Source organism: Epinephelus lanceolatus, chromosome 4 (genome assembly GCF_041903045.1).
Source record: "Epinephelus lanceolatus isolate andai-2023 chromosome 4, ASM4190304v1, whole genome shotgun sequence".
Classification (NCBI taxonomy): Eukaryota; Metazoa; Chordata; class Actinopteri; order Perciformes; family Serranidae; genus Epinephelus; species Epinephelus lanceolatus.
Genome location: NC_135737.1, coordinates 49,053,737 through 49,307,930, shown reverse-complemented (window position 1 = coordinate 49,307,930; position 254,194 = coordinate 49,053,737). Strand labels below are relative to the sequence as shown.

The 254,194-nt window shown below is 43.8% G+C and overlaps 12 protein-coding genes and 1 long non-coding RNA gene across 19 annotated transcripts in view; 3 read left to right on the top strand and 10 right to left on the bottom strand.

The window, feature by feature from the left end:
• Nucleotides 1-16,140: 16,140 nt before the first annotated feature.
• On the bottom strand, nucleotides 16,141-33,253 carry mmp23bb (matrix metallopeptidase 23bb). 2 transcript variants are annotated; one of them, XM_078167440.1, is made up of 8 exons: nucleotides 32,724-33,253; nucleotides 28,583-28,689; nucleotides 25,105-25,256; nucleotides 24,804-24,971; nucleotides 23,748-23,912; nucleotides 21,140-21,250; nucleotides 20,897-21,023; nucleotides 16,141-17,545 (listed from the first exon to the last, which is right to left on the bottom strand). In XM_078167440.1, exons 1-8 carry the CDS (start codon nucleotides 32,802-32,804, stop codon nucleotides 17,353-17,355), a joined length of 1,104 nt encoding a protein of 367 aa, XP_078023566.1. In that variant the 5' UTR covers nucleotides 32,805-33,253; the 3' UTR covers nucleotides 16,141-17,352. The 2 variants fall into 2 exon arrangements, with proteins under 2 accessions (XP_078023566.1, XP_078023567.1); XM_078167441.1 differs by having other exon boundaries at nucleotides 32,751-33,253.
• Nucleotides 33,254-42,293: 9,040 nt separating this feature from the next.
• LOC117260372 (uncharacterized) lies at nucleotides 42,294-54,312 on the bottom strand. Its single transcript, XM_078167439.1, has 6 exons — nucleotides 54,173-54,312; nucleotides 49,652-49,768; nucleotides 48,304-48,577; nucleotides 47,461-47,596; nucleotides 44,111-44,256; nucleotides 42,294-43,114 (listed from the first exon to the last, which is right to left on the bottom strand). Exons 4-6 carry the CDS (start codon nucleotides 47,558-47,560, stop codon nucleotides 43,004-43,006), a joined length of 357 nt encoding a protein of 118 aa, XP_078023565.1. The 5' UTR covers nucleotides 47,561-47,596; nucleotides 48,304-48,577; nucleotides 49,652-49,768; nucleotides 54,173-54,312; the 3' UTR covers nucleotides 42,294-43,003.
• A 6,765-nt stretch (nucleotides 54,313-61,077) lies between these two features.
• LOC144462778 (uncharacterized) lies at nucleotides 61,078-79,029 on the top strand. Its single transcript, XR_013491015.1, has 3 exons — nucleotides 61,078-61,207; nucleotides 62,108-62,205; nucleotides 78,777-79,029. It is a non-coding gene; the product is annotated as an uncharacterized LOC144462778 (long non-coding RNA).
• dvl3b (dishevelled segment polarity protein 3b) lies at nucleotides 62,238-92,006 on the bottom strand. Its single transcript, XM_078167438.1, has 15 exons — nucleotides 91,490-92,006; nucleotides 88,923-88,992; nucleotides 88,334-88,467; nucleotides 88,198-88,259; nucleotides 87,970-88,117; nucleotides 81,912-82,011; nucleotides 81,032-81,101; nucleotides 78,576-78,715; nucleotides 78,406-78,482; nucleotides 78,227-78,294; nucleotides 78,042-78,122; nucleotides 77,818-77,952; nucleotides 67,280-67,447; nucleotides 66,489-66,707; nucleotides 62,238-65,659 (listed from the first exon to the last, which is right to left on the bottom strand). Exons 1-15 carry the CDS (start codon nucleotides 91,663-91,665, stop codon nucleotides 65,349-65,351), a joined length of 1,959 nt encoding a protein of 652 aa, XP_078023564.1. The 5' UTR covers nucleotides 91,666-92,006; the 3' UTR covers nucleotides 62,238-65,348.
• Nucleotides 92,007-93,993: 1,987 nt separating this feature from the next.
• rnpepl1 (arginyl aminopeptidase like 1) lies at nucleotides 93,994-115,654 on the bottom strand. Of its 2 annotated transcripts, none has more exons than XM_078167436.1 (11): nucleotides 113,779-115,654; nucleotides 112,813-112,953; nucleotides 109,810-109,961; nucleotides 109,609-109,725; nucleotides 109,293-109,528; nucleotides 109,095-109,208; nucleotides 108,842-108,954; nucleotides 98,215-98,323; nucleotides 97,863-98,090; nucleotides 95,270-95,412; nucleotides 93,994-95,207 (listed from the first exon to the last, which is right to left on the bottom strand). In XM_078167436.1, the coding sequence occupies exons 1-11, from the start codon at nucleotides 114,265-114,267 to the stop codon at nucleotides 94,893-94,895; spliced, it is 2,157 nt and encodes a 718-aa protein (XP_078023562.1). In that variant the 5' UTR covers nucleotides 114,268-115,654; the 3' UTR covers nucleotides 93,994-94,892. The 2 variants fall into 2 exon arrangements, with proteins under 2 accessions (XP_078023562.1, XP_033487741.1); XM_033631850.2 differs by having other exon boundaries at nucleotides 93,994-95,189; nucleotides 113,779-115,652.
• A 625-nt stretch (nucleotides 115,655-116,279) lies between these two features.
• Nucleotides 116,280-166,134, bottom strand: abcc5 (ATP-binding cassette, sub-family C (CFTR/MRP), member 5). 2 transcript variants are annotated; one of them, XM_078167434.1, is made up of 29 exons: nucleotides 165,995-166,134; nucleotides 163,448-163,607; nucleotides 162,472-162,581; nucleotides 158,796-158,951; nucleotides 158,563-158,707; nucleotides 155,913-156,146; nucleotides 152,880-153,053; nucleotides 152,654-152,801; nucleotides 152,423-152,571; nucleotides 151,762-151,869; nucleotides 148,230-148,387; nucleotides 147,924-148,131; nucleotides 142,415-142,486; nucleotides 142,197-142,321; nucleotides 141,304-141,376; nucleotides 129,307-129,510; nucleotides 128,974-129,211; nucleotides 128,700-128,869; nucleotides 128,391-128,537; nucleotides 122,650-122,779; nucleotides 122,295-122,577; nucleotides 122,026-122,212; nucleotides 121,856-121,945; nucleotides 120,862-121,051; nucleotides 120,474-120,633; nucleotides 120,315-120,393; nucleotides 119,900-120,013; nucleotides 119,666-119,830; nucleotides 116,280-119,299 (listed from the first exon to the last, which is right to left on the bottom strand). In XM_078167434.1, the coding sequence occupies exons 2-29, from the start codon at nucleotides 163,532-163,534 to the stop codon at nucleotides 119,198-119,200; spliced, it is 4,206 nt and encodes a 1,401-aa protein (XP_078023560.1). In that variant the 5' UTR covers nucleotides 163,535-163,607; nucleotides 165,995-166,134; the 3' UTR covers nucleotides 116,280-119,197. The 2 variants fall into 2 exon arrangements, with proteins under 2 accessions (XP_078023560.1, XP_078023561.1); XM_078167435.1 differs by lacking the exons at nucleotides 142,415-142,486; nucleotides 147,924-148,131; nucleotides 148,230-148,387; ... (8 more) ...; nucleotides 163,448-163,607; nucleotides 165,995-166,134 and having other exon boundaries at nucleotides 128,391-128,578; nucleotides 142,197-142,311.
• LOC144462801 (uncharacterized) lies at nucleotides 153,412-155,058 on the bottom strand (the record flags this gene model as incomplete). The annotated part of the gene is made up of 1 exon (XM_078167474.1): nucleotides 153,412-155,058. A coding segment is annotated over exon 1 (1,530 nt), but the record flags the coding sequence as incomplete, so codon positions are not given.
• A 559-nt stretch (nucleotides 166,135-166,693) lies between the features above and the next one.
• On the bottom strand, nucleotides 166,694-170,996 carry rpl35a (ribosomal protein L35a). Its single transcript, XM_033632330.2, has 5 exons — nucleotides 170,882-170,996; nucleotides 170,030-170,066; nucleotides 168,402-168,554; nucleotides 166,996-167,140; nucleotides 166,694-166,790 (listed from the first exon to the last, which is right to left on the bottom strand). Exons 2-5 carry the CDS (start codon nucleotides 170,038-170,040, stop codon nucleotides 166,767-166,769), a joined length of 333 nt encoding a protein of 110 aa, XP_033488221.1. The 5' UTR covers nucleotides 170,041-170,066; nucleotides 170,882-170,996; the 3' UTR covers nucleotides 166,694-166,766.
• Nucleotides 170,997-172,488: 1,492 nt separating this feature from the next.
• lrch3 (leucine-rich repeats and calponin homology (CH) domain containing 3) lies at nucleotides 172,489-216,046 on the bottom strand. 4 transcript variants are annotated; one of them, XR_013491014.1, is made up of 21 exons: nucleotides 215,730-216,045; nucleotides 210,766-210,910; nucleotides 208,581-208,707; nucleotides 208,207-208,312; nucleotides 207,923-208,059; nucleotides 207,730-207,839; nucleotides 204,554-204,647; nucleotides 204,340-204,469; nucleotides 204,093-204,241; nucleotides 203,959-204,011; nucleotides 203,813-203,858; nucleotides 203,592-203,720; nucleotides 202,937-202,981; nucleotides 201,753-201,806; nucleotides 192,005-192,035; nucleotides 191,803-191,916; nucleotides 191,628-191,719; nucleotides 188,130-188,267; nucleotides 187,959-188,036; nucleotides 175,037-178,241; nucleotides 172,489-175,005 (listed from the first exon to the last, which is right to left on the bottom strand). XR_013491014.1 is itself a non-coding variant. In XM_033631986.2 (20 exons), exons 1-20 carry the CDS (start codon nucleotides 215,998-216,000, stop codon nucleotides 178,080-178,082), a joined length of 2,211 nt encoding a protein of 736 aa, XP_033487877.2. In that variant the 5' UTR covers nucleotides 216,001-216,045; the 3' UTR covers nucleotides 172,489-178,079. The 4 variants fall into 4 exon arrangements, 3 of the variants coding, with proteins under 3 accessions (XP_033487877.2, XP_033487876.2, XP_033487878.2); XM_033631986.2 differs by having other exon boundaries at nucleotides 172,489-178,241; XM_033631985.2 differs by lacking the exons at nucleotides 172,489-175,005; nucleotides 175,037-178,241 and adding an exon at nucleotides 183,410-185,497 and having other exon boundaries at nucleotides 215,730-216,046.
• Nucleotides 216,047-224,732: 8,686 nt separating this feature from the next.
• polr2d (RNA polymerase II subunit D) lies at nucleotides 224,733-231,106 on the top strand. The gene is made up of 4 exons (XM_078167433.1): nucleotides 224,733-225,039; nucleotides 226,446-226,626; nucleotides 229,300-229,395; nucleotides 230,799-231,106. Exons 1-4 carry the CDS (start codon nucleotides 224,961-224,963, stop codon nucleotides 230,875-230,877), a joined length of 435 nt encoding a protein of 144 aa, XP_078023559.1. The 5' UTR covers nucleotides 224,733-224,960; the 3' UTR covers nucleotides 230,878-231,106.
• Nucleotides 231,107-231,268: 162 nt separating this feature from the next.
• Nucleotides 231,269-238,179, bottom strand: LOC117260230 (dual specificity protein phosphatase 14). Its single transcript, XM_033632170.2, has 3 exons — nucleotides 237,736-238,179; nucleotides 234,079-234,392; nucleotides 231,269-231,677 (listed from the first exon to the last, which is right to left on the bottom strand). Exons 2-3 carry the CDS (start codon nucleotides 234,387-234,389, stop codon nucleotides 231,467-231,469), a joined length of 522 nt encoding a protein of 173 aa, XP_033488061.2. The 5' UTR covers nucleotides 234,390-234,392; nucleotides 237,736-238,179; the 3' UTR covers nucleotides 231,269-231,466.
• LOC117259270 (uncharacterized) lies at nucleotides 237,385-246,045 on the top strand. Its single transcript, XM_078167432.1, has 5 exons — nucleotides 237,385-237,531; nucleotides 238,520-239,051; nucleotides 239,179-239,255; nucleotides 241,733-241,984; nucleotides 245,326-246,045. Exons 2-5 carry the CDS (start codon nucleotides 238,532-238,534, stop codon nucleotides 245,581-245,583), a joined length of 1,107 nt encoding a protein of 368 aa, XP_078023558.1. The 5' UTR covers nucleotides 237,385-237,531; nucleotides 238,520-238,531; the 3' UTR covers nucleotides 245,584-246,045.
• Nucleotides 246,046-248,871: 2,826 nt separating this feature from the next.
• The window catches only part of abcf3 (ATP-binding cassette, sub-family F (GCN20), member 3), a 23,650-nt gene continuing 18,327 nt past the window's right edge, over nucleotides 248,872-254,194 (bottom strand). Inside the window, exons 18-21 of the mRNA XM_078167431.1 lie at nucleotides 253,068-253,159; nucleotides 252,830-252,962; nucleotides 252,664-252,751; nucleotides 248,872-249,365 (exon numbers count right to left, since the gene is read on the bottom strand). Of these exons, the coding sequence (XP_078023557.1) occupies nucleotides 249,207-249,365; nucleotides 252,664-252,751; nucleotides 252,830-252,962; nucleotides 253,068-253,159 (472 nt within the window). The 3' untranslated portion in view covers nucleotides 248,872-249,206. The remainder of the gene's footprint in view (nucleotides 249,366-252,663; nucleotides 252,752-252,829; nucleotides 252,963-253,067; nucleotides 253,160-254,194) is intronic.

The window sequence follows — 254,194 nt, the reverse complement described above, 5'->3', positions numbered from 1 at the left end:
ATTGAATGAGAAGGCGTGTCCAAACTTTTGGCCTGTACTGTATATACATACATATATTCGGTTTGGCAATTTTTTTGTCATTTGATTTAATATTTAGTGATTTTTATATTTCTTCAAAGTTTTGGCAATTTTTTTTATGTTAAGTATTTTTTTCCCAAAAATCTTTGGTCATTTCTTTTTTCCTTAAAATTTTTTTGAGAATTTAAATTTAATAAAACTCACAATTTCTAAAGAAAACATGTCTTCCAGATGTGGGGGTGTTCCAGAAAGCAGGTTCAGTAAAAACTCTGAGTGTGTTAACCCTGAGATGAGGGAAACTCTGGGTTTTCAGTTCCAGACAGAGAGATAAGTCAAACTCTGAGTCAGTCACCATGGCAACTGACTCTGTGAACCTAACCTGCTCGCTGGCAGGTTTTCAATAAGAAACCCTGAGTTCACCCTGTCTCCTCCCTACTGCTGAGCCTGAAGCAAGCTGGCAGACACACATGGGTTGTTCGTATGTAGGCAGAATTAATTCACAATGCTTTACGCTGGGAGAGGATCTTCAGACCCCGTCTAGATGTGCTGTCTTTCCACAATGAATATCTGTTTGAACCGTACCGTTTTTCATTAGACTCAATCATTTACCGGCCACACATATCAAATCTGACACACTGCAGACGTGCGCTCTCATCAGAGCGAATGTTTTTTTGTGAACGGTAGCTTTTTACATATTGGTTACCTACAGTACATAATGACATAGCCCCTGAATGACAGGTTATTGAAGCTACTTAAATCAAATATGAATCAAACTAAAGGAAGGTACAGTCATGGCAAAGTCAAATGTGTCTTACCTGTTTGAATGATGTTTTTATATTTCATTTGAAGCTGCTTCCAAGTGTGTTTTTCCCCTGTGACATTGAACCTACATGAAAATCAGATTTTATTCCAAACCACTTTTTCACCTGTAAGCTATGATTTTAATTAAGTGTGGTTAAATGTAAATTAATGAACTGGTGCATTCTTTTTTTTTTTTTTTTTTTTTTTTTTTTATACCTGTCTGCACTGGTCTTCATAGCTTAGCGCCACTAAAGGGTGTAAGCTTCTTGTGAAGATTGATGCACTGTTAATCTTGCAGTCAAGTATTTTATACCCATAATGCGTGGTTGTGACCGTCACCCACCCTCCCTGGAGACTAGCCTAACAGCCTTTATTGGAAAAACTTCCTAATATGAGTCAGAGAGGGCCGTGATACACCAAAGTGTGTCAAGGGGAAAGTAAGGAAACAAGCAAGGAGGAGGGGGCAGGTGCTTAAGTCCTGAGTTATATAGTGATAGTGCATGCAGAGAAGAAGGAGGAAAAACAAACAAATAAACAAACGGAAAAAAAAAAACAGGGGAGAAACAGGCAGTGTAGCTGATGTATTGTGGCCTTGAGGTGGTTGTGCTCCATGCAGATTATTGAAAATAAACATATACATGTCTACTATACTGTACTGAAAAACAAAAACAAAAGAGAAGTCTATACTGAACACCAAAAATGTGAGAGTCTTGGTGGAGGGGAAAGCCCGATTGCAGAGAAGAGTTGCCAGCGCGGTGTGGTAGGTTTGAGAAGCAAGTGGGCCCCTTTGGAGTGATCCCATCGGTTCTTTGCGATGCGTCACGGAGCTGAAGTATCGAACATGCATGTGTGTATTTGAACCCTCCCAATGTGTTTATGTAAACCATCACCAGGGTCCAGGGCCAGCCCTGCGGGGGAAGGGGGGCGGTATGGCACCCCAAGACCGCAGGAGCGCCCAGACCCCAAGACCAGGGAGCCGCAGAGGCTGCAGGACACCACGCAGGCCCAAGGACCCAGGGCGGCGAAGGCCGGCAGCCCCAGAGAGCCAGAGACACACCCCAGACAGGCGGGGCAGGAGGGCCCGCCCACCCACCACCCGACGCGGACCGCCCCCACCCCCCCCAACCACCACCCGCCCCCGACCACCCGCCCGCCCCCACCCACGGACGCACCCAGGGACCGCCCCCGACCCAAGGAGCCAGGCGCGGGGGCCCGGCACCGCCCCTGGGGAGAGAACCAGCACCGCACCGGACGGGCCCGCACCAGGCGCCGGCCACCAGCAGACACCGGACCGGACAGTAATGAGAGCCCACCCAGGCCCGGGCGGACGAGGGAGGCAAGGAGGCGGTGATACTGCAAGGCATATGTCCCCGGCGCATCGGGAACCAGGGGACCGCGAAGGGCCACCCGCCCGAACCCCCCACCAACACACAGGAGAGAGCGGACCGCCACGGGCAGTCAATCCCCCATCGGGACCCCATAGCAGAGGGCCCATAAACCACAGCCGGTCAGGAGGCAGAACCCCGGCAGGAACCCACAGAGCCCCCAGGGCGCCACCCGGCCCACCCGCCACAGGGCCACGGGACCCCCCAGACACCGGGAACCCAGCCAAACCACCATGACGTAAATGGGCTCCCTGGCTCCAACCCTCAGCCCAGGAGGGCCGGGCCCCACTAGCCACGCCATGCGTATCTACAGTGTGTGTAAACCCACCACCCCCCCTCTTACTATGATTCTCCGATCCCTGATGGAGAAACATTAACCCTACACCGTGAATGTGAATGTGAGTGCCCATAAGTGTGATGTGGTGCATTAAAATTGAGGGACATAGGAGACAGGTGGGGGCAAGGCTGATGGCTACAGCACACTGCTGTCCTGCAGCCCGTGCAGCCATAAGGCACCTGGAACCTGTTCCCATCTGTCCCCCAAGATGTAGGTGTGTGTGGTGCTTTAAAATTGGAGAACAGATAAGGATGGGCTGGGGGGCAGCATGGAGGGCTACCGGACACCACTGTCCCATAGCCTGCCCCATCATGAAGCCCCCCAATCCATCCGTGGTCTGCACCTCGAAGAGTGAGTGTATGTGGTGCATTAAAACTGTGCAATGTGTGGTGAGTGAACTAAATGTGGTTTAGGAGGCCAGGCCAGTGTAGGCCCGGCCCGAGGGCTGGAGGGATGGATGGGAGGGGCTAGGAGGTGGCGCCAACCAGACCCCGGCGCCGTGAGGCCCCCAGCGCCCATGGACAGCGGGCCAGGCGGGCCCCAAGGAAACTCAACGGGCCCCCACCTAACCCCGCCCCCCTGGCAACTGCAGCGTCGGGCCCCCGCAGTGGTCCCGACCTGGGCCACACCGCCCGCAGCAAATCGGCCCCCAGCAGAAGGACAAGGCGCGCCACCAGGGTGCACGGACGACGGGCCCCACCCAGCCCCCCCGAACCCCGACGCGCAGGAGCACAGACCAACCCGCAACCCCGCCAGTACCCCCCCAGACCGCCACAGACCCAAAGCCGGACCCCCAGCCCATCCGACCCGCCCCCTACCGGCGGCCGCACTGGCTGGCAAGCAGTCCAGACGCACCCGCCCCCAGGGGAAACCGCCCAGCCCTGCAATCCCCCACAGAGCCAGGGAGCAGGCCCGGATTCAAGGGGAAGAAGGTGCACCTGACACATTCTTAAGACCTTGAGTTCTGATGAACCGCTGTGGTGTATTGTGGTGAGAGAGATAGAGGGATTAGGGGTTACATCATTAACAGAAACACGTTACATATTACACAACAGTCTTTCTTGAGTTGTAATATTTATATGTACAGGTGGCATATGCTCACAGGCGGAGTGGCACTATACAGACACGTTTAGTGAGTGAATAAATGGTGACCATTTTTCTGTAAAGTATGTTAATTGGTTTCTGTGGCCAGCAGATATTTTCTCCAGCGAAATATGTTCTACAAGGAGATTCAGCCAATGGTTGATGTTGAGGGTCTGTTTATCTTTCCAGTTGACTAGGATTGTTTTCTTGGCGATGGCGAGAGCTACAAGAAGAGAGTTGCCATAACCAGAGTGCATGAAAGTAGGTGTCTGCAGTGTTCTGAGTACACTGAGTGCATGTGTCAGATTGACTAAAGCCCATTCTATTCATCTTTTGTTGGGTGATGTGTGTTCTGTGGAGTACTTTAAATTGGATAAGTTGTATATTAGTGTGTCTTGTCATCTTAAATGTATTTTTGCGTATCTGAGTCCAGAAGTCAGGGTCCGGTGATACACCCAGTTCTTTTTCCCATTTTAAAGTTGGTAAATGTATAGAACTGGTCTTTGACAGTAATTTATAAATCTTAGAAAGGTTCTTCTTATTACTCGGAGAAAGCTTTGTAATATGTTTGGCAAATTCTGGTGGCTGCAAAGTGTCCTGAGGCGCTGGAATTCTCCTCTTGATTGTTTTTATCAATTGTAAATATTGTAGAAAATTGCCATTTCTTATTTCAAAAGTTTGAAATAAGTTTGTGTATGTCATAAGTATATTGTCTTGGAAAAGGTGATGGAGATGAGTTACTCCCTTCATCTCCCATGTGCTAAAATGGAGAGGTCTTTTGTTAATTTCAAAATCCGGGTTGTGCCAAATTGGAGAGAGCAAGCAAGGTTCTGTCGGAGAGTTTGTGATTTCTAGTGTTTTCCACCAGGCTGATAAGGTGGAAGCAATCATTGGGTTCTTAAAACAGTTATGACGTCTGAGTGTAGTGGTGATAAACGGGAGGTCAGAGAGTTTTATATTGTTGCAGTCCGCCTGTTCTAGTTCGAGCCAGGAGTTGTAGTCTTTGTTAGGATATAACCATTTCAATAGGTACTGTAGCTGGTTAGCTAAATAGTAATGTTTAAAGTTAGGAGCGTCCAATCCCCCTTCCAATTTGTTTTTCTGAAGGGTGCTTAGGCTAATTTTTGCTGTTTTGTTCTTTGAGTAGAATTTTATAATTGCAGAATCTAATGACAGGAACCATTTTGATGTGGGTGTGAATGGAATCGTGGAAAAAAATAGTTAATTTGGGGTAGAATTTTCATTTTAACTGTGGCTATTCGTCCCAGGAGGGAGATGGGAAGATTATTCCAGCACTTCAGGTCACCACAGATCTTATCTAGCAGCGGGCTAAAGTTCAGGTGGACCAAGTCTGATAGTTTGGGTGAAATATTTATGCCAAGATATCTTATGTTGCCCACAGGGAGAGAAAATTTTCGGTCTGCAGGATTCCAAGAGTTCTCCGTTATTGGCAGTATTGTCAATTTGGACCAGTTGATGGAGTAGTCCGAAAGTTTAGAAAAATGTGTTATGAGATTAAATACTTCATGTAAAGACGATTTCGGTTCTTGTAGATAAAGTAAAATGTCGTCGGCATATAGATTAATTTTATGCTCTGAATTGGCGGAATGGATACCTATGATCTTGCTGTTCTGACGGACTGCCATAGCCAATGGTTCGATGAATATTGCAAACAGTAGAGGTGAGAGTGGGCACCCTTGTCTGGTTCCTCTCTGCAAAATGAAGCTTTTAGATGTGATCCCGTTGGTGGTGACTGTGGCCTTAGGGGAATTATATAAGGCTGATACCCACTGGATAAATGACTCTCCAAAGCCAAATCCACTCAGGGTGGCAAATAGGAAGGACCAGTTGACCTTGTCGAAGGCTTTTTCTGCATCAAGTGACAAAATAATTGCTTTTGTATTAACGCGTTGTGCTTTACTTATCAGATTAAGAACTCTTCTGACATTATTGCTTGAGTGTCTGCCATTAATGAAGCCCGTTTGATCATTATGAATTATTGATGCGATTATTTTCTCCAGTCTAGAAGCAAGTGCCTTTGAGATCATTTTGATATCACTGTTAATTAGTGATAGAGGACGGTAGCTAGAAGGAAGTGTGGGGTCTTTGTCTGGCTTTAGTAATAATTTGATTGCTGCTGTATTCATGTGAGGTCTTATACCTCCGTTCTTTTTGATCTCTGTCACTGTCCTGATGAAAAGTGGTGCTAATGTTGTCCAGAAATGTTTTATAAATTCGGCAGGAAAGCCGTCTGGACCTGGAGCCTTACCTGTTGGCATTTTGTCTATAATGCGCTCTGCAGGTCATTAATAGTCAGGGGGGCGTCTAACATATTACTGTGTTCTGTGAATAATTGAGGTAAATTTAGGTTATCGAGAAAAGCCTGAATATCTTCTGGGTTTGGATTGTTTACTGTTGAATATAAGTTATGGTAGAAAGAATAGAAAATCTGATTGATCTCCTGAGGAGACTGTGTATAATTTCCGGACGGCCCCTGGACTGTTGGTATCAGAGATTTTTCTTTATTGCGTTGGAGCTGATTAGCCAAAAATTTTCCTGATTTGTTACTGTGTTCAAAATTATTATATCTTAGTTGCTGTATGATAAATTCTGTTTTCTTTGATAGAATATTGTCCAGTTGTGATTTTGTACACTGTAATTGGGTCCATACTTGATCACTTGGATTGTTTGCATATTCCTGTGTTAGTTGTTTAATTTTTTCCTCAATGTTTTTTTCTGCTTGCAATTCCTGTTTCTTCTTGTAGGAGGAGTATGATATAATTTTTCCTCTGATTACTGCCTTCCCAGTTTCCCATATTAAAGATGGAGATAAAGTTGGAGAGTCATTGTCTTCAAGAAAGTTTGCCCACTCCCGTCTCACCATTTTGTCAAAGTCTGGGTCTTTGAGTAAAGAGATATTAAAGCGCCATGTTGGGGGCCGTTTATGGATGGTTTCTATTTGCAGATTGAGTGATATTGGTGCATGGTCGCTGATAATGATCGGGTGTATTTTTGTGGTAATTTTTTGTGAGATGGAGTTATTTAAGAGAAAAAAGTCAATTCTTGAAAATGAGCGATGCACAGGAGAGAAGAAAGTATATTCCCTCTTCGATGGGTATTTGAGTCTCCAGCCATCGCCAAGCCCAAAATCATCCATGTATTCCTGTATTACCTTAGCCGATTGTGATTGCTTTGTGTGTACTGAGTTGCTAGATCGGTCTAATGAAGCATTTAGGACTGTGTTAAAGTCTCCTCCAATTACAGTTGTCGAGCTGTCTGATAGGTTAGATAGTAAAGAGAAGATTGTGTGAAAGAAGGCTGGATCATCATTATTAGGGGCATACAGATTAACGATTGTATATAATTTGTTAAAGATTGTTGCCTGAACAATGATGTAGCGGCCTTCTGGGTCTGTTACCGTGCTGTTTAAATTAAATGGTAGTCTCTTGTGGACCATGATAGACACCTCTTTGTCTGTTGTTATAGCAGGATGAAAAAATTTGATTAAAATTTGGATCTTTAAGAGATTTTTCTTCTGACTTTAGCAAGTGGGTTTCTTGTAGGAGAAAAATATCTGTTTTCAATCTTGTGACAAAGTCCATCACTTTAATTTTTTTCGCCTGTGAGCGGATGCCATGTACATTCCAGGAAACCAAGTTTAGGTGTGACATTGACAAAGTGGGGGTTTTATCATACTGTGTGTGGGTATGGAGAATGATCTGTGTGTGTTTCTATGTGAGTTTCTATCTGCGTGGATTTTGCATGAGTATATGTAATTGTTAAGTGTATGTATTATAGTCAACCGATGTGTCATGGTGAAGCATCGCAGGGTTATGGAGCAGAGCATTAGAATATATACAAGCATGTTCAACAACCAGAAGCGCCTGTGCCTTGAGGTATTTACAAACCTGAAAAAACAAAGGGGTTACATGGAGTGTATTTGTGTGTGAGGTGAGGGAGGGGGAGTGAGTGAGAGGGATAGGGGGAGGGAGGGGGGGGGGGGGGGGGGGGGTGACGGAGGGAAAAAAATAGAGAAGTAAAGGGAGAATGCTGGGTGGAGTATGTGAAGTGTACATTCACACCCTGTGAGATTTTTTTTTTTATTTTCCTTTTTTCCTTTTCAATAAGTCAGTGTAACTGGTAACTGGTGCATTCAAACGTACGTGTTGACTCAGGCAGCAGTTTTCTCCCATGCTGCGTCTCTCTCCTTGGCAGCTTTAGTGCTGTTACTTTGTTTAGGAAATATATGCTCATATTCGCTGTAGGCATTCATGAGCACCTCCAAGTCCACAGGTGTAAAATAAGTTGATCGCTTTTTCTCTCCGGTTGCCATGGTGACTCGAGGTATCGGGGCTCCACTGGTGATGGCTTTTTATTGGTTGTGCACGTGCTTAACTCAAGGTGTACCTACTCAGAGTTGACTGAACAAATTCAAATCAGGTGTTCTGAAACCAGATACTCAGAGGTTCCCAGCTCAGGGTAAGTCAACTCAGAGTTTAGGATTAGACTCAGAGTTTGTTGAATCTCCTACCTGGAATACCCCCGTGGTCCAGTTCTGTTTGTTTGTTTGTTTTTGTTGGGTTTTTTGACAAGTTTTCTTTTAAAACATGTTTGCCAATCTTTAAAGAAAAGCAGGTTTTATTAACATTAAAAATCAGCCAAAATGAAGCCATCCATCATCTCTCTGTCAGAAACTGTAAAAACAGGATTTTCTTTTGGTTTTTCAAATTTCAAATGGTCTTTGAACACATCACATGACAAACATTTCTGTGACAAAAAATCTGAGTTTAAAACAGTGATATTTCATCAAACTTGCTTTTTCCTACGTCTCATTTAAGATTTGTCCAAAACAAAGCGACTGTCACAGAGGCCGTTTGCACGTTGCCGGATATTTTCCTAAACGGGGATTTCACCGTCTCCGTTTTCAAAAAGATCTTCGTTTACACTTACCCGTGTATATATACACAAGACCATGCCAAACCTGTAGGTGGCAGTGTAACAAGAAGCTCAAGCCTTCCATGTATCCATTGTCACCATAGCAACATAGGTCGCACTTTTGACACAGGTGCAAGTTCCGGCGCATACTGTGATGTCGGCTGCCTATAACTCCGTTTATCTCCGTTTATCTCAGTTTACATGCAAACGCACAACCGGAGTTTTCCAAAATCTCCACTCTGGCCGGAGTTTTTAGAAAGACTCGTTTTCAGAGGAGAAATCTCCGTTTGCGTGTAAACGAAGGAAGATGTCTTCGTTTATGAAAATCACCATCTAGTGCAAACGGCCTCACAGAATCAAACATGACGACTAAAACTGAGACGTTTTTAACTTTGATGTTCAAACGTCGAAGTTTATAAAATATAATAACTGATCTATGGCAGAGGGACGGTCGTGGATTTTCCTCCAGTCTGAACTCTGTCCTCTTCTACATGTATATATATATTATAACACATGTATGTGTTATGATACACGCATGTTATAGTATTATAAATGTACATGTTATTATACATGTATGTTATATTATTATATTTGTACTACATGTTATTATACATGCATGTTATATTATTATATATGTGTGTGTTATTATACATGTATATTGTATTATAACAAATGTACAGCATGTTATTATGAATGTGTTATTATAAATTATTATATATGTACTACAAGTTATTATACATGCATGTTATATTATTATATATGTATGTGTTATTATACATGTATATTGTATTATAACAAATGTACAGCATGTTATTATGAATGTGTTATTATAAATTATTATATATGTACTACAAGTTATTATACATGTATGTTATATTATGTACTACATGTTATTACACATGTATGTTATTATATATGCGCAGCATGTTATTATACATGTATGTTATATTATTATATATGTACAACATGTTATTATACATGTATGTTATATTATTATATTTGTACTACATGTTATACATGCATGTTATATTATTATATATGTGTGTTATTATACATGTATCTTATAACATGTACAGCATGTTATTATACATTTGTTATTATATATTATTATATATTATTATGTATGTACTACATGTTATAATACATGAATGTTATATATCTATTACATGTAATCATACATTTATATTATATTATATATGTACAACATGTTATTATACATGTATGTTATATTATTATATTTGTACTACATGTTATACATGCATGTTATATTATTATATATGTGTGTTATTATACATGTATCTTATAACATGTACAGCATGTTATTATACATTTGTTATTATATATTATTATATATTATTATGTATGTACTACATGTTATAATACATGAATGTTATATATCTATTACATGTAATCATACATTTATATTATATTATATATGTACAACATGTCATTATACAAGTATGTTATATTATATATTCAATTCAATTCAATTCAATTTTATTTATAAAGCCCAATATCACAAATCACAATTTGCCTCACAGGGCTTTACAGCATACGACATCCCTCTGTCCTTATGACCCTCACAGCTGATCAGGAAAAACTCCCCAAAAAAACCCTTTAATGGGGAAAAAAACGGTAGAAACCTCAGGAAGAGCAACTGAGGAGGGATCCCTCTTCCAGGACGGACAGACGTGCAATAGATGTTGTACAGAACAGATCAGCATAATAAATTAACAGTAATCCATATGACACAATGAGACAGAGAGAGAGAGAGAGAGAGAGAGAGAGAGAGAGAGAGAGAGAGAGAGATGCAGGTAATGACAGTAGCTTACAACAACATTAATGAAAGTAATAATATTATAGTTATAGTTCTGGCTACTGTGGTACAATATGTTGAAAGTATGTATTAATATCTGACAGTATACTTGTGTGACAATAGTCATATGTGTATAATAACAGTAGAAGTATGACTAATGACTAATGATAACAGCAGCAGCAGGAGGCATCTGGCAGGACCACGGCAGCAGCACAACCACACACGTCACGCTGTCCAGGCACCGCTGTGATATGAGTTAATCTGAGAGACAGTGGAGCACAAAGGCTCCGGAGAAGAAGCCGAGTTAGTGACATCCAGAATGGCCGAGTTAGCAAGATGCAGTAATAGGATGAGAGTGAGAGAGAGAGAGAGAGAGAGAGAGAGAGAGAGAGAGGGAGAGAGAGGGAGAGAGAGGGAGCCCGGTGTATTATAGGGGGGTCCTCCGGCAGACTAGGCCTAAGTCAGCCTAACTAGGGGCTGGTACAGGGCAAGCCTGAGCCAGCCCTAACTATAAGCTTTATCAAAGAGGAAAGTCTTAAGTCTAGTCTTAAATGTGGAGACGGTGTCTGCCTCCCGGACCGTAACAGGAAGATGATTCCACAGGAGAGGAGCCTGATAGCTGAAGGCTCTGGCTCCTGATCTACTTTTGGAGACTTTAGGGACCACGAGTAACCCTGCGTTCTCAGAGCGCAGTGTTCTGGTGGGATAATATGGCACTATGAGCTCTCTAAGATATGACGGAGCTTGACCATTTAGAGCTTTATAAGTTAACAGTAGGATTTTAAATTCAATTCTGGATTTTACAGGGAGCCAGTGCAGAGAAGCTAAAACAGGAGAAATATGATCTCGTTTCTTAGTTCCTGTTAGTACACGTGCTGCTGCATTCTGAATTAGCTGGAGAGTTTTTAAGGACTTACTAGAGCTACCTGATAATAGAGAGTTACAGTAATCCAGCCTTGAGGTAACAAAAGCGTGGACCAATTTTTCTGCATCTTTTCGGGTCAGGATAGGCCTAATTTTCACAATATTACGCAGATGAAAAAATGCAGTCCGTGAGGTTTGTTTTAAATGAGAATTAAAAGACAAATCTTGATCAAATATTACTCCGAGGTTTCTTACGGTAGTGCTAGAGGCCAGAGCAATGCCACTACATATATGTACTACATGTTATTATACATGTATCTTATATTATTATATATGTACAACATGTTATTATACATGTATGTTATATTATTATATATGTTCATGTTATTATACATGTATCTTATATTATTATATTTGTACAACATGTTATTATACATGTATGTTATATTATTATATAAGTGTGTTATCATACATGTATCTTATAACACATGTACAGCATGTTATAATACATGCACGTTATATTATATATGTGTGTTATTATACATGTATGTTATAATACATGTACAGCATGTTATTATACATTTGTTATTATATATTATATATTATTATGTATGTACTACATGTTATAATACATGTATATTATATATGTACAACATGTCATTATACAAGTATGTTATGTTATATATGTACAACATGTTATTATACATGTATGTTATATTATTATATATGTACTACATGTTAGAATACATGTATGTTATATTATTATATATGTACTACATGTTATTATAATGTATGTTATATTATTATATAAGTGTGTTATCATACATGTATCTTATAACACATGTACAGCATGTTATAATACATGCACGTTATATTATTATATGTGTGTTATTATACATGTGTGTTATAATACATGTACAGCATGTTATTATACATTTGTTATTATATATTATATATTATTATGTATGTACTACATGTTATAATACATGTATATTATATTATATATGTACAATATGTCATTATACAGGTATGTTATGTTATATATGTACTACATGTTATTATACATGTATGTTATATTATTGTATATGTACAACATGTTATTATACATGTATGTTATATTATTACATATGTACAACATGTTATTATACATGTATGTTATATTGTATATGTACAACATGTTATTATACACGTATTCTGAATTTGTATCTGAATTCTCAGAGTTTTTATCCAGTTTAGTTCTTAAATCAGATAAAGTTATTATTGTAGGCGATTTTTATTATCAGGTAGCTCTAGTAAGTCCTTAAAAACTCTCCAGCTAATTCAGAATGCAGCAGCACGTGTACTAACAGGAACTAAGAAACAAGATCATATTTCTCCTGTTTTAGCTTCTCTGCACTGGCTCCCTGTAAAATCCAGAATTGAATTTAAAATCCTACTGTTAACTTATAAAGCTCTAAATGGTCAAGCTCCATCATATCTTAGAGAGCTCATAGTGCCATATTATCCCTCCTGTGGAATCATCTTCCTGTTACGGTCCGGGAGACAGACACCGTCTCTACATTTAAGACTAGACTTAAGACTTTCCTCTTTGATAAAGCTTATAGTTAGGGCTGGCTCAGGCTTGCCCTGTACCAGCCCCTAGTTAGGCTGACTTAGGCCTAGTCTGCCGGAGGACCCCCCTATAATACACCGAGCACCTTCTCTCCTTCTCTCTCTCTCGCTCGTATTCTATTACTGCATCTTGCTAACTCGGCCATTCTGGATGTCACTAACTCGGCTTCTTCTCCGGAGCCTTTGTGCTCCACTGTCTCTCAGATTAACTCATATCACAGCGGTGCCTGGACAGCGTGACGTGTGTGGTTGTGCTGCTGCCGTGGTCCTGCCAGATGCCTCCTGCTGCTGCTGCCATCATTAGTCATTAGTCATACTTCTACTGTTATTATACACATATGACTATTGTCACACATGTATACTGCCAGATATTAATACATACTTTCAACATATTGTACCACAGTAGCCAGAACTATAACTATAATATTATTACTTTCAATAATGTTGTTGTAAGCTACTGTCATTACCTGCATCTCTCTCTCTCTGTCTCTCTCTGTTTCTCTCTCTCTCTCTGTCTCATTGTGTCATGTGGATTACTGTTAATTTATTATGCTGATCTGTTCTGTACGACATCTATTGCACGTCTGTCGGTCCTGGAAGAGGGATCCCTCCTCAGTTGCTCTTCCTGAGGTTTCTACCGTTTTTTTTCCCCTGTTAAAGGGTTTTTTTGGGGAGTTTTTCCTGATCAGCTGTGAGGGTCATAAGGACAGAGGGATGTCGTATGCTGTAAAGCCCTGTGAGGCAAATTGTGATTTGTGATATTGGGCTTTATAAATAAAATTGATTGATTGATGTATGTTATATTATTGTATATGAACAACATGTTATTATATATGTATGTTATATTATTGTATATGTACTACATGTTATTATATATGTATGTTATATTATTATATATGTACAACATGTTATTATATATGTATGTTACATTATTATATATGTACTACATGTTACAATACATGTATGTTATATTATTATATATGTACAACATGTTATTATATATGTATGTTACATTATTATATATGTACTACATGTTACAATATATGTATGTTATATTATTATATATGTACAACATGTTATTATAGATGTATGTTATATATTGTATATGAACATGTTATTATATATGTATGTTATATTATTGTATATGTACTACATGTTATTATATATGTATGTTATATTATTATATATGTACTACATGTTATTATATATGTGTTATATTATTATATATGTACAACATGTTATTATATATGTATGTTACATTATTATATATGTACTACATGTTACAATACATGTATGTTATATTATTATATATGTACTACATGTTATTATACATGTATGTTATATTATTATATATGTAAAACATGTTATCATACATGTATGTTATATATTGTATATGTACTACATGTTATTATACATGTATGTTATATTATTGTATATGTACAACATGTTATTATACATGTATGTTATATTATTGTATATGTACTACATGTTATTATACATGTATGTTATATTATTTTATACATGTATGTTATTGTATATGTACAACATGTTATTATACATGTATGCTATATTATTGTATATGTACAACATGTTATTATACATGTATATTATATTATTATATATGTACAACATGTTATTATACATGTTATATTATATATATGTACATGTTATTATACATGTATGTTATATTATTGTATACATGTATGTTATATTATTGTATATGTACAACATGTTATTATACATGTATATTATATTATTATATATGTATGTCACATTATCATGAACCAGCTCTTTTTTCACGGTACGGTGGACAGACGACTGAGTTGTGTCCTCTCGTCCTGCTGAAGCAGCTTCATTGTCCCTGTGTGGACGAGACAGTTTGACCCACATCAGCGATGATGCAGACGGACAGGAGACAAGAGATTTGGGTCACCAAGGGTTAAATGAGCCCTGTTCTTTGTCTGCAGGCTTTTTGTGTTTGTCTGGAAAAACACTGAATAAAAACCATCAGCTCAGAATGTCGATGTGTCTGATCTGACACACACCGCAGTCTGTTCATAGCTACAGACTTTATTATGGGGTTATTATTTATTTTTATTATACGGCTCTATTAAATGCTGTATTCTGATTGGTCAGTCGTGGCATTCAGAGGTCTGGTATTACTGTATAATGACCGTTGCTATGTAGCCCAGCCTTGCTAGGGATGCAGCCCTGACAACAGTTACTTTTTTATCAGGATAACGTAGCCGTTACCGTTTCAAAATAATAATTTACAAGATACAAAGATGAAGTATTTTCATGATATAACTTTTAACATATTTGGTGAGCATGAAAATCTTGAGTCATGGTTACTGGCTGAAGATGAGAAGAATGCCGGAGAAGAGGGATGCTCAGAGGCACATGGAAAAGAGAGGAGAAGAAGAAAGACAATACACACAGACAATAATATTTAAATATTGTGATTATTTATTGATGTGTGTTTCATGTGGTTTTATTCACAGTTTAATCAGCTTGTTCCTTCTGATTATTAAAACCTCTTTGAAAAAATGACTCTTTGGAAAGAAATTATTAAATAAATGTTTATTTGCAAAAAAGTTTTCATCCTGTTAGACATTTTATTATTAGACATGCACATTATGTTTAGAGTTGTTTTTACTGAGAAAAAAAAAGTTTTGCTGAATATATACTGGTTGTTATGTTATTATTATATTATTTAGTTTTTTATTTTACGTGACTTCATTCTTTATCTCAGTGATGTTTTTAATCTGCTGTTATTTTCTCTGCTGTAAGGTGACCTCCAGTGTCGTGAAAGGCGTCTCTTAATAAAATGTATTATTATTATTATTATTATTATTATTATTATTATGTAAACATGTATAGTTACATGTTGTAGTTATAACGTTCATACACTTTAAAATATAAAATACATACGTGTATAATAGAGCTGTGACACCTTAAATTGTTTTCAAAGGAAATCATTTTTTATTATTTTTTTCTGTCTAAAATATATTTAAAAATTCATTTTGTTTGTGTGACCTGATGTGATCTCAGCTGATCATATTTTATGACACGTTGTAATATCAATATATATATATATATATATATATATATATATATATATATATATATATATATGTATATACACATATATACATATATTAAAATATTAAATTATTATTAATTATGATCAAATTTTAAATTATATAAAATTATTAATATATATATTAAATATATAACAAAAAGTTTTCACACATGAAACGTTTCCAACAAACAGACACGTTTTCCTGACAGAGGTTAAAACAGACGACAGGTTTTATTTGTATTTAGTATGAAGAAGAGATACAGCGATGCATTCTGGGTAAAATCACAAACATGTTCAGTTTGTTTGTTTATATGTTGTTTTCTTTGTTGTTTATCATGAGCACACATTAACTAAAGACAGGTTTTATAAGTTGAGGAGGAAACAGGAAGCTGAAACAAACAACCAATCACAGCTCTGCATTCTGACCACCAGATGTTACAAAGCATCTGATTGGCTCAGATAAATATGTCTCTGTGTTTGATCTTTAAAGGTTTGAAACACAGCAGGGTGACATCACCATGACGGCGACACATCAAGCTTGTTAAGCAACTGTAATTAAGGTTTGTTAGAATAAATAAACTCAGATGTTTTGTTTGTTTGATGGTTTATAAACATCAGAAATGTCGACTGAGTTCGTCACCAACAGAAATTAACGGTTAAACTGTGTTCACCTTTAACTCCTCGTTAAATATTCAGTCATAAATGTGACGCAGATAATAGTTCACACGCTCGTTAGACAACAAACCTGAACATGAAAAAAACACTGAACACAGAGGTCACTGTGAATTATAGGGACATTACATCGCTACGTAAGATTACAGGTTTGTGAAATTCTACAGGATTATGAGGACCAATGTTCTGTCAGGACGATAACAACAACATGATGTCCTGCTGGGAGGATTATGAGGATGTCACATCATGCACGGACAGTTCCAGAGACGTGACATCATATGTGTATATGTCGAGTGGATTACAGGTACCAAACTTTATACAGGATTACAGGGACATGACAGGACTTCAAAAGGGTTGCAAGGACACTATGTCGTGACAAGATGTTTATGAGAACACAATGTCCTGATGAGATGTTTAAGAGGACATGACGTCCTCATGAGCTGATCTGGGACTTCCCAAGTTCTTGACGTCTTACAGGAAGATTAAAGGACATGACTTTCTACAGGTAAATGAAGTTCTGGAGCATTAGGAGGATAATGAGGTCATGTTGTTACCATGGAGCTGCCATGAGTGTCCCGTCTGGTTCCAGAGCTTCTAAAACTCAGTCAGACATAAAAAAGGTCCAAACTTCGTCCTCTGAAATCAGAAACAATCCAAACGTACTCACGGTTGTTGAGTTCTGTCATTTTACATAAAATTAAAATCAGCACTTCCTGTCATCTTTTTGTCATCCGTCCCGTCCATGTCCTCAGCTGTTGGATGGCTGCTCTGGTTTCAGTCGGATTGCCCAGGAGTTGGCGGACACAATGTCTCCCCGTCGATGAATGCGGCAGGTGTAAACACCCTCGTTGAACTCATTGGCTACGATGCGGAGGTCTCGGTCCTTCATGATGATGTAGCCTGGGATGGAGGACAGGATCTGCTCGCCGTCTTTGTACCAGCTGCAGGAAACAGGAAACAGACTTTTGACCATTCTTCCAACACTGCGTGAGCACAAAGTCGTTTGAACTCTGCAGGTCACAGGTCTATATGATCAGTAAGGTTTATTTGTTTATTTTATTTGGATCCCCATTAGCGGCTGCGCAGCTTTTAAAGCTTGATTTTGTTTTTTCTTTGGTAATGTGTTCTGGCAGTGCATTCCATGACGCCATTGCTCGATACAACACTGTTCTTTGCATAGCCACCTTTTTAGCTTTAGGCAGTTGGCAACAACCTCTTGTGGCATGTCTCGTTTGATACGCATGTATATCAATGTTAGTTGATTATATAAACAGATAGGATATTTTGACACTCTAATATTTCTTAAGAAGACAAGGAGTGATACTGTCAGCCTCTCCGTGACTTTTGTCCAGGAGAGCTTGACATGCATCTCGTTTACATTTGAACTTGATGTGCACTTGAGGGCAAGCCGAGCTGCTCTGTTTTGAGCCAGCTGCAGTTTTTCCAGGTCCCTCATGTTTGCACCTGACCAAATTGTTGAGCAGTAGTCTAGATGTGACAGGACTAGTGTGTCAATTACTTGTTTGGTCAGTTGCGGTGTTAAATACACTGAGCATCTTCTTATGACTGATATATTCTTCCCCATCTTTGCAACCACTGCATCTGTATGTCTTGTCCATGACAAATTGTTTTCCAAGATGACACCCAAGAGCTTCGTCTCTTCAACCTGCTCAACATTTACATTATTTAGCATCAGATTTAACTGGGGTTTAATACTCAGTGAATGATTTGTACCAAAAATAATGCTTTTTGTTTTTTGTATGTTTAAATCTAATCTGTTACTAATCACCCATTCTAATACTGCAATCAGTTCTTTGTTTAAAATTTCACTGATTTCACTTACTGTGGGCGCATGTGCATATAATGTTGTGTCATCAGAATACATGGACACTTTTGCTTTTTCCAGCACCAGAGGAAAGTCATTAGTGAAAATGGAATAGAGTAAAGGACCTAGTGAGCTTCCTTGTGGAATTCTAGACTCAACCTGTTTAATCCTTGAGAAGCTGCTGTTAAAAAATACTCTTTGGGTTCTATTGAGTAGATAACTCTTCAACCATGCAATCGCTGTTGGGGTGAAACTATACCACCTGAGTTTATTAATTAGCAGTCTGTGATCAATAACATCGAAGGCTGCAAGTAATACTGCTCCCACCATATTTTTCCTGTCTATCTCTCTCACATAGGTCTGTATGATCAATGAGGTCACAGGTCCTCAGTTGCTCTTCCTGAGCTTTCTACCTTTTGTTCCCCATTAAAGGGTTTTTTGGGGAGTTTTTCCTGATCAGCTGTGAGGGTCATAAGGACAGAGGGATCTCATATGCTGTAAAGCCCTGTGAGGCAAATTGTGATTTGTGATATTGGGCTTTATAAATAAAACTGATTGATTGATTGATAGGTCTGTATGATCAATAAGGTCACAGGTCTGTATGATCAATAAGGTCACATGTCTATATGATCAATAAGGTCACAGGTCTATATGATCATTAAGGTCACAGGTCTGTATGATCAATAAGGTCACAGGTCTATATAATCAATAAGGTCACAGGTCTATATGATCATTAAGGTCACAGGTCCATATGATCAATAAGGTCACAGGTCTGTATGATCAATTAGGTCACAGGTCTATATGATCAATAAGGTCACAGGTCTATCAATAAGGTCATGGTCTGTATGATCAATAAGGTCACAGGTCTGTATGATCAATAAGGTCACAGGTCTGTATGATCAATAAGGTCACAGGTCTATATGATCAGTAAGGTCACAGGTCTGTATGATCAATAAGGTCACAGGTCTGTATGATCAATAAGGTCACAGGTCTATATGATCAGTAAGGTCACAGGTCTGTATGATCAATAAGGTCACAGGTCTGTATGATCAATAAGGTCACAGGTCTGTATGATCAATAAGGTCACAGGTCTGTATGATCAGTAAGGTCACAGGTCTATATGATCAGTAAGGTCACAGGTCTGTATGATCAATAAGGTCACAGGTCTGTATGATCAATAAGGTCACAGGTCTGTATGATCAATAAGGTCACAGGTCTATATGATCAGTAAGGTCACAGGTCTGTATGATCAATAAGATCACAGGTCTGTATGATCAGTAAGGTCACAGGTCTGTATGATCAATAAGGTCACAGGTCTATGTAATCAATAAGGTCACAGGTCTATATGATCAATAAGGTCTCAGGTCTGTATGATCAATAAGGTCACAGGTCTATATGATCAGTAAGGTCACAGGTCTATATGATCGATAAGGTCACAGGCCTATATGATCAATAAGGTCACAGGTCTGTATGATCAATAAGGTCACAGGTCTATGTAATCAATAAGGTCACAGGTCTGTATGATCAATAAGGTCACAGGTCTGTATGATCAGTAAGGTCACAGGTCTGTATGATCAGTAAGGTCACAGGTCTGTATGATCAATAAGGTCACAGGTCTATGTAATCAATAAGGTCACAGGTCTATATGATCAATAAGGTCTCAGGTCTGTATGATCAATTAGGTCACAGGTCTATATGATCAATAAGGTCACAGGTCTATCAATAAGGTCACAGGTCTATATGATCAATAAGGTCTCAGGTCTGTATGATCAATTAGGTCACAGGTCTGTATGATCAATAAGGTCACAGGTCTGTATGATCAATAAGGTCACAGGTCTGTATGATCAGTAAGGTCACAGGTCTATATGATCAGTAAGGTCACAGGTCTATATGATCAATAAGGTCACAGGCCTATATGATCAATAAGGTCACAGGTCTATATGATCAGTAAGGTCACAGGTCTGTATGATCAATAAGGTCACAGGTCTATATGATCAATAAGGTCACAGGTCTATATGATCAGTAAGGTCACAGGTCTGTATGATCAATAAGGTCACAGGTCTGTATGATCAATAAGGTCACAGGTCTATATGATCAGTAAGGTCACAGGTCTGTATGATCAATAAGGTCACAGGTCTGTATGATCAATAAGGTCACAGGTCTATATGATCAGTAAGGTCACAGGTCTGTATGATCAATAAGGTCACAGGTCTGTATGATCAATAAGGTCACAGGTCTATATGATCAGTAAGGTCACAGGTCTGTATGATCAATAAGGTCACAGGTCTGTATGATCAATAAGGTCACAGGTCTGTATGATCAGTAAGTGCCTTCAGTCTGTCAGAGGTGAATATCTTCTGTAAACTCATTTAAACAGAGAAAATGAGACGTTAACATTGTTTCTGAGACACATTTTATAGAGTAGAAGAGATCAATAACCACCAGTCATCAGTATTGATCAGCTGACCTGACTTTGGGTGGTGACCGAGGGTTTTTGGTTCCACACCGAAAACCCACCACCTTCCCCCGGGGAACCATCTTGATCTTGACGTTGGCTGGCGGTGGCGTTGGCGTGGTTACCGCCTCCAGAGGCTCTGGAAGACAGGAAATGAGTGTCACAGCAGAGAGGGAGACAGGAAGCTCAGGCTTCTGTGTGATATCACGTCCTGGCAGCTCCGGGTTCAGTTTCAGAGTTTCGCTGGCGACTCACCGTAACACAGGTCACAGCGCTGAGGACAGTTCTTCTTCATAAACGTCTTCCTGCGCTCACAGAAGCCCAGACGAGCCCACGGGTCGCACACTCGCTTCTTATCCAGGCACCCTGCAGCAAACAGGAAGTACTCACTGTGGTTAAAGTACTCGGATACAAGTAAAAGTACTGCAATTCAACTTCACAAGAGGTGAGAACATTAACAGGAAAATGTACTGTAAATATCAGCAGTTAAATACTGTTGGATCACACACTGTTTTATTATCACTATTCAGGGCTCAACTAATCATTATCGTCATTATTGATTAATCAGCTGGTTATTTTCATGATTAATCGATTAGTTTACTTTTCTCCTACCAACAAGACTCTTTAATTGCTGTCAGAAAACTACAAAAAAAATCTGGAATTTTTTACTTGAACAATGACTGAAAGGATTTATTGATTATAAAAATTGTCTAATTAGTTTTCTTTCAACTGATTAATCGATTAATTAATTAGCTCTATTAATAATGGTTCAGCAGCATTTGAAATCGATCTAAAATAAAAACCAGAACAGCGACAACTTTCATTTTTTCTGCAGCAGAAAGACAAGGCTCCTGTTTCCTCGTCATCACGCTGTACACTTTGCCCAAAACTAAAAACTGTTCAAATAACTGATGATGTGTTCAGAAATATTGTGTTTATGTTTCTACATTTAAATAACTTTCAATCAATATATTTTGAGTGGCACAGTGATGCAGTGGTCAACATCATCTCCTCACAGCAGGAGGGTTCTAGGTTTGAACCCTGGCGTGGGGGAGCCCTTCTGTGTGGAGTTTGTTCTCCCTGTGTCAGTGTGGGTTTCCTCCAGGTGCTCTGACATGTTCTCCCCGTGTCAGCGTGGGTTTCCTCCAGGTGCTCTGACATGTTCTCCCTGTGTCAGCGTGGGTTTCCTCCAGGTGCTCTGACATGTTCTCCCTGTGTCAGCGTGGGTTTCCTCCAGGTGCTCCGACATGTTCTCCCCGTGTCAGCGTGGGTTTCCTCCAGGTGCTCTGACATGTTCTCCCCGTGTCAGTGTGGGTTTCCTCCAGGTGCTGTGACATGTTCTCCCTGTGTCAGCGTGGGTTTCCTCCAGGTGCTCTGACATGTTCTCCCTGTGTCAGTGTGGGTTTCCTCCAGGTGCTCTGACATGTTCTCCCTGTGTCAGCGTGGGTTTCCTCCAGGTGCTCTGACATGTTCTCCCTGTGTCAGTGTGGGTTTCCTCCAGGTGCTCTGACATGTTCTCCCTGTGTCAGCGTGGGTTTCCTCCAGGTGCTCTGACATGTTCTCCCTGTGTCAGCGTGGGTTTCCTCCAGGTGCTGTGACATGTTCTCCCTGTGTCAGTGTGGGTTTCCTCCAGGTGCTCTGACATGTTCTCCCTGTGTCAGTGTGGGTTTCCTCCAGGTGCTCTGACATGTTCTCCCTGTGTCAGTGTGGGTTTCCTCCAGGTGCTCTGACATGTTCTCCCCGTGTCAGCGTGGGTTTCCTCCAGGTGCTCTGACATGTTCTCCCTGTGTCAGCGTGGGTTTCCTCCAGGTGCTCCGACATGTTCTCCCTGTGTCAGCGTGGGTTTCCTCCAGGTGCTCTGACATGTTCTCCCTGTGTCAGCGTGGGTTTCCTCCAGGTGCTCTGACATGTTCTCCCTGTGTCAGCGTGGGTTTCCTCCAGGTGCTCTGACATGTTCTCCCCGTGTCAGCGTGGGTTTCCTCCAGGTGCTCTGACATGTTCTCCCTGTGTCAGCGTGGGTTTCCTCCAGGTGCTCTGACATGTTCTCCCTGTGTCAGCGTGGGTTTCCTCCAGGTGCTCTGACATGTTCTCCCTGTGTCAGCGTGGGTTTCCTCCAGGTGCTCTGACATGTTCTCCCTGTGTCAGCGTGGGTTTCCTCCAGGTGCTCTGACATGTTCTCCCTGTGTCAGCGTGGGTTTCCTCCAGGTGCTCTGACATGTTCTCCCTGTGTCAGTGTGGGTTTCCTCCAGGTGCTCCGACATGTTCTCCCTGTGTCAGCGTGGGTTTCCTCCAGGTGCTCTGACATGTTCTCCCTGTGTCAGCGTGGGTTTCCTCCAGGTGCTCTGACATGTTCTCCCTGTGTCAGCGTGGGTTTCCTCCAGGTGCTCCGACATGTTCTCCCTGTGTCAGCGTGGGTTTCCTCCAGGTGCTCCGACATGTTCTCCCCGTGTCAGCGTGGGTTTCCTCCAGGTGCTCTGACATGTTCTCCCTGTGTCAGCGTGGGTTTCCTCCAGGTGCTCTGACATGTTCTCCCTGTGTCAGCGTGGGTTTCCTCCAGGTGCTCTGACATGTTCTCCCTGTGTCAGCGTGGGTTTCCTCCAGGTGCTCCAGCTTCCTCCCACAGTCCAAAGACATGCAGGTTAATTGGTGACTCTAAATTGTCTGTAGGTGTGAATGTGAGTGTGAATGGTTGTCTGTCTCTGTGTGTCAGTCCTGTGATAGTCTGGTGACCTGTCCAGGGTGAACCCTGCCTCTCACCCAATGTGTCAGCTGGGATAGGCTCCAGCCCCCCGTGACCTCCTAACAGGATTAACAGTTACAGAAAATAAATGAATGAATGTTTTGTATTGTCAGCTGAGTTTACCGTAGAGTCTCTGGATGCCCCACACATCGTCCTGGGCGATGTTCCTCTGGCCAGTGTACGTGGCGTTGGGATGCATCAGAGCCTGAGGGTCTCTGGAGTGCCACAGGCCGAGAGCGTGACCGATCTCATGAGCCGCCACCTGTACCAGGTCATTCAGCCACACACCTGCACGGTCATATGATCAACACCTACACGGTCACATGATCGACAGCTGCAGGGTCGAAACATTAAATCTAACAGTCTGTCTCTAAAGAACATTGAAAATATAAAAAGTCCCAAACATATAATGTCGCTAACGTATTTTGGCATCATCATCGTGACACTTCACCACTGTCCCATTCCTGTTTGCACCAGTTTGGACCCCCTCAGCCTCTCAAACAATGACCAGGTGACATCAGTTGAGTCCCAGAGGGTTTACAGTTCAGGGTTCAAGGATCAGGTTTTACGATTCTGGGTCTAATGCCTGGGGCTCAGGGTTCAGGGTATACAGTTTAGGGCTTAGGGTTCAGAGGATATGGTTTTGGTCTCAGGGCTCTGGGTTTACGGTTTAAAGTTTAGGACACAGGTTTCAGAGTTTAAAGTTTAGGCCTTTTGGTTCAGGGTGCACGGCTAAGGGCTCAGGGTTCAGGGTATACAGTTTAGCGATTAGGGTTTAAGGTCAGGGCTTAAGGTTCAGGGAATTCAGTTTAAGGTCTACAGTTCAGGGTCTAACATTCAGGGTTTAAGTCTAGAGTTTAGAGTTCAACATTTACAGTTCAGGGTTTAGGGTTTACAATTGGTAGTTTAAGGTTTATGTTTCAGGGTTCAGGTTTTATAGTTCAGGGTCTATGTTTCAGGGTTTAGGTTAGGGACTGACATTTGGCCCACAGTCAGCACCTGGAGAGTCACATGATCACACCTGGACCTGTGGCTGCATGAATTTAACATAATGATGTCATGATATATAAAAACATTCAAACACCACTGGACTACTACCTGTAGTACTTCCTGTCCTAATACTTGTAGTACTTCCTGTCTGAATACTTGTAGTACTTCCTTGTACTGCGGTACAGGTACCTTGCTTCCAGCTGAACCTGGACTTGCCGAGGATCCAGAACTCATGGTTGTCAAAGTGGATTTCTCCTCGTGGTGGCAGGAAGGCGTGGGCCAGCTCACCGTTCAGACCGTCGAAACACGGGTGTAGAGGAGACCACCAGCAGTCAGTGTGGTTAAAGGTGTAGAAACCTAACGCACCCAACACACACACACACACACACGCACACAGACCTGACACTGTTTCTTGTCTTCTTCGTTTTTGTTTTGTCTGCATTTAATTTTAAACTCCTCCACTTCCTGTATTGTCTTTCTGTGTACCTACCGATGGTGATGTCAGCAGTGATGTCAGAGGTGGCATTTCCATCGATAACCTCGGTGAAAGTGAGCGGAGACACGTCGCTCCACTTGGTGAAGGCGATGCTGATGGCCTTCCTGGTGTCCTCTACGTTCAGAGTGTTAGGGAACTTTATGATCCTGAGAGACAGACAGGGCGACAGACAGAGACAGAGAGAGAGACAGAGACAGAAAGAGACAGAGAGAGAGAGAGACAGAAAGAGACAGAGACAGACAGAGACAGAAAGAGACAGAGAGAGCGAGAGAGACAGAGACAGAAAGAGACAGAGAGAGAGAGAGAGACAGAGACAGAAAGAGACAGAGAGAGAGACACAGAGAGAGAGAGAGAGACAGAGACAGAAAGAGACAGAGACAGACAGAGACAGAAAGAGACAGAGACAGAGACAGAAAGAGACAGAAAGAGACAGAGACAGACAGAGACAGAGACAGACAGAGACAGAGACAGAGACAGAAAGAGACAGAGACAGAAAGAGACAGAGACAGAAAGAGACAGAGACAGAGACAGAAAGAGACAGAGACAGAGACAGAGAGAGACAGAGACAGACACAGAGACAGAGACAGAGACAGAAAGAGACAGAGACAGAAAGAGACAGAGACAGAGACAGAAAGAGACAGAGACAGAGACAGAAAGAGACAGAGACAGAAAGAGACAGAGACAGAAAGAGACAGAGACAGAGACAGAGAGAGACAGAGACAGACACAGAGACAGAGACAGAGACAGAAAGAGACAGAGACAGAAAGAGACAGAGACAGAGACAGAAAGAGACAGAGACAGAGACAGAAAGAGACAGAAAGAGACAGAGACAGAAAGAGACAGAGACAGAGACAGAAAGAGACAGAGACAGAGACAGAAAGAGACAGAGACAGAGACAGAGAGAGACAGAGAGAGACAGAGACAGAGACAGAAAGAGACAGAGAGAGAGAGAGACAGAGACAGACTAGTCTGAGTGGGCAGAAGTTCGCTGCATAGATCAGCGTCTCATTGGGTGGAACGAGCCACCCGCTGAAGTCCCGCCCTACCACCTCCGGTTGCGGTTTTCAACACGTCCTTTACTAACTTTTGCAGTGTTTGATCTTGCGGGGATGTAGCCATTTTTCTGCCATGGTTCGCGTCCTGTAGGTGATATTTTTGTGGGCGTGTTACAACAAAACCTGTTTCCCCCCGGCAATATTTTTGCAAGCGCACCGTTGCTGTGGCACCGCCCAGAACGATTGTGATTGGTTGAAAGAAATACAAGCAGCCGGGGCATTTTTTTCTCCAATCTTAAAGTGAGAGTCGGCCCAGCCAGACCTTTCTTTTCTTGAGAAAGGTCTGGTGAGCGAGACTAGAGACAGACAGACAGGATGTTGGTAAACTGAGCTGTAATCAGGGGCCATTGAGTGCTGCCTCTCAGAGGCCGTTTACACGTACACAGTGATTTTAATAAACGGAGACATGTTCCTTTGTTTGTGCCCTTCGTTTACACGCAAACGGAGATTTCTCCTCTGAAAACGAGTCTTTCTAAAAATTCCGGCCAGAGTGGAGATTTTGGAAAACTCCGGTTGCGCGTTTGCATGTAAACTGAGATAAACGCAGATAAACGGAGTTATAGGCAGCCGACATCACAGTATGCGCCGGAACTTGCACCTGTGTCAAAAGTACGACCTATGTTGCTATGGTGACAATGGATACATGGAAGGCTTGAGCTTCTCGTTACGCTGCCACCTACAGGTTTGGCATGCTCTTGTGTATATATACACGGTTAAGTGTAAAGGAAGATCTTTTTGAAGACGGAGACGGTGAAATGTCCGTTTATGTAAATGGCCTCTCAGGTTGAACCTGACTATGAAAAGCAGGCGGCCAATCAGAGCTCATTCATAGACACAGTTCAGTCCAATCAGTGCTGCTCTCCCGTGACATCATCACCTGTCAGCAGGTGTCTGAGCACTGACTCAGTATCTGAAGAACACATGAAAACTACATACAATCACCGAGGAGGAAAATTAACCCAGCCTTTAAAGCCCGCCTCAAGCCACGGCCACTCCATGTTTAAAGTTAACTCTCAAACTGAAGGGGGGTGTGATTAGGGTCAGAGGTAATTCATCACCATGGCAACCAGACTGCAGCTGTATGTCACCTGTATGTCACCTGTGTGTTACCCGTTTGTTACCTGTGTGTTACCTGTATGTTACCTGTATGTTACCTGTGTGTTACCTGTATGTTACCTGTATGTTACCTGTGTGTTACCTGTGTGTTACCTGTTTGTTACCTGTATGTTACCTGTGTGTTACCTGTGTGTTACCTGTTTGTTACCTGTATGTTACCTGTTTGTTACCTGTATGTTACCTGTATGTTACCTGTGTGTTACCTGTGTGTTACCTGTATGTTACCTGTTTGTTACCTGTGTGTTACCTGTGTGTTACCTGTTTGTTACCTGTATGTTACCTGTGTGTTACCTGTGTGTTACCTGTTTGTTACCTGTATGTTACCTGTGTGTTACCTGTATGTTACCTGTATGTTACCTGTTTGTTACCTGTGTGTTACCTGTGTGTTACCTGTATGTTACCTGTATGTTACCTGTTTGTTACCTGTATGTTACCTGTATGTTACCTGTGTGTTACCTGTGTGTTACCTGTATGTTACCTGTTTGTTACCTGTATGTTACCTGTGTGTTACCTGTGTGTTACCTGTTTGTTACCTGTATGTTACCTGTGTGTTACCTGTGTGTTACCTGTGTGTTACCTGTATGTTACCTGTATGTTACCTGTGTTACCTGTATGTTACCTGTGTGTTACCTGTATGTTACCTGTATGTTACCTGTATGTTACCTGTGTGTTACCTGTATGTTACCTGTGTGTTACCTGTATGTTACCTATATGTTACCTGTGTGTTACCTGTATGTTACCTGTATGTTACCTGTGTGTTACCTGTATGTTACCTGTTTGTTACCTGTGTGTTACCTGTATGTAACCTGTGTGTTACATGTGTGTTACCTGTGTGTTACCTGTGTGTTACATGTTTGTTAGCTGTGTGTTATCTGTGTGTTACCTTTGTGTTACCTGTGTGTTATCTGTGTGTTATCTGTATGTTACCTATATGTTACCTGTGTGTTATCTGTGTGTTACATGTGTGTTACCTGTGTGTTACCTGTGTGTTACCTGTATGTTACCTGTTTGTTACCTGTGTGTTACCTGTATGTAACCTGTGTGTTACATGTGTGTTACCTGTGTGTTACCTGTGTGTTACATGTTTGTTAGCTGTGTGTTATCTGTGTGTTACCTTTGTGTTACCTGTGTGTTATCTGTGTGTTATCTGTATGTTACCTATATGTTACCTGTGTGTTATCTGTGTGTTACATGTGTGTTACCTGTGTGTTACCTGTGTGTTACATGTTTGTTACCTGTGTGTTACCTGTGTGTTATCTGTGTGTTATCTGTATGTTACCTATATGTTACCTGTGTGTTACCTGTATGTGAGGTTGTGGTGGGTCCACTTGTGTCCCACAGGGTTAATGGCGTAGCGTCTGTTCCTTGTTCCTTTAAATGTTTCTGTCTCTCTGCTGCTGACAGACGTCTGAAACAAACAAATGTCTGATCTTGAAATACTTCATTAAATGACCGTTTGTAAATCAGTCAGGCTTCGTTACCTCACCAAACTATATCCAAACATTTTACAAACCCTCACACAGCTCGTCCAGAATAATCTGAGTTTATCTGGTTGTATGTTCATATTAATACTGGAGTCAGACTCTGAGGAGAGCACAGATGAGTTTACATATGGAGGGTTATGATGTCAGCTGCACTTGCTCTAACGTCCACCAGTGGCTGCTGTGACCAAACTTTACAGATCTGTCAGAAACTCTTGGGTTAAAATTATCTGCTCCCTGATAAACAGCTTAAGTTAAGATGTTAACTACAACTCCCAGGGTGCATTTGGGCAGGAAACATGGAATCACAGAGCCTCAGTTAAAAGTAAAAAAACAATCTGCACCTGAAGTTCATTCACTTTAAACTCTGCTGTGGATGAATTCAGTAACCATGGTGGGGAATTTTGTTCCTCACATGTGACTAGCCTCGTCTCCACAGCATGTGTATGTGGGTAACGTAGTGCAGGTGTGTAAACGCAGTGGGTGTAACTTTACTGACAGAAGAAGAAATACAGTGGAGTTTCAGTGTGAACGCATGAAGAGTTGAGTGGTTTGAGACGTGGCAGCAGACTGATTGAAGACAGATGTGAGACATCTGTCACCCACATGTGAACCTCCTCTGGTCCTCCAGCGAACCCCAAACCAGATTTCACCTCAGACAGCAGAGACATGAGCACTTTCTGTGTCTTAATTTCCTCCTCTGGGAAACTAAATCCTTGTGATGTCACCTCACACATAAACCACAGGTACGTTACAATTTTATTTTATCATGTCGCAGATACAATGAAACTTTACATTTAAACAACACTGTGGTTAATGTGGACATGTGACGGTATGAAATCCACAATTCTTGGCACTATCCCGACAGGAAACGCAGCGACGATGTGATTAAAAACAACCACTTATCGTGGCGCTATCCCGACTGGAAACGCAACGACAACGTGATTAAAAACGACCACTTTTCGTGGCGCTATCCCGACAGGAAACGCAGCGACAACGTGATTAAAAACGACCACTTTTCGTGGCACTATCCCGACAGGAAACGCAGCGACAACGTGATTAAAAACGACCACTTATCATGGCACTATCCCGACAGGAAACGCAGCGACGACGTGATTAAAAACAACCACTTTTCGTGGCGCTATCCTGACAGGAAACGCAGCGACAACGTGATTAGAAACGACCACTTATCATGGCACTATCCCGACAGGAAACGCAGCGAGGTCATGATTAAAAACGACCACTTTTCGTGGCACTATCCTGACAGGAAACGCAGCGACAACGTGATTAAAAACGACCACTTTTCGTGGCACTATCCCAACAGGGAACGCAGCAACGACGTGATTAAAAACAACCACTTTTCGTGGCACTATCCCGACAGGAAACGCAGCGAGGTCGTGATTAAAAACGACCACTTTTCGTGGCACTATCCTGACAGGAAACGCAGCGACAACGTGATTAAAAACGACCACTTATCGTGGCACTATCCCAACAGGGAACGCAGCAACGACGTGATTAAAAACAACCACTTTTCGTGGCACTATCCCGACAGGAAACACAGCGAGGTCGTGATTAAAAACAACCACTTTTCGTGGCGCTATCCTGACAGGAAACGCAGCGATAACGTGATTAAAAACAACCACTTTTCGTGGCGCTATCCCGACAGGAAATGCAGCGACAACGTGATTAAAAACAACCACTTTTCGTGGCACTATCCCGACAGGAAACGCAGCGACAACGTGATTAAAAACAACCACTTTTCGTGGCGCTATCCCGACAGGAAACGCAGCGACGATGTGATTAAAAACAACCACTTATCGTGGCGCTATCCCGACTGGAAACGCAACGACAACGTGATTAAAAACGACCACTTTTCGTGGCGCTATCCCGACTGGAAACGCAACGACAACGTGATTAAAAACGACCACTTTTCGTGGCACTATCCCGACAGGAAACGCAGCGACAACGTGATTAAAAACGACCACTTATCGTGGCACTATCCCGACAGGAAACGCAGCGACGACGTGATTAAAAACAACCACTTTTCGTGGCGCTATCCCGACAGGAAACGCAGTGAGGTCGTGATTAAAAACGACCACTTTTCGTGGCACTATCCTGACAGGAAACGCAGCGACAACGTGATTAAAAACGACCACTTATCGTGGCACTATCCCAACAGGGAACGCAGCGACGACGTGATTAAAAACGACCACTTTTCGTGGCACTATCCCGACAGGAAACGCAGCGAGGTCATGATTAAAAACAACCACTTTTCGTGGCACTATCCTGACAGGAAACGCAGCGACAACGTGATTAAAAACAACCACTTTTCGTGGCGCTATCCCGTCAGGAAATGCAGCGACAACGTGATTAAAAACAACCACTTTTCGTGGCGCTATCCCGACAGGAAACGCAGCGACGTCGTCATTAAAACCAACCACTTATCATGGCACTATCCCGACAGGAAACGCAGCGACAACGTGATTAAAAACGACCACTTTTCGTGGCACTATCCCGACAGGAAACGCAGCGAGGTCGTGATTAAAAACGACCACTTTTCGTGGCACTATCCCGACAGGAAACGCAGCGACAACGTGATTAAAAACGACCACTTTTCGTGGCACTATCCCGACAGGAAACGCAGCGAGGTCGTGATTAAAAACGACCACTTTTCGTGGCACTATCCCGACAGGAAACGCAGCGACAACGTGATTAAAAACGACCACTTATCGTGGCACTATCCCGACAGGAAACGCAGCGAGGTCGTGATTAAAAACGACCACTTATCGTGGCACTATCCCGACAGGAAACGCAGCGAGGTCGTGATTAAAAACGACCACTTTTCGCGGCACTATCCCGACAGAAAACGCAGCGAGGTCGTGATTAAAAACGACCACTTTTCGCGGCACTATCCCGACAGGAAACGCAGCGACGTCGTGATTAAAAACGACCACTTTTCGCGGCACTATCCCGACAGGAAACGCAGCGACAACGTGATTAAAAACGACCACTTATCGCGGCACTATCCCGACAGGAAACGCAGCGAGGTCGTGATTAAAAACGACCACTTATCGCGGCACTATCCCGACAGGAAACGCAGCGAGGTCGTGATTAAAAACGACCACTTTTCGCGGCACTATCCCGACAGGAAACGCAGCGACAACGTGATTAAAAACGACCACTTATCGCGGCACTATCCCGACAGGAAACGCAGCGAGGTCGTGATTAAAAACGACCACTTTTCGTGGCACTATCCCGACAGAAAACGCAGCGACGTCGTGATTAAAAACGACCACTTTTCGCGGCACTATCCCGACAGGAAACGCAGCGACAACGTGATTAAAAACGACCACTTATCGCGGCACTATCCCGACAGGAAACGCAGCGAGGTCGTGATTAAAAACGACCACTTATCGCGGCACTATCCCGACAGGAAACGCAGCGAGGTCGTGATTAAAAACGACCACTTATCGCGGCACTATCCCGACAGGAAACGCAGCGAGGTCGTGATTAAAAACGACCACTTATCGCGGCACTATCCCGACAGGAAACGCAGCGACGTCTCTGTGAAATCAGAGGCAGGCAGGCGTCTAAGCAGTGTCTGTCCCCTTCTGAAGACAACACAATCAGCTCGTGTCCTACGTCACGTATGAAACATGGAAATGTTTCTGTGACTTTCTGGAAAGCGACGGCTGATGTCACAGAAGTTAACGCTGTACTCACTCGTTGTGAATCTGTGAGACGAGACTTCTCATGACTCTGACAGGACGGATTTAATTTGAGCTGCAGACGAATAAAACCGTATTATGGGATGTCTGATGTACATTTGAACTTTTTCATTATTGATTATTGATTTTGTCTTTAATAAAAACACGTAGCAGCAGAGCTTCATACTGATAAGTGACTGATGTGACGTGTCCGATGACGTGTTAAACCGTGTTTCATTGATAAGGTGACTGACCTGCGGCCAGACAGCAGCTCCGCTCACCTTCATCATCATCATCATCAGCAGGAGCAGCAGCAGCAGCAGAGGAGGCTCCATGATGACGCCCTACACAGTCCGACACATGACCCGCCCACCAATCAATCAATCAATCAAACAATCAATCAATCAGCCAGACACTATGTGCGCGTCCTTGGAAGAAGCGCGTGTCCAAAGAAAACAAAGATCCACGCGGTGATTTCAGTCCTTCAGATCCTCGTGGCTTCAGGAGACACGACCCGGAGAAGGCGACCCGGAGAGAGCCCGACCCGGAGAGCCCGACCCGGAGAGCCCGACCCGGAGACGCGTAAAGCCGCAGCGCGTCCTGAGCCGAGCCGCACACAAGAGTGTCCCTCCTGTTGTCCCGTGTCTGTGTCCTGTCTCTGTGGACTGAGTCCGGACCAGAGGACAAGATCTGAGGACTGAGGACTGGCTCCGGACCCGGTCCGTTCTGCTGTCCTCGGGATCAAACTGAGGGAAGTTCCCGGACAGTGCGCTCACTGCTGCAGTGGGGCTGGTCCGGAGAGGCGGGGTCAGGTGTGAGTGTGAGCGGTGTCCATTTACACCCAGACTCTGAGTCTGAGTTTAACCCTTCAGGTCCAGGATCAGGATCAGGATCAGGTCCAGGATCAGGATCAGGATCAGGATCAGGTTTATCTCAGTGTTTCTCTTTTTTACTTTGGTCATCACGTGTTCTGATGTCAGTCATTATGTTTATATGAATGTTTATGTGTCTGAAGTGTAGCAACTGTTTCATTATATTTATACTTTTATTTTTGTTTATATTTACGTTTATAATATTGTTTATGTTTATATTTACGTTTATAATATTGTTTATGTATACATTTAAACTGTATTTACATTTACATTTATAAGTCTGCAGTGTGTTTGTCTTTTATTATTAATGTTCATGTGGGCACTTTGTGGGAGCTGAGTTATGTTGACATGTTTTAAATATCTGCAGCGTGTCTTCATATTTATATATTTATATATTTGCAGATGTGCTGGTGATAGGATCTGTTTTTATTTTGTGGATCAGAGCAGCAGATGAACAAACCCAGACCTGGTCCTTGTTGTTGCCTCAGGGGCCCTCAGGGTCTGGGGCCACAGGTAGGGCCACCCCGAGCTGGTTTCCCACCAACAGCAGTCCAGATGTGCAACGTTTGTCTTGTCTGTCCTCAGAACATCTGTCCAAACAGAGACGCTCCAAGAGACGGACTCCCATCTGTCACAGAGGTTATGTTCTGCTGAATGTGAAACATGAAGACATGAAGACAAGGAGACATGGAGACAAGGAGACATGGAGACATGGAGACAAGGAGACATGGAGACAAGGAGACATGGAGACATGGAGACAAGGAGACATGGAGACAAGGAGACATGAAGACATGAAGACAAGGAGACATGAAGAAAAGGAGACATGGAGACATGAAGACAAGGAGACATGAAGAAAAGGAGACATGGAGAAAAGGAGACATGAAGACATGAAGACAAGGAGACATGGAGACAAGGAGACATGGAGACAAGGAGACATGAAGAAAAGGAGACATGGAGAAAAGGAGACATGGAGACATGGAGACATGGAGACAAGGAGACATGGAGACATGAAGACAAGGAGACATGGAGACAAGGAGACATGGAGACATGGAGACAAGGAGACATGGAGACAAGGAGACATGGAGACATGGAGACAAGGAGACTTGGAGACAAGGAGACATGGAAACAAGGAGACAAGGAGACATGGAGACATGGAGACAAGGAGACAAGGAGACATGGAGGCATGGAGACAAGGAGACATGGAGACAAGAAGACAAGGAGACATGGAGACAAGGAGACAACAACAAGAGTCAACAGCAGGAGGCACCTCAACCTTAATGTCCTCAGTGTCCTCAACAACACTGTGTCCTCAGATGAGGACGTCACATTTTGTGTCTGCTGCTCCTGATACTTCATTCTGCTTCACTCAGACCAGTTGTCCTCATTCATGGACACCTTCTGTCCCATCTAGTGACAGTGAGACCACAATACACTAATCCATGTAAAAACAAGATGGCTGCCATCTCTGCTGAGTCAGTCTGCGGCTGATCCTGAGACAGACGTGGACAAGATCCAAAACCTGATTAGATTTTATGGTTCAAACTTAACTCCTCAAAGAGACGACACTGGGACTTCATTATTGTCTCGTTTGTAGACATTGGAACCACTTATCCTGTTAGAGGTCACAGGGGGTGGAGCCCAGCTGGGTGAGAGGCAGGGTTCACCCTGGACAGGTCACCAGACTATCACAGGACTGACACATAGAGACAGACAACCATTCACACTCACATTCACACCTACAGACAATTTAGAGTCACCAATTAACCTGCATGTCTTTGGACTGTGGGAGGAAGCTGGAGCACCTGGAGGAAACCCACGCTGACACAGAGAGAACATGTCAGAGCACCTGGAGGAAACCCACGCTGACACAGGGAGAACATGTCAGAGCACCTGGAGGAAACCCACGCTGACACAGGGAGAACATGTCAGAGCACCTGGAGGAAACCCACACTGACACAGGGAGAACATGTCAGAGCACCTGGAGGAAACCCACACTGACACAGGGAGAACATGTCACAGCACCTGGAGGAAACCCACGTTGACACGGGGAGAACATGTCAGAGCACCTGGAGGAAACCCACGCTGACACGGGGAGAACATGTCAGAGCACCTGGAGGAAACCCACGCTGACACAGGGAGAACATGTCACAGCACCTGGAGGAAACCCACGTTGACACGGGGAGAACATGTCAGAGCACCTGGAGGAAACCCACGTTGACACGGGGAGAACATGTCAGAGCACCTGGAGGAAACCCACGCTGACACAGGGAGAACATGTCAGAGCACCTGGAGGAAACCCACGCTGACACAGGGAGAACATGTCAGAGCACCTGGAGGAAACCCACACTGACACAGGGAGAACATGTCAGAGCACCTGGAGGAAACCCACACTGACACAGGGAGAACATGTCACAGCACCTGGAGGAAACCCACGTTGACACGGGGAGAACATGTCAGAGCACCTGGAGGAAACCCACGCTGACACGGGGAGAACATGTCAGAGCACCTGGAGGAAACCCACGCTGACACAGGGAGAACATGTCACAGCACCTGGAGGAAACCCACGTTGACACGGGGAGAACATGTCAGAGCACCTGGAGGAAACCCACGTTGACACGGGGAGAACATGTCAGAGCACCTGGAGGAAACCCACGCTGACACGGGGAGAACATGTCAGAGCACCTGGAGGAAACCCACGCTGACACAGGGAGAACATGTCGGAGCACCTGGAGGAAACCCACGCTGACACGGGGAGAACATGTCGGAGCACCTGGAGGAAACCCACGCTGACACGGGGAGAACATGTCAGAGCACCTGGAGGAAACCCACGCTGACACGGGGAGAACATGTCAGAGCACCTGGAGGAAACCCACGCTGACACGGGGAGAACATGTCAGAGCACCTGGAGGAAACCCACGCTGACACAGGGAGAACATGTCAGAGCACCTGGAGGAAACCCACACTGACACGGGGAGAACATGTCAGAGCACCTGGAGGAAACCCACACTGACACAGGGAGAACATGTCAGAGCACCTGGAGGAAACCCACGCTGACACAGGGAGAACATGTCAGAGCACCTGGAGGAAACCCACGCTGACACAGGGAGAACATGTCAGAGCACCTGGAGGAAACCCACGCTGACATTTGTCTCCACCCTCTGAGTTGGAGAGCATTTGGAGTCATTTTCTCATGTGGAAGAAGATATGGAAAAATTGATAGCAAAAATATCTGTTTTCGAATATATCCATTTACTTAGACAGGGCCCAAGTCCTCCAAGTCTTCTGAGTCCTATGAGTCGTCTGTATCATTTGAGTACTTCAAGTCCTTGGAGTCCACTGAGACCTCTGAACACTCAGAGTATTCCCAGTCCTTTGTGTCCTCCAAGTTCTCTGAGTCCTTTTAATACTCCAAGTTTTCAAAGTACTCCAAGTTGTCCAAGTCCTCTGACTCCTCTGCGTCCCCTGTGTCCTCCGAGTCCACTGAGTCCCAAGAGTCCTGACACGTCTTCCCAACTAGGCACGATATGAACGAGTGATGGTCAGATTATTTCAGTGGTTCCTGTTGCAACCGTCAGGGACAAATAGCTCATCCCGTCTCTGTTGGTCCAAAGTTTCACACACCATCAACTTGTCTTCAGAGGAACAGCAACTCGCTGAGGTTCAGTCAGAGCTCCAGAGATGTCCTGAATGTTGACGTCCTTCATCTGGACACTTGTTTTTAGTGCTCCGTCCACCAGAGTTCACATCTCACTGTGTGTTGGGATGAGACGTCAGTCCTCCGAGTCCTCTGAGTCCTCCGAGAAACAAACATCCATTCACAGTATTCTCGGAGTCTAAATAAAGTTGAGTGTCCTCGGTCCGTCTCTTTGTGTCCGTCCCCTCAGAGACATATTGACTGAAAGCTTTTAGTCATCTCAGCAGGAAACATGAAGCTGCTCCACATTTATTAATCTGACAATACAAGAGACTGATGATCTGCAGCCTCATCACTCAGCATCTGTCTCTCTTGTGTTGTTGTGTTGTTTGTGTTGTTGTTTATGTTGTTGTGTTGTTTGTGTTGTTGTTTATCAGCTCTCGGTCACCTTCACTCTGACAAACTGCCTGCAGCAGCATCTTTCACAGGAAGTCATCATATGCTGCATGTTAATCAGCTCATTAGGCTGAATGTTGGCAGCTGAGCTGCCTGGCACATCTCCCATCATGCACTGCAACAATGACCTCACAGTGACTACAACCCACACTGAAACCAGGACTAGACTGAGATCAGGACCCATCTAAGACCAGGACCTATCTAAGACCAGGACCCATCTGAGACTTGGACCTGTCTGATCGCGTTTATTTGAGCTTCACATAAAGACTGTAAACAGGGAACAAGCTAACTTAGCTTAGCATAAAGACTGTAAACAGGGGAACAAGCTAACTTAGCTTAGCATAAAGACTGTAAACAGGGGAACAAGCTAACTTAGCTGAGCATAAAGACTAGAAACAGGGAACAAGCTAACTTAGCTTAGCATAAAGACTGTAAACAGGGGAACAAGCTAACTTAGCTGAGCATAAAGACTAGAAACAAGGAACAAGCTAACTTAGCTTAGCATAAAGACTAGGGACAGGGGAACAAGCTAACTTAGCTTAGCATAAAGACTGTAAACAGGGAACAAGCTAACTTAGCTTAGCATAAAGACTAGGGACAGGGGAACAAGCTAACTTAGCTTAGCATAAAGACTAGGGACAGGGGAACAAGCTAACTTAGCTTAGCATAAAGACTAAACAGGGAACAAGCTAACTTAGCTTAGCATAAAGACTAGGGACAGGGGAACAAGCTAACTTAGCTTAGCATAAAGACTAGGGACAGAGGAACAAGCTAACTTAGCTTAGCATAAAGACTAAACAAGGAACAAGCTAACTTAGCTTAGCATAAAGACTAGGGACAGGGGAACAAGCTAACTTAGCTTAGCATAAAGACTGTAAACAGGGGAACAAGCTAACTTAGCTTAGCATAAAGACTGTAAACAGGGAACAAGCTATCTTAGCTTAGCATAAAGACTGTACATGGAGGAAACAGCTAGCCTGACTCTAGCCTCTCAAGCCTGCTGATAAACAGGAAACAAACCATCTTTTACATATTTCTGTTCATTTAATAATATCATAATAATATAATCATAATATTCTGTTACATTTGATTTAATCTGATTTAGGCGAAACATAAAAACAAATATTGTAAAAATCTGGAGACATAAAGTCCTGATGAAAACATGATAAAAATAAATGACAGACGTGTGCAGATTTCAGACACAGCAGGAGAAAACTGAGCTGCGTGTGTCCTGGTGCTCCTGACATGTCACAGCGTCGCACAGATTCACTTCATCATGTCGTCACTTATTGAAATTAAATTCAAATGAACTGAATTAAACAATATGATTCATCATCACTGTCGCCATGACGATAGAGGAAATATCAGGTTGAACCTCATGCCACAGTGTCACTGGCTGGGGCCTCCTGGGGGCCTCCTGGGGGCCTCCTGGGGGCCTCCTGGCAGGCGTCCAACGGACCTGGAGGCCGGAGCGTCGGGCTGTGAGCGCAGTGTTGCCCCGATAGGAGCAGGGAGACGGAGGAGGAGACAGACTTTCAGCCACAGCTGAAGGACGAGGATTTAATTACACCTCTGTCCATTCACCTGTCCATCACACACTGAGACACACTGAGACACACAGAGACACTGAGACACACAACTGTGGACCTCTGTACTTGTGGGGACACTCATGGACATAACACACTCCCTGAATATAGGTCTAACCTGAACCTTAGAACCAAGTGTGACCTCTCAGACAGGTCTCTGAGGGACCATCCCAAGGTGAGGAAAGGACAACATGTCCTCGCTCATCAGAAACGTCATCACTGTCGGAGACCAAACCCTGGTCCTCACAAAGACAGATGTACAGCAGTCTCTCACACACACACACACACACACACACACACACACACACTGAGCAGCATGTTCCCACATCCCAGAGTCACCTCGTCTGAAAGGAAACAACTCCCTGTCTGTTTTTACAGGCAGCAGGTTGTCACGGCAACCAGCAGCAAACACAAACCCCAAAAATGTCAAAAACTGTTTTTATACGTCGCAACGTTTCATCGTTTTAAAAGACCAGCAATAAATCAACTGTCTGCATTTTACAATCTCCCACAACAACACAGACATTTCAAATGCCTCATGTCCACATAATACATGTGTGTATATATGTATATACATATATGTATACACTGAACAAAAATATAAACGCAACACTTTTGTTTTTGCTCCCATTTTTCATGAGCTGAACTCAAAGATCTAAAACATCTTCTTTACACACAAAAGACCATTTCCCTCAAATACTGTTCACAAATCTGTCTAAATCTGTGTTAGTGAGCACTTCTCCTTTGCTGAGATAATCCATCCCACCTCACAGGTGTGGCATATCAAGATGCTGATTAGACAGCATGAATGTTGCACAGGTGTGCCTTAGGCTGGCCACAATAAAAGGCCACTCTGAAATGTTCAGTTTTGTTTTACTGGGGGGGTCTGGGGGGGTCAGAAAACCAGTCAGTATCTGGTGTGACCACCATTTGCCTCACGCAGTGCAACACATCTCCTTCGCATAGAGTTGATCAGGTTGTTGATTGTGGCCTGTGGAATGTTGGTCCACTCCTCTTCAATGGCTGTGTGAAGTTGCTGGATATTGGCAGGAACTGGAACACGCTGTCGTATACGCCGATCCAGAGCATCCCAAACATGCTCAATGGGTGACATGTCCGGTGAGTATGCTGGCCATGCAAGAACTGTTTTCGGCTTCCAGGAATTGTGTACAGATCCTTGCAACATGGGGCCGTGCATTATCATGCTGCAACATGAGGTCATGGTCGTGGATGAATGGCACAACAATGGGCCTCAGGATCTCGTCACAGTATCTCTGTGCATTCAAAATGCCATCAATAAAATGCACCTGTGTTCGTTGTCCATAACATACGCCTGCCCATGCCATAACCCCACTGCCACCATGGGCCATTCGATCCACAACGTTGACATCAGCAAACCGCTCACCCACACGACGCCACACACGCTGTCTGCCATCTGCCCTGAACAGTGAAAACCGGGATTCATCCGTGAAGAGAACACCTCTCCAACGTGCCAGACGCCATCGAATGTGAGCATTTGCCCACTCAAGTCGGTTACGACGACGAACTGCAGTCAGGTCGAGACCCCGATGTGGACGACGAGCATGCAGATGAGCTTCCCTGAGACGGTTTCTGACAGTTTGTGCAGAAATTCTTTGGTTATGCAAACCGATTGTTGCAGCAGCTGTCCGGGTGGCTGGTCTCAGGCGATCTTGGAGGTGAACATGCTGGATGTGTAGGTCCTGGGCTGGTGTGGTTACACGTGGTCTGTGGTTGTGAGGCCGGTTGGATGTACTGCCAAACTGTCTGAAACACCTTTGGAGACGGCTTATGGTAGAGAAATGAACATTCAATTCACGGGCAACAGCTCTGGTGGACATTCCTGCAGTCAGCATGCCAATTGCACGCTCCCTCAAAACTTGCGACATCTGTGGCATTGTGCTGTGTGATAAAACTACTCATTTCAGAGTGGCCTTTTATTGTGGCCAGCCTAAGGCACACCTGTGCAATAATCATGCTGTCTAATCAGCATCTTGATATGCCACACCTGTGAGGTGGGATGGATTATCTCGGCAAAGGAGTGCGCACTAACACAGATTTAGACAGATCTGTGAACAATATTTGAGGGAAATGGTCTTTTGTGTGTATAGAAAATGTTTTAGATCTTTGAGTTCAGCTCATGAAAAATGGGAGCAAAAACAAGTGTTGCGTTTATATTTTTGTTCAGTGTATATATACATGTGTATGTATTTTTTTTTAAATTATAACATTATGTTTTGACATGTTTACATTGTACATCTTGTATGTTACAAAATAAACATTTATATGTATGTATCATCAAAATTCAACATATATAAATATATATATACACATGTATATATGTTAAATTATATATATTTCATATATATTTATATATAACTTTTAATGTATATTTAATGTGCATATTTTGCACAACTTACATTTTTATACACTTTTTACATTTTATAGTATATATTTCATATATGACATATTCTATGTTTGATATATAAAACTTGTATATATGATACAACATACGCTTTGTTATATATACATTACTTTATACTTCATATTTCATATATAACATACATTCTGTTTGATAAGTTACATAACTTGTAGATTACATCACGTTAAATTAGAGCATAATCTATAAATCTTTCACATTGTATATCCTGTATGTTAAAGAATAAACATCTTATTTATAAACGTTTGTCTATATTTTATATATCACATCTTATATTTCATATAATACACAACTTTAATATGTAACTTTCATTATTTATATAACTTTTAATATACAACATGTATTTATGTCTGTGTATGTTATAATTAAAATTCAACATGTGTGTATGTTTTATATTTAACTTGAATATATTCTACAACTTGCTTTATCGAATATAGTTTATATTATAAATATATATTTCGTATATAACTTATATTCCCATTTTGTTTAAAAACTTACATAACTTGTAGATAATACATATTTATATACGTAAACATATACATCTTATTGTACATCATTTATACATATATATATGTGTATATATATATATATATATATATATAACTTCTATATAAGACAGCTGCAGCGTTTTATTGAATATAATAATCATGTTTTCTGTTTTTCTTCCTTCAGTTGTTTTTCTTCCACTTTATTTTTCCTCATGTTTCATTTTTAAATCTGTTTTTTTATGACTCAGTGAAAAAGACTTTATTAAAACCTTTTTTGAATCAGCGAGCTGTGGCAATAAAGTTTGGTTGAAGGATCAGAATCAGTCGTTCGTCTGTCAAAATCATTTTATTAAGAAAAAACATTTGGAAAAAAAACGACTATTCAAACATCAGGATACAAATCTGTAAAAATATAACAACAATAACAACAAAGGACCAACAGGTTTAAGGTGTCTGAAGTGAGGCATGCTGGGTAAGCACAAAGACATCATGGGAAATGTAGGACCCGGGTGTTTCTCAGAGTCAAGGAAGGATCCTGCAGAGACAGTCCTCCCTCTCATTCACTGGATCAGACTAACAAGTGTCCTCATGTGATCATCATTAACCCTCAGCAGACTGAGGAGGTTTCTCTTACTGTGACCAGTTTAACACTCTGTAATGTTGTTGGACAGTTTTAAACACGTGTCAGTATTGTCAGAGTCACGTGACTTTTAGGGAGAATATATTTCTGGATCATATTTAAGAGTAAGTGGAGTAATGGAGTAAAGCGCTCCATCTCTGCTGTGAATGATTCATTTAAACACTAACCCTCATCATGTGGCAGTGGACACATTATGAAGTGTCAATGAGGTTTCTGTCTGATACCGACTGTGCAGTGTTTGTGATGAACGATGACATTAGCTGGAGAACTGTCTGGAATGTGATTGGCTGATCTGTGTCCCCACACAAAGCTCCACCCCCTGATCAAATACTGAACAAACACACACACACACACACACTGGTCTATAATAACGATGATGTCACGAGGCGTGTGGTGGCGGTCAGCAGCGTGTCTCGTAGATGCCACTCCATCTGATGTAACAAACCCATCTGATGACATCATGGTCGCTGTAGTTGAGTTCTGGCTCGAACACCTTCAGACCTGAGGGAGCCTGAACGCCACACACATTGGGGGGGGGGGTTAATTTGTTAATGTGTTTAAATGATTTATTCCCGACTACTATATGCTTATGAATTATTTGTTGCAACGATTTTGACTAGCCTACTGTTTGGATGTTGATTATCTGAAACACATTTTCTTGGGCCTATAAATGAACGCCACTGAATCATGAAAGTAATATCTCAAGGTTTTTTTTGCACATCATCCTCTGACCACCAGAGTGTGTAACACACAAGCGGTAAGAAGTGCACTGGCTTTCTGAAATAATCATCTTCTGAATAATATCACGTAACGTTTAGCCATCATCTCACTTCCCTTCACTGATCAGAGTCGCTATGCTCTCGACGCTGCCGCCACAGCAGGTTTCCATGGCAACGCCTGTGAACTACAGAGATTAAATAGTCCGCTCAGCTGTGGCTTGTGAAAAACTCTTGATTTTAACTGTAAAACACATTAAAGCATAAATAATTGATTTAATATTAATGTCTTTGGTAAGTGACCATGGTATAAGTAAGAGTTAATGCCTGACGAGGTGTCCATGATCAGGAATGAATGGACTTTATCGCATCGTCCATTAATTCCTGATAATGGACATCTCGTCGGGCACTAACTCTTACTTATTTTTATTACGTATTTGAACTTAGTTTATAAGTGTATTACTTTATTATACATTTAATTAAAAAATGTAATGCTTATTCTTTACACTCATTTGAAGTTTATTTTTTAATATATTTATTTCCCATTTAATGTTTCTTTATTTTACATAAATTTTTAATGTATTTTTTTACACTTAATTTAAATTCATTTTTGAACGTATTTCCTTTATTTCACAATTGTTTTTTTTGTTTATAAGAAAAGATTTTTTTTAAAAAAATTGTATTTTACTTTTAATCCATCAATGTATTATTAATTTTTGCATTCATCATTTATTTCCATGAGTTAAATCAAACATGTTTATTAATTGCAGTGTGTGACACGTTCACCTCACCTTTTGCCTACGTCCTCTGAACTTCCTCCTTTGCCCTGCTTGTCGATGACGATCTTGTCGTTCATCCAGAACTTTACACTCTGGCATCCCGCTCAGGTAACTCTTCATCACCACATGCCCCGACAAGTGAGCGCTGAGCACCTGACCTGCACACATACACACACAGACGGTCAGGTGTGGGTGAGGATGGTGTGATGGCACCCTCTGGTGGATCACTGTAACACTCAGCTGCTCCTCACTAAACAACTATGATGCCCTTTCCGGCCATAGACATATATACGTAGACGCCGCATCGAGCGCTGAGCCGTACGTCAACGTCGCCGCCATATTGGATGTGGCAAGGCTGCGCTGTAAACTAATACAAGTGAATGGACTTAATTTCATAAAGCGTCTTTCTACAAAGAAATTCACATTAATGCCTCTCGTTTATTCATTCACACACACACTAATATACTTGGGAAACAGTTAGGCACCAAAACAATGTATTTGATCTTCTCAGATGGCTAAGATAAGAACTTTATTGATCCCACACAGGAGTAATTCACCATACATCAGCTATAGAGAACAAGGTAGTGCCGGAAAAAATACATCATATATAGCCTACACACATATATATATATACAGTACAGGCCAAAAGTTTGGACACACCTTCTCATTCAATGCGTTTTCTTTTTTTTCATGACTATTTACATTGTAGATTCTCACTGAAGGCATCAAAACTATGAATGAACACATGTGGAGTTATGTACTTAACAAAAAAAGGTGAAATAACTGAAAACATGTTTTATATTCTAGTTTCTTCAAAATAGCCACCCTTTGCTCTGATTACTGCTTTGCACACTCTTGGCATTCTCTCCATGAGCTTCAAGAGGTAGTCACCTGAAATGGTTTCCACTTCACACGTGTGCCTTATCAGGGTTAATTAGTGGAATTTCTTGCTTTATCAATGGGGTTGGGACCATCAGTTGTGTTGTGCAGAAGTCAGGTTAATACACAGCCGACAGCCCTATTGGACAACTGTTAAAATTCATATTATGGCAAGAACCAATCAGCTAACTAAAGAAAAACCAGTGGCCATCATTACTTTAAGAAATGAAGGTCAGTCAGTCCGGAAAATTGCAAAAACTTTAAATGTGTCCCCAAGTGGAGTCGCAAAAACCATCAAGCGCTACAACCAAACTGGCACACATGAGGACCGACCCAGGAAAGGAAGACCAAGAGTCACCTCTGCTTCTGAGGATAAGTTCATCCGAGTCACCAGCCTCAGAAATGGCAAGTTAACAGCAGCTCAGATCAGAGACCAGATGAATGCCACACAGAGTTCTAGCAGCAGACCCATCTCTAGAACAACTGTTAAGAGGAGACTGCGCCAATCAGGCCTTCATGGGCAAATAGCTGCTAGGAAACCACTGCTAAGGAGAGGCAACAAGCAGAAGAGATTTGTTTGGGCCAAGAAACACAAGGAATGGACATTAGACCAGTGGAAATCTGTGCTTTGGTCTGATGAGTCCAAATTTGAGATCTTTGGTTCCAACCGCCGTGTCTTTGTGAGACGCAGAAAAGGTGAACGGATGGATTCCACATGCCTGGTTCCCACTGTGAAGCATGGAGGAGGAGGTGTGATGGTGTGGGGGTGTTTTGCTGGTGACACTGTTGGGGATTTATTCAAAATTGAAGGCACACTGAACCAGCATGGCTACCACAGCATCCTGCAGCGACATGCCATCCCATCCGGTTTGCGTTTAGTTGGACGATCATTTATTTTTCAACAGGACAATGACCCCAAACACACCTCCAGGCTGTGTAAGGGCTATTTGACCAAGAAGGAGAGTGATGGAGTGCTGCGGCAGATGACCTGGCCTCCACAGTCACCGGACCTGAACCCAATCCAGATGGTTTGGGGTGAGCTGGACCGCAGAGTGAAGGCAAAAGGGCCAACAAGTGCTAAACACCTCTGGGAACTCCTTCAAGACTGTTGGAAAACCATTTCAGGTGACTACCTCTTGAAGCTCATGGAGAGAATGCCAAGAGTGTGCAAAGCAGTAATCAGAGCAAAGGGTGGCTATTTTGAAGAAACTAGAATATAAAACATGTTTTCAGTTATTTCACCTTTTTTTGTTAAGTACATAACTCCACATGTGTTCATTCATAGTTTTGATGCCTTCAGTGAGAATCTACAATGTAAATAGTCATGAAAATAAAGAAAACGCATTGAATGAGAAGGTGTGTCCAAACTTTTGGCCTGTACTATATATATATATATATATGTATAGGCTATATATGATGTATTTTTTCCGGCACTACTGTATATATATATATATATATATATATATATATATATATATATATATATATATATATATTTGATGTATTTTTTCCGGCACTACTGTATATATATATATATATATATATATATATATATATTTGATGCATTTTTTCCGGCACTACCTTGTTCTCTATAGCTGATGTAAGGTGAATTACTCCTGTGTGGGATCAATAAAGTTCTTATCTTAGCCATCTGAGAAGATCAAATACATTGTTTTGGTGCCTAACTGTTTCCCAAGTATATTAGTGTGTGTGTGAATGAATAAACGAGAGGCATTAACGTAAATCTCTTTGTAGAAAGGCGCTTTATGAAATTAAGTCCATTCACTTGTATTAGTTTACAGCGCAGCCTTGCCACATCCAATATGGCGGCGACGTTGACGTACGGCTCAGCGCTCGATGCGGCGTCTACGTATATATGTCTATGTTTCCGGCCCTGCGCTGGTTATGTACAGTAACCGCTAGTGACAGTCATTACGAGGAAGACCGTCAGGGGGCCCCTGGGCCCTGGAGCAACCGTTCCCGTGTCCCCACAGCAGCTCTGCTGATAGACACATTTCATGGAAGAACTGAATGGTTTCTGCTCTTAGTGCTGTTAAAGATGAATTTTCTGTTTCATTTTAAGGGTGCCTGGACATGTACATGTGCAATAGTTTCAGGACCCGCATCAGTGGTAGAGTGCTATGTCAGTTACCTCGTGGGGAGGTTGACATATGTGAGGACAGTTACCTTGCGGGGACAGGAGCAGTTGACATGTGTGAGGACAGTTACCTTGTGGAGACAGGAGCAGTTGACATGTGTGAGGACAGTTACCTTGCAGAGACAGGAGCAGTTGACATGTGTGAGGACAGTTACCTTGCGGGGACAGGAACAGGTTGACATGTGTGAGGACAGTTACCTTGTGGAGACAGGAGCAGTTGACATGTGTGAGGACAGTTACCTTGCAGAGACAGGAGCAGTTGACATGTGTGAGGACAGTTACCTTGCGGGGACAGGAACAGGTTGACATGTGTGAGGACAGTTACCTTGCGGGGACAGGAACAGGTTGACGCTCTCCAACACATCCAGGAGGAGCTTGTTCCGTCTGTCCTTGATTCCTTCCCGCCTCCAGCCAATCTGACCCATCACCTGACAGGTGATCTGAGACTACTCCTCTTTGGTCTGTGGGCGGAGACAAACGTCTGATTGGCTGCTGGATCGGACGTCAATGTCACCGCCATATTGGAGAAATATGAACGTTAACAGTTCTGTTTATTTAGGAGGACCGCAGGACAGTGTGAGTCTCTGATTCGGCGGTGAGGTTGACACATCGCTGTGACATCACAGACTGTAAATAAAGATGGCCGACATGTCTCCATTTTGTCCCCACAATGAAGCCAAACTTTGGACATGGCCACCGCCATCTTGCTCTGGTGGTGATTCTGGTCATTTGGAGCCAGAATCTGTGCAGGAGAGGCCCCGCCGACACACCTGTCCGACCACTAGTGAGCAGCCCTCCGATTGGCTCACACTGCTGTCAGTCATGATGTCACATCTCCTGTTAACAGTGTCAGGTAACTGAACTGATGATGATGATGATGATGAGCTCAGGTCTCTGAGCTCTGAGGGTAACTGCAGGACACACACAAACAAACAAACAAACAAACAAACAAACAGCAGCTTGGCGTCGGCTCCCGTCGGCACTGTATTTTCTTTAGGTTTTGATTTTCTCATCCAACGCTTACAAAAATCAAAACCTAAAAAAACCACAGAGCGGCAGAAAGACGGTGGTGTCACGTGGCGGAGGGACCACTTCCTGTTGGAGTTTAAACACCTGACCTTTGATCTGTCACAGCTTCCTGTCCCTCCCTTTCAAAGTAAAAGTTTACCGTCTGACGAAGTTGTTCTCGACGTTCTCCTTGCTAAGCGGACATGACGTCACACATCTTGTAGAAGAACTGGAACACCATGGTGGTGTCGATGTTCCGCTGAGTGACGGCTGCCAGCCAGATGTTGGAGCGCTTCACGTGGAAGAAGCTGGTGCGGCGGTGGATGACACTGTCTTGGAGGCGTCCACGGCGATCCTCCTGGACAGAGACAACACGGGACCACTGCAGTACAACTGCAGGCTCTCAGTGTGTGACAACATTATGGGATGGATCCCTGCAGAGACAGAGATCAGGATCAGGGTTAACAAACTCTGAGCCTGAGCTGAGAAACAGAACAGCTGATCACAATCAGTTCAATCAGCCTGAGGGAAGCGTGTTCAGGGTGAGCTTATAAAGACATCATCAGTAGAGTGCAGATAACATGATTCTCAGAGACAGGAAGCAGAACTTCTTTCATCCCAACTGAAGACATGAAACAAATCTCTTGCGTCAGCTGCAGCTGAACATCGTGAGGTGTGATGGGAACAGACTGTAGAGTTAATAGGTAATGTGAGGTGATGTCATGTGATGAGGTCATGTGTCTAACATACAGAAACATGTTTCTATCTTAACAGTGTTCATATATTTGAACCGCAGAGTCTTTGAATATATGAAAAGTATTCATGAATCACTGCATCATGTGTCCACGTAGATTCATTTCTCATTAACACTGACAAACCTGCAGTTCTTTTTTTAAACATTATTTTTTGGGTTTTGTTCCCTGATTTATGTCCACGGAAAACCACAACAAGGGTCCAAAGTCTTTTCAGAGCCAGAGACACTTTTCTTACGGGCCGACAAACCGCTGTCTCTCTGATGTGTTCAGTGTCTCTGATGTTATAAAGAAAAGAATCAAAGGACAATGCATAAAATGTGCTGTGATGATAATGTAAATCCAGGATGTGTAATATGTGATATATGTGGGTGGAACAGATTGTTAGATAAATGATAGAGTGTGAGGTCAAACAGTATCTTTCATATAGACACTCCTCCAGGGAGACATCCAAACAGGCTCTAATCACCTTCTCCTTACACAACAGCCTCTGAATACACTGGGCCTCAACCTCCACCACTTCATTCACTAAAGGACACGCCATGTTTCTACTTCCTGCTACACGCTCAGCCTCAGGCTGACATGAAGCAAACCTGTGACTCAGCAGGTTAGCTTCACAGAGTATGTTGCCATAGTAACTGACTCAGGGTTACACTGAGCTGGCTTTGTGAAATGGAAAACTCAGAGTTTCATCTCAGGCTGAACAAACTCAGAGTTTCACTGCTCCCTTTTGTCATGGTGACCTGCAGGACTCACCTGATGTCATCGCGGTACACCCTGGAGATCAACACCTCCTCCTTGTGGGTATAGATGAAGGGTCCTCCGATCATGGCCGACAGCCGTCACTCAGATGGAGCTGATCATGAAGAGTCACTGTGGCACAGAGAGGAAGAGGAGGATGAAGACGATCTAACAGATTGTCAGGTAATAAAACAGATCCTGATATAAAACAGATCCTGATGATAAAACAGATCCTGATGATAAAACAGATCCCGATGATAAAACAGATCCTGATATAAAACAGATCCCGATGATAAAACAGATCCTGATATAAAACAGATCCTGATATAAAACAGATCCTGGTGATAAAACAGATCCTGATATAAAACAGATCCTGATGATAAAACAGATCCTGATGATAAAACACATCCTGATGATAAAACAGATCCTGATATAAAACAGATCCTGATATAAAACAGATCCTGGTGATAAAACAGATCCTGATATAAAACAGATCCTGATGATAAAACAGATCCTGATATAAAACAGATCCTGGTGATAAAACAGATCCTGATATAAAACAGATTCTGATGATAAAACAGATCCTGATATAAAACAGATCCTGATATAAAACAGATCCTGATGATAAAACAGATCCCGATGACAAAACAGATCCCGATGATAAAACAGATCCTGATATAAAACAGATCCTGATATAAAACAGATCCTGATATAAAACAGATCCCGATGACAAAACAGATCCCGATGACAAAACAGATCCCGATGATAAAACAGATCCTGATATAAAACAGATCCTGATATAAAACAGATCCCGATAATAAAACAGATCCTGATGATAAAACAGATCCTGATATAAAACAGATCCCGATAATAAAACAGATCCTGATGATAAAACAGATCCTGATATAAAACAGATCCTGATATAAAACAGATCCTGATAATAAAACAGATCCCGATGACAAAACAGATCCCGATGATAAAACAGATCCTGATATAAAACACATCCTGATATAAAACAGATCCCGATAATAAAACAGATCCTGATGATAAAACAGATCCTGATATAAAACAGATCCTGATATAAAACACATCCTGATGATAAAACAGATCCTGATGATAAAACAGATCCTGATATAAAACACATCCTGATATAAAACAGATCCTGGTGATAAAACAGATCCTGATATAAAACAGATCCTGATGATAAAACAGATCCTGATATAAAACAGATCCCGATAATAAAACAGATCCTGATATAAAACAGATCCTGATGATAAAACACATCCTGATATAAAACAGATCCTGATAATAAAACAGATCCTGATGATAAAACAGATCCTGATATAAAACAGATCCTGATATAAAACAGATCCTGATAATAAAACAGATCCTGATGATAAAACACATCCTGATATAAAACAGATCCTGATAATAAAACAGATCCCGATGACAAAACAGATCCCGATGATAAAACAGATCCTGATATAAAACACATCCTGATATAAAACAGATCCCGATAATAAAACAGATCCTGATGATAAAACAGATCCTGATATAAAACACATCCTGATATAAAACACATCCTGATGATAAAACAGATCCTGATGATAAAACAGATCCTGATATAAAACACATCCTGATATAAAACAGATCCTGGTGATAAAACAGATCCTGATATAAAACAGATCCTGATGATAAAACAGATCCTGATATAAAACAGATCCCGATAATAAAACAGATCCTGATATAAAACAGATCCTGATGATAAAACACATCCTGATATAAAACAGATCCTGATATAAAACAGATCCTGATATAAAACAGATCCCGATAATAAAACAGATCCCGATGATAAAAACTAAGATGAAATCTGTGTTTAATTGTCGTTGACGAGATGTGATGTTAATGTTGGTGACTGTCGACACTGGCTACGGTTACATGATAGCTTCTCATTCAGAATGAAATAAATCTGAATGAAATCATTCTGAATTAAAGTCTTTCCAGGTAGTTTACATGGGAAATATTCATTCTGAATGAGGGTTTACACAGAGATCAGTTCAATCACCTTTATTCAGGTCTGCGCAAGGTTTGGGGCAGGGAAGGTTTCTGATTGGGGGGCGGGGCGGATGTTACGTGTTTATGTTTACCGGAAGAAAACACTGTATAGTCCTCGCTCCGGATAACAAGATGCTTGATGACGCCGTTCTTAGTGCGTTTTTCAGGTGTGTTTTGCTTATATTCTTGAAACAGCAGTACGACAACAACCTTGTTCTGCTAATGCTTCGTCTGTTGAAGAGGAGAAGGGAGGTAGAAGGTCGAAGAAGGGAGATAGAGGACCGTGCTGTGGAGAATGGAAACCGGTGAGCTCAACGAGTCCGACTGCTCTATCTCAGCCCGTTGCTATGCAGCTCGTTGCTATGCGCACTATATACGTCATCGCGCCAGAAGGGCAAGGAAACGAGCATGCGCAGAAAGACCGGAACGAATTTAAAGAGGAATGAGTGTATACATGCACACAAAATTCTTACATTCGGAATGACAAACGGAATAAACCACCCCCTTTAATCGGATTTAATTTTCAATCGGAATGACCGTTTACATGACCACTTTTAATCGGAATGGCCTTTCATTCCGATTAAAAGTGGAATTAAACTGGGCATGTAAACGTATTGACTGACAGCTTACTTGATCTTCAGATGCGTAATGAGCGTCAGGCTGTTAACTCCAGTAAATAGTCTGCACCAGTTTGACAGTTGTAAATAATCAACGTGCTTGAGAGCATCACAAGAGATGCTGAGCTTCTCAAATGATGGTCAGTGTGTGTGTTCATAAATCATTAAACCTGTCACACACTGCTGGAGACATGACACACACACATCATTTCATACACCCTGTCACCTTGAGTCTGAAAACACAGATAGAAAACATCAGGACTAAAGGTGAATAATCATTTTTAATTTTCGTCGACTAAAATCTTTTAAATTTTCAAATGAAACTTTTTGAAGTTTCAACTAAAATATTTGCGTTTTGTCAACTAAAACTGTGAAGGATAAAAATGACTAAAATGTGACTGACACTAATAAACACGTTCGTCAGAATGAACACTGACGGCAGCTCAATTATGTTTCATATGAAAACAAGTTTCAGCTGGAAAATGAACCTGTAAAACAACGAACACTACAATGAACTGATGGCTGCTGTCTGCGCTGTAAAATCAAAATGAATATATTTGTCATGTGATGTGTTGGGCCTTCAGTGTCAGTTTTGACTCTGATTCTGGATCACCGTGAATGTTTTTATCATTTATTTATTTATTGACTTTATACAAACTGTCATGTTAATGTGTGTTCGATTAGCTGTTCACTGTCCCTTTAACATCACAGCTGCTAGTTAGCATGTTAGCTTAGCTGCAGTTCAAACCAGCATACAACACTAGAAATGCTAACCATGTTAATATAAAATACAAGTATTAGCTGATGTCACTCTGCAGCGGTGAGAGCTCACACATCATGTTCCACCATCAAACCCATCGTTTGAACGCATTCCGAAAATCTGACATTTTTATGTATTTTCATATTTTCTGACTTAACTAATCAATATCCCGACAGCATATTTTAACAGATGGTAATTTTAGGTTATTCTGGTACTTTCGGCACACAAATAAAAGAACATTCATTTCTCATTCCTGCAAGATTTATACGTTTAATGTTGAAAGTCGTTGCGGCTATCACTCTGATCCACTGAACGCTTTCCGAACTACATTTAAAAATCCGACATTTTAATGTATTTCCATATTTTTTGACTCAGCTAATCAATAATCCGGCGGGACATCTGAACAGATTGTAACCTTTAGTTCATCTGTTACTTTCGGCACACAAGTAAAAGAACATTCATTTCTCATTCCTGCAAGATTTATACGTTTAATGTTGAAAGTCGTTCCCGCCATCAAATCTGATCCACTGAACGCTTTCCGAACTACATTTAAAAATCCGACATTTTTATGTGCTTTCATATATTTTCACTCAATATACACACAACACGAACGAACATTGTAAAAGGTGGTAATCGAGGTTCTGCTGGTGTTTTCGGCACACAAGTAAACCAACAATCAATTGTCATTCCAGTGGATTTACCCGTTAAACGTTAGGCGAATCACAGCAACCTCAAGTTACCGCCCAGTCACGTAGCATAATTACGATGTGGATAAAAATGATCGGTGAGACAGTGAAACATTCGGCTGAAAAGTCGCACCAACACGTAACTGAGCTGCAGTTTGTATGCGCCGAATTGAAAAGTGGTGCTTATTGATTTATAGCCGATAATCGTTAACGACCTACTCGTTCGCTCTGCTATCGATCAGCGATACATCACTGGAAATCGGGTTTTTTAAATGGCCGTTCGTAGCTAGCTGCTAGCAACAGTTGCTAACGTTACCGCAGCAGACAGACGGTCACTTCCCGGCTGCTGCAGTGCAGACAGACAGACAGACAGACAGATGGACACACAGACGGTGTTACCCGTCCTCCGGGCTCTTACCGGCTCCGGTACCGGCTCCGCTGTAGCTCTCGGCTGCCTCACGAAGAACCTCGCGGGCCCCGCCGTCTCTCCATCCGGACATTTGACCGTGAAAAGCGGACGCTCCGGTCTCCTCCGGTCTCCTCCGGTCTGAGGCAAGATGTCGGCGGATGGAGCGGACCGTCAGCTGACGGCAGTCCCGGCCGGGCCGCGTCCCGTTCAGATCCACCGGCCTCCTTCACCGGGACTCCTCCGGTCTGCACGGAGCTGCGCTTTAACTCAACGCGTCTGCCGTTAACTCTGTCGGTCTCAGTCTCACACCGACGGTTTACCGGGTGCTGCTCCGCCGCTCTGACCGACCACCGTCACCGAGGAGGCGGGGGAGCGAATTGGGACGCATCTCTTCCTCCTCCCTCCCTACCTTCCTCCTCCTCCTCCTCCTCCTGTGAGAGGAGACAGGAGGCTCTCCATATGAATCCTGATCAGTCACATCACACTGACCTGAGATCAGCACGAGACTCGCACACACGCCATCAGACACTATGTTTCCTCAGACCTCAGATCAGTTCACATACAGCAGGTCAGTACAGTGATCCCGCTGCTACACCTGATCCCGCTGCTACACCTGATCCCACTGCTACACCTGATCCCACTGCTACACCTGATCCCACTCCAACACCTGATCCCACTCCTACACCTGATCCTGGTCCAGATCCTCCACCTTGCTTCACTTACACCTTCACGGTGCACATGCCTACAGTCACATGATTAACCACTTAGTACTCACATTCTGTCCTGCAGTAAAAGTACTCACACTACAGTGTAGAAATACTTCCCGTCAGAGTCCTGCAGAGAGCTGATCCTGATAAACACACCTGTGACCCTGCAGAGAGCTGATCCTGATAAACACACCTGTGACCCTGCAGAGAGCTGATCCTGATAAACACACCTGTGACCCTGCAGAGAGCTGATCCTGATCATGATAAACACACCTGTGATCCTGCAGAGAGCTGATCCTGATCCTGATAAACACACCTGTGACCCTGTAGAGAGCTGATCCTGATAAACACACCTGTGATCCTGCAGAGAGCTGATCCTGATAAACACACCTGTGACCCTGCAGAGAGCTGATCCTGATCCTGATAAACACACCTGTGACCCTGCAGAGAGCTGATCCTGATAAACACACCTGTGATCCTACAGAGAGCTGATCCTGATAAACACACCTATGATCCTACAGAGAGCTGATCCTGATCCTGATAAACACACCTGTGATCCTGCAGAGAGCTGATCCTGATCCTGATAAACACACCTGTGATCCTGCAGAGAGCTGATCCTGATCCTGATAAACACACCTGTGATCCTACAGAGAACTGATCCTGATAAACACACCTATGATCCTACAGAGAACTGATCCTGATCCTGATAAACACACCTGTGACTCTGCAGAGAGCTGATCCTAATCCTGATAAACACACCTGTGATCCTGCAGAGAGCTGATCCTGATAAACACACCTGTGACCCTGTAGAGAGCTGATCCTGATAAACACACCTGTGATCCTGCAGAGAGCTGATCCTGATCCTGATAAACACACCTGTGACCCTGCAGAGAGCTGATCCTGATAAACACACATGTGACCCTGCAGAGAGCTGATCCTGATAAACACACCTGTGATCCTGCAGAGAGCTGATCCTGATCCTGATAAACACACCTGTGATCCTGCAGAGAGCTGATCCTGATCCTGATAAACACACCTGTGACCCTGCAGAGAGCTGATCCTGATCCTGATAAACACACATGTGATCCTGCCGAGAGCTGATCCTGATAAACACACCTGTGACCCTGCAGAGAGCTGATCCTGATAAACACACCTATGATCCTGCAGAGAGCTGATCCTGATCCTGATAAACACACCTGTGACCCTGCAGAGAGCTGATCCTGATAAACACACATGTGACCCTGCAGAGAGCTGATCCTGATAAACACACCTGTGATCCTGCAGAGAGCTGATCCTGATCCTGATAAACACACATGTGACCCTGCTGAGAGCTGATCCTGATAAACACACCTGTGATCCTGCAGAGAGCTGATCCTGATCCTGATAAACACACCTGTGATCCTGCAGAGAGCTGATCCTGATAAACACACCTGTGATCCTGCAGAGAGCTGATCCTGATCCTGATAAACACATCTGTGACCCTGCAGAGTGCTGATCCTGATCCTGATAAACACACATGTGACCCTGCTGAGAGCTGATCCTGATAAACACACCTGTGATCCTGCAGAGAGCTGATCCTGATAAACACACCTGTGATCCTGCAGAGAGCTGAGCCTGATCCTGATAAACACACCTGTGATCCTGCAGAGAGCTGATCCTGATAAACACACCTGTGACCCTGCAGAGAGCTGATCCTGATAAACACACCTATGATCCTGCAGAGAGCTGATCCTGATCCTGATAAACACACCTGTGACCCTGCAGAGAGCTGATTCTGATAAACACACCTGTGATCCTGCAGAGAGCTGATCCTGATCCTGATAAACACACCTGTGACCTTGCAGAGAGCTGATTCTGATAAACACACCTGTGACCCTGCAGAGAGCTGATCCTGATAAACACACATGTGACCCTGCAGAGAGCTGATCCTGATCCTGATAAACACACATGTGACCCTGCTGAGAGCTGATCCTGATAAACACACCTGTGATCCTGCAGAGAGCTGATCCTGATCCTGATAAACACACCTGTGACCCTGCTGAGAGCTGATCCTGATAAACACACCTGTGATCCTGCAGAGAGCTGATCCTGATCCTGATAAACACACCTGTGATCCTGCAGAGAGCTGATCCTGATAAACACACCTGTGATCCTGCAGAGAGCTGATCCTGATCCTGATAAACACACCTGTGACCCTGCAGAGAGCTGATCCTGATCCTGATAAACACACATGTGACCCTGCTGAGAGCTGATCCTGATAAACACACCTGTGATCCTGCAGAGAGCTGATCCTGATAAACACACCTGTGATCCTGCAGAGAGCTGAGCCTGATCCTGATAAACACACCTGTGATCCTGCAGAGAGCTGAGCCTGATAAACACACCTATGATCCTGCAGAGAGCTGATCCTGATCCTGATAAACACACCTGTGACCCTGCAGAGAGCTGATCCTGATAAACACACCTGTGACCCTGCAGAGAGCTGATCCTGATCCTGATAAACACACCTGTGACCCTGCAGAGAGCTGATCCTGATCCTGATAAACACACATGTGACCCTGCTGAGAGCTGATCCTGATAAACACACCTGTGATCCTGCAGAGAGCTGATCCTGATAAACACACCTGTGATCCTGCAGAGAGCTGAGCCTGATCCTGATAAACACACCTGTGATCCTGCAGAGAGCTGATCCTGATAAACACACCTATGATCCTGCAGAGAGCTGATCCTGATCCTGATAAACACACCTGTGACCCTGCAGAGAGCTGATCCTGATAAACATACATGTGACCCTGCAGAGAGCTGATCCTGATCCTGATAAACACACCTGTGATCCTGCAGAGAGCTGATCCTGATCCTGATAAACACACCTGTGACCCTGCAGAGAGCTGATCCTGATAAACACACTTGTGACCCTGCTGAGAGCTGATCCTGATAAACACACCTGTGACCCTGCAGAGAGCTGATCCTGATCCTGATAAACACACCTGTGACCCTGCTGAGAGCTGATCCTGATAAACACACTTGTGACCCTGCAGAGAGCTGATCCTGATAAACACACCTGTGACCCTGCTGAGAGCTGATCCTGATAAACACACCTGTGATCCCGCAGAGAGCTGATCCTGATCCTGATAAACACACCTGTGACCCTGCAGAGAGCTGAGCCTGATAAACACACATGTGACCCTGCAGAGAGCTGATCCTGATAAACACACCTGTGATCCTGCAGAGAGCTGATCCTGATAAACACACCTGTGATCCTGCAGAGAGCTGATTCTGATCCTGATAAACACACCTGTGATCCTGCAGAGAGCTGATCCTGATAAACACACCTATGATCCTGCAGAGAGCTGATCCTGATCCTGATAAACACACCTGTGACCCTGCAGAGAGCTGATCCTGATAAACACACCTGTGACCCTGCAGAGAGCTGATCCTGATCCTGATAAACACACATGTGACCCTGCTGAGAGCTGATCCTGATAAACACACCTGTGATCCTGCAGAGAGCTGATCCTGATAAACACACCTGTGATCCTGCAGAGAGCTGAGCCTGATCCTGATAAACACACCTGTGATCCTGCAGAGAGCTGATCCTGATAAACACACCTATGATCCTGCAGAGAGCTGATCCTGATCCTGATAAACACACCTGTGACCCTGCAGAGAGCTGATCCTGATAAACACACATGTGACCCTGCAGAGAGCTGATCCTGATCCTGATAAACACACCTGTGATCCTGCAGAGAGCTGATCCTGATCCTGATAAACACACCTGTGACCCTGCAGAGAGCTGATCCTGATAAACACACTTGTGACCCTGCTGAGAGCTGATCCTGATAAACACACCTGTGACCCTGCAGAGAGCTGATCCTGATCCTGATAAACACACCTGTGACCCTGCTGAGAGCTGATCCTGATAAACACACTTGTGACCCTGCAGAGAGCTGATCCTGATAAACACACCTGTGACCCTGCTGAGAGCTGATCCTGATAAACACACCTGTGATCCCGCAGAGAGCTGATCCTGATCCTGATAAACACACCTGTGACCCTGCAGAGAGCTGAGCCTGATAAACACACATGTGACCCTGCAGAGAGCTGATCCTGATAAACACACCTGTGATCCTGCAGAGAGCTGATCCTGATAAACACACCTGTGATCCTGCAGAGAGCTGATTCTGATCCTGATAAACACACCTGTGATCCTGCAGAGAGCTGATCCTGATAAACACACCTGTGATCTTGCAGAGAGCTGATCCTGATAAACACACCTGTGATCCTGCAGAGAGCTGATCCTGATCCTGATAAACACACCTGTGACCCTGCAGAGAGCTGATCCTGATAAACACACCTGTGACCCTGCAGAGAGCTGATCCTGATAAACACACCTGTGACCCTGCAGAAAGCTGATCCTGATAAACACACCTGTGATCCTGCCGAGAGCTGATCCTGATAAACACACCTGTGACCCTGCAGAGAGCTGATCCTGATCCTGATGAACACACCTGTGATCCTGCAGAGAGCTGATCCTGATAAACACACCTGTGACTCTGCAGAGAGCTGATCCTGATAAACACACCTGTGACCCTGCAGAGAGCTGATCCTGATCCTGATAAACACACCTGTGATCCTGCAGAGAGCTGATTCTGATCCCGATAAACACACCTGTGATCCTGCAGAGAGCTGATCCTGATAAACACACCTATGATCCTACAGAGAGCTGATCCTGATCCTGATAAACACACCTGTGATCCTGCAGAGAGCTGATCCTGATCCTGATAAACACACCTGTGATCCTACAGAGAACTGATCCTGATCCTGATAAACACACCTGTGACCCTGCAGAGAGCTGATCCTGATCCTGATAAACACACATGTGACCCTGCTGAGAGCTGATCCTGATAAACACACCTGTGATCCTGCAGAGAGCTGATCCTGATAAACACACCTGTGATCCTGCAGAGAGCTGAGCCTGATCCTGATAAACACACCTGTGATCCTGCAGAGAGCTGATCCTGATAAACACACCTGTGACCCTGCAGAGAGCTGATCCTGATCCTGATAAACACACCTGTGACCCTGCTGAGAGCTGATCCTGATAAACACACTTGTGACCCTGCAGAGAGCTGATCCTGATAAACACACCTGTGACCCTGCTGAGAGCTGATCCTGATAAACACACCTGTGATCCCGCAGAGAGCTGATCCTGATCCTGATAAACACACCTGTGACCCTGCAGAGAGCTGAGCCTGATAAACACACATGTGACCCTGCAGAGAGCTGATCCTGATAAACACACCTGTGATCCTGCAGAGAGCTGATCCTGATAAACACACCTGTGATCCTGCAGAGAGCTGATTCTGATCCTGATAAACACACCTGTGATCCTGCAGAGAGCTGATCCTGATAAACACACCTGTGATCTTGCAGAGAGCTGATCCTGATAAACACACCTGTGATCCTGCAGAGAGCTGATCCTGATCCTGATAAACACACCTGTGACCCTGCAGAGAGCTGATCCTGATAAACACACCTGTGACCCTGCAGAGAGCTGATCCTGATAAACACACCTGTGACCCTGCAGAAAGCTGATCCTGATAAACACACCTGTGATCCTGCCGAGAGCTGATCCTGATAAACACACCTGTGACCCTGCAGAGAGCTGATCCTGATCCTGATGAACACACCTGTGATCCTGCAGAGAGCTGATCCTGATAAACACACCTGTGACTCTGCAGAGAGCTGATCCTGATAAACACACCTGTGACCCTGCAGAGAGCTGATCCTGATCCTGATAAACACACCTGTGATCCTGCAGAGAGCTGATTCTGATCCCGATAAACACACCTGTGATCCTGCAGAGAGCTGATCCTGATAAACACACCTATGATCCTACAGAGAGCTGATCCTGATCCTGATAAACACACCTGTGATCCTGCAGAGAGCTGATCCTGATCCTGATAAACACACCTGTGATCCTACAGAGAACTGATCCTGATCCTGATAAACACACCTGTGACCCTGCAGAGAGCTGATCCTGATCCTGATAAACACACATGTGACCCTGCTGAGAGCTGATCCTGATAAACACACCTGTGATCCTGCAGAGAGCTGATCCTGATAAACACACCTGTGATCCTGCAGAGAGCTGAGCCTGATCCTGATAAACACACCTGTGATCCTGCAGAGAGCTGATCCTGATAAACACACCTATGATCCTGCAGAGAGCTGATCCTGATCCTGATAAACACACCTGTGACCCTGCAGAGAGCTGATCCTGATAAACACACCTGTGACCCTGCAGAGAGCTGATCCTGATGAACGTCATGTTGTTGTACGTCAGTTTTAGACCCATACCATGTAACATTCACGAAAACCAAAGAATACATGTTTGAAAAGACGTACTTCTGGTTGCCAGAAGGTGGCGCAATCACCATGACACCTACTGTGCATGTAGTTGGCTTCAGGCCTTCAGTCTTATTAAACATGTGAAGTTTGGTGCAGATTGAACAAGGTACACGAAGTTACAACTTCCTGTTTAGTGGTGACACATGGAAATTTGACAGCTCGCCACGGTCACACGGTTCAATGAAAGCTCAAGCTTTCAGCAACTGTTGATGTCCATGGTCTTCAGATGGTACAGACCAAATTTGAAGTCAATCTGATTAAATCTGTAGGAGGAGTTCGTTAAAGTACGACCTCTGGAAATGGCCAAAAATGCACAAAAAATTCACAATAAATTAAAAATGGCTGACTTCCAGTTAGGTTTAGAGTACGGCTCAGTTTGACCTTTTTGTACGTCTTGGAACGTTCCATGTGTCTACCAAGTAGCGTACCTGTAGCTGAAACCAGCTTCAGGGGCTGCTTCATAGAAATGTTGTAGGGGGTGCTACTGAACCCGAGAACGAGACCCCCAAAATATCAGATATTTCACCAGACGTAATGTGTGTGAAGTTTCAGGAGTTTTTTTTTTTTTTCAGATTGTTAAACCTCAAAAATGTAATTCATTTGGAGGAAGAACAAAAACCCCTTGGATTTCAACAGGGTCCTCGAACTGCACCCCCTTTGTCCTGGAACTGTACCCCCTTTGCGCTGAGGACCTAATTATATGACCACAGTATTAATACATATATACATAAATATGATGATTCCAATGAATAAAGAGGAGTAAAATAAATTAAACATCTAAACACTGGGGAAAACTGCCATCTGAAGTTCCCCTTGTTTCTGTCAGTTCTGCTGCAGGACCAGACCAAGTCCAGGACCAGGACCAGGACCAGGACCGGACCCAAACCAGGACATATGAGTGTGAAGGATTTCATATTCACTGAGGTTTGGTTTGAAAATACAACAGAAACAAAAAGTTTGTTGGACATTTTTTAATAGTGTTTGTTTAAAAAGCTGCAGAGTGAAGACAGATAAACAAAACAATCATAAATAAATAAATAAATAACAATAATAAAGTGAAAACGAACTGAGCTGTTCAGCCATCATAGATCTTTATATTCATCTACACTGTTACATACCTGCTCTGAGGAAGGAGGTTGGTGTGTACAGTATGGTTTAGGGGTCAGTCGCACCCACAGGGCTCACCTCTGGTCTGAAGTCGGTCCTAACTTGGCATTCTGAGTCTTGGTTACACCGGTGGCACCAACAGGTTTCACAGGTCTGAAGTCGTAACTTGGCAGACTCGGTAGTCCAGTTAAAGGCCTACAAAGACCTTGAGATACTCAAACTGTCTCACTCGGGGCAGTGACTCACTCCACAGTATCATGGCGTCAGATTTGGAGGTGCTGACCCTCATTCTTCCTGCTTCATACTACAAACCATCCCAGTCTACACTGAAGGTCACACAGATGAAGCCAGCAGCAAAATCACAACACCCACTGAGAAAATGCACAAGTTCCTGCCAAAAACACGGACACAACTCTTGCTCAGTTATTCAAGGACTGGATGAACTGTAGCAGCAGCACACAAGACACCTTGAAGGACACCGTCATCAGCTGTCATAAGTCCACAAAACCCATCCAGACAGGATGGCGAACCCTCCAGTATCATTGCTAAGTTGGAATCCCCATTAGTTCAACTGAATCTGAGGTTCAAGATTCCAAAGTCAGTTTTCCAGCACCCTTACAGAAGCTGAGCAGAGTGATACCCTGGTAGTTAGCACACATCCTCCAGTCTCCTTTTTCAAGGAGGGACCACCACCCTAGTCTACATACACTGTCTCCATGTTTCTCTACAGAGGGTGGGTCGGCAGAGTTTAGGAGTTCCTAAAAGTGCTCCTTCCAACAATATCCTCACTAAAGGGAAGCAGTTTTCTTTCTCTACTGAAAACAGCGAGGCCTTGCCTGAGCTGCACAACAGTTTGACATAAACTCTCTGAGGCCAAACCAAAGTCTTTGTCCGTGGCCTCCACAAAATTCTCCTGTAATTGACCTGGTTTCATAAAGCCCTACCTTCACTAAACCTTCTCTACTGCTTCAGGAGATTCCCACGTTAACATCCTCCATCCCTAGTCATGCCCATATGTGGGTTCTTTGGTTACCACCACGACAAGTACCAATGACAGCAGCCACTACCAGAATGGGAGCAGTAAATGTGTCCCACTCAGGCTTCATGTCCCCAGCCTCCAAAAGGATGCAGGAAAAATTCCTCCCGAGGTAGAGTTTAACCGAGTGGACGGGGCCTCGATCATATGTTTCCAACTCACCCCTCACTACTTTGGATTTACCAGATCTGTCTGAGAGCTCCCGCCTGATCCACCCAACCAGTTCCATCACCATCAGTTCACCTGATCGTCCGATACAACTACCAGGTTCATCTTTGACCCAAGGTGCCCCCGTACCAAGTGCCATGTCGTGCTCCTCCTGGGGGATCCTGAGGCTTTCACTTTAAATCCAGGCTGAAAACTCACCTGTTCAGGCTTTCCTACTCTCTTTGAGTGGGTACGCCTGAACAGATGTTTTGTTTATGTTAGTTTTGTTTGCTTTTTAAACTAATATTTGTTTGTTGTTAAATGTTGAATTATCTTTTACTTTCTATTTTATTGTATTTTACTCTGTAAGGCGACCTTGAGTGTCATGAAAGGTGGCCAGAAATAAAATGTATTTTGTATTATTATTATTATTATTATTATTATGTGGGCAGAACAGGTGTCAGGTATACTAGCAATTGTGTGGCAGGCAAACGTAAGGACCCTGGGAAATGAGTTCTAGGGATGTCACCTCACTGGTAGTGAACAGCCTGAGTTGGTGCAGGAGTACCGGCCATACCAAGTAGATATAATCAATGCAGTGCGCCTGCTCTGGTAACAAACTCTTGTACAGGGCTTGGACTGTCTGCTTTTGTGAGGTGTGGGTTGTGGTAGTTCGGTAATCCCATCAGGGTCCCTCCCTTTAGAGGTACTCTTGGCATGTCCACCTGGAAGCAGGCCCCGGGGCAGATCCAGGGCAGGAATAGCTGTCAGGTATACTGCCAATAGGACAGGCAGATGTGCGGCCCCTGACTATGGAAACTAATTCTAGTGATGTCACCTCACTGGTGGGGAACAGCCTGATTCGTAGTGGGAATACGAGCAGATATACTCTACGACCTGTTCCAGAACCAGACTCTTGTATAGGGTTTGGACTATATCTTCCAGGGTGAAAGGTGTCGGGCAGGTGTAGGGATACTCAGGAGACTCAGACTCGATACAACTACACATTGCTGAAGGCTCTGGCTGTTCTGAATATCTGAATGTCGTCCTGGAGGGGCTGCTGCCTGGGGACTCTGGTTTCTGCTGGGACATGTCAGCAGTGGAAGTGGTGCTTTGATATTGGACTTGTGAACCAGTCAGAGATTGGTTTGCTTCTCCTGGGGGATCCTGAGGCTTTCCAAGGCCAGATGAGGTTTGTAATCTCTTACCCTGGATCTGCCCCAGGGTCTGCGCCCACAGTACCTCTAAAGGGAGGTATGCTGTTCGGATTCCTGAAACACCTAAACCAACATCCTTTAACATGAAGGAGCAGCAGTTCTCCTGATGTCACAGCTCCATGATCTCCTTTCAGACACCACCGAATGCTCACAACCGGAGCTGAAGGTTGGAGCGTAGATTGACTGGTAAGTTGAGAGCTTTGGTAGTCTGGTAAAAGGCCTACAAAGACCCTGGGGTACTTGAACTCTTTAACTTTGGGCAGTGAGTCGCTCCCAGTCAACCATGTCCCAGCAGAGTATCACTGCCCATAACCACCATCATGCTCTGGCATCAGTTCAGGTAGTCCACAGTGAACATACATAAATAAATCCACCTGTGATGTGGTTTTAATTTTACTGAGATGACAATGAAACATCTCAAACACCTCAAATCAGACTTCCTCCTCACAGTCGCCTCGGTCCGTTCACTCTCTAGATGTTTCTCAAAAACTTTAAGATTCTGGATTCTTCTTTTTCAAACCACAAATTAAAACCAGGGAGTTGTTTCCACTGTCACAGGGTCACATGACATCCACAAAGAAATCACTGGGGTTTCCCATGGCCATGCAAAAGGACTGTCGGGGATCTGCGAGGTCGCGGCGCTGACCTCGAGGTGGCGAGGGGGCCGGAGGGAGGTCCTCTGAGTCTTTGTTACCATGGAGACCAGAGAAGGAGGTCGGGGGTGTCCGTGTGCCATCGTCATCACCAGGGGACTCTGCCGCCAGTTGTTTGTCAGTTGAAGCACTCACTTCCTGCTTGTTGGGCTCTAATTGGCTGCCTCGTCCTTTCTCGTTCAGACCGTCGCTACAGTTTGATCCGCTGCTGTGACTTCCTGTACAAAATAAAACATGACATTGTTACCTCTTTACAGCAACATGCCGCCATATTAAAGTCATCCTAAACCTCCATATTGTTTCTGTTGTTATTTTGATCGGTTGTGTACAGACGACATCCACTTCCTATCTATCTGCCCTGAAGAAGGATCCCTCGTCTGTTGATCAGGGGTGGAGGGTCGGGGGACTTTTATTAATGGGTGTGGGCGGGTGCGTGTTTGGATCCATGCAGGACTTTGCTTTAAGGGTCAGTTTGTGCATGCTGCAACTTGGACTGCTCACACTGGCAGTCTCAGCTGATGCTAAAGTTCAAACTGGAGCTGCCTGTGAAGGCTGATTATTTTAGAGAGTATTATATAACTGACCACATGGTGGCGCTGTCAGTAACCTGTCTGAATGTGACAGACAGACGTCAAGGGGGAACGGACTGATAAACACTGATTTTATCTTTGCTGCTGCACCCCCTGTGGGCAGAAAGGCAAACCTGCACGTCACTCAGGCCTCTGAGAGCCCGTTAACCAATCACAGAACAGCCTGTATGTTTGACTGTGATGTCACTGACATACGGTCCGAACCACAGCTGATGAAGGTCGGGGAAGAAACATCACATCAGAAGGAACAAATGGTAAAAAGTTTATATTTTGGTGAAAATGAAATAGGAGAAATGTTCCTGCAGCTCTCAGCTGATGATGATGATGGTGATGATGATGGACAGAAACAGATGAAGGTCTGCGAGTCTGGTTTAAAGGCTGATGAATGAATGAATGAATGAATGAATGATGACAAGATGAAGAATGCAGGGTTACAGTTGTCAGCAAAGAAAAACACCTGTGTCACCTTCACTGTGCAGACCTCCTCCTCCTCCTCCTCCCCAAGCCGGCAGCTGGTGAAGGGGGTGAGGCGAGCTGTAGGGGTGAGGGACGGGGTACTGGTAAGGGAAGGCCGGGGGCCACTGGGGGCCCGGGGGCGGAGCCAGAGGGTCACCATCTGAGCCTCCTCCTCGACTGGAGTCTTCCTCATTATCCAGCAGAGTCATCACACCCAGATCTGACGGACAGAACCAGTCACATGATCAGTCCTCACCAGGACCACGTACCAATACTGACAGTACTCACAGGACTACCACTGACAGTACTAACAATACTAACAGAACCTATGCTAATACTTTAAAATCAATGAAGTCACATGACAATGCTGTTTTTTAAAATGCAGCATCATTAGGGACAATAGCAGGGTGTGTCCCCTGAACGCACTGATGGTGAGTTCCCTGCGTCCTCTCAGATTTTAATGTTTCAGGAATACAGGATGCGTGCTGAGCAACATCAGCACACCAGCTGAACTGTTGATTTTCTGTTGACACAAACTGTCCAAATCATTAAAGAGGAGCTGAAGTCAGACAGAATCCAACACATCATAGTTTCATAGCTTATTTATGAATCAGTCCTGATTTAAACTGGCTGACTGATATCAGATATCATGTTTCATGTTTATATTTCTGGATGATCAGCTGGTGAGTTTTGGGACATGTTTGTCGCCATCTTTTGGTCATTAGTGCAGCTGCAGCTGATCATCAAACAGATGAACGTGTGACTGTTGTGGTGTAGAGACACCATACTCACCTCCACAGAGGTCTCCGAACACGTAGTAGCACTGTTCAGAGAAGGTCACCTTGTTGACAGTGTGGCGGATGTAACCAGCCTTTAGCAGGTTCCCTGCATACTTGCGAGATTCGCGGCGATCGGTGAAACCCTCCACATTGCGGTGGAGCCAGTCCACCACGTCTGAACCTGGACGGATTGTAAACTGGAGTTAGATGACAATATTTGTAGAACTCCTCAGATAAATTAAGACAGAAGGAGGACCTCAGGTGGGTTCACAGGATCAGTTGGTTGACAGAGGTTCCTGATAGTTCAGGGTCTGGAGGGTTAAGGTAAGGGTCTCTAGGGTAAGGCTTTGGGGGATTGAAGGGGTCGACTTAGGGTTAACATATATGGAATCATAAATAGGTAAATATAAATTCCTCTTGGGGCTTGATGGAGGGAGCTGGGTTAGTATCAGGGTAGGGGCTTCTTACCTACGAAGGGTTTATATATAGATACATACATATATAGTAAGTATAGTATAGGGAAAATACCCCAAGAGTCAGCGAGAGCTGGGGTGGAAAATGACTCACAGGTGGATTACACGGTAACACACATTGTAACGGACATGACTATGACTTGGATCTGTGACTCAGTGAAGGATAGGGGCACGGACCTATCCACCAGAGCTAGAATTAGCAGCACTCAGGGCAAGGCGAGCGCATCTGTAGAGGATAAAAGTAGCACAGTCGAGAACAAGATGCTTCAGGTTTGTCCTTGTGGCTGGCAGAAAGTAACATCACTAAAAGGCCTCAGAACTCATCAGGGAAGGAAGAAGTGTGTGGCAAAGAAAGGGCAGAGTAGCCGCATTGATCAGTACTTCCTAAGAAGTCAGTCGAGTCAGTTGGATGAAGTCCAGCGGCAGGTAGAAAACCACAGTTCGCAGGATATCAGTAACGCTGCCACTGAGGAGGAGGGGGTAGTAAGAGAGGATGCAGGTGACACTGAGGTCAGTATGCCAGTCAGAGAGAGAACCATGGAGCAAAAGGTTAGAGTTAGATGGCCTAGGGCAGATGACAGTAAAGAATGGGAGATAGTTAATAGAGATTTGTCAGTAATCTTGAGTAGGCTTAAAGGAAATGCAATAGAAAGGTTAGAAAAGATGGGAGATATAATTTACTCATATGGTGCAGAGAGGTTTGGGGTGCATGAGAGAAAGAGGAGTGAGAGGGTACAGTCAGGCAAGTCTAGGCGGCAAAGAGAAATAGAGAAGTTAGTTAAGGAAAGGAGACAATTAAGAAAGCAGTGGAAAAAGGCTACAGAAGAAGAAAGGGAGGGAATTAAGGTGTTGCAAGAGGAGTTGAGAAGCAGGCTAGCAATTCTTAGAACGGCAGAGCATCTCAGGAAAAAGAGGAGAAAGAAGGAACATGTAAGGACAGGTTTTTTCAGAGACCCTTTTAAGTTTGTTAAAGGATTGTTCAGCCAGGAAAAGGGAGGGCAGCTTAAAGCAGAAAGGTTAGAGGTTGAAGAATATTTGAAAAGTATATATTCAGATTTAGAGAAGAATAGGATAGTAGGTTTCCCACCCGATATCCCTCCATTAGAAGGGTTAGAGCATGAGATGGATGTCAGGCCACCTAGGTGGAAGGAAGTTCAGGAGGTGGTCAGACGTGCAAAGGCTTCTTCGGCCCCAGGGCCTAATGGAGTCCCCTACCGGGTTTATAAAAGTGCGCCTGATATCCTTAAATTTTTGTGGAAACAGCTAAGAATAGTTTGGGAAAAACAAATTATACCAAGAGCATGGCGTAGGGCAGGGGGTGTCCTCATTCCTAAGGAGAAGGAGTCTGTGGACCTTAGCCAGTTCCGGATGATTTCTCTCTTGAATGTAGAGGGGAAGATTTTCTTTAGTGTAGTTGCGCAGAGATTAGCTAGCTACTTAGAAAGGAATAGCTTAATAGATACCATGGTGCAGAAGGCAGGAATACCAGGTTTTTCAGGGTGTTTAGAGCATACTAGCATGATCTGGCACCAGATTCAGGCAGCGAAGATTAAGAAAAGGGACCTACATGTAATATTTTTAGATCTTGCAAATGCGTTTGGTTCAGTACCGCACAGCCTCATTTGGAGTGCGTTTGACTACTTCAGAGTGCCACAGGTAGTTGTTAACTTGGTGAAAGCATACTTTCAGGATATTAGGTTGTATCTAAGTATGGCAGGCTTCACAACAGGTTGGCAGAGGCTAGAAATAGGCATCATGGCAGGGTGTACAATTTCTCCATTAGCATTTACTATGGCAATGGAAGTAATCATCAGGGCTTCTAAGTGGGTGGTAGGTGGGGAGAGACGACAGAACGGGTTGCATCTTCCACCAGTTAGGGCTTACATGGATGACATGACACTGGTGACCACAACAATGCCATGTACAAAGAGGCTACTAGAGAAGGTAAATAAGAACCTCAAGTGGGCCAGCATGAAGATCAAGCCTAGTAAATCTAGAAGCATCTCGTTATGTAGAGGGAAGTTAAGTGATAGGAAGTTCGTCATAGATGATGAGGAAATCCCAACAATTAGGGAAAAGTCAGTAAAGAGCTTAGGTAGGTTGTACAATGCGGAGTTGAATGATGAGGAACAGGTGGTGAAATTTAGAAAAGATGTGGCAGAAGGATTGGATAGAATAGATAAATCAGAACTTCAGGAAAGTTGAAGTTGTGGTGTTTGCAATTTGGGCTATATCCTTGGTTAATGTAGCCATTGTCAATTTATGAAATTCCAATATCTGTTGTGGAGAGATTTGAAAGGTCGGTTAGCTCCTACATTAGGAAGTGGTTGGGCGCTCCTAGGTGCCTAAGTAGTGTTGCATTGTATGGAAAAGGGATACTTCAGCTGCCAGTATCTAGTTTAACAGAGGAATTTAAATGTACCAAGGTCAGGACAAAGCTCTTGTTATCTGGGAGTAAGGACGTGGTAGTTAGGACTGTGGTTCCAAATCCAACCAAGGGGAGGAAGTGGAACCCAAGATCGGCAGTTCAGGAGGCAGAGGCAGCTCTTAGACATGCAGAAATTGTAGGTAATGTTCAGTTTGGCCGGGGAGGCCTGGGGCTTGGCTCAGGTAAACCGATATGGAATACAGCAGGTCTCTAAGATAAAAGAAAGCTGGTTGTGGAACAGATACATAGACACGAGGAGATATTAAGGGGTGCAAAGGTAGTGGCCCAGGCTAAACAGGGACAGTGGTTGAATTGGGAAAGTGTAGAGAAGAGGAAGCTCAGTTGGAGGGACCTGTGGAGTATGGGGGAGAATCGTATTAGATTCCTGGTAGGGGCTACATACGATGTGTTACCAACCCCCAAGAACCTAAAACTGTGGGTAAATGAGGACCCATCATGCCCATTGTGTTCACGTACCGCAACCTTAAAGCATATTTTGTCAGGCTGTAAAGTTAGCTTGTCACAAGGCCGATATACATGGCGACATAACCAGGTGTTGAAATGTTTAGCTGCAGGCATCGAAGGGAAACGAAGACAGGTGAATTCAGAAGGTGTTAAGGATAGGGGCTTAGTAATTCAGTTTGTTCGTGAGGGAGAGAAATACAGAAGAGATAAGTTAGTAAGGAGGCAAGGGTGTGGCCTGGGTTTGTTGAAGGTGGCAGTGCTGTTTGGGCTGAGAAAGCCATGTGTAAGTAAGGTAAAGGAGGTGAGACCTGGCATTAGGGGAGTGTCTCTGGGACGCCAGAGATCACTGTCTAGCCTCCTGGAGGTGTCGTGGGACCAAAGACGAAACACTGGTGAAAGGAGGTTCCCACCCGATGACCCCAAAGACATGTTAGTTATCACTGCTCACTGGTCTGTATAGTTAAGCCTTGCCATAATAGCTTATCGTAGGGCTTAGGAGGTTATTCACTGAGTGCTGATCCTTTTCTAGAGCACAAACTTCTTGTGTTTATTTGAATATATATATGTATGTATGTATGCATGTATGTATACATTTATACGCAATGTATACATGTATAGAGGCATGGCCCTCCGTAACATAATGCAGAAACAGATTTTATACAGCTATTATTCTTTTATAGAGAGCTTGAAGGAGCTTTAATCTTATGAATGGCCCTACTGGCGTGCCCAGGCCAGAGTGCAAACTTGCTTAGAAAGTATGCTATTCTATTCATGTTTCAGTTTTACAATATCCTTAAGTACGTGTGAAGATGGGGCTGTTCTGTACTGCTTTTCAAGCAAGGTGATTTGCTTGTCTATTTCTAACAGCCTATTTCCCCTTTGCTTGTGTAGCTTCATATGATATCACAAATCCTCTTATTACTACTTTAAAAGCTTCCCACAAAGTTGAGTCTGAAACATCCCCTGTATCACTGAAAGCCACATATTCCTTAATAAAAACTGAACATTTTTCAAAAATATTTCATCATTCAGTGAGTTCGGGTTAAACTGCCAATTGTAATGGGTCTTCTTCCATCCAACATCAATGCCAACAGTAACAGGACTATGATCTGAGATTAAGATATTGTGATATTTTGATGAGGAGATGGCTGCTGCCATTCTAGAGTCAATTAAAAAGTAGTCAGTTCTTGTATAGGTGCTGTGAACTTGGGGGAAAAAGGAATATTCTTTTTTAGCGGGATGCTGAATTCTCCAGATATCAACAAGATTAAGAGATTTCATCAAACTGTTGAGTACGACAGTGGAGTCTGAAGGACTGATCGGGTGTGAGTAAGATCGATCCATAAATGTATCTAAATACAGTTAAAGTCTCCAACTATTAAGTTGGTCGTGAATAAATCAGGAATAAGACTGAAAACACCACGGAAGAAGCCTAGGTTGTCAACATACACACATTTTAACACATTTTAAAGATATTTTTAGGGCATCTTAGCCTTTAATCGACAGGACAGACAAGTGTGAAGGGGGGAGAGAGAGAGGGGGAGTGACATGCAGGAAATGGACACAGGCTGGAGTCGAGCCTGGGCCCCTGTTGCAGCAGCCTTGTACATGGGGCGCCTGCTCTACCACTAAGCCACCAGCGCCCCGAGGTGTGTGTATATTTAAGAGGGTGACATGAAGCTTCAGAATAGTGCCAGTCACCATTATAAAGCGACTATTTGGATCAGTTTTGGTGGATATGTGTTGAAAAGGAATGTTCTTTTTAATTAATATGGCAACACCACGTGCTTTAGCTGAAAAAGTTGACTGAAACGTATGTCCTATCCAACTGCATCTCAGTTTCAGGGCCTCTGTATGTTTAATATGTGTCTCCTATGGGAACTTAATATTAGAATGAAGGCCTTGCAGGTGAGAAAATACTTCAGCTCTTTACACTGGGTTGTTTAAACCTCTAACATTCCAAGAACTTAGATTGATAATATTACTTACATTAGAACTATTGTTAGGACCACTCATGACACCTCCACACAACAAAAATGCAGGATACTATGGTAGACAAATAAGGTATTGTGAGTACAGTACATAAGACTAAACAAAAAAAACTATACCCTACCCTCCCTATTCCCCTTTCCCAAATAAAGGGGAATAAGTAAAACCACCATTGAAGTGGAACTGCTGGGCAATGGGCTTTCACATAAATCTAGTAAACTGCTAACAGAGAAAACTAGACACAGAGGCATTCAGGATGCTAAAAAGGCTCATAAACAACGCATCGAGGACAATTTCAAAGACAACAGCACACGTGACATGTAGCATGGCATCAGAACCCTTACAAACTACAGACAGAGTCAGAACCCCCTGCCATCCACAGGCAGCTCCACCCTCCCTGACCAGCTTAACACCTTCTTTGCTCGCTTTGAAAAAACAGCAGAAACAGCAGCAGAAGCCATCACTGCACCAGAGGACGTCCCACCCGTTCACCCTCCAGCCATTCCAGGTTCTGCAGACCCTGAGAAAAATCAACAGCAGCAAGGCGGCTGGACCGGATGCCATCTCTGGTGAGCACTAAAGGTGTGTGCATCGCAGCTAGCTGAGGTCTTCACAAACATTTTCAACCTTTCACTCCAGCTGGCCACAGTCCCTACATGTCTGAAATCCACTACCATTGTCCCCGTACCCAAGAAACCAACCATCTCCAGCCCGAATGATTACCGGACGATCGCACTCACGCCAGTAATCATGAAATGTTTAGAGAGACTGGTGCTGGGGCACATTAAGTCCTTCATTCCCCCTACCCACGACCAACTTCAGCTTGCCTACAGGGCAAACTGGTCCACTGATGACGCCGTAGCTCTAGCTCTGCACACAGCCCTGACACACCTGGAAAGGTGTGAGGTTGCTGTTTATCAACTTCAGCTCGGCATTTAATTCCATCAACCCACACAAACTAATCAGCAAACTGGAGACACTCGGCATCCAACCAGCCCTCCGCCTGTGGATCCTCAGCTTCCTGACCCTCAGACCTCAGCATGTCCGACTTGGCGACCAGACCTTCTCCATTTAGTAAGATCGTTATTCACGTCGGCGGCAATGACACCTGGTTATGTCAGTCCGAGGTCACTAAAATTAATATTGCCTCGGTGTGTGAATACGCTAAAAGGATGTTGGACTCCGTAGTTTTCTCTGGACCCCTCCCAAATCTGTACACTGATGACATGTTTAGCCGCATGTCATCATTTAATCGCTGGCTGTCCAGGTGGTGTCCAGCAAACGATGTGGGTTTCGTTAATCATTGGCAAACTTTCTGGGGAAAACCTGGTCTTATTAGGAGAGACGGCATTCATCCCACTTTGGATGGAGCTGCTCTCATTTCTAGGAACCTGGCAAATTTTATTGAGAGTCGAGTTGAGACCAGGACTCGGAGACACAGTCCTATACACCTCTCTGAGCTTCTAGTTCAGTTACCCAGCCATAGTTTTCATAGTTTTATACAAACGGTGTCTGTCCCCCGACCACCTACATTATTTAAATCCGAAATTAAACAAAGAGGAGTTGTGCATAACAACCTCATAAAAATTAAAACCTCTTCTGTGACAGAAAGACAAAACAGGAGAATTAAATGCAGACTGTTAAATATCAGGTCTCTATCGTCTACAGCAGTGACGGACAGACACTAAACTGTTATTATACACATATGATTATTGTCACACATGTATACTATCAGATATTAATACATACTTTCAACATATTGTACCACAGTAGCCAGAATTATTAATTATAATATTATTACTTTCATTAATGTTGTTGTAAGCTACTGTCATTACCGTCTGTCCTGCATCTGTCTCTCTGTCTCTCTCTCTGTCTCTCTCTGTCTCATTGTGTCATACGGATTACTGTTAATTTATTATGCTGATCTGTTCTGTACGACATCTATTGCACGTCTGTCCGTCCTGGAAGAGGGATCCCTCCTCAGTTGCTCTTCCTGAGGTTTCTACCGTTTTTTTCCCCGTTAAAGGGTTTTTTTTTGGGGAGTTTTTCCTGATCAGCTGTGAGGGTCATAAGGACAGAGGGATGTCGTATGCTGTAAAGCCCTGTGAGGCAAATTGTGATTTGTGATATTGGGCTTTATAAATAAAATTGATTGATCATCATCCTCAACACTGGTCTCCCCCAGGGCTGCGTCCTCAGCCCCCTTCTCTTCTCCCTATACACCAGTGACTGCACCTCTACCCACAGCTCCACCTCAGTAGTCAAATTTGCTGATCACATGACCATAGTGGGACAAATAACGAACGGCGATGAGTCAAGAGTCAAGAAGGCCCAGAAACACCTCTTCCACCTGAGAACACTCAAACGAAACAGACTTTCAAAGAAGGTGCTCGTTAACTTCTATCACAGCACCATCGAGAGTGTTCTCACATACAACAGCCCTGTCTGGTTCTCTAGCTCCACCACAGCTGAGAGGAAGGACCTATAAATATTGGTGAAAACTGCCCAATGAATCATCGGCTCCCCCCTCCCCCTCCTGAGTGACATTTACTCCTGTCGCCTCCTCAAGCGGGCGTTCCGCAACCAGAAGGACCCCTCACATCCTGGACACCCCCTCTTCAGTACTCTCCCATCAGGCAGGTTGAGAGCCACATGTGCGAGAACCAACAGACTGAGAAACAACTTCTTTCCGCGAGCTGTGAACTGACTGATGTATCAAACTGCTGCACTGCACTCCACTGTACCGTACCATCTATCATCATATCACTTACTGTACCATACTGCTGATCCGACAGTTGATCTCATCTATTCCTTTATCTTCAGCTTGTTTTTTTTAATCGTAATCTCATTTGACTTTAATTCTTATTTAGTTTTTAAAAACCAAATGTATATTTATATTTATAATAACAATACACAATATTTATTCATACACTGCACTTTATAGCTCTGTTTACATTTTACCACTGTTTGTTGATCTGACCTGTGTGATGCCAAAACGAAATTTCGTTGTATCCTGTGTACAATGACAATAAAGCTTCTTATCTTATCTTATCTTATTTTCTCTTTCACTGGGTTGTGGTGTATCGTAGCAATCATAATGCGTGGCTTGTTGTCCGGCGGGCTGATGCGGTAAGCTCTGTCCACCTTGATCCTGTGTGGGAAGCAGTCTGCTCCCAGAAGCTTAGGCAACAGGTCCAATACAAATGCCGTAGGTGAGCCCTTCTCCACTTTCTCAGGCAGATCAATAATTTTAATATTTTGTCCTCTAGATCTTCTCTCGAGGTCGCTCAGTGTAGCTTTCAAGAGCTTGTTCTGGGTGTGCAGCTCACCACAACTCTTCTCCAACTCGGTGATGCATGTGTCATGCTCCTCTTGTGTCTCTTCCAGGCTGGTTACGCGGGATGAGTTTGTAGCTAGAGCAGTTTTTACCCCAGTGAGAGATGTCTTCAGGTTATCAAACTTTGTGTTCATAGAGTTTTCAATTCGTCTAATGGCCTCTAGGATGGACGCTGCATGGCTGACACCTGAAACCAAAACTTTAAGTAACGAAAGTAACAATAAGAGCCAATAACTTCGGAGCCGATAACGTCAGAGCTTACTATTATTACAGTCTTGATTAAATTTGCCTTGGGCCGTTTAATACTGGGTCTTGTTACCAATCCCTGCCCGGGCCACTCAGAGGTTGCCTCTGGGTCGCATGTGGCCCGTGGGCAGCTAATTGAATAGGCCTGGTTAAGGGTAGTGGCTTGTTACCGATGAAGGGTTTAGAGTAGGGGCGTCTCAGCATGAAAGGTTAACCCTATGGGCCCTAGGCGTTTTTTGGGGTATTTTTACTGCCTTTACTTTTAAGTTCATATCACAGTCATTATAAAGGCTACATACACATGCTATATCTTGTTTTTTCAGGACAATCTGGGCTAACCAGATTTGCCATCATTTCATGTCCTTCTATGTGCCTGTATTTTATATTAATTTTTATATCAATGAAAAAAACAAATCCGTGTGACTAAATTCTTAAATTTTTACATGTATCTCACCACAGCAAGTTGGAAGAAGACATATTCTGCCATATATGAAGAGGGGAGACTCTCTGGAATCTGGCAATATAAGAACCATGATGGTGGGACATTCTGTCACTTAACAGCTGTCCAAAACATGTGGCTTGTGCCAGGCGGACATGATTGCCAGTATTTTTTCATTATTGCAAGAAATTCCATTGACTCATTCACAAGTCAAAAATGTGTTTTATCTGAAAGAAACATGCAATATTTACATCTAAGATCATAGAAAAATAGTCAACCAAGTGCAATGATGTCCTCCAAGATAATATTTGCCACTTTGTTTGCAGTAAACAAAGTTTGTTGTTGTTGGTGGGGGGGCACGTGTCCCCCTCAATGTATATGGTGACTACGGCCCTGTCAGCATGCATAATTAGACTACAGTTGTCTGGGTGCGCAAAGGTGAAGTGGCTGGTCTTGTCATACAAAGTTTGATGGAGTGTCAACTGGACAATATGGAGATATTTGCATCTTGAAAGCCGGACTACAAATGTGGATAGACAGGGAGAAACACACACAAGCCTAAGACGTGGTAAGATACGATATTCCTCACTGTATGAAGTGACTGATAACAAGATCTGTATAATGGGTTGTAAAGAAATTCGTCAGGTTTTTATTTTGTAGACAATTAATCTGGATTTATAGCGTGATGGGATGACAGCACAATGATGTGTGGTATCAGTGGAAAGCTCTGCTCGTGCGCTTCCATGTGATATGCGTGGCATTTCTGTGCGAGCCTGCATTCGCGAGTAATCCATCCAACAGTAATGTGTGTGCAGAGCTGTATGAAAGCTCTGTTATTCATAATTTTAGTGTAACTTTATCATTTTTTTTCACTGTGAAAACATTGGACTACCGACAAGTGCTAGGTCTTGTCTTCTGCTGTTTCACGTGATATGCGTGGCTTCTCGCTATGATGCACTGTTGCAGAGAAAATCAATAGAGAAGAACGGGTGTGAATTTGGACGCACTATGCGTTGTTCGGGCCCATAGGGTTAAGGGTAGTGGCTCGTTACCTATGAAGGGTTTAGAGTAGGGGCTTCTAAGCATGAAAGGTTAAGGGTAGTGGCTTGTTACCTATGAAGGGTTTAGAGTAGGGGCTTCTAAGCATGAAAGGTTAAGGGTAGTGGCTTGTTACCTATGAAGGCATTGGGAATCGTTATCTTCAGCCACATCCGGTCCCGAACCTCCAGACCCGACTCAGGATTGGCCATTGCCTTGACAACAGCTGTCATGTCGCTGTGGATGGTGAGATGGGTTTCTTCATGCACACCTGAAAAACACGGGCAGATTATCATTGGGATCGTGGATGGACAGGTGATGGATGGACAAATACTGCATGCTGTGTGATGGGAGTCTCACCATAGTGTGGGGGGAGCCTCCCTGTCATGGCGGCAGTGTGCGACACCCAGGCAGCCGGGTCGATTGGACGGACCGGTTCACCTTCAGGGGACATAGGGAAAGACAGCGGACAACCAGGTGTATCCGTGTAAGTTAAGTGTGGGGAGGTAATAAATGACACTGACAAGCGTTCTGAAGATACTCACTCCTCGGCAGTGTGAAGCAGCCCCGTGGGTTTGGATCCCAACACTTTGCCACCGTTAACGTCACAGGACTACAGACAGACAGACAGACAGACAGACGTGTATGTGTGATGTTAGCTTCACTCCAGTTGTACTACTAGTAGTAACAGTGGTAATAGTACTAAAAGTATAAGACGTGTCACCCTGGTTTGTGGACGATCTCTCTGAGGACTCGGACAGCGTCATCGTTACTCATGTTCTCAAAGTTGATGTCGTTCACCTGATGGACACACAGACCATTATTTAATCAGTTCAGTTATACCACAAACAGTAGAACTGACACCAGTACTGACAGTAGTTCTGACAGTTGTACCTGCAGTAACATGTCTCCAGGTTCAATGCGTCCGTCTGCTGCCACCGCTCCGCCCTTCATGATGGAGCCGATATAAATCCCTCCATCTCCTCTGTCGTTACTCTGACCGACGATACTAATGCCCAAGAAGTTATACCTCTCTGACAGACAGACGGACAGACAGATTCATTCTCATTGTCACATCATTGTTTTTTCTTGCAGATCAACAAATAAAATCACAGGGATTAAAACATCAGAGTCTCAGCTTCATGTCTGCATCACCCAAAGCACCATTACCAGCTGGTACCCTGCTGCCACTGCCATGGACAAGGACAGACTACAATCTGCTGTGCCTCCAGGACCCTAAGGACTCTCCAGGACCTGTACACCTCCAGGACCCTAAGGACTCTCCAGGACCTGTACACCTCCAGGACCCTAAGGACTCTCCAGGACCTGTACACCTCCTGTGTACTTTTACTTCCTGCAGCTGTGTACTTTTACTTTCTTCTGCTGTGTACTTTTACTTTCTTCTGCTGTGCACTTTTACTTTCTGCTGTGCACTTTTACTTTCTGTCGTGTACTTTTACTTCTTGCAGCTGTGTACTGTTACTTTCTGCTGTGTACTTTTACTTTCTGCTGTGTACTTTTACTTCCTGCAGCTGTGCACTTTTACTTTCTGTCGTGTACTTTTACTTCTTGCAGCTGTGTACTTTTACTTTCTGCTGTGTACTTTTACTTCCTGCTGCTGTGCACTTTTACTTTCTGTCGTGTACTTTTACTTCTTGCAGCTGTGTACTTTTACTTTCTGCTGTGTACTTTTACTTCCTGCAGCTGTGCACTTTTACTTTCTGTCGTGTACTTTTACTTCCTGCAGCTGTGTACTGTTACTTTCTGTCGTGTACTTTTACTTCCTGCAGCTGTGTACTTTTACTTTCTGCTGTGTACTTTTACTTCCTGTCGTGTACTTTTACTTCCTGCAGCTGTGCACTTTTACTTTCTGTCGTGTACTTTTACTTCCTACAGCTGTGCACTTTTACTTTCTGCTGCTGTGTACTTTTACTTCCTGCAGCTGTGTACTTTTACTTTCTGCTGCTGTGTACTTTTACTTCCTGTCATGTACTTTTACTTTCTGCTGCTGTGTACTTTTACTTCCTGTCATGTACTTTTACTTCCTGCTGCTGTGCACTTTTACTTTCTGTCATGTACTTTTACTTCCTGCAGCTGTGTACTTTTACTTTCTGCTGCTGTGTACTTTTACTTCCTACAGCTGTGTACTTTTACTTTCTGCTGCTGTGTACTTTTACTTCCTGTCATGTACTTTTACTTTCTGCTGCTGTGTACTTTTACTTTCTGTCATGTACTTTTACTTCCTACAGCTGTGCACTTTTACTTTCTGCTGTTGTGTACTTTTACTTCCTACAGCTGTGTACTTTTACTTTCTGCTGCTGTGTACTTTTACTTCCTGTCATGTACTTTTACTTTCTGCTGCTGTGTACTTTTACTTCCTGTCATGTACTTTTACTTCCTGCAGCTGTGCACTTTTACTTTCTGTCATGTACTTTTACTTCCTGCAGCTGTGTACTTTTACTTTCTGCTGTGTACTTTTACTTCCTGTCATGTACTTTTACTTCCTGCAGCTGTGCACTTTTACTTTCTGTCGTGTACTTTTACTTCCTGCAGCTGTGTACTTTTACTTTCTGTCGTGTACTTTTACTTCCTGCAGCTGTGTACTTTTACTTTCTGCTGTGTACTTTTACTTCCTGTCATGTACTTTTACTTCCTGTCATGTACTTTTACTTCCTGCAGCTGTGCACTTTTACTTTCTGTCGTGTACTTTTACTTCCTGCAGCTGTGCACTTTTACTTTCTGTCGTGTACTTTTACTTCCTGCAGCTGTGTACTTTTACTTTCTGCTGTGTACTTTTACTTCCTGTCATGTACTTTTACTTCCTGTCATGTACTTTTACTTCCTGCAGCTGTGCACTTTTACTTTCTGCTGTGTACTTTTACTTCCTGTCATGTACTTTTACTTCCTGCAGCTGTGCACTTTTACTTTCTGTCGTGTACTTTTACTTCCTGTCATGTACTTTTACTTTCTGTCATGTACTTTTACTTCCTGCAGCTGTGTACTTTTACTTTCTGCTGTGTACTTTTACTTCCTGTCATGTACTTTTACTTCCTGCAGCTGTGTACTTTTACTTCCTGTCATGTACTTTTACTTCCTGCAGCTGTGCACTTTTACTTTCTGTCATGTACTTTTACTTCCTGCAGCTGTGTACTTTTACTTTCTGCTGTGTACTTTTACTTTCTGTTGTGTACTTTTACTTCCTGTCGTGTACTTTTACTTCCTGCTGTGTACGATTCCTTCCTGCAGCTGTGTAACTTTTACTTCCTGCTGTGTACTTTTACTTCCTGCTGTGTACCTGGGGGACATGTCCAGCTAGAGTAAAGTAATCGAGTACTTCCTGTTTTACTCACCCATGTTCAGAGTGACAGTGATGACGTTGAGCGACATGGTGGAGTCAGTGACACTGCTGAAAGACACAGACTGACAAGAGGACAGAGAGAAGGACAGAGAGAAGGACAGACATGAGACAGACATGAGGACAGACATGAGGACAGACATGAGACAGACATGAGGACAGACAGGAGGACAGACAGGAGGACAGAGAGGAGGACAGAGACAGAAGGACAGACAGGAGGACAGACAGGAGGACAGAGACAGAAGGACAGACAGGAGGACAGACATGAGGACAGACAGGAGGACAGAGAGGAGGACAGAGACAGAAGGACAGACAGGAGGACAGACAGGAGGACAGAGACAGAAGGACAGACAGGAGGACAGACATGAGGACAGAGACAGAAGGACAGAGTTAAAAGATTAGAGAGGAAATCTAAAGACAACATGAGGACAGACAGAAGCTGTCTCATCAGAGGACATGATGACAGAGTCCACAGGTCTGTCTCACATCATGTCCCTGAGTAATGTCCATCAGTCCTGCAGTGTGTATTAACTGTCTGTATTTATACAAACACATTTACAAATACATAAATATACACAAATATATGAACAAATATTTATTAATATATAAATGTGCACAAATATATTTATAAGTGTGTCAATATATTTGTTTATATTAATATAATTATGCACAATATATACTTATAAAGTAATGTGAATCCACACAAGTATATATAAATGTACACACCATAAATATATTTATATTTATTATGATTTGTTGTGAAACATTAAAACCTGAACGTGAGATAAAGTTTCAGACACAAACATGAAGAGACGCCAGACGCTGTCATTAATGTCATGTGATCTGTGTGTGTGTGTGTGTGTGTGTGCGCGTACCCTCTCCATCCGCTGATGTGTTTTGGGTTTCCGGTGGCGGCGGCGTTGTCGCCTGACGAGTCGCGGCGAGGTGCTGCTCTGCCCTGTTGATTGGCTGAACCTGGTGTGACATCACAGAGGAAAACACATCAGTGTGACACGTCTCAGGTGTGACGGGCCAAAATTTTGATTAACTGATCATGTGACAAACAGGAAAGCAAAAATGATAACATTCAAAATATTGTAAAATTAAATCAACATAAAAATCACAGTTTTATGAACTGAAGCAAAATATGAAAAGATTAATCAATAAATCAATAAACTGTATAAACAAACAAAATGATTAAAATAATAGGACATATATTTAACAATATCTCAGCTACATCTGTAAAAACTGAAGCAGTAAAAAATTAAATATACATTAATAATATTAATATTGGTTCAAATGCACCAACTAAAAAACAAAAATCTGAAACTAGAATAAATTTTAAATTTACAAAATGAAAATGTGACAATATTGGGAAAAAAATAATGACAAAAATAAATTAAATATAATTAATGTATCTTTAAAAGATAGATAAAATAGAAACATTTTAAAAATTCTAACAACATCGTGTTAACACAAACCTCTGAACATAAAAATATTAAAAACAAACCTTGAAAAACAAAATCCTACAAAAACTCTCCGGAAGTTAAACAGATAAATAAATAAAAACAGATCTGTAAAAATAAATAAATATGTAAATAATCCAAAATCCAGATGATCCAAAAAAAAGCGACGTTAAAATAATAAAGTCGGAGCTGATAAATAAAATCATAAACACACAAATATAAATCATAAATAATAAACACAGGAACACATCATCTGTGCTCTCAGCTCAGTGGGGACTCTTTTATCTGCGGGACAATGAACACACCACACCGCCCATCACATGACCTGCAGCAGCCAATCAGAGCAGGAGGAGACGATCTGAGTCTGAACAGGTTTACTGGAGCAGAAGAAGAAGACCGCAGGGCAGGTATCATGGAGTTGACCAATCACAGGGAGAGCTGATGATGATGTCATTGAGTCACATGATCAGGACGTTTAAAGGAACAGTTCAACATTTTTACTCATCAGTTTCACCTGAGTTTCCCTGCAGAGCCTAACCTTGCTTAGCATTAAGATACTGTTAGCCTAGCTTAGCATAAAGACGCTGTTAGCCTAGCTTAACATAAAAGACACTGTTAGCCTAGCTTAGCATAAAGACACTGTTAGCCTAGCTTAGTTTAGCACAAAGACACTATTAGCCTAGCTAAGAACAAAAACGCTATGAACGTAGTTTAGTACAGAGTGACTGTTAGCCTAGCGTAGTATAAAGACTGGAGGTGGGGGGGGCAGGACTGTTAGCCTAGCTTAGCACAGCTTAGTCTAGCATACCACAAAGACTGAAAGTAGGGGGGAACTGCTTATCACAAGGAAACTGTTAGCCTTGCTTAGCACAAAGACTCAGAGTAGGATTAAACTGTTAGCCCAACTTAGCACAAAGAAACTGTTAGCCTTGCTTAGCACAAAGAAACTGTTAGCCTTGCTTAGCACAAAGAAACTGTTAGCCTAACTTAGCACAAAGAAACTGTTAGCCTTGCTTAGCACAAAGAAACTGTTAGCCTTGCTTAGCACAAAGAAACTGTTAGCCTAACTTAGCACAAAGAAACTGTTAGCCTTGCTTAGCACAAAGAAACTGTTAGCCTTGCTCAGCACAAAGAAACTGTTAGCCTAACTTAGCACAAAGAAACTGTTAGCCTTGCTCAGCACAAAAAAACTGTTATCCTAACTTAGCACAAAGAAACCGTTAGCCTTGCTTAGCACAAAGAAACTGTTAGCCTTGCTCAGCACAAAGAAACTGTTAGCCTTGCTCAGCACAAAAAAACTGTTAGCCTTGCTTAGCACAAAGAAACTGTTAGCCTAGCTTAGCACAAAGAAACTGTTAGCCTAACTTAGCACAAAGAAACTGTTAGCCTTGCTTAGCACAAAGAAACTGTTAGCCTTGCTCAGCACAAAGAAACCGTTAGCCTAACTTAGCACAAAGAAACCGTTAGCCTTGCTTAGCACAAAGAAACTGTTAGCCTAACTTAGCACAAAGAAACTGTTAGCCTTGCTTAGCACAAAGAAACTGTTAGCCTTGCTTAGCACAAAGAAGCTGTTAGCCTAACTTAGCACAAAGAAACTGTTAGCCTAGCTTAGCACAAAGAAACTGTTAGCCTTGCTCAGCACAAAAAAAAACTGTTAGCCTAACTTAGCACAAAGAAACTGTTAGCCTAGCTTAGCACAAAGAAACTGTTAGCCTTGCTTAGCACAAAGAAACTGTTAGCCAGAGATGGGGACTCGAGTCATTGTGACTTGGACTCGAGTCGACTCGAGTCGCTGTTTTGATGACTTGTGACTTGACTTGACAAAAAATAAAAGACTTGAGACTTGACTTGGACTTGGAAGTTAAAGACTCGGGACTTGACTTGAGACACGCTGACTTGAATGACTTGAGTGTTATTCACATCATGTTTTCGGTTAGAATATAAAATTAATAAATTAATTTAAAAAATAATGTCGATTACCCGGTAGGAGCGCAGGCTGAGAATGGCGTTGTCATGATTGGATCACTCCCCTGTCAATCAGTCATGCCCTCTCTACGTACCGTACGTGTTTATTGGAGAAACAGGCCCTCTTATATAAGATAGGCATCAACATGTCAGCGGGAGGGGTACCGAGAGTCATCGTCTTCGGCTTTCAGAATTACCATTATTACGGCAAAAGACGAACAGCACAGTGCAAGACATGCGGCATAAACATCTCGGACAGCCAGACGACAACTTCAAACTTTGTTCGTCATTTGAAGAGCCATTCCGCCCAGTAAGTGCTTGTCAATTAGCTAATATTATCTGGTTAGTCGGTAGTTAGCTAACATTAGCTTGATACGATACGGGGGTGGGGTGGGCGGGTGGGTCGGTTTGGTGGAACTTGTTTTTTAATTCATTTGCTAACATTAACCCCAGAAAACGTGAGCGAACATTCCGTCCGGTTCATCACAAGACCGGCTGTACGTTTTATGAACGAGCAACACAGGGTTAAATGAGCTAAATGGGTGATTTTGGCCGCTGCCTTGGTTAGTGTGTGTGTGTGTGTGTGTGTGTGTGTGTGTGTGTGTGCGCGCGCACACACGCATGGGGGTTGTCCCTGCAAAGTAAACATTGCAGCGATCAAGTCAATGTTTACTGACAGTTACTTATATCTTGTCTTTTCACTTTATTAAGATCAGATTCTGCAGGTAAAATTACAATAATAAGGTGACTTGACTTGGACTTGACCTATTACAGGACTTGACTTGACTTGACATAACTTGTGACTTGACTTGCCCAAGAAAAAATGACTTGGGACTTACTTGAGACTTGAAGGTTAAGACTTGAGACTTACTTGAGACTTGCACATGTGTGACTTGGTCCCATCTCTGCTGTTAGCCTAGCTTAGCACAAAGAAACTGTTAGCCTTGCTTAGCACAAAGAAACTGTTAGCCTAGCTCAGTACAAAGAAACTGTTATCACGTCATCACAGTGACACGGCGGAGTAAAGTGAAGTATCTCCACACATGTGATGTGTGTTTGTCAAGGCCCGAACATACTCGGGTGGAAGAGACTCTGCGGAGGTCCATGCGGACTCAAAGCAGACGTCTGCAAGCCCTGTGCGCGCAAAGCTCAGATTTTACGACCTCGCGGACTCCGCTCCGCGCACCAGTGACTGCTTGGCATGTATTTTTCACATTGCGGGAATTTTTCACAGACATTTTTACATTTCATTTATGAAAGCCCAAATGACAAATGACAAAGTCTGCTCCGCTTATGGTACGCCCGAGTATGTTCAAGGATAAAGTATCAGTGTAAGCCAATCAGAGGCAGCGATTGCATTCCGTACACAAGCACACAGAGAGAGAGAGAGAGGGAAAAAACACACGACTTGTCAACTCCTCCCGGGGGGTGTCGACTTGTGCCACTGACGTCGACACGTCGACAAATCGACATTTCTGTTAATGCCCTAGTATAACGTGTTACAAAGTAACGCGTTAGAGTACTTTGATTACTTTTTGCAGTAATGAGCAACCTAACGTGTTAGTTTGCTGTTTGAGTAATCAAATACTTAAGTATATTTTCAAACAAGACATCAGTTACTTCCGTTACTTTTAGAACGCTGGTCCTTCAGCTCCGAAACAACAACGGCTGTCGTTTGGTTCTAATAACGGAGATAATGTTAAACCTATCAGCCTGAAAGAAGCCACGGAGCTTGTGGCTCGCTACGTGGTCGGAGAAATGCTGCCGTTGTCTATGGTGGAGTCTAAATAGGTGGAGTAGGACTCGCTGACAGACATATTTCAGACTCAGGACTTGCATTATGCCTGGTACACGCTCGAGGCTGACATTTTTTCGGGATTCCCACAGGATGGGAATCAGTTTCACTATTCTTCACGTGATTGGGACGGGATGGAAAAAAAGTCAATGGGAGCGTTCGGGACTGGGAATCATAATTAGGCCTGTCGCGAAATGCGATGAGTCGGTTAATTGCATGGTAAATTAAAAGGGATTAATTGCCATATTCATGCATGTTTGTTTTCCTCGTCTCTCTCCACCAAAGAGACTGGACGACAAGAGCATTCACTTTCGTGCATCGTCTGGCAGCCAGGTGAGTTGGTTCATTAGCATAATGAACGGAGGGAAAGCTCTAGTCATCGAGTGTCTTTGTCTCTGTGGGGGAGGCGGGGCTATGGGCCACACACACACGGTGCAATCTTCGTGAGGGGGAGACGAGGCGGAGAAGAAAACAGAGTTGAGTGTAAGAGAAAGACAGGGAACTTGTTCCTAAACCAAACACCACGGCCCCTGTGTGGGAGTGTTCTGGATTTAAACCAAATGACGAGCCGGTGTGCCGGGTTTGTTCTAAAACCATCTCAACAAAAAGAGCGAATATGACCAACTTAATTGCACACCTGCTACAACAGTAACATGCTGCTCTGACACTGATGCTTCAGTATTAATAATCTAATAATGTCATATATAATAACATCAGTCAGAGGAACCAAACACTACTTTAACTACATTTTTCTCTCTCAGAACTGGCTCTTATGACGTGTTGTCTGACCACATCAGAAATCAAATGTGTTTCATTCTGAACAGCTTCAAGGTGGAGTGAATGTTAGATTAATTGGCAATAAACATCAAAACACAACATTAGATGTCATATTTGGGTTTATATTCAACTAAGGTAGGCATTGTATGATCCATGTACTATACATATATACATAGATGTATTTTTTACTGTAACTGAAACACAACACAGGAGAGGGATGGGACGGGAGTCATTCTTGTGGGACTGGGACGGGACAGGACTGAAAATCCACTCCCGTGTCACCCTCTAGTTCACACTACACGACTTTTCTGCCCGTTCTGAAAGTCACTATGTCACATTAATTGTGGAGTCATAAAACTGCGCCGTGACTTGGCTGACAGACATGACACACTACACGCTGATACTCACCAATTATCCCTGGTCGTCTTTCACGACGTGTGTGATGTCATCAGATTATTCTTGTCCTGTTTTTATTACTTTTACTATTATTTCAGTCACTGTGTCTGTTCATGTGTCAGCCGACATGTTGTTGTAGTAACGTAAAAATGTCAGCAGATGGCAGGAGCTACATTTGAAGTACTGTACGTAAACATACAAGTCACCGAATCTTACACAACATGTTCCTGCAAATGTTTCAGCAGATCGTTCTGTGTTTCTACTGGTCAAAGTGACGGCTGTGATGGGAGAACTGGATCTCAGTGAAGGGCAAGTGGTCCATAACTTTAATTTTGGAGACAAAAAATGTAGGCTTAGCGCCCTGTGGTCCATTGGCCAATAGGAAATGTAGAATACTCAAAAGTACTTTAAAAGTGCTTGAGTTACTTTTCTCAGGGAGTAACGCAGTAAAGTAACTGGTTACTTTTAAAGTAACCCTCACCCAACTCTGCAGATGTGTGTGTGTGTGTGTGTGTGTGTGTGTGTGTGTCTGACCTTCCTCCTGAGTCTTCCTCAGAAGAGCAGAAGCTGGTCGTCTCCAATTGGCTGCTCTGTTGAGTCGATGAGCTGTCACCTCCACCTGTTGGCCCCGCCCCATTCTGGTGAGCTGGTGGTCGGTGGGTGTGGCCATTCATACACTCACCTGCAGAGAGAGCAGCCAATCAGAGGCTCAGAGACCTGAAAATTACACCTGTGTTGATATCAAAGAGTCAAGTTCCTCACCTCCCTCCTCGTCTCTGACATCAGCATTCGCCGCCACCGCTGCCGCCGCCGTGTCCTCCTGACTGAACACACACACATTTACATCAGGTGTTTGTGGCGTGTAACATCAGGTGAGACAGGTGAGACAGGTACTCACTGAAAGGACGGCGGTCTGGAGTCTCCGATCACACCTGTCCTCTCTATGGGGGGCGGGGCCAGGCCGGTGGGCGTGGCTATAGACTGCAGGTCTGAGCCTCTAAAGTCTGACTGACAGGTTTCTGCAGACACCAGCTGGAGACAGATGAACACCTGAGCGTCAACACCTTTACTGAAACACAAACTGTGGAGTGTTCACTTCCTGTTGTGTTACGCAGACGCACTGACACTTAATATGCCAGCGTTCATTGAGGCTGATTCAAAGGAGCTTTATCGACATCACAATGACATCACCAAAACAAAAACACGTGGCTGCTGATTGGATGACGCCTCAAGACACGCCCTCTTAGTTCTCAGAGCAAACTTACTTTGTCACACAATATAGTTCTTTTGCAAACTCTGTATAAAAGATTGTGCATTCTAACTGGAATTTAATCAAATGACCCTCTGCTCAGAGGTTTGTCCTGTTCCTCCTCAAATCAGTTTTAGAAGAGTCCCCACTTTACGTGACAGGCTTTAACACTAACACTGGACAAGAGGAAGTTGTCATCGTGTGTGTGTGTGTGTGTGTGTGTGTGTGTGTCTCTGACCCAGCAGACGACTCGTCCGTTCACAAACGGCAGCCTGGCATTGTCATCACTGATCTCCTCTTTGACCACCCTGTAACACACAGACACATCACCATCATCATCATCATCATGCAGCATTGTCTCTGTACTGTTGATCATGATCAGTTAATAAATATATTGATCTTTGAGATCTGATCAGGTCATCTCAGCCACGGTCCTTACAACATGATCAATACAAACACACCTTCACACACACAGACGGAGTTTCTATCTTTATTCTTTTATTTATTTATAAATTCTTCAGGATATTTTTAATCAGAGACGACGCTTAATAATCTGTTATGTAATCCTACACACACACACACACACACACACACACACACAGTTATATAACACACTGTACGAGCTCAAATTAAATTCTGCCACAGTGTGTCAGTGTGATGTCATCGATCGATTGATGTCACTGATCCAGGTATAGTATGACTTCCTGTCTGTTAAAGGAAGTGTCCCACATATTGACGCGTGTCCCCGTCCCTGCAGGACGTCTTTATGTCGCCGCACATTTAACAAGCAGAGACATTTAAACTGGACTTCATCATCATCATCATCATCATCACTCAGTGGGTTGTTATTATTTATTATTTACAGTTTGTAAACACACAGACTGAAACAAACCAAAATAAAACATAAGCTCCTCCTCTAAACCATAATAAAACACAACCTCCTCCCCTAAACCATAATAAAACATAAGCTCCTCCCCTAAACCATAATAAAACATAAGCTCCTCCCCTAAACCATAATAAAACACAACCTCCTCCCCTAAACCATAATAAAACATAAGCTCCTCCCCTAAACCATAATAAAACACAACCTCCTCCCCTAAACCATAATAAAACACAAGCTCCTCCCCTAAACCATAATAAAACATAAGCTCCTCCCCTAAACCATAATAAAACACAACCTCCTCCCCTAAACCATAATAAAACATAAGCTCCTCCCCTAAACCATAATAAAACACAACCTCCTCCCCTAAACCATAATAAAACATAAGCTCCTCCCCTAAACCATAATAAAACATAAGCTCCTCCCCTAAACCAAAATAAAACATAAGCTCCTCCAAAAACCATAATAAAACACAAGCTCCTCCCCTAAACCATAATAAAACACAACCTCCTCCCCTAAACCATAATAAAACATAACCTCCTCCAAAAACCAAAATAAAACATAAGCTCCTCCAAAAACCATAATAAAACATAAGCTCCTCCCCTAAACCATAATAAAACACAACCTCCTCCCCTAAACCATAATAAAACATAACCTCCTCCAAAAACCAAAATAAAACATAAGCTCCTCCAAAAACCATAATAAAACATAAGCTCCTCCCCTAAACCATAATAAAACATAACCTCCTCCAAAAACCAAAATAAAACATAAGCTCCTCCAAAAACCATAATAAAACATAAGCTCCTCCCCTAAACCATAATAAAACACAACCTCCTCCCCTAAACCATAATAAAACATAACCTCCTCCAAAAACCAAAATAAAACATAAGCTCCTCCAAAAACCATAATAAAACATAAGCTCCTCCAAAAACCATAATAAAACACAAGCTCCTCCCCTAAACCATAATAAAACACAACCTCCTCCCCTAAACCATAATAAAACACAAGCTCCTCCCCTAAACCATAATAAAACATAAGCTCCTCCCCTAAACCATAAGAAAACATAACCTCCTCCAAAAACCATAATAAAACATAAGCTCCTCCCCTAAACCATAAGAAAACATAACCTCCTCCAAAAACCATAATAAAACATAAGCTCCTCCCCTAAACCATAATAAAACACAACCTCCTCCCCTAAACCATAATAAAACACAAGCTCCTCCCCTAAACCATAATAAAACATAAGCTCCTCCCCTAAACCATAAGAAAACATAACCTCCTCCAAAAACCATAATAAAACATAAGCTCCTCCCCTAAACCATAATAAAACACAACCTCCTCCCCTAAACCATAATAAAACACAAGCTCCTCCCCTAAACCATAATAAAACATAAGCTCCTCCCCTAAACCATAAGAAAACATAACCTCCTCCAAAAACCATAATAAAACATAAGCTCCTCCCCTAAACCATAAGAAAACATAACCTCCTCCAAAAACCATAATAAAACATAAGCTCCTCCCCTAAACCATAATAAAACACAACCTCCTCCCCTAAACCATAATAAAACACAAGCTCCTCCCCTAAACCATAATAAAACATAAGCTCCTCCCCTAAACCATGATATATCCAGTGCTTATAAATATCTGACATGCCCCACCCCCTTTTGCACCGCCCCTCCTCTCACAAGTAATGAACAGTCCCTTAACGTCACCGTTTGTTTTTGTTTCTTCAGTGTTTGTTTTGTTTTAGTTTAAAGATAAATAAATCTGTCTGCATTGTTTTTGTCTGCATATTTAATGAGCTGTGTGACGTTAGTGTTTTGAATCACTGACATCATTAATAAAAACAACACACTGACGTCACGATTCATCATCATCACCATCATCATCATCCTCCTGATCGATACTTGGGGCACGTGACTCACCCGAAGTCGTCGTCCACGGACTTGAAGAAGAATTTGACGTTGGGTTTGTTGAGGACGTGTTTGAAGTCGGCCAGGGTGACGCGCTGCGCGGGCACGCTGATCCGGATCAGGTAGGGGGTCTCCTGGTCCTCCAGGTGGTAGATGACCCGGGTCTCCTCCGCCATGCTGTCCCCCATGGAGCCCGGCACGGCCCGGAGACAGGGAGGAGAGAAGACACGGGGGGGGCGGATGCTGAGAGACACACCTGACCGTCTGTCCCCGTCTCTGTGTCCACCTGTCTGTCTCTGTGTCTGTCCCCCTGTCCTCCTGTCTGTCCCCGCAGGTCTGTCCCGGTCCAGATGTGTCTGTCGGTCCAGCTGCTGCAGCTCTCTGATGCTCAGTCTCCTCCGGAAGCCACGAGAAGAAACACACAGTAAAATTGTCCGCTTCCGGTCGAGTCCTTCACAATAAAAGCCGCCAGGTTCCTGCAGAGGGCATGAAGAAGTCCACAGGGCGCGTGCTCCTCCGCCGCCACGCCTGTAACAACAACAACAACAACAACAACAATAATAATAATAATAAAAATAATATTTATAATAAATAATTTAAGATTTCACATGTTGTATTTATTGTATAAAATATCGTATTTAAATATAAAAATAAAACAGTAATATAGAGTTTTTACCTCATGTTGCTGTTTATTTTTACTCCATATTATTTATTTATTTTATTTTGTTTGTTTGAACTTTAATGATCATTTGTCTTTGTTTTCACACAGTGGATTGTGTGTGTTTGTTTATTTGTTTGTTTGTATGAAAGGTGGCATATAAATAAGGTTGAGTTGTTTATATTGTGTTTTACACTGCAGCATTACCAGAGGTGGGTAGTAACTAGTTACATTTACTCAGTTACATTTACTTGAGTAACTTTTTGGATAAATTGTACTTTTCAGAGTAGTTTTAATGCAAAATACTTTTTACTTTTACTTGGGTTATTTTGTTTTAAAGCAACAATACTCTTGAGTACAATATTTGGCTACTCTACCCACCTCTGAGCATTACACACTACAGTGACTCTACACAAAGACGAAGTCACTGAGAGTCTGAGTGAGCGAGCATCGCACTGCTGACTCGCCACAAATGACAAAGCCATTTCCAAGTTTTCCAACTGTATCCAGATTAATTTCCAACAGCGAACAAACAGACAAGCTAACATGGTCAAATATCCAGTTTTTACTTTGTTCAGTCAACAAAACTGACACTCTCCCTGCTCACCCTCTCTCCATGAACAGGTGAATATAAGCCATTCACTCAATCACTGCTCCCTGACCACACCCACGTCACATGCGTGAAAGGTGTCAAGCTGGAAGCTGATGTCAACACAAACACAAACACCAATATCTCAGCATATAGCACCTACATACACGTTTTGATGTGTATATTTATATATTTATAAACACTCAGCTCATCATACATATTTTACAAACCAGCGTTACACTGCAGCGTGATGCACATTTAATTTATATTTTCACAATCTTCATAATTTATATTTTTAATTTCTACTTCTCGAATTCTCTTTGCTTTAGTTCAGAGCGACAGAACCCAACCACATGCTTTGGAAGGTTATGTTTTCTTTACCATTTAAAATAAACATTTTCTAAATTTTTTACACATTACAGCAACAAATTTTTTTAAAATTCTTTTTCAAAAAGTGACTTTTTTTTAATTTAAAATCTTAAAAAAAACCGTGCCATTCAAACCTGGCTGCACATTTTCTGAAAAACTTTTTCCTTAAAAATTTTCAGGGGAAAAACAAAAACAAAACAAAAAAAAAACACATTTTATTTTATTTTTTTAAAGGAAATGTCTTCCAAACATGTTTTCTTTAAACATTTTCATCAATTTTGTTAAACTTTTTTCCTTTACAATTTTTTTTTTACAGTTTTTGTCAAACTTTGAAATGTAATTGTTTTGTTGTTTTGTTTTTTAATAAAATTTCATCTGTTTGTTTAGAACATGCTTTCAAAAAATTTAATTAAAAAAATACTTTTTTTTACAGAACCTCTTAACAGCATTCTTCATATTTTACAGACGGACGTTGAGTTTTAGTTTTGTCAGTGCTTCCTGTCTCTTTATTTAAAGTTGTAGAGCATGGTTCTGTTTTTTTTTTGGAAGTTATGGACCATTTCCTGTGTGATCAATAAAGTTATTATTCTAATAACAACAATAATTATTATTAGAGAGTAAATGAAGAGTAATAAAAGCCAGAGTCATGTTTTACATGTGTTCACAGTTTTCTATTAGCAGCAACTGCTTTTATTTTGAAAGCGTCACACTTCCTCCAGGACATTCCAGAACCTGCTGATGACTTATCATAAAAATATCAATTATGTTTATTTCTTGACGTCTTCATCAAATAAAATCAGAGAAAGTTTTAAAACTTAAATTTAAAATAATTTGGTTTTTTACTGTGAAATACAAAAACTGATCTTTCAAAATAAAAATCTTAAATAAACAAAAGAACAATCTGTTTCAAGTGTTTTTTAATTTGTAGTCAAACACACATTACAAAGAGGCGTTCACTGACAGCTGGGAGTCAACATGTTTCAAATCTATAAATAAAATATTGGTATTTATTAAATATTGATCAGGGTCAATCCAGTGATCACTTCCTGCTACTCCTCGATGTTTTCACAATAAAAGTCTTTTTATTGCTCCTGAAGGTAAAAACCATTTTAAAGGGACAAAGATGAACCGGAGCTGAACGTTTCCAGCGGCAGTGAACGCAGCATTAAGGCCACTCAGGTGAAGTCTGCTGGTTTTAGATTTACTGCTGAGTCATGTGACGTGATGCGTCAGCGTCGAGCCCCGAGTGCTGGTCTGCAGGTGTCAGTCAGGGTCAGGAGGTAGAGTTACTAAAGGGTTAGACGGAGCAGCTACACCTGGTTCTGCTGGTTCTACACAACGACAGTGAACGCATCGTCCCTCTACCTGAGACACAGGTGGACACAGACAGTTTCTCACAACAATGATGATGATGATGATGAAGGTGTTCTGGGGCCTCGTTTCTGTCAGACTGTGAGACGACAGGAAAACACACAAAACCATGACACAGACGACCCGTCTCCGGGCAGACGTCCGATCGGAGGACTCATCTAAGGACTGGTGGTCTAAGTTTGATGATGAACTTTTAAGTCTAATCTGAGCCTCCTCCGTATTTTTTTTAAAAACACAGTCACATGATCATCAGGAAGTCATGACCTTTGACCTATATGCTCTGTGGAGTGAACTTCCTGTCATTTGGACTTCATCACAGTGTTCAAACTTTCAGCGTCTGTAGTTTAAATTCAGCCGAAGCAGTCGCCCTTAACAACAGCTGACATCATAAGCCTGTAGCGACCAACCAATCACAGGACAGGTGAACTTCACGCGGAGACGTTGACGTCCCGCAGAGCGATGGTGGCGGTTGTCCCGGCAGCAGCAGCAGTAGCAGCAGAGGAGGAGGCGTTTGCCGTGGCGGTGGGGGAGGCGGGTACGATGGACAGAGAGGGGCCGTTCTGGTTGATCGGGGCAGCGCTGCTCTGGAACAGGATCTGCTGTAACGTCCGTCTGAGGTTGGGATGAAGGCGGCGCTGGGTCTGGTTAAAAATCTCCACGGCAACACACTTCATCACCCCAGCAACCAGGTCATCGTATAGTGGCACCGTGTACATCCTGGATGTCTGCAGGGAGGACACAGACTGCTGGTGAGTTACAAGACTGCAGGAGAGCAGTAAAGGACTAAAAGGCTACCTTGACTCACATGTTTGTGGAGGAAGGCTCGGACTCGAGGCAGCTCTGGGTAAAACGAGTTCCTCACGACCATCTGCAGCCAGCGCACCTGAACCTCCGCGTTCAGTCCGTCAAACAGGGACGAGTAACAGGAAGACAGGCTGGACATCACATCTGGGACAGACACAGAGACACACAGAGACACACAGAGACAAACAACAAGCTGAGACGCTGTTTATAAGGAAGAATTATCATCTTCTTATTTGAGGACGTTGGGACTTTATTATTGTCTCGTTTGAGGACGTTGGGACTTTATTGTCGTCTGGTTTGAGAACGTTGGGACTTTATTATCGTCTCGTTTGAGGACGTTGGGACTTTATTGTCGTCTGGTTTGAGGACGTTGAGACTTTATTGTCGTCTCGTTTGAGGACGTTGAGACTTTATAGTCGTCTGGTTTGAGGACGTTGGGACTTTAGAATTGTCTGGTTTGAGGACGTTGGGACTTTAGTATCGTCTGGTTTGAGGACGTTGGGACTTTAGTATTGTCTGGTTTGAGGACGTTGAGACTTTATAGTCGTCTGGTTTGAGGACGTTGAGACTTTATAGTCGTCTGGTTTGAGGACGTTGAGACTTTATTATCGTCTGGTTTGAGGACGTTGGGACTTTAGTATTGTCTGGTTTGAGGACGTTGAGACTTTATAGTCGTCTGGTTTGAGGACGTTGAGACTTTATAGTCGTCTGGTTTGAGGACGTTGAGACTTTATTATCGTCTGGTTTGAGGACGTTGAGACTTTATTATCGTCTGGTTTGAGGACGTTGGGACTTTATTATCGTCTGGTTTGAGGACGTTGAGACTTTATTATCGTCTTGTTTGAGGACGTTGGGACTTTATTATCGGCTCGTTTGAGGACGTTGGGACTTTATTGTCGTCTGGTTTGAGGACGTTGAGACTTTATTATCGTCTGGTTTGAGGACGTTGGGACTTTATTATCGTCTGGTTTGAGGATGTTGAGACTTTATTATCGTCTGGTTTGAGGACGTTGGGACTTTATTATCGTCTGGTTTGAGGACGTTGGGACTTTATTATTGTCTTGTTTGAGGACGTTGGGACTTTAGTATTGTCTGGTTTGAGGATGTTGGGACTTTATTATCGTCTGGTTTGAGGATGTTGGGACTTTAGTATCGTCTGGTTTGAGGACGTTGGGACTTTATTATCGTCTGGTTTGAGGATGTTGGGACTTTATTATCGTCTGGTTTGAGGACGTTGGGACTTTATTATCGTCTGGTTTGAGGACGTTGGGACTTTATTGTTGTCTTGTTTGAGGACGTTGGGACTTTATTATCGTCTGGTTTGAGGACGTTGGGACTTTATTATCGTCTGGTTTGAGGACGTTGGGACTTTATTATCGTCTGGTTTGAGGACGTTGGGACTTTATTATCGTCTGGTTTGAGGACGTTGAGACTTTATTATTGTCTTGTTTGAGGACGTTGGGACTTTATTGTCGTCTGGTTTGAGGACGTTGAGACTTTATTATTGTCTTGTTTGAGGACGTTGGGACTTTATTATCGTCTTGTTTGAGGACGTTGGGACTTTATTATCGCCTGGTTTGAGGACGTTGGGACTTTATTATCGTCTGGTTTGAGGACGTTGGGACTTTATTATCGTCTGGTTTGAGGACGTTGGGACTTTATCGTCTGGTTTGAGGACGTTGAGACTTTATTATCGTCTGGTTTGAGGACGTTGGGACTTTAATGTCGTCTGGTTTGAGGACGTTGGGACTTTATCGTCTGGTTTGAGGACGTTGGGACTTTATTATCGTCTGGTTTGAGGACGTTGGGACTTTAATGTCGTCTGGTTTGAGGACGTTGGGACTTTATCGTCTGGTTTGAGGACGTTGGGACTTTATTATCGTCTGGTTTGAGGACGTTGGGACTTTATTATTGTCTTGTTTGAGGACGTTGGGACTTTATTATCGTCTGGTTTGAGGACGTTGGGACTTTATCGTCTTGTTTGAGGACGTTGGGACTTTATTATCGTCTGGTTTGAGGACGTTGGGACTTTATTATTGTCTTGTTTGAGGACGTTGAGACTTTATTATTGTCTTGTTTGAGGACGTTGGGACTTTATTATCGTCTGGTTTGAGGACGTTGAGACTTTAATGTCGTCTGGTTTGAGGACGTTGGGACTTTATCGTCTGGTTTGAGGACGTTGGGACTTTATTATTGTCTTGTTTGAGGACGTTTGGACTTTATTATCGTCTCGGTTGAGGACGTTGGGACTTTATCGTCTGGTCTGAGGACGTTGGGACTTTATTATTGTCTTGTTTGAGGACGTTTGGACTTTATTATCGTCTCGGTTGAGGACGTTGGGACTTTATTGTTGTCTGGTTTGAGGACGCTGGGACTTTATTATTGTCTTGTTTGAGGACGTTGGGACTTTATTATTGTCTCGTCTGAGGACGTTGGGACTTTATTATTGTCTTGTTTGAGAACGTTGGGACTTTATTATCGTCTTGTTTGAGGACACTGGGACTTGAGTATTGTCTTGTTTGAGGACACTGGGACTTGAGTATTGTCTTGTTTGAGGACACTGGGGTCCAGCATGCTGTTAGTATCAGTGGTACCTTGGGGCAGAGGGGACAGGTCCAGCATGTGGTCCAGGAACAGGACGATCTGGAAGGTGCTCCAGGAGGACAGGTCGAAGGGGGACAGGGTTTGCAGGTCCGGGGACTCGCCGCCCCTCCACAGGTCACACAGATCGTGGACGGGCCGGGTCAGAGTGCCTCCTGCTGACAGGTCAGGCTCGTACAGAGGAGGACCACAGCCGCTCAGCCAGCGCTCAAACTCCAGACCTGACCACACACACAGGAAGTGATATCATTGCCTTACACCTGTCTACAGGTAAACTTCCTGTATTTATAGACGATGGTATTTCTTCCACCCCTACACGTCTCAGTCATGTCCAACCGTCCTCACCCTCTCTCTGGGAGACGGCGGCCTCCTGCAGCTCGGGGAAATAACCCAGGAAGTAGTCAATGAGGTCCTGAGCCACCACGCTTTTAAACTTAAACTCTGAGATGTAATCCTGAAAACACACAACAACAACATGGATTCATCATGATGTGGATCAGTGGTATTCTCTGCTCACACAGTGTGGTGTCATTACGTCTGTTCACTTCCTGTTCCTTCTGCAGCAATCTGGAAATCCATCGGTTAAAAAAAAACAAAAAACTTTTTTATCGTCTCGTCTGAGGACGTTGGGAAAAACTTTTGTTTTTTTTCCTTCCTTTACCTCTGGAGGCACAGCCCGGAGATTTTCGACTAACGGAAGTGCAGGGGCCTCGGCGATCGCTCACACCCTTCACTTCCGGCAGTGCCCCCAGGGAATTGCTGTGTTGTTTACAAATACTTCGGGTAGAAAACCAGCAGAGTTTAGCTATATCACATTTTTCACGTCACTATATCACCGTGTAGACTAATCTGATGTTTGTTAAGTCTATAAACACAGTGACTGAACAAACGTTACTATTTCTGTGTGCACGTTTTGTAATAATAACATGGTTATCGTAGATTAGCTGGGCTAACCTTTAGCTGTTAACGTTAGCCGTTAGCGGTGTCTGTAATAACCATAGTCTGTATAAAAATAAGGTAGTAACTCAATAAACGGTCCGTGAAAAAAAAAAAAAAAAATTCCAGCGGATATCTTAGTTACAACATGATTGAGCTAACAAAGCAGTTTTGTGTTGCTATGTGTGGTATTTATTCAGTTTTGGGAAATCACGATGTCTAGAAAGCATCAGTGGCTGCAGCTGACAGGGACAGCTAACAGCAGCAAAGCTAACATCAGGACGTCTTCTGTTAAAAGCCTCCCGTTGTCGGATACGACATGAAACTACTCCAGTTAGCTCAATCATGTTGTAACTAAGATATCCACTAGAAAAAATATGTTTTTCACGTTGACAAGACGGCGTTTTGGGTGGAGCGGTCACTATGGACGAGGAGCTTGCTGTTTCTGTAGGTACACATTTCCTGGGGACACCGGCACGTCTCGGCCACGCCCCCTCCATTGTGATTGGCTAAAGTGCAGCATTGTTCAAACTCAAAGCCCCGCCCTCCCCCCCTCACTAGTTGTCTTTCACACAGGGCTGCCGACAGATTCTACAATGTAAATTGCAGAATCTGTCTTGAGACATTACTTCTACAGTGACGTCACCTTCGACCTGAGTGACCACAGAGCCGTTTCATCCTTCAGTTACTTCTCACAGATAGATTTGGAATGTACGCTCCACAGTGCTTCCTGTTTGTTTTAGGATGAAGTGTTTTTGATACCTGCAACACCGAGGTCAGCCAGTCAGCTGATGGCTGCTAAAAACAAGAAAATCACATCAACTTTACAAGGAGGGCGTTCAGCTCTACTGAGCGTCACCACTCGCTGTCACAAGACCGAGTTAGTCAAAAATTTTAATATTTTTGGGAAAATCTTTAAAATGTAAAAAAGAGCCACAGTGACTAACATTAGCTCTGGCAATCAGGCTAATCTTAGTGCTACACTGGGTGATCTTACGTTAGCTAAGCTCTGGCAATCAGGCTAACGTCAGTGCTACACTGGGTGATCTCACGTTAGCTAAGCTCTGGCAATCAGGGCAATGTCAGTGCTACACTTGGTGACTATCGTTAGCTGAGCTCTGGCAATCAGGCTAACGTCAGTGCTACACTGGGTGACTATCGTTAGCTAAGCTCTGGCAATCAGGCTAACGTCGGTGCTACACTGGGTGACTATCATTAACTAAACTCTGGCAATCAGGCTAACATCAGTGCTACACTTGGTGACTATCGTTAGCTAAGCTCTGGCAATCAGGCCAACGTCGGTGCTACACTGGGTGACTATCGTTAGCTAAGCTCTGGCAATCAGGCTAACGTCAGTGCTACACTGGGTGACTATCATTAGCTAAGCTCTGGCAATCAGGCTAACATCAGTGCTACACTTGGTGATCTTACGTTAGCTAAGCTCTGGCAATCAGGCTAATGTCAGTGCTACACTGGGTGACTATCGTTAGCTAAGCTCTGGCAATCAGGCTAACGTCAGTGCTACACTGGGTGACTATCATTAACTAAGCTCTGGCAATCAGGCTAATCTTAGTGCTACAGTTAGTGATCTTACGTTAGCTAAGCTCTGGCAATCAGGCTAATCTTAGTGCTACAGTTAGTGATCTTACGTTAGCTAAGCTCTGGCAATCAGGCTAATGTCAGTACTACACTTGGTGACTAATGTTAGCTAAGCTCTGGCAATCAGGCTAACATCAGTGCTACACTGGGTGACTATCATTAACTAAGCTCTGGCAATCAGGCTAACGTCAGTGCTACACTTGGTGACTATCGTTAACTAAGCTCTGGCAATCAGGCTAACATCAATGCTACACTGGGTGACTATCGTTAGCTAAGCTCTGGCAATCAGGCTAATCTTAATGCTACACTTGGTGATCTTACGTTAGCTAAGCTCTGGCAATCAGGCTAACGTCAGTGCTACACTGGGTGACTATCATTAACTAAGCTCTGGCAATCAGGCTAATCTTAGTGCTACAGTTAGTGATCTTACGTTAGCTAAGCTCTGGCAATCAGGCTAATGTCAGTACTACACTTGGTGACTAATGTTAGCTAAGCTCTGGCAATCAGGCTAACATCAGTGCTACACTGGGTGACTATCATTAACTAAGCTCTGGCAATCAGGCTAACGTCAGTGCTACACTTGGTGACTATCGTTAACTAAGCTCTGGCAATCAGGCTAACATCAATGCTACACTGGGTGACTATCGTTAGCTAAGCTCTGGCAATCAGGCTAATCTTAATGCTACACTTGGTGATCTTACGTTAGCTAGGCTCTGGCCATCAGGCTAACGTCAGTGCTACACTGGGTGACTATCGTTAACTAAGCTCTGGCAATCAGGCTAATCTTAGTGCTACAGTTAGTGATCTTACGTTAGCTAAGCTCTGGCAATCAGGCTAACGTCAGTGCTACACTTGGTGACTATCGTTAACTAAGCTCTGGCAATCAGGCTAACATCAATGCTACACTGGGTGACTATCGTTAGCTAAGCTCTGGCAATCAGGCTAATCTTAGTGCTACACTTGGTGATCTTACGTTAGCTAAGCTCTGGCAATCAGGCTAATGTCAGTGCTACACTTGGTGACTAACATTAGCTAAGCTCTGGCAATCAGGCTAACATCAGTGCTACACTGGGTGACTATCGTTCGCTAAGCTCTGGCAATCAGGCCAACGTCAGTGCTACACTGGGTGACTATCGTTAGCTATGCTCCGGCAATCAGGGCAACGTCGGTGCTACACTGGGTGACTATCGTTAGCTAAGCTCTGGCAATCAGGCCAACGTCGGTGCTACACTGGGTAACTATCGTTAGCTAAGCTCTGGCAATCAGGCTAACGTCGGTGCTACACTGGGTGATCTTACGTTAGCTAAGCTCTGGCAATCAGGCTAACATCAGTGCTACACTTGGTGACTATCGTTAACTAAGCTCTGGCAATCAGGCTAACATCAGTGCTACACTTGGTGACTATCGTTCGCTAAGCTTTGGCAATCAGGCTAACGTCAGTGCTACACTGGGTGACTATCGTTAGCTAAGCTCTGGCAATCAGGCTAACGTCAGTGCTACACTGGGTGACTATCGTTAACTAAGCTCTGGCAATCAGGCTAACATCAGTGCTACACTTGGTGACTATCGTTAGCTAAGCTCTGGCAATCAGGCTAACGTCGGTGCTACACTGGGTGATCTTACGTTAGCTAAGCTCTGGCAATCAGGCTAACATCAGTGCTACACTTGGTGACTATCGTTAACTAAGCTCTGGCAACCAGGCTAACGTCAGTGCTACACTGGGTGACTATCGTTAACTAAGCTCTGGCAATCAGGCTAACATCAGTGCTACACATGGTGACTATCGTTAGCTAAGCTCTGGCAATCAGGCTAACGTCGGTGCTACACTGGGTGACTATCGTTAGCTCTGGCAATCAGGCCAACGTTAGTGCTACATGGGGTGACTATCGTTAGCTAAGCTCTGGCAATCAGGCTAACATCAGTGCTACATGGGGTGACTATCGTTAGCTAAGCTCTGGCAATCAGGCTAATCTTAGTGCTACACTTGGTGATCTTACGTTAGCTAAGCTCTGGCAATCAGGCTAACATCAGTGCTACACTTGGTGACTATCGTTAACTAAGCTCTGGCAATCAGGCTAACATCAGTGCTACACTTGGTGACTATCGTTAACTAAGCTCTGGCAATCAGGCTAACATCAGTGCTACACTTGGTGACTATCATTAGCTAAGCTCTGGCAATCAGGCTAACGTCGGTGCTACACTGGGTGACTATCGTTAGCTAAGCTCTGGCAATCAGGCCAACGTTAGTGCTACATGGGGTGACTATCGTTAGCTAAGCTCTGGCAATCAGGCTAACATCAGTGCTACATGGGGTGACTATCGTTAGCTAAGCTCTGGCAATCAGGCCAACGTCGGTGCTACATGGGGTGACTATGGTTAGCTAAGCTCTGGCAATCAGGCCAACGTCGGTGCTAGGGATGGGCGTATTGATCCTGTGGTATGGATATATCGATACTCACACTCTACTCAATTGGCATCAGTTTCCTTAAACACATACCAATATTCACTAACAAATAAGAATTGGGGGTGCATGCATCACTTTCAAATGTTTGAGATAGCTTACTTCAATGAATGTGCCGAGACACCTCTGTGCCTGGCGGAGTATTGAGCTGGCCCGTGTAACGTGACAAGGAAACTTGAGACATGAGCGTCAAGCGTGCGACCCAGCCGACACAGCCAGCATGACTGTGTGACAAACAGACAAAAAATGAAGCGTGGCGTGGTGTTATTTTTCACCAGTTGCTAAAGTTACAGCAAGGTACCAAGTGTGTGACAATAAAGTTACACACAGCAGCAACACAAGTAATTTATTCCAACATCTGAAGAGCACACATCCAGAGAGCCACAGTGGGCTTGAGCTCCAGTCTCCTGCACCACCCGCTGTGCGGCCACAGACCCTGCTGGAGAGTTTGCACAAAGCAAAGTGTATCCAGGTCCAGACAGCACTGTGCCCCTAGTTAGGCTGACTTAGGCCTAGTCTGCCGGAGGACCCCCTATAATACACCGGGCACCTTCTCTCTGTCTCTCTGTCTCTCTCTCTGTCTCTGTCTTTCTCTCTCTCTCTCTCTGTCTCTCTGTCTCTCTCTCTCTCTCTCTCTCTCTCTGTCTCTCTCTCTGTCTCATTGTGTCATATGGATTACTGTTAATTTATTATGCTGATCTGTTCTGTACGACATCTATTGCACGTCTGTCCGTCCTGGAAGAGGGATCCCTCCTCAGTTGCTCTTCCTGAGGTTTCTACCGTTTTTTTCCCCGTTAAAGGGTTTTTTGGGGAGTTTTTCCTGATCAGCTGTGAGGGTCATAAGGACAGAGGGATGTCGTATGCTGTAAAGCCCTGTGAGGCAAATTGTGATTTGTGATATTCGGCTTTATAAATAAAATTGATTGATTGATTGATTGATTGATTGACGTCTGCCAGTGTCGTGATACAGACGATGCTTGTGTTGTGTCTGTTCCTGAATCCTTTAATATTATGATCACAATCTGATTTTAACACTACACACTTCATAAAGATGAATTTACTGAAGTTAAATATTTCTGGCTCAGAGTAATAAAAAAGATAAGAAAATATGAGAGATACACAATCTTGGGGATTTTTCATCTTTGCGTGACAGTTTTTTTTTGTTGAAAAGAAAATATTAAAATTGTGATGTTTGGTTTTTATCTGCAAAATGTTTTCTTACATCTGGAAAACATGATTTTCATATTTCATTAATTATAATGCTGTTTACAACATCACAAACTATAAAAAATAACTGCAGCTTCTTGTGATTCAGACACTTAGCCATAATGTGATTTGGATTATTTCACAATTAATTGTAAAGCCTTAATATCTAATGGAATCCTTAACATCTTATATAGCAAATAAAATTCATCTTCCCTGTTGTGATGTGAAACCTTGATCCTTTTCAGGAGGATCAAGGTTTCCGTCATTTCATGAAGGTGGTGGACCCTCAATACCACATCCCTGGTTGGAAATCCATGATGAGGGCTGAAATTCCAAAACGACTCGGTACAATCAGCAAGCAGTCTGGATTTAACAAGCGATATGTGGACTGCAAGAACCACTGAAGCTTATTTGACTCTGTCAGGACATTTTATTGACAAGGGCTGGCAGAGTCTGCAATCTTGCAACAATCCATGTAGCTGTGCAGCACACACAATATATGAGAACTGTGATGAGTGGGGCATCAGCAGTAAGGTTCATGCAGTCATTACGGACAATGGAGCCAATATGGTCTCTGCTGTGTGTAAAACTTGCTAGAAACATATTCCTTGTTTTTCTCACACACTCCACCTCATTGTGAAGGACTCCATGAAGGCAGACACAAGTCTTGAGTCCATGGTGGAGAAATGCAGGGCTGTTGTTTGGTTCTTCCACCACAGCACCAGAGCAACTGACGAACTAAGAGAAGTACAAAGTCAGATGCACCTGCCACAGCACTGACTAACCCAAGCAGTGGATACTTGATGGAACTGAGTGTTGTACATGCTTGACAGACGTATGAGCAACAACAAGCCGTCACAACAGCACTTTGTCTCTTGGGAGAAACAACATGTGCCTAAATGATGCAGAATGGTCCCACATCAGCCAGGCCACTGAAGGCCTCGGGCCTTTTGAAGAGGCCACTAAGGAGTTTTCAGCAGAGCAGTATGTAGGCCTGTCGCCATATGCCATAAGTCAGTTAATTGCACGGTAAATTAAAAGGGATTAATTGCCATATTCATGCGTGTTTGTTTTCCTCGTCTCTCTCCACCAAAGAGACTGGACGACAAGAGCATTCACTTTCGTGCATCGTCTGGCAGCCAGGTGAGTTGGTTCATTAGCATAATGAACGGAGGGAAAGCTCTAGTCATCGAGTGTCTTTGTCTCTGTGGGGGAGGCGGGGCTATGGGCCACACACACACGGTGCAATCTTCGTGAGGGGGAGACGAGGCGGAGAAGAAAACAGAGTTGAGTGTAAGAGAAAGACAGGGAACTTGTTCCTAAACCAAACACCACGGCCCCTGTGTGGGAGTGTTCTGGATTTAAACCAAATGACGAGCCGGTGTGCCGGGTTTGTTCTAAAACCATCTCAACAAAAAGAGCGAATACGACCAACTTAACTGCACACCTGAGAGTGAGAGACTGACAGACTGTTTCTTGTTTTTATTTATATATTTAGATAATTTTACATGTTATTTCAGATATTTAAATTATCTTTTTTGCATTCTTAAATATTGTTGTTAAATAAATGTTTATTTCTCTTTAAAAGGGTGTACCTGCATCATTATGTCTTTATTATCATTATATACGTTTAAAAAATGGTCTAAAACAGCAAAATTACAACAATAATAAAAATGGTCTTAAAAGCACAATATTACGCAATATTATCACTTATCGCAATAATTTCTGACGCAATTAATCGCCTAGCAACATTTGTTCTGGTGACAGGCCTAGTTCAGTGCATCTTCTCCTATCCTGGCATCTTATAGAGTGTGCCAGTAAACCCGGAACTCGGTTAGCGCTTTTAACACTTCCAGTTCTCTTGTCTAAAAGTCAATATGTTTCTTGAATGGGATTTTGGTAAAATGCCTCAAATGAGGTCTGTGGTTAACAAAAGCTTAAGCGAGTTTCAGGTTTTGTTCTACGACATAAAACACGTCAGTAAATACCCTACTACTACTATTTTGAAGCTTTTAAGTCAAGTCCATCTTAAGTCAGACCTAAGATAGACTTGAACATATTATGTTATAATAACAGCATAAATGTATTGTACAGGTCTGCTGTGTGCAGGTCTGCTGTGTGCAGGTCTGCTGTGTACAGGTCTGCTGTGTGCAGGTCTGCTGTGTACAGGTCTGCTGTGTGCAGGTCTGCTGTGTACAGGTCTGCTGTGTACAGGTCTGCTGTGTACAGGTCTGCTGTGTACAGGTCTACTGTGTACAGGTCTACTGTGTACAGGTCTACTGTGTACAGGTCTGCTGTGTACAGGTCTACTGTGTACAGGTCTGCTGTGTACAGGTCTACTGTGTACAGGTCTACTGTGTACAGGTCTGCTGTGTACAGGTCTACTGTGTACAGGTCTGCTGTGTACAGGTCTGCTGTGTACAGGTCTACTGTGTACAGGTCTGCTGTGTACAGGTCTGCTGTGTACAGGTCTGCTGTGTACAGGTCTACTGTGTACAGGTCTGCTGTGTACAGGTCTGCTGTGTACAGGTCTGCTGTGTACAGGTCTACTGTGTACAGGTCTACTGTGTACAGGTCTGCTGTGTACAGGTCTGCTGTGTACAGGTCTACTGTGTACAGGTCTACTGTGTACAGGTCTGCTGTGTACAGGTCTGCTGTGTACAGGTCTGCTGTGTACAGGTCTACTGTGTACAGGTCTACTGTGTACAGGTCTGCTGTGTACAGGTCTGCTGTGTACAGGTCTGCTGTGTACAGGTCTACTGTGTACAGGTCTGCTGTGTACAGGTCTACTGTGTGCAGGTCTGCTGTGTGCAGGTCTGCTGTGTACAGGTCTACTGTGTACAGGTCTACTGTGTACAGGTCTGCTGTGTACAGGTCTGCTGTGTACAGGTCTACTGTGTACAGGTCTGCTGTGTACAGGTCTGCTGTGTACAGGTCTGCTGTGTACAGGTCTACTGTGTACAGGTCTGCTGTGTACAGGTCTGCTGTGTACAGGTCTGCTGTGTACAGGTCTACTGTGTACAGGTCTGCTGTGTACAGGTCTGCTGTGTACAGGTCTACTGTGTACAGGTCTGCTGTGTACAGGTCTACTGTGTACAGGTCTACTGTGTACAGGTCTGCTGTGTACAGGTCTACTGTGTACAGGTCTACTGTGTACAGGTCTGCTGTGTACAGGTCTGCTGTGTACAGGTCTACTGTGTACAGGTCTACTGTGTACAGGTCTGCTGTGTACAGGTCTACTGTGTACAGGTCTGCTGTGTACAGGTCTACTGTGTACAGGTCTACTGTGTACAGGTCTACTGTGTACAGGTCTGCTGTGTACAGGTCTACTGTGTACAGGTCTGCTGTGTACAGGTCTACTGTGTACAGGTCTGCTGTGTACAGGTCTGCTGTGTACAGGTCTGCTGTGTACAGGTCTACTGTGTACAGGTCTGCTGTGTACAGGTCTGCTGTGTACAGGTCTGCTGTGTACAGGTCTACTGTGTACAGGTCTGCTGTGTACAGGTCTACTGTGTACAGGTCTGCTGTGTACAGGTCTACTGTGTACAGGTCTACTGTGTACAGGTCTGCTGTGTACAGGTCTGCTGTGTACAGGTCTGCTGTGTACAGGTCTGCTGTGTACAGGTCTACTGTGTACAGGTCTACTGTGTACAGGTCTACTGTGTACAGGTCTGCTGTGTACAGGTCTGCTGTGTACAGGTCTGCTGTGTACAGGTCTACTGTGTACAGGTCTGCTGTGTACAGGTCTGCTGTGTACAGGTCTACTGTGTACAGGTCTGCTGTGTACAGGTCTGCTGTGTACAGGTCTGCTGTGTACAGGTCTGCTGTGTACAGGTCTACTGTGTACAGGTCTACTGTGTACAGGTCTACTGTGTACAGGTCTGCTGTGTACAGGTCTACTGTGTACAGGTCTGCTGTGTACAGGTCTACTGTGTACAGGTCTACTGTGTACAGGTCTGCTGTGTACAGGTCTGCTGTGTACAGGTCTGCTGTGTACAGGTCTACTGTGTACAGGTCTACTGTGTACAGGTCTGCTGTGTACAGGTCTACTGTGTACAGGTCTGCTGTGTACAGGTCTACTGTGTACAGGTCTACTGTGTACAGGTCTACTGTGTACAGGTCTACTGTGTACAGGGCTGCTGTGTCATTGTGTTATTCCTGTATTTAATTTTGCAAAGACACAGATTGTCTCTTGTTTCTGCTCTTTGTTGCTTCAGTGAAAGGCTGCAGTGTGACACACGTGTTAACTCCAACATACAGGTTTTCAAACCATAACATTGTTATGATGCATGAGTTTTTTTAGTTAGCACCCACATTACATCTGTCTAATTGTTACAGACCTGAAATTAGAATTTTTGGTCAAAATGCCAACTTCTGAATAATGTTGCATTAATAGTCAAAGTGAGCAGATAATGTACCAAGATCACTGATTTGCTTTTTTTGAGAATTAAGAAAAGGGCATGTTTTTGTTCATATTTATTTATTTTACTTTTTGTTTCATTATGTATTGCACATAAAATGCACATAATACATCTGTTATAAAAGGCCAGTATTTGTCATGTGATTTAAGTGTAATAATATTTTGATTGAAAAACATTTGCTGATAAGAAATGATCAGCATCAATGGAATTGCAAGAAAAAGTATCGTATCGAATCCTAAAAGTGTGGCATCACCCGTCCCTCATCGGTGCTACACTGGGTGTCGACGTCAGCCACACTGAGACGACAGTGTGTGTGCGTGCGTGCGTGCGTGCGTGTGTGTGTGCTGACCCTGAGGAAGCAGTCGAAGCGTCTGACATCTCCACAGAGCTGCGACAGGTACGCCACGAAACAGAAACCTTTCTCGTAGGTGAAGAGATTCATCAGAGAGCTGGGGTTCACACCTAAGAGGACACGGAGGACAACAGGGACGCTGAGTGTCTTTATTTACATGTCTGAGATGCGGTGTGGGGACCCAAGCAGTCTGACACACTACTGAGACGTTCTCAACAAACACTCTTTGAATGTTAAGTGCGCTTGTTACCTGGCTCAAACTTGACCTGCAGTTTGCTCACGGGGTTGTTGTCTCCGAGGAGACGCAGCTGTCTGTGGAGGGCGTCCAACCGCACGGCAGTTTCCAAACAGGTGAACGCCTCACCTGAGGACGAGGGGGAGGAGTTAGTTAGTTAGTTAGTCGTAGCAGCAGTGAAAGCAGCAGCAGTAGTGGTCGTAGGACTCCTACCGTAGGCTTCAGTAGTGATCCGGCGCTGGGCGTAGGTGGCCAACCCCTCACTCAGCCACATCTCCTCCCAGGTGGCGTTGGTGACGGCGTTGCCGAACCAGCCGTGCGCGATCTCATGGACGACGTCAATCAACAGGAACTCGCTGCTCTCCAGGATGGAGGCGATGATGAAGGTGAGGCAGGGGTTCTCCATGGCAACGATGGGGAAGGAGGGGGGGAGGAACACGATGTCACACCTGAAGAGCGGCGCACAGCGGTTATTACTCACATGGCTTCAATCATGTTGCTGTGACACCTGTCGGGACTCTTGGCTCACCTGCCCCACAGGTATGGTCCAAACAGCTCCTCAGCCACACCCAGCCAGCGCTCCACACTGCCGCCGAGCTTCTTCACCGCACACGACAACAGACATGGCTCCGCCCACACACGACTCCTTGAAGACAGAGGTGCTTTCAGTCAACAAAACTACGACAGGAAACAAACAAATAAAAACAACATGTCAGCGATCAGGACTCACCGCGGGCCGACGTCGACGTGCTGCAGCTCGCCAGCCACCAACGCCACCAGGTAGGACGGGACAGGAAACTCCATGGAGAACTGAAAGACTCGGTCATGTTTGGAGTACGAACTACGAGACGCACTCATCAGGACCGTCACTCCGTCTGGAACCTGAAGAAGGAGAAGAAGAAGAAGAAGAAGAAGAAGAAGAAGAAGAAGAGCAAGGAGAACAAGGAGGAGGAGAAGAACGAGAATAAGGATAAGAAGTAGGTAGTGTGTCGTAGTATGTCGTAGTGTGTCGTGATGTGTCCAGGTGTGTCCAGGTGTGTCCAGGTGTGTCGTGGTGTGTCCAGGTGTATCGTGGTGTGTCCAGCTGTGTCGTGGTGTGTCCAGGTGTGTCCAGGTGTGTCGTGGTGTGTCCAGGTGTGTCCAGGTGTGTCGTGGTGTGTCCAGGTGTGTCGTGGTGTGTGCAGGTGTGTCCAGCTGTGTCGTGGTGTGTCGCGGTGTGTCGCGGTGTGTCCAGGTGTGTCGTGGTGTGTCCAGGTGTGTCGTGGTGTGTCCAGGTGTATCGTGGTGTGTCCAGCTGTGTCGTGGTGTGTCCAGGTGTGTCCAGGTGTGTCGTGGTGTGTCCAGGTGTGTCGTGGTGTGTGCAGGTGTGTCCAGCTGTGTCGTGGTGTGTCGTGGTGTGTAGCGGTGTGTCCAGGTGTGTCGTGGTGTGTCCAGGTGTGTCGTGATGTGTCCAGGTGTGTCGTGATGTGTCCAGGTGTGTCGTGGTGTGTCGTGGTGTGTCCAGGTGTGTCGTGGTGTGTCCAGGTGTGTCGTGATGTGTCCAGGTGTGTCGTGATGTGTCCAGGTGTGTCGTGGTGTGTCGTGGTGTGTCCAGGTGTGTCGTGGTGTGTCGTGGTGTGTCCAGGTGTGTCGTGGTGTGTCCAGGTGTGTCGTGATGTGTCCAGGTGTGTCATGGTGTGTCGTGGTGTGTCCAGGTGTGTCGTGATGTGTCCAGGTGTGTCGTGATGTGTCCAGGTGTGTCGTGGTGTGTCGTGGTGTGTCCAGCTGTGTCGTGGTGTGTCCAGGTGTGTCCAGGTGTGTCGTGGTGTCGTGGTGTGTCCAGGTGTGTCGTGGTGTGTCCAGGTGTGTCCAGGTGTGTCCAGGTGTGTCGTGGTGTGTCCAGGTGTGTCCAGGTGTGTCCAGGTGTGTCGTGGTGTGTCCAGCTGTGTCCAGCTGTGTCGTGGTGTGTCCATGTGTGTCCAGGTGTGTTGTGGTGTGTCCAGGTGTGTCCAGGTGTGTCCAGGTGTGTCGTGGTGTGTCCAGGTGTGTCGTGGTGTGTGCAGGTGTGTCCAGCTGTGTCCAGCTGTGTCGTGGTGTGTCGTGGTGTGTCGCGGTGTGTCCAGGTATGTCGCGGTGTGTCCAGGTGTGTCGTGGTGTCGTGGTGTGTCGTGGTGTCCAGGTGTGTCGTGGTGTGTCCAGGTGTGTCGTGGTGTGTCCAGGTGTGTCGCGGTGTGTCCAGGTGTGTCGTGGTGTGTCGTGGTGTGTCCAGGTGTGTCGTGATGTGTCGTGGTGTCGTGGTGTGTCGTGGTGTCGTGGTGTGTCGTGGTGTCGTGGTGTGTCCAGGTGTGTCGTGGTGTGTCGTGGTGTCGTGGTGTGTCCAGGTGTGTCGTGGTGTGTCCAGGTGTGTCGTGGTGTGTCCAGGTGTGTCGTGGTGTGTCCAGGTGTGTCGTGGTGTGTCGTGGTGTGTCCAGGTGTGTCGTGGTGTGTCCAGGTGTGTCGTGGTGTGTCGTGGTGTGTCGCGGTGTGTCCAGGTGTGTTGTGGTTTGTCCAGCTGTGTCCAGGTGTGTCGTGGTGTGTCCAGGTGTGTCGTGGTGTGTCCAGGTGTGTCGTGGTGTGTCGTGGTGTGTCCAGGTGTGTCGTGGTGTGTCCAGGTGTGTCCAGGTGTGTCGTGGTGTGTCGTGGTGTGTCGCGGTGTGTCCAGGTGTGTTGTGGTTTGTCCAGCTGTGTCCAGGTGTGTCATGGTGTGTCCAGGTGTGTCGTGGTGTGTCCAGGTGTGTTGTGGTGTGTCCAGCTGTGTCCAGGTGTGTCATGGTGTGTCCAGGTGTGTCCAGGTGTGTTGTGGTTTGTCCAGCTGTGTCCAGGTGTGTCATGGTGTGTCCAGGTGTGTCATGGTGTGTCCAGGTGTGTCGTGGTGTGTCCAGGTGTGTCCAGGTGTGTCATGGTGTGTCCAGGTGTGTCATGGTGTGTCCAGCTGTGTCCAGGTGTGTCATGGTGTGTCCAGGTGTGTCCAGCTGTGTCGTGGTGTGTCCAGGTGTGTTGTGGTTTGTCCAGCTGTGTCCAGGTGTGTCATGGTGTGTCCAGGTGTGTTGTGGTGTGTCCAGCTGTGTCCAGGTGTGTCCAGGTGTGTCCAGGTGTGTCCAGGTGTGTTGTGGTTTGTCCAGCTGTGTCCAGGTGTGTCATGGTGTGTCCAGGTGTGTCATGGTGTGTCCAGGTGTGTCGTGGTGTGTCCAGGTGTGTCCAGGTGTGTCATGGTGTGTCCAGGTGTGTTGTGGTGTGTCCAGCTGTGTCCAGGTGTGTCATGGTGTGTCCAGGTGTGTCGTGGTGTGTCGTGGTGTGTCCAGGTGTGTCGTGGTGTGTCCAGGTGTGTCCAGGTGTGTCGTGGTGTGTCGTGGTGTGTCGCGGTGTGTCCAGGTGTGTTGTGGTTTGTCCAGCTGTGTCCAGGTGTGTCATGGTGTGTCCAGGTGTGTCGTGGTGTGTCCAGGTGTGTCCAGGTGTGTTGTGGTGTGTCCAGCTGTGTCCAGGTGTGTCATGGTGTGTCCAGGTGTGTCCAGGTGTGTTGTGGTTTGTCCAGCTGTGTCCAGGTGTGTCATGGTGTGTCCAGGTGTGTCGTGGTGTGTCCAGGTGTGTCCAGGTGTGTCATGGTGTGTCCAGGTGTGTTGTGGTGTGTCCAGCTGTGTCCAGGTGTGTCATGGTGTGTCCAGGTGTGTCCAGGTGTGTTGTGGTGTGTCAGAGGTCATGAGAGGTGGGGACTCACCCTGACGGTTGCGGTGTACGTGCTCTTGACAGCAGGTGTGTCGAAGCAGGGGAAGAAGGAGCGGTTACAAACTGAGTGTCCCTGAGTGAAGACCAGAGGACGAGACTGTCCACAGGTCAGCTCCGAGTCCAGCCACCAGATCTGCACGCACACACACACACACACACACACACACCAGTATCAGTGTGTTGACAGATCACAGATCAGTACTGATCCAGAACCTTCCTATTGGTTTTATTACATGAATCATGATCCAGAAACACGCAGAGCCTTTCACAGTGAATGAATGATGTCATCATGACTGATGTCATCATGACTGATGACATCATGACTGATGACATCATGACAGCGTCTGAATGTGATAGAACAGTTTTACAGTGTGATGACCTCTGAGTTTAAAGGTGTTTCATCGACACCCTCAGGAGGTTTAATTCATCCATTCATCAATTCACACATTAATCATTATTATTATGGTCTTTATTTTAATCACTGATTCTTTCACTGCATCATCACATGATCAGCACCTCATTCATTATCATTATTATTACTATTAATATATATTATATATATATTAATATATATTAATATATATATTTATATATATATATTAATATATATATATATTATTTTCCCTCATAAATTATATTTGTCTTTTTTATCTATTTATTATTATTATTATTATTACAGTTGTTGTAGTGTTTAAAATGATGTTATTTAGTTCTCAGTCCAGCTTTTTAATTTAACTAATTTAGTTGTATTTTCTTTATAATCTAATGTCATCATTTTATTCTTGTTTTATCTTTTTAACCTGAAGTTTTAAGTTTCAGTTGTTTTTCACTCAGTTTTAATATTTTTATTATTTTAATATTTGTTCCTGATTCTCTGTGACGCTGCTCTGACCTGAACATGCTGACTGATCAGGTAACTCAGTGGTACCAGTGAGACGTGCTGTGGTGGCGTCCTTACCGCCGGTCCGTCCGTGGTGCTGTAGCGGACTGTGATCTGGATCAGCCGGCCCGGCTTCACGGCGGCTGACGGCAGGCTGATGTTCAACGAGGAGCCGTAGTCTGTGAACGGGTCCACGCGGTAGGTGAGGGACAGCGGCTCCTCCTGTCCGGCCCCGGGGACCTTACAGTCTATGGAGTGGATGAGGAGGGAGGGGTGGGAGTCCAGGACCAGGGTGTGGACCCCCGGCTGGACCGGGACCAGGTCCAGAACCAGCCAGCCGCTCATCTCCTTCACGGCAAAGTTGAGCCGCAGGTCCAGGTGGAGGTGTCGCAGCTGGAAGCAGCGGAAGTTAGACGCCGAGGCCACGTCCACCAGGGGGCACCGGGGGGTCCCGGGCCCCGGACCCGCCGAGGGCCGGCTGGAGTCCCCGACGCAGCGGGCCCCGGAGACCGGAGGGGATTTACGGCAGCAGCACAGAGAGGTGGGAGTCTGGTGGAGCTCCGCCATCACGAGCTGAACCTGCGACTGAACCCCGCTCAGACATCCAAGACCAGCAACACCACCGACTGTCTGCACCAGTATGACCAGTACGACTACATCTACTCCCAGTTCAGACCTGAGACAGCCCTCTGTGTCAGCCAAAAACCCATTCAACCAAAAACTCACAAAACCAGGAGGAAGGACACTTGGGTCAGGACCACCTGTCTCTGGACTCCCAGTAAACCCAGTTCAATACTGGTTTCAGCTCAGGACTGAACTCACCCTGACCTGTGACTGTGTGGACCAGAACACATTCAGGGATTTAACTCAGACACTTGATCCAGAACTGGGTTTAAACCCGAGACTACCTGCCTCTGCCTCCCAGTAGACCCAGTACACCACACCTCTATACTCCAGTTCTGCACCTGGTCAGTTCACCAGCCTGGTTTTATCTCAGGAGCTGATTTAAACTCAGTTTAACTGAAGTGAATCATCTGTGTGAACCAGGCCAGAACACACGCAGAACCTCATTAAAGAAAAGCCTGATTTAAGTCAGACACTAAACAGACACCAGTGAGGACACTTGGATCAACAGCACTTTAAACCCGGGACCAGCTGTCTCTGCACTCCCAGTAAACCCAGTATACCACACCTGTATAACCCAGTTCAACCCGGTCTGTCTATTTTTACTAAGCTGACGACATTTAACCGAAATTAAACCAAACTCGGTCCAAATTTAACCCGGGTTTGACCCGCACCCTGTGTGGTGTAGACCAGGCCAGACTCCATTCAAAAACGGACCGATTTAAGAGTCGGGGCGAAGTGAAGCAGCTGAAGGACACTTGAAGCACCGACACGAGTCAACGCGCTGAGAGGCTGATGTTGAGTCAAAGAGCACCTGAGGCCACTTTAGCCGCAGCTAGCTGCTGACGAGATTAGCACCTTTAGCTCACACACACTTCACCACACCAGCTTTACACAACAGGCACTTTGAGATCAGCGGCAGCATTAACTACTTTAACTAGTTTAACTAACCTGGTTAGCTCAGCAGGCTAATTAGCACAGAGTCTAATTAGCATTAGCACCAGAGACGCGTCATGTGTGGTCAGACAAACACACACACTTCATGTAACATCCATCAGACACACACCGGCTCCTCCGCTGAACTCAGCCCCGGCTCCCTGCTCTCTGTCCCGGGCACTGGATCCAGCTGGTCCCGGAAGGCTGGACGTTAGCTGCCGGGTCTGCTGCTGGTGTGTGTCGGTGTAATGGAGGAGGAGGAGGAGGAGGAGGAGGTGAAGGAGGAGACTGCAATGAGACAAAGACACAGGAGACAGCAGAGGACAGACAGACAGACAGACGGAGGAGACTCTGCTCCGGACAAAACAGGAAGTCACTACAGCAGGAAAAAGTTTGTAGAGGCCGGAGGGGGGCGCTGTGGAGCCAATTACACCTCCAGGTCAAAGGTCACCATCATCACTCATTCATCTCATTCATTCACACAGAAAACTATTGAAAGAACATAAACATGACAGGAGAGAGGTGACAGATGACACCTCCAGGTCAAAGGTCACATCTGATTTCATCTCACTACTAAATCATTTTATTACTAAATAATAAACAACTAAATATTCAATATGGGTAGTTTTTATTATTTTATTTTTATCCTGTTTATTTTTGTTTTTTATTCTATGTAATATTTTATTCAATTTTATTTAAAAAAATATATTTTATTTCCTTATTTATTTTTTGTTCATTATTTTCTATGTGTGTGTTTTCATATTTATTATTTATTATTTATTATCTATAATCTAATACAGGTCAACTTTATGAAGATCACAGTGACGTCATATTTGTGTTGGTTATTTTATTCATGGAGGTTTTTTGTTTCTGAGTTTTATGTTATTCATCCGTTCATTCGAATAAGAAAATGGTTTATTGTTGTTGTTGTTGTTGTGTACAGGAAACACAATCAAACATGTTTGAGATAAAGAAACAATATTTGTTATACATGAAGACATTAATAACAAACACAAATGTTTCATCTTAAAATAACTTTATTGACAATATTTCAGACCCCCCCCCCCCAAACAACAAGGCAGTTATGATGTCATCATGCTCTAAGGCTGTTATAAAAACACATGGACATGTTATTGTTTTCTACATGTTTGTTTGTTTGTTTGTTTGTTAAAAATCATGCTGTCATGTGACACATCACATGTCTGGACTCTCCACTTCCTGTGGTGTGGCTTTTATTTTGGCGGTTCTGTCCAAACAGGAAACATTGATATAAATCTTTGCGGAGTTGCGACGACGCCACGAAACAAACACACGAGTTTTAAAAAGAAAAGAAGAAGATTTACACACCTGCAGGCCTCACCATCAATATTCATATTTTATTATTATTTATTGCTTTTATTTACATATTTATCTGAAGGTCACTGTGATGTTTTATCATCTCAGCGTTTTGTGCTGTTTGTGTTGATGATGTCACTTCAGACTCTGGTTCAGTTTAACACACGCATCATCATCATCATCATCATCATCATCAACAGTTCAGGTCATGAAACCAGGACAGTAAGTGAAGCTGCACTGCATTAACATCCTCTGTTTGTCACATAACTTAACTACATGACGGAAATTAATTTTAATACACAAGTTAAAAAAAGTCAGTGTTGAGTTTTAGTTTCAAACAGGAAATAAACAGCAGCCTCTTGGATGGAAGTCCTTTGTCATGTGACTTAAGCACAAAACTGTTTCTATAAGTTACGAACATATTTAAGTACGTTACATAAAATATCTTCTGTATTATGGAGTTAGTAGAAAATGTCAAATAGCAAAATGGCCGACTTCCGGGTGGGCGGAGCTAATGAGACCCAAAAAGAAAAATGTCTGAAATGCTCAGAGACATGTGCGTCCTAAATTTAGTGTATATGAGAAGAACTCTGTCCCAGCTGAGGCCTCCCTCACATCAGGGGGAAACACACTGAAATCAGTCACTGTATGTTCACGTAAAGTTCACAGGTGTCGACATGTGAGCTCAGTTTCACGAGTATTTCAGCGACCAAGGACGTCAGAAATGTTTTCAAAACTGAAAGTAGGTTGGGGGCCCTGAGGAGCCGACGTGTCGCACCCAAACCCAACAACACCAACACCAACACATATGTAAAGTTTAACAATTCTTCTGATCTGACATGACGTCAGAGGGCGGGGTCAGCTCATCTTAAACGCTACAGATCTGTGGTCAATGGAGCTGATCATTCTGATCAATCTGATCAATCTGAAACTCACCAGGACAGTTTGAAGCTGCTTTTTAGATCCATAAAACATCTGTAATGTGACGCAGACTTCCTCTGCATCTTAAAAAAAGCTAATGATGGAGCGGACGACGAGCGGACGATGAGCGGACGACAAGCGGACGATGAGCGGACGCAACGTTACGAGTTCTCCAGAGAGCGTGAGCAACTTCAGCAAACAGACAACTGGACGTACAACTGTTAAAATTTTAGCACAAACTGTCTCGCGAGAGCGTGCAGTCTTTGGACTGACGAGACGATCAATCCCAGTTTTTCTGTCGCTCCTCATCACAGAACATTTCTGCGAACCACAGATACGTTATGTTTGTACGTTATTATGTAGCTTCAGCAATGCTGTTGTTGAAACGTAAAGTTTCAAAACATGTTTAGGTTTAGGCACAAACACGACTTGGTTATCATCAGGAAAAGATCATGTTTGGGCTGAAAAATGACTGGAAATACCTGGAAAATGGAGAGTGTGTGGAGGTGTCACTGATGTCTCAGTAAAAATCAGCCGGTTTAAAGGTTGTGCGGCCCTCTCACCTCAGCGTGTGCACACACACAGTCACATGGTCACGTGTTCCCATGTTCACGTGTTCATAGCGCAGGAGACTCATAAATAATGCCAGGTCGTCGATGACGGAGCATTTGTTATCATCACAGTGGCTGTTTTTGGGTCAGTTTCACACGTTTCCTCTGATGATCAGAGTTTCAGAATGAGTCGTTGGGTCGATGGTACGGCGCCGTGATTTTAAACCGTTCATTTGACCTGTGCTGACGACCTCCCCATCACAGCTCAGCTTGTAACTCATCAGGACGAATTCACGACGTTCATAAAGCGACGTGGTCACAGGCTGAAACAGAAACATGTCAGGACGACGTTTATCAGAGTGAAGCTGTTCAGAACATGAATTTAATTTATGTTGTATTTCCTCTGTGCGCCACCAGAGGGAGCTCACAAACCATCTGACGTTCATTGAACAAACGTCCTCTTTTATTGTATTTTAACTTTTTGTTCATGATTTTAATCATCATTATTTGTGTGTGTTTCATGTGTGGTCAACACACATCATTTTTCTTCATCTGCATTCGTTCACAGGAAACATGAACTAAACTAACTCACACTGAAAGTTATCGTACATGAAACTGTTTTGTCACGTTCACACCAGACGCGTCACGTTACTCTCACAAGATGGAACAGTAGAATATTTTGTGTTGACTCGTGTCATGTCTGCGTGACATCATGTGTATGCAAGTGCCAAAGACACGTGAATTTTCGTGAATTCTGTGCTGCTTAATTTGTGTCATGCGTGTTACGTCCATCTTGTCCATCACGCCACACGGCAGGATTTCATGTGTAATCGTATCTTTACATGTGATTCACTCGTCACCTGGTGTGAACACGACATCAGGAGACAGCATCAAAAATATAAACATGACAGGAAGTGATGCAGATAAATAACCAGCTTATATTTCAGCTCCTGACGCTCTGCAGACGTCCAATCAGATGGCACCAGGTCACCATCACAGTAACAGCTGACAGGAAAATACCAACACACACACAAAACAAAAAAAACGTCTTCCTGTTGCAGAAACAGGAAGTGACATAGAGTTTATACAGTACAGGAACAGCACCTTCATCCTCATCCTCATCCTCGTCTTCATCCTCGGACAGAGATCTTGGTCTCCACGGCAACCATCATGGAGCGAAGCCGAGAGTTCTCATTGGCCAGCAGCTTGGACGGCTCGTCAAACTCCACCACCTGAACCAATCAGAACAGAGCTGTCATCAAACACACACCAAAATGTTTAACATCAAACTGAACTCTGAGTTATGGATCCTGGTCTGGAACAGTGCCTGTCTCTGGTACAGTCCCTGTCTATGGTCTGGTACAGCCTCTGTCTATGGTTTGGTACAGTCCCTGTCCCTGGTCTGGAACAGTGCCTGTCTCTGGTCTGGTACAGTCCCTGTCCCTGGTCTGGTACAGTCCCTGTCTCTGGTCTGGTACAGTCCCTGTCCTCGGTTTGGTACAGTACCTGTCCGTGGTCTGGTACAGTCCCTGTCTCTGGTCTGGTACAGTCCCTGTCCTCGGTTTGGTACAGTACCTGTCCGTGGTCTGGTACAGTACCTGACCCTGGTTGAGCACCATGATGCGGTCTGAGGCGAGGACAGTGTGGAGGCGATGAGCGATGGTCAGGGTCGTACAGTCCTGGAACGAACTCCTGATGGTCTCCTGGATCAGAGCGTCTGTCTCTGCATCCATGGCCGCCGTTGCCTCGTCAAGGATTAGCACCTGAGAGACCAGAGCCAACCAATCAGATGACAGGGGGGGAGGGGGGGTGTCTACCTGTCTGTGTCTCACCTTGCATTGTCTCAGCAGAGCTCTGGCGACACACAGCAGCTGTCTCTCTCCTACAGAGAAGTTCTCTCCGTTCTCCACCACCTCCGAGTCCAACATGAGGGGCAGCTGGGACACCTGACGGACATACAGGAAGTCAGCAGGTGGAGTCTGTAGCTGATCCCGACACAAAAGTGGACGAGGTGCAAAACCTGATCAGATTTTATGGTTGTGATCAGGTTTGGGGACGTTGGAAGTTTATTATCGTCTCGTTTGGGGACAACTTAAACTTTGTTAAAACGCTGCATAAAAGCCTTAGTTAAGTTAAGATTTTCCCAAATAAAGAGTGTCTCATGTTTTCCATTTGACTCTGTATTCATGATGTAACACAGAGGGCGGAGCTACAGAAGGCAAAGCCCTCAGGTGTGTCTGTACTCACACACTCCTTCATGTGACTCCTCTCCAGAGCATCCCAGATCTGCTCCTCCCTGTACTGGTTCAGAGGATCCAGATTGGACCTGGAGACAAACACAGACTGGTCTCAGTAACTGTCTCAGACCATGTCGTTAGGGGGGTCCAGGTCTCAGGTCTGTCCTACCTGACAGTCCCTCCGAACAGAACCGGGTCCTGAGGGATGATGGACAGCTTGCTGCGCAGGTCAGCCAGTCCGATGTCACTGATGTCCACGCCATCTATCAGGATGGAGCCGCCGCAGCACTCCACCAGCCTGAACAGGACCACGCCCAGAGACGACTTCCCTACGGACAGACAGACAGACGTGTCTCTATTAGAGTCTTCTTAAGATGTGACCCTCAGAGACCTGCAGAGACCCACAGAGACCCACAGAAACATGAGAGACCCACAGAGACCCACAGAGACCCACAGAAACATGAGAGACCCACAGAGACCCACAGAAACATGAGAGACCCACAGAGACCCGCAGACACCTGAGACACCAACAGGGACCCTCAGAGACCCTGTCCTACCTGATCCAGTCCGGCCCACGATGCCCACCTTCTCTTTGGGCCGGATGCTGCAGGAGATCCTGTTGAGGACCAGAGGGAGGTTCTCCTGGTACCTCATCTCCACCTCCTTGAGCACCAGCTCCCCCTGCTGGGGCCAGTCAGCTGGAGGGGCCCGACCTTTGACCCGGGCTGGGGCCTCCTGGGACAGAGACTGAGAGACAGACAGGAGGATGACTCATCCAGGCTGGGACACAAACTCAATGACACACAGGTGATCATGTTAATCCCACATGGACTGTTCTCCTTCCTGTTTCAAGACCCTGAGCCACCTTTAAATGGTCCCTGGACACATTTTGAGACCAAACAGTTCTGAGGGCGCCCCCAGAGGAACCACAACTTCCTGTTTGTATTCACTACATCAACAGATGCCAAATCTGAAGAAATTCCCTCAGGTCCTTCATTCCTCAGTCCAAGTGGGTGTTTGTGCCAAATTTGAGAAATTTTTCATCAAGACCTTCTTGAGATATCCTTTAACAAGAATGAGATAAACCAGGTCACACTGACAGTGACCTTTGACCACTAAATTCTAATCCGTTCATTCTTGAGTCCAAGTGGATATTTGTGCCAAATTTGGAGAAATTCCCTCACGATATTCTTGAGAATCATGTCTACAAGAATGCAACAGACAAAGTCCATTTAACCTTTGACCTTTGACCACAACAACCTAAATATAACTGAAAACATGAGGCCTCTGGCCACAGTTATCAGGACATATACAAAGTCTCAGGACAGGTTTGAAGAACTTTGACTGGTTTTGTTCCTGCAGCGCGGACATGATAAAAACATTCTGGTGGTCCAGAATCAGACTCTGAGATCTAGATCTCCACTGGATTAAGAACCCAGTTCAGGACTCTGATCACTAATACTGATAACTGTGCTGGACCATCTAACCACCGACCTAACTGACAAACCCTGAACCAGTGAGACCAGTAAGACCAGAGCGTGCTCCCAGTACCTGGATGTAGTGGTGGATCCTCTCAACTGAGGTGAAGCGAGCTTCGGTCTCGGAGGCCAGTCGGACCGTGAACTGGAACAACCCTGTTAACTGGGGAGGGACAGTTTCATGTCTCATGTCCAGCTGTTGGGATGTTTGTGTCTCAGTACAGAAAGATGTCTTCAGGGTACCTGGACGGCGTAGGAGATGGCGAGGCCGGCGTAGGCAGGAGGGATCTGGCCGTGCATCAGGACCATCATCAGGGCGGTGATGCTGATCAGAGCCACGCTGATGACATCCAGACGGACTGCCAGCCAGCGCATCGCACAGCTGAAGAGGTAAAAGGGAGCCTGGTTCTGGTCCAGCAGAACCTGGTACCTGAAAACAACAACACATTCAGAGCCTCAGGTTCTGGATCATACCCAGGTATCTCCGCCCTCTCCATGGCTGCAGCCCTGACCTGCGGAGGAAGTCGCCGCCCCGGCCGTAGGCCTGCAGCGTGGCCAGGCCCTGGATACTGGAGGTGATGTGGGACATAAAGGGTGACATCGTCACGTTGTCCAGACGCTTCAGTTCCCGGATGAAAACCCTGGAGACGCTGTGGAGTGCCGCAAACAGCAACACCAGGGGACCCACTGCTGCCAGGAACCATGGGAAAACACAGCTGATGACGCCCAGGCAGAAGAAGACCAGGATCACGTTCTGGATGAACATCTCAGCTTGGAAGGGCAGACGCGTGTCGACTGGAGGGAAAAACATAATAAGGTCTCACTACAGGGTCAGCTACTGAACAGCGGCGGCAGTGGAGTCCTTACCTTCGTCCATGTCCTTGGAGAAGCGGTTGAGGATTCCTGCGGTGGGCGTCGTGTCAAAGAACTTCATGGGGCAGCGGAGGATCTTGTGGAAGAGCTGGTCATGTAGCTTTGAGGAGGCGCGCAGAGTTCCCTGTGGGACAGATTGGACACTGAGACACACCTGACAGGTGAGGAGCTGATGAGGTGGACTTGCCAATCACAGGCAAACGCAGACACACAACCATCTACACAAAGAGTCGTCACTGACTGTTCTGGGCCAAGTCACCACATCAGACCAATCTGACCAATGTCTCCCCTCCGTTCCTCAGATATGATGTTAAAACTTGATGTCACAGTGAAGCTGACCTTTGACCTTTTGACCACCAAATTCTCATCAGTCCATCCATGACTCAAATTGAACATTTGTACTGAATCTGAAGAAATTCCCTTCAGGCCTTCTTGAGATATTCGCATTCATGAGAATGAGATGGATTCAAGGTCACGGTGACCTTTGACCACTAAATTCTAATCAGTTCATGCTTGAGTCCAAATGAACATTTGTGCCAAAAGTGAAGAAACTCCCTTAAGGCCCTCTAGAGCTATCGCGCTCACAAGAGTGACATGGATGCAAGGTCACAGTGGCCTTGACCTTTGACCAGCAAGTACTAATTTGTTCATCCTTGACTACATGTGATGTTTGTGCCAGATATGAGGAAATTCTCTCACGATCGTCTTGAGACATCACATTCTCGAGAGCGAGATGGATGCAAGGTCACAGTGACCTATGAGCATCAAATTTTAATTAGTTCACCCTTGACTCAAATTGGATGTTTGTGTCAAATCTGTGGTCTTATAATATTGCGTTGCGTCATTACCATCTGTCCTGCATCACAAATTCTAATTCAAATGAGCTTTATTGGCATGAATGGTATCAACCGTTGTTGCCGAAAGCAGAACATACATACAGACATACAATTCAATTACAATACAAATAACACATTACACATTTTACATTAAGTACATGTCACATTAAATATGCAGAGTGTTATAAGGAGACTGTGTTGTTGTGTTGTTGTGTCTCTCTCAGGCTGTGACATGCACTGACATATTTTGCTGCTTCTATGGCACTGACACTGTTTTCTCCAAGTAGATGATGCATGTTCTCCTGATCACAGAGGGGATCAAAATCTTGGAGTTTATGTTTCATTTTTGAAAAGAACTTGGTTCTAAGTTCTTCATATGTGTTACATTTGAACAGGAAATGTTGCTCTGTCTCCACCTGTCTCTGTCTCTGTCTGTCTCCACCTGTCTCTGTCTCTGTCTGTCTCCGCTTGTCTCTGTGGACAGAGCTCACACAACCTGTCCTCTCTGGGCAGCCAGGTCTGCCTGTGTCTGCCCGTCTCTATGGCCAAGCTGTGGTCACTGAGTCTGTACATGGTCAATGTCTTTCTTAGTTTCTGATCAGTCACGGTGGACAGATAGTTTGCCATCGTATACTGTCTGTTTAGAGCCAAATAACACTGAAGTTTGCTTTGAGTTTTTGTGGTAGATGTCCAATAGTTAATGTAATGTTCTTTTTGTTTCTCTATAATTTGGTGGGTCCAGATTGTGTGAGGGCTGTCCTGAGGTCTTGTGCTGTTAGAGGAGCTGAGCCTCAGGACCAGCTGGCTGAGGGGGCTCTTCTCCATGCTCTCCTCTTGGCATTGCAGAGCTTTGTAGTGGTAGGAGTTGGGCTCACTTACTTTTAGGTGTTGGTAAAATTTGATGGCTCTTTTTTGTATCCTGATCAAAAGGGGAAATTGTCCTAATTCAGCTCAGCATCCATTGTTGGGGGTGTTCCTGTGCACTCTGAGAATGCTCTTACAAATCTCAGTGTGCAGGATTTCAATTGGATGTTGGTCCCATTTTTCAAAGTCTTGATTTACAAGAGGGCCCCACACCTCACTGCCATACAGTAAAATAGGTTCAATTATAGAGTGGAATATTTTCAGCCAGATTCTAACAGGTATATCTATGATTGAAGACTTTTTTCTTCCCTTGTCTCTGAGATCATTAACGGCCAGGTTAAAATTTCCTGTAGAGCTAATTTTGAGTCCCAGATATGTGTAGTTGTGTGTGTGTTCAATGTCAGTGGAGCCCAGTAAGAACCTGTTTGGGTCTCCCTGACACCTGGGTCATTTCTGGAAGACCATAATTCTAGTCTTTTCCAGATTAACTGTCAGGGCCCAGGTCTGACAGAAGTTTTGCAGATGATCTAGTTGCTGTTGTAGTGCCTCCTTAGAGGCAATTAATTTTAGGAACAGACCACTATGCCAAATTGAGTCAAATGCTTTTTGAAATCTACAAAACAAGAGAAAATGTTGTTCTTGTTTTGATGAACATGTTTGTTAATGAGAGTGTGAAAGGTATAGATATGGTCTGTAGTTCAGTGTTCTCACTCTTGCTCAGGACATCATGTTCTCTGAGGAAGTCTTGCAGTCGGCTGTTTAGGATGCTGCAGAACAACTTCCCCAGGTTGCTGCTGACACAGATGCCTCGGTAATTGTTTGGGTCAAATTTATTTCCATTTTTAAAGATTGGTGTTATAATTCCTCTGCTCCAGATGTCAGGGAAATGTCCAATGCTGAGGACAAGGTTGAATAATTTCAATATGGCAATGTTGAATTTCTTGCTGTTAAATTTCAGCATTTCATTTAAAATGCCATCGGGACCACTGGCCTTCCTTGATTGTAGGGCCTGGATTTTAGCCAGCAGCTCTGCTTCAGTAATTTGGTAGTCTAGAGGGTTCTGGTTGTCTTTAACGACTGATTCTAGAGTTTGTAATTTGTTGAGGAGTTCATTTTGGGCCGAATTCAGTGTAATAGTACTATACAGGTTTTCAAAATGTTGTTTCCACATTTCACCATTTTGAATAGCCAATTCTTCTTTGTGTGGTTTGCTGAATGTTTGCCATTTTTCCCAGAAATTATTTGAGTCAATGGACTCTTCAATTTCATATAGTTGGTACATCTCTCTCTCTCTGTCTCTCTCTCTCTCTGTCTCTCTCTCTGTCTCTCTCTCTCTCTCTGTCTCTCTCTCTGTCTCTCTCTCTCTCTCTCTCTGTCTCTCTCTCTCTCTCTGTCTCTCTCTCTGTCTCTCTCTCTCTCTCTCTCTGTCTGTCTCTCTCTCTGTCTCTCTCTGTCTGTCTCTCTCTCTCTCTCTGTCTCTCTCTCTCTCTCTGTCTCTCTCTCTCTCTCTCTCTCTCTCTCTCTCTGTCTCTCTCTCTCTCTCTCTCTCTCTGTCTCATTGTGTCATATGGATTACTGTTAATTTATTATGCTGATCTGTTCTGTACGACATCTATTGCACGTCTGTCCGTCCTGGAAGAGGGATCCCTCCTCAGTTGCTCTTCCTGAGGTTTCTACCGTTTTTTCCCCCATTTAAGGGATTTTGGGGAGTTTTTCCTTTCATTTCATTTCATTTATTTCATTTCATTTATTCCTTTTGACCCGTCCCCGGGGTATAAGGGGCAGACAACCAAAAATAACATTAACAAATCAGGACAGGCGGCAGCCAATGCACAGCAAAATAAATAAAACAGAATTTGTGTACATACATACAAGTCAATGCAAATCAAGAGAAACTATTCAAGATTTTCTTTAAAAGTTTCAACAAATTTGACAAGACCTTTACTTTTCGAGATGACATTAACTTTTGAAACTTATAAATATTTGGATTTGCTCTGTAGAACTGTCCGACCAACTCTCTTCTCTCTTTATCAAAAAAAGAACACACAAGTACATAATGATATTTGTCTCCTCGATTGCCAGTCAAACAAAGAGTACATTTCCGGGGGACATTTGGACGATCATACCTGCGCTCAGAGATAGGTAACTTATGATTTCCACACCGAAACTTAGACAAACAAACTCTTTCGGCAGGTCTTAACATAATCAGATAAGGTTCAAAAGTGAAATCAGTTTTAAACCATTTATAACTATCACATAAAGGGTTGCTTTGTAATTTCTCATGCCATCTCTGCAGTTCCATATCAGATAATCTACGTTCAACCATTAATTTTAAATATTTAGGGTTCATCCGTCCAGCGTCATGCCATAAGTACGATAAACCACAATCATCAAGAATATTTTTAACTTTGGAAATCCATTTACACTGAAAAATATTGTCATCATACAAAGTCTTGAAAACAATAAACACAGTCAAAGAGATTTTTGCTGTATTATGACTAATTAAATGTACCCAAAAGTTAATCATTCTCATGTTTACCTTTAAATCTAAACTATTTCGACCAAACTCTCCATAAATAATACAATTTGCTGTGCGTTTATTAACATTAAGTAAACGTTTCAAGAAAGATCTGTGAAGCATTTCAATTTGTTCAAGTTCATGAAATCCCCAGACTTCACTTCCATATAAAAGAATAGACACTATAAGCTGGTCAAGTAACTCGATCAGCTGTGAGGGTCATAAGGACAGAGGGATGTCGTATGCTGTAAAGCCCTGTGAGGCAAATTGTGATTTGTGATATTGGGCTTTATAAATAAAATTGATTGATTGATGGCTTTGACTCAAATTGGACGTTTGTGCCAAATCTGAAGAAAATCCCTCAAGGTGGTCTTGAGATATCACATTCACTAATATGAGAGGGATGCAAGGTCACAGTGACCTCTGACCTCTAAATTTTTATCAATTCATACTTGAGTCTAAGTGGGCGTCACAGGTCAGTGAGGTCACAGGTCAATGAGGTCACAGGTCAGTGAGGTCACAGGTCAGTGAGGTCACAGGTCAATGAGGTCACAGGTCAGTGAGGTACAGGTCAATGAGGTCACAGGTCAGTGAGGTCACACATCAGTGAGGTCACAGGTCAATGAGGTCACAGGTCAATGAGGTCACAGGTCAGTGAGGTCACACATCAGTGAGGTCACAGGTCAGTGAGGTCACAGGTCAACGAGGTCACAGGTCAGTGAGGTCACAGGTCAGTGAGGTCACAGGTCAATGAGGTCACAGGTCAGTGAGGTCACACATCAGTGAGGTCACAGGTCAGTGAGGTCACAGGTCAGTGAGGTCACACATCAGTGAGGTCACAGGTCAGTGAGGTCACAGGTCAATGAGGTCACAGGTCAGTGAGGTCAGACATCAGTGAGGTCACAGGTCAGTGAGGTCACAGGTCAGTGAGGTCACAGGTCAATGAGGTCACAGGTCAGTGAGGTCACACATCAGTGAGGTCACAGGTCAATGAGGTCACAGGTCAATGAGGTCACAGGTCAGTGAGGTCACAGGTCAGTGAGGTCACAGGTCAATGAGGTCACAGGTCAATGAGGTCACAGGTCAGTGAGGTCACACATCAGTGAGGTCACACATCAGTGAGGTCACAGGTCAGTGAGGTCACAGGTCAGTGAGGTCACACATCAGTGAGGTCACAGGTCAGTGAGGTCACAGGTCAGTGAGGTCACAGGTCAATGAGGTCACAGGTCAGTGAGGTCAGACATCAGTGAGGTCACAGGTCAGTGAGGTCAGACATCAGTGAGGTCACAGGTCAATGAGGTCACAGGTCAGTGAGGTCAGACATCAGTGAGGTCACAGGTCAGTGAGGTCACAGGTCAGTGAGGTCAGACATCAGTGAGGTCACAGGTCAGTGAGGTCAGACATCAGTGAGGTCACAGGTCAGTGAGGTCACAGGTCAGTGAGGTCACGGGTCAATGAGGTCACAGGTCAGTGAGGTCACACATCAGTGAGGTCACAGGTGAATGTGACGTCCTAACCTTGACGAAGACGATGCCTCTGAAGAGTTTGAGGAGGAGCATGACTCCCATGGAGGAGGCGTAGACTGCTGCATAGTGTTGCATCATGGGATTGTCCTTCATGCTGATGCTCACCATCGAGCTGTTGCCCCGGGTTACCGTGGTGTTCTGGAGGAGCAGGGACAGAGAAGACATGACAGGAGGAGGAGCTGGAGGAGGAGAAAGAGGAAGAGGAGAGGAAGGAGGCGATGATGGTAAAGAGGAGGTGACGAAGAGGAGGTGAATAGGACATGATGAAGGGGAGGTGATGAAGAGGAGGACGAGTCTCACCCCGCTGCCCTGGTTGATCCAGTAGCTGAGCCACCACTGGCAGAAGGTGGAGCTTCCCACGTTGAGAACGAACAGAACAAGGATCAGCAGGCAGGAGGCGGAGCCACCACAGGCCACCATGTAGTGCCTGAACACGGGCCAGGCCACGCCCCCACACTGCTGCTCCTCCCCTTTGATGTCACATGATCAAACAGTAGAAATCAGTACAACACAGCCGTATGTCTATAAACAGTGATGTGGCGGTGAGGAGGCGTGGGGGCGTGTTTTGTGTTACCGTTCTCTTTAATGACCGCAGCATTCTTCTTCACGGATCCCTGTTTACTGTCGGCACATTTCTTCTGAGAACAGCTGGACTTCCTGGCGGGAGCTTTGATGTACGGAGGGTCTCCCAGCTGGAAATGATTAAACATGGCAGCGTAGTCTCTGTTCAGTTTCATCAGGTTGTCATGGTTACCCTGCTCCACGATACTTCCCTCCCTCATCAGGATGACATCATCGCAGTCCACCAGGTACTGCACACAGACACACACACACACACACACACACACACAGGTTATCTCCATGACAACCACTGGCAGGACAGAGTTCCTGTGCGGCAGAGGTTAACCTGCAGTTGGTGGGTGACGAAGATGACGGTCTTGTGGCGAAGCTGCTTCCTGATGGCGCTGTGGAAGATGTGGTTGGCCACGTGGGCGTCGAGGGCACTCAGCGGGTCGTCCAGGATGTAAAGGTCCCGGTCACTGTAGAGGGCGCGAGCCAAGCTGATTCGCTGGCGCTGCCCACCGCTCAAGTTGGCACCCCGCTCGCCGATCTGAGGGAACGGAGATACATACGCGTCACCTGTCAACAGCTGTTTGATGTGTGTGCCCTAGTGTGCACTATTGTGACAGATCATAGTGCACACTATGGTGACAGATAATAGTGCACACTATGGTGACAGATAATAGTGCACACTATCGTGACAGATAATAGTGCACACTATGATGATAAATAATAGTGCACACTATGGTGACAGATAATAGTGCACACTAATGGTGATAGATAATAGTGCACACTATGGTGACAGATAATAGTGCACACTATGGTGATAGATAATAGTGCACACTATGGTGACAGATAATAGTGCACACTTTTGTGACAGATAATAGTGCACACAATGGTGATAGATAATAGTGCACACTATGATGATAGATAATAGTGCACACTATGGTGACAGATAATAGTGCACACTATGGTGACAGATGATAGTGCACACTATGGTGACAGATAATAGTGCACACTATGATGATAGATAATAGTGCACGCTATGGTGACAGATAATAGTGCACACTAATGGTGATAGATAATAGTGCACACTATGGTGACAGATAATAGTGCACACTATGGTGATAGATAATAGTGCACGCTATGGTGACAGATAATAGTGCACACTATGGTGATAGATAATAGTGCACACTATGGTGACAGATAATAGTGCACGCTATGGTGACAGATAATAGTGCACACTATGGTGATAGATAATAGTGCACACTATGATGATAGATAATAGTGCACACTATGATGATAGATAATAGTGCACATTATGGTGATAGATAATAGTGCACACTATGGTGATAGATAATAGTGCACACTATGGTGACAGGTCATAGTGCACACTATGGTGATAGATAATAGTGCACACTATGATGATAGATAATAGTGCACACTATGATGATAGATAATAGTGCACACTATGGTGACAGGTCATAGTGCACACTATGGTGACAGGTCATAGTGCACACTATGGTGACAGGTCATAGTGCACACTATGGTGATAGATAATAGTGCACACTATGGTGACAGGTCATAGTGCACACTATGGTGACAGGTCATAGTGCACACTATGGTGATAGATAATAGTGCACACTATGGTGACAGGTCATAGTGCACACTATGGTGATAGATAATAGTGCACACTATGATGATAGATAATAGTGCACGCTATGGTGATAGATAATAGTGCACACTATGATGATAGATAATAGTGCACACTATGATGATAGATAATAGTGCACACTATGGTGATAGATAATAGTGCACACTATGATGATAGATAATAGTGCACACTATGATGATAGATAATAGTGCACACAATGGTGACAGATAATAGTGCACACAATGGTGATAGATAATAGTGCACACTATGATGATAGATAATAGTGCACACTATGATGATAGATAATAGTGCACACTATGGTGACAGATAATAGTGCACACTATGGTGATAGATAATAGTGCACACTATGGTGATAGATAATAGTGCACACTATGATGATAGATAATAGTGCACACTATGGTCATAGATAATAGTGCACACTATGGTGATAGATAATAGTGCACACTATGATGATAGATAATAGTGCACACTATGATGATAGATAATAGTGCACACTATGGTGACAGATAATAGTGCACACTATGATGACAGGTCCTAGTGCACCCTACTGTGACAGATAATACTGCACCCTATTGTGACAGATAATAGTGCACCCTATGGTGACAGATAATAGTGCACACTATGGTGACAGATAATAGTGCACACTATGGTGATAGATAATAGTGCACACTATGATGATAGATAATAGTGCACACTATGGTGATAGATAATAGTGCACACTATGGTGATAGATAATAGTGCACACTATGATGATAGATAATAGTGCACACTATGGTGACAGATAATAGTGCACACTATGATGACAGGTCCTAGTGCACCCTACTGTGACAGATAATACTGCACCCTATTGTGACAGATAATAGTGCACCCTATGGTGACAGATAATAGTGCACACTATGGTGACAGATAATAGTGCACACTTTTGTGACAGATAATGGTGATACATAATAGTGCACACTTTTGTGACAGATAATAGTGCACACTATGGTGACAGATAATAGTGCACACTATGGTGACAGATAATAGTGCACACTATGGTGACAGATAATAGTGCACGCTATGGTGATAGATAATAGTGCACGCTATGGTGACAGATAATAGTGCACACTATGGTGACAGATAATAGTGCACACTATGGTGACAGATAATAGTGCACGCTATGGTGACAGATAATAGTGCACGCTTTTGTGACAGATAATAGTGCACACTATGGTGATAGATAATAGTGCACACTATGATGATAGATAATAGTGCACACTATGGTGACAGATAATAGTGCACACTATGGTTATAGATAATAGTGCACACTATGGTGACAGATAATAGTGCACGCTATGGTGACAGATAATAGTGCACACTTTTGTTACAGATAATAGTGCACACTATGGTGATAGATAATAGTGCACACTATGGTGACAGGTCCTAGTGCACCCTATTGTGACAGATAATACTGCACCCTATTGTGACAGATAATAGTGCACACTATGGTGACAGATAATCGTGCACACTTTTGTGACAGATAATGGTGATAGATAATGGTGCACACTATGGTGACAGATGATAGTGCACACTTTTGTGACAGATAATGGTGATAGATAATAGTGCACACTATGGTGATAGATAATAGTGTGCACTATGATGATAGATAATAGTGCATACTATCGTGACAGATAATAGTGCACACTATGATGATAGATAATAGTGCACCCTATTGTGACAGATAATAGTGCACACTTTTGTGACAGATAATAGTGCACACTATGGTGACAGATAATAGTGCACACTTTTGTGACAGATAATAGTGCACACTGTGGTGACAGGTCCTAGTGCACCCTATTGTGACAGATAATAGTGCACCCTATTGTGACAGATAATAGTGCACACTATGGTGACAGATAATAGTGCATATTATGATGATAGATAATAGTGCACACTATGGTGACAGATAATAGTGCACCCTATTGTGACAGATAATAGTGCACACTATGGTGATAGATAATAGTGCACACTATGGTGATAGATAATAGTGCACACTATGATGATAGATAATAGTGCACACTATGATGATAGATAATAGTGCACACTATGGTGATAGATAATAGTGCACACTATGGTGACAGGTCCTAGTGCACCCTATTGTGACAGATAATACTGCACCCTATTGTGACAGATAATACTGCACCCTATTGTGACAGATAATAGTGCACACTATGGTGACAGATAATAGTGCACACTTTTGTGACAGATAATGGTGATAGATAATGGTGCACACTATGGTGACAGATAATAGTGCACATTTTTGTGACAGATAATGGTGACAGATAATAGTGCACACTTTTGTGACAGATAATGGTGATAGATAATAGTGCACACTATGGTGATAGATAATAGTGTGCACTATGATGATAGATAATAGTGCATACTATCGTGACAGATAATAGTGCACACTATGATGATAGATAATAGTGCACCCTATTGTGACAGATAATAATGCACACTTTTGTGACAGATAATAGTGCACACTATGGTGACAGATAATAGTGCACACTATGGTGACAGATAATAGTGCACCCTATTGTGACAGATAATAGTGCACACTATGATGACAGGTATTAGTGCACCCTATTGTGACAGATAATACTGCACCCTATTGTGACAGATAATAGTGCACACTATGGTGACAGATAATAGTGCACACTTTTGTGACAGATAATAGTGATAGATAATGGTGCACACTATGGTGACAGATAATAGAGCACACTTTTGTGACAGATAATGGTGACAGATAATAGTGCACACTTTTGTGACAGATAATGGTGATAGATAATAGTGCACACTATGGTGATAGATAATAGTGCACACTATGGTGATAGATAATAGTGCATACTATCGTGACAGATAATAGTGCACACTATGATGATAGATAATAGTGCACCCTATTGTGACAGATAATAGTGCACACTATGGTGACAGATAATAGTGCACACTGTGGTGACAGGTCCTAGTGCACCCTATTGTGATAGATAATAGTGCACCCTATTGTGACAGATAATAGTGCACACTATGATGACAGATAATAGTGCACACTATGATGACAGATAATAGTACACACTATGGTGACAGATAATAGTGCACACTATGGTGATAGATAATAGTGCACACTATGGTGATAGATAATAGTGCACACTATGGTGATAGATAATAGTGCACACTATGATGATAGATAATAGTGCACATTATGATGATAGATAATAGTGCACACTATGGTGATAGATAATAGTGCACACTATGATGACAGGTCCTAGTGCACCCTACTGTGACAGATAATACTGCACCCTATTGTGACAGATAATAGTGCACCCTATGGTGACAGATAATAGTGCACACTATGGTGACAGATAATAGTGCACACTTTTGTGACAGATAATGGTGATAGATAATAGTGCACACTTTTGTGACAGATAATAGTGCACACTATGATGATAGATAATAGTGCACACTATGATGATAGATAATAGTGCACACTATGGTGACAGATAATAGTGCACACTATGGTGACAGATGATAGTGCACACTATGGTGACAGATAATAGTGCACGCTATGGTGACAGATAATAGTGCACACTATGGTGACAGATAATAGTGCACACTATGGTGACAGATAATAGTGCACACTATGATGATAGATAATAGTGCACACTATGGTGACAGATAATAGTGCACACTATGGTGATAGATAATAGTGCACACTATGGTGACAGATAATAGTGCACGCTATGGTGACAGATAATAGTGCACACTTTTGTGACAGATAATAGTGCACACTATGGTGATAGATAATAGTGCACACTATGGTGACAGGTCCTAGTGCACCCTATTGTGACAGATAATACTGCACCCTATTGTGACAGATAATACTGCACCCTATTGTGACAGATAATAGTGCACACTATGGTGACAGATAATAGTGCACACTTTTGTGACAGATAATGGTGATAGATAATGGTGCACACTATGGTGACAGATAATAGTGCACATTTTTGTGACAGATAATGGTGACAGATAATAGTGCACACTTTTGTGACAGATAATGGTGATAGATAATAGTGCACACTATGGTGATAGATAATAGTGCACACTATGATGATAGATAATAGTGCATATTATCGTGACAGATAATAGTGCACACTATGATGATAGATAATAGTGCACCCTATTGTGACAGATAATAGTGCACACTTTTGTGACAGATAATAGTGCACACTATGGTGACAGATAATAGTGCACACTATGGTGACAGATAATAGTGCACCCTATTGTGACAGATAATAGTGCACACTATGATGACAGGTCCTAGTGCACCCTATTGTGACAGATAATACTGCACCCTATTGTGACAGATAATAGTGCACCCTATTGTGACAGATAATAGTGCACACTATGGTGACAGATAATAGTGCACACTTTTGTGACAGATAATAGTGATAGATAATGGTGCACGCTATGGTGACAGATAATAGAGCACACTTTTGTGACAGATAATGGTGACAGATAATAGTGCACACTTTTGTGACAGATAATGGTGATAGATAATAGTGCACACTATGGTGATAGATAATAGTGTGCACTATGATGATAGATAATAGTGCATACTATCGTGACAGATAATAGTGCACACTATGATGATAGATAATAGTGCACCCTATTGTGACAGATAATAGTGCACACTTTTGTGACAGATAATAGTGCACACTATGGTGACAGATAATAGTGCACACTTTTGTGACAGATAATAGTGCACACTGTGGTGACAGGTCCTAGTGCACCCTATTGTGACAGATAATAGTGCACCCTATTGTGACAGATAATAGTGCACACTATGGTGACAGATAATAGTGCATATTATGATGATAGATAATAGTGCACACTATGGTGACAGATAATAGTGCACCCTATTGTGACAGATAATAGTGCACACTATGGTGATAGATAATAGTGCACACTATGGTGATAGATAATAGTGCACACTATGATGATAGATAATAGTGCACACTATGATGATAGATAATAGTGCACACTATGGTGATAGATAATAGTGCACACTATGGTGACAGGTCCTAGTGCACCCTATTGTGACAGATAATACTGCACCCTATTGTGACAGATAATACTGCACCCTATTGTGACAGATAATAGTGCACACTATGGTGACAGATAATAGTGCACACTTTTGTGACAGATAATGGTGATAGATAATGGTGCACACTATGGTGACAGATAATAGTGCACATTTTTGTGACAGATAATGGTGACAGATAATAGTGCACACTTTTGTGACAGATAATGGTGATAGATAATAGTGCACACTATGGTGATAGATAATAGTGTGCACTATGATGATAGATAATAGTGCATACTATCGTGACAGATAATAGTGCACACTATGATGATAGATAATAGTGCACCCTATTGTGACAGATAATAATGCACACTTTTGTGACAGATAATAGTGCACACTATGGTGACAGATAATAGTGCACACTATGGTGACAGATAATAGTGCACCCTATTGTGACAGATAATAGTGCACACTATGATGACAGGTCCTAGTGCACCCTATTGTGACAGATAATACTGCACCCTATTGTGACAGATAATAGTGCACCCTATTGTGACAGATAATAGTGCACACTATGGTGACAGATAATAGTGCACACTTTTGTGACAGATAATAGTGATAGATAATGGTGCACGCTATGGTGACAGATAATAGAGCACACTTTTGTGACAGATAATGGTGACAGATAATAGTGCACACTTTTGTGACAGATAATGGTGATAGATAATAGTGCACACTATGGTGATAGATAATAGTGTGCACTATGATGATAGATAATAGTGCATACTATCGTGACAGATAATAGTGCACACTATGATGATAGATAATAGTGCACCCTATTGTGACAGATAATAGTGCACACTTTTGTGACAGATAATAGTGCACACTATGGTGACAGATAATAGTGCACACTTTTGTGACAGATAATAGTGCACACTGTGGTGACAGGTCCTAGTGCACCCTATTGTGACAGATAATAGTGCACCCTATTGTGACAGATAATAGTGCACACTATGGTGAAAGATAATAGTGCATATTATGATGATAGATAATAGTGCACACTATGGTGACAGATAATAGTGCACCCTATTGTGACAGATAATAGTGCACACTATGGTGATAGATAATAGTGCACACTATGGTGATAGATAATAGTGCACACTATGATGATAGATAATAGTGCACACTATGGTGATAGATAATAGTGCACACTATGGTGACAGGTCCTAGTGCACCCTATTGTGACAGATAATACTGCACCCTATTGTGACAGATAATACTGCACCCTATTGTGACAGATAATAGTGCACACTATGGTGACAGATAATAGTGCACACTTTTGTGACAGATAATGGTGATAGATAATGGTGCACACTATGGTGACAGATAATAGTGCACATTTTTGTGACAGATAATGGTGACAGATAATAGTGCACACTTTTGTGACAGATAATGGTGATAGATAATAGTGCACACTATGGTGATAGATAATAGTGTGCACTATGATGATAGATAATAGTGCATACTATCGTGACAGATAATAGTGCACACTATGATGATAGATAATAGTGCACCCTATTGTGACAGATAATAATGCACACTTTTGTGACAGATAATAGTGCACACTATGGTGACAGATAATAGTGCACACTATGGTGACAGATAATAGTGCACCCTATTGTGACAGATAATAGTGCACACTATGATGACAGGTATTAGTGAACCCTATTGTGACAGATAATACTGCACCCTATTGTGACAGATAATAGTGCACACTATGGTGACAGATAATAGTGCACACTTTTGTGACAGATAATAGTGATAGATAATGGTGCACACTATGGTGACAGATAATAGAGCACACTTTTGTGACAGATAATGGTGACAGATAATAGTGCACACTTTTGTGACAGATAATGGTGATAGATAATAGTGCACACTATGGTGATAGATAATAGTGCACACTATGGTGATAGATAATAGTGCATACTATCGTGACAGATAATAGTGCACACTATGATGATAGATAATAGTGCACCCTATTGTGACAGATAATAGTGCACACTATGGTGACAGATAATAGTGCACACTGTGGTGACAGGTCCTAGTGCACCCTATTGTGACAGATAATAGTGCACCCTATTGTGACAGATAATAGTGCACACTATGATGACAGATAATAGTGCACCCTATTGTGACAGATAATAGTGCACACTATGGTGACAGATAATAGTGCACACTATGGTGATAGATAATAGTGCACACTATGGTGATAGATAATAGTGCACACTATGGTGACAGATAATAGTGCACACTATGGTGACAGATAATAGTGCACACTATGATGATAGATAATAGTGCACATTATGATGATAGATAATAGTGCACACTATGGTGATAGATAATAGTGCACACTATGATGACAGGTCCTAGTGCACACTATGGTGACAGATAATAGTGCACACTATGGTGATAGATAATAGTGCACACTATGGTGATAGATAATAGTGCACACTATGGTGACAGATAATAGTGCACACTATGGTGACAGATAATAGTGCACACTATGATGATAGATAATAGTGCACATTATGATGATAGATAATAGTGCACACTATGGTGATAGATAATAGTGCACACTATGATGATAGATAATAGTGCACATTATGATGATAGATAATAGTGCACACTATGGTGATAGATAATAGTGCACACTATGATGACAGGTCCTAGTGCACCCTACTGTGACAGATAATACTGCACCCTATTGTGACAGATAATAGTGCACCCTATGGTGACAGATAATAGTGCACACTATGGTGACAGATAATAGTGCACACTTTTGTGACAGATAATGGTGATAGATAATAGTGCACACTTTTGTGACAGATAATAGTGCACACTATGATGATAGATAATAGTGCACACTATGATGATAGATAATAGTGCACACTATGGTGACAGATAATAGTGCACACTATGGTGACAGATGATAGTGCACACTATGGTGACAGATAATAGTGCACGCTATGGTGACAGATAATAGTGCACACTATGGTGACAGATAATAGTGCACACTATGGTGACAGATAATAGTGCACACTATGATGATAGATAATAGTGCACACTATGGTGACAGATAATAGTGCACACTATGGTGATAGATAATAGTGCACACTATGGTGACAGATAATAGTGCACGCTATGGTGACAGATAATAGTGCACACTTTTGTGACAGATAATAGTGCACACTATGGTGATAGATAATAGTGCACCCTATTGTGACAGATAATAGTGCACACTATGGTGACAGATAATAGTGCACACTTTTGTGACAGATAATGGTGATAGATAATGGTGCACACTATGGTGACAGATAATAGTGCACATTTTTGTGACAGATAATGGTGACAGATAATAGTGCACACTTTTGTGACAGATAATGGTGATAGATAATAGTGCACACTATGGTGATAGATAATAGTGCACACTATGATGATAGATAATAGTGCATATTATCGTGACAGATAATAGTGCACACTATGATGATAGATAATAGTGCACCCTATTGTGACAGATAATAGTGCACACTTTTGTGACAGATAATAGTGCACACTATGGTGACAGATAATAGTGCACACTTTTGTGACAGATAATAGTGCACACTATGGTGACAGATAATAGTGCACACTATGGTGACAGATAATAGTGCACCCTATTGTGACAGATAATACTGCACCCTATTGTGACAGATAATAGTGCACCCTATTGTGACAGATAATAGTGCACACTATGGTGACAGATAATAGTGCACACTTTTGTGACAGATAATAGTGATAGATAATGGTGCACGCTATGGTGACAGATAATAGAGCACACTTTTGTGACAGATAATGGTGACAGATAATAGTGCACACTTTTGTGACAGATAATGGTGATAGATAATAGTGCACACTATGGTGATAGATAATAGTGTGCACTATGATGATAGATAATAGTGCATACTATCGTGACAGATAATAGTGCACACTATGATGATAGATAATAGTGCACCCTATTGTGACAGATAATAGTGCACACTATGGTGACAGATAATAGTGCACACTGTGGTGACAGGTCCTAGTGCACCCTATTGTGACAGATAATAGTGCACCCTATTGTGACAGATAATAGTGCACACTATGATGACAGATAATAGTGCACCCTATTGTGACAGATAATAGTGCACACTATGGTGACAGATAATAGTGCACACTATGGTGACAGATAATAGTGCATATTATGATGATAGATAATAGTGCACACTATGGTGACAGATAATAGTGCACACTATGGTGACAGGTCCTAGTGCACCCTATTGTGACAGATAATAGTGCACACTATGGTGACAGATAATAGTGCACACTATGGTGACAGATCATAGTGCACACTATGGTGACAGATAATAGTGCACCCTATTGTGACAGATAATAGTATGCACTATCGTGACAGATAATAGTGCACACTTTTGTGACAGATAATAGTGCACACTATGGTGACAGATAATAGTGCATACTATGGTGACAGATAATAGTGCACACTATGGTGACAGATAATAGTGCGCACTATCGTGACAGATAATAGTGCACACTATCGTGACAGATAATAGTGCATACTATGGTGACAGATAATAGTGCACACTATCGTGACAGATAATAGTGCATACTATGGTGACAGATAATAGTGCACACTATGGTGACAGATAATAGTGCGCACTATCGTGACAGATAATAGTGCGCACTATCGTGACAGATAATAGTGCACCCTATTGTGACAGATAATAGTGTGCACTATCGTGACAGATAATAGTGCACACTTTTGTGACAGATAATAGTGCATACTATGGTGACAGATAATAGTGCACACTATGGTGACAGATAATAGTGCACACTATGGTGACAGATAATAGTGCACACTATGATGATAGATAATAGTGCACACTATGGTGACAGATAATAGTGCACACTATGATGATAGATAATAGTGCACACTATGGTGACAGATAATAGTGCACACTTTTGTGACAGATAATAGTGCACACTTTTGTGACAGATAATAGTGCACACTATGGTGACAGGTCATAGTGCACACTATGGTGACAGATAATAGTGCACACTTTTGTGACAGATAATAGTGCACACTATGGTGACAGGTCATAGTGCACACTATGGTGACAGATAATAGTGCACACTATGGTGACAGGTCATAGTGCACACTTTTGTGATAGATAATAGTGCACACTATGGTGACAGGTCATAGTGCACACTATGGTGATAGGTCATAGTGCACACTATGGTGACAGATAATAGTGCACACTATGGTGACAGATAATAGTGCACACTATGGTGACAGGTCATAGTGCACACTATGGTGACAGATAATAGTGCACACTATGGTGACAGGTCATAGTGCACACTATGGTGATAGGTCATAGTGCGCACTTTTGTGACAGGTCATAGTGCGCACTATTGATATAGAGCAGTCTATACCAAACAGGAAGTGACATCACCTCTGTGAGGTCAGCGTTGGGCAGCAGGAGGAGGTCTGGTCTGAGACAGCACGCACTCAGCACGGACTGGTACCTGCGGAGACGGATTAAAAAAAACAAGTTAGTCCTGGTGTTGGGGCTGGACCACCTTTCCTATAATGCTAACAGGTATAAGGACATAACTGCAGCTGTGGCTCAGAGGTACGTGCCACAGCCAGAGGTTCGATCCCGGGCTCCTCCAGTCTGCATGTCAAAGTATCCTTGAGCAAGATACTGAACCCCAAATTGCTCCCGATGGCTGTTCCATCGGTGTGTGAGTGTGTAGCAGGTGGCACCTTGTATGGTAGCCTCGGCCACCGGTGTATGAATGTGTGTGTGAATGGGTGAATGTGACTCATAGTGTAAAAAGCACTTTGAGTGGTCACTAGATGACTAGAAAGGCGCTATACAAATGCAGGTCCATTCTACCATTTACCAATTGTAGCAAGGTTAGCCAGTTAGCTGTAGCCTGCTATAATGCTAACAGGTATAAGGACATAATTGTAGCAAGGTTAGCCAGTTAGCTGTAGCCTGCTATAATGCTAACAGATATAAGGAAATAATTGTAGCAAGGTTAGCCAGTTAGCTGTAGCCTGTTATAATGCTAACAGGTATAAGGAAATAATTGTAGCAAGGTTAGCCAGTTAGCTGTAGCCTGCTATAATGCTAACAGGTATAAGGACATAATTGTAGCAAGGTTAGCCAGTTAGCTGTAGCCTGCTATAATGCTAACAGATATAAGGAAATAATTGTAGCAAGGTTAGCCAGTTAGCTGTAGCCTGCTATAATGCTAACAGGTATAAGGAAATAATTGTAGCAAGGTTAGCCAGTTAGCTGTAGCCTGCTATAATGCTAAGAGGCACAAAGCGTCTCACCTGTCCTCCTGGTACTCCTGTCCAAACAGGATGTTGTCTCTCAGCGTTGCGTTGAGGATCCAGGCCTGCTGAGCCACGTAGGCCAGCCGTCCTCTGACCGCCACACGACCCTCCAACACCGCCATCTGTCAACGCACCAGTCAGTGATCAATACTGTTCAATCAGTCAGGTATGCAGTGTGCAGCACGCTGTGACATCACAACTGGAGGTAACGTCACCTGTCCTAAGATGGCCGACATCAGGGAGGTTTTCCCACTGCCGACGCTCCCACACACCCCGACCAGCGTCCCCTGGACACACACACACACACAACACTGACATACCACAAACATATACACACACAGGTGTTGTCCCTGTGTTGTCCCTGAGTTGTCCTTGTGTTGTCCTTGTGTTGTCCCTGAGTTGTCCTTGTGTTGTCCCTGTGTTGTCCCTAAGCTGTCCTTGTATTGTCCCCGAGTTCTCCCTGAGCTGTCCTTGTGTTGTCCCCGAGTTGTCCCTGAGCTGTCCTTGTGTTGTCCCTGTGTTGTCCCTGTGTTGTCCCTGAGCTGTCCCTGTGTTGTCCTTGTGTTGTCCCTGAGTTGTCCCTGAGCTGTCCCTGTGTTGTCCCTGAGCTGTCCTTGTGTTGTCCCTGAGTTGTCCCTGTGTTGTCCCTGAGCTGTCCTTGTGTTGTCCCTGAGCTGTTCTTGTGTTGTCCCTGTGTTGTCCTTGTGTTGTCCCTGTGTTGTCCCTGTGTTGTCCCTGAGTTGTCCCTGTGTTGTCCTTGTGTTGTCCCTGAGTTGTCCCTGTGTTGTCCTTGTGTTGTCCCTGTGTTGTCCCTGAGTTGTCCCTGACTTGTCCTTCTGTTGTCCTTGTGTTGTCCCTGAGTGGTCCCTGCGTTGTCCCTGAGTTGTCCCTGTGTTGTCCCTGAGTTGCCCCTGAGCTGTCCTTCTGTTGTCCTTGTGTTGTCCCTGAGTTGTCCCTGACTTGTCCTTCTGTTGTCCTTGTGTTGTCCCTGAGCTGTCCTTGTGTTGTCCCTGAGTTGTCCCTGTGTTGTCCCTGAGCTGTCCTTGTGTTGTCCTTGTGTTGTCCCTGTGTTGTCCCTGATTTGTCCCTGAGTCGTCCCTGAGCTGTCCTTGTGTTGTCCCTGTGTTGTCCCTGAGTTGTCCCTGTGTTGTCCCTGTGTTGTCCCTGAGTTGTCCCTGACTTGTCCTTCTGTTGTCCTTGTGTTGTCCCTGAGTGGTCCCTGAGTTGTCCCTGAGTTGTCCCTGTGTTGTCCCTGAGTTGCCCCTGAGCTGTCCTTGTGTTGTCCCTGTGTTGTCCCTGAGTTGCCCCTGAGCTGTCCTTGTGTTGTCCCTGTGTTGTCCCTGAGTTGCCCCTGAGCTGTCCTTGTGTTGTCCCTGAGTTGTCCTTGTGTTGTCCTTGTGTTGTCCTTGTGTTGTCCCTATGTTGTCCCTGATTTGTCCCTGAGTCGTCCCTGAGCTGTCCTTGTGTTGTCCCTGAGCTGTCCTTGTGTTGTCCCTGATTTGTCCCTGAGTCGTCCCTGAGCTGTCCTTGTGTTGTCCCTGTGTTGTCCCTGAGTTGTCCCTGAGTTGTCCCTATGTTGTCCCTGAGTTGTCCCTGACTTGTCCTTCTGTTGTCCTTGTGTTGTCCCTGAGTGGTCCCTAAGTTGTCCCTGAGTTGTCCCTGTGTTGTCCCTGAGTTGCCCCTGACTTGTCCTTCTGTTGTCCCTGAGTGGTCCCTGTGTTGTCCCTGAGTTGTCCCTAAGTTGTCCCTGAGTTGCCCCTGAGCTGTCCTTGTGTTGTCCCTGTGTTGTCCCTGAGTTGTCCCTGAGTTGCCCCTGAGTTGCCCCTGAGCTGTCCTTGTGTTGTCCCTGATTTGTCCCTGAGTCGTCCCTGAGCTGTCCTTGTGTTGTCCCTGAGCTGTCCTTGTGTTGTCCCTGATTTGTCCCTGAGTCGTCCCTGTGTTGTCCCTGTGTTGTCCCTGAGTTGTCCCTGAGTTGTCCCTATGTTGTCCCTGAGTTGTCCCTGACTTGTCCTTCTGTTGTCCTTGTGTTGTCCCTGAGTGGTCCCTAAGTTGTCCCTGAGTTGTCCCTGTGTTGTCCCTGAGTTGCCCCTGACTTGTCCTTCTGTTGTCCCTGAGTGGTCCCTGTGTTGTCCCTGAGTTGTCCCTAAGTTGTCCCTGAGTTGCCCCTGAGCTGTCCTTGTGTTGTCCCTGTGTTGTCCCTGAGTTGTCCCTGAGTTGCCCCTGAGTTGCCCCTGAGCTGTCCTTGTGTTGTCCCTGAGCTGTCCTTGTGTTGTCCCTGTGTTGTCCCTGAGTTGTCCCTGTGTTGTCCCTGAGTTGCCCCTGAGCTGTCCTTGTGTTGTCCCTGTGTTGTCCCTGAGTTGTCCCTGTGTTGTCCCTGTGTTGTCCCTGAGTTGTCCCTGACTTGTCCTTCTGTTGTCCTTGTGTTGTCCCTGAGTGGTCCCTGAGTTGTCCCTGAGTTGTCCCTGTGTTGTCCCTGAGTTGCCCCTGAGCTGTCCTTGTGTTGTCCCTGTGTTGTCCCTGAGTTGCCCCTGAGCTGTCCTTGTGTTGTCCCTGTGTTGTCCCTGAGTTGCCCCTGAGCTGTCCTTGTGTTGTCCCTGAGTTGTCCTTGTGTTGTCCTTGTGTTGTCCCTATGTTGTCCCTGATTTGTCCCTGAGTCGTCCCTGAGCTGTCCTTGTGTTGTCCCTGAGCTGTCCTTGTGTTGTCCCTGATTTGTCCCTGAGTCGTCCCTGAGCTGTCCTTGTGTTGTCCCTGTGTTGTCCCTGAGTTGTCCCTGAGTTGTCCCTATGTTGTCCCTGAGTTGTCCCTGACTTGTCCTTCTGTTGTCCTTGTGTTGTCCCTGAGTGGTCCCTAAGTTGTCCCTGAGTTGTCCCTGTGTTGTCCCTGAGTTGCCCCTGACTTGTCCTTCTGTTGTCCCTGAGTGGTCCCTGTGTTGTCCCTGAGTTGTCCCTAAGTTGTCCCTGAGTTGCCCCTGAGCTGTCCTTGTGTTGTCCCTGTGTTGTCCCTGAGTTGTCCCTGAGTTGCCCCTGAGTTGCCCCTGAGCTGTCCTTGTGTTGTCCCTGATTTGTCCCTGAGTCGTCCCTGAGCTGTCCTTGTGTTGTCCCTGAGCTGTCCTTGTGTTGTCCCTGATTTGTCCCTGAGTCGTCCCTGTGTTGTCCCTGTGTTGTCCCTGAGTTGTCCCTGAGTTGTCCCTATGTTGTCCCTGAGTTGTCCCTGACTTGTCCTTCTGTTGTCCTTGTGTTGTCCCTGAGTGGTCCCTAAGTTGTCCCTGAGTTGTCCCTGTGTTGTCCCTGAGTTGCCCCTGACTTGTCCTTCTGTTGTCCCTGAGTGGTCCCTGTGTTGTCCCTGAGTTGTCCCTAAGTTGTCCCTGAGTTGCCCCTGAGCTGTCCTTGTGTTGTCCCTGTGTTGTCCCTGAGTTGTCCCTGAGTTGCCCCTGAGTTGCCCCTGAGCTGTCCTTGTGTTGTCCCTGAGCTGTCCTTGTGTTGTCCCTGTGTTGTCCCTGAGTTGTCCCTGTGTTGTCCCTGAGTTGCCCCTGAGCTGTCCTTGTGTTGTCCCTGAGCTGTCCTTGTGTTGTCCCTGAGTTGTCCCTGTGTTGTCCCTGAGTTGTCCCTGAGTTGCCCCTGAGCTGTCCCTGAGTTGTCCCTGAGCTGTCCTTGTGTTGTCCCTATGTTGTCCCTGATTTGTCCCTGAGTCGTCCCTGTGTTGTCCTTGTGTTGTCCCTGAGTTGTCCTTGTGTTGTCCCTGAGCTGTCCTTGTGTTGTCCCTATGTTGTCCCTGATTTGTCCCTGAGTTGTCCCTGTGTTGTCCTTGTGTTGTCCCTGAGTTGTCCCTGAGCTGTCCTTGTGTTGTCCCTGTGTTGTCCCTGACTTGTCCCTGACTTGTCCTTCTGTTGTCCTTGTGTTGTCCCTGAGTGGTCCCTGAGTTGTCCCTGAGTTGTCCCTGTGTTGTCCCTGAGTTGCCCCTGAGCTGTCCTTGTGTTGTCCCTGTGTTGTCCCTGAGTTGCCCCTGAGCTGTCCTTGTGTTGTCCCTGTGTTGTCCCTGAGTTGCCCCTGAGCTGTCCTTGTGTTGTCCCTGAGCTGTCCTTGTGTTGTCCTTGTGTTGTCCCTGATTTGTCCCTGAGTCGTCCCTGAGCTGTCCTTGTGTTGTCACTGAGCTGTCCTTGTGTTGTCCCTGATTTGTCCCTGAGTCGTCCCTGAGCTGTCCTTGTGTTGTCCCTGAGTTGTCCCTGAGTTGTCCCTGTGTTGTCCCTGTGTTGTCCCTGAGTTGTCCCTGACTTGTCCTTCTGTTGTCCCTGAGTGGTCCCTGAGTTGTCCCTGAGTTGTCCCTGTGTTGTCCCTGAGTTGCCCCTGACTTGTCCTTCTGTTGTCCCTGAGTGGTCCCTGTGTTGTCCCTGAGTTGTCCCTAAGTTGTCCCTGAGTTGCCCCTGAGCTGTCCTTGTGTTGTCCCTGAGTTGTCCCTGAGTTGCCCCTGAGTTGCCCCTGAGCTGTCCTTGTGTTGTCCCTGAGCTGTCCTTGTGTTGTCCCTGTGTTGTCCCTGAGCTGTCCTTGTGTTGTCCCTGTGTTGTCCCTGAGTTGTCCCTGTGTTGTCCCTGAGTTGCCCCTGAGCTGTCCTTGTGTTGTCCCTGAGCTGTCCTTGTGTTGTCCCTGAGTTGTCCCTGTGTTGTCCCTGAGTTGCCCCTGAGCTGTCCCTGAGTTGTCCCTGAGCTGTCCTTGTGTTGTCCCTATGTTGTCCCTGATTTGTCCCTGAGTTGTCCCTGTGTTGTCCTTGTGTTGTCCCTGAGTTGTCCTTGTGTTGTCCCTGAGCTGTCCTTGTGTTGTCCCTATGTTGTCCCTGATTTGTCCCTGAGTTGTCCCTGTGTTGTCCTTGTGTTGTCCCTGAGTTGTCCCTGTGTTGTCCCTGAGCTGTCCTTGTGTTGTCCCTATGTTGTTCCTGATTTGTCCCTGAGTCGTCCCTGTGTTGTCCCTGAGTTGTCCCTGAGCTGTCCTTGTGTTGTCCCTGTGTTGTCCCTGAGTTGTCCCTGTGTTGTCCCTGAGCTGTCCCTGAGTTGTCCCTGAGCTGTCCTTGTGTTGTCCCTGTGTTGTCCCTGAGTTGTCCCTAAGCTGCCCTTGTGCTGTCCCTGAGTTGTCCCTAAGCTGTCCTTGTGCTGTCCCTGAGTTGTCCCTAAGCTGTCCTTGTATTGTCCCTGAGTTGTCCCTACGCTGTCCTTGTGTTGTCCCTGAGTTGTCCCTAAGCTGTCCTTGTGTTGTCCCTGTGTTGTCCCTGAGTTGTCCCTAAGCTGTCCTTGTATTGTCCCTGAGTTGTCCCTAAGCTGTCCCTGTGCTGTCCCTGAGTTGTCCCTAAGCTGTCCTTGTGCTGTCCCTGAGTTGTCCCTAAGCTGTCCCTGTGCTGTCCCTGTGCTGTCCCTGAGTTGTCCCTAAGCTGTCCTTGTATTGTCCCTGAGTTGTCCCTAAGCTGTCCTTGTGTTGTCCCTGAGTTGTCCCTAAGCTGTCCTTGTGTTGTCCCTGTGTTGTCTCTGAGTTGTCCCTAAGCTGTCCTTGTATTGTCCCTGTGTTGTCCCTGTGTTGTCCCTGAGTTGTCCCTGAGCTGTCCTTGTGTTGTCCCTGTGTTGTCCCTGAGTTGTCCTTGTGTTGTCCCTGTGTTGTCCCTGTGTTGTCCCTGAGTTGTCCCTGAGCTGTCCTTGTGTTGTCCCTGAGCTGTCCTTGTGTTGTCCCTGAGTCCTGGACAGACCTGTTGGACAGTCAGGTTGATGCAGTGCAGGGTGCTCTGAAGTCGGTGGGACACAGGGGGGACATGCAAGAGGGGAGGACACGCCTCCTCCTCCCCGTCTTCCTCCTCTGGACTGGAGGCTTCTCCTCCTCCACCTCCTCGTCCTCTCAGCAGGGAGCCGGTCACCTCCTCCCCCTCGCCCTCCGGGAGGTCGTCTCTGTCTCTGTACCTGAAAGACACCACACAGTGTTTAGCCCCTCCTCCTCTCCAGGGACAGACCAATCAGCTGTCAGACCAGTCCGAATGGGGACAGAGACGTCAGTGTACTTGTGTCTCAGTCTGCTGGCTGTGTGGACACGTGGGCTCAGCTGAGCGCTCTGTCCACCTCCTTCCCATGCCAGACTGGCCCCACGCATCTCCACGGCAACCTGGGGATCGCCAGGCAATGCACGGATGCTGTCAACCTCAGGCAACAGGAAGAGGCTCTGAAAAGGACAGAGGACAGACAACAGAGAACAAACAACAGAAGACAGAGGACAGACAACAGAGAACAAACAACAGAAGACAGAGGACAGACAACAGAGAACAAACAACAGAAGACAGAGGACAGACAACAGAGAACAAACAACAGAAGACAGAGGACAGACAACAGAGGACAAACAACAGAAGACAGAGGACAGACAACAGAAGACAGATAACAGAGGACAAACAACAGAAGACAGAGGACAGACAACAAAGGACAGAGGACAGATAACAGAGGACAGACAACAAAGGACAGAGGACAGACAACAGAGGACAGACAACAGAAGACATATAACAGAGGACAGACAACAGAGGACAAACAACAGAAGACAGAGGACAGACAACAGAAGACCGATAACAGAGGACAGACAACAGACAACAGTGGACAGACAACAGAGGACAGAGGACAGACAACAGAAGACAGAGGACAGACAACAGAGGACAAACAACAGAAGACAGAGGACAGACAACAGAACACAGAGGACAGAGGACAGACAACAGAAGACAGATAACAGAGGACAGACAACAGAGGACAAACAACAGAAGACAGAGGACAGACAACAAAGGACAGAGGACAGACAACAGAGGACAAACAACAGAAGACAGAGGACAGACAACAAAGGACAGAGGACAGACAACAGAGGACAAACAACAAAAGACAGAGGACAGACAACAGAGGACAGACAACAGAAGACAGGGGACAGAGGACAGAGGACAGACAACAGAAGACAGATAACAGAGGACAGACAACAGAGGACAAACAACAGAAGACAGAGGACAGACAACAAAGGACAGAGGACAGACAACAGAGGACAAACAACAGAAGACAGAGGACATATAACAGAGGACAGACAACAGAGGACAGAGAACATATAACAGATGACAGACAACAGAAAACAGAGGACAAACAACAGAAGGCAGAGGACAGACAACAGAAGACAGATAACAGAGAACAGACAACAGAAGACAGAGGACAAACAACAGAAGACAGAGGACATATAACAGAGGACAGACAACAGAGGACAGATAACAGAGAACAGACAACAGAAGACAGAGGACAGATAACAGAGGACAGACAACAGAAGACAGAGGACAGACAACAGAGGACAGAGGACATATAACAGAGGACAGACAACAGAGAACAGAGAACATATAACAGATGACAGACAACAGAAGACAGATGACAGACAACAGAGGACATATAACAGAGGACAGAGGACATATAACAGAGGACAGACAACAGAAGACAGAGGACAGACAACAGAGGACATATAACAGAGGACAAACAACAGAAGACAGAGGACAGACAACAGAGGACAGACAACAGAAGACAGATAACAGAGGACAGACAACAGTGGACAGACAACAGAGGACAGATGACAGACAACAGAGGACATATAACAGAGGACAGACAACAGAGGACAGACAACAGTGGACAAATGACAGACAACAGAGGACATATAACAGAAGACAGACAACAGAGGACAGACAACAGTGGACAGATGACAGACAACAGAGGACATATAACAGAGGACAGACAACAGAGGACAGACAACAGTGGACAGATGACAGACAACAGAGGACATATAACAGAGAACAGACAACAGAGGACAGACAACAGACAACAGAAGACAGAGGACACATAACAGAGGACAGATAACAGAGAACAGACAACAGACAACAGAAGACAGAGGACACATAACAGAGGACAGATAACAGAGAACAGAAGACAGAGGACAGACAACAGAGGACACATAACAGAGGACAGACAACAGAAGACAGAGGACAGACAACAGAAGACAGATAACAGAGAACAGAAGACAGAGGACAGACAACAGAGGACACATAACAGAGGACAGACAACAGAAGACATATAACAGAGGGCAGACAACAGAAGACAGAGGACAGACAACAGAAGACAGATAACAGAGAACAGAAGACAGAGAACAGACAACAGAGGACACATAACAGAGGACAGACAACAGAAGACAGAGGACAGACAACAGAAGACAGATAACAGAGAACAGAAGACAGAGAACAGACAACAGAGGACATATAACAGAGGGCAGACAACAGAAGACAGAGGACAGACAACAGAAGACAGAGGACAGACAACAGAGGACAGACAACAGAAGACAGATAACAGAGAACAGAAGACAGAGAACAGACAACAGAGGACACATAACAGAGGACAGACAACAGAAGACAGAGGACAGACAACAGAGGACAGACAACAGAGGACACATAACAGAGGACAGACAACAGAAGACAGAGGACAGACAACAGAGGACAGACAACAGATGACACATAACAGAGGACAGACAACAGTGGACAGACAACAGATGACACATAACAGAGGACAGACAACAGATGACACATAACAGAGGACAGACAACAGACAACAGAAGACAGAGAACAGACAACAGAGGACAGATAACAGAGGACAGACAATAGAGGACAGACAACAGAGGACATATAACAGAGGACAGACAACAGAAGACAGAGATGGTTTGATTTTAGCTGAAGAGTCCTCTGATCACCCTGAGCTTTGTTTCATCCCTTCATCCAAACACTAATTCATTCATCCATCCATTCAAATATTGATCCATCCATCCATCATCCATCAAAATACTGATTGATTAATTAATTAATCCATCCATCCATCCATCCATTCATCCATCAAAATAATGATTAATTCATTCATTCATTCACCCATCCAAACAATGATTCGTTCATCCATCCATCCATCCATCCAAATATTGATTCATCTGGTCATTTATCCAAATATTGATTAATTAATTCATCCAAATATTGAATTATTCATCCACCCAAATATTGATTCATCTGTTCATCCATCGCAATATTGATTCACCCATCCATTCATCAAAATATTGATTAATTAATTCATTCAACCATCCATCCATCCAAATACGGATTCATTCATCCATCCAAATATTGATTCATTCATTCATCCATCCAAATATTGATTGATTGATTGATTGATTCATCCATCCATCCATCCAAAAAATGATTAATTCATCCATCCAAATATTGATTTATTTGTTCATCAATCCAAATCTAAATTCATTTATCTATCCATCCATCCATCAAAATATTGATTAATTAATTAATTCAACCATCCACCCAAATATGGATTTATTCATTCATCCATCCACATGTTGATTCATTCATTCATCCATCCATCCATCTGCATGTTGATTGATTCATTCATCCATCCAAATACTGATTAATGTATTCACTCAAAGGTTGTAAGGGAGTGAAGGAAGGTAGGAATGTAGGAAGTTTGGAAGGTAAGGAGGACAGGAAGTGTTCTGACCTTGAATCGTTCTGCAGCCACTGAGGCCTCAGACAGAGACTTGACAGAGAACGGAGTGACCTTCAGGGCAAAGGTCATCGCATTAAACACCGTCACCACGGTGAAGGCCTACAGAGACAGACAGGAAACAAGGTTACATCACTTCCTCCAAGAAAATCAAAACAGTGAAGTATGTCAACAACGGAAGATAGCTGTAGCCTGCTATAATGCTAACAGGTATAAGGACATAATTGTAGCAAGGTTAGCCAGTTAGCTGTACCCTGCTATAATGCTAACAGGTATTAGGGAATAATTGTAGCAGTGTTAGCCAGTTAGCTGTAGTCTGCTATAATGCTAACAGGTATAAGGACATAACTGTAGCAATGTTAGCCAGTTAGCTGTAGCCTGCTATAATGCTAACAGGTATAAGGACATAACTGTAGCAATGTTAGCCAGTTAACTGTAGCCTGCTATAATGCTAACAGGTATAAGGACATAACTGTAGCAAGGTTAGCCAGTTAGCTGTAGCCTGCTATAATGCTAACAGGTATAAGGACATACTGTAACTGTGGCAAGGTTAGCCAGTTAGCTGTAGCCTGCTATAATGCTAACAGGTGTGAGGAAGGCCCATCAGTTAGCTGACATGTGACCGCAGGTAGTTAGGTATCTTTCAGTGTGGCACCTGAGCTGCGGTCAGGTCGTATCCTAGCAACATATGGACGGAGAATGTTGCCACGCTGGCGATGACAACGACGAGGGGAGCCACGCCCACAGTGATGCTCTGGAAGTAGCCGGTCAGCTCCAGGATCCTTCGCTCCTCCTCACGGATTTCTGAGAGACAGACACAATGTCTTAGCTCTGCTATCACAGCGGCAGGTCGGCCAGGTGAGCATGTGTGCAGGTGAGTACGTACTGCGGACGTCCTGGGCGAAGGCTTTGACCCAGGCGTACATTTTGATGACCTTGATGTGGCTGAGGATCTCGTTCATCTTCTGCACCCGTCTGTCTGTGACGGCCACGCCCCTCCTCCTGAAGTACGCCGTCAACCTGGAGCTGAACATCTGATCAGAGGATAACTACAGGTCAACCATGATGATGATGTCACTGGCGACTGAGTGATGAAGAGGAGGAGGACTGACCATGGCAGGGTAGAAGAGGATGAAGACAGCTGAGCCCAGCAGAGACGTCGGTCCCAGTATGAACAGGTTGTAGGCGACACCGAGGACGGCCACCAGGGGGCCCCCTGCTAACAGACTGCCCACTGCTGCTGCCTCAAACATCCTCTGACCGTCACTGGAACACATGTTCACCAGCTGAGGGACACGGGGGGGACACAGGGGGGACATGGGGGGGGGCACGGGGGGGACACAGGGGGGGACATGGGGGGGCACAGGGGGGGACATGGGGGGACATGGGGGGGACATGGGGGGGCACAGGGGGGGACATGGGGGGGCACAGGGGGGGACATGGGGGGACACAGGGGGGACATGGGGGGGCACAGGGGGGGACATGGGGGGACATGGGGGGGCACAGGGGGGGACATGGGGGCACAGGGGGGGACACAGGGGGGACATGGGGGGGCACGGGGGGGACACAGGGGGGACATGGGGGGACATGGGGGGGCACGGGGGGGACACAGGGGGGACATGGGGGGGCACAGGGGGGACATGGGGGGGCACGGGGGGGACAGATTGAATGAAAGATTATTCTCTGACAGAATATGACAGATGGAAAGAGAAAAGCACAGAAGAAATAAAGAAGGGAGGAAGGAAAGACTGAAGGAAGTAAAGACTGAAGGAAGGAAGGAAGGAAGGTAGGAAGGAAGGAAGGAAAGACTGAGGGAAGTAAAGACTGAAGGAAGGAAGGAAGGAAGGAAGGAAAGACTGAAGGGAGGCAGATAAACAAACAAAGAGATAAACAAACAGACAGATAAACAAACAGATAAACAAACAGACAGATAAACAGACAGACAGATAAACAAAGAGATAAACAGACAGATAAACAAACAAACAGACAAACAAACAGACAGATAAACAAAGAAACAGACAGATAAACAGACAGACAGATAAACAAACACAGATAAACAGATGGACAGATAAACAAACAAACAGACAGATAAACAAATAGACAGATAAACAAACAAACAGATAAACAGACAGACAGATAAACAGACAGACATAAACAAACAAGGATATAAACAAACAGACAGATAAACAAACAAACAGACAAACAAACAGACAGATAAACAAACAAACAGACAAACAAACAGACAGATAAACAAAGAAACAGACAGATAGACAGACAGATAAACAAACACAGATAAACAAACAAACAGATAAACAAACAGACAGATAAACAGACAGACAGATAAACAGACAGATAAACAAACAAAGAGATAAACAGACAGATAAACAAACAAACAGACAGACAGACAGATAAACAGACAGATAAACAGACAGATAAACAAACAAACAAACAGACAGACAAACAAACAGACAGATAAACAAAGAAACAGACAGATAAACAAACAAACAAACAGACAAACAGACAGACAAACAAACAGACAGATAAACAAAGACAGATAAAGAAACAGACAGATAAACAAACAAACAAACAGACAAACAAACAGACAGATAAACAAACAGACAGATAAACAAACAAACAAACAGACAAACAAACAGACAGACAAACAAACAGACAGATAAACAAACAAACAGACAAACAAACAGACAGATAAACAGACAGATAAACAAACACAGATAAACAAAGAAACAGACAGATAAACAAACAGACAGATAAACAAACAAACAGATAAACAGACAGACAGATAAACAAACAGATAGACAGACAGATAAACAAACACAGATAAACAAACAGACAGATAAACAAACACAGATAAACAAAGAAACAGACAGATAAACAGACAGATAAACAAACAAACAGATAAACAGACAGACAGATAAACAAACACAGATAAACAAACAGACAGATAAACAAACAAACAGATAAACAGACAGACAGATAAACAAACAGATAGACAGATAAACAAACACAGATAAACAAACAGACAGATAAACAAACACAGATAAACAAAGAAACAGACAGATAAACAGACAGATAAACAAACAAACAGATAAACAAACAGACAGATAAACAAACAGACAGATAAACAGACAGACAGATAAACAAACAGATAGACATAAACAAACACAGATAAACAAACAGACAGATAAACAAACACAGATAAACAAAGAAACAGACAGATAAACAAACAGACAGATAAACAAACAAACAAACAGACAGACAAACAAACAGACAGATAAACAAAGAAACAGACAGATAAACAAACAAACAAACAGACAAACAGACAGACAAACAAACAGACAGATAAACAAAGAAAGACAGATAAAGAAACAGACAGATAAACAAACAAACAAACAAACAAACAGACAAACAAACAGACAGATAAACAAACAGACAGATAAACAAACAAACAAACAGACAAACAAACAGACAGATAAACAAACAAACAGACAAACAAACAGACAGATAAACAGACAGATAAACAAACAGATAGACAGACAGATAAAGAAACAGACAAATAAACAAACACAGATAAACAAAGAAACAGACAGATAAACAGACAGATAAACAAACAAACAGATAAACAGACAGACAGATAAACAAACACAGATAAACAAACAGACAGATAAACAAACAAACAGATAAACAGACAGACAGATAAACAAACACAGATAAACAAACAGACAGATAAACAAACACAGATAAACAAAGAAACAGACAGATAAACAGACAGATAAACAAACAGACAGATAAACAAACACAGATAAACAAAGAAACAGACAGATAAACAGACAGATAAACAAACAGACAGATAAACAAACAGACAGATAAACAGACAGACAGATAAACAAACAGATAGACATAAACAAACACAGATAAACAAACAGACAGATAAACAAACACAGATAAACAAAGAAACAGCCAGATAAACAAACAGACAGATAAACAAACACAGATAAACAAAGAAACAGCCAGATAAACAAACAGACAGATAAACAAACACAGATAAACAAAGAAACAGCCAGATAAACAAACAGACAGATAAACAAACAGACAGATAAACAAACAGACAAAGAGAGGGCGAGGACCTGTCCCACGGTCTGGTCCCGGACGCTGCGCAGCTTCAGGATCTTACTGAAGGCCAGACTGAGGACGGCTCCTCTCAGACGACACCCAGTCCTGTAGTTCAGGGCCCAGGTCAGAGCCAGAGACCAGGACCGGACCAGCTCTGTGCTCAGGACCCCCAGGACCAGCAGGAGACCACATCCCAGGGAGGGCGCCTCCTGCTGGGTGTACTCCAGGAGACGCTTCACCACAAACGCCTGGAGGAGGAGGAGGAGGACGAGGACCAGGAAGAGAAGGAGGACCAGGAAGAGAAGGAGGAGGAGGACCAGGAAGAGGAGGAGGACCAGGAAGAGGAGGAGGAGGAGGACGAGGACCAGGAAGAGAAGGAGGACCAGGAAGAGAAGGAGGAGGAGGACCAGGAAGAGGAGGAGGACCAGGAAGAGGAGGAGGAGGAGGACGAGGACCAGGAAGAGAAGGAGGACCAGGAAGAGAAGGAGGAGGAGGACCAGGAAGAGGAGGAGGACCAGGAAGAGGAGGAGGAGGAGGACCAGGAAGAGAAGGAGGAGGAGGACCAGGAAGAGGAGGAGGAGGAGGAGGAGAACCAGGAAGAGGAGGAGGAGGACCAGGAAGAGAAGGAGGACCAGGAAGAGAAGGAGGAGGAGGAGGACCAGGAAGAGAAGGAGGAGGAGGACCAGGAAGAGGAGGAGGAGGAGGAGGAGGAGGAGGACCAGGAAGAGGAGGAGGAGGAGGAGGACCAGGAAGAGAGGGAGGAAGAGGAGGACCAGGAAGAGAAGGAGGAGGAGGAGGAGGAGGACCAGGAAGAGAAGGAGGAGGAAGAAGAGGAGGAGGAGGAGGACCAGGAAGAGAAGGAGGAGGAGGAGGAGGACCAGGAAGAGAAGGAGGAGGAAGAAGAGGAGGAGGAGGAGGACCAGGAAGAGAAGGAGTAGGAGGAGGAGGAGGACCAGGAAGAGGAGGAGGTTATACTGGTCTTAAAATGGTCTTATAATGGTTTTATACTGGTCTTACACTAGTCTTTATACTAGTCTTATATTGGTCTTCATACTGGTCTTATACTGGGTTTTATACTGGTCTTATACTGGTCTTATACTGGGTTTTATACTGGTCTTATAATGGTCTTGCTACTGGTCTTATACTGGTCTTATAACTGGTCTTATAACTGGTCTTATACTGGTCTTGCTACTGGTCTTATAACTGGTCTTATACTGGTCTTATACTGGTCTTGCTACTGGTCTTCATACTGGTCTTATACTAGTCTTTATACTGGTCTTATACTGATCTTCATACCGGTCCTATACTGGTCTTATATTGGTCTTGCTACTGGTCTTATACTGGTCTTATACTGGTCTTGCTACTGGTCTTAAAATGGTCTTATACTGGTCTTATTACTGGTCTTAAAATGGTCTTATACTGGTCTTGCTACTGGTCTTGCACTGGTCTTGCTACTGTTCTTGCACTGGTCTTATACTGGTCTTGCTACTGGTCTTACATCGGTCTTTATACTGGTCTTATTACTGGTCTTAAAATGGTCTTATACTGGCCTTATACTGGTCTTGCTACTGGTCTTACACTGGTCTTATTACTGGTCTTAAAATGGTCTTATACTGGTCTTGCTACTTGTCTTATTACTGGTCTTACACCGGTCTTATTACTGGTCTTAAAATGGTCTTATACTGGTCTTGCTACTGGTCTTACACTGGTGTTATTACTGGTCTTAAAATGGTCTTATGCTGGTCTTATTACTGGCCTTATACTGGTCTTGGTACTGGTCTTATTACTGGTCTTGCTACTGGTTTTATACTGGTCTTATACTGGTCTTGCTACTGGTCTTACATCGGTCTTTATACTGGTCTTATTACTGGTCTTAAAATGGTCTTATACTGGCCTTATACTGGTCTTGCTACTGGTCTTACACTGGTCTTACACTGGTCTTATTACTGGTCTTAAAATGGTCTTATACTGGTCTTGCTACTGGTCTTATTACTGGTCTTACACTGGTCTTATTACTGGTCTTAAAATGGTCTTATACTGGTCTTGCTACTGGTCTTACACTGGTCTTATTACTGGTCTTAAAATGGTCTTATACTGGCCTTATACTGGTCTTGCTACTGGTCTTACACTGGTCTTATTACTGGTCTTAAAATGGTCTTATACTGGTCTTATACTGGTCTTGCTACTGGTCTTACACTGGTCTTATTACTGGTCTTAAAATGGTCTTATACTGGCCTTATACTGGTCTTGTAACTGGTCTTACACTGGTCTTATTACTGGTCTTAAAATGGTCTTATACTGGTCTTTATACTGGTTTTATACTGGTCTTATTACTGTTCTTAAAATGGTTTTATACTGGTCTTATACTGGTCTTATTACTGGTTTTATACTGGTCTTATTACTGGTCTTATACTGGTCTGATTACTGGTCTTATACTGGTCTTATTACTGGTCTTATACTGGTCTGATTACTGGTCTGATTACTGGTATTATACTGGTCTTATTACTGGTCTGATTACTGGTCTGATTACTAGTCTTATACTGGTCTGATTACTGGTCTTATACTGGTCTTATTATTGGTCTTAAAATGGTCTTATATTGGTCTTATTACTGGTTTTATACTGGTCTGATTACTGGTCTTATACTGGTCTAATACTGGACTTACCGGCCCACTGAATCCAGCCAGCTGAGTGACGGTGAGACAGAGGATGGACAGGCAGAGACGAGTCCTGCAGAAGGACCAAACAACCCGACACAGAGACGCGTCGCTGCCCTTTGACCTCTGCTCGTCCACCCACAGAGACGCCAACCTGAGGACACACACAGAGGACTGAGCAGGAGGGATTGTGGGAAATGTAGGCAGCTCAGGTTTTTAAAGAACCCATTAGCTCCTCCCACCTCAGGCTGTTGGCATGGCAACTCTCCTTCTGTGATATAGGCCAGACATCGTGCAATAGGAGCTGTCCTCTCCTGCTGGCGTGTACAGCCAGAGGGGTCAGCCAATGAAACGTCATGAAGGAGAAGAGACCTGCGATGTCCACGGGATGGTCACACCTGAGGACACAATCACACCTGAGGACACAATCACACCTGAGGACACAATCACACCTGAGGACACAGTCACACCTGAGGACACAATCACACCTGAGGACACAATCACACCTGAGGACACAGTCACACCTGAGGACACAATCACACCTGAGGACACAGTCACACCTGAGGACACAATCACACCTGAGGACACAGTCACACCTGAGGACACAATCACACCTGAGGACACAATCACACCTGAGGACATATTCACACCTGAGGACACAGTCACACCTGAGGACACAATCACACCTGAGGACACAATCACACCTGAGGACACAATCACACCTGAGGACATATTCACACCTGAGGACACAGTCACACCTGAGGACACAATCACACCTGAGGACACAATCACACCTGAGAACACAGTCACACCTGAGGACACAGTCACACCTGAGGACACAATCACACCTGAGGACACAATCACACCTGAGGACACAGTCACACCTGAGGACACAATCACACCTGAGGACACAATCACACCTGAGGACATATTCACACCTGAGGACACAATCACACCTGAGGACACAATCACACCTGAGGACATATTCACACCTGAGGACACAGTCACACCTGAGGACACAATCACACCTGAGGACACAATCACACCTGAGGACACAGTCACACCTGAGGACACAATCACACCTGAGGACACAATCACACCTGAGGACATATTCACACCTGAGGACACAGTCACACCTGAGGACACAATCACACCTGAGGACACAATCACACCTGAGGACATATTCACACCTGAGGACACAATCACACCTGAGGACATATTCACACCTGAGGACACAGTCACACCTGAGGACACAATCACACCTGAGGACACAGTCACACCTGAGGACACAATCACACCTGAGGACACAATCACACCTGAGGACATATTCACACCTGAGGACACAATCACACCTGAGGACACAATCACACCTGAGGACATATTCACACCTGAGGACACAGTCACACCTGAGGACACAATCACACCTGAGGACACAATCACATCTAAGGACACCATCACACCTGTGGACATATTCACACCTGAGGACACAGTCACACCTGAGGACACAATCACACCTGAGGACACAATCACATCTAAGGACACCATCACACCTGTGGACATATTCACACCTGAGGACACAGTCACACCTGAGGACACAATCACACCTGAGGACACAATCACATCTAAGGACACCATCACACCTGAGGACATATTCACACCTGAGGACACAGTCACACCTGAGGACACAATCACACCTGAGGACACAATCACACCTGAGGACACAATCACACCTGAGGACACAGTCACACCTGAGGACACAATCACACCTGAGGACACAATCACATCTAAGGACACCATCACACCTGTGGACATATTCACACTTGAGGACACAATCACACCTGAGGACACAATCACACCTGAGGACATATTCACACCTGAGGACACAATCACACCTGAAGACACAATCACACCTGAGGACATATTCACACCTGAGGACACAATCACACCTGAGGACACAATCACACCTGAGGACATATTCACACCTGAGGACATATTCACACCTGAGGACACAATCACACCTGAGGACACAATCACACCTGAGGACATATTCACACCTGAGGACACAATCACACCTAAGGACACAATCACATCTGAGGACATATTCACACTTGAAGACACAATCATACCTGAGGACACAATCACACCTGAGGACACAATCACACCTGAGGACACAATCACATCTAAGGACACAATCACATCTGAGGACATATTCACACTTGAGGACACAATCATACCTGAGGACACAATCACACCTGAGGACACAATCACACCTGAGGACACAATCACATCTAAGGACACAATCACATCTGAGGACATATTCACACTTGAGGACACAATCACACCTGAGGACACAATCACACCTGAGGACACAATCACATCTAAGGACACAATCACACCTGAGGACACAATCACACCTGAGGACACAATCATACCTGTGGACACAATCACACCTGAGGACACAATCACACTTGAGGACACAATCATACCTGAGGACACAATCACACCTGAGGACATATTCACACTTGAGGACACAATCACACCTGAGGACACAATCACACCTGTGGACACAATCATACCTGTGGACATATTCACACCTGAGGACACAATCACACCTGAGGACACAATCACACCTGTGGACACAATCATACCTGAGGACATATTCACACCTGAGGACACAATCACATCTAAGGACACAATCACACCTGTGGACACAATCACACCTGAGGACATATTCACACCTGAGGACACAATCACACCTGAGGACACAATCACACCTGAGGACACAATCACACTTGAGGACACAATCATACCTGAGGACACAATCACACCTGAGGACATATTCACACCTGAGGACACAGTCACACCTGAGGACACAATCACACCTGAGGACACAATCACACCTGAGGACACAATCACATCTAAGGACACAATCACACCTGAGGACACAATCATACCTGTGGACACAATCACACCTGAGGACACAATCACACCTGAGGACACAATCACACTTGAGGACACAATCATACCTGAGGACACAATCACACCTGAGGACATATTCACACTTGAGGACACAATCATACCTGTGGACACAATCACACCTGAGGACACAATCACACTTGAGGACACAATCATACCTGAGGACACAATCACACCTGAGGACATATTCACACTTGAGGACACAATCACACTTGAGGACACAATCACACCTGAGGACATATTCACACCTGAGGACACAATCACACCTGAGGACACAATCACACCTGAGGACATATTCACACCTGAGGACACAATCACACCTGAGGACACAATCACACCTGTGGACACAATCATACCTGAGGACATATTCACACCTGAGGACACAATCACACCTGAGGACATATTCACACTTGAGGACACAATCATACCTGTGGACACAATCACACCTGAGGACACAATCACACTTGAGGACACAATCATACCTGAGGACACAATCACACCTGAGGACATATTCACACTTGAGGACACAATCACACTTGAGGACACAATCACACCTGAGGACATATTCACACCTGAGGACACAATCACACCTGAGGACACAATCACACCTGAGGACATATTCACACCTGAGGACACAATCACACCTGAGGACACAATCACACCTGTGGACACAATCATACCTGAGGACATATTCACACCTGAGGACACAATCACACCTGAGGACACAATCACACCTGTGGACACAATCATACCTGAGGACATATTCACACCTGAGGACACAATCACATCTAAGGACACAATCACACCTGAGGACACAATCACACCTGAGGACACAATCACACCTGAGGACACAATCACATCTAAGGACACAATCACACCTGAGGACACAATCACACCTCAGTTGTGTGTGTGTGTGTGTGTGTGTGTGTGTTTGTGTGTTACCTGTCCTTTTCTCCATCTGTGTCCTTCTGAGCTGTGTTTTTAGCTCCACCCTCCTCCAGCTCTTCACCATGGCAACCAGCTGATCTGTCCTCACACACACCCAACACACCCTGACCACACACACACACACACACACATATTCATGAGGACAGGCTCATCCAATCAGCTTCCAGGGATCCTTTACTGAGATTACCCGTAAAACACAGGTCCAATTAAACTATGATTCAGCCAATCAGAGTGCAGGATGTGTGTGACCTCATTATCACTGTGTGTGTGTGTGTGTGTGTGTGTGTGTGTCACTCCTCTCTGAGCGCGCTCAGTTCCCCCTGAGCAGCAGCCTACTGAGCATGTGCAGAGCTCATGTTCGCTGCCTCATGATGCTCACACACATCACGTCCACTCACACGGTCTCGGCTAATCAGAGGCCCCACAGCCCCCCCTTGTGGCCTCAGCCAATCAGACAGCTGGGCAGCAGCAGGAGGCGGGGCTTCATTATGTAAACAAAGAGGAGAGACTGCAGCATCTCTCAGTGATCTTTACTCTGCTCCTCATCTGCTCTTCTTATCATATTCATCTGTTGTTGATTATCTTTATTATTATTTATTGACTGACTGATTTGTCTGCACTTTTATTTGTGCTTTTATTTTTTTTCTTTTAGCTTTTTTATTGTGAAGTTTGATCCTTGGACTTCCTGTCATGTCACTGATCTTTTATGACTGATTGGATATTAAATGTCAGATATACAGCTGATTCAAGCTGCATTCAGCAACACATGGAAACGTCAAATGCTACATCACACACGCCACAATTGAACCATTTCCTGTAGCAGTGTACATTTCATTTTGGCGGTGTTCGTCCGGTGGTTCCCAACCCCAGGGTTGGGTCCCTCTGAGGAGTCACAGGGTCCCTCTGAGGAGTAATCACATGACTCACGCTCTGATGAAAACACATGCTGAGTGGATGGACGCTGACTCACCTGGACGTCCTCTGACACTCGCTGCGGCAGCGGCACTGGTGGCTGCAAAGACTCCGGATCTGTGCAACCAAAGTCATGGTGTCTCATCTTCTATCAGACCACATGGAGCCGTGACCTCTGACCCCGACACACAGGAAGTTCCTAACACTGCAGGCCTCCTCTGTGTGTAACAAAAATCAGGACGTGTTCATTAGCTTCAGGACAAACTACAGTGGAAACACTGAGGAGTTCTGTTAGTGACAAAGGATGCCGCCACTGCGGACTGCTGTTAGCCAACAGAGGAGGACGTGTGAGAGCGTCTTGCTGTGTGGACGCTACAGCAGCTGCTGAACACTGCTCACAGCTGGCTGAGACCTCAGCTGTTCCACCTGCAGAGAGAATTCACTGCCGTCTTTGCTGTAGCTGTTTACAGAGCTCCCAGGGCTAATGCTACAGCTAACCCTAATGCTACAGCTAATCCTAATGCTACAGCTAACCCTAATGCTAAAGGTATGCTAAAGAAGCCATGTGGGGCCAGCAGGACGGCGTCAGTGAGACCAAACACCCTGACAGATCTGTAGAGACGGACACCAGCTGACATCAGAACACATCGGACTGTCGACTGCAGTGCCGCAAACTTTAATATCTGTCGACATATTTTAAACATATGGAGTCTTTGTTGGTTGTAAAGACCACTCAAGACAAAGTAAGGTACGGTAAGGTGAGACGAAAAGAGAAGAGACGAGACAAGGTAAGGGAAAGGAAAGAATGGAGGATAAGGTAAGACAACATGAGGTAAGGTATGGATAGGTACATACACACATACACAAACATTATCAATCAATCAATCAATCAATTTTATTTATAAAGCCCAATATCACAAATCACAATTTGCCTCACAGGGCTTTACAGCATACGACATCCCTCTGTCCTTATGACCCTCACAGCTGATCAGGAAAAACTCCCCAAAAAAACGGTAGAAAGCTGAGGAAGAGCAACTGAGGAGGATTTTAAATTCAATTCTGGATTTTACAGGGAGCCAGTGCAGAGAAGCTAAAACAGGAGAAATATGATCTTGTTTCTTAGTTCCTGTTAGTACACGTGCTGCTGCATTCTGAATTAGCTGGAGAGTTTTTAAGGACTTACTAGAGCTACCTGATAATAGAGAGTTACAGTAATCCAGCCTTGAGGTAACAAAAGCGTGGACCAATTTTTCTGCATCTTTTCGGGTCAGGATAGGCCTAATTTTCACAATATTACGCAGATGAAAAAATGCAGTCCGTGAGGTTTGCTTTAAATGAGAATTAAAAGACAAATCTTGATCAAATATTACTCCGAGGTTTCTTACGGTAGTGCTAGAGGCCAGAGCAATGCCATCTAGAGAAACTATGTCATCAGATAAAGAGTCTCTGAGTTGTTTGTGGCCAAGAACAATAACTTCAGTTTTGTCTGAATTTAACATCAGGAAATTGGTGCTCATCCAAGTTTTTATGTCTTTAAGGCAGTTATGGAGTTTAGTTAATTGATTACTTTCTTCTGGCTTCATCGATAAATACAACTGAGTATCATCTGCATAACAATGGAAATTTACAGAGTGATTTCTAATGATGTTACCTAAAGGAAGCATATATAGAGTAAATAGGATTGGTCCGAGCACAGAACCTTGCGGAACTCCAAAACAAACTTTGGTACGTAAGGATGATTCATTATGAACGTCAACAAATTGAAAACGATCAGATAAATAAGATTTAAACCAGCTTAGTGCTGAACCTTTTAGGCCAATTAAGTGATCCAGTCTCTGCAGTAGAATTTGATGGTCAATTGTGTCAAACGCCGCACTAAGATCTAATAAAACAAGAAGAGAGACGAGTCCTTTGTCTGAAGCAATCAGAAGGTCATTTGTAATTTTAACTAGTGCTGTCTCAGTGCTATGATGCACTTTAAATCCTGACTGAATTTCCTCAAATAAATTATTATCCTGGAGAAAATCACACAGCTGGTCTGCGACTACTTTCTCAAGGATCTTTGACATAAAGGGAAGATTAGATATTGGTCTATAGTTGGCTAACACCTCTGGATCCAGGGTGGGCTTTTTTAGGAGAGGTTTAATTACAGCTACCTTAAAAGACTGTGGTACATAGCCTGTTAATAAGGATATATTGATCATATCTAATATATGAGTGTTAACTAAAGGAAAGACCTCCTTAAAAGACTGTGGTGCACAATACACTACAGGAATATCTCAGTACTCTGAATATAATCACAGTATTTATATTCTGTAGTGTAACTGTTTACAGTACTGTGATCGTGTCACAGTATTGTGAAGTACTGTAAATATGACTGTACTGTCAGAGGAACAGGAAGCAGTTCGTACTATGACGGAAGTACTGAGTGTGTACCATTAAGTACCATCAGATATAAAACCCCTCCACAATAAAAGCCTGGCGGGAATCCTTCAGAATAAAAGCCCGTGATGTTTCAAAACACACTGCTCGCGCACTGAACGTCACACAGAAAACGAGTTCATATCAAAACCACCCATCAGCTGACGGCCGGGGACCCGCTCACCTGTCTGTGTCTCTGTCCGTCTGTCCACCTGTCTGTCTCAGCGCGTGTCCCTCGGTCCTTCCTGTCCTCCTTCAGGTCCGCAGTAAACAGCTCCTCTTCACTGCAGCTGCAGACTCGCAGCATCAGCATCAGCAGCGGCGCATCACGGGAACTGAAGTCTAATGGTACGTCGGAACCCCTCTGATGACGTTATTACGTACAGCTCACTCAGCCCTGAGTTCAGTCTGTCAGGCAGCAGCAGCTCAGACCAGGTTGATTTAAATAAAGTTTAAAGTCAAACTTAATTTTCTCATTACGTCACTTCCCACAAACACTTTGCTTTTTTAACATTTCAGCTGAGGTGAATTTTAATTTTTATTTAACCAGACAGTCCCACTGACATTAAAGGCAGCAGCCAATCAGCGCTCATGTAAGACTCAAACATGGCCGCCTCTCATGTCTGTCACCAGTTTTTATTTTGTCCTTAAACTCAGAGGGCGGACGTGTTTCTGATTTTACATCTTAATAGAGACAGTTCGATGTCCTCGGGTCAGAGTAGGAAAATACAGTTTTCCTCGGCTCTGTTTAAACGCAGGTTCTTCACATTTAAAGGGACAGTTCACACGTTTACAGGAGGACTGATGAGCTTGGGGTGGACACGTTAGAAACATCTGATCAACGATCAATAAACTGACAGAAATGAGGAGACGGAGACACAGCTGTGTTGGACCTGATCAGTTTTATTGTTTCTGTACAAACAAGAACATTGACGGCTGCAGACGTCCACTCGTCTTCACACTCGGGAAGGATACAGCATCTGGAGACAAACGGGAAGTTGGTTAGTCACAACATAAACCTGCAGGTTACGTCAGCTCAGCGTGTCCACAGAGTCACGTCTGGTGTAGCATGTCTGTCTCAGAGACGTCCTCACAGTAACCGCAGACACCTTCACCTCCAGGGTTACAGAGTAGGAAGGAAACAAGCTGTGATCTCTCAGATGTCCCGAGAGTCCCTGAACTCACCACTCTGACTCTGTGTCCGATAGCTTTGGCCGGCAGGTTGCTGCTGAACTTGGCTCGCACCATCCCGCTGTTGCCGTGCGCCCGCGTGACCTTCCCCCAGATCACACGTGTCTTGTTGGGTTTACCGCCAGGCGTCACCGTGTTCCTGCAGACACAACACAGGGCTCATTAACCCACAGTCACGTCACTGCTGAGGTTTCATTTACACAGCAGGACGGGCCAGCCGGGTGGAGACGGGCCAGCCGGGTGGAGACGGGCCAGCCAGGGGACAGACAAGGGACAGAGAAATAGATGTCTTGGTGATCTTGTACCTAATCATGTCAGATTATCTGCTCTGATTTCCTTCACGTCAAGTTTGAAAACCGTTCTGGGTTAAAAAAAAACAAAAAAACCTTGGTTCGTAGGTCATCTCATACACCTCGCCACCTATGTCACCCCGAGATATAGTGGCGAGGTGCACACCTCCTATGTTGACCCGAGATATAGGAAGTGTGCACCTCGCCTACAGTTTATTTAAACCTGTCTAAATATGAATATCAAAAATAGTCTTAAGATAAAATATCAGTTATGAGTTCTATAAAAAGTAACAGATTGGTAACCAGACCGGGCGTCACAGCTGTTAACAATGCGTACGCACAGAACGAGTCCTGACCACACGTAAAAACTGTGACCTCTAAAACCAGACCCGATGGAGAAACTGACCCGTGGTGACAAACATGTTGGAGACAGGAAACTCGCGACACAGACTCAGAGCAGCGGAGAGAAGATGGGCCGCAGGTAACGACAGGAAGTGACCGAAGTTTGAGTTTCAATCAAAAACTGCTGTAAATCCAAACTACGTAACCACGTCAATACACCTCAGCAGAAAGAGTCCGACTGGGGTCTCATATGTAAAACACCACATGTGCTGCAGCCCAGACGAGGCTAACCGCGTGTTGTGTACGCTCAGAGGGTCGGACTCTTTCTACTCAGAATTTTGTTTTGTTTCAGTCTGAACCTCAAACTTTGGTCACTTCCTGTTGTCATCTGCGGCCCGTCTTTTCTTCCCCACTCTGTATTTTCTCTTTTCTGTTTTACAGTCGACGTGGTCACATCACGACTTCTGCTCTGATCATGGACGTCTGATTTTGGGACGTCTCATTCACAGCTCTCACATCGTCAGTGTGAGTGCTTTGTGCCACAGTAATAATTGTCCCTGTGAAACACAGAGCTGAACACAGACATGTGGATCAAACAAAGGTTTGACGCAGGACAACAGGCGTGGTGCAGGAGAACAGGAAAACAGGAGAACAGGAAAACAGGAAAACAGGAGAACAGGAGAACAGGAAAACAGGAAAACAGGAGAACAGGAGAACAGGAGAACAGGAGAACAGGCGTGGCTGCAGGACCCTCCCCTCGTCTCTTACTTCTTGGCCTTGTAGACGTAGGCGCAGCGTTTGCCGAGGTAGAAGTCGACCTCGTCTCTGGAGTAACATCCCTCCAGCTTCAGGAGAGCCGTGTGTTCGCGCTGGTTCCTCAGACCGCGCTTGTAGCCAGTGAAGATGGCCTTACTCCACAGTCTGACCAATCAATGACAGAGACACAGAGTCACAGTCTGACCAATCAATGACAGAGACACAGAGTCACAGTCTGACCAATCAATCACAGAGACACAGAGTCACAGTCTGACCAATCAATCACAGAGTCACTGGGTGTTTCTCAGAGTCAAGGAAGGATCCTCAAACAGCTGAATCTGAAGGACACTACGTCATCGACGTCCTTCTTTCAGAGAAATTTGAAGGATCCATGTGTGGGTCCTAAGTGGGTATAAAATCCCCACAATGCTTTGCACACGAGCTGCTGGAAGTGAGGGTGGGGCCTCTTCAATGAAACCTCGGCAGGATTTAGATTAACGTGACGTTTACACATAGCCGGGTATTTAGAGAAACGAATATCTGCCCCCCTCCGTTTTCAGTAACATTGTGCACACAACATTGTTTTAAAAAATGTTGTCATTTACATGAACCGGATTAATATGCCGTCATAACTATGCCGAACGTATGGGCGGCAGTGTAGGGAGAAGGATGAAGCCATGCAAGCCAATCAGAATCGACAACAACGAATAAGACGCGCGACTTCCTGTTCCTTTCAAAACAGTAAACATGGCGAGAGGTTCGTTTGTGTGGACGGACAGTGAAGTGGAGCTACCCCTAAATGTCGCTTTAGATTACAACCTTAACAGCATGATCAGTAGCCAAACAAAGTGTAAACATAGGTCACTCATGACGTCAAGCATTTGCTGGCCCATGCTGTGACGTTTCAGAACCTAAAACCCTGTTTCACCCAGTTTACACGGCAACACACAAAACTGCGTTTCCAGAAATCTCCACTTTGGCCGGAGTTTTTACAAATGATCATTTTCTGTGAAAAAACCTTGCGTGTAAACAAGAGGCCAAACCGCATGAAAATATGTGCGTTTTTCCTACATGTAAACGGTGTATATGTCACTTATTTGGATTAATGTCTCCACCTGAGTTTCAGACAGACACCTCATTTACACTTTCCAATGTGTCACTGCCACATGATGAGATTTATTAAATAACAACGTGATTAAAGTTTTAAATGAATCATTCACAGCAGAGATGGAGCGCTTTACTTCATTACTCCACTTACTCTTAAATATGATCCAGAAATATATTCTCCCTAAAAGTCATGTGACTCTGACAATACTGACACGTGTTTAAAACTGTCCAACAACATTACAGAGTGTTAAACTGGTCACAGTAAGAGAAACCTCCTCAGTCTGCTGAGGGTTAATGATGATCACATGAGGACACTTGTTAGTCTGATCCAGTGAATGAGAGGGAGGACTCTGTCTCTGCAGGATCCTTCCTTGACTCTGAGAAACACAGTCTGATCATTACAGAATCAAAGTCTAATATTTTAACAGTCCGACTCATCAGTAACACTCGACGCTCCGTGTGAAGACAGACGCTGGACTCAGGTGACACAGGCAGACAGGCAGACAGACAGGCAGACAGCTGTAGCATCTTACCTTCCAGGCATCGTCAGTCTTCTCCAGGTGGGTCCACCTGCACACAGACAGTCATGTTAATACAGCAGCAACAATCCTACATGACTGTACAAGCCTGATCCACTCAGTGACCAGTTTATTAGGAACAACTGGTTCAAACATCACGATTCCTCTCAGAGCGACTACGGTGTGATGTCACAGGTTGAGCTCACCTGCTCAATCACAGTAAACTACAGTCACTGGGTTCATTCATGTTCATAAAGTGACCACACACAGAGCAGCTGCTGCCTCGTTGATGATGTTTCACTTTAGAATTACAGTTAAACCAGCACGTGCTTCTGTTGTTGTGTCCGCCATCTTCCTCTCAGGGGCGACAGAGTAAACACCTGGATGTTCACAGGTGTTCCTAATAAACAGGTTAACTAAGTGAAAACAGTCACTAATAAACTCTATTAGCTATCAGCAGGCTAACAGGAAGCTAACAGCGGGCTAACATGTTGGAGCCGCAGATCCCGCAGTGACACATTTAAACAGCACCACAAACACTCTGATGCTAACATGCTAACGTTTTAAACACGCTAACACAAACACAATGTTTGACGGCGCCATGTTGTCACGGCTCCACTGTCACACCGCGAGTTCTCTCTGAGTCTACCCGCGTCTGCAGCCGCTCAGCCCGGTCTGCTCTTAGCTCCGTTAGCCGCTGTTAGCTCCATCCGAACCGAATCTCCGGCATCACGGCCTCCAGCACCGGCACACAGCGGCCGGTAACCGGAGAACAACCGAGCCGTGAACTGACGGTGATTATCGGACTGAAACAACCCGGATTAAAGATGTTATTGAGACTTTGAGTCGGACATGTCGGTTTCTTACCGTCTCTGTGAACAGGAAGATGGAGGAAAAGGAAGTGACGAAGGACCGACGGGAAATTATTGTAAACAGAGGTGTCCGCGGAGCTGCCTGCACAAAATGGCGGATTTCACTCACAACGTGTTTTTAAAAGTTTTTTGTTGTTGTTTTATTTTTTACTTTTTATTTCATGTTGTCTTGATGGGACCTGAGTTTAAAATTAACGCTGTTATGACTCGACTTATATTTTTTAATCTTTATTTTATTGGTATTTGTTGTTTAATTGGGACCTCGTTGTATTTAGAAAACTATATTGTACCGTTATTAAACCCTGAGGTTTATTTTTCATCTTTATTTAATTTTTCTTTTTTTTTTTTTTTTTTACTTCACGTTGTCTCAATGAAACATCATTTTGTACAGAAAACTAAATTGTAACTCGGGTACAACTCATTTTAACAGGAAAAAACATTTAATTATATAATGTTTTGTTTTACATTTATCTTTTTATTGTATAGTTATCTACTTAATTATATTTTATCTTATTATATTTGTATATTTATTTTTATTTTAATCTACACTAAAAGTAAACAGTATTATTATTCAGTTTAATTAATTTATTTTATGTTGTTAACTGGAACCTCATTTTATTAAGACAACGAAATATTCAGTGTTTATTTTTTTCCATCTTAATGTAATCTAATCTATTTCAATTAAGTTTAATTATTCTACCTAACATTGTTTAATTGGATCTCATTTTACAAAGAAAACCATATTCTAACTGTGTGTTATTTATTTTTATTGTCATTTTATTATTATCTGTAAAATCTTGAATCAGGCAACAAATACACATCATTTTAAATCAGAAAAGTGTTTTAAATTTCTGGGTGTGATAAAAGATAATTAATTAATTAATTAATTAATTATGAAAGTCAACTACAGTAGTTTATAAAATGAGGGATTTTCTAAATTAACATTGTATTTTTAATTTTATTTTCTAAATAAAAACAAATGTTAACTGTGTTCTACATGATGCTTTTTTATCTTTACAAATTTGATTTTAGAATTAATTTTTATGTTTATTATTTTTCTCATTTATGACTTAATTATTTAGCAAATTTCACATTTTCTTTATTTTGCTTTGCTGATTTATTAATTTTTTTTAAATTTGTTTAATTAACATCACATAAAAAAGCTGTATCAATAAACCTTTAATAAATACTTTTGATTTAGACCTGTGATTTATTGTACTGATACTTATTTTTTATGCTAACACTTATTATTATTATTAGACTGGTATATTTATTTCATTATTATATTTATTGTACTGATATGTTATTTTCATTGCACTTATTTTTGCTTCAATCACATTCATTTTGAATGTAATAGCAGTATAAAATATGCTTTTTATTTTATTATACTGGTATTTATTTCTTAGGTTGATATTCATTCTATTATATTTACTTCTATTATACTGATATTTATTTCAATATATTTTTCTTCATTATGATATTTATTTTTTTATATATATTTTGATGTGTTGAACTGAGAGGACTGACCTGCGGTCTGTTTGTAAGATAAATGACATCAGAGGAGCGTCGGTGGTGTCTGAGGGTTCACGTCAGTGAAAAGAGTCAAATTAAAATATTTATTTTAAGCACTTAAACTCAACTCTTCATACACGTGTTCAAATCTTTTATACAGTTTACAGCAAAAAGAAAAAGTGAAAAACTGTAAAAACTGTGACAGTCCGTTTGTCCTCCAGAAAACACGGTGGAATGTCCTTTAAAACCACACCACCCTGCGATCACATGACCCCGTCACCGCCGTCACATGACCCCATCACCACCGCAGGAGAAGCACATGAGAAAAACATTAAACATCTGTACAAACATGGAACCACCTGATCGGTCAGTCCACACCTGTCCGCTCAGGACATGGAGACACGTGATGGGACAGAACAACTGCCAATCACAGCACCTGCTCAGGGGGACTGTTGGGCCCCGAGTTCTGCCTCACAGGCAACTCACCAACACCAGCGTTAAGAGATTAAAGACGCAGTTCACACAGGTGAGGTCAGATATGACGCTGCATTCAGGTCAAACAGGAACAAACATGACCAACATCCTCATGTCCCACATCACCTGAATGCAGCATCTGAACATGGAAATAAAGGTTTAATGTTAAGAACTCAACTGTGGTCACGCTTCCTGTCTCTGTCTCTGTGGGTGGAGCTTAAATGGGAAGAACAACTCAAACATCAGAAACTCTTTAATTATAAAATCCTCCTCAGACCCTGAAGAGTTCTGTTCACATGTATCTTTAATTTCTTCTCGTGATCTGGGATCGGTTTGACCTGAGGTATGAAAAACTAAACACCGTCTTTGAACAGGAAGTTGGTTTGAAACGAAACAATGTCCTCGTACAGGGACGACGGGTTTAAGTGTGTAACAGAGTATCAGACAGTTATTTAGGGCTCACATCCAAACTGTTCACTTCAACTCCTGAAGACGGCCGAGCACATAGCTGAAAACACAACAAATCTAAGAGTCTTCAAACGAGACGATAACAAAGTCCCGACATCCTCAGACGAGTCCATCCTCGTAAACGTCTCGTCTCAGCTTGTTACTGTGGATAAAATGGGTCAAACTTGTTGCCATATCAAACTACAAACTTTATTAATCATAAATAAAGTTTGACGATAAAATGTGATCAGGTTTTGGACCTCGTGTCTGAACGTCTGCAGACTGACAGAGAAACATCGATCTGTGTGTGCACGAGTACCAGAGCTGCAGATTCCTGTTGAACAGACGGAGAGTGATAAAGATGTAGTTCAGACGATTTAAGAAACGTCTTCTGTGTTCAGATGATCAAACAGACGATGAATCAAAGATGTTTGTTTCTGGCTGCAGCGTTAGCTCGCTGAAAAGTTTACTCTTCAAAATTTTGATAAAAAACGTCTCCATCTGTTGGTGCTGTCCGTCCTGAAGACAGGGACGTGAAACCCCCGGGGACAGATAAGACAAGCGTCCTGAGTCTGAGCTCCTGAACAGCCTCCATCAGACCCGCTGACCCAGGCTGTGAGGGCAGAACGTCAGTGGGCGGGGTCTGTTGGCTTTCCTCCAGTGTCCACACTCTCCCTGGATGTGGAGACATGGACTCTGTCCTTTTTTCCTCTGGGCTTTGTGTCCCTCCAGATCACCCATCCTAGCTTTTACACTCGACACAGCATCAACAGACAACATTTTAAAGCTAAGCTAACTTAGCTAGTGTAGCTTATGCTTGCTATGCTAGCTAACAGTGAAGTAAACATCTATGATCCATCGTCCGTTTGATAATCTGAACAAAGAACACGTCATGTCACGCTGCTTCTTTCTAGAATAAGCCGTGGTTAAAGTTACTTCACTCTGTGATGATCAGGAAGTTGATAAGCAGAAGCTAGCTAGTTGAAATGTTGTCTCCTCCCACTGCTGTGAGGTGATTGGCTGAATTAAATAAGGTTAAGTTTTTGACCAACAGGAGATGTGAGTCATTGTGAGTCTCTGATTGACAGATGCCCCGCCCTCTGACTCACACACCTCTGACCCTGAGGCTCTGCAGGTCAGTGATGTTGGACTGACTCTGCAGAGGCGGCCATCTTGTTTTTACATTAGTGTGTTGTGGTGTTGGTCTTCTTCTTTTTGTCTTTTAATGGCGGTTGGCAACCAGCGTATTAGGTGCATTACCGCCACTTGTGGTGTTGGTGCCACAAGATGGGACATTAAAGTGTCCACAAACAAGGACGACAGGTCAGAGTGAGACGGAGTGAAGTGAAAGATGCAGTAATGTGTCATGTCTTGACGTGAGGACGTTACGCGTTACTGCACCAGGAGGATGAATTTGGTGCGTGACACTCGATCTAACTTTCATCTTGCAATCGTCCTGAAATCTATTTTTTATCGTCTCTGCTGACTTTTTTTTGACGGAGCAACGGCATTCAGAAGAAACGCTGAGCTCTGAACAGGAAGTTTGGAAGAAGTGTGAAAAAAGAGCAGAGCGAGAGGATCCAGAGGAGACTCACTGATTAAGTCCAGCGCAGAGACAAGAGACAGGAGACAGTGACGGGCGCTGGGTGTTTGGGTGTACTGCTCCTTTAACACAACAGAGCTGACCTCCTGACATCACAGGTGAAGCTCCGCCCACCGCTTCCTCCATTTTCATTAACTTAAACAAAAAGAAACTTTTCTTGTCCTTTGACCTTCGATTGGGGACTGCGTCTGTCCACAGCGCTCGCTCACTCACTCACTCACACACACACACACACACACACACACACACACACACACACACACACTTATATTTACAGAGTATATTTGTACACATATATTTACGAAGAATAAAAACTGGTCGTGTGACTGTAGTGTCGCATCAGGAGGGTTTTTTTTAAATGTAAAAAATGTCCCAGAATGCAACAGTCACCACCTGATCGTCCTTGTCCAATCACAGCAGGACCTTCAGGGTTAGAATCAGCTTTGTTTGAAATAATAGTGATTATTGACTTATGGACAGTATCAGCTAATTACTGTCGTCTGTGTTCATGTTCATAAATCTGTTATAAATAAAGTTTAATGGTTTTATATTGTGTGTCTCAAGGTGAACACTGTGCGTCACTGAGGTGTCAAACACTGCTGTATAAATAAAGTTTTATTATTATTTCGTCTTTTCTTTCTAATCTAATAAATCAATTACGACCCCTCCGGTCGGGTCATGACAACAAACGTCCACATACTTTTGGCCACATGGTGACTGAGCACATGATCAGTGAAAGTGATGTCATGACTATGATGAAGGTCGTGATCACGTGTGGACGATGGACCAGGTGGTGACAGCAGCCAGGTACCAACCTGAGCTGTCAGCCGTGACATCATCACGGAGACAGAAATAAAAAACAAAATAAGCTCCTCCCACTCAGAGTTCACGTCTGTCTCCGTCAAATGATCGCTGATGTCAATCCAACTGACCTCCATTGAAAACTCAGGTAAGTTTTAAATAAAAACTAAATTCTGACATTTGGATCTGACGGAGAAAACACAACTGAAGATGTTAGCTAATGTTAGCTAACGTTACCACCACGCTACATTAGCTTCAACTCAAAACCTTACAGTCCAATGTGAGCTAATGTTTGAAGCTAACTGCACTAGTTTAGCTTCCACACCTACTGGGTTCATACAGCAGTTACTGTGTAACAGTTACTATGTTTGCTATCATGAGCATTTAGCGGAGATGATTTCAACCAGCTTCAACTACACCTCGTCATGTCAGTTCACACCTAGCTTCATAATGTTAGCCAATGTTTAAAGCTAGCTGTTTCAGTTTAGCCTCTCCATCTAACTACATTCATTTTAGCTAATGCTAAAACAGTTTTAGCTAAATCTTTACACCTTACTATATACTTTTAGCTAATGTTTAAAGCTAGCGGTTTCAGTTTAGTCTTTACATCTAACTACACAAAGTTAGCTAATATTTAAAGCTAACAATTTCAATTTAGTCTTTGCAACCAAGTACAAATGTTAGCTTAAGTTTAAAGCTAGCCTTGTCAGTTAAATCTTTACAACTATTTAAATTAATGTTAGCTAATGTTGAAATCTCGATCTTTCAATTTAGTCTTTACACCTAGGCACAAAATACTAGCATAGTTTAAAGCTAGCTGTTACAGTTTCATCTTTGCACCTAACTACATATTGTTAGCTAATGTTTAAAGCTAGCCTTGTCAGTTAAATCTTTACACCTAACTACACAATATTAGCTAATGTTCGAAGCTAACATGTAATGCTAGCCAGTTTAACTTGTCACATCACCTAATAACGTTAGCTACTATGTAAAGCTAACTGTTTCAGTTTAATTTTTGAAGCTACTTTTGTAATGTTAGCTAATATTTAAAGCTAAGCTAATTTTTAGTTTAGTCTTTACATCTAGGTACATAATATTTGCTTTTATGTAAGCTAGCAGTTTTATTTTAATCTTTAGTCATAACTATATCATGTTAGCTAATATGTGAAGCTAGCCGTTTCATTTAATCTTTACACCTCACCTCATAATGTTAACTAATGCTAGCAGTGAGCATTTTTCAGACCATCTACTGTACATTTATGTTGCTACAGTTAGCAGTTGGAAGTGTTGGTGTCTCTTTGGCACTGACCTATATTGGCTTCAACCCCAAACTAAGTGGTTTAATATCAGCTAATATTTTACAACTAGCCGTGTTGCATTAATATATAAACCGACTAGCTTCACAATGTTAATGTTAGCTGCTAACTACGTTAGCTTCATCTCCAAACCATCTACATTAATAGTGGCTACAGTTAGCAGCAAGCTACATTAGTGTTGTTTAAAAAAAACCCATAAACCTGCTGTACATTTGTGTCAGCTATTGTTAGCATTTAGCAGTGTGATAACTATGGTCCTCGTGGATGAATGTTTTACACTCAAGTCTTTCCACATAAAACAATGTAAACATTAGCGTTTAGCTACATTAGCTTAATTTCCAAACCCACCATCACTGTAACAGTACAGAGTTAAGATTCATTTCCAAACCAAGAGGACCCATAAAGATAGCAGTTAGCTATATTAGCTTGATGTCAAAACTACCTCCATCCATCATGTGAATACTTAAGTCACTGAATAATTCTTCAACCTGAAGATTTAAAACTTATGAAACGTACGAGTCGTCAGGTTTTTGTAGATGTTTGCAGGAATGTAGTTGTTCCTGGTGGATTTTATAAAGGATTTTTCTGATAACTCATCCTGGATTCACAGGTGTAAACAAATGTCTTCCTAAAGTCTTCAAAGTGAAATAATTTAATTTGTTAAATGTGCACAAAGAGAGAACAAAGGCAGAGTTTGAGACTCATGATCCAGAGGAGCTGCCTGGAACATGTTCCTGCACGTATTTATATTTTTGGTGGTTTCATTCTGCTGCTGCTTCCCTTTGTTTCTTTGTGGAATTATTTTCTGGTTTGGGACTCAGTAAAGCTACAGATTCTTTCACAGCCACTTCACGTACGTATAGTTTGATCATTTTGAGTGTCGTATATGTCGTCGTGTCTCCGGCTGTGTTCATGTCTCCGTCAGATCCGACCTGCTGCTGCTCTGGAGCATTTTTTTTTATCTCCACCTGAGGACATTAAAACAACCTAACGGGCGTTTCAGGAGGCGGACTGAGCGCGTGCAGTGGTGGTGCTGTTGTCTACATGCTGACAGAGGGTCCAGGTGTGGTCGTCGTCGTCGTGTTGCTGGTGGTGGTGACGGGGTGTCTGGGCGGGGCCAGGTCGAGCAGGGCGCTGACAGTCCCGGCCACCTGGGGGAGCCCTCGCTCCTCCAGGATGTGCAGTGGAAGACACAACTGACTCTACAGAGAGGAACACCACAGAGGAAGACACACAGCAGGGGGACAAAAGAAAACACAACGGAAAGGTGGGTCAACGGATGGTAAATTAAATTAATGAGTAAAACAACTGCAACCATGGAAACACAAAGGGGTTAAAAAAGGAGAGGCAGCAAATTAAAACAACAAATTGAAGTGATGGAGAAAAGAAAAGGTGAGAAACTGACAAGGCTGAGAGAAGACAGCAGTTTGACCAAATACACGTGTTATCACATGACCAAAGGTCAACACCTCAGTCATGTGATGACTGAACCTTCTCCAACGTCAGATTTATTTTTTAGAAAAGAAAGAATTACATCATCTTAATACAGACATGTATTAAGAATTACATCATCTTAATACAGACATGTCACCATGTTCACTTAGAATCTGTTGAAGCTGGGGAGACAGAAATGTCATCCTGCAGCTGCCTCCTCTCTATCCTAAGCCCCTCCCACAAGACTACCCCGGGTATACTCCCATGCTTCACACAGTAACCCAGAGTTTCCATACATTGATTGAAGACAAGAATTAGCTGCAAGCCACCGTGACGAAGACGGTGCACACAGTTGGCTGGTGGCCAGCAACAGCGCCAGGTCTAACATCTGTAACAGCAGCAACAGAAAGTTTGCTGATCAGGTGGGGAGTCGGGGCTGTCAGGGGTGGGTGCCGGCTGGATTCAGAATGCTGTGGCTGCTGATTGTTGGTCCATCTCTGGAGCTGCTGCTCGCTGCTCTCCTCAGAGCCTTGAATCACAGTGTTGTCTTGGTAAGGTGGGCTGTAGTGGCTGGGAGTGAGGCGGAGGACACAATGTGACTGGAGGCTCTAGCTAACATTAAACGTGAACTCTGATCAGTCCATCTTCCTGTTTTGGTTGCTTAGCAGTGTAGACAGTTGCTGTCAATGCTGGAGTCTCCTCCATTTATCAGACTTTCACCACATGAAGGGAGTCGCGCGCACATCTAGGGATGCCATATGCTGTAAAGCCCTGTGAGGCAAATTGTGATTTGTGATATTGGGCTTTACAAATAAAATTGAAAACTGATTGATTGACACCTGCATTTGAGGAACAACCAATAGGAATAGCCCTGTGTCTGAAATGATCTGTGATTGGACAAAGTGTCCTGAAAACAAAGCCAAGAGGAGGTGCAGCAGTCTAGTTTTCTCCCAGTCCACTTAAATTACGATTTTATCAGTGATTATGATTTGATTTTGAAACCAAATCTGCACCACCTACCCCAGCTTTAAGTATCTGTTACAGTCGGGATTTAAAGACACACAAAGTGAGTCAAGGTGCTTTTGTTCATTTTATTCATGTTCAGCTGGCAAATCATTCTTCAACATCAGGAAAGAGCAGAGGCACACAGTCTGTTCAAAAATACTCAATACATCTTCCAACAAGAAAGCAGAAGTGTGGGGCGTCGGTGACTTAGTGGGTAGAGCAGGCGCCCCATATACAAGGCTGTTGTCGCAGCGGTCCGGGTTGGACTCCAGCCCGGGGCCCTTTGCTGCATGCCACTCCGTCTCTCTCTCTCTCCCCCTTTCACGCTCGTCTGTCCTATCGATTAAAGGCAAAAATGCCCCAAAAAATATCTTTAAAAAAAAAAAAAAAAGAAAGTAATAGTGCTCTTCCACTGCAGGAACAAGGACCAGGTTCTTACAGAACCGGAACTACAACAACCTTGTGAGTCCTTGGTACAACCTGCTTCTTTGGGTGAGGGACCTTGAGAGTCCCCGACCTGCTAACACTGAATAGTTCATTCACTTTCAGCAGTTCTTCCCTCAGTAAAGTGACAGTCGCTCCATGTTGATGTTTTTTTTATTAATGACGTCAGCTGAGTTGCTCGAACACTGTTGGTAACACTAAGAGGAAGATCATGAGTGAAAAACATTTTTTGGTCCACAAAGCTTCTTTTCAGCACATTTGTAGGCTACATACAGCACAACAGGTTTCTGGCTCAGGAGGGTCCGGAGCCAGTCCGGAGCTTGTCTTTACAAACAGTACAAACAGTAAAAAACACACTCAGACAGACAGGCAGCCAAACATAAGGCACAGGGGGCGGAGCTTTGACAGGCAGGAAACAAGCTTCAGGATAAACCTCCAACTTTGGGGGATTGTCAAGTTTTAACTTCACCTGTGGGATCACATGATCCTCTGGGGCTTCAAAGAATCTCTGATCCTCAGGGAGGGAACAGGCGTATGGCAAGTTTAGCAGAGGTGGACAAAGTCACTGTTCTGGCATGTTCTTGGTTATGAACTGCTAAGTCAAGGTCAACACATCCCACATGAAGACCAAGTTAAGTCCAATTCCTATGTCAAGGCCAACAAGTCCCACATGAAGACCAAGTTGAGTCCAATTCCTACGTCAAGGCCAACAAGTCTCAAATAAAGACCAAGTAAAGTCCAATTCCTACTTCAAGGCCAACACGTGCAAAATAAAGACCAAGTAAAGTCCAATTCCTACGTCAAAGCCAACAAGTCCCAAATAAAGACCAAGTAAAGTCCAATTCCTACTTCAAGGCCAACAAGTCCCAAATAAAGACCAAGTAAAGTCCAATTCCTAAGTCAAGGCCAACAAGTCCCGAATAAAGACCAAGTCCAATTCGTACGTCAAGGCCAACAAGTCCTGAATAAAGACCAAGTAAAGTCCAATTCCTACGTAAAGACCAACAAGTCCTGAATAAAGACCAAGTAAAGTCCAATTCCTACGTCAAGGCCAACAAGTCCCACATGAAGACCAAGTTAAGTCCAATTCCTATGTCAAGGCCAACACGTCCTGAATAAAGACTAAGTAAAGTCCAATTCCTACTTCAAGGCCAACAAGTCCCAAATAAAGACCAAGTTAAGTCCAATTCCTACGTCAAGGCCAACACGTCCCAAATAAAGACCAAGTAAAGTCCAATTCCTATGTCAAGGCCAACACGTCCTGAATAAAGACCAAGTAAAGTCCAATTCCTACTTCAAGGCCAACAAGTCCCAAATAAAGACCAAGTAAAGTCCAATTCCTACGTCAAGGCCAACAAGTCCCGAATAAAGACCAAGTAAAGTCCAATTCCTACGTCAAGGCCAACAAGTCCCGAATAAAGACCAAGTAAAGTCCAATTCCTACGTCAAGGCCAACAAGTCCCGAATAAAGACCAAGTAAAGTCCAATTCCTACGTCAAGGCCAACAAGTCCCGAATAAAGACCAAGTAAAGTCCAATTCCTACGTCAAGGCCAACAAGTCCCACATGAAGACCAAGTAAAGTCCAATTCCTACGTCAAGGCCAACAAGACCCACATGAAGACCAAGTTAAGTCCAATTACTACGTCAAGGCCAACACGTCCCAAATAAAGACCAAGTAAAGTCCAATTCCTACGTCAAGGCCAACACGTCCCGAATAAAGACCAAGTAAAGTCCAATTCCTACGTCAAGGCCAACACGTCCTGAATAAAGACCAAGTAAAGTCCAAATTCTACGTCAAGGCCAACAAGTCCTGAATAAAGACCAAGTAAAGTCCAATTCCTACTTCAAGGCCAACAAGTCCCAAATAAAGACCAAGTAAAGTCCAATTCCTATGTCAAGGCCAACAAGTCCCGAATAAAGACCAAGTAAAGTCCAATTCCTACGTCAAGGCCAACAAGTCCCGAATAAAGACCAAGTAAAGTCCAATTCCTACTTCTAGGCCAACAAGTCCTGAATAAAGACCAAGTAAAGTCCAATTCCTACGTAAAGGCCAACAAGTCCCAAATAAAGACCAAGTAAAGTCCAATTCCTATGTCAAAGCCAACAAGTCCTGAATAAAGACCAAGTAAAGTCCAATTCCTACGTCAAGGCCAACACGTCCCAAATAAAGACCAAGTAAAGTCCAATTCCTATGTCAAGGCCAACAAGTCCTAAATAAAGACCAAGTAAAGTCCAATTCCTACGTCAAGGCCAACAAGTCCTGAATAAAGACCAAGTAAAGTCCAATTCCTACGTAAAGGCCAACAAGTCCCAAATAAAGACCAAGTAAAGTCCAATTCCTATGTCAAAGCCAACAAGTCCTGAATAAAGACCAAGTAAAGTCCAATTCCTACGTCAAGGCCAACACGTCCCAAATAAAGACCAAGTAAAGTCCAATTCCTACGTCAAGGCCAACACGTCCCAAATAAAGACCAAGTAAAGTCCAATTCCTATGTCAAGGCCAACAAGTCCTAAATAAAGACCAAGTAAAGTCCAATTCCTACGTCAAGGCCAACAAGTCCTCATGGCTGAGTCCACCTGTGACTGAAGTCTACGGGGATTTCAGGACTTTAAAGGCTCGACTGATTTGATTTGTTACTTAAAGACACTGAAAGCTAAACACTGTTAGACTAAATAAGTGAACTGATGAGATTTAGATTTGATAAGCTGATATGATACTGGATCCAGATCCGATAAAATGCAACTGAACCCCTGTTGATGTCATTGTCCTAAGTACAGCAAATCTGCCGTGTCACAAGTATTTGACCAATCTGACAGTGTCCATCTTGAAAAGCAAAGTCTGTTCCTTGCACCACAATGCCCTAGCTGCACTCATTGCAGCAACACTTGCCAAGATACTCGTGGCCATTTTTAAAAGAATCATACTCTTGCCTACTTCTCTGACGAACTCTTATATTTGCCCAACCAGGAAAACCGCCGTCAAAGAGCTGTGGTTCAGCAGGTAGAGTGCATCCCTTCTAACCACAGAGTTGGTGATTTGATCCCAAGCTCCTCCTGTCCACAGTGGCCTCGAGTGCCCTCTGGAGATATTTCCTGTAATTCTGAGGCCATGGTACTCTGCTAGAAGTACAGTGAAATGCTTCTTTTGGGTTGTGAGTGAAGACGCTCAAGTATCTTGTGGGTTTGTTCTGGAGTGAGATCACCCGACGAAAATGTTGGTGCATTAGCAGTGATGCCGGCTTCGTACTGGCCTGATGTGATTGGGGTGGAACTCTGAGCTCCTCTCCTAACCTCAACTGGTCAGAGACCCAGGGGCAGACCAGGGACATACTCCCATCAGGGTTATATCCCACCTGGCCATAGTTTCTTCCAAGAGGAGCTGGAGAGAAAGCAATCTCTAACACTTTTCTTATTCCGCTGCTGCGTGAATTTTGGGTAGTGACTTAAAGTATGAGTATTTTTTTTTAAATGAATTTCCTGTATGAATTTTTCTTCTAAAAATGTTCTTGTTGTCTGTAGGAACAGTCTGTCACACCTAACGGGCCTGTGTGAAATGCTGCCATAATACAATAATGAAGTCCTAACATCCTCAAACAAGTACTTCCTAATTAATAGAATCTTAGCTTATTACTGTTGCTAAAACTGGTCAACTTTGTCGCCATATTAAACTACAAACATTATTAATCATAAATAAAGTTTCAGTCATAAACTGATCAGGTTTTTGGACCTTGTCCTCTTTTGTGTCAGGATCAGATACAGACTGACTCGGCAGAGATGGCTGCCATCTTGTTTTTACATGAATTAGTGTATTGTGCTTTTGCTAACACTAAATGGCAAAAGTGTCCGCGAACAAGGACAGCAGGTCTTAGTTAAGCAGAATGAAATATAAGGTGCAGCAACACTAAAATGTGATGTCCTCATATGAGGACGCAAGGTCTCAGGAGGTTCAGTTGCCAGTATACTCCACCAGAAGTGCCTGCAGTACCACCGGAGACCGTAGAGGCAGTGTAGCGTAGTTTAAGTGCGATGCGACCGTAGGAGACAACAAAGACATTTAAAAAATGGTAGAACTGAGTGAATCAGTTATATATTAAAAAAACTTCTCCGTCCACATGTTGCGATGTATTTAACGGTCTCACAGACCACTGTCTACAGTGCTGCCTTGGTTTAAAGGTACAATATTACCACCTCCTCCACCGTCACCTCGTTTATTGCTGTGTCCTCCAGCACCATCTACTGGCTGTATCGTTGTCTGTGTCTCACTTCAGGGCTGCAGCCTTCTAATGCTGCATTTGAAGATTGTTTGCGTCACATCGGCGGGACCAAGGCCGTCCCATTTAGAAGGCTCCTCCAAATGCGGCCAAGAAATGCAGCCTTCTTTTCCAGTATTTGGAGGATGCAAGAGATGAGTCCTTTGTGGCCCAGCCTATCCCAAGATGCATTGCATGCCGGTGACGATTATATATTAAGTTAAGTAACAGTTGTTAACTAGGTAACGACTAACTGTAAAACGGCCTGAAATATATCAGACAGACGCGTCTCCAGCAGTGACTCATCTCCTCAAGTATTAAATAAAACATATAATAACAATCTGTGGGTCCATGATTTAGGGCGAACTAACTTACAAGCTTACTCCTTTCATCAAGCGCAGCTGGTTTCTAGGTAACAGTAACACCAACGGGTTAGGTCGAGAACAACTGGTGATACAACTGGGAAATGCTCTGCAGATCAGACCGCCCCATTTTTGAGACTGTTCGGTTTGGCTGATGCTGTCTTCTAAGGACGTGGCTGATGTCAACCGCGAAGGCCGCATCCTTCAAAGGCTGCAGCGCCTGAACTGAGACACAGCTAAGTACATCATGAAGGACACATGGAAGTATGAGGACAGAGACGTTTGAAGCTGATGAATCTATATCTTAAAGAATAAATGAGCTTGTCTTCAGAACGTCTTCAGGAGAGACTGAAAATGTGGGAAGTTGTCACCATATTTAAATGGCATCATGACGACTTGTCGACGTTCAGAGCGACTATGAACACTGATTTCCAACATGGTCGGGCAACACGTCATACAGACCAGATCTGATGGAGTACACCCGGCCCTTACAGATAAATCATCTCTCCTGGGAACTGGTTGGTGGGCTTGGCTACAGAAAGGGACATCTGGAATATCTGACCTCGCCTGCTGCCGCCACAACCCGGACACAGGTCATGGACGATAAACACAACAGAGCTCTGCATTTCCTCATGGCTTAAGTTTCTGTGCTAAAAACAAAATACTGAATATAACTTTAAAAGTTGTGCTGTGACTCGTATTTCACTGAAGTAAGATCAGTTTTTATCAGTGGAATAAAATCACTGTGGTTTCTCAGGTTGGTTTCAGACGTGCGGCGCCAGGTGTACGTAGATGGCACACAGCGCCGACATGACCGACAGGTAAAACAGAGCAAAGCCTGCCAGCTGGACCCGAGGGGAGGGGCTAGTCAGGGGCGGGGCCATTGATAGCAGCACTCCCACTGTCCCATAAACCCTGCCCCCTCCTCCCTCCAGGATCTCCCCCACTGAACAAAGACTGTCCTGAGGATGACGAGGTGGGATGGACATGGTGACGGATAAATGTTTTGAGACGGACAGAATATAGAAGGATTAATGAAAGGTGGGAAGATGAAAGAGAAGAGAGAAAATAGTTAGTCGAGGAGAAACAGCTTCTTGTTGGTCAATGATGTCACATCCAGAATCAGAGGGACCCTCCACTGCAGTCTGCAAATCAGGCTTTTGGAAAAGCTCTGACGACTGACAGTATCATCCGCCTGCAGAGCAGGAGAGACGTCGGTTTAGACGTACGCATGCGCGAACACCAGACTGTCAGTTTTATGTTTTACAGACGGAGATTGTTAAATTCATAATAATAGATTGTTGTTGTAAAAATAACATTAGCCTTGGGTTCACAGTTACTTATTTAACGCAGAAACAGAAAACTTTTCTACCTAGCACATTAGCTCATTAGCTAACACTGTCTGCCTATCAGCTCCTTAATCAGGGATCAACAGAGAATATAGAAACTGTCACCACAGTTCATTTTAGGAGGACCGCTCCAAGGAAACATGTTTTGTGTTCAAATGATCAAACAGATGATGGATCATAGATGTTTGTTTCTGGCTGTCAGCGTTAGCTAACCTTGCTAGTGCATTAGCACGCTGAAAAGTTTCCACTCTAACATGTTGATTTAAGACGTTGCCATCTGTTGGTACTTTGTCTTGGAACGGCAACATTTTTATTAGGGATGCACCGAATATTCGGTAACCGAATATATTCGGCCGAATATTGCAAAAAAACACACATTCGGTATTCGGTGGAATAAGTTAAAAGCAAGGCCGAATAATAGCGGCGTGTTTTGATAACACAATCAAACGGCGTGTCGTGACGGGCGGATTAAAATGTCGGCAGTGTGGCGATCCGTCCGTCACGGCACTCGCATTTGCGACTAAAAATAGTTTTGAGCGAGCAAAATAGGCTTAAATCATTCAGCAGGCTGTGCGAGCAGCCTACAGATTTCAACCAGCAGCAGAAACAAAAGGCGAATCCCACCGATTGTGGGTTGAACGGGGGTCGCAGACACAGACAGGAATGTATTCCTGTCAAATACGGCGGCCATCGGCTTACCGGGCGACGGAGAAGTCGGCTCCAATAATATCCTGTTCTTGGCGTCATGACTGCCCAGAAGTACCTGAACAGCCGAGCCAGCCGAACACAGGTATGTGACATGTCAGAGGAGAAACGAACCGTTCACATTTCTCTCTCTCTTTCAGTAACGTCCACAAACCTCACCGCACTTTAGGGACTGTTCTTTACTTATGAAGGGACTGTTCTTTACTTGTCAGGGGAGGAGGGTGGCTGGTTGATTCTTATTCTATTTATTTATTTTATTTTGATCCCCCCTATGTTAATCACTTATTGATGCTGTTTTTGAAGTATGAATAAGTCAATAAGTAATTTATTCCATTGAAATATCATTGATGTATTATAGAAAAGTGATTTATCTTTTTATAAATGACAAAAGGCACATCTGCCTCATTTTCGCTGTGGTATCCTGATACTACTCAGAACCATGATATTTTCATTGGTATCGCACAGTGGGTCCCAATTTTGGTACCATGACAACACTAATCTGGAGGGTTCATCTGCAAAAACTAATGAAAAACTAAACAATGATATTCGGTATTCGGCCAAACGTTTAATATTATTCGGCTTCAGCTTTGGCCACAAATTTTCATTTCGGTGCATCCCTAATTTTTATCAACATTTTGAAGTTGAAAGAGACAACTTTACAGCTAACTTAGCTAGCGTGCTAGTGGCACTAGCTAACGCTGGCAGCCAGACACAAACAACTGTGATTCGTTGTTGGTAGATTGCGCTATAATTAAAACAAAGAACACGTTATCTCGCATCGGTCCCTTTAAAATGAGCAGTGGTTGAAGTAACTTTATTGTGATGATTATTGTGTCGATACACAGACGCTAACTAGCGCTAGCATAGCTAGCTCGTTGAAATGTTGACTCCTCCCACTACTGTGAGGTGATTGGCTGAAATAAAATCTGGTAAGTTTTTGACTGACACGATTGCGAGCCTCTGATTGGCCACATTAAAAAATGACTGACAGATACCTTGCCCTCTCAAGCTCTCACCTGCGCACATTAAAAATGGCGGTTCTCCAGCTCTGCAGGTGGATGTTTCTCATGACTGAGGGTTTAGAGTTGAAGAGCAGACCATGAATCTGACTGAGTATCTTTGTCACATCTGTCTCATGTTTGCTGTCGTCTCCCTCTGCTGTCACTGTCCAATGAAAAGCTCAGACAGCAGACAGAAACATGGATCTGTGTAACTGTGAGTATCCAGTGTTCACAGCTGCTGTGACATCACTGTTCATCTATTAATTTATTTATCACAAACAGGAGGTGACATCACGGATCTGATCAGGTCCGTCCTGTTGTTGACTTAAGCAGCAGGTGTCACAGGTCATGTGATTAGTGTGAGTTACCTGTGGAACACCGATCCTGCGACACGCCTCCAGGAAGTTCTCAACGTTTCGTCGACATTTGGCCATGGTGAGTTTGGGCTGCAGGACACAGACGGAGAACCAGAGTTATTATAATAACCAGCAGCTGTGAGTCTCGATCTTCTTTATAATACTAATAAAAAACGGACTCACCACAGCGGGGGAGGGGACGTGGATGCTGGGGACGGACCGAGGTCTCACGTGATTGGCCAAGTGACAGAGCACCACCCCGTCTGTCAAAGCTGCTCCGAGATCGCTAGGCAACGACACCTTCAGACGGGCCTCAATATTCTGGACCAACATTGGAAAACAGATTTGGTCAGCTGAGCCACACGTGACCGCCATATGCTGAAAGACACTGCAATGAATATGTTTTTTGTCTGTTTGTGGGTTTGGTAGTCCAAATGTATTTATTATTTCTGTGTGTGTGTCCAACAGACTAATTTTTTCTTTTTTTAAAGCCTCATTTAGTCCCATTTTTTCCTGGGGTGTTTTTGTGGACCAGTTTCTTATTTTTCCATTTTTAGAGGTCCAATAGTCCAATTCTTTTCTGGGTTTTTTGTGTGTCCGACAGATTTTTTTTTTTTTTTTCCCAAATTTTTGGTGGGTCTGGAAGTCCTGTTTTTCTTTGTGTGGGTCCGGCCGTCCCATTTTGCCATTGTGATTTGCAATTTAATGTTTACGTGTGTGCGTAGTGTGTGGAGTTTGTTGACATCACGCCCACAAGCTATCCTGGTGTGTGCAGCACGTATGGTCAGGTGACCAGCCGGCGTGCAGCAGTGACCAACACAGACGCTGAAGAAGAGCATGAGCTCGACCATGAACAGGCTGAGTTGATGAAAATAACGCAACGTCTATTACATGGCGATACTTTGGATTCAGGTACAGCGACGTTGAACAGAATGACGTGCTGTGTAAAAGTTTAAAAGTTAAAGTCGCCACGTCCCGCGGCAACACGACCGATCTATATCAGCACTTGAGACAGCACAGAGAACAGTCACATTAAAGACAAAGAGACAACTGAAAGACACCAGAGACTCATAAAACAACATCCAAGCACAGTTACACAAACATCTGTAAGTGTCACAGGGAAATCACGGATCACAAATTTTACTCGGGTTCGGCCCGCTTGACATGCTGCTGTGTTGTGCTATGGCGTGCTGGAATTTGTCATTTACGTGACAACGCCTGAACACAACATGGCTCGCTCCGCTGTGTGTACAGTGTCGTGCTGCGCTGCTGTGTGAGCAGCGTGTTTGACTGTGCTCAGTCTGTTGATGGTCATTAACACACTGTCTGTCCATAACAATAACTCTTGTCAGGTCAGTGACCCCTGATATCCACCTTATTTTTCACGGAAACACGGAGGCAAAACAGAACGCAGCCAGCTTCCGTTTTTTTGTGCGACACTTGCGGTCCAGCACTCTTACCACTGTGTAAATGGGAATCGCCTTGTTGTTTACCTTGCTGAGTTTAGCTATATATATGTATATATCACATTTTTCACGTCACTATATCACCGTTTAGACTAATCTGATGTTTGTAAAGTCTATAAACACAATGACTGAACAAACATTAGTATTTTCTCTGTGTATAATTAATAACATGGTTATCGTAGATTAGCTGGGCTAACCGTTAGCTGTTAGCCGTTAGCCGTGTCTGTAATAACTCACTTAACTCACAAAGTGGCCCGTGAAAAAAATATTTTCTCCAGCGGATGTCTTAGTTACAACATGATTGAGCTAACTGGAGTAGTTTCATGTCGTATCCGACAACGGGAGGCTTTTAACGGATGACGATCCTGATGTTAGCTTTGCTGCTGGTGTTAACGTTAGCTGTCCCTGTCAGCTGCAGCCACTGATGCTTTCTAGACATCGTGATTTCCCAAAACTGAATAAATACCACACATAGCAACACAAAACTGCTTTGCTAGCTCAATCATGTTGTAACGGCTGGATGGTTGATGCGTACATGCTGATTCAGGTGCTATCAGAGCCGATCCGCGCATCACTATGGCTTAATGATCAACTCACTCAATTAAAACAACCCGTCCTGTGTTAGGAGTGTATGTCGCTGACAGAAAGAAAGAAAGAAAAGGGAAAAAAAGATAGAAAAGCAGCGTACACCTCACATATTTATTTCTCACAGGTGCGCACACGTGTGGCTGGCATGCAGAAGCACCGTCTGTGTGTCTGTGTGTTGAGGGTGTGAGCCGCAGCTTCAGCTGCTCAGGTAGAGAGGCTGTGTAGCCCGCTGTGTTTTTTCACTGATTCGGTTCTGCAGGTTCTCTGCTGGTACACTGGAGACGGGGATCAAGCAGTTTGTCTCACTCGGGATAGATTGTGCTTTTTTGGTTCATAGTTTATGACTGACGTGCGATTTATTTGTGTTTAGGGGGAATAAATTTCCGTTATAATGGAAACGTGGGCACAGTTATCTAACGTTATACAAAATACACAGACTAACTAACTAACTAACTGATTGACTAACATAAACAACTGAAAATTGAAAAAAAATTAGCCTGCACCGTTAGCTCCGGTAAGGGAAAGCATGAGGGAAAGCGGCTGACCGGAAGTCACGCACAAAAACAACGGAAGTTGATAATTATTTACTGTCGTGTTTGAAAATAAGGTGGATAATGCAGGGAAACACTGAATCAAGCGGGGTCCGTTAGTCCCATTTTACTAGTTTTTTTTTTTTAGTAGTAGGTCCAGCAAACCTTTTTTTTCCAATTTTCTGGGGGGTCTGGAAGTCCAGCGTTTTCCTTCTGTGGGTCCAGTGGTCTTATTTTGTCACCTTTACTTCTGTCAGGTTTAGTTGTGACGGTGGTTTTTAGGTCAGAGGCAGTACCTCAGACACTGTGAGGAGGCCTGAGTGTCTTCCTTCTTTTTGTTGATGAATTAGTTTGATGCTGACTCAGTGATGATGTCAGAGCTGTCTGTGAGGAGCCACGTCAGAAGCCGTTACAGTGGCTGTATTCTCGAAACCCATTGGCTGTATCGCCGTCTGACTTCCGGCAGACGGCGATACAGCCTCTGGGAGCAGACCCCCGATTTTTTGGCATTCCGGTTTGATTTGGGCGGAGGAGGCGCATTTCCGTTTCCGACTTTCATTTATATACAAGTAAATATGCTGAACCACTGCGATGGATTCAGAGTTTGCAGTGACGCCAGTTATGTTCCACCTCATTAGTTCACCGCATGGAGCGTTTAACCTGGCAACAACTGCAGCCAGCTCAAACGTGATTGGTCAATATCACGCGGACTACAAACAGCCTACAACCAGAAACCAGGGCTCTTCCGCTCTTCTTCCGGAGGCAAGATCTCCGGGGTTTGCCTACAGACTCTGCATTCACTGAATGTAGAGTCTATATATAGAGACTACTGTGGCTGTGACGGTTGGTTTCCACCAGAGGAAACAGAGAGTAACAGTAAATGACCACAGCCGTCACCTGGAGCCTACGGCGAGCTCTGATGATGTCACAGTGCTAATATTAACTCCACTGAACACTCTGCGTGTTCCGGACACATCACGCAGATGTTCATCGATTCATGAATGAATGAATGAATGAATGAATGATGTGGGCTGGTGACATGAATCAGACCTGAGGTCACGTCTCCACGGGGAGGTGGAACAGACGGAGGTACGAACCTTTCGGAGCTGCTCCACCAGCTCAGCATCTTCTCCGGCCAGAGGAGGAGCAGCAGGAGTCTCTTCCTGGGTCTGAGGAGGCGGAGCATCACCTGGAGACGACACAGCAGGAGTCACAACCAATCAGCTGACACCTCCTCTCTGCGGTCGATCACCTCACCTGACCACGGCTCACCTTTCCTCTTCTCCTCCCTCTGACCTAGACGGAACAGGAAGCTCTCTGGTCTCTGACTGGCTGTCCGACAGGAGGACACGCCCCCTGAGGAGGGGTAGGAAGGTGACTGATTGGCTGGAAGAAAAAAAAAACATTGATTGAAATCAGCCAGTAATAAAAACAGGACAGGATGTGAACAAGTGTCATCGATGAGTCATCTCACCTGTAGGAGACAGAGCAGCTCTGTCCTCTCCCTGCAGAGACACAACACACAGGACGGTTACACACTGATACACACCTGAGTTACACACCTGACAGTTACACGTCTGACAGTTACACGCCTGACAGTTACACATCTGACAGTTACACACCTGAGTTACACACCTGACAGTTACACACCTGAGCTACACACCTGACAGTTACACACCTGACAGTTACACACCTGAGCTACACACCTGACAGTTACACACCTGACAGTTACACACCTGACAGTTACACGCCTGACAGTTACACGCCTGACAGTTACACGCCTGACAGTTACACGCCTGACAGTTACACACCTGACAGTTACACACCTGAGCTACACACCTGACAGTTACACACCTGATAGTTACACGCCTGACAGTTACACACCTGACAGTTACACACCTGAGCTACACACCTGACAGTTACACACCTGACAGTTACACGCCTGACAGTTACACACCTGACAGTTACACACCTGACAGTTACACACCTGAGCTACACACCTGACAGTTACACACCTGACAGTTACACGCCTGACAGTTACACACCTGATAGTTACACACCTGACAGTTACACGCCTGACAGTTACACATCTGACAGTTACACATCTGACAGTTACACACCTGAGCTACACACCTGACAGTTACACGCCTGACAGTTACACACCTGACAGTTACACACCTGACAGTTACACACCTGAGCTACACACCTGACAGTTACACACCTGACAGTTACACGCCTGACAGTTACACACCTGATAGTTACACACCTGACAGTTACACGCCTGACAGTTACACATCTGACAGTTACACATCTGACAGTTACACACCTGAGCTACACACCTGACAGTTACACACCTGACAGTTACACGCCTGACAGTTACACGCCTGACAGTTACACACCTGACAGTTACACACCTGAGCTACACACCTGACAGTTACACATCTGACAGTTACACGCCTGACAGTTACACATCTGACAGTTACACATCTGACAGTTACACACCTGAGCTACACACCTGACAGTTACACACCTGAGCTACACACCTGACAGTTACACGCCTGACAGTTACACATCTGACAGTTACACACCTGAGTTACACACCTGACAGTTACACACCTGAGCTACACACCTGACAGTTACACACCTGAGCTACACACCTGACAGTTACACACCTGACAGTTACACGCCTGACAGTTACACACCTGACAGTTACACACCTGAGCTACACACCTGACAGTTACACACCTGACAGTTACACGCCTGACAGTTACACGCCTGACAGTTACACACCTGACAGTTACACACCTGAGCTACACACCTGACAGTTACACACCTGACAGTTACACACCTGAGCTACACACCTGACAGTTACACATCTGACAGTTACACGCCTGACAGTTACACATCTGACAGTTACACATCTGACAGTTACACACCTGAGCTACACACCTGAGTTACACGCCTGACAGTTACACACCTGAGCTACACACCTGAGTTACACGCCTGACAGTTACACACCTGAGCTACACACCTGAGCTACACACCTGACAGTTACACATCTGACAGTTACACGCCTGACAGTTACACACCTGACAGTTACACACCTGATAGTTACACACCTGACAGTTACACACCTGAGCTACACACCTGATAGTTACACACCTGATAGTTACACGCCTGACAGTTACACACCTGACAGTTACACACCTGATAGTTACATGCTTGACAGTTACACACCTGAGCTACACACCTGATAGTTACACACCTGATAGTTACACGCCTGATAGTTACACACCTGATAGTTACACACCTGATAGTTACACGCCTGACAGTTACACACCTGACAGTTACACACCTGACAGTTACACACCTGATAGTTACACACCTGACAGTTACACGCCTGACAGTTACACACCTGACAGTTACACACCTGACAGTTACACACCTGATAGTTACACGCCTGACAGTTACACACCTGACAGTTACACACCTGAGCTACACACCTGACAGTTACACACCTGATAGTTACACGCCTGACAGTTACACGCCTGACAGTTACACACCTGATAGTTACACGCCTGACAGTTACACACCTGACAGTTACACACCTGATAGTTACACGCCTGACAGTTACATACCTGACAGTTACACACCTGAGCTACACACCTGACAGTTACACGCCTGATAGTTACATGCCTGACAGTTACACGCCTGACAGTTACACACCTGAGCTACACACCTGACAGTTACACACCTGAGCTACACACCTGATAGTTACACACCTGATAGTTACACGCCTGACAGTTACACACCTGACAGTTACACACCTGAGCTACACACCTGACAGTTACACACCTGATAGTTACACGCCTGACAGTTACACACCTGACAGTTACACACCTGACAGTTACACACCTGAGCTACACACCTGACAGTTACACATCTGATAGTTACACACCTGAGCTACACGCCTGACAGTTACACACCTGACAGTTACACACCTGAGCTACACGCCTGACAGTTACACACCTGACAGTTACACACCTGAGCTACACACCTGACAGTTACACACCTGATAGTTACACGCCTGACAGTTACACACCTGACAGTTACACACCTGACAGTTACACACCTGAGCTACACACCTGATAGTTACACGCCTGACAGTTACACACCTGACAGTTACACACCTGACAGTTACACACCTGAGCTACACACCTGACAGTTACACATCTGATAGTTACACGCCTGACAGTTTCACACCTGAGCTACACACCTGACAGTTACACATCTGATAGTTACACGCCTGATAGTTACACACCTGACAGTTACACACCTGACAGTTAACACACCTGACAGTTACACATCTGATAGTTACACACCTGACAGTTACATACCTGACAGTTACACACCTGAGCTACACACCTGACAGTTACACACCTGACAGTTACACACCTGACAGTTACACATCTGATAGTTACACACCTGACAGTTACATACCTGACAGTTACACACCTGAGCTACACACCTGACAGTTACACATCTGATAGTTACACGCCTGATAGTTACACACCTGACAGTTACACACCTGACAGTTAACACACCTGACAGTTACACACCTGAGCTACACACCTGACAGTTACACATCTGATAGTTACACACCTGACAGTTACACACCTGACAGTTAACACACCTGACAGTTACACGCCTGATAGTTACACACCTGAGCTACACACCTGAGTTACACGCCTGACAGTTACACACCTGATACACACCTGAAACACACACACCCAACAATTCCACAACTGAGCTTCACACCTGACACACACACACCAGACACACACACACACACACACACACACACACACACTGTGGTTTATCTCACACACCGTCCTCACCACAGCACTGACTGTGGATTAATCCGCCGCTGAAACTAGTCCCTGACACAGACACTACTTCCTGTCAGCCTGAAAAAACCTTCAGTGTTTGCAAAGATGGAGCCAATGAGCTCAGAGCTCAGAGCTCAGAGACAGACAGGAAGTCAGACGGGAGATGATGAATGAGTGACAGGTGTGTTCATGCTGTCAGGTAGATGACAGAGGAAACCAGCTGATTTAAATCATTCAGATTTATGACAGCATGCCTCAGTGACATCATCAGACCTCTGACCTCTGCTGGACCTGACGGATGTGAACCTGTCAGTCTATGGCAAGCCGTTTTAACATTTAATCGCTAGACTGGATATTCATTACTGATATCTGCAACATAATTTTGCCTAGTCAAAACTCTTATTCAAGATATCCCTAATTAGATTTTGCCTAGTCAAAACTGTAATTACAGATATCTGTAATTCAGTTTTGACTAGTAAGATTCAAACTATTTTTGCCATTCATGTGTATGGGGTTTGTCATTATAGATATCTACAATGTAGTTGCGGATATCTACAATTTAATTTTAACTAGTCATAATTCACGTTCAAGATATCTTTAATTATCATCAATTGAAGATATCTACATGGTCCTGTCTAGATATCTTGAATTGAGTTTCAGATAGTCAGAATGACGTTGTAGATGTCTTGAATTCGAATTATGACTAGTGAAAATGACGTTGTAGATATCCGCAACTGAATTATGACTAGTCAAAATGACGTTGTAGATATCCGCAACTGAATTATGACTAGTCAAAATGACATTATAGATATCCGCTACTGAATTATGACTAGTCAAAATGACGTTGTAGATATCCGCAACTGAATTATGACTAGCCAAAATGACGTTGTAGATATCCGCAACTGAATTATGACTAGCCAAAATGACGTTGTAGATATCCGCAACTGAATTATGACTAGTCAAAATGACGTTGTAGATATCCGCAACTGAATTATGACTAGTCAAAATGACGTTGTAGATATCCGCAACTGAATTATGACTAGCCAAAATGACGTTGTAGATATCTGCAACTGAATTATGACTAGTCAAAATGACATTGTAGATATCTCAAACTGGAATTATAGATAGTCATAATATAATTGTAGATATCTATAATGACAAACCCCATACACATGAATGGCAAAAATAGTTTGAATCTTACTAGTCAAAACTGAATTACAGATATCTGTAACTGTAGTTTTGACTAGTCAGAATGACATCATAGATATCTGTCATTCAGTTTTGACTAGTCAGAATGACGTTACAGATATCTTCAATTAAAATTCATACTAGTCACAATGACATTACTACTAGTCAAAATTACGTTATAGATACCTATAATGGTAATTCCGGATAGTCAGACTTAGTGATTAAATGTTAAAACGGCTTGCCATAGTCAGTCGTGCTGGGAAACACGTCAACTCATGTCTCCAGGAAACAAAACTACAGGATCAGTACCATAATGTTTCCTGTCTGAGTCTCTCAGTCTGTTTCCATGACGACAGAGGAAACAGATTTTTTCAAACCGGACTTTTAAAATACATATAAACATGTATTATACATGTAACATGTTTACAACAACTAAAATGAATATTTCAAAGTCAGATTAATACACTCAGATAATGTCAGTAAAATTTCCAAAAAATAATTTTAAGATGTCTCAAAGAAATTGTAATAAAATGTCAGAAAAATTGTTTATAAAATTAAAAAAAAAAAAAAAAAAAAGTAATTAAATTTAAGGTGTGCTGATGGATTCATGTCATCACCTCATGGACTGAGTAACGTTACAAGTAAACGTTCTACTTTAAAAGTTGCCGGCAGTCAACAACAAAACGTCTGAATGTCTCCGATGTTGTTGGACGAATCCTGACATCTAACGCTAACTTTAACTTTTATCTTCACAGAAAAAAATCATGCTGTTTTTTCCTCTGACAGAAAATGCTCCATAAGTCTTGTTACTGTTCTCAGGACGTCTCTGTCTGAAGAACAGTTTCAGTGTCACTGCTGTGGACTCCGGGGCCACCGTCAGAAACCTCAGAGTAACATTTGATCCAATGGGATGATAAATAGGTTTTACCACTAGGGATCCTCGGATCGGGTATCGGCGCCGATCACGTTATTTTTACAAAATCGGAATCGGTAATAAAAGATCGGAGGAATCAAAACGAGAAAAATGGACAGGTTTTTCATCTGTGTTGTTCACTGTTGCCTCCGCTTTTCAATGTGTGTGGCGATCCTGTACAGTGGTGGAAAAAAGTTTTCGGACACCCTTAAAATTTTACACAATCTCAAATATTACCATGAAATATTTGTGGAAAAATCTTTTTTGTGTTTCAAAAGGTGTGGCTGCATTAGACAGATACAAACAAATACAAATTATATTTTTTTGTTTATTGTTTACAAGAAAAACTAACAAAACTAAATTCTTGACAGTTTCAATATGTCAGTTCTCAACATTGTCGGTATCAAAGTCAACAAATAACAGAGAATGTGTTCAAAACTGAACAAAAAATAAATAAACCATCACATCATCAAATTAATATTTAGTAGTCCTGCCATTGGCACGTAGTAGAGCTCTAATCCTGGCTGGCATGTTCCCCACGAGCCTTTCACACTGTTGAGGGGTAATCTTGTCCCATTCTTCTTGAATTACTGCTTTTAATTCTTCTAAATTCTTTGGTTTATGCTTTGAAACAGACCTTTTGATAATCCACCACAGATTTTCAATGGGGCTCATGTCCGGGGATTGAGCTGGCCACTCTAAGACCTGGATACTGTGCTCCTGCAGCCAAGTTCTACTGGCCTTGGATGTGTGGCAAGGGCCATTATCTTGTTGAAACATCCAGTTTTTACCTCGATGGAACAGTGCACGCGCAGAAGGGAGCATGTGGGTTTCGAGAATGGTACAATACTTGGTAGAGTTCAATGTGCCATCACAGACAGTGAGATGACCAACACCAGCAGCACTCATGCATCCCCAAACCATGATACTGCCTCCACCATGCTTGACAGTACGTACTGTACATGCTGGAGATAATGCTTCGCCGGGCCTTCTGCGTACCCTCACATTAGTAGGAGGAAGATAAAGCTGGAAACTGGACTCATCTGACCACAAAATCTTCTTCCAATTCCTGGCTGTCCAGTTCTTGTGTGCCTGGGCCCAACGACGCCGGGCTAACCTCTGTCTCTCATTGATCAGGGGCTTCTTGATAGCCTTGTAGGACCTTAAGCCATGATCTAAAAGTTGGCCACGTACAGTGTGGGTGGAACACTGGACACCAGTTTGGTTTGACCACTGCTGCTGAAGCTCCTGTGATGTCATTGGGCGGTTTTGCCTGCACATGCGGATCAGGATGCGGTCATTTCTTGCTGAAGAAACCCTTGGACGCCCAGATCTTGGTTTGTCTTCCAAGCTGTTGGTTCGTCTGTATTTCTGCAGAGTGTATCCAACTGCTGAAGGACTGCATCTGCACTTCCTGGCTATCTGGCGGCAGCTGTACCCTTCCTGGCTGAGAATCTTTATCTTCAGGCGTGTTTCCTGCGTTAGGTTCCTTGTTTTAGCCATTTTTGTGTCTGAAGAACTTTCAAATGTGCTGGCTTTATGTAGACACGAAGCTTGGCAACAAAAATTGTGTCTTTTAATAAAAAGATCGACCTTCATCACTGGTACCAAAATGACCCAATACTCAAAATTTCTGATGTATTTTTATGGAACCAATCAATTTTAAGTTTTTAATGGCTTTTTTAGGATTTATTTAGTATTTTGGCTGTGACTGTACTAAAAGAAATTGCACTTGAAGACCTAAGAGTGATTCTTAATGCAATATTTCACAAATGCATGGGGGGTCCGAAAACTTTTTTCCACCACTGTATATTTTATAAATATATATATATTTTTTATAAGACAGTCAGCTGATGGCTTGCCTTATTTGGAGCCTTCGGGCCGGGTTGATTTAGTGTTTTGAAACTGGGCTGAGGGGCTGTCCCATTTTTCCACACTTGGCTGAGTGCACTTGGTTACGCACACACTTTGGTGACGTTTTGCCACGTGGAACGTACATTTGCCTATAGTGTTCAAGCACGTATTAAGTGGCCAAGTACGCAGGGATATTTAAACAAAATTGGGACAGACTTGTCAATGCCCCTTACATTGCGCATTAGATGTTATTCTCTGCGAAAATGCAGCTGATTGTGCTGGCATTGTTTGGCACTCTGCTTGGCCAGATCCTTTGGAGGACCCACCAGATGCTAAGACGTAGACGCACGCGTAGAGAGCAAAATGCCCATTCTGACAACCGAGATGTCATGTTAATACATGCAGTAAGCTTAACACACACGCACATACGCACATTGCCTACACATCAGTAATTACATTAGCAATATAGCGGTCTTTGGAAAAGAACTGAAATTGTTTCCCATTTAGAATCTTTGCTCATAAATCAGTGACAATAAATAAAAACTCACGCATTATTAAACTCACGCATATGACCCTCTCCACATGAAGTATCTCAGCTCATACTCTTCTGTCTGTTCTGCACCACATCGTAAAAGCGACATAAAAATCAAATTAATGAGATTAAAACATTGCGGTAAGAGGTGGTGCATGGTGGGTTTAAGATTTAATTATGGGATAAAATGTTGACATCAAGGCCATTATTTCGACCGTTATTTATTTAGTTTAGTTTATGTTCCTTCTTCAAAGATGGTTAATGCAAGAGCATCATAACTGACCACATCACTCTCATGGCAGTAACAGTAAATAATACCCTCTTATTTAATATTTCTATTACATGCATTTAAGGAGGTCAGTTAATATGCTGGCGTATATAACACTACGTTGGATATCTAAAGTTAAGTTAAAGATTATGAATTAGTGAATAAAAGGGGTAGGGTTAAATAAGTTAACTACTGTTTTGTAATATATGTCATATTCAAAATAAAGTCATAATCAAAAGAAATGATGGAGCAAATTACTCACCTGTATCCATCAGTTGCAGCATTTTTAGCCCGGTAAAGAGGTAATCGTTTTCCGTTCTTAACTTAATGAATTGGAACGTTTGTTCCGTGGTCCCTATTTCAGATAAATTCTGTGGTTAGTAAATAACTCCAGGGCAAAGCTTGATGTGAATTTCCGCACCACAGACACATTAACAAAGCTTCCTAACATGTACCATCATTACGCTATGATATGAACGTGACTATGATATAAAGTTTAATTTATAAAACATTTTTCTTACATTGAAATACTTCACCAGCTTGAACTCCACCAGCTGGTGATGCATTGTGGGATTTATACTTGGCCAAATACCGCTCAGGAGCGGTCTTACCGTAAGTGTGGGTAAAGTACAAAGCAAGCGCACTGCACTTTTGGTCATCGTAGAAATGGGATACACTTGCGCACTTACACTAAGCACATGGACGCGCACATCAAGTGTCCAAGTGCGTAAGTGTGATCAAGTGCACATAATGGGACAGGCCCTGAGTCAGAGCAAACAGTGGATTTTCCTTACGTCTTTGTTTGCGGGAAAACCTGGGATGGAGTTTTTGTTTTAGCGAACTGTGTTGATTGAATTGAATTGAAATGTGATATGTTATTTGGAAATCCCAGAGTGGAGTTTTTTGTTTGAACTGGATTGAACTGACTGAACGGAACATTTCTTTTCTTTGGTGAAAAAAAAAAATTCTTTCTTGAAACTGTATTTGTATTTTTGAAAATTGAGTATAATTCTGGGGTAAAAAAAATTAATTTTGGTGTTAAGGGGCCTGTTTTATGGGTTTTATGGTTTCTTTGTGGGGTTTGACTGAGGAAAAGAAAAATACTGGTTTCATGTGTCAAACCGTTACAAAAGATAGAGGCCTATTTTGTTTGTTGAAGACAAGAAGAAGATATTTAATTTGTTTACATTTTGTGCCGCTGAACCACCAATGAGCTTTTTGGATACTATTTAAATAAAAAACAAACCTTACGGGACAACTTGGATGCATTCTTTTTTTTTTCTTTCTTAATGCTTTGCAAAGTAACGGATCGGACTCGGTTTCAGAATAAAGGACTCATATAAAAAAATGTGATTGGGACATCCCTATTTACCACAGCAGGCTCGTATTGTGAAACAGCAACAGGAAACACAATGTGCAGTATCGGTGTACAGTTTCCTGTGATGATGATGATGATGATGGTGATGAAGATGATGACGATGAAGATGAGGATGCATGAATCTGAATGATTCACATCAGTTTTGTTTCTCTTTATTTTAAACTGTTAGTAGAGTTTTGAGGGCGTGGTCAAACTCTTACCATGAAGAGGGCGGAGTCATCTGTGTGGGTGGAGCGTCTGGAGGGGTAGACATTCTGAACACACACACACACACACACACACACACACACAGAAAAAGACAAACAGGTGAGGGTGAACAGGTGTGGAGGGGTGTGGCCTACACTTAGGGGGTGGAGCACAGACACACAGAAATACACAGATACGTTTTGTGTTTCAGTCTCTGACACGGAGAGTTTAGTAAACTGCGTCTAAGCTTCAGATCTTTATGCCGTCATCTGTGTGAAATGATGACATCATCTTCACACACTGTTGCTCCATGTGTCGCCTGGACTTTTTCGGACACTTTCCATATTACAAACAATAAAACAATTACTGAGACATTTTTAAAGAACCGTGATTTTATCGTCGACCTTTTCTGTTAAATTATTTTACGTTTTATATTTAAGACACAAATCACGCGCTGCTCGAGTTTTGTTTCTTACCTCACTGTGGGATTCCTCACTGAGTATCACTACTTTAAGAGCACCTCTATTCTCTTAAACAAAAACATGTCCAATTTTTTTTAAAAACCAATGTGAAATATAAAACTATCTTCTTCGACAATTTCACCTAGAATTTGTCATTACGATGTTTTTTTACCTGGTGTTTAAATCATGTGATACTCGAGGTGAGACTCTGGGCACCGCTGATCTTTTCTCTAAATATATTTTTAGTACATGCATTTCATCTACATGTATCTTTTTGTTAATGTATTTTTCTAAATGTATTCCAGTGGTGTGACTGTGTACTGGTTGTGCAGTGTGTTGCAGTGTGTGGTGTCAGTGCAGCTACATGTGCTGTCACATGATCTGTTGTGCGTCCATCAGTGGTTGTAAATATGGAGGCGTGTCTCCTTGTCTTGTTTCTGTCTGATGAACCGCTGCTGCCTGAAACATCATGTGGTAAAACGATTCAAACTTCCAGGAGGAGCAGTTCCTGGTGTTCAGACCTGTTTTTGTTTTTGTTGACATGTTTGGTCCTGTTGTTGTGAAGCAACCTTGGTCCAGTCTCTGATGTGACGTCTGTCTCTGAGTGTCCTCTTCCTGCTTCTGCTGTTTGTAAAACTCTGTGTATAAATAAAGTTTTTCTTCTATCTGATCATGTGGTCATGTGGTCATGTGGTCATGTGATCATGTGGTCATGTGATCATGTGGGTGTGTCTCACCTCACTGTCTGGACTGGACTTTATTGGACTCTGAGCTGCTTTGTGCTGGAAAAACAACAACAACAACAAGAGTTAGCTCAGGTGATGACATCATCACAGGTTCATTCTGCTCTGATCATCTGTTAAAGCTCTTATTGTGAAACATCAACAGGAAGTGACCACTCTGACTGACAGTGAGCGTGTCTCCAGCAAACGACACGTCAGCGCCAAAATCCTGAGAACGTTAACAGCACTTGTTTATTATTTATCTGCAGTTCTGCAGGAAGTGATGATGTGTTTCTTGCTGACCTGACGGGCAGCATGTTCACCTACATGTGTTCTAGTCTGATGTTAAAGGCCCAGAGAAGAAGAAGAACGCCGACCAGCAAGAACACACAAAGACGATGACACCCGCAGCTGCAGCGATAGCTCTGCCTCCACATGTCATAAAGGGAAGTGTTTTACAGTGACATCAGAGCGTGTGGTTCGTCCTGTGACACACACACACAGGCAGCATGCCAAGACAGCGAGTGTCTGCTCAGCGCCTCGTCATGCTGCTAGCATCTGTCACAGAGTGTGAACACGACAAAGAGCGAAGACGTGATCGCAACAGCTGTGACGGCCGACTTGTGTTGTGTTGTTGTGTTGTCATGGCGACAGCAGTGTTAGAAGGTACCTTGGTGTAGCTGGTGATGGCGTCTCTCTGCACAGATCGGTTCTTCTGTCTCTCCTCGTCGTACCTCAGAGCGGCGAGCTGGGCCTCCCTCCTCATCCTCTCCACGCCCCCTGGACCAATACCACCTCTCTGACAGACAGACAGACAGACAGACAGACAGACATGAGCAGCCTGGATTTGCAGTTGATGGTCTGTATCAGAGAGACAGTGGGAGGAGTTACCTGGCTCTGTGCACTAGAGACCGCTGTGACACCGTCGACCACGCTCCTAAAGGACAGACAGACAGACAGACAGACAGACAGGATGTTTGACAGCTCGCAGGCCACTGTAAAACGTCTGTATGCAGTAACGTGAAGGATCCTCGTACCTGTTGTGTCTCCTCGTGTCCTCTGTCCTTGAGTTGGTTTTGACCGGAGAACCCTGGACGCACAAACAGGAAGTCACACACAGCTCGACACAATAAAAGACATCTCATGTGGGGTGAGTGGGTGGAGCTCATACCTCCCTGGTGATGCGTCTCTCGATGTAGGCCATGAACTGAGAGCTCAGGCTGACGCTGTCCCTGCTCCCTCCTCCTCGACTCCTCCCCTCCTCCTCCTCTTCCTCACCCACACAGCTGTCGATGAAGTCAATCTGCTCCGACTCCACGTCTGAAGGAGACGGACAGATGGACAGAAAGGTCGGTCAGGTGTCTTTAATAATTTCCATCAGTGACGGCGTGTCGTCTGTCTGATCGTTATGAACTCACGTGTGCCGTTAGCCAGCAGAGCCCCGCCCCCTCCTCCTCCTCCTCCTCCTCCTCCTCCTCCTCCTCGGTGTCTCTGCTCCCGGCTAATCTCAGCGACGCGCAGCGGCAGCTCTGACAGCTCCTCTGTGGGCTGGACACACAGACAGGAAGTGAGCTCACACACAGACAGGAAACAGAGGACAGGACACGCTGTGTGTGTCTCTGAGTGTCTGACCTCGTTCCCCGACCACCTCTTGTCTCCGCTGTCCACGCTGTTGAAGCCAGAATCCAACGCTCCATACGGACGCCCAGGGTACAGCTCGTCAACACTGACACACACACACACACACACACACACACACACACACACACACACACACACACGGTCAAATAACTACTGACAAGGCTTTTATTGCGAAGGGTCAGCAGGAAGTGCTGTGAAGTTAAAAAGGGAAGGGAGGAAGGAGAGAAGGACAGAGGAACAGAAATAAATGAAAGAAGGAAGGAAACGGACAAAAAAAGGAAAGACAGAAGTAAAGAGAAGAAAGAAAGGAATGGAGTAGGAAGGATGGAAGAAGGGAAGGAAGGAGGAATGAAGGAAGGGAGAAAGAAATGAAAAAGGAAGAAAAGAGGGAAGGGAGGAAGGAGGGATGAGGAAAGTATATAAGGGTGGGAAGAAGGAAGGAAGGAAGGAAGGAAGGAGAAGGTAAGGAAAGAGAGACAGAAAAAAAGAAAGAAGGAAAGAAAGAGGGCAGAGGGAGGGAAGAAGAACAGGAGGAAGAAATTAAAGTAGGAAGGAAGAAAAGAAGGAAGGAAGGAAGGAAGGAAGGAAGGAGGAAAGTAAAAGAGGAAAAAGGAGGGAAAGGAAGGAAACATGAAAATGAATATAAACGAAAGGAAGAGACATGGAAGGAAAGAAACAGGGAAGAAAGGAAAGGAAAGAAGGAAAGAGAAGCTTGGGCCCACGCAGCGACCGGCAGTAAGAGTTCGGCGTCGGTGTTTAGTGTTTTATATTTGTTTTAAATGTCTTTTATGTGGCTCCTGTGATCGTCTGTGGTGTTTAAGTACTCACCTGTCGCTAATCTGAGTGTGTCAGAGCACTTTTAAAAATCGTCTTATTTTAAAGTACACGGACGACTCTGTAGTTGCGAGTCTGCTTCAGGGAAATGAGAGCAGCCACAGCCCTGTCACTGACTACTTTGTTAAGTGGTGTGAGGGTTCATTTTTAGAACTCAAAAAAAAAGACATGGCCATTGATTTAAGAAGGAGTGCCAGTACACCTGAAACCACTATCATCAAGGGACACTGCTGAAAATGTGCAATCCTATAAATACCTCGGGACTATCATCGACTCCACACTGAATTTTAAAGAAAATTGTGAAGCTGTGAGCAAGAAAGGGCACCAGCAGGGCCGCCCCTCCCTAAATGCAGAACACGCGCTGTGCGTAGGGCCTCATCTTCCATGGGGGGCCACATTTTGTGTGAGGGGACGCATTTGCACAATGGATGCACATATGCGCTACCGTGAGGTGGGCGTAGAATCAGCTCAAGAAAGGAGAGAAGAGACCTGTAATCTGACCGCGCATGCGTTGCTGCAATGATTGACAGCACTCGACATCTGACCAATCAGAGGGGTGCGCCGGCAGGCACTTGCAGAGCTGCAGCAGGTGAAGAGTTGTCGACATGTCGTCCAAAAGACATCACGAGTCAGGAAAAAAAAGGCAAAACAAGAGGAAGCTCGTGCTTCACTTGAAGGTGGGTATGTTGTTGAAATAAAACACCTAAGCTGCTACTCATTAGACAGGAATCTGTCTCCAGTCTCTGTCTACACTGGAGAATTTTTTTTTTCCAGCGGCCCTGATTAACATTTATTCAATGTCTTGTTAACGCCCTATGCATTCACCTCTGATGAAAAGGAGTGGTAAAATGACCAGCTGGTGGTCGTATATATTGATAGGCTATAAACTTTAGCCAATATATAATATATTGGCTAAAGTTTATAGCCTATCAATATATGTTGTTAATATAAGTTTTCAACTATTTTTATGGAGATAAATGTCGCCATCTGTTGGTGAATTTAATTCATAACGGTCAGCTTTTGAGGAGAAAGAGAAATACTGATTGAAATGAGTGTGTAACTGATGCATTTGTTGACAGAAGGAACTAAACTTGGATGTAAAGTTTGAAATATCAGTCTGCTCCAAATAAAATTTGGCTTAGGGCCCCAATTTGGTCAGGGGCAGCCCTGGGCACCAGCATCTGTTCTGTCTGAGGAAGCTGTCTCATTTCCACATTGACAAAACCATGATGACACTCTGTTACCATGACTAATCTGTTTTAGCCTTTTCTCTTGTGTCATGGTTTGGAAATTTGCCTCTGAAAGACAGAAACTCACTGAACCAGATTGTTAAATGGTCAAGTCAGCTGACTGGAGAGTCACAGCTGAGCTCAGAGTCACTGCATGCCGGTCAGTTACAGCGAATAGCCAGCTCCATCTGTAATGATGACTCCCATACTCAGTTCTGTGAATTTCAACCCCTTCCATCTGGTCAGAGACTTAAGGCCCCGAGGTCTAAGACTAAGATCTGCGGGAACAGTTTTATTCCTGCTGCAATTGCTCTTTTAGGCAAGTCTTTTATTTTGCACACCCTTCCTATTAATTGATTTATTATTCTTAACCACCTTTGGAAGTTTTGATTTGTCTTAACTATTTATTGTCCCTTGCATCATGTTCTTAATCAGGTCTTCTATCGTGGCACTCCAGTAGTTTGTTTTTTAATAACCTTCATGGTTTTTATTTCTGGTTTTACTTCTGGCTTTTGCAAATCCTGATCAGTAAGCCTTCTGAGTACTTGTCTCTTATGTTTTATGTTTCTATGTCCTGTTTTTGTGCAGTCTAATGTCTTGTGTTCCATGTTAAATGCTCTTACTGCAGAACAAATCTACCTACGGGTACAAATAAAGTAACCTGAACCTGAACCTGAGAGATGAAGGAAATGAAATAAGGAGGAAAAGATGAGAGAAAGGAAGGAGTGAGGGGAGGAAGGAAAGAGGAAAGGATGAAAAGGAGGGACAAACAGAGGAAATGACAGCAGGAAGGAAAACAGGAAGTAGCTACATCTGAGGTGATACACGGGAAACAAATTTGTGACTCCTAGGATGGCGAAGGAATGACCCGCACTGCTCTCCCTCTGATTGGCTACTACTTGTCGCCATCTTTGGTTGCCTTCGTGAGTGCTGGGGTAAGAGTGTCAGCCAATCAGAGGCAGAGTAAGACGGGCCATTCCTTTACTATCTGAGGACTCGCTGATTGGCGATGGGAAGTGAGCAAATATTTCACAATAAAAGCCTCCATTAATGTGTGAATGTAGACAGCGGATGATCTCAGACTGAGGGGGGAGGAGTTCTGACCAGGAGCTGAAGGTCAAAGGTCGTCTGTCGTAGTCTGGGAGGTCGGGGGTCGTCTTACTGGCCTCCAGGTTCAGGTACTTAAATATGTGGACCTTCCCTTTAATGCAGATCTGCACACACAGAAACACACACATTAAGCCCAAATCCACACAGCCTCCATTTGGACGCTGATGGTGTCATTTCCTGTGTGTACCTGTGCAGGTGGGGTCTGCAGAGGGTTGTTGTCGAGGACAATGGTCTGTAGCTGTGTGAGCTGTCGGTAACAGAGGGGGATGGAGGTCACTTTGTTACAGGAGAAGTCCAGACGCACCAGAGGGAGCTCCGCCAGCTCTGAACACACACAGGTAATACACACAGGTGTTACTACACACACAGGTGTTACTACACACGCAGGTGTTACTACACACGCAGGTGTTACTACACACACCAGTAATACACAAAGGTAGACTATGAGTACGAGTGCTTGTGTGTATTTACCTGGCGGCAGGCGGACCAGGTGGTTCCTCCTGATGTTCAGGTCTCGTAGAGCCTCCAGCTGACCCATCTGAGATGGCAGAGTCTGTATCTCATTACAGCTCACATCCTGCAACCATCAATAACTGATAATCAATAAGTCATCATTAATAACAGTAAGACAATATAGACTGCGTTGCTCTGGTAACTGTTTACTTCCTGTCAGCTGCTATGTTAACAAACATCCCAACAGGAAATACAAACATGTAAACATTTAGAATGTTTATGTGGTCATGCTGGAAAAGGTCTACATGTGAGCATTGTTCATGTTATCGGTCAGTAATCAGGAGAGACTGAGGGTAATCAATGTGATCAATACTTTGATCAGTCAGACGGACCAGTTCAGTGAGGTGTCTCAGCAGTCCAACTTCTTCAGGAAGGGACACCAGTTTGTTGTTACAGGCAATCAAAACCTTCAGAGGAAGACTGCAGACCACTGCAGGAAGGACAGACAGCTGGTTCCGACTGGAGGACAGAAGGACAGACAGACAGAGAAGTTTCTTCAGTATCACAGTGTTGTGGTAAAAGTTGACTTTGAATCCATGGGTCAAATGAGTTCATATTTCCCCCCAAATTAAGACATTACACCTCTGCTGATGCTGGATTCTTGTTGGGATAGAGGGGTGGGGTGTCCTGATTCTTGTTGGGATAGAGGGGTGGGGTGTCCTGATTCTTGTTGGGATAGAGGGGTGGGGTGTCCTGATTCTTGTTGGGATAGAGGGGTAGGGTGTCCTGATTCTTGTTGGGATAGAGGGGTAGGGTGTCCTGATTCTTGTTGGGATAGAGGGGTGGGGTGTCCTGATTCTTGTTGGGATAGAGGGGTGGGGTGTCCTGATTCTTGTTGGGATAGAGGGGTGGGGTGTCGTGATTCTTGTTGGGATAGAGGGGTGGGGTGTCGTGATTCTTGTTGGGATATAGGGGTGGGGTGTCGTGATTCTTGTTGGGATAGAGGGGTAGGGTGTCCTGATTCTTGTTGGGATAGAGGGGTAGGGTGTCCTGATTCTTGTTGGGATAGAGGGGTGGGGTGTCCTGATTCTTGTTGGGATAGAGGGGTAGGGTGTCGTGATTCTTGTTGGGATAGAGGGGTAGGGTGTCCTGATTCTTGTTGGGATAGAGGGGTGGGGTGTCCTGATTCTTCTTGGGATAGAGGGGTAGGGTGTCCTGATTCTTCTTGGGATAGAGGGGTAGGGTGTCCTGATTCTTGTTGGGATAGAGGGGTGGGGTGTCGTGATTCTTGTTGGGATAGAGGGGTGGGGTGTCGTGATTCTTGTTGGGATATAGGGGTGGGGTGTCCTGATTCTTGTTGGGATAGAGGGGTGGGGTGTCCTGATTCTTGTTGGGATAGAGGGGTGGGGTGTCCTGATTCTTGTTGGGATATAGGGGTGGGGTGTCCTGATTCTTGTTGGGATAGAGGGGTAGGGTGTCCTGATTCTTGTTGGGATATAGGGGTGGGGTGTCCTGATTCTTGTTGGGATAGAGGGGTAGGGTGTCCTGATTCTTGTTGGGATAGAGGGGTGGGGTGTCGTGATTCTTGTTGGGATAGAGGGGTGGGGTGTCGTGATTCTTGTTGGGATATAGGGGTGGGGTGTCGTGATTCTTGTTGGGATAGAGGGGTGGGGTGTCGTGATTCTTGTTGGGATATAGGGGTGGGGTGTCCTGATTCTTGTTGGGATAGAGGGGTAGGGTGTCCTGATTCTTGTTGGGATATAGGGGTGGGGTGTCCTGATTCTTGTTGGGATAGAGGGGTAGGGTGTCCTGATTCTTGTTGGGATATAGGGGTGGGGTGTCGTGATTCTTGTTGGGATAGAGGGGTGGGGTGTCGTGATTCTTGTTGGGATAGAGGGGTGGGGTGTCCTGATTCTTGTTGGGATAGAGGGGTAGGGTGTCCTGATTCTTGTTGGGATAGAGGAGTAGGGTGTCCTGATTCTTGTTGGGATAGAGGGGTGGGGTGTCCTGATTCTTGTTGGGATAGAGGGGTAGGGTGTCCTGATTCTTGTTGGGATAGAGGAGTAGGGTGTCCTGATTCTTGTTGGGATAGAGGGGTGGGGTGTCCTGATTCTTGTTGGGATAGAGGGGTAGGGTGTCATGATTCTTGTTGGGATAGAGGGGTAGGGTGTCCTGATTCTTGTTGGGATAGAGGGGTGGGGTGTCCTGATTCTTGTTGGGATAGAGGGGTAGGGTGTCCTGATTCTTGTTGGGATAGAGGGGTGGGGTGTCCTGATTCTTGTTGGGATATAGGGGTAGGGTGTCCTGATTCTTGTTGGGATAGAGGGGTGGGGTGTCCTGATTCTTCTTGGGATAGAGGGGTAGGGTGTCCTGATTCTTCTTGGGATAGAGGGGTGGGGTGTCGTGATTCTTGTTGGGATAGAGGGGTGGGGTGTCCTGATTCTTGTTGGGATAGACATAGATAGATACTTTATTGTCCCCGAAGGGAAATTTGTCTTGGACTCCATGAGCTGAGACAAGCTGATAGAGGGGTAGGGTTTAGACTCAAACCAACAGTGTGTAATTCGGGTGTCTTACCTGAGGTTCAGGTAGGTGAGGGCCTGCAGGTTGAGGAGACTGTCTGGCAGAGACCTCAGACAGTTCTGGTAAAGGTTCAGACTCTCCAGAGACACAAAGAGACAGACGTCCAGAGGAAGCTCTGACAAACGGTTACGGGACAAGTCTGAAAACACACACACAAAGTAAACGTTATATTATATCACGTCTAACAACACTTCTGTACAATCCTCCAATCACATTGCTCTGTGTGGTCGCCATGGTGACCTCACTGATCAGCTGATCTCTACCAGTGTGAAGCAGGTGTAGTACACATACTGTGATACATACAATACTACACACACAATACTTGTATATATCTTTACCAGTGCAGCTGTGAGAGGATCTGCACCTGGCTGACAGGAAGTACAAATCACCATGGTAACATCTATTCCCTGTTGTACAGCAGCTTGTGATCACAAACACAGGAAGTGCCCTGAAGTCACCAAATTAAAAGTTGGTTTGTGACAATTAGTGTGTTATTGATCAGCTGACACACTGATAGTGAAGTTATTGATCAGCTGACACACTGATAGTGAAGTTATTGATCAGCTGAAACTGATAGTGAAGTTACTGATCAGCTGACACACTGATAGTGAAGTTATTGATCAGCTGAAACTGATAGTGAAGTTACTGATCAGCTGAAACTGATAGTGAAGTTACTGATCAGCTGACACACTGATTGTTAAGTTATTGATCAGCTGAAACTGATAGTGAAGTTATTGATCAGCTGACACACTGATGGTGAAGTTATTGATCAGCTGAAACTGATAGTGAAGTTATTGATCAGCTGACACACTGATAGTGAAGTTATTGATCAGCTGACACACTGATTGTTAAGTTACTGATCAGCTGAAACTGATAGTGAAGTTATTGATCAGCTGACACACTGATGGTGAAGTTATTGATCAGCTGAAACTGATAGTGAAGTTATTGATCAGCTGACACACTGATAGTGAAGTTATTGATCAGCTGACACTGATAGTGAAGTTATTGATCAGCTGACACACTGATAGTGAAGTTATTGATCAGCTGACACTGATAGTGAAGTTATTGATCAGCTGACACTGATAGCGATGATGATATCAGAGGATTTATTCGTCTAACTCTGGTGGTTATCTGTGAGTATCTTTATAACACTGACACACAGTGAAGTCTGTGCTCCACTTCTTTTATCAGGCTGATTCATACTGACCAGATGCCTGTGGCTGCACGAACACACACACACACACACACACACACACACACACACAGGGTCATCCCAGACCATCATCAGGTCCTGAGCTGGTCCCAGACCAGGTCAGACGTCACTCAGTCACATCCTGACCCTGATACTGGTCTGACTGGGACAGCTGGCTTTAACACAGCTCACCCATGAACACTTTTCATCATCACTTTCATCCATTATTCATTCGGTCTACCACATATTTAAATACACAGACTTCATCATTAATGTGTGGTGGTCAGAAATCTATTTTCCTGCAGTTCATTGTTTCCTTGTTCCTGTTCACAATGATTTATCAGTTAGTGGTTATCAGATAACACACACCAGAGTTGGCCCCGAAAAACATGACCCTGTTTAATCAAACTGTGGAACACGTGTTCACAGTAACGCCCGAATCCTCTGATGCCACCAAACTGAACTCCTGTTTCCTGTGAGGATTAAAATACTCACTGGACCTCAGCTCATAAACTTGGTCTTTACCTGCTGCCATTTTCTCTCATGTCTCTGATTGGTACTGCTCACGTGCAGCTCTCAACAAAGATGAGACAGAAGCAAGACGCCTCACACCTTCACTGCGTCCATCATCAGCTCCAAGAGAAACAACGTGTTTGATTCTTTTTTCACCCGATCAGACAGGTGAGTTAGATTTACCGACCCCATGTGACAGGTTACCTGCCTCAGGTGATTCTTACTGTTGAGCCCTGAAATGGCCATCACAGTTTCCTAAAGTAGAAGGTGACAGATTAACAACTGTCCTGTTCAGTTTATGGATGCACAGTGATACTGGCAGAATCTGCCCACATTTTTTTTTTCTTATTCAGCACAATGAATGAATATTACAGACAGTGAACAGTTTTTCATGTCTCCATCTGCTGGTGGGCCATCACCATCACAGTCTGCATGTATAATATGATGTTAATTCATGTACAGAAGAGACTTGATGATGATCACTGAAATTAGGTGGGGAAAAGTGAATATATCTGCATCAGCAAACAATCCAACATCTTGCATCCCTAGTTCTGTTCAGCCAACAGTGTAAAAACCCCAAAGAGATTTAGTTGACTCTGATATAAAAACAAAAGAAGCAGTAAATCCTCACAGTCAATACGCTGGGATCTTTTGAACTGTTACCTGATGATCAGAACACTTATGTCAGACAGACACGTTCGTTAAGGGGGTTGTTCACCAGTGGGCTACAATGAGTACCAGGCCATCAAATCACAGCGTCCGCGGTGAGAGGAGACGGAATTGTTTGCGCTTTTATGCACGGGTCGGTGGTGAAGTGGCACACATGACTCGTGCTACCGACGGACGGACGAGCCACATATCTCGTGCTGCTTAAAAACAGGTAATACATCTGGCTACATCTTTCCCACATCAAATATCTGTGATCGCCTAGACCTGTGCGTAAAAGCGCACACAATTCCGTCTCCTTTCACCACGGATGCTGTCATTTGATAGCCCTGTACTCACTGTAGCCCACTCTTATCAGACCCAATAATAATAATAATAATAATAATAAGTTACTGTGGACCTATATGCCATGCCTTTTAATAAAATTACCAGAAGAGTTCGCTGAAAAACAGGTCATGTCAGCCTGAATTACTCGCGTGCGTCCCCGGTGAAAATCGTTGATATGCATGAGGAATACAGCTTCTACAGGCTCGCCATAGCTTACTGTCAGGACTCAGGGACCAGAATTCGGGATGGCGGACCGTCGGAATGGCGATATTTCGGTGTGGCGGCCTGTAACTGTTGGTTAAATGGCCCGTTCGGTTGGTATTCGGATAACTGGGGCTTTACTGGTATAATGCAATAGCACCACCCAGCGGTGAAACCCGTGTACACGTTACACGGAAAAAATGACCCACTCTAAACATTTAGGGATTTTTGTACAAGAACTCACCCCTAAAACAGACGTGTGTAAATCAGGACTGTAACTCAATAAATTGGTCATCACTGACTTTAGAAACCTTCTTTTGTTGTTTTTCAGCCAATTTTTAAACCTATTTCACAGCACAGCCTGACAGGCTGCAATAATAAGATGTATTTACACCCTACAGCCCCCCGCACTTCTACATATTGCCAGCTGTTGTAATCATGATAGATTGATATATTAAATGTTTTACAGGTGATCTGTACTTTATGTTGATGGTTCATGAACTGTAAATTAGCATCATCTCAGTCTGACCTGTCACCTCAGCTACACAGGCTGAATACACTGTGTCTGACTGTAAGCTTCATATAGACAAGAGTTTCCATTAAACATCAGTCAGATACAGTCAGAGCTTCACATCTGTACATGTTAGTCTAAGAATGACCACAAGTCTCTGTGATGTTAAATACTTCAATAACTAAAACAGTCAAATATACAGTAGACTCCATATAGTTTATGACACAGATAAAATGGCCAGAAATGTGAATAACTGTGTTGCAGGACGATTTAAGGTGTGCCCCTAAATTTTCTGATTGTGCTCCTGAAATTTTCAGTGCAAGGTTTCAGTGCTCCGACTGAAAATAGTTAGTCTGGAGCCCTGAATCAGCCGACAACAACGAAAACAATCAGCTCCACTGACTGTTTATATGTCTGTTATATTGGTGTTGCTGTAACTGTTTTTTTCCCAGTGTCATCCGGATGAACTTTATCAATTTATTATTTATTTAATATCAATATTATTGTCATTAACATGTTGCAGTATGACAATATTTTATCACATAGAACATTATACTGATATCATTATCTCAACTAAGACAGGACATAATTCTGTACACACAGAGACACACACAGACAGATGGACAGACCATAAGCCCAGGGACAGAGGGTCCTGGGACAGACAGACGGTCCAAAACTAGCTCCCTCAGCTCCGTTTGTTTTGTCACACCTTCCCGGCCCGTCAGCCTCTCGGGCGGGCGGAGCAGCTCTCATCATCTAACCAGGCGTCACACACGTCAAACAAAAACATCCCCAGGTGTGTGTTCACCTTTTTGAACTTACAACGTGACGTCAGACACTCGGGGTGAGGCTCATCCACAGCCCACTGGCCCCACGACACCGGACGGTCCCGCCGGGTAACGGCTAACCAACCCAGCTAACTTTAATTAACCAAACCAGCCGTGTGCTAACGTTAGCATGTTTACACACAACATGCTACAAACTGTTAGCATGCTAGCTGGCTACATCAACAACAGTTACAGGTGTACTGACACGAGCTGTGACCCCGACATGTGCCCCCCCCCCCCCGCGGGTCTTAACTTCAGTTCATCAGAAAACAACACAAACTAAAACTCAGTTCAATTATTAGTTTAACATCAGTCCGACATTTTTTGTGTTTAGTTGAACACACAGAGCTAACAGGCTAACGTTAGCTGTCACTGTGATTCTTTTGGTTGTTAACATGTTATAAAGTTAATTAAAGACCTCCGGATATAAAGTGGAGCCCTGCTGGTTTGTCTGTGAGCGGTGTTTTGGTGTAATGATGTCACGGAGACAGCGGAATCACGGCGGGAGGACATTTTGGGGGGTAACGTTACAATGTTTGTCACAACACCGGCCCTCCCTGACGGTATTCCCCATCCCGTCCTCCCCACAGCCGTTAAAGTTGGATTCAGACTCCTCACCGGCCTCAACTCCATAAAAACTCTCCCCAAGTTACTCTAACCGACTGAACAGGACCCCGCCCGGCTCCCCGTGTCCAGTCGCCGGGCTCTGGAGCTCACTCACCGGCCCTGGTGGTGTCCGTCAAGTCGTGGTTGGCGGCGCTCCGGGGAAACTCCTTCAGCTTCCTGCCGCTGAGGTTCAGGCACCCGGTGGCCGAGGCTTCGTCCAGCGCCCGGTCCAGAGAACGGTTCCAGGGCGCCGGACCCGCCGGTCCCAGTCCGTTATTACTCCCGATTAATACATTCCCGGTGCCGCTGCCGCCGCTGCTGCCGCCTCCCACCGTGAAGTTGAGTCCGGTGTTGTCCACAGAGCCCAGCAACACCGAGGCCGCCATTACACACTCCGGCTGTTAGCTCTCAGTGCTAACGGCTAACCCTCCCACCCAAACTCAACAAAGGAGCATGCGCAGAGCGGCGTCCGGAGGGGACAGGAGCGGACAGCATAGAGCACATACTACATTACATACTACATTACTACATTACATACTACAGTACTATATTACATACTACAGTACTACAGTACTACATTACATACTACAGTACTATATTACATACTACAGTACTACAGTACTACATTACATACTACATTACTACATTACATACTACAGTACTACATTACATACTACATTACTACATCACATACTACAGTACTACATTACTACATTACATACTACATTACTACATTACATACTACATTACTACATTACATACTACTGCACTACATTACATACTACTGCACTACATTACATACTACAGTACTGCATTACATACTACATTGCATACTACAGTACTACATTACATACTACAGTACTACATTACATACTACATTACTACATCACATACTACATTACAAAACTACAGTACTACATTACATACTACATTACATACTACAGTACTACATTACATACTACATTACTACACCACATACTACATTACATACTACAGTACTACATTACATACCACAGTACTACATTACATACATTACATACTACATTACATACTACAGTACTACATTACATACTACTGCACTACAATACATACTACTGCACTACATTACATACTACTGCACTACATTACATACTACTACACTACATTACAATACATACTACTGCACTACATTACATACTACAGTACTACATTACATACTACCGTACTACAATACATACTACAGTACTACATTACATACTACTGCACTACATTACATACTACCGTACTACAATACATGCTACAGTACTACATTACATACTACTGCACTACATTACATACTACCGTACTACAATACATGCTACAGTACTACATTACATACTACTGCACTACATTACATACTACTGCACTACATTACATACTACCGTACTACAATACATGCTATAGTACTACATTACATACTACTGCACTACATTACATACTACCGTACTACAATACATGCTATAGTACTACATTACATACTACTGCACTACATTACATACTACTGTACTACATTACATACTGCTGCACTACATTACATACTGCTGTACTACATTACATACTGCTGCACTACATTACATACTACTGTACTACATTACATACTACTGCACTACATTACATACTACTGTACTACATTACATACTACTGCACTACATTACATACTACTGTACTACATTACATACTGCTGCACTACATTACATACTACTGTACTACATTACATACTGCTGCACTACATTACATACTACTGTACTACATTACATACTACTGCACTACATTACATACTACAGTACTACATTACATACCACTGTACTACATTACATACTACTGCACTACATTACATACTACTGTACTACATTACATACTGCTGCACTACATTACATACTACTGTACTACATTACATACTACTGTACTACATTACATACTACTGCACTACATTACATACTACTGTACTACATTACATACTACTGCACTACATTACATACTACTGTACTATATTACATACTGCTGCACTACATTACATACTGCTGCACTACATTACATACTACTGTACTACATTACATACTACTGCACTACATTACATACTGCTGCTCTACATTACATACTACTGTACTACATTACATACTACAGTACTACATTACATACTACTGTACTACATTACATACTGCTGCACTACATTACATACTGCTGTACTACATTACATACTACTGTACTACATTACATACTACTGCACTACATTACATACTACTGTACTACATTACATACTGCTGCACTACATTACATACTGCTGTACTACATTACATACTGCTGCACTACATTACATACTGCTGTACTACATTACATACTGCTGCACTACATTACATACTATTGTACTACATTACATACTGCTGCACTACATTACATACTACTGTACTACATTACATACTGCTGCACTACATTACATACTACTGTACTACATTACATACTACTGCACTACATTACATACTACTGTACTACATTACATACTGCTGCACTACATTACATACTGCTGTACTACATTACATACTGCTGCACTACATTACATACTGCTGTACTACATTACATACTGCTGCACTACATTACATACTATTGTACTACATTACATACTGCTGCACTACATTACATACTACTGTACTACATTACATACTGCTGCACTACATTACATACTACTGTACTACATTACATACTACTGCACTACATTACATACTACAGTACTACATTACATACCACTGTACTACATTACATACTGCTGCACTACATTACATACTACTGTACTACATTACATACTACTGTACTACATTACATACTGCTGCACTACATTACATACTACTGCACTACATTACATACTACTGCACTACATTACATACTACTGTACTACATTACATACTGCTGCACTACATTACATACTACTGTACTACATTACATACTGCTGCACTACATTACATACTACTGTACTACATTACATACTGCTGCACTACATTACATACTACTGTACTACATTACATACTACTGCACTACATTACATACTACTGTACTACATTACATACTGCTGCACTACATTACATACTACTGTACTACATTACATACTACTGTACTACATTACATACTACTGCACTACATTACATACTACTGTACTACATTACATACTGCTGCACTACATTACATACTACTGCACTACATTACATACTACTGTACTACATTACATACTGCTGCACTACATTACATACTACTGTACTACATTACATACTGCTGCACTACATTACATACTACTGTACTACATTACATACTGCTGCACTACATTACATACTACTGTACTACATTACATACTACAGTACTACATTACATACTACTGTACTACATTACATACTGCTGCACTACATTACATACTACTGTACTACATTACATACTACTGCACTACATTACATACTACTGTACTACATTACATACTACAGTACTACATTACATACTACTGCACTACATTACATACTACTGCACTACATTACATACTACAGTACTACATTACATACTACAGTACTACATTACATACTACTGCACTACATTACATACTACTGTACTACATTACATACTACTGCACTACATTACATACTACAGTACTACATTACATACTACTGCACTACATTACATACTACAGTACTACATTACATACTACTGTACTACATTACATACTACTGCACTACATTACATACTACTGCACTACATTACATACTACAGTACTACATTACATACTACTGCACTACATTACATACTACTGCACTACATTACATACTACTGCACTACATTACATACTGCTGCACTACATTACATACTACTGCACTACATTACATACTACTGCACTACATTACATACTACTGCACTACATTACATACTGCTGCACTACATTACATACTACTGCACTACATTACATACTACAGTACTACATTACATACTACTGCACTACATTACATACTACAGTACTACATTACATACTACTGTACTACATTACATACTACTGCACTACATTACATACTACTGCACTACATTACATACTACTGCACTACATTACATACTACTGTACTACATTACATACTACTGCACTACATTACATACTACTGCACTACATTACATACTACTGTACTACATTACATACTACTGTACTACATTACATACTACTGCACTACATTACATACTACTGCACTACATTACATACTACTGTACTACATTACATACTGCTGTACTACACTGAGTACCACTGTATGAAATAGAATACTACATTAAGTCCTGCAATACTATAAAAAGTACCACGGTGACTGCTGTAAACACAGTAAACATGTGGTGTAGTGGATTAAAACGTCACTTCCACCTGACAGAACCTCCTCAGTGACACAGATCAGTCACAGTCAGAGACCTGATGATCTACACTGTAAGATTTGATGTGAGAGGAGGGATCAGACAGGGCTGCCTGGTTTCTCCCTACCTCTTCCTCCTCGTCACCCAGCTTTTATCCAGTCATATTAAAACAAGCACCCTGAAAGGCATTAAAATAGCAGAGCAAGAAATCATGATTAGCCAGCTGGCAGGTGACACTACTTTTTTTTTTAAAGATTCTGCTCAAATACATTGTGCTATTGATGTTATTCATGTAGGCTATTCTCTAAAGCTTCTGGGCAATACTTGAATGTAAACACGTGAATTATTAGCAGTCAAAGACTCAGCTCAACTTGGCTCAATTTCAAACATTCCTATTGAAGACATGTGACATACTTGGGTATTTCTATCAACAAGTGTCAAAAAACTAGAAGTACTTTCAACTTTATCCCAGTCATAGAAAAAGCAGAAAGAGAATGTAATCAGTGGCTTCTCAGGGATCTATCTTTGAAAGGTAGAACTTTGACAACTAAAGCCGGGGGCATTTCAAGGCTAACACACGCTGCTCTCTCACTACATGTTGATAATAAAACACTCAAAGTCATAGACCAGCTACTCTTCAAATTGTTTTTGGAAAATAAAACATTACATAAAAAAATCATTCATTATGAATACATATGAGAATGGGACCTAAATTTTCTGGATTTCAACCCTTTGAACAACAAGTTCAAGATTAACCGGATCAATAATTCTTAAAAAGTCCAGATTCAATATGGAACTGTATTCCCAATTATATATTCTCTGAAATTGGTGGATTAAGCGTGCAGTTATAACATTGAAAAGATTCCTGTGTGTCTTTCTAACTTCACAGACAAGCACTGTTTGCATGGTCTGTGATATACAGGCACAATTTTTCACTGCACCGATATTCTATATGGAACAATAGAGACATACTTTACAAAATCAGATGTCTATTTTTCAAAGAACCACTTCCATGTCCTCCTGATCACAGTGATGGTGACACTGTGACCTATGAATGTTTTCCCCCTTTTTTTCTTCTTGTCTCACGATATTCGAGGCGTTGTTGTAAACCCAGCTGCGTTATTAAGGTTCCACATTGCCGCAGATCGCCGCACTAGTTAGAGATCATATGTTCAAAGTGTTACAGTGTAACTGTTAAGTATGTTCACTGAACGTTGTGAAATGGCCTCATAAATAACTCGAAATCTCACCATTGTGTTGGATGTCTTGTCCTACATTAGAATCAAACATGTTTTTCACTTTAACTGGTCTCTACATTATATTTGTGGTGCTGAAACCATGGTAACAGCAGCTTGGGGGTATTCCAGTATATTAAGATATAAATGAACCAAATTTGCTTTTATCACAAAAATGAACAATTTATTAGTTTGTTAGCAGATTTATACAAAAACTGCCGGACCGATTTTCACAAAATGTGGTGGAGGCATGTAGCATGGTCCAACTTAGAGGCCATTACATTTTGGAGTGGTTCCAATTAACAGGATAGGTCCATGGGCAGGTAGGACTCAATCACCTGTTCTGGACACCAGGGGGCGAGTTTCTGATGCCCCAACATCCAGATTTATTCTAAATGTATTTGTCAACACATCTGACAAATTTGGTGCTTTTATCACAAAGATGAAGGATTTTAGAAAAATACTGAGCTCTGCCACCCCGCTATAAACATGGTCTCTGATGCGATCCCATCCGGTGTATCTATGCTGTTTAAAAACTGTACTTTGATATCAGCTTCAGATACAGATGTTGTTGCTTCTGTTGATGTAACTGACTCACCAGTTGTAAAAGTGTGCTTTAACTCCTCAGGTTGTAAAAACAAGAGTGAGATCCGTGCTCTGTTTCAACATGATATTGCTTGTGGTTCACCTGGTGTAGCCGTTTGGAATAGCCGTGTAGATAACCTATGCTGGAAAAAGATTTGGACTCTCCCACAAATTCTTTTTGCTCAGTAAGGTTAAAGAAGTGTTGTTTAAAATCATCGCCTTTGTTATCCAGTAAGGTCTTTTTTGTTAAATTCATAAATGATATTGACTGAAGTTGTGCCTTCTGTGATTCTCATACTGACACTCTTGTCCATCTGCTCTGGAAATGAATACATACCCATAAACTGTGGCAAGACGTGTGGATTCATCTTGGAGAATATAATTTGTAACTTTTACTGGAAAATGTATTCTTTGTTTTTGTAAGAACCCTTCTTACAAGAAAAGAGTATTTTGTAATTAATCTTATTTTTATTGCCAAGTTTTATATTCATAATGTAAATGTAGCCGTACAAAACCTCTCTTTATTGTTTTTAAAAAAAGAAATGGATTTATATTTTAAAACAATATCCTCTGCAAAGAATAAGAAGGCTGTTAAAACTTTGGATCTGTGCTCCCAGTTTAATAGTTTTTCTTGAATTATTGTTTATATTTTACTTTTATTATGTATTTATGGTGTAATGTAGTTGTATTGTTTTTTTTTGGGTTTTTTTTTACATGTTTTCTATTTACGTTTATTTACCTGTCTGTAAAATGACTCATGTACCTGTTGGCACTGATTGATTGGTTTTGTAATACGAAATTTAAAGACAAAAAAAAAGAAAAAAAAAAAGATGTGCACTGTATGTGTTTGTGAGTCAGTGTTTAGCACCAGGGTCGAGTCCCGGGGCCTGTTGTTCAAAAGTAGAATAAACCAATCCAGGATAAGTGGAAAAGCGAGGCTGGACAAATTCCCCTAAGTCCATCCTGGCTTCATTGGCTGTTCGAACACCAAGCCAGGCTGAGGAGACGCGGCTTTGTCAAGCCAGGTGTAACTTATTCAGGTGAGTGTGCGTCCTTGGCTTTCTTAAATAGACCCCGAGATCGACCACAGATTCGCCGATGCAGCAATGGAGAGGATGCGTGCCACATACTTCTCACCCAGTGAGCAGCGCCTGATCATGGACACTTGTGAAGAGGTAAAACATATAAGAAACGAAGAAAGGAAACACTGCAGCGATAATAAAGCAGAGAGAAAATGTCTGGCAAACAATTGCGGACCGACTGAATGCCTAAGTCAGCTAAAAATATACAGTTGCGGCGCAAATGAATCTGTCAAAATTACAATTAAAGTTCCTTTCACAAATGAACAGTTGTACACTTCACCTTAAAGATGAGCAGTAGATATAATATTACTCGGGAACCAACTGCTGATTTCACACCAGCAGAAGAGCTCGCCCTGGATCAGAACCGAGCAGGCCGATGATGAGGAGGGAGGGGGGGAAACCGCCCTCTTCATACAAGGTACATTATTCCAGTATAGAACTACTGTACATGGAATCAATCATTTTATTCATGCATTAATCAACCAGTGGTGTTATGTGGATTGTCTGACTTTGGATTGTCTTGCAGTGTAAGACAAATTGACAAATTAAAAGAAAAACCTTAAGGAAACTGGACTTAGAAATTAAGAAACTAGAGAAAGAGGTAAGTGATTTTAATGCACACTGTAAGCATGACACAATTAATCAGTTATTTTCCTCTTTCTCTCCCCAGCTCCAAGCAGACAGTGACTAATCACATTATTTGTCATACTTTTTTATAGCACGTTTTTAGTTACAATTGTTGCCTTAATAAGGTTTTTTTTGTTAAAATAGCTGCTTTTTGCAGCTCTTATTAAATAGTTGCTTACAGCAGGATTGTATTTTCATGTTTTGTTTTTGTAAAAAGTATAAATTGCTTAAGATAAAAGCAAGTCATCAGAGGGAGCAGAGAGCACTGGCAGATGTCAAGCTCCACTGTGAAAAGAGGAAGCTGCAGGACATGGAGCTTGACAGACAAATAAATAAAGACCTTAAGGAAACTGGACTTGGAAATTAAGAAACTACAGAAAGAAGTAAGTGACTTTAATGCACATTGTAAGCATGACTGTGATGCAATGTATTAATCAATATTATTTCTCTCTTTCTCTCCACAGCTCAAAGCAGACAGTGACTGATTACAGTATTTTTCATTTAAATAAAATGAGGTCAAATAATATTGTGGTTTCATCTTCATGTTTTCATTCACTGATGTAAAGTACTACACTGGAGTTATTGGTCCAGTTAAGTGGGAATATAATTTGGGAAGGTCATACAGTTATGAAACCTAATAACCACTAATTGTGTTAATGCCAAATACACCTACTTGTATGTTTATTCCAACAATTAATCATTTTATTGGTAAAGATATGTGCATGTCAAAGTATGTTTGGGCTGTGACAAAATGAATGTTTTAAATGTTAAATGTTTGTTTTTTTTATTATTATTGTAGGCTTAATGTATTTTGTTCAAAAATGAGGCAAATACGTATAAGAACATGAAATGACGGTAAAACACATTGATTTCCGATTGCAGTGACAGCTGACTGGACAGATAAGGCACCAGGCTAAACTAAGCCTGGTTGTTAACCTGGTTGGGACCAGGCTAAGTGCACAGAATAAATCTCCATGGCAACATATGTGCCTCTGCTTTCAAACAACAGAATCAACGCTAAATTAAGCCAGGATAACCAACATGTCCCGGCTTAATCCCTTATCTAGGTTTCGAACAACAGACCAAGTCACAGCTAAGAAACTTTATCCTGTTCTTCCAAACTGCGTGTCATTAAGTCTCTGTACGGTGTCCGACAGAGGGCGCTGTGGGCTGCTGCTGCTTTTATTTTGAAGGCGGATGTGATTGGTTTGAGAAACGGAAATGATAGTTGGTGTTTTTGTGTAGCTGAAAGGCGCCGAGCTGAAACTGACTCCGTGAGTTTAGACTGTCTGAGGCCGCACAGACCATCGTCAGACCGCCGGGACTCTCCGGGACTCTGTGGTGAACCTCCGGTACCGACTGTAGCCGTTACCGTCCGCCGTTTGGTGTCCTCTCTGGTGACTGTTAGCCGTTAGCCGTTAGCCGGTATTGTGGGGTGTCATGGCGGCGGGAGGCGGCGCGGCTCCTGCTCATGTCGGAGATGTTGAAGAAGATGCTTCACAGCTGCTGTTTCCTAAAGGTCGGTCTGAAACTTTATTTATAACTGATTCCTACTGTCGTTAATGAAACTTTATTTATAACTGATTCCTACTGTCGTCAATGAAACTTTATTTATAACTGATTCCTGCCAGAGATACTGGATGAAGCGAGATACCCCACTCAGCTCACTTCCTGATTCAGTGACGTCAGCGCCACGCCCCCGTAGGAGACTTGCGGCAGCTCTGAATGTATTGTCGTCAATGAGGAAAATGAACGTGATCACAATTTATGGTCAATTCTTTCACTCAGTAGTCACTAAAGTAAATATTGGGTTCATTTTCCACAAGCCACACATCTTACCAACATTCTGACACTAAAGCTGCATTTTTCATCCGCAAAGATCAAGAGAAAATTAACTTTGTTTGAGCCCTGTCCGTCTCAGAAAATAAGTTCTCGCGAGATCTTGTGATCTTGATAAACAGGGGGTAAAATCACAGTTAGCTTACAAACAGTTATTTACCGCTAGTAATAAATAAAAAATGCCCAAGCTTTGTGCAACAATAGGCTGCAATAATAGGAAGAATGTATTTTCATTCCACCTGCTTCTCGATCCACATACACAGACATCCACAGAGCCTCTGTTCAACACTGTGGTGGTGGTGGGGGGGGGAGCAGGCTCTGATTGGAGGGAGAGTTAACCACGCCCACTTAGGAGACAGGAAGAGTAACCGTTTTCTTAACATTGGATAAGCCTACAGTGGGGTATCTCCCTTCATCCAATAAAACACAGTGTTCATGATCTTTGTCCTTAACATGAGTAAGTTTTATTCTTTTAATTCAGTAAAAGGTCAAAGTTTAAGTTCTTCAGTAGATCAAGTAATAACACCACACAGTACAAATACTCTGTCACGGTAAATATATAAGTACTAGTAGTACTATATCTAGTACTCTGTTACCACACAGTTTAAGTACTATGTTACCACACAGTAAAAGTACTCTGTTACCACACAGTAAAAGTACTCTGTTACTGCACAGTTTAAGTACTCTGTTACCACACAGTTTAAGTACTCTGTTACCACACAGTAAAACTACTCTGTTACCAAACAGTTAAAGTACTCTGTTACCACATCGTTAAAGTACTCTGTCACCACATCGTTAAAGTATTATGTTACCACACAGTTAAAGTACTCTGTCACCACATCGTTAAAGTACTCTGTCACCACATCGTTAAAGTACTCTGTTACCACACAGTTAAAGTACTCTGTTACCACATCGTTAAAGTACTCTGTTACCACATCGTTAAAGTACTCTGTCACCACAAAGTAAAACTGTGTAAGTATTTCCTCCCTCGGTGGGTGGCTACAGTGTTTAAACTGTTGCAGAACTACAAATATGGTCGCCGGCTCTTCTGATTGGTTGTTGTTGTTGTTGTTGTTGTTGTGACAGAGTTTGAGAACGCAGAGACTCTGCTGAACTCGGAGGTCCACATGTTGCTGGAACACAGAAAGCAGCAGAACGAGAGCGCCGAGGACGAACAGGAACTTTCCGAGGTCTTCATGAAGACCCTGAATTACACGGCTCGCTTCAGCCGCTTCAAGAACAGAGAGACCATCACCGCTGTGCGCAGGTGAGGCCCCCCCCACCCCCCGATCAGGGTCGTAATTCGGCACTTGTTCCTTTTGAGCATAATTATCTGTTCTGCCTGAGCATAATGAGATTTGGTACGCGAATGGTGTCACGGCCGTCACGTAATCGCGCTACACCATTAAGGTACCCGCATTTCGTGTCGCCATGGTTTCATTCAGCAGAGGAAAACAGACCCGGAAGTCCTCAAAAGTGAGCAGAAATGAGCTGAAACAGCGCTATTCACATCGCCGTGTCCATGAAACACAATGAGACAAATAGACAATAAGGTGAACTAAGCAAAAATGTCTTAAAACACATTTGATTCAATACCTGGGCATAACCGACATATTATTACATAGACAACATAGCTACGGAAGACGAGAACGGCCATGTATTTTTTGTGTGTGTGTGTGTGCACTGTTATCTCGTGATAACGACTTATTATTTTGTTATCTCAATATAACAAAGATTGTTTCCTGTGATAATTGTCAAGTCTGATGATTACACACTGGTTAATGTGATCGTCTTGATTTCAGCCTACAAGAGTTGCTGTGGTCCTGCCAGATGCCTCCTGCTGCTGCTGTTATCATTAGTCACACTTCTGCTGTTATTACGCCGGTCCGATTAAACGCCGGGGCGATTATTTCCTCATTCATTGCCTCAAGGAGGGACAGCCCTCGCGAGCTGCCCTCTCCCTGCCTGTAGGACTGAGGGACTGTTTATGCTTTTACGCACGGGTCGGTGGTGAAATGGCACACATGACTTGTGCTACAGACGGACGGACGGACAGACAACCACGTATGTCAACAGGTACAGGTAATACATCTGGCTACATCTTTCCCACATCAAATATCCGTGATCACCTACACCCGCGTGCGTAAAAGCGCACACAATTCCGTGTCCTCTCACCGCGATGCTGTGATTTAATGGCCCTGTACTCACTGTAGCCCACTCTTATCAGACCCAATAATAATAATAATAATAATAAGTTACTGTGGACCTATATGCCATGCCTTTTAATAAAATTACCAGAAGAGTTCGCTGAAAAACAGGTCATGTCAGCCTGAATTACTCGCGTGCGTCCCCGATGAAAATCGCTGACATGCATGAGGAATACAGCTTCTACAGGCTCGCCATAGCTTACTGTCAGGACTCAGGGACCAGAATTCATGATGGCGGACCGTCGGAATGGCGATATTTCGGTGTGGCGGCCTGTAACCATTGGTTAAATGTCCCATTCGGTTCTTATTCAGGTAACTGGGGCTTTATAGTATAATGCAATAGCACCACCCAGCAGTGAAACCCGTGTACACGAAAAAAATGACCCACTCTAAACGTTTAGGGATTTTTGTACAAGAACTCACGCCTACATTATATGGTAGTGTTGCACTAAAAAACATACTAGACAAGAACTGTAACCAAGACTTTTTCACACACTGCAATAATCTAATGTAACTTGTGCAATAAGCCCATTTCACCCTGACTGTAGGCTACATATTCTGTTTGTGTAAATAATCTTGTTCAGCTTACTATACACACACACACATATATATATATATATATATATATATATATATATATGTATATATATATATATATATATATTTACGTTTATATATATTTACTTTTATGTTTGTTAATAATTCCTGTTTATTTAACTATATATTTGTTAATACTATTGTTTAAATTTCTTATATTTTCATGTATCTTTCCTCTCTTGCAAGGAGCACCTGTAACATAAATAATTTCCTAGGGGATCAATTAAGTATTTCTGATTCTGATAATGGCCTGGTGCAGGTCGGTGCCCTGCCTACAGGGCTGTCCCTCCTTGAGGCAATGAATGAGGAAATAATCGCCCCGGCGTTTAATCGGACCGGCGTAATAACAGCAGAAGTGTGACTAATGATAACAGCAGCAGCAGGAGGCATCTGGCAGGACCACAGCAACTCTTGTAGGCTGAAATCAAGACGATCACATTAACCAGTGTGCAATCATCAGACTTGACAATTATCACAGGAAACAATCTTTGTTATATTGAGATAACAAAATAATAAGTCGTTATCACGAGATAACAGTGCACACACACACACACAAAAAATACATGGCCGTTCTCGTCTTCCGTAGCTATGTTGTCTATGTAATAATATGTCGGTTATGCCCAGGTATTGAATCAAATGTGTTTTAAGACATTTTTGCTTAGTTCACCTTATTGTCTATTTGTCTCATTGTGTTTCATGGACACGGCGATGTGAATAGCGCTGTTTCAGCTCATTTCTGCTCACTTTTGAGGACTTCCGGGTCTGTTTTCCTCTGCTGAATGAAACCATGGCGACACGAAATGCGGGTACCTTATTGGTGTAGCGCGATTACGTGACGGCCGTGACACCACTCGCGTACCAAATCTCATTATGCTCAGGCAGAACAGATAATTACGCTCAGACGGAACAAGTGCCGAATTACGACCCTGATCACAGGACTCTTGCGGGGTTATGAGCTACGAACTCCCGCTGATTAGCTGAACATGTATCGATCTCTTTTATGATGTAAAGATCGTGTAGTCCCCAGATGTCGGAGCGGAAATCAGTTTCTGTGAGACTTTTTCTGATTCACCTTAACGGCCTACAGGGTGGGATCACCTGTTTGAATCTCTGACGGACCGGCCTCTCTGTTTCAGCCTCCTCCTGCAGAAGAAGCTCCACAAGTTCGAGTTGGCAAGTTTAGCAAATCTGTGTCCTGAAGCTGCCGAGGAGGCCAAAGCCCTGATCCCCAGGTCAGTCCCGTCTACTTCACACCCAGACCCCATCATACCTACATCGGTGTGGGTACAACGTGGGTATGATGGGGTTATGACGGGGGTATAATGGGGGTATAGTGGGGGCATGATGGGCATATGACATGGGTGTGGTGTGGGTATGACGGGGGTATGATGACGGGGGTATGATGGGGTTATGATGGGGGTATGATGGGGTTATGACGGGGGTATGATGGGGTTATGACGGGGGTATGATGGGGTTATGACGGGGGTATGATGGGGTTATGATGGGGGTATGATGGGGTTATGACGGGGGTATGATGACGGGGGTGTGATGGGGTATGATGGGGGTATGATGGGGTTATGACGGGGGTATGATGGGGTTATGATGGGGGTGTGATGGGGTTATGATGGGGTTATGATGGGGGTATGATGGGGTTATGATGGGGGTATGATGGGGGTATGATGGGGGTGTGATGGGGTTATGACGGGGGTATGATGGGGTTATGATGGGGTTATGATGGGGGTATGATGGGGGTATGATGGGGTTATGATGGGGGTATGATGGGGTTATGATGGGGGTATGATGGGGTTATGATGGGGGTGTGATGGGGTTATGACGGGGGTATGATGGGGGTATGATGGGGTTATGATGGGGGTATGATGGGGTTATGATGGGGGTGTGATGGGGTTATGATGGGGGTATGATGGGGTTATGATGGGGGTGTGATGGGGGTATGATGGGGGTGTGATGGGGTTATGATGGGGGTATGATGGGGTTATGATGGGGGTGTGATGGGGTTATGATGGGGGTATGATGGGGGTGTGATGGGGTTATGACGGGGGTATGATGGGGGTATGATGGGGTTATGATGGGGGTGTGATGGGGTTATGATGGGGGTATGATGGGGGTATGATGGGGTTATGATGGGGGTGTGATGGGGTTATGATGGGGGTATGATGGGGTTATGATGGGGGTGTGATGGGGTTATGATGGGGGTATGATGGGGGTGTGATGGGGTTATGACGGGGGTATGATGGGGGTATGATGGGGGTGTGATGGGGTTATGATGGGGGTATGATGGGGTTATGATGGGGGTGTGATGGGGTTATGATGGGGTTATGACGGGGGTATGATGGGGGTATGATGGGGTTATGACGGGGGTATGATGGGGTTATGATGGGGGTGTGATGGGGTTATGATGGGGTTATGACGGGGGTATGATGGGGGTATGATGGGGTTATGATGGGGGTGTGATGGGGTTATGATGGGGTTATGACGGGGGTATGATGGGGGTATGATGGGGTTATGACGGGGGTATGATGATGCAGATGATGGCCAAATTATATTACCACGGCCTAAATCACGTCATCAGAGCCGGGTCCAGTTACCATGGTGACTGAAGTGTTTGTGTTTTCAGTTTGGAGGGTCGGTTTGAGGACGAGGAGCTGCAGCAGATCCTGGATGACATCCAAACCAAGAGAAGCTTCCAGTACTGAGACCAGGACCTGGACTGCTGTCTGTGACTCTGCTTCTCCTGCTGGACTTCACCCTCAGTCTTACCTGGACCTCCGTCTGCTTCATCAGCTGGTGTCCAGGACGACTGAACTGAACTGACTGATCCTGACCATGTAATGTGATGACATCACTCAGGTGTCACAGTGGTCATGAGGAAACTCTGCTGAACACTTCCTGCTACTGTCACAATAAACGTTTTTTTTTTTTTTACTGGTCTGCTGTGGTCTGTTTTTAAAGGTTCTGATTCCAGTTCTGCTCTTATTTTGGCGGGATTTTTTCTGTCCTCTCTTGTTGTTGTTGTTGTTGTTGTTGTTGTTGTTAACAACCCACAGTTATCCTGTGATGTGTAAAGAAACAGACTTCATGACTGAGTCTTTTTTGAAAGTGTATTTGTGTTTTGAAGCATCTTCAGCAGGAAACAGCTGAGAGCCACACAGGAAGTGGGACAGGTACAGAAATTAGAGACGCACTTATCTGTAGGTTTGATCACGATGATGAAGATGAAGATGAAGATCGACTTTGTTTAAGGTCTGATTCTCTGACAGCTCCTTCCTGAACTCTGAGGAGCCGTCAGACGTTGACACAGTACGCTGCATCCTCAGAGTCCTCCAGAGCTTCAGGCAGGACGCCGACGGTCGTCTTCGCCATCCTGACGGTGTTCCTGCCGAATAGTGTCCTCTCATAGTCCATCAGCTGCCTCCAGAAACCAGCGTTGGGTCGGACGAATGGACGCCGAGCCAGAAGGACTTCATGAGCCTGACGGAGGCTCAGACCTTCGAACCTGCACACAGACACCAAACACGTCCTTCACTACAGTACTGCAGGTAATCGGATTGCACAGTACTGATACTCGATTACAAGTCAGAGTGTGAGGTACGAGCAACACAGTGTAAAATATCAGAGGGGTATTCCAGGTAGGAGGTTCAACAAACTCTGAGTCTGACCCTGAACTCTGAGTTGATTTACTCTGAGATGGGAAACTCTGAGTTATCGGTTCCAGAACAGCTGATCTGAGTTAGTTCAGTCAACTCTGAGTATGTTCACTCTGAGTTAAGTCGACAATGAAAAGCCATCATCAATGGAGCTCCGACTCCACGATTCACCATGGCAACAGGTAAATAAAAGACAGCGCCTCCATTTTAATCCAGTGGATGTAGAGATATTAATGCATGTGTAGCAGACGGTGCACGTTTATCTTTAAAAGAAGAGCCTGAGTCAGAGCGAGGAAAGTGTCAATAAGTTAACCATGAAGTTAATAAAAAAGTTTATTCATCATTTATCAGACTTACATTTCCTTAATGAAGATAAAGTGGTGGAATCTGACTGTGTATCAGGCTGTAGATACATTACATTATATTAATAATATATAATAATATATTTGTTCAGATTTAATCTGATGGGGAAAAACACAGGAGGCAGAAGATTTAAAACATATAGGCTAGGCTATAGATCAAAGACATAAAGACATGACTGTAAACTCACAGTCTGACCCAGTAATAACATGTTTGGTGATTTGCACTTGAAAAGACGTTGAGGTTAAAATACAGTAGATTTTAAAATGCTGGACATCTATTTGTATCTTGACTCAACAGCATTCAGTGACTTTATTTCAGCTACAAATGTAGTAAATGTAAAGACAGTGAAATGCTGCACCATTGCTCACTCAGAAATATGAACATATAATCCCCAATATTAGGCTATAGGAATTATGTTCCATCAGTGCGACCAGTGACATCAGTGACAGAGATCATTAGTCATTGATACTACGTGTCTAAAGCTTCATACCCATTTTTAAAATTTAAATAATTAGACCTACACATTATGTGCAATAAACATTTGGGAGCTGCTCTAACAGACTGACAGTCTGATCCTTGTGCACAGTGTTATAAAAATAATAAATATAAAAAGGACAGAGGTTTGATTCTGAGCTGAGGGTGAATTCTCGCTGTGTAATATTTGAATGTAAAGACAAAAGCTGATGTCCAAAGAAATGACTGATGTGCATAAATTCAGTAACTTAAGACAGTCCTGAGTAACAAACTAATATCCAGCAGGATTTAGACTGTGACAGACGGTAAATCTCCGCTAATGAATGCGCTTCCATACAAGCTTTGACACAGACTGAATGAATGAGGAAATGAAACAGCGTGTAAGAGGGAGGAGACAGAGAAACACTCAGGGTTTATTGAAGAAAACCTGTCAGCGAGCAGGTTATGTTCACAGAGTCTGTTACCATGGTGACTGACTCAGAGTTTCAGTTACCTCTCTTTCTGGAACAGATAACTCAGAGTTTCCCTCATCTCAGGGTTAATACACTCTGAGTTTTCACATAACCCACTTTCTGGAATACCCCCCAGAAGTTATCAGATGTTCCTCAACATGACTGGATTACTGACTGGGTCCAATACCATAGACAACAAATAAAGAAATTAATACCATCAATATACAAATTAAAAAATGAAATACGTATTAAATGCCAGAGTAAAGAATAAAATAAATGTTAAAATAATAACATGCTTCACAAACTACATAAAAAATTGTGAAAAAATAAATCAAATGCTGAACAAATTAAAATAATTGATAAATGCTGGAAAAAAATAAATGCTTAATAATTAAATGATCAAATAAATAAATAAATAATGCTGAAAAAAATTAAATGCTGAACAAATTAAAATAACTGATAATTGCTAGAAACAAAAAAATACACTAAAATGAATAAAAAGATTAATATATGTGGAACTAAAAAGATAATAAATGCAGAAATGAATAAATAAACTAATGCTCAATTAAATAAATAAAAATGCTAAACTAATAAACTGAAATAATCAACAACTGCTGGAAATAAATAACACGCTGAAATAAATGAAATAGTTAATGAATGCTCAACTAAATAATGCTGGAAACAAATAAAATAATATACGCTGACATGAATAAAATGATTAATAAATGTTTGTGAAATAAATAAAATAATTAGTAAATGCATAAATAACTATCTTAATATATTTATTGTTTTTATTTGTGTATTAATTATTGTGTTTATTTATTTATGCATTTCTTGATTCATTCATACAGCGGGGTCTAATTGTTGTGTATCTATGGAAACACGTATGAACAAAAGGACACGCTGGACGTGATCCATCACAGGTGAGTGCCTCTGCCAGGTGAGGGAGCTGCTGGGTTACCTCATCAGGTAGGCCATGATCAGAGCGGGCGATCGGCTCCTGCCGGCGGTGCAGTGGACCAGAGTCCCTCCTGACCGGTTCTGGTGGATCCGTTCAGCCACGGGGTCAAAGTGGCATCTCAGGGGCGCGTGAGGTTGATCCTGGACGGGGACATGGAGGACAAGCAGTCCGTCCAGCTGAGGGTAGGACACGTCCTCCAGCCCACTGGCGTTGATGATGAGCGTGATGTTCCTGCTGGAGAGGACACTGAGGTTCAGGGCCGGGTCCAGACCGCTGAGGTACAGACCAGGAGACACCTGAGAGACAGCCATGACCTGATGGGGGACACCACAACACCTTTACCTGTGAGACAGTACTGAGGGCGCACACACAGAGACACAGTCAGCACCACAGACCCATCGTTCGATCGATCGACTGATCGGCTCCAGCTTGAAGTGACGAGGGCTTTGTATTAATAATGAAGTATAAATGTTTATTGTTCTGATCTGTGAGGATCCACTGATGATTCATGACACAGCGCCTATCAGTCAATGTCAAGGGATCAGGAGCTGTGATTGGCTGCTCTGTCGCCCAGCAACCATTCAGACATTGTTAGGATTATGAAATACTATAATACTATATTAATACTATTAAATATTTTATTTGTATTATGACCAAATCATTAATATTTATATTTTTACTATGATTATTTTCTAGAATATTCATGACAGCCTGCTTTATACTAAATGTGTCCATCACTGAGGACCAAAGACAACCTCAGTATCAATAAATAAAATTAAAAAAAATGACAATATAAAAATAAAATGATTAATAGATAAATTAATACTGAAATAAATTCATAAATGCATTAATAAAAAAACAAATACATGCTGGAATAAATGAATAAATAAATAAATACACAAATAAAACCTGATAGAAAAATAAACAGAATATAAATAAATTCAAACAAACGAAACAAAAACCACAACAAAGAAATCTAAAACAACCAAGGAGACACAAAACAGCTACAGACACAAAACAGCTACAGACACAAAACAACTACAAAGAGACACAAAACAACTACAAAGAGATGCAAAACAGCTACAAAGACACACAAAACAACTACAAAGACACACAAAACAAAGAGATGCAAAACAGCTACAAAGACACACAAAACAACTACAAGGAGACACAAAACAACTACAAAGAGATGCAAAACAACTACAAAGAGACACAAAACAACTTAAAAGAGATGCAAAACAACTGCAGCGAGACACAAAACAACTACAAAGAGACGTGAAACAACTGCAGTGAGACGCAAAACAACTACAAAGAGATGCAAAACAACTACAAAGAGACACAAAACAACTTAAAAGAGACGCAAAACAACTGCAGCGAGACACAAAACAACTACAAAAAGATGCAAAACAACTACAAAGACACGTGAAACAACTGCAGTGAGACGCAAAACAACTACAAAGAGATGTAAAACAACTACAAAGAGATGCAAAACAACAAAGAGACTCAAAACAACTACAAAGAGATGCAAAACAACTGCAAAGATACACAAAACAACAACAAAGAGACACAAGACAACTACAAAGAGATGAAAAACAACTTCAAAGAGACACAAAACAACTACAAAGAGATGCAAAACAACTACAAAGAGATGCAAAACAACTTCAAAAAGACACAAAACAACAACAAAGACACACAAAACAACTACAAGGAGACACAAAACAACTACAAAGAGATGCAAAACAACTACAAAGAGACACAAAACAACTTAAAAGAGACGCAAAACAACTGCAGCGAGACACAAAACAACTACAAAGAGACGTGAAACAACTGCAGTGAGACGCAAAACAACTACAAAGAGATGCAAAACAACTACAAAGAGACACAAAACAACTTAAAAGAGACGCAAAACAACTACAAAGAGACACAAAACAACAAAGAGACACAAAACAACTACAAAGAGACACAAAACAACTTCAAAGAGACTCAAAACAACTACAAAGAGATGCAAAACAACTGCAAAGATACACAAAACAACAACAAAGAGACACAAGACAACTACAAAGAGATGAAAAACAACTTCAAAGAGACACAAAACAACTACAAAGAGATGCAAAACAACTACAAAGAGATGCAAAACAACAACAAAGACACACAAAACAACTACAAGGAGACACAAAACAACTACAAAGAGATGCAAAACAACTACAAAGAGACACAAAACAACTTAAAAGAGACGCAAAACAACTGCAGCGAGACACAAAACAACTACAAAGAGACGTGAAACAACTGCAGTGAGACGCAAAACAACTACAAAGAGATGCAAAACAACTACAAAGAGACACAAAACAACTTAAAAGAGACGCAAAACAACTGCAGCGAGACACAAAACAACTACAAAAAGATGCAAAACAACTACAAAGAGACGTGAAACAACTGCAGTGAGACGCAAAACAACTACAAAGAGATGTAAAACAACTACAAAGAGACACAAAACAACTACAAAGAGATGTAAAACAACAAAGACACGTGAAACAACAACAGAGACACAAAACAACAAAGAGACACAAAACAACTACAAAGAGACACAAAACAACTTCAAAGAGACTCAAAACAACTACAAAGAGATGCAAAACAACTGCAAAGATACACAAAACAACAACAAAGACACAAGACAACTACAAAGAGATGAAAAACAACTTCAAAGAGACACAAAACAACTACAAAGAGATGCAAAACAACTACAAAGAGATGCAAAACAACTTCAAAAAGACACAAAACAACAACAAAGACACACAAAACAACTACAAGGAGACACAAAACAACTACAAAAAGACACAAAACAACTACAAAGAGATGCAAAACAACTACAAAGAGACACAAAACAACTTCAAAGAGATACAAAACAACTACAAAGAGACACACAACTTAAAAGAGACACAAAACAACTGCAGCGAGACACAAAACAACTACAAAGAGATGCAAAACAACTGCAAAGAGACACAAAGGCCCCACAGATGTCAAACGACACAATAAACACGTGTTCTGTTTTAACTGAAACTTTCACTTTATTAATTCTGACACATTTCTGAAAATCATTTCTGTGAAGTCGGAAAAATACAAAGACAGGTGAGGTCGGCCATCAGGTGTGCCGCAAGTTTAGTGACGTCATTTGTTCAGAGCGGTACTGTGGACCTTCAAAGGAACTCTGACGGTTCTTTATATCCGACATACTTTGTTGTGATCAATGTGAAAAAAAAACAGTGTCTCTAAAGGAACGAATCCAGTTTTTCCTTTAATGAGTTAAATCAGACAGAACATGCCCGGACACACACACACACACACACACACACACACACACACACACACTCCATCTGTCACGAGGTCATGAGTCACACTCACTCAATCCGCTCAGTTTCACTTCAGGTTTCGCTCCGACACACTCCAACCGTTCAGGTGAGATCTGTTCTGTTACTTCTGTTTGTCTCTGTTTAAGTTATTTTCATCCGGACTGTCAGAGTGAAAATAAGAATTATTTAATACCAACTACACAAACTGGAAATTAAAACAAGCTGCGCTAAGATTCATTCGGGAGACGCTCCAACAAGTTTTCACCAAACCTCATTCATAAATGTCGCACTTTAACGTTTCCTTCCTCACCTGTAATTACTGCCTGGTTATCGCAGCTGTTTGACACAGTCTCTCAAGAAATGTAAATATTCTGAAGAATTCGGCTTCGAATGACGTAATGAAAACCTTCAGGTTGGGTTGACTTGCTCACTCAGGGACCCTGACAGCGATCCATCTGGCGGGAGGAGCACCACGACGGGCAGCTCCAAAAATCACAGAATGCCATTTGAATACGTGCTGCTGCTTCCATGAGGTTGGTGCCGAACACGTTAACGGCTCCGAACAACCCGGTAAACACCGAAACAGCTGGTCTGACGTCACTGTTCGGTCCTTAAATGATGGGTTTGTTTTTTCACACACATTTTGACTGGAGTTTGGTGCTGAGTTTTTGATGTCGGTGTTCAGGATGTTGTAAGAAACGGTTTTAAAGTGAAAAACAACAGAAGACACGCCCACCTGTGTACTCCTGATTTAGAAGGAGGGTTAAACAACAACATCCGACCGTCACTTTACAGGTTTTCAAAATAAAAGCCCCAATCGACGAATTTGTGTTCGACCTTTTTTTTTTAAACAACAAACATGAAAGTAAAAATTCTGAAAATATTCAAGGAGGACTCTGATGTAGTCAGGATTTAAAGTATAAAAACACCAACGAGAAATTTAAAAAAATAAATCAGTAAAAACACAAAGAACATGAAAACCATGCTGCAGTGAAGTGGTGCAGTAGGCTACATGTGGTACTGGAATGACCTGTTTCTCGTTTGCGCTAAAGAACAAACTTATTGTACGTCATATGTTTCCTGTTCTGATGTAGGTGACGTGAAAAATGCAGAATCAGAACACAAAGCAGAAAACTGTCATCCCGACAGTCCGATACCACCCGAGCATCCAGACACCCGGAGACAAACCCAGAACCAGCCCGGCCCAGAAGACCAGAGCAGCAGCTGTCCGCTGCTCTCAGACTGGGATCCCTCAGAAGGGGGTCCCTCAGACCAGGAGCCCTCAGGTTGATCTAGGTCCTGGTGTGAGACTGCCACCTGCTGGCGGACAGAGACAGAGTGCTCAGAAAGCCATAAGGAAGCTGGTTCAGAGAGATGCTGCAGATCTGGACCCGGAGGGAGGCCCTCTCACACCGGAGCAGGTCCCTCTGGGTCTGGGGGTCCAGTTGGACAGGGGTGTTGTGGAGAAAGTGGAGGTTCTGACTCGTGGACAGAGTTCCAACCAGGACTGGTTCGCCTGGAGGAAGAACCGGATCACAGCCTCCGTGGCTCATCGCATTGCTCACTGTCGCTTCAGCAACGGCAAGAGCCCAACCCCACCCACCTCATACCTGACTGCTATCACAGGTACGCCCTGCCCCAAATCACATCGCCATGCCCCCTGTAACAGGCTCTGAATAAGAAGTAACAAAAATAAATCACTAAAATAAGATGGACTGGCTATTTGTAAATCAAGTAAATTGGTTCTTGACAGGTGAGGGGCGGAGCGTCCAGACCAGAGCCATGTCCTGGGGGGTCCAGATGGAGGCTGAGGTGGTCCGCAGGTATCAGGTACAGTTCAACACACCTGATGTTAAAACTGTCACAAGTACCTAAACTTTCGTACCAGGTTGGTACCACACTTCTGAAACAGTGATAGTACTCATGTTTCTCTAGACCTGTTGGTACTACTGTAGGTTCTGTAGGTACTGTAGGGACTGCTGTAGGTACTGTAGGTTCTGTAGGGACTACTGTAGATGCTGTAGGTATTGTAGGGACTGCTGTAGGTATTGTAGGGACTGCTGTAGGTGCTGTAGGTACTGTAGGTACTGTAGGGACTGCTGTAGGTACTGTAGGTTCTGTAGGGACTACTGTAGGTACTGTAGGGACTGCTGTAGATGCTGTAGGTACTGTAGGGACTGCTGTAGGTACTGTAGGGACTGCTGTAGGTTCTGTAGGGACTACTGTAGGTACTGTAGGGCCTGCTGTAGATGCTGTAGGTACTGTAGGGACTGTAGGGACTGCTGTAGGTACTGTAGGTTCTGTAGGGACTGCTGTAGGTACTGTAGGGACTGCTGTAGGTACTGTAGGGACTGTAGGGACTGCTGTAGGTACTGTAGGTTCTGTAGGGACTGCTGTAGGTACTGTAGGGACTGTAGGGACTGCTGTAGGTACTGTAGGTTCTGTAGGGACTGCTGTAGGTACTGTAGGGACTGCTGTAGGTACTGTAGGTACTGTAGGGACTGTAGGGACTGCTGTAGGTACTGTAGGTACTGTAGGTACTGTAGGGACTGCTGTAGGTACTGTAGGTACTGTAGGGACTGTAGGGACTGCTGTAGGTACTGTAGATTCTGTAGGGACTGCTGTAGGTACTGTAGGGACTGCTGTAGGTACTGTAGATTCTGTAGGGACTGCTGTAGGTACTGTAGATTCTGTAGGGACTGCTGTAGGTACTGTAGGGACTGCTGTAGGTACTGTAGGTACTGTAGGTACTGTAGGGACTGCTGTAGGTACTGTAGGGACTGTAGGGACTGCTGTAGGTACTGTAGGTACTGTAGGTGCTGTAGGGACTGCTGGTACTGTAGGTACTGTAGGTACTGTAGGGACTGCTGTACGTCCTGTAGGTACTGTAGGGACTGCTGTAGGGACTGTAAGTACTGTAAGTATTGTAGGTACTGTAGGTACTGTAGGTTCTGTAGGGACTACTGTAGGTACTGTAGGGACTGCTGTAGGTACTGTAGGTTCTGTAGGGACTACTGTAGGGACTGTAGGGACTGCTGTAGGGACTGTAGGGACTGCTGTAGGTACTGTAGGTACTGTAGGGACTGCTGTAGGTGCTGTAGGGACTGCTGTAGGGACTGTAAGTACTGTAAGTACTGTAGGTACTGTACGGACTGTAGGGACTGCTGTAGGTACTGTAGGTTCTGTAGGGACTACTGTAGGTACTGTAGGAACTGCTGTAGGGACTGTAGGGACTGCTGTAGGTACTGTAGGTACTGTAGGGACTGCTGTAGGGACTGTAGGGACTGCTGTAGGTACTGTAGGTACTGTAGGGACTGCTGTAGGTGCTGTAGGGACTGCTGTAGGTGCTGTAGGGACTGCTGTAGGGACTGCTGTAGGGACTGTAAGTACTGTAAGTACTGTAGGTACTGTACGGACTGTAGGGACTGCTGTAGGTACTGTAGGTTCTGTAGGGACTACTGTAGGTACTGTAGGAACTGCTGTAGGGACTGTAAGTACTGTAAGTATTGTAGGTACTGTAGGTACTGTAGGGACTGCTGTAGGTACTGTAGGTACTGTAGGGACTGCTGTAGGTACTGTAGATACTGTAGGTACTGTAGGTACTGTAGGGACTGCTGTAGGTACTGTAGGTACTGTAGGGACTGCTGTAGGTACTGTAGATACTGTAGGTACTGTAGGTACTGTAGGGACTGCTGTAGGTACTGTAGGTTCTGTAGTTACTGCTGTAGGGACTGTAAGTACTGTAAGTATTGTAGGTACTGTACGGACTGTAGGGACTGCTGTAGGTACTGTAGGTTCTGTAGGGACTACTGTAGGTACTGTAGGGACTGCTGTAGGGACTGTAAGTACTGTAAGTATTGTAGATACTGTAGGTACTGTAGGTACTGTAGATACTGTAGGTACTGTAGGTCCTGTAGGTACTGTAGGGACTGCTGTAGGGACTGTAAGTACTGTAAGTACTGTAGGTACTGTACGGACTGTAGGGACTGCTGTAGGTACTGTAGGTTCTGTAGGGACTACTGTAGGTACTGTAGGGACTGCTGTAGGGACTGTAAGTACTGTAAGTATTGTAGGTACTGTAGGTACTGTAGATACTGTAGGTGCTGTAGGTACTGTAGGGACTGTAGGTACTGTAGATACTGTAGGTACTGTAGGGACTGTAGGGACTGTAGATACTGTAGGTACTGTAGGGACTGTAAGTACTGTAAGTATTGTAGGTACTGTAAGTACTGTAGGGACTACTGTGAGTACTTCGATGCCTACAGTAATCCCTTCATGATGACGATGATGATGATATTGTCCTGCAGAAGATGAAGAGCGCTGCTATGGCACGGCCCGTCTCAGTGCGGGACTGCGGCTTGTTCATTGACGCTCGGCGGCCTTGGTTGGCTGCGAGTCCTGACGGCATTGTGACGGACAACCAGACGGGCCAATGGCTGCTCTGCCTGGAGGTGAAGTGTCCCTACAAACACAGACACAGACGGGTGGAGGACGCCTGCAGGACCGACCCCGCCTTCTGTCTGGAGATAGAGGACGAGGACGGACGGGAGCCCAAAGAGGCAAGAAACTATTTCTTATGTCCTCTCCAAGTCATCCTCTCCCTGTCTCTAATGTCCTCTCCCAGTCATCCTCTCCCTGTCTCTAATGTCCTCACCCAGTCGTCCTCTCCCTGTCTCTAATGTCTTCTCCCAGTCATCCTCTCCCTGTCTCTAATGTCCTCACCCAGTCGTCCTCTCCCTGTCTCTAATGTCTTCTCCCAGTCATCCTCTCCCTGTCTCTAATGTCCTCTCCCAGTCATCCTCTCCCTGTCTCTAATGTCCTCACCCAGTCGTCCTCTCCCTGTCTCTAATGTCCTCACCCAGTCGTCCTCTCCCTGTCTCTAATGTCCCCTCCCAGTCATCCTCTCCCTGTCTCTAATGTCTTCACCCAGTCGTCCTCTCCCTGTCTCTAATGTCCTCACCCAGTCGTCCTCTCCCTGTCTCTAATGTCCCCTCCCAGTCATCCTCTCCCTGTCTCTAATGTCCTCTCCCAGTCATCCTCTCCCTGTCTCTAATGTCCTCACCCAGTCGTCCTCTCCCTGTCTCTAATGTCCCCTCCCAGTCATCCTCTCCCTGTCTCTAATGTCCTCACCCAGTCGTCCTCTCCCTGTCTCTAATGTCCTCTCCCAGTCGTCCTCTCCCTGTCTCTAATGTCCCCTCCCAGTCATCCTCTCCCTGTCTCTAATGTCTTCACCCAGTCGTCCTCTCCCTGTCTCTAATGTCCTCACCCAGTCGTCCTCTCCCTGTCTCTAATGTCCCCTCCCAGTCATCCTCTCCCTGTCTCTAATGTCCTCTCCCAGTCATCCTCTCCCTGTCTCTAATGTCCTCACCCAGTCGTCCTCTCCCTGTCTCTAATGTCCCCTCCCAGTCATCCTCTCCCTGTCTCTAATGTCCTCACCCAGTCGTCCTCTCCCTGTCTCTAATGTCTTCACCCAGTCGTCCTCTCCCTGTCTCTAATGTCCTCACCCAGTCGTCCTCTCCCTGTCTCTAATGTCCCCTCCCAGTCATCCTCTCCCTGTCTCTAATGTCCTCTCCCAGTCATCCTCTCCCTGTCTCTAATGTCCTCACCCAGTCGTCCTCTCCCTGTCTCTAATGTCCTCTCCCAGTCATCCTCTCCCTGTCTCTAATGTCCTCACCCAGTCGTCCTCTCCCTGTCTCTAATGTCCTCTCCCAGTCATCCTCTCCCTGTCTCTAATGTCCTCACCCAGTCGTCCTCTCCCTGTCTCTAATGTCCCCTCCCAGTCATCCTCTCCCTGTCTCTAATGTCCTCACCCAGTCGTCCTCTCCCTGTCTCTAATGTCCTCTCCCAGTCATCCTCTCCCTGTCTCTAATATCCTCTCCAAGTCATCCTCTCCCTGCCTCTAATGTCCTCTCCAAGTCGTCCTCTCCCTACCTCTCATGTCCTCACCCGGTCGTCCTCTCCCTGTCTCTAATGTCTTCTCCCAGTCGTCCTCTCCCTGTCTCTAATGTCCTCTCCCAGTCGTCCTCTCCCTGCCTCTAATGTTCTCTCCAAGTCGTCCTCTCCCTGTCTCTAATGTCCTCACCCAGTCGTCCTCTCCCTGTCTCTAATGTCTTCTCCCAGTCGTCCTCTCCCTGTCTCTAATGTCCTCTCCCAGTCGTCCTCTCCCTGCCTCTAATGTTCTCTCCAAGTCGTCCTCTCCCTGTCTCTAATGTCCTCTCCCAGTCGTCCTCTCCCTGCCTCTAATGTTCTCTCCAAGTCGTCCTCTCCCTGTCTCTAATGTCCTCACCCAGTCGTCCTCTCCCTGCCTCTAATGTCTTCTCCCAGTCGTCCTCTCCCTGTCTCTAATGTCCTCTCCCAGTCGTCCTCTCCCTGTCTCTAATGTCTTCTCCCAGTCGTCCTCTCCCTGTCTCTAATGTCCTCACCCAGTCGTCCTCTCTCTGTCTCTAATGTCTTCACCCAGTCGTCCTCTCCCTGCCTCTAATGTCCTCTCCCAGTCGTCCTCTCCCTGTCTCTAATGTCTTCTCCCAGTCGTCCTCTCCCTGTCTCTAATGTCCTCACCCAGTCGTCCTCTCCCTGTCTCTAATGTCTTCACCCAGTCGTCCTCTCCCTGCCTCTAATGTCCTCACCCAGTCGTTCTCTCCCTGTCTCTAATGTCTTCTCCCAGTTGTCCTCTCTGTCTCTAATGTCTTCTCCCAGTTGTCCTCTCCCTGTCTCTAATGTCCTCACCCAGTCGTTCTCTCCCTGTCTCTTATGTCCTCACCCAGTTGTCCTCTCCCTGTCTCTAATGTCCTCACCCAGTTGTCCTCTCCCTGTCTCTAATGTCTTCTCCCAGTCGTCCTCTCCCTGTCTTTAATGTCTTCTCCCAGTTGTCCTCTCCTTGTCTCTAATGTCCTCTCCCAGTCATCCTCTCCCTGTCTTTAATGTCTTCTCCCAGTTGTCCTCTCCTTGTCTCTAATGTCCTCACCCAGTCATCCTCTCCCTGTCTTTAATGTCTTCTCCCAGTTGTCCTCTCCTTGTCTCTAATGTCCTCTCCCAGTCGTCCTCTCCCTGTCTTTAATGTCTTCTCCCAGTTGTCCTCTCCCTGTCTCTAATGTCCTCACCCAGTCGTTCTCTCCCTGTCTCTTATGTCCTCACCCAGTTGTCCTCTCCCTGTCTCTAATGTCCTCACCCAGTCGTTCTCTCCCTGTCTCTTATGTCCTCACCCAGTTGTCCTCTCCCTGTCTCTTATGTCCTCACCCAGTTGTCCTCTCTCTGTCTCTAATGTCCTCACCCAGTCGTTCTCTCCCTGTCTCTTATGTCCTCACCCAGTTGTCCTCTCCCTGTCTCTTATGTCCTCACCCAGTTGTCCTCTCCCTGTCTCTAATGTCCTCACCCAGTCGTTCTCTCCCTGTCTCTTATGTCCTCACCCAGTTGTCCTCTCCCTGTCTCTAATGTCCTCACCCAGTCGTTCTCTCCCTGTCTCTTATGTCCTCACCCAGTTGTCCTCTCCCTGTCTCTTATGTCCTCACCCAGTTGTCCTCTCTCTGTCTCTAATGTCCTCACCCAGTCGTTCTCTCCCTGTCTCTTATGTCCTCACCCAGTTGTCCTCTCCCTGTCTCTTATGTCCTCACCCAGTCATCCTCTCCCTGTCTTTAATGTCTTCTCCCAGTTGTCCTCTCCTTGTCTCTAATGTCCTCACCCAGTCGTTCTCTCCCTGTCTTTAATGTCTTCTCCCAGTTGTCCTCTCCCTGTCTCTAATGTCCTCACCCAGTCATCCTCTCCCTGTCTCTTATGTCCTCACCCAGTTGTCCTCTCCCTGTCTCTTATGTCCTCACCCAGTTGTCCTCTCTCTGTCTCTAATGTCTTCTCCCAGTCGTCCTCTCCTTGTGGTTAACGTCCTCTCCCTGTCTTCCTGTCCTAGTCCCCGGTCTACCGCCTGAAGACGTCTCACAGTTACTTCACACAGATTCAGTGTCAGCTGGCGGTGACGGGCCTGTGGCGGGCAGACCTCGCTGTCTTCACCCTGAAGGAGCTGGCCGTCGTCCCGGTGACCTTTGACCCCGACCTGTGGGAAGAGATGGTGTCCAAACTGGAGGTGTTTTACAGGGATGCCGTCCTGCCTTACCTGAGAGAGAACACAGGGCAGGACACAGCAGCTGCCCGGATGCCTGAGCTGTAGAGACATCCTGTGACTCTGCGTCCCCAGCTGCTCTGTACTGTGCGTCCTCTAGCGCCACATAGCGGGCAAAGGAAGTGGTACACAGTACTTCACGCAGGAATGCCGTGCATGCAGTGTCAGACTGTCACAATAACGCACTGCTGCTTCAACCAGCATCCCGCTGGACCAGGACCTGGTTTGTGAGCTCCTCCGAAGGAGTCATGTGATCTGCGGAAACCATGTGACCCTCACAGCCAGAATTTAACACGTCTCACTGTTCGAGACGTTTGTGTTGAAGGTCGTTTGTTCTCAAGAATTCATATTATTATGGGATGTATTCTGGGGGTTATTTGATGACATTAAGTCACAGTCTGTTAACTCTCCTGGTCTTTGCAGTAAATTAAAATCCTCCGAGCTTCTGTTACAGACTCAGTGTTTCTGACATCACGTCTGACGAGGCGTCAATAAAGTTTTAATACAGTTTATTGGCCGTGTGACTTCCTGTCTTTACTTCCTCTGACAATTAGCTGCTGCTGCTCAGATCTCAGAGCGTCCCTGAACACATCAGCAGTGGCAGGAATAATTAATAAAGTAATATCTAAAATTTACCTTGACCTTTTACCTTTTACCACCAAATTCTTAACTGTTCAATCCTGAGTATGGACATTTGTGCCAAATTTAAAGAAATTTCCACAGTGTTCATCAGATATCACATTCACAAGATTGACATGGACACAAGCCCACAGTGACCTTGACCTTGCACCACCAAAATCTAATCAGTTCATCATTCAGTCCAAGTAGACGTTTGTGCCAAGTTTGGGGTAACTCCCTACAGGCTTTTTCACTAGAAAGAGACAGATGGAGTCACGGTGACCTTTAGCCACTGAAATGTAATAAGTTCATCATCATAGCCAAATTGTAAGGACACTCCCTAAAGGCGTTTTTGAGGTAACACTTAAACGAGGAACGAATGCTACGTCACAGTTGACCTTGGGCCACCAAAATTACAAAGCAGTTTATCCCTGATTCCAAGTGGTATTTTTAAAAAAAAAAAAAAAAAAAATCAGGTGTTTCTGAGGTATTGCATTAACAAGAGCGAAGGGGATGCAGGGACACAGTAACCTTGGCTTTTGACTTCATTCATTCATTCATCTTCTTACCGCTTCATCCTCTTGAGGGTCGCGGGGGGTGGAGTCTATCCCAGCTGACATTGGGTGAGAGGCAGGGTTCACCCTGGACAGGTCACCAGACTATCACAGGACTGACACATAGAGACAGACAACCATTCACACTCACATTCACACCTACGGACAATTTAGAGTCACCAATTAACCTGCATGTCTTTGGACTGTGGGAGGAAGCTGGAGCACCTGGAGGAAACCCACGCTGACACAGGGAGAACATGTCAGAGCACCTGGAGGAAACCCACGCTGACACAGGGAGAACATGTCGGAGCACCTGGAGGAAACCCACGCTGACACAAGGAGAACATGTCACAGCACCTGGAGGAAACCCACGCTGACACAGGGAGAACATGTCGGAGCACCTGGAGGAAACCCACGCTGACACAGGGAGAACATGTCACAGCACCTGGAGGAAACCCACGCTGACACAGGGAGAACATGTCAGAGCACCTGGAGGAAACCCACGCTGACACAGGGAGAACATGTCACAGCACCTGGAGGAAACCCACGCTGACACAGGGAGAACATGTCACAGCACCTGGAGGAAACCCACGCTGACACAGGGAGAACATGTCAGAGCACCTGGAGGAAACCCACGCTGACACAGGGAGAACATGTCGGAGCACCTGGAGGAAACCCACGCTGACACAAGGAGAACATGTCAGAGCACCTGGAGGAAACCCACGCTGACACAGGGAGAACATGTCAGAGCACCTGGAGGAAACCCACGCTGACACAGGGAGAACATGTCAGAGCACCTGGAGGAAACCCACGCTGACACAAGGAGAACATGTCAGAGCACCTGGAGGAAACCCACACTGACACAGGGAGAACATGTGGGAGCACCTGGAGGAAACCCACGCTGACACAAGGAGAACATGTCAGAGCACCTGGAGGAAACCCACGCTGACACAGGGAGAACATATCAGAGCACCTGGAGGAAACCCACGCTGACACAAGGAGAACATGTCAGAGCACCTGGAGGAAACCCACGCTGACACAGGGAGAACATGTCAGAGCACCTGGAGGAAACCCACGCTGACACAGGGAGAACATGTCAGAGCACCTGGAGGAAACCCACGCTGACACAAGGAGAATATGTCAGAGCACCTGGAGGAAACCCACGCTGACACAGGGAGAACATGTCAGAGCACCTGGAGGAAACCCACGCTGACACAGGGAGAACATGTCAGAGCACCTGGAGGAAACCCACGCTGACACAGGGAGAACATGTCAGAGCACCTGGAGGAAACCCACGCTGACACAAGGAGAATATGTCAGAGCACCTGGAGGAAACCCACGCTGACACAGGGAGAACATGCAAACTCCGCACAGAAGGGCTCCCACGCCCAGGATCGAACCGGCAACCCTCTTGCTGTGAGGCGACAGTGCTAACCACCACACCACCGTGCCGTCCAGCTTTTGACTTCCAAAATCTAATTTGTTCAGTTTTGAGTCCATGTGGATGTTAGTGCCAAATATTTTGAAAAATAGCTCAATGTGTTCTTGAGATGTTGTGTTCACAAGAATGAGACAAGTGGGGTCACAGTGACCTTTAACCTTTGACCACAAAAATCTTATAAGATCACTGTTGAGTCCAAGTGGAAGTTTGTGCCAAAATTGAAGAAATTAGATCAAGGTGTTCTTGAGATGTCATGTTCACGAGAATGGGATGCTGCGAGGGTCAAAGTGACCTTAACCTTTGAACACCAAATTTTAATCAGTTAATTTTTGAGTCCAAGTGGACGTTTGAGCCAAAAGTTACCTCAAGATATTACACTCACAACAATAGGTGGGTCATCAGAAAACATAATGCCTCTGGTCACAGCTATCGCCACTGTGGAGACATAGACTGACCTTCAGTACTCCAGTACAGTACTCCAGTACTCCAGTACTCCAGTACAGTACTCCAGTACTCCAGACACATCTGTACTTCGTGCTAAAACTCAGAGGGAAATACTTTTTACTGCTCTTTGTTTATCTGTCAGTTTAACTTTATTAAAATTACATCAACAGTTCATAAAATTTGATGCACTTTTACCAGTTGGTCCTCGGCATGGCGTCCACGTTGGTGGCGTGACCAGACTCTGATGAACGTGTTAAAGGACAGTAGAAGAAGACAGAGTGAACACATGATCTGATGCCTTTATTTGGGGAGTGTCTCTGAATGTAAGCGTCCTTTCAAACTGATAAAAGAGTTGATGATACAAAACAAAATTCAGGTTCAACGTGACGTTAACTTTTAAATAAACTCCAAATGATTGGTGATGGCTCCGCCTCCTCTGTCAGAGTTCACTGTGACCTCAACAGGTGAACAGAAATGACCAATCAGCTCGCAGCAGCAGGTGAGACAGTTCAGAGAGGAAAACGTCCTCCGGTCTGCTCCGAGCCACTGCTTGGCTGTAATGACAGGATGATGTTAAAGAGACGGGGGTGGGATTTGTGTCAGTGGGCGGAGCCTCACAGGTACCCCTCCTTCCTGAACTGCTCCTGCAGGATGTCTCGGTACTCATCAAAACCGCCGTCGATGCGTCTCACTTTCCCGGCTTCACACACCCACAGCTCCTTACACACCAACCGGATCAGACGCTCGTCGTGGGACACCAGCATGACCCCGCCCTGAAACACATAACATCACACAATGAGGAAGCACACCCCTGCAGTCATATAACTCCGCCCTCTGGTCAAGTTACTGTTTCCATCAAACAGAAGATCTGACCAATCAGTTTCAAGTTCAGAGTCACCACTGCAGTACCTGACCAAATGTAACGTTAAAACGTGATGATGTCACAGTCAAGCTGACCTTTGACCTGTTGACCTTCATTATTTTAACCTATTAGACATTTGTGTCACGTTTTGCCAAAATCAGTACATGAATTCTTCAGTTATGGACAAAAACATGTTTTGTGAGGTCACAGTGACCTTTGACCTTTTATTTGAACTGACTACAAAATTCTAATCAGTTTATTCCTCAGTCCAAGTGGACATTTGTGTCAAATTTAAAGAAAATTCCCTCAAACTGCTATGACATATAGAGTTCAAAAGAATGAGATGGATGCAAGGTCACTGTGACCTTGACTTCTGACACTTGACCACCAAAATCCAATCAGTTCACCCCTGATTCCCAGTGGACCTTTGTGCTAAATTTTAAACAAAAAATTCCTTCAGGTGTTCACGAGAAATTGCATTAATAAGGATAAGACAGATGCAAGGTAACAGTGACCTTGACCTTTGACCACCAAAATCGAATCAGTTTATCCTTGACTTCAAGTGGAAGCTTGTGCCAAATTTGATATAATTCCCTCAAGCTGTTCTTGAGCTACTGCATTCACAAGAATTTTAATTTATTGTTTTTAAAATTTTATATACTTTATTAATCCCTGAGGGGAAATTCAATTTTTTCACTCTTGTTGTCATTAACACACAGGCCCAAACACACACATGCACAAACAGGACCTATACATGCACTAAGTGGAGAGATGTCAGAGTGAGGGGGCTGCCTTGGTCAGGCGTCCCGAGCGAGGGGGTGCGGTGCCTTGCTCAGGGGCACCTTGGTAGTGACCAGGAGGTGAACTGGCACCTCTCCAGCTACCAGGCCACACTGGTCTGGACGGGGACTTGAACAGGCGACCCTCCGGTTCCCAACCCAAGTCCCTATGGACTGACTGCCCCCCCCCCCCCCCCCATATGCAGACAAAGTCACAGTGACCTTTGACCACCAAAATCTATTCAGATGAAATTCAGTTAAGCTATTCTTGAGATATTTAGTCCGACAGAATGAGACTGATGCAAGATCACAGTGACCTTGACCTTTGACAACATCTATATGCTCCCTCTTGCTCAGATTATGGAATATCATAACATCTCCTACCATACTTATACAAATGACACACAACTTTACATAACAGTGTCACCAGATGACTACAGTCCGCTACATCTGCTAAATAAGTGAACTGACGAAATCAATACGTGGATGTGCCAGAATTTTCTACAACTAAACACAGACATAACTGACATAGTTGTTTTTGGCCCAAAGAACAAAGATCAATAGTCAGTGCTCACCTTGACGCCATGACACTAAAACCTACAAATCAAGCCAGAAATCTTGGTGTAGTTCTGGACTCAGACCTAAATTTTAATAGTCACATTAAGACAATTACTAAATCAGCCTACTACCACCTTAAAAACATAGCAGGAATAAAAGAATTTCTGTCTAAACAAGATACAGAAAAACTTGTTCATGCTTTCATTTTCAGCAGGCTGGACTATTGTAACGGTGTCTTCACAGGCCTGAGTAAAAAATCAATCAGACAACTGCAGCTCGTCCAGAACGCTGCTGCCAGAGTCCTCACCAACACCAAGAGAGTGGAGCACATTACACCAGTGCTTAAGTCACTGCACTGGCTTCCTGTGTGTCAAAGGATAGACTTTAAAATCTTGTTACTTGTCTATAAAGCACTTAATGGTCTCGGGCCTAAATACATCTCCGATATACTTGTACGTTATGAAGCATCCAGACCCCTCAGATCATCTGGAACAGGTTTACTCAGTGTTCCCAGGATCAAAACCAAACAAGGTGAAGCAGCCTTTAGTTTCTATGCTCCCCGCCTGTGGAACAAACTTCCAGAATATCTGAGGTCGGCTGAAACTGTCAACTCATTTAAATCAGGGCTTAAAACATGACTGTTTACTGCAGCTTACCAGTGAACTAGATATGTAACTTATTGTTAGGATAATCTGTAGCTATTGTTTTTATATTTGTCTGCTGTTGCTTTATGTTTGCTTTTTAAATGCATTTTCTGCACTGTTTTTAACTATTTATTGTCTTGCTTTTAGCTCTTGTTTTTAATGATCTATTGTTCCTTTAATGTTTTATCTTAATGTATTTCTCTTGTAAAGCACATTGAATTGCCTTGTGTATGAATGGTGCTATATAAATAACATTGCCTTGCCTTGACCACTAAAATCTAATCAGTGCATCCTGCATCCAAGTGGATGTTTGTGTCAAAGTTAATGAAATTCCTTCAAGCTGCTGGAGATACTGCATTCACGAGAATGAGATGGATGCAAGGTCACAGTGACCTTGAGCTTTTATCCTTGACCACCAGAATTTAATCAGCTCATCCCTGATTCCAAAGGATGTTTGTGCTAAATTTGAAAAAATTCCCTCGCATTAATAAGGATCAATCAATCAATCAATCAATTTTATCTATAAAGCCCAATATCACAAATCACAATTTGCCTCACAGGGCTTTACAGCATACGACATCCCTCTGTCCTTATGACCCTCACAGCTGATCAGGAAAAACTCCCCAAAAAAACCCTTTAACGGGGAAAAAAACGGTAGAAACCTCAGGAAGAGCAACTGAGGAGGTCGTTCGATGAGAAGGATGAGACTGATGCAAGGTCACAGTGACCTTAACCTTTGACTACCAGAATCTAATCAGTTCACTGTTGAGTCAAAGTCCAAGTGGATGTGTGTGCCAAATTAAAAGAAATTCACTCTAACAATTCTTGACATACTGTGTTTACAAGAATGAAACGGACCCAAGGTCACAGTGACCTTGACCTTTCACCACAAAAATCGAATCATTTCATCCTGGACGTTCATTGGACGTTTGTGCCAAATTTAAAGAAATTCCCAGCATGATACATTGAGATATGTTCACATGAAAGCAACGGACAGACGGATGGACACCTCTGGTCATGACTGATGTCGGCGCAAAGGCATGAAAACAAACATTTGATTCAATCACTAAATTAACTTTTGAAATCAAGTATGACATCATAATTTATACATACATATATATATATATGTATATATATGTATATAAAACCAATGAGGGAACGTCTACCCTGTCAGGTGTGACCCTGAGCCTTCTGACCAATTAGACATCTGATGATGTCACCGACTCACTCTGAACTTGTTGAGAGCTTTAGCCAGAGCCTCGATGGTCTCCATGTCCAGGTGGTTCGTCGGCTCGTCCAGGATGTAGAAGTTTGGACTGACGGTAAGAAAGACAACATCATCATCATCATCATCATCATCATCAGTAACAGCTGGACCCTGAGCTTTCTACTACCATGGCATGGTCATCTGTGCGAAGGCCACTCGGCTTTTCTGCCCTCCAGACAGACTGGCCACCGGCCTCGTGGCGAGCTCTCCGGTGATTCCGTAACCTCCCAGCTGGTGGCGGTACTCCTCCTCCGTCCGACCTGCGACACACAGACACAGGCCAATCAGAGGGACCGAAGAGCAGAGTCACAGGCTGTGATGCAGCCACAGTGTGATGTCATTGATGTTGTGGTTGCTACATTTACCAGGGAAGCGGTTGAGCAGCAGCTCCACAGAGCAGACGTTCAGGTCCAGCTGGTCCACATGATGCTGACTGAAGTAACCGATCTTCAGGTTCCTGATGAGTAAAGATAAACTTCAGTCTGCAAACAGTTCCCTAAAATCAGTTCCCTAAAAACGGTCAGCAAACAGTCCCTTTAAACAGTCTGCAAACAGTTCTCTAAAACAGTTTGCAAAAAACACTTCCCTACAAACAGTTCCCTTTAAAACAGTCCGCAAAAACAGTCAAACAATTCCCTGAATACAGTCCACAAACAGTGCCCTATAAACAGTCCCCTAAAAACGGTCCGCAAACAGTCCATTTAAATAGTCTGCAAACAGTTCCCTAAAATAGTTTGCTAAAAACAGTTCCCTTTAACATGTCAGCACACAGTTCACTTAAAACAGCCCACAAACAATTCCCTAGCAGTCTGGAAACAGTTCCCTAAAACAGTTCCCTATAAACATTCAACAAACAATTCCCTAAAAACATTCAACAAACAATTCCCTAAAAACAGTCCACAAACAGTTCCCTAAAAACAGTTAACAATCAATTCCCTAACAACAGTCCACAAACAGTTCCCTAAAAACATTCTGCAAAGAGTTCCCTAAAAACAGTCAACAGACAATTCCCTAACACCAGTCCACAAACAGTTCCCTCAAAACATTCTGCAAAGAGTTCCCTAAAAACAGTCAACAGACAATTCCCTAAAACAGTCCACAAACAATTCCATAAAAACAGCCCACAAACAATTCCGTAAAAAAGTCAACAGACAATTCCCTAAAAACAGTCCGAAAAACAGTTCCCTAATAACATTCTGCAAACCGTTCCCTAAAAACAGTCCACAAACAATTCCCTAAAAACAGTACACAAACAGTTCCCTAAAAACAGTACACAATTCCCTAAAAATAGTCCACAAACAGTTCCCTAAAAACAGTTCCCTAAAAACAGTTCCCTAAAACATTCTGCAAACAGTTCCCTAAAAACATTCTGCAAACAGTTCCCTAAAAACAATCGACAGTTTCCTAAAAACAGTCCACAAACAATTCCCTATAAAGAGTTCCAGAGTTTTCCCTGAGTTTGTTGGAGACCAAGGTGGCAAAGGCCCGTGAC

Coding starts and splice junctions, on each gene's coding strand:
- mmp23bb (XM_078167440.1), bottom strand. CDS start 32,804: ATGGAGCCTCCTCTGCTGCTGCTGCTGCTCCTGCTGATGATGATGATG. Junction 24,972..25,104: donor CACTGCTGACATCACCATCG/GTAGGTACACAG, acceptor TGGGTGCGTTAG/GTTTCTACACCTTTAACCAC. Junction 23,913..24,803: donor CAGGTTCAGCTGGAAGCAAG/GTACCTGTACCG, acceptor ATGACCGTGCAG/GTGTGTGGCTGAATGACCTG.
- LOC117260372 (XM_078167439.1), bottom strand. CDS start 47,560: ATGGGTCAGATTGGCTGGAGGCGGGAAGGAATCAAGGACAGACGGAAC. Junction 44,257..47,460: donor CCTGTTCCTGTCCCCGCAAG/GTAACTGTCCTC, acceptor GTATGTGTGCAG/GTCAGGTGCTCAGCGCTCAC. Junction 43,115..44,110: donor TCAGAGGACGTAGGCAAAAG/GTGAGGTGAACG, acceptor TGTGGCGTTCAG/GCTCCCTCAGGTCTGAAGGT.
- dvl3b (XM_078167438.1), bottom strand. CDS start 91,665: ATGGGGGACAGCATGGCGGAGGAGACCCGGGTCATCTACCACCTGGAG. Junction 88,993..91,489: donor TCCGTGGACGACGACTTCGG/GTGAGTCACGTG, acceptor TGTGTGTTACAG/GGTGGTCAAAGAGGAGATCA. Junction 67,448..77,817: donor GATTCCCAATGCCTTCATAG/GTAACAAGCCAC, acceptor CAATCCGTCCAG/GTTCAGACGTGGTGGACTGG.
- rnpepl1 (XM_078167436.1), bottom strand. CDS start 114,267: ATGGCGGAGCTCCACCAGACTCCCACCTCTCTGTGCTGCTGCCGTAAA. Junction 109,962..112,812: donor CGTACACCGCAACCGTCAGG/GTGAGTCCCCAC, acceptor CTCCTTCTTCAG/GTTCCAGACGGAGTGACGGT. Junction 108,955..109,094: donor GCAGGTCAAGTTTGAGCCAG/GTAACAAGCGCA, acceptor GTGTCCTCTTAG/GTGTGAACCCCAGCTCTCTG.
- abcc5 (XM_078167434.1), bottom strand. CDS start 163,534: ATGAGACACCATGACTTTGGTTGCACAGATCCGGAGTCTTTGCAGCCA. Junction 148,388..151,761: donor TGGCTGCAGAACGATTCAAG/GTCAGAACACTT, acceptor TGTCCTTTTCAG/AGCCTCTTCCTGTTGCCTGA. Junction 121,946..122,025: donor CCATCTCCTACGCCGTCCAG/GTACCCTGAAGA, acceptor GTCCCTCCCCAG/TTAACAGGGTTGTTCCAGTT.
- rpl35a (XM_033632330.2), bottom strand. Junction 167,141..168,401: donor TACGTCTACAAGGCCAAGAA/GTAAGAGACGAG, acceptor TTGTGTCTGCAG/GAACACGGTGACGCCTGGCG. Junction 166,791..166,995: donor TCGGACACAGAGTCAGAGTG/GTGAGTTCAGGG, acceptor GTTTGTCTCCAG/ATGCTGTATCCTTCCCGAGT.
- lrch3 (XM_033631985.2), bottom strand. CDS start 216,000: ATGGCGGCCTCGGTGTTGCTGGGCTCTGTGGACAACACCGGACTCAAC. Junction 191,720..191,802: donor GAGGGAGGAGAAGAGGAAAG/GTGAGCCGTGGT, acceptor TGTCGTCTCCAG/GTGATGCTCCGCCTCCTCAG. Junction 185,498..187,958: donor GCAGGATCGGTGTTCCACAG/GTAACTCACACT, acceptor CGTCATCCTCAG/GACAGTCTTTGTTCAGTGGG.
- polr2d (XM_078167433.1), top strand. CDS start 224,961: ATGGCGGCGGGAGGCGGCGCGGCTCCTGCTCATGTCGGAGATGTTGAA. Junction 225,040..226,445: donor ACAGCTGCTGTTTCCTAAAG/GTCGGTCTGAAA, acceptor TTGTTGTGACAG/AGTTTGAGAACGCAGAGACT. Junction 229,396..230,798: donor GCCAAAGCCCTGATCCCCAG/GTCAGTCCCGTC, acceptor TTGTGTTTTCAG/TTTGGAGGGTCGGTTTGAGG.
- LOC117260230 (XM_033632170.2), bottom strand. CDS start 234,389: ATGGCTGTCTCTCAGGTGTCTCCTGGTCTGTACCTCAGCGGTCTGGAC. Junction 231,678..234,078: donor ATCATGGCCTACCTGATGAG/GTAACCCAGCAG, acceptor GTCTGTGTGCAG/GTTCGAAGGTCTGAGCCTCC.
- LOC117259270 (XM_078167432.1), top strand. CDS start 238,532: ATGCAGAATCAGAACACAAAGCAGAAAACTGTCATCCCGACAGTCCGA. Junction 239,052..239,178: donor ATACCTGACTGCTATCACAG/GTACGCCCTGCC, acceptor GGTTCTTGACAG/GTGAGGGGCGGAGCGTCCAG. Junction 239,256..241,732: donor AGGTGGTCCGCAGGTATCAG/GTACAGTTCAAC, acceptor ATTGTCCTGCAG/AAGATGAAGAGCGCTGCTAT.